Source organism: Pelophylax lessonae, assembly GCF_965119305.1.
Source record: "Pelophylax lessonae genome assembly, chromosome: 12".
NCBI classification, from domain to species: domain Eukaryota; kingdom Metazoa; phylum Chordata; class Amphibia; order Anura; family Ranidae; genus Pelophylax; species Pelophylax lessonae.
In genome coordinates, this window is record NC_138779.1 from 87,616,427 (window position 1) to 87,843,176 (window position 226,750).

Sequence of the window (226,750 nt, forward strand, 5' to 3'; positions counted from 1 at the left end):
TAGGCCCCGTTCACATATCAGTGATTTGGTATCGCCCGGCAGAACCCTGGTGATTCTTCCCACAATTCCAAATCGCGGCACTACTTGCACAGTAAATCTAAGTTGCTAGCTGTGATTGATCACATGATACAGACAGAGCTAATCACAGCCCATCTGTACCATGTGATTAACTAAGGCCAATCACAACAGTAAACACTGAATGAATCAATTTCATTCAGTAAAAATGGTTACATATACCAGTGAAAATCACTGGTATAACCAATGTATAAAAAAAAATCCTGATCACTTCTGCAGTGTAGTATAATGTTACTATGGTAACACTGCATTGCTCTGATCACAAAATGGGATTTTTGTACTTACTGTAAAATCAATTTCTCTGAGTTCATCGACGGACACAGCGCTCCATAAATCATAACTACTGGGTTATATTGCCTCCTCCAGGAGTAGGACTAAGCAGAACAAAAACATGTGGCTATGACCATGGGCCATCCTCAGCTTTGTATTTAACCCCCCCCCCCCCCCTCTGCTCTAGGTAATCAGTTTAGTAGCAAGCAGTATTAGAAATATCAGAATTCCATAAAAGGATGGGTGTTGTGTGAGTCGATGAACTCAGAGAAATTAATTTTACGGTAAGTACAAAAATTCAATTTTCTCTTTCATTCATTGACGAACACAGCGCTTCATAAATCATAACTACTGTGATGTCCAAAAGCTGTGCCAAAAGAAAAATGAGGGGTGGGGAAAATAACCCAAGGCTAAACATAAGAACTCTTAACCAGGACACAGGAGCCAGAAGCCCTATCTGAAAAATTAAAAACATTTAAAGAAAAACACCCCTCAAGAGGGAACAGCAGCCTGCAAAACTTTGCGGCCAAAAGAAGCATCCGCTGGATTCCCTGGGATGAGCCAGCTTGGGACACAAGGAAGGCAACACAATGTCCGAGCCACAGAAAAGGATCGAGGATGAGGGCCGATCGACTCCCACCAAGAAATGTACGCTTTTCTATGTACAATGGAATATCTTGTTGGAAGATGACTTCTTTGCCTTCACCATAGTAGGGATCACTGATCCAGACAGACCTCTATCCCTCAGTACCTACCTTTTAATAGCTAAGCCATTAAAACCAGCGTCTGTAAAGCAGGATGGTAGACCATCCCTTGAGACAACTGGTCTTCTCTGAGAGGAATCCCCAAGGGACGTTTATGGCCACCAGACTGATTGGAAGATCTTCACCTTTGATTCCTCTCAGGAATTGCGGAAGAAGCCTGAGCCAAGGATGATACTGGACTTCCTGTGGCCCTTGGACGCCTGCGGCATCTGCCAGAGGAACCGGTGATCTCCCCACGAACCTTGGTATACTCCTATGGAGTCAAACCTGCTAAAGGAGCTGCATCTAGGACTGTGCAAACAGAACTGTCTTGAAGGTGGATACCACCAGACTCAGAACCTGTATGTAAAATAGGAGAGAGAACTATCTGTGTGACAGCAGCCAGTGAATCACGGCCTGTGGTTCCTGAAGTTTGTCCAGAGGAAGGATCACCCTGGTCTGAATTAGAATCAGACCTAGGTAAATCAATTCCCTGGACAAGGATAGGGGGGACCTTAGGTAGTTCGGACATCACCTGAACCTTTGCAGGAATCAAATCCGCACAAGGAGACTCAGGACTTAAAAAACCTGAAAAGGACAAGCTTTACCCCCCTTTCTGGGTACCCCCAAAAATCATTTTGTGGATCCCCTTGATGCTCATGAAGGAGGTCCACGAAGCCGGAAACCAGCGAAGATGTTCCACCACCCCAATAATGGGTGAGGGCAGACCTTCATGCTGGAAGGGTCTTGTCTGCGGGTCCGGAAAAGCTAGCTTTAGGCTTACCAGAGCAAGGCTGCTTTGAAAGATCCATTTCCCCTATTCTCCACCCCAGAAGTACGAAAGAATTTTCTATGTGCTAAGAAGGAGGGCCCCTGTCTGCAACGAGGCTCCTTCCTTCCCTGTCCTAGATTATGGCAGGAAGGTATTCCTCCCCGATACCCTTAATGATGTCATCCAAGGTAGCACCAAACAGACGAATGCCTTGTAAGGGCAGATCAATGAGAGGTTTCTTAGAGGCTTGGTCTGCGGACCAATTCTTAAGCCACAGCAGGCGCCTAATCACCACCGCTGAAACAGAAAGTTTGGACAGCACAGGAGCTGTATCCAAAGCTGCATCACAAATAAACTGCTGCCCATGGATCAACATAAGCAACATAGACCTGCTCACCCCCCCAGGACCTGGCGCAAAAGCTTGGCCCATTCAGTTAGGGGCTGAGGCAAAGACTGGCTGCAACGCCGAACCAACCATAGTAAACATGCTGCGTGCCACAGCCTCTGCTTTCTTGTCAGCCGGGTCCTTCCTCTACTAGGATCATGGAGGCTTTGTTCAACCTGGAAACAGGAGGGTCCCCCACTGGTGGACTAGTCCACTTTTGTAAAGTTACTCCTCTAAAGGGAAACGTACAGCAAATTGTTTGGGGACCACAAAGGGTAATTTTGGTTGTTCCCATTCTTTACAGGAAAACCTGTGAAAATAAGGCACATAAGGAAACACCTTTGGAGTGTGAGGTGAGTTATGCGTACCAAACGACACAGCCACGTCTGTGGCTACATCAGCCGCATCCTCCAGTTTTAAGGTCTCACGCACTGCAGTGATAAGTGCATCTACCGGGGCTTTTAAATTCGCTGCTGCTGCGACCATGGAGGAATAATCCTCACTATCGGATGGATCTGGGGTGTGATTTTTAAGCTCCCCTGGACGGGCCGCGTCCACGGCGGCATCAGGCTCAGAATCGGATAAGACAGACACTGAGCAGGGATAGGGGACGCTTCCTCCTGGACCTTTGCCCACACGCCACTTCCACCCGGGACACTAAGAACTGCAGGACCGCCGTCAGTGCAACCATGGGAAGGTGGGGTTTCCGAGGGACCTGCCACCTCCATGAGGGGGATCAGTGGGGGGAATAAGCAGAGAAAGAGATAACAGGGACCCCCAAAAAATCACCCTACCGACCGGAGGAGCGCCAAGAATTTTAACCCAGCATCATCATGGATGCTATCCCTGTTCATATGTCTTGGGCACAGGAAGAGGAACTAAGGAGGAAGAGGAGGAGCTTCGGCATCCCCACAAGGCTTTAGTTTCCAGCATCTCCAAGACTAAGGGAAAATGGCCCCCGTGACATCATTGGGCTACACAAACATGGCCGCCAACTGTAGACCAGCCAGACTAAAAGAAAAAGGCCCCCATTACATTATCTGACAACACAAACATGGCCGCCAACTGGAGACCAGCCAGACTAAAATGGCCGTCATCAGCTACAAACTCTGAAGCAATTTTTCCTGCATCCTCTGCAACGCTGCATCCTCTGCAAGGGGACCCCCCCCCCTGAAGGTAGGACACAAGTTTTTATTGGAGACTCTACTGTGCACTCACAAGGTCTCTGCACTGGGGCCCCCCTGCACTATACCCACACTGCAAACAGCAGGGCATGAACCTAGGGGTCTCCTACACTGGGACCCCTCCAGACTACCAGGGTGGGACACACACTATCCCAGGACCCTTACAGAGTGGGGACAGCAGGGGAGACCCCAGGGGTCTCTGCTGCATTCTCTGCCCTGGGACCCCCACTAGACTCTAGGTCCAGACAGGGGGGAGTGGGAGTGGGGGAAGCCTAGCTCAGTGAGGGATTTAAGGATTGGAGGAGGGAACCTGCAGGCAGGTCTGACCGTCCTTGGTGGTTAACCGAATCCGGTTAACCACCAGGGACCACCACCAAGAAAACCACCAAAAGGGGAAAGGGGGGGAATGTACTTACCGTTCTATGGTGCGGGTAACGCTCCAGACAGAACTCCTCGCCACTGAAGTAGGGGAGCCATTGGCCAAGGCACCGCTGCAACTAAGACCCAAGCCCGGTCGTATGCGACCCTGCAAGACGTTTAACTCGTTGGCCAGCCTCTATCTGTTAATGTCGGGGCCGACCTAGCTCGTAGCTGCGGTCGCTGGCTGGGGGAACCACTGGATCTAGATTATCCAACCCGTTTCCCAGCAGTTGATTGTAGATCTCCCAAGAGAAAACAAAAAAAGATGAGGAGAAAATTGTTAGGGCCAGAGTTCCCAGCCGGGAGCCTAGGTCTTTACTCCTGACTAGACAGAATAAAAACTGATTACCTAGAGCAGAGAGGGGTCCATTAAGACATGAATGAGCAGGTTTTGGGTGGAGGAATATATCTGTCCTGCACAGAGTCCTGACCTCAACCCGATAAAATCGAACGCTAAAAAAGAACTCGCATATAGGGCCACCACTAAAATGAAAAGTGATGGCTGGGACCTTAGGTGTTTGAGATAACAAGCTCTACAGCTGTTTCGCGTCCAACGCATCCACAGAAGCTCCTGAGGACGTGGCCATATATGTGAGTTCTTTTTTACTGTTGTTCGATTTTATATTCTATATACACTGTTTTTGTATCAGTGTTTTTGAATATTTTATTGTATATGTTTTATTAAATAGATTTTAACTTCATACTTCACCATGAGCCTCTCCCATTTTTTATATAATTTAATCCTTCCATGACCTGCTGAGTCAATCTACGCATTGGAGGTTCTCTATGAGGCTGGAGGTTGCTGACTACATTGATGTCCCAAAAGATCTGGAGACTGGTCGCATAACACTCGTTTGCTGTCCTATAATTTAGACAGCATTTGGATCTGGTGAGTTTGCATTTCACTTATTTTCGTTGGTGGAGAGATCATTATCCTGTTCATCGTGACATCCATATGTTCACTGGATTGCACCTATTGAATGTCGTCACATTTAATTTTATGAACTTTATCACCAGAGACATTTCATCAATTTGGATATATTTTTTTTTAAGTTGTTTCTTTTTGTTTATTTATTTTAGCGCTGCAATTTTCTTTTTATTATTGTCATTTTGTGTATGTATATTTTACACTTTTTTTGCTAGCTGCTTTTTATCTTATTAGCGCGGATTTACACTTTTTTATCACTCGTTTTTCAAAATGATCGGTCTTTTTTTATGTAGCAAAAAAATAAAAAACACAGTGATGAATAAATACCACCAAGGGAAAGCTGTATTTGTGTGAAAAAAATTCTAAAAATTTAATTTGGGTACAAGGTTGCATGACCGCGCAACTTTAATTCAAAATGTGACACTGCTGAAAGCTGAAAATTGGCCTGGGAAGGAAGGGGGTGAAAGTGCCCGGTATTGAAGTGGTTAAAGGAGGATTTATATATTTTTCCAGTTTTACAAAAGATGTGTAATACTGGATCTCCATCATGTGTACTAGGATCCCTCATGGTTTGAACCATGTTATGATACTTCTGTACACATCTTGATTTTACACAGCTGCAGAAACAGATGTATAACAATAAACAATAGTTTATATGCGAGTGATAGATTAATGTTGTGCCTTCTAAAAAGTAACTCCACTTCTGTGGGAAAAATAAATAAAAAATGAAAAAAGTTAATATAGCATATACTGTACAAGTGCTACACAATTTTCACTAATTTTCCCAAAAGTCCGCACTAAAATACACGTCAGAGTTTAGGCTTCCTCTGCAAGAAAATTACATTTTTGATGAGGCACTGCAAAAGGGATAAAAGAAAAGTTCGGAAATTAAAAATCAAAAACAGTCATACTCGCCTAGATGGCTGCAGCACTGATCCCAGCTGCATCGGTCCCCCGGCGCCTCTACACCAAGAACTGACCGATCAAACACTGCTGGTCGCTCAGTTCTCTGTCGTCAGTGAGTAGAGAGCAGTGACTGTCAGACTCAGTCATCAGTTCTCTGCTCTGCCACTCCAGCATTTACTGCAGCACCAGACTGTGGAGGGCTGAGGGAGCGGCTGGTTCAGTCTCCCAGTGACTCGCTGGGAGGCTGAGCCAGCTGCCGGTCAAGCATCTAGGTGGATCCCCACATTAAAGTTGGGATCGATCCAGAGCCTGTACCAGCTAAGTGACATCAGCCGGCAATGGACTTTAGGCCGCTGTCGACTGAAAATGGATCACAGGAGTTCAGAGTGAAGTGCACTCCTGTGACTCACAGAAGAAATAGGGGCAAAAGAGCTCTGGCCCTACTTCTCCTTTAAGCACTTGTAAAGGGATGCAGACTCTTAATTTTCCTCATTAAAACAGTGCAAGTGCATCAGATTGATTGAGAATGAAAAAGTCACTCCCATTCAGATTACCGTTGCACATTGGCATAAGCAAACAGCTTTTTTTATTAGAGCAGAGACCGATAGGAATCTTTACCATAGTTTGTTAAAATCCTTGCAATGTACATTGATAACCCAGTGGGGATTTATTACTTTCGTCAACAAAAGTGGAGTTACTCTTTAACAATATATTTTTGATTTTCTTAATCCAAATATTATTCCGTATATTTGTGATTTTCTTAATCCAACTACTATTCCCTATATATGTGATTTTTTTAACCACTTCTGGACCGGACGATTTTCCTCCTTAATGACCAGGCCATATTTTGCGATTACTTTAACAGACAATTGCGCGGTCATGTGACACTGTACCCAAATAAAATTGATGTCCTTTTTCCTACAAATAGAGATTTATTTTGGTGGTATTTAATCACCTGTGCGGTTTTTATTTTTTGCGCTATAAACAAAAAAAGAGCGACAATTCTGGAAAAAAAAATTCTGCTATATAACATTCCCAAAAAAAAATAATTCAAAATTTAAATTTTTTAACATTTTAGGCCAATTTGTTTTTGCTTAACAAATTGCAGAGTCTGCGATAATTGGTCAGCGAGTTCCAGGGCAGATGACGGTAACGGGGTAACGGCGTAAGACCTCTTCCTCAAAGGGGTAGTGTCTAGTTTGGGAACTGCAAGCGTGTGATTAGGTCACCGCTATTGTTCCTCCACTAAGGCGGACAAGACTTCGGGACAAGGGAAACTTTGGCCGATTTTTTTGCCCTGAGGGATCCAAAGGATACCAAGGCTCCTTGCGATTTAGAAATTGCATCCGTGATTTTTAGGGTGTCCCTCACTGAGGATATCAAAGCATCTACCAGCGCTTTTCCTGTGCCAAGGCGGGTGCGGAAACATCCTCTTCCGCGTCAGAAAAGTCTGAATGCGGGGACGCATCCTCCAAAAGGGGGTCTGCGTCGCCGGCGACCATATTGGCCTCAGAATCCAAGGCCTGAGATGAGACAGGCAAGGGCCGAGGACGTTTCTTAGTAAATGTTGCTGCAATAACTTTGTCCATTTTTCTGGACATTTCTTGCATCACAGACAATAAAGTTACATCATGAGCAATAGAAGCGGGCCCCAACGATACATCGGGGGTCGCAGACAAACTTGGGGAATCCATGTTAGACTTATGGCCAAACAGTAGGATTGCACAGTAAGAATGTAAAGAGCAGACAGGGAAACACCGGAACCTGCACCGCAAGGGGTTAAACAGAATCCTGAAAACAGGAGCAGTGTCCTAAGAGGGAGCAATCAGCGCCCAATCACCAAATATTAACCCCTAAAGCTAAGTGGGGTTAAAAAAGCACCACAGGTTCCAGCAAGTCCGCCGCTACTGGCGTGCACTGCGCCTTTAAGAGGCGATCGCGATGCAGGCAGCGCTACTAGGGGGGATAATCCTAAGGTAGACGGAAACGCCTCCGCCTACAAGAGCCAGAAGCTCCTGTGCTATTTTGTCTCCGGCTCCAGAAAAATGGCCACCGGCATTACAGTGATAGGGATACTCAGGCAGGTTGCTGTGGCCTGTTAAGGCAGCAGGCCACGGCAAAATGGCGGCTTTGCACCGATGAGTATGTGATCTCAGGCCTAGTGGGGTCAACCCTAGTAACAGGCCTGGGGGCCCTGGCGGGGGTCATCCCGGCAGGTGAAACCCCCCCCAAGTTAGCGGTATGAGGCGCAACCATGTACTTCCCCCCCCCCCCAAGGCCTACCTCCCACCATCCACTACACCTAAGGCGACTTACATAGGGGACCCCCCACTAAAAGTGTCCCCGTGGTTCCGGAGCCAGGGGTAGGGAGAGGTCAGGGTAGGAGGAGGAGGGTGGTAGGAGGTATGGGAACCCGAGGGTCCTACTCACCTATGGAGGAGCCCACGTCCACCCCAGGCCCGCTAACCAGAGGGGGGGGACTGTACTTACCGGACCACGCTGCTGAGGGTGGGCGTCCATCATGACAGACTGCCTCTGCACCGCAGTGAGGGCGCTGTCGGCCAAGGGGCACGCTGTGACGCTGGCATGCCAGGTGTGCGCGTCCCGGCAGGGTGTTTCACCCGCAGGCCAGTCCCTGCAGGTGAAAGTTGCTATGGAGACCCAGCGCAGAGCTACGGTCTGCACTCGCTGGCACAAACTGGGAGACCGTACTTTTGCCTCTGCAGCTGCAGGATGAACAGCTGGGGGTGGTAAAAACACAGCTAAAGCGTGTGGTTTTACCACCCCCTCAACCTCACATGTGATCAAGTCCTTGGTTCACATCTGTGCAGCTGTGTGCTGTGCATAGGACAGCAAAATTATTTCAGTGGGCTGCCCCACAGAAACACAGGGAAAAAATTCCCTTATCTTTTTTTCTTTAATTGTGCTGCACCACAAATGCACCATGTTTGCCAATGCGTAGTGGTACCGTTAAGAATAAATGACACCCCTGCAGGTTTGTCTGCATGTCAGGAACACGTGCAATTTTGTGTGTATTCAGTGACAAGAAGTAATGTGAACCAAGCCTTAGACTGGGGGGCCTCCAGCCTGAAAATACTTCTAAGGTGCCCTGACTGGAAAAAGATTAATTAACACAGAAATAGAGGAACCGATCTCTCCATTTTCCTTCTCCAGACACTGAATGCCTGTGGGAGGGAGAGGAGGAGAGGCAGGGGGGGGGTTAAGAAATTGGTTCCGTTACATGCAGCTGCCCCCACAGCTCCTTCTATGCAACTTCTTTCTGCTCTGCCCCCCTCCCCCCCGTGCTCTCTATCCCTCCTGTGCTTTTTCCTGCCCCCCCCCCTCGTCCCTACAGCTCTGCAAGGTTCCCCCCTCCCCTTTCCCATTGGCAGCTCCGGGGGTGGAGAGTCAGTGATCTGTACCGTTTACTGACACTGTCTATTCATAACTGAAACATAGTAAACTGTGTTTACAATGCTTCAGCATGTGAATGAATGGAAAGCTCTGTACAGAGCTATTCCTATCCATTTATTCTGTGCAGCTGAGGCTGCAGAGAAGGAGATGGAAAGCTGTGTCTCAAAGGTGGAATATTAGACTCCTGATATTTCACCAAACCCCCCCAACGGAGCTCCTAAAAAATTGTAAAAAAATATTTAAAAAAAATGAAAAAAAGCAAATGGTAGCAAAATTAAATAAAAATAAAAAAACTACTCACACCAGTGGCAAAAGGACCACACAAACATTGCACTTGTGGCCGGCCCTGGTGTTCCCCCACCAGGCTGGGAGGGAAGAGGCCTTTTATGGTTTCTTGCATCAGGATCCTGAAGGTTCTAGTTACACCACTGGCAAGAGACCTGAATGTTTGCATAGATCCCCAGGTAGATAGTACATCACATGCACAGGGGACTGGGAATGACCAATTTAGGATGAATAAGAAGAAATTATATTAATGTCAAATGGTAGATGTATGGAGAGTTCAACATCCTAAAGCAAAAGAATATACATTTCATTCCCCTGTGCGGGGATTTCATTCCCCTGTGCAGGGGACATACTCAAAGTTAGACTGTGTAATGGTTGCACACAGATTATTGGAATCAATAGTAATCAATAGCAAAAACAACAATAAAAATAATTTCATTATTGGACCATGCCCCAGTTATAATGAAGATGAGGATATCAGAAACCCAGAATAAGATAAGCACATGGAGAATAAACGAGGAATTGATACAAGATAAGGAGGTAGAGGATAAATAAGAATAGAGCTAGAACTGTATTTTTTGTTAAATAAAAACCAAGAGGTATGGGAGGCCCATAAGGCCTACATAGGAGACATCCTGATATCAATGGGAGCCCAAAAGAATAAATAAAGGGTGAATGAAATGAGAGTGATAATAAAAAATACATAAGCTGGAAAAATTACATAAAAAGTAAGGAGATTTGGATATACAATATGCCCTAGTATTAAAAAGGGATGAAATAAATGGGCTAATGTAACAAGAGACAAGATGGGTCTTCGGTAGAGTGGCTAAAGAAAGATACCAGTGGGGGAATAAACCAGGGAAATATTTAGCAAGAATACTAAAAAAGAAAAAAGTCACTTAATTTTATAGGTAAAATTAAAAATAATACAGGGGAGATGGTATATTCCACCTCAGAAATCCTGGAGGTATTCCAAAAATTATATATTACATTATATTCAGTAAAGCAAAATGGACAACAAAACTGTATGCAAAGATTCTGGCTTCCAGGTTAAAAGACCTGATGCCAGATTGGATCCACGCAGACCAGGTTGAGTTCATTCTTGGAGTGAGAACATTACTCCTGCTAAATAAACTTAGTGGAGAAAAATCCCAACTCTATTCCAGTCAATAGATGCCGAAAAGGCATTTGACAGGATAGACTGGGGATTTATGATGAGCACACACTAGAGGCAATGGGAATCGGCCCAAGGATGGTACATTGCATTAAAACATTATATAACCACCCCTCAGCGAACGTAAGGATTACCGGGAGTCTGTCCCCACCTTTTGAAATGTTTAATGGAACAAGGCAGGGGTGCCCGCTTTCACCCCTCCTATTTGTACTGTCATTAGAACCACTATTGGCAACCATTCGGAACAGTATAAATATAGGAGGAGTGAAGACTGGAGATGAGGAGCATAAAGTAGCAGCATATGCAGATGATATCCTGCTCTACATCTCCAATCCCAGAATAACACTTCCAAACATAATGAAAGTGGAGAGTTATCAAACCTAAAAATCAACCCTTTAAAGTCAGAGATCTTAAATATAAATGTGGGTAAGAAAGAAAACCAATGTCATGCTTAAACCCAGTATGTTGTAACTTTTTTATATATAGTTAAAGCAGACTTCTAGCCAAAAATAAGGGAAACATTAATACCCTAATAAAGACTAAAATACAACCAGCATTTGCTGCAATATTTAGCTTCACTCTAGAGATTACCACTGCAGTACTTATTGTCTACAGCTCGAAGTCCTCAGTCAGATGGCCAGCATCATTCAACGCCAATTCCTGTACTCCCACCTCCAGCACAGTGATGAGCTTATCTCTCTGTCCCTCTGCTCTCTCTCCTCCTATCAGCATTCTTCTTGTTAACCCATTAACTGATTGGCTCCTGTTGCTGCTTCTTTCTCTCACACTCCAGCCCTGCTGTACAGTGGCAGCCAAGAGGCTGTCATGTACAGCATAAGAGTAGGGTAGAAGGTAATGCAACCCATCATTATCTATGTAAAACTAAAATCTCAACTCACAATTAACCTGCAAATGATTTATAGTAAACCTGTTATACAAGCAATATGTAGGTTATCATTTCTGACCTCCATCTGAAAATGCAGGCTGCTTGTCTGTTAACACATGACCTGCAATAAATGACAATCAGTATAACCAGAAAAGGCTTGATCCAGATTAGTGAGTTAACATATGAAAGTCGAAGGGTGAAAATGACAGCCAGGTAACTGGCAGTTTTTAAGCAGTCCTTGGCATGCTAATATGCAGCCATATTTTTCTTATGACAGTCTTGGTTCCTTACATTTTCTGGACATAAATATGTCCTTGATCGGTCAGACACTTTCACTTCACTCAGGGGTTTTCAAATAATGAAATGATCTCGGTTTTATGTCATGAATAGTACACAGATGAGTGTAGATGCAGCTAAGCAGAGCTTCCTGTGGGGGTTAGGTAAACTTTCCAGCTGCAGAGGATGTATTCTGTCTCTACACCACTTCATCCTTACCGTACAAGAGACTATAATACATCACATTCACCAGACTCAACAGTGTGAGGATGAAAGAGAAAACCAACCATATTTCAGATTTAGCATATATATATATATATTCAAAAGTTCAGTCCATCCAAAATTAAAAGTTTAGTTAAGCCTTAATATGGTATCATAAATCTCTTTAAAAAAATGGATGGACTGAATTTATTGCTTCCCCCTTCCATTCTTTGGAGAATACAGCTTTTTTTATTATATACAGTACCTGCTGATATTCAACAAGGGAGCCAGTGACGTCCTCAAACATACCACTTTTAACTTCCTGAAAACAGCATGTGAAAATAAAATTAAAATGACTTTCAGATAAACACTTTGGATATAGTAGGGAAGGGTATGCAACAGGAAGTGAGGGAGAACCCCTCCAAATGAGGGGTACTACCCTTTTGGACACTTGTCTTCAGGTGTCCCCACTGGAAGATTTCTTCTCATAATATGTTCTGCAGACAGCTCCCAAAAGCAAATGCCACCATTCAGACCATGTTTCACATTACACCCATATTTGGGGTCGAACATGAAACACTGTCTATACATGTCATCGAGGTTACAATGCTTTGTAGGTTTTGAATGCAAAGAAAATGAAAGGGACATTTTCCGTTTTTTGCAAAATGGGTGCATTTATTTATTTTTACAAAGGGTGGAATTCCCTTTTAATTAATGTATTCCCCTAGTTTTCTCTAAAAATAGAGCGGTGAATCTTACCAATTGGACACAGACAGGATGTCAATTCCGGCATCCAGTCAGGATTAGGACTTACAATATGTGGGCAATCATTAGAAACCACTCAAAACTAATGAGAAATAGTATGAGGGCAGTGAAATACGGTATGTGGGCGACAAATGGTTAATTGTTACACTATGGGGGAACAAATAAACAATTGTTACAATACTTGGGTGAAAAAACTGTCATTCCTATTAAAGCATGGGCAATTACTGGAGCCCTGTCTCTCTCCCGTATACTCCAAGCCTCTAGTCCAGTAGAAAGCTTTGGTTTCTAAAACCTTGCCAAACACATGCTCAGTGGCAAGAAGAGGAGCTGGAGGTGAACAGTACACAACCAACTCCTCCTCCCAGGTCTCTCCTGTTTAGCGTCGGCTCACCGATGCTAACTGCTGTATCACTGGATTGGTGAAGCAAACTATATTACTCCAGTCAGGACTGACTTGTGGAGCAGTTATTGGCTGAAATCTTAAGAGTTCCCATCAATAGTCATCTGCAATGCCTTGCTGAGAGTGGTCATAACTTTGCTAATATTGAATGAAGTACTGAGAAATATATGCTAATTTTCATACAAGTCACCTGAGCATTGGTATCCGCTACCACCTTTCCTGACAGTACCAGGTCCTCTTCTACTTCTTCTGAGTTATAAACTAGGATTGGGCCTTCTCCATGGAACTTTTTTCAACAAGATGAAAAATGTTGCGGTGTGAAAAGTGCCTCAAACATCCTGAGGTGCTTGTTGTTACTCCAATCCCAGAAATTTAGAGACAGCTGGATATAAGTGATGCTGGAAATTTGGAGCAGCACACTGGCACTAGAAATAACTGAAATTGGAGCAGTGGTGCATAGAAACCAATCAACTTTAATCTTTCATTTTCAAAGCTCATCTAAACAAAGCTGATAGAAGCGAATTGGCTAATATGCACAGCTGCTCCAGATTTCTGGCTCCTCCATGGTTGCAGAGTGAGATTGAAAAAGACACAGGTCCATCTAGTTCAACCAATAGAAAAAAAAAAATGAATAAATACATATAAAACCTCAATATACAGAACCTTATACCCACAGTTAAAGTCCCAAATATTTTATGAAATTAGGGATGGAGGCACTGAGCTATACAGGCAAATTGCCTCATATAAAGTCCCAATCTGTGTTTTACACTGCATCCGCCAAGGGATTGGAGGTGTATGTTTCTCAGCTGGTCGTTTTCAGTTTGTACCATCTTAAGAACATTGCTATTAGAGCATTGAGATACTATACCAGTCGTGGATGGAGGTGGGTTTGGGGAAGTTTGGGCTGCTCCCTCCCACCTGCCTCCTATCCACCCATTAGCAACCATGTGCTCCCAGAGTGGAGACACTCAAATTTAAAAGTGTTAGGGACTGCAGGTAAAACAGGGTGCCTTGTCGTGGCTCTGCAGCTTACACATGCGTTTGCAAATGCGTGTCAACTAAACCCCTGTTCTTTATTTATATCGAGACAGGTCTACTTGGTTGGTGGCAGACTGAAGGGTGAGTACATCAGACTGGGGGTTGGCTGGCTTCCATGCACCTCTTTTAATCCTTTTCAATTTGTTTTTTCCGATATAGGGATGGAGACGCTGGGCATACCTGCCGGTGTCTCAGTTAAAGTCCCACATAGCCCACATTGTCTATGTAACCAGGGATGGAGGCACCTCGTCTACAGGCTGGTGCTTCATTTAAAGTCCCACCGTGCAATTTTCGTGCGTTTTTGGTGGATGCAGTCTAATTTGACCCCAGTTTTTTCATATACAGGGATGGAGACCATAGCATGACCTGCTTGTCTCATGTAAAGTCCCAAATATTTATATTTTATGAAATTAGGGATGGAGGCACTGAGCTATACAGGCAAATTGCCTCATATAAAGTCCCAATATGTGTTTTACACTGCATCCGCCAATGGATTGGAGGTGTATGTTTCTCAGCTGGTCGTTTTCAGTTTGTACCATCTTAAGAACATTGCTATTAGAGCATTGAGATACCATACCAGTCGTGGATGGAGGTGGGTTGGGGGAAGTTTGGGCTGCTCCCTCCCACCTGCCTCCTATCCACCCATTAGCAGCCATGTGCTCCCAGAGTGGAGACACTCAAATTTAAAAGTGTTAGGGACTGCAGATAAAACAGGGTGCCGTGTCGTGGCTCTGCAGCTTACACATGCGTTTGCAAATGCGTGTCCTCTAAACCCCTGTTCTTTATTTATATCGAGACAGGTCTACTTGGTTGGTGGCAGACTGGAGGGTGAGTACATCAGAATGGGGGCTGGCTGGCTTCCATGTACCTCTTTTAATCCTTTTTAATTTGTATTTTCCGATATAGGGATGGAGACGCTGGGCATACCTGCCGGTGTCTCACTCAAAGTCCCACATAGCCCACATTGTCTATTATACCCACAGCTGATCCAGAGGAAGGCACAAAAAAAAAAAACTATAAAGCATGGTTCAATTTGCTCCTGCAGGAGAGAAAATTTCTTCCCTGATCCTCAAAAAAGCAATGTTAAAGTACATCTAAGGCAGGGGTCTTCAAACTATGGCCCTCCAGTTGTTCAGGAACTACAATTCCCATCATGCCTAGTCATGGCTGTGAATCTCAGACTTTTACAATGCCTCATGGGATGTGTAGTTCCACAACAGCTGGAGGGCCGTAGTTTGAGGATCCCTGATCTAAGGGCTCAACTTTTTTTTCTTTCGTTTGGATAGAATGGAGATGGATTAGAACACCTGTCGGATTTTTATTGCGGTCTATGCCAGTTACGGAGATTTACCCGCTCTATTTGTACTGTTTACAATTATCATTGAAAGTTAAAGTAAAACAAAATCCCACATTTTAGGTTGTCCCCAGAAAAGTAAGCGAGGAAAAATCTTCCAATGGGGACACTAGCTCTGGTGACCTGGGGGGCCCAAGTGATTACTTTATTTTGTACGGATTTCCTCTCACTTTCTTGTTTTGGCTACGGGACAGGAAGTAAAGGTAACTCTCCCCAATGGGACACAACGATGTAACCCAGTTATATTTTGTGCATTTAGGAAGGCATACAGCATTTTTTTTTAAACAATCTACTGAGCTGGGCAGTTTAGGTAAACTCCCCGAGAATCTTTGAAGATAACTTTATAAAAAGGCAATAAGGTCAGTCTCCAGAGGCAGTAAGGTCAGTTTCTGTGAGAAAGATTTTGACAGCTCTGGTCTGCTCAGGCTTAGACAAGGTGGTGACCCTCAAAATAAGATTGAGATTTCTAACAAATAATCTACCAGTCTGAATTTTGGTCTTCACATGATCTCAAAATATTAGTAATATTTTTGGGAGAAAGAAAAGGATAAATAAAAAGGGGAAAGAAAGAATGAAAAAAAAAAGGATTTTTGACTTACCTGTATATTTCATATGGTGGAATACAGTACAGGACAAAAGCAATTATTCATGCACTATAGGTTATAGGCTTGTATCATCTGGGGAACGGACAGTGGCAAGCTTTTGAGTACAGCCCCCCTGGGGCACCTCTCCTATAACCCTACCCACTCCATGAGTCCTTAGTTTTGTAGTGAGCAATGCAGAGTAACAAGCTAAGTTTGGATTGTACAGGTATGTCAAATTTCTCTTATTTTAGTTGTACAGTGCAGGAAACAGACAATTTATTCATACACCATGGGATGTCACAAAGCAATGAATACAAGGGTGGGCAACAACTATGCAACAGAAAACAGCAGAAGTAAAAAAAAAAACAGGTTCAGAGTGTCGCTGCAAGAACCTTGCTGCCGAAAGCTGCATCAACAGAAGATTGTACATGCACCTAGTAAAACTTTGAAAAAATATGAACAGAAGACTAGGTAGCTGAGGTAGTGCTGCTAGGGGGGCCTAATAAGAGAAACACTTTGGTTTTTTAGTGGGAATTCAAAGCTAGTGGCCTTTGGAAAAGGGTAGATAAGGCCAAAACTTTAGGGTGCTGAAGGAAGACCGGTTTGAAGGAAAGCCAGAAGATGGTACAAAGTAATCTCTACGACTGAATTGACTGCGCTCATACCAGACAAAGTAAGATTTTTAGGTATGATAATAAATCTTCCTGGATGTGGCTTTTCTTTCCTACAGCAAAGTAGCAATCACAGACTCCGAGACCAATCTAAGACCTGGGTTTCAACAGCCATGCCGTTAAAGCCAGAGACAGTGAAGCAGGGTGGAATAGAGGGCCCTGAGACAGGTAATCTGGTCTGTTGGGAAGAGGCCAGGGTTCTTCTGCAAGGCATTTGCATATGTCTGTGTACCAGGTTCTTTTGGGTCAGTTTGGTACCAGAAGAATCACTCTTTTCTGCTCTCTTCGTATTTTGTGGAGCAGGTGAGGTAGAATGCTTAGTGGAGGGAAGGCATAAATTAGCCTGAACTGGGACCAGGGAATAACTGGAGCACCCAAGGCCAGAGCTAGAGAATGCAAAACAAAGGAAGTTTGTTGTTGTATCTGGAATCTAGGATGTCCGCATCCGAAGTCCCCCATTTTAGGCATATCAGATTGAACACATCTGAACAAAGGGAACCCTCCAATTAAGCTGGCCATAGAGGGATCAAAATTTGGCCGTGGTAACGGAAGAATTTCAAACCATCTTTCTTATTCATGAGAGATTGTTCTAATAATCGACTTCTCACAAATAGACATTTTGGAAAATGCTTGTTTGATCAGCACTACATCCAATTGGTATATTCTCACAGTGAAGGAATCCCCACTGTCAGAATACAATAGAACAGCTTGGAGGATTCCTCTATCCAACTCGCTTGTGTGGATGGGGAAATCTGTACAGTTTTTTTTCAATTAGCCCACTGACTGATTGAAAAAAAACAGACCAATGTATACCCATCTATAAAAATAACGTGGTGATCCACCAGGACAAAGAGTTTTTAGGGTTAGAAGCATGGGCATATCCAAGGAAAAAGCCTGCTTTTCTTGTCTAAGAATGTTTAGTTGGAGAGTTTTTGAAAATAATTGGGCAAATTGTACTGCCTCGAAGAAGGCAACCATTACCCAGAACTCTTAGCGTATCTCACTCTGGGGTTTCTCTTGGATCGCAGCTGTTGAGCATGAGCCCTTAGATAAAGAGCTTTCTTTTCTGGAACAAAGACCTTTGCCTGAGATGTATCTAGGATGAGGTCCAAATATTCTAGGTGCAGAGAAGGGGCGAAGAGCAGATTTTTTTAAGTTGATCACCCAGCCAAAATCATGCAGCAGCTGAATTGTCTTTTGGACATTTGCTGAGAGTTGCAAGGGCTATGCATCCTTCAGGAGAAGGTCATCTAGATAGTCTGTCTCCTGGATGCTCCGAGTTCTGAGAAGGGTAAGCCATGGTGCTTTACATCAGCCGCCTGACTTTCTCCCTCTGCACCACTGCTATTGGCTCACAAGGAAGTGACAGGCAAGTGACGTATATATACGTCACTTTGCCTGGCCGGGGCTGACCGCCGCAGTATATAGTCGTGCGGCAGTCGGCAACCGGTTAAAGAGAGCTTTTAAATAGTCTCAAATTTTCTGTCAGCAGAATCTTTAAAGGATGGAACATCTTCAATGCATACAGTGAGATGATTATTTAGGACAGAGATTGCAGGGTCAACACAAAAATGGCCCTTTTTTTTGTGAAAATCCTTTCAGGGGTGAACCAGATGCCATAGACTGCCCATTCTATCTATTCATGAACAAGAAATATTCTGCAAGGCAAGTATGACAGTATTAGGTATTACTAAGGTTAGTAGGTCTCTTTGTGCCCAAAAGACATGACAGGAAGAGAGCCAATCTGTACAATGCCAAGGTTTTTGCATACAGAGGCAATACGCTTTTCAACTTTAGCAAGCATGTTGCTTGAGGCTCCCTCTTTAATATAATGAAAGTGTGGGGGATAGAAATCTTCTGCAGCTTCCTCCAACACTGCCTTTACATCCTCTTCATTTCCCTCTTATTCAACATCCTCTATTAGGATTTGACTCTGGTTGAGAAATGGGAGTAGAAGAAGAGATGGGGCAAAGAGCTCTGGACAAAGATGGCTTAATTAGGGCCATAATCTGTCTGAGAAATTGTGGCAGAAATTTGGAAAATTCTGCTTTCGCCAAACAGGCTGCTTGTTGCATGCCTGAAATAAAGCTAATATCAGATGCAGAGACCAGTGCTAAGGTTAGCACCCCACGCAGTATCCAGTGCCTGAAGCAACATTTTAAGCTGTCCCCACAGCATGGGGCCCGGGAAAAGCTTCCAAGGTTGCACCAATCTGAATAAAATGCTTCTGTAGGTTTGAGAAGATAGTAAAGGTTGATTTAATGAGTTATAGGAAAATATTAAAAGACAATAAAGTATTGAAGCTGGTTTTTCTGGGAAGGAGAAGTCCATCATCTACAGACACTAGCGAAAAACTGAGGACTTGCCGAGTGGGGTAGGGGTTTAGGAAGGTGCCAGAGGGGGGCGTGTCCGCAAAAAGCTTTCCAGTGTCCAATCACCTGAAGGTATGAGCATTTCATTGACAAAATGAAAACTGTTCACTGAAAGGTGCCCGTGACAAGCAAGCAACCTCTTGTTTTCAGTAGACAAAAGGGTCATTTCTTCTCTAGGATTTCTAGCTTCCACAGGGATCCCACGGGTATGGGCCAGGCTGAACCAATGTAACCATGTAAAAACAGCCACACCTAAACTTCAACTTTATTATCATGACCATTATGATTACAATTAGAGCCTATTCACATTAGCGCGACTTGTGAGGCAACTTGTGTTGCCCCAGGTAGCTTGACATAACAAAAGCAATGTTAATCAATCAGTGCCGTCTTAATTGGCACTACTGAAGTTGCTCCGACTTCAGAAAAGGGTCCTGTACTACTTTGAGGCGACCTGTGATCCGACTGTCCCATATACTTCAATGGGAGTTGCCTCCTTATCTTAATTGACACGACTTGTTATCAGACTTTCCAGGAAGAAGAAAGAGATTAGCCAGGCATTCCCCACAGACAAAGTCGCCTGTCTCTTCAAAGTAGTGCACAAGTCTCTTCCAAGTCTCTTCAAGTCACGGGGCGACTTTCTGGTAGTGGTAGTGTGAACCAGCTCTAATACTAAAGGCTTTGGTTTTGTTTTTGTTTAAAAATAACAAACATGATATACTTACCTGCTCTGTGTAGTGGTTTTGCACAGAGCAGTCCAGATCCTCCTCTATACAGGTCCCTCGCTGGCGCTCCTAGCCCCTCCCTTCTGCCGAGTGCCCCCCACAGCAAGCAGCTTGTTATGGGGGCAACCAAGCCGAGCCGCTGCTGTGTGTCTATTCAGACACAGCGCGGCAACTCAGCCCTGCCCCCCCCCTCTCTCTTCATTGGCTGACTGACTTTGACAGCAGTGGGAGCCAATGGTGCCTGCCGCTGTGTCTCTGCCAGTCAGAAGAGAGAGCCCCCAAAAAACCGAGTCTCTCGTGAAACATTAATGGATCGAGATGCGCTCAGGTTAGTATTACGTGGGCTGAGGGGGGCTGCTGCACACAGGTTTTTTATCTTAATGTATAGAATGCACTAAGATAAAAAACCTTCTGCCTTTAGAACCACTTTAAACTCATAAGAATATTGACACTCTGCCCGAGCATTTTAAATGATCTCTCAGGCTGACATCTCCATAAAAGTAATTACTTTTTGGGATTCATATCATGGGACAGAAAGCGAGCATTTCCCTTTGTGTGATTACAAACTCAGACAGGCTTACACATGAAAATATTGCACAGATGTTATAGTCAACCTTTCCTGAAAGCAATATGTGGGCTGATGTTGCTGACCTCCTTCTGAAAGTGAAAAATACACTTTGCAAAGTGAAGTTCCGTTAGCTTAGTGAATGAGGTTAAGCTGTGCTGTGCAATTATTTAATCATATATGAGTAAAAATCCTTTTCTTTTCCATTTGCCTTGTACATGTTTGGGAATTCTTTTCAAACAAAATGTCACTGTGGTTTAACAAATTTCCAAAGATAAGTAAATGTCCTCTATTTCTTTAGCATAATAATTCCATTTACTATAATGATTTTACAGGGTCCAGATGCATTAAAATACATCTACCCATTTATGGTCCTGCTTAGCCCTTTCGAGCCAGCCAGAGGCAACTACGCGCTCTGCAATGTCAGTTTCATGTTTTTAGCACATGTAAGAGTGCTCCTCTCTTTATATGCATATTGGCATGGCAAAGATGTGGGATTCTTCCTAATGAATGGACTATATTTTATTGGATTCATTCCTGGAATGGCTAATCCATTGTGGATTATAGTTTTTTTAAACATAGTTGGTAATTAACGCCCCATTTACATAGGTGATCCAATAAAATAACCATGTTAGTTTTTCAGGTGGATCTGAACATACATTTACATCCAATTACCTGCAAGTCCATATACAGTAGGTCCAAATAAAAAAAAAAACAGAAAAGGTCTATGTTCTCTTCTGGTTTTTTTCAGACTTAAATGTGATGATCGCAGGTAAAAGGATGTAAACAGACACACATCCATTTCCATCCGCCTGCCTATAGACTTAACATGGGCCATTCAGGCTCTATCAGGAAAAACTGAATGAACACGGATATCAGAAAAGTGTCATCCAGGGGTGTAACTATAGGGGACACAATTGCGACCCGGCCCCATGCTCCAGGGGGCCCATGCAGCTCCCGTGCAGACATGGACAGGAGGGCCTCATATATAGGAATCCGGTCCCCCTCCATTTTCCTCCTGCATCTGCTGAAAGCATGCATCCCCTCCTCTCCCTCCCATTGGCATTCAATGGCTGCAGGAGGAAAATGGAAGGGATTGGATCCTTAACTGTATGATGAAGAAAGACTTTTATATGAGTCTAGTAGGGGTTTTAAGGGGAACTCCACACCAAAATTTAAAAACAAAAAAACCCCAAAGCACCTTGTCCCCATGTTGATGCGGACAAGGGCCTCTTCCCCACAACCCTGCGCTGTGGTTGTGGGGGTCTATGGGCAGAGGGTTTATCGGAATCTGGAAGCGCCCTTTAACAAGGGGGCCCCCAGATCCTGGCCCCCCCATGTGAATGAGTGTGAAAAAGAAATAAAAACACATACACAATTTTTGACAATTCGTTTGTTGAAAATAAAATAACAATGTTCCCCAATGTAGATCCATCATCAAGAATGACACCCACTGACACCGTAGGACCCGAAAAAAGAAAAAAAAAAAGAAAGCTCCACCCACGATGAAGACTAATTCCTGCTTCGCCGTTTGACAGTTTCTAAATAGGTAAGGGTCGGGCCACCTGGCGACGTCATCCAGCATGCACAGATCGGTGATGTCACACAGGGGCAGTGCCAGCAGCTGGTGTCCTGCCCCAAAGCCCCCCCATGTTAAAGGCATGTGGCCTGATATGGTTCAGGAGTGGGGGACCCCACGCCGTTTTTTTTTTTTTGTTTTTTTGTATTGCCAGCAATGGCTTGTAGCCGCAATAATCAGTTTAAATGTCTTTTTTTTTTTTTTTACAAATATCAGTTTTGCTTTAGCAGGTTCCTTTACATGGCAAAGATGTGCCACTTTATAGGCAGACTAAGGGGACCCCACCAGGCAATATATTTAAAGGAATTTTTCATTTTTATTGTTTCACTTTAAGCATCATTAAAATCACTGCTCCTTTAAAAACGTTTTTAAAAGTTTTTGAAACATGTACCCCAGGGCAGTACCCTGGCCTCCATACCCTTTTTATGGCCAATAACCTGTATATAAGCCTTCAAAATGGGGAAATTTATCATGTTCAGGTCCCATAGACTTTAATAGAGTTCGCGGCTCAGGTCTGAACTTTTTCTCTGTTCGGTAGTTCTAGTTCAAACAGAACAGAGTGGTGTTCGGTCCATCACTATTATAAATATATACCAACTGTGCCCTTATTGCAATGTGACCTCCATATGGTTAAATCTTTTACGAAAAAAAAAAAAAAGATCTGTCTCCAGTAAACTGAAATCTGACTGGTTGCTGCAGGTCACTCCGGTCGGTTCTCATTGAATGAGCCTCCCTAAACTGTTTATTGTTTCTATTCTCAAAGGGTTTATTTAGACAGATATAAACATTTTCTGGTCAAACATAGGCCAAAAGTCTGAATCTATCTAACACAATTCTAAGTTGTAATAAATGTACCTGTGTAGCTTGGTGGCGGTCAGCATGCTGCCTACTAGTTCTTAATGTTCTCGAACCATGGAGGAAAGATGATTTTTCTTAACAAACCCACGTGCAATCCCTGAAGTGGAAATCTACTCACATGTTAACGTAAATCCATTTTTAACAGACCCGCCAGAGAGGTTTAAATAAAGAGTAAAAGAAGGGCAGAAATTCTTACCTTTCCTAGAAAAAACGATGTCTCAGACTCACCCTCAGTGTGCAAAAAAAAAATCAAAAGTCCTTTAAAGAAGGGTCAGAGTTCAATTCAACTGGTACTCGCTATCAGCAAAGATGAGCAGACTAAAAACCTAGCCTTTTAGTCATTTAACCAGCACTGGAGGGGCATTCTCTCCATGAAAGGTAGTTATCCTTTAACCTCTCAATTTCTCCCTATGGATCCATCCCGTCTGTTAATATACAATTGCTTCAAGTAAACATCTGAGAATTGGTCTGCTTTTGAAAACGAGTAAAGAACTGCATTTCAGGTCCCAGAAATGTCACCGGTTATCCAAATATTAGTGACTGGATTTATAACCAATAGTATAGGCAGGCATTTTAGGTTGAATGAGGGCCCAGGCTGTTCAATAGCTCATAACATCTTCATGATCCTATACAATTTTGCAGTTTAACCTTGCCATGGATAACACATTGTGGGATATTTTGTAGCTGTGACATCTACTATTATCAAATTATAAGAATGCACCTTTTTCTGACCCCCCCTTTACCATCCCCTAGTTAATAAGATAGCAACTAGATAAGAACAGGCTTTTGGTGAAGTTAATGAAGTTTTAGCCACTTATGAAGAGGGAACACAAGCCACGGCTGGATGATTTTAAATAGCAAATATCTCCCTAGTGCTGCAGTTAAGCAAATTATGCTTGCTGGGGTAGCAGAGGGTGACATGAAAGGGGAAAGTGCACTAAAAACTCAGGGCCCTAATATTGCATCCATCCAGAGAGAGATATAATTTTGCCCCTGTACAAGTCATTAGTAGGACCTCATCTGGAATATGCAGTTCAGTTTTGGGCACCAGTTTATAAAAAGGATATCAGGGAACTGGAGAAAGTGCAGAGAAGGGCAACCAAACTGATAAGAGGCATGGAGGAGCTCAGCTATAAAGGAAATATTAGAGGAACTGAATTTATTCTCTCTTGAGAAAAGGAGGTTAGGGGGGGATAAGATCAACATGTATAAATACATACTGTAAGTGGTTCATATAGTGAATTTGGTGTTGAGTTATTCACTTTAAGGTCATCACAGGGGACAAGGGGGCACTCTTTACGTCTGGAGGAAAAGAGATTTCATTTCCAAATACAGAAAGGCGTCTTCATAGTAAGAGCTGTGAAAATATGGAATAGACTCCCTCAAGAGCTGATTCTAGCCAGCTCAGTAGATTGTTTTAAGAAAGGCCTGGATTCTCTCCTTGATACACATAATATAACTGGATATTAATATTTATAGGTAAAGTTGATCCAGGGAATATCCGATTGCCTCTTGGGGGATCAGTAAGGAATTTTTTTTCCCCTGCTGGAGCAAGTTGAATCATGCTCTATTGTTTTTTTTTTTTTTACTTTCTCTGGATGCACTATGTTTTTAGGATTGTGTATATATAATATTGTGAATGTGTGTGTGTGTGTATGTATGTATGTGTATATATATATATATATATATATATATATAAAAACACACACACATACATATACACAATACAGTATCTCACAAAAGTGAGTACACCCTTCACATTTTTGTAAATATCTTATTATATTTTTCCTTGCTGTACCCTCAAAATAATTCAACACATAGCCATTAATGTCTAAACTGCTGGCAAAAAAGTGAGTACACCCCATAAGTGAAAATGTCCAAACTGGGCCCAAGTAGCCATTTCTCCTCCGCGGTGTCATGTGAATCGTTACTGTTACAAGGTCTCAGGTGTGAATGGGGAGCAGGTGCATTACATTTGTTATCGCTCTCACTCTTATACTGGTCACTGGAAGTTCAACATGGCACCTCATTGCAAAGAACTCTCTGAGGATCTGAAAAAAAGAATTGTTGCGCTACATAAAGATGGCCTGGGCTATAAGAAGACTGCCAAGACCCCGAAACTGAGTTGCAGCATGGTGTCCAAGACCATACTGTGGTTTGCCAGGACAGGCCTCGCCATGGTCAAACCAAAGAAGTTGAGTGCATGTGCTCAGCGTCCGATACAGAGGTTGTCTTTGGGAAATAGACATATGAGTGCTGCCAGCATTGCTGCAAAGGTTGAATGGGGTGGGGGGGGGGTCAGCCTGTCAGTGCTCAGACCATACGCCGCACACTGCATCAAATTGGTCTACGTGGCTGTCGTCCCAGAAGGAAGTCCTCTTCTAAAGATGATGCACAAGAAAGCCTGAAAACAGTTTGCTAAAGACAAGCAGACCAAGGACTTGAATTACTGGAACCATGTCCTGTGGCCTGATGAAACCAAAATAAACTTACTTGGTTCAGATGGTATCAAGCGTGTGTGGTGGCAAGGAGTACAAAGACAAGTGTGTCTTGCCTACAGTCAAGCATGGAGGTGGGAGTGTCATGATCCCTTTCTCCATGAGTGCTGCCAGCACTGGGAAGCTACAGTTCATTGAGGGAACCATGAATGCCAACAAGTACTGTGACATACTGAAGCAGAGCATGATCCCCTCCCTTCGGAAACTGGGTCGCAGGGCAGTATTCAAACATGATAATGACACCAAACACACCTCCAAGACAACCACTGCCTTGCTAAAGAAGCTGAGGGTAAAGGTGATGGACTGGCCAAGAATGTCTCTAGACCTAAACCCTATTGAGCATCTGTGGGGCATCCTCAAATGGAAGGTGGAGGAGAACAAGGTCACTAGCTCCATGATGTCGTCATGGAGGAGTAGAAGAGGACCCCGGTGGTAACCTGTGAAGATCTGGAGAACTCCATGCCCAAGAGGGTTAGGGAAGTGCTGGGAAATAATGGTGGCCACACAAAATATTGAAATTTTGGGCCCAAAATGGACATTTTGACTTAGGTGTGTACTCACTTTTGTTGCCGGTGATTTAGACATTATTGGCTGTGTGTTGGGTTATTTTGAGGGGACAGCACATTTACATTTTTATACAAGCTGTACACTCACTACTTTACATTCTAGCAAAGTGTAATTTCTTCAGTGTTGTCACATGAAAAGATATAATAAAATATTTAAAAAAATGTGAGGGGTGTACTCACTTTTGTGAGATACTGTATATATATATGTGTGTGTGTGTATACATATATGTATGTATGTGTACACATACTGGATATACTCGAGTATAAGCCGACCCGAATATAAGCTGAGGCACCTAATTTTACCAAAAAAAACTGGAAAAACGTATTAACTCGAGTATAAGCCTGGGAAATGCAGCAGCTACTGGACCCAACTGGACCACCACGAGACCCAAAACAGGGGCTGCGGGCATGGTTCAGGCATGGTACAGGAGATGGTACAGGCATGGTACAGGAGATGGTACAGGCATGGCACAGAAGATGGTACAGGCATGGCACAGAAGATGGTACAGGCATGGTACAGGAGATGGTACAGGAGATGCAGTGCTGCGGGCATGGTACAAGTTAATCTCCTGTACCATGACTGCAGCACTGCATTTCCTGAGGAGATGCAGGGGCTGCGGAGGAGTCTCACTTACCTTTTTTAAAGAGGTGCCTTACATTTAAAAATGATGCCGCCCGGCGCCAACACATCACCGCGCATGTGCCGTCTGCCCGGGAATAGCCGAACGTGTACGGGCTTTATGACCGGGGAAAAGGTAAGTAAGACTGGGACTCGAGTATAAGCCGAGGGGGGCTTTTTCAGCATATAAAAACATGCTGAAAAAGTCAGCTTATACTCGAGTATATACGGTATGTATTTATAATTTTTTTTTTTCTCTGTTGGTTGAACTAGATGGACTTGTGTCTTTCTTCAGCCAGACTAACCATGTAGACTAATGTTTTTAAACTGCCCCCAGTCAAACGGAAACCTGCCTAGAAGTTTGAACATGATGGGCAATATAGAAAATAAATAAAGGTTTTTACACAGCACATCCTTCAACTTACTCATTACTCATGTGTCTCATGTAAACTACTCACTGGATTCTGACTGTCATGGGTTAAACATTCAAATAAGGGAAATTATCTCTCATTGGGCTTCCTGTTTTATTTGAGCTTGACACGCCTAGGTGGACATTTTACAAGTTCAGGGGGCATGCCTGCCCACAACAGTTTGACCTTTTGGTTAAAAAAAAAATGAATATTTTAGATTAACAAAATATACATATGGCAGAAAATAATTGTGCATATGTAGACCACTATTTGTAAAATCATTCTGAAATCAGATAAAACATGGCAGGAGGTACTAGACAAAATGTGGCTGTTATGTAGGCTGAAGCACTAAAACCCCATAGGTTCCTATACTGCAGAGTGTAATTCTTATATATAGTTGCATGAAATAGTCTGGGTACCCAGGTTCAATTACATAAAGCCCTGTTTGCATGAGCTCTGCAGGAATGGGGAACACAATAAATACAATTTGTATTTCTAGAACTCTTGAAGCCCAACTCCAGACAAAAAAAATGTTCATTTAGTCTTTAACCGAGCGATAACGGACTCTTGGGCAGGTGTTTATTACTGTGTCTCTGTTGGGGGGATGTACCTTCATATCCTATCAAGGCAGGAAGTAATCAGAAATCTCCCAACAGGGGCTTTACCAAAATCCCAACTTTAGGGGATTTGAGTTTGATTTGCATTCTGGCATTGTTTTTATTGTGTCTGTGCCTTCTTGTCTTGGTGACAACCACTCTCCTGTCAAAGGGACAGGAAGTAAAGGAAAAACACAGAGCAGAAAATTTTCTTCTATCCAGCTATATCCAAAAGTAAAAAATACGAGGGTATGGATGTTACTCAGCTCTGCCAGCACAAACCACTGTATTGTGAGGGTTATAAGCAGCATTTGACAGAAAGAATAGGAGTTAAACTGCAAAAATCTCTCTAAACTTTGGGCATGAATTACTGCACAGTGTCTGCAGCTAAATAGGTCAATGATAGTTTATTTTAAAGCTCATTTAATGCTTGTTAATAATTTTTATATACTTTTATATTTAAACCTGTTTACAGTTCTATATTAGGTGTATTTCTTGCAGAGGTTGTGTTTAGCTTTGACTTAATAAAAGAACAGTTGACTGAGGTCCACAATGTGTGTATATGAATGTAATAAAACAAGGGGGTTGATTTACTAAAACTGGAGAATGCTAAAGCTGGTGCAACTCTGCATAGTAACTAATCAGCTTCCAGATTATTTGGTCAAAGCATAATTGAACAAATGAAATCAGAAGCCGATTTGCTACCATGCCCAGCTTCACCAAATTTTGCACTTTAAAATTTTAGTTAATCAACTTCAAAGTCTCTAATCACAATTATTAACTGCAACGAGCAATGGTGATTTGCAAAGTGCTGCATTCCATTAAAACCAAATTACATTCCATATACTGTAGCCACATCAGTGAAAGATTAATTTTTCTTGGATGCCAAGGGCAATTGCACTTTGCCCTATTAAATAACATAACAAAGGTAAAAGTATCACAGATAATTAAAAGCTTTTGTAAACCGCTGGGTGCCTTTTTTCCCCCAGAACTACAAGGTAATGGCATAATGTGCTAGTATGTATCTCATATGTGAAACTTACCTGAAAACAAAGCATTCCATCTTCACCCGTCTTCTTCTGGTCCGTGAATAACGTCACTCCTGCGCATGCGGAGGGAAGCCGCCATTTATGAAGGAATGGCTCAGGTAGCCATTCTTTCAGAGTGCATGCTTCAATGACGTCATCGGCTTCATATATAGTAAATATCTCCTAAATGGTGCATGTTTAAGAGATATTTACAGTACCTATAGGTATGCCTTATTACAGGTTTACCTATAGGTACAAGACAAAGATTAAAGTTTACAACAACTTTAAAAGAACAGGACAAAATATGAAAGGAAATCAACAGAGTGTGATATAGACCATAACAAATAAATAAAAACACAAAAGAACAATATATTGTTTCTTCATTAATAATGGGCTTAAACAAAAACATATAGACAAACACATCAACACAAGTGCTCTTAGTCCCAGTAAGTCCAGTCTGAAAGGCATAATGTTGGAATTGAATTGCAAGTTTACAGTACTGACCACTCGACCTTTGCATCCAAGATAGTGACACTAGACTGCTTGTGGTTTGGAAAACGAGTGGGTGAAGAGACCACAGGGGGAGTTTTGTGCTTGGCAGTCACATCATTAAGGACATATTCCTTTCTAGCAACAGGTAGGGTTGGCAAATGAACTCTACGGCTTAAGTATGGAATTAAGTAGAGAACAGGGTTCAAGCAGCTGTTGAGGCTTACTAAGGCCAAAGTGATTCTTCGTACCTTATAGATATTTTGGCTGGCAGCACAAGTCCTAATGATGTCCATTCTCATGAGGAAATGCAGGAGATGGGTGACATGGTAGGGCAGGAAGCAAAGCAGAGAAGTGACAAAAACGTATCCTATGATCCTCATGGCCACTTTTCGATGAATGCTTGATCTGATTTGGCACACTTTTCGTGCCATCACTGGGAAGACCACTCCGATAACTGTAAAAGGTACCAGAAATCCAAAGATCAAGGCACAGACATTGTAGGAAACAAGCCGGTTCTGCCAAAGTGTTGGGGAGAAGCCTTCAAAACAAGAAGTCCGTGTGCTGTTTTCCAGCACATTGTCCAGCGGACCTCCCAATATTAATGGCAGTACAATGGCACTGCAGACTATCCAGATGATAATGGTCAGTACTAACGGATAGCAACTAGATTTGAGTCTTAGGAATATCACTGGGTGAACAACTGCAAGATACCTGTCCAGGCATATACAAGTGAAGAAGCCAATGCTCAAGTAGATGTTGGCATAGAAAAGAGTGCCCATAATTCGGCAAGCTATGTCACCTAACACCCAGTTGTTTCCAGCGTTGTGGTAATAAATCCGAAAAGGTAGTAGGCATAGAAATACAAAGTCTACTGCAGACAGGTTAACAAAATAGACGTTAGAGCTTCGTGCCCTTTGCAGACTCCGACTCAGGAAGTACAAAGCAAAGATATTGCCCGGTAAGCCCAATATAAATACCAGGCTGTATGTAACTGTAAAAAACCCATACTGAAAATCAGCCTGAAGGCTGCAAACATTGTGGCTGGCTCCTTCCACAAATTGATTCTCATCCATCTCAACATAGGACAAGGCAGGAGAACCTTAAGTGGTGCCTGGTGCTGCAAAGTCGATAAACTCTGCTAAGGATGCAGCTGCAGCAAACAGCACATCTCAACCTAAAGCAGCCGTGCACGCTCCTCTGTGTCAGTTCAAGACTAACAACCTCTATTAAAGCAGTGTGTAGCACAAGTAACCACAGGAAGTCAAAGGTCTGCAAAAACTGCACTGAGAAATTAAAAACTCCACAAGCCTGACAGGAACAAATGTGAAAGAAAAAAATTTAACACTTCTGAATATCTCACGTGACAAAGTAACATTTTGCCATACATCACATTAGACTTATGTTTCGATTTCTGGCAAACACAATAATCAGAAATGTTTAAATGCAAAGCCAAAACTTTATCTTTTGGTTTTGAATAGAATGTGACCGGTTTCTGTTGTGTCTTCCCCTCCCCCCCCCCCCCCCATAGGGAGTTAAAGCGATATTAACCACTTTAATACCAGACACTTCTACCCCCTTCCTGCCCAGGCCAATTTTTAGCTTTCAGCACTTTCACACAACTGCACAGTCATGTAACATTGTACCCATATAATTTTTTCACACAAATAGAGCTTTCTTTCAGGCTACGTTCACATCTAGGCGTTGCTATTTTACAGGCGTTTTTAAGGCGTTGTGCAGGCGTTTTTAGGTTTGACAAGTGACCAATGGAAAAAAATAAAAACGCCTGTAATCTGCCCAAAAAGAAGCTAATGTACTTTTTTGAGCGTCTGGTGTTTTGCTTAAAACGTCAGAACGCTCAGATGAGAACAGGGGCCATTGAAATGAATAGGATTTGTAAAAACGCCCCCAAAAAGGCCAAGATGTGAACGTAGCCTCAGGGGTATTTAATCGCTGCTGTTTTTTTTTTTTCTTTGCTAAATAAACAAAAAATATACAACATTGGGAAAAAAAAAAACAAGTTTTTCTTCATTTCTGTTATAACACTTTGCAAGTAAATAATCTTTTTTCATAAATTTAGGCCAAAATGTATACTGCTACATTTCTTTGGTGAAAATAACCACTATCACTGTATAATATTTAGGGCTCTTTCACACGGTCCGCCTCCGTAGGCGGATCCGTGCTGCTCAGCGGGGATCGATCCGCCGATCTCCGCTGAGCCGGCGGATGACAGCTCCGTCTCTGCTTGCAGTGCGGAGAGGGAGGTGTCACAGCTCCCGCTGCTCTCTATGGGGGATCGGATGAGAGCGGACCGTCTGTCCACTCTCATCCGATCCCTGAACAGATGGAAGAATAGGGTTTCCATCCGTCCAGATTTCACGGACAGGATCGGATACGGATGGCAGCGGGTGTCAGCGGAGGCGTCTCCGCTGACATCCGCTGCCCCATAGAGCTGCATGGAGGATCCGATCAGATCTGCCTAAAAAACTGACAGGCGGATCTGATCGGATCGCCCGTGTGAAAGAGCCCTTAGTCTGTAGGAAAGTTAAAGAGTCCACAAACTATGGTATATATCTGAAAATCAATCAATTCCGATGTACTGACAGCCATTCTCATGTCATGAAGCCGAAAATGCCAAAACCGTACAAATACCCTCAAATTACCCCTTTTTGGAAAGTAGACAGTTCAAGGTATTTAATAAGAGGCATGGAAGTTGTCATTTTTGGCACAGTTTTTTTTCGAAAATCAGGAAAGTTTAAATTTTTTTTTCATATTTTTTACATACTGTCACCAATGCAGTCCAGTGCAATTGATAACCAGAGCAATACCGTGTTACCATAGTAACACTGTTATACTCTAGGGAGGTGATCAAGATTTTTTTTATTTTTACACACTATGCTTCCCTATAACTGAATTTTACAGTTATAAGGAACCATTATTTTCTGAAAGAAAACTATTCATTCAGTGGTTACTATTGTGATTAGCTGTGATTGGCCACAGCTCTTGTCTGTACCATGTGATTACTGTGACCAATCACAGAGTTCATCACAATAAAACAACTGATGATATAGCGGTCATGTGATCTGCTGTAACTGGCCACAGTGATCACATGGTATCAGCAGCAGGCTGGTACAGTGATCTGTCATTGGCTGTGTCCGGTTGACACAGCAGGTGACAGATCAAATCGGAGCTCGGCCCGTGGGGCACGTGCAAGGTTTGATTCTGGAAAGATGTCATATGATGTCCTCCCAGAGTAACAGGGCTTCCACTTGCCCGTCATATTACAATAAAATGAATGCAGCCGTCCCATCTAAGAAATGGTAAGCTGCAATATATTAAACATTTCTTTATGCGTTTAATACAATTTTAACTTAACTATGAAGCCACTGTCACATAGGCGAAAGAGCAAGAGGGGAGTTAAAAACAAGTAGTTGAGCTGCTGTTTTATCACCCCCAACTGCCCTCCTAAAGGGGACTGTTCACATGCAGTGACTGTACTGCTTTGCATTTTCACATGGCATTTCTGGTTAGCAGGCAGCACCACTTGTCAGACTCAACCATTCAAATCAAAAGGGCCATGCCACAAGCGTGAGCTAAACACCTTCCTTGGGGTTGCAGCACATTAGTCCCCTTGAACAGTGCTGTTAAGCAAAAATAAATTCAAAATAAAAAAAAAAAAAAACAAAGAAAAAAAAAGGCATTCATGCAGTGGAAAATCGTTTCCTGAGTGCCTGACAGCAGCTGCCTAGTTACACTCTGAAAAGGGATCTATGACGGATCACTTTTCAGAGAATGAGCAACTATGAAAGTAAAGCCCCGTACACACGTACCGATCGTCGGCATACAAATGTTCGTCTTTTCTCCCCGGGATGTCGGTGTCTGTTGAAAAGTGCAAAGACAGCACAAGGACAGCACAAGAATTTTGTCTGCAGACTTCAGCTGACTGCAGAAGTGATGTCATGTAATGGTTAACTTTCCCTGTGTTTTTAATTTTCTGAGCATGCCCAGTCTTGCAAATCTGCGGTCTGTCGGCCGAATTCTGTACCGACAGGCGAACAATCGTCCGTTCTGGTGTCCGCAGACAAAAATTTTCATGTTTGCACGAAAGACTTTTGTCCGCGGATTGTGCGCAGACATCTGTCGGAGGCACCATACTAACACGCGTACAATCGGCAGATCTTTCGTCCGCCGACGTTTGTATGCCGACGATCGGTACGTGTGTACGGGCCTTTAGCCTTAGTGTTGGTGACCATTGTCTGCAGTACAGAAAGTGATTGGAAAACCCACCCCAAAAAAAAAAAACCAGTAGGTGGGGCAAATAAAGCTCATCTGGTGGCAGCTAAAAGAAGATTTCTGCTTGTCTTGGAAAGAATATCTCTTACTTCCCGTTGCACTTCTGAAACAGGAAGTGAAAGGAAATCTCCCTGATAGGCCACAAACAACAAAAACAAAACTAGACAGGGATTTGAAATACCACACAGAAAGCTATTTAAGTATCCCCTGCTCAGATGTAACTTGCAATATTCAGCACAGGAACTGCTGCAGCTCATAATTGCAGAAAACCAGTGAGAGAAATACAGGGGCAATACTATTCTCTTTCCAAATGTTTATCACTTGGTTAATGCTGACCTAATAGATTCAATACATTCTGAGTCACTGAGCTAACATAGGTAAGTAGATAGGCGTTCCAATGTCATTCAGATTTAACTTGCTGCATACTCTGTGCAGTTTAGAATGACAGCCAGGCAACTAGCATTTTCAGAAAGGTTTCAGCAATATCAGGCTTCATGTTTCTATAACCTACCCTTAAAAACGATATTTACTTGCTGGAAATTGGAGAGGGCCTTTACCTGCTAAAAGGCAGAAAAACAGGGACTAGTTAAAGCTAAATAGAAAGATTAAAGCACATCTAAACTCCCAAAAATACATAATATATTGCAGCTTACCAGTCTGTGGATGAGGTGGTTGCATTGGTTTACCTTTTTCAAGTGTCCTTCTCTTTTTTTCCACCCGGCAATCATGCGAATACCACTTTTTGTCCCTGGGTGGCTATGCTGTTTCAGTGTGTCTATGGATAGGCTGGACTTCAATCATGTATGGCAGGATCAACAGATATTTTGTGTTTTTGCTGAAAAGGCTCCTAACCTAAAAATTGAAAACGAATCCAGCAACCACATGTGTACTGGTAAGCTGCAATACACCCCCTTATCTCAGTGTCACAATCAAATGCGAACTTGTATGTAAACCTAAAAATGATTACATACTGCAGGTCTAAAGGCCCGTACACACAATTAACCCCTTGCCGACCGCCGCACGACTATATACGGCGGCGGTAAGCCCCTCCTGGGCAAAGTGACGTATATATACATTACTCGCCCGCGAGCCAATAGGGGGCGCCCCCGCTCGTTCTCGGACATTCCAGCGCGAGTGACCGGCGGCTCGGATGTCCGCCGGTCACTCGCGATCGTCCGCTGCAGAGGGAGAAAGGCAGGCGGCTGATGTAAACAAAGCCGTCTGTCATTCTCCCTGGTGTAACTGCAGAGATCATACGATCCTGCTATTTAGGATCGTATGTCTCTGTGGTTACATGAAAAGCCAGTAAGAAGCACACCCCTAGGGACACATTTAACCCCTGGCTCTCCAATAAAGTTAACCCCTTCCCTGTAATTTTTACAGTAACAGTGCATATGTATAGCCCAAAAGTGTCAAAAATGTCAGTCAAGGGTCCGATCTGTCCGCCGCAATGTCGCAGTCCCACAAAAAAAAAAAAAAAAAAAAATCGCAGATCGCCGCCATTACTCGTTAAAAAAAAAAAAAAAAACACCAAAAATGACAGAAATCTTTCCCTTAGTTAGTAAACGCAATAACTTTTGCGCAAACCAATCAAAATACGCTTATTGCGATTTTTTTTACCAAACATATGTAGCAGAAAACAAATTGGCCAAAAATGTTAAAAAATTTTAATTTTTAAATTTTTTTGGGGGGGAATTTCATATAAAAAAATGTGAAAAATATTGTTATTTTTTCTGAATTTACGCTCTTTTTTTGTTTATAGCGCAAAAAGTAAAAATCGCACAGGTGATCAAATACCACCAAAAGAAAGCTCTGTTTGTGGGGAAAAAACGACCACGCAATTGTCCGGTAAAGTCACGCAGTGCCGAATCGCAAAATAGGCCCTGGTCAGGAAGGGGGTAAAATCTTCCGGGGGCTTAAGTGGTTAAAAAATCGAAAGTAGAATCTCGTCTGACAAACGATCTGACAATTTTCATATTGTTAGTATAGTGCTTTCGACAGCCGATTACAAATTTTGGAACGACAAAGACTGGGTGTGCAGGCTATAAAATTTTTATTGTAAGTGAACACAATGTTTGATTTTCATTTAATTAGTAGTTTTCAGCCGATCATAAGAGCAAGACTACGCATGCTCGAAAAAGCAAAGAACACATACATAACCATTCAACATGACATCACTTCTGAAGTTGAATTCTGTCATACGAGAATTTTCATATGAAAGTAACCTCTTCACTTTCCATATGAGATTAGCATGCAACAAAAAACTGACAAAAATTAGTCCAATAATCTGCTCGTGTGTACCAGACTTTAGTCCAGGGGTGGGGAATCTTTTTTCTGCCAAGGGCCATTTGGGTATTTATAAAACCCTCGGGGGCCATACAAAATTATCAAATTAAAAATGTGTTATATTTGGTCAAACATTTATTTAACTCACCCCTAATGTGATGGCTGCAACTGTTTCTCTTTGGTGAGGTGTGTGATGTTAGCTGGTATTGATGATGTTGCTACTCGCAACTGGTTTTCCAGGTTTGCGTTGGTCAGTCTGGAGCGCAGTCGACTTTGTGGTGGTAAATTTTGAAAAAGAACTGCTGATGGGTACTGCTGGTGGGTACTGCTGCCTGGTACTGCTGGCTCAGGCTGGTACTATTGTGGGTACTGCTGACTCAGGCTGGTACTTTGCTGTAGATACTGCTGGCTGGTACTGCTGTGGGTACTGCTGGTGGTACTGCTGGCTGGTACTGCTGGCTCAGGCTGGTACTACTGGCTAGTACTGCTGGCTGGTACTGCTGGCTCAGGCAGGGACTGCTGTGGGTACTGCTGGCTCAGGCTGGTACTGTTGTGGGTACTGCTGGCTGGTATTGCTGTGGGCAGAGGCGGCTCTAGGCTTTGTGAGGCCTTAGGCAAAACTTAGACATGAGGCCCCACTCATGCCCATAATGGGAAAATAATTCAAGCAATTAAATTTTATAATACATTGCACTGCACAGTGTACAATGAACTGATGGCAATTCACCCATGGCCAGTCCAGCTTTGTCAATGGATCATATCACGCCAGGACATGTACTGCAACATAAGCTCCCTCTGTATAGTGATTGTCACTAAGTTCCTATACCTGGGACGAGAGAGAGAGGGACGAGAGAGAGAGAGAGGGACGAGAGAGAGAGAGGGACGAGAGAGAGAGAGGGACGAGAGAGAGAGAGGGAAGAGAGAGGGATGGGAGAGAGAGAGGGATGGGAGATAGAGGGATGGGAGAGAGAGAGGGATGGGAGAGAGGGATGAGGGAGAGAGAGAGGGGTGAGGGAGAGAGAGAGGGGTGAGGGAGAGAGAGAGGGATGGGAGAGAGAGAGGGATGGGAGAGAGAGGGATGAGAGAGAGAGAGAGAGGGGGATGAGAGAGGGATGAGAGAGAGGGATGAGAGAGAGAGAGGGATGAGAGAGAGAGGGATGAGAGAGAGAGGGATGAGAGAGAGAGGGATGGGAGAGAGAGAGGGATGGGAGAGAGAGAGGGATGGGAGAGAGAGAGGGATGGGAGAGAGAGAGGGATGAGAGAGAGAGAGGGATGGGGAGAGAGAGAGAGATGAGAGAGCGAGAGGGATGAGAGCGAGAGGGATGAGAGCGAGAGGGATGAGAGCGAGAGGGATGAGAGCGAGAGGGATGAGAGAGAGAGGGATGAGAGAGAGAGAGGGATGAGAGAGAGAGAGGGATGAGAGAGAGAGGGATGGGAGAGAGAGGGATGGGAGAGAGAGAGGGATGGGAGAGAGAGGAATGAGAGAGAGAGGGATGGGAGAGAGAGGAAGGAGAGAGAGAGGGATGGGAGAGAGAGAGAGAGAGGGATGGGAGAGAGAGAGAGGGATGGGAGAGAGAGGGATGAGAGAGAGAGGGATGAGAGAGAGAGAGGGATGGGAGAGAGAGGGATGGGAGAGAGCAGACAGAAGAAGGCTTTTTGTTCTGCACTCCTGTGTGTGATCAGGATAACATGTGATGTCTCAGGGTGTGTGGGGGCTCCGGGAGTCGGTCCGGTCACGTAGAAGAGGAGTTGTTTGCATGCAGGGGCTTGCGATGGACAGAGCCGTCTTGTGTCAGTGTGCAATAAAATGGATCCTTTCATTAGACTCCCAATCCCTTGGACAGCAATTGAATCAGGGGGAAGGCATAAATTAGGCGATACCGATTCCAAGGCACTACCAATGCGTACGAGGCATCTGCCAGAGGGTCGCGCGTTCTTGCCATGAACCTTCCCACCTTGTTGTTTAGCCGTGATGCGAACAGATCCAAATCCGGGGATCCCCACCGCGCACACAGCATCTGAAACACCTCCGGGTGTAGGGACCATTCCCTCTGGTCCAGGGTCTGACGGCTCAGATAGTCGGCCTGCCAGTTCTCCACACCTGGAATGTGAACCGCTGAAATCGCCGGGACCTGCGTCTCGGCCCAAGACAGAATCTTGGCCACTTCCTTGGCTGCCCCAGCACTCCTGGTGCCCCCTTGGTGATTTACGTATGCCACCGCAGTTGCATTGTCCATCTGCACACGCACAGGGCGGCCCCGAAGATGATCCGACCAACAGGGCAAACATAGTCTGATCGCTCGCAGTTCCAAGATATTGATTGACAGGGAGGCTTCCACCCCCGACTAAGTGCCATGGGCAGACAAATTGCCCAGAACGCCACCCCAGCCCGACAGGCTGGCGTCCGTGGTGACCACCATCCATGACAACGGCCGGAAGGATTTCCCTTCCGTCAGAGCCGGAGACTGGAGCCACCACAGAAGATCCGCTCTGACTTGGTGGCTCAAAGAGATCCTCCTTTTCAAGGAATGAGGACGTCTGTCCCACCTGGCCAGAATCTCAGCTTGCAGAGATCATGTGTGGAACTGTGCAAATGGTATCGCCTCGAAGGCCGACACCATCAATCCCAGGGACCGCATGCAGGTCCTGAGCGATGAGGACTCGTCGTCCCTGAGGGACCTGACCTCGTTCTGCAGAGTCCGGAGTTTGTCCTCCGGCAGGAAGACTTTTGCCTGGGCGGAATCTAGAACCATCCCCAGGTAAGGGAGGCGAACAGAAGGAGACAATTTTGACTTCTGAAAATTGATGGTCCACATGAACTCCTGAAGCATCTGAACCGTGGTTGACAGATCGCGCTGGAACTCGACCTTAATAGGAGATCGTCCAGATACCAAAGGATTTCAATCCCCTGCGCCCGCAACAGGGCCAGGACAGGAGCCAACACTTTGGTAAACACCCTTGGAGCCGAAGTGAGACCGAAAAGGCAACGCCACGAACTGATAGTGCTCCTCCGTGAGTGCGAATCGGAGGTACCTCTGATGACCTTCGTATATGGGGATGTGTAAATACGCATCCTTGAGGTCGATGGAAGCCAGTAAATCTCCCGGACTCAGGGAGGCCACCACCGATCGGAGGGACTCCATGCGGAATTTTTGAACCCGCACGAAGCGGTTCAGAAACTTTAAGTCCAGAATTGGACGCACCTTGCCCTCCTTCCTGGGCACCGTGAACAGGTTCAAGTAAAAACCCCGAAACTTGTCCTTATGTGGCACCGGGACGATCACCCCCTGGGCGAGAAAATCTTGAACCGCCCGTTGGAGATCTTGGAAACGATCTGGGGTCAAATTAAGATTTGAGGGAAAGAATCTGTCTATTGGGAGTGATCGAAATTCGATCTTGTACCCCGACCGAATGAGTTCCTGAACCCATCTGTCCTGAACCTTGGCCAGCCAGGGCTTGGGAAAACAGCGCAGACATCCCCCCACCCCTGAGACGGGTGAGGGCGCCCCTTCAGGTCGAGGCAGGCTGGGCTGCCGTACCAGAGTGGGCAGCTTTTGATTTTCCCGCCCAAGGCTTCTTCTGACCACCAGAGGCCTTGAAGGATTTGCCCTTGTCTTGTGCCTCAAAGGCACGAAAGGACCCCTGGTTAGGTTTAAAGGAAGGGCCCCGCTTACCGTGGAAAGACTTGCCCCTGGACACCTGGGGCAGCAGCGTGCTTTTACCCTCAGTGACCCCCTTCACCAATTCGTCCAGGGAGTCCCCAAAAAGGCGATTCCCTGCATAAGGGATGTCAGACACCGTCTTCTTGGAAGACTGGTCGGCCGACCAGCTTTTCAACCACACGATGCGACAGATCGTCACTGCGACTGCAGATAAGCGTGAGACTAAAGGGGACTAATCCAAGGCCACGTCGCACAGGTATAAAACAGCCTGAATAATTTGGTCCACCATCTCCAGAGTAGCAGGAGGGGCGGAATCAGCCACAAGGGTGCGTCTTAGCACCTTAGTCCACTCCACCACAGCCTGAGAGACCATTACTGAGGCGAACACGGGTTTCATCAAGGAACCTGCCACCAGATAGGATTGGCGGGTAAGAGACTCCACCCGCCTATCCGCCGGATCTTTAAACACTGGAGAATCCTCAGCGGGCATCATAGTGGCTTTATTTAACCTGGACACAGTGTGGTCCACCTTAGGAGCCACAGTCCAGCGCGAATCCACCGGAGACGCAAAGGGATAACAGGACTGAAACCACTTAGGCACCACAAAATTGCGCTTTAAATTGCGCCATTGTTCATTCACTGTTTCGTGAAACTCAGTGGGACAGGGAAACACCTGAACCGACTTCTGGGCTTTGCGGGTGCCAAAGGAAGACCGCTTACCCGGAAGGTGGGGCTCATCTTATAAATGTAGCGTGTCTTTAACAGAGCTAATGAGCGCAGACATTGCAGCACGTTCTCTTGCGGACCCGGAGGGGTAATCCTCCACCTCCTCCTCCTCCCCATCCGACTGAGAGGACTGAGACCCTTCAGGGGGTACACTGTCCGTGGCAACCATATCTGGCTCTGAATCAGAAGACTGAGAAAGCCTGGGCCATTTCTTAGAAGCCCGCTCAGACATCAACAGATCCACTTTGGACGCTAAAGTCGTAAGTGCAGCAGTAAGTGAGACTATAGCAGAGGATTCAGGAGTACCTGAACCCTCCACCAGAGCTGGGGGGAATTTGCTGTCCTGGAACTCCATCAGAACACTTAGAAATTAAATGGCGCTGGCCCTTTAAATCATCGATAACTGCGGTTCCCACCGCAATGCACCGCAATAAATAACTAGCCTGTGCTACTAAGCACTGAAAAATAATAACTGCCAGCAGAGATATAAGCCAGAAAAAACAGCAAAAAATCCCCCCGAAGTGGGCTATACTGTACCCACGCTGCCAGCTCGATCTGTGTGCCAGGAGAAGGAAATTATGTCACGCCACTAGAGGCAGAACATAGTTCTGAGCCACAAGAAAATGGTTGCCAATTTAAGTCTATTGGGGAGGCTCAGAGAAAACGGCCGCTGAGCACATTGAGGAAACACATTGCCCACTCTAAAGATGGCGCCCGAGGGGCATTACAGAAAATGGCTGCTGCCCTCACAATGAGGTCAAACAGCCTGCCCACACCTGAAATGGCGGCCCGCAGTTTTACACCGATTGCGGCCCCCACAAGGATGTCTGTACCCCCAAAACGTTGCACAAGCATCACAGGGACTCAGGGACCCCCGCAACCCCCCCACACAGCGGCAGAACCGCTATAGCGCCCCCTGCAGGGACCGGGAAGGGACACATGGGAACCATACTGACAGACATGAGGGGGATATCACAGACTCCACATAGACTGCCATCCCCATAACAGAGGCCCCACATACACCCCCCGACAGATAATGCCATAGACAGAGGGGTAGCATGGTACTCACCGTCCAGCGAAACATGGGGTACCGCTCTGTGACAGGAAGCCTCCCACTCTGGGTGGGGGTGCCGTCAGCCGAACAGGACGCTAGCAACATGCGGCGTACCGCAGTTGAGACATCCCAGCAAAGTAGCCACTTCACAGGCTTGTCCCTGAGGACAGGGACAGGTCGTTTGCGAGGCCTGGGTGTACGCATAGCCTGCTAATGCTTGATGGCAGGCTGGGATTCCGTAAGGCTCTAGGATAACCAGTGCCATTCCCAGCTCCGCAAACGCTGTAGTCTTCCGAAGTCTGACTAACTAAGCGCAGGAACAAATAAAAAGCTATTATTATAAAGAAAAATCCCTTTTTCAGAAATAAAAATTAGAAGAAAAGGCTGAGACTGCAGCCTCAGCCAAGGGAAGCCTGCCTACTCCTAACTAGGCAAAAGACAAACTGAATTGGGAATGCTGCAAGCTGGGGGTATTGGACCAGAGGGACAGCCCCCTGTAGGTGTGTCTATACAAGGTTTTGTGAATGTTTTTTTAATAAAATATTCTGCCTAGCTTACTCCTGTGGATAAGTCCAATACCAAGTAGTGAAGACTGTATGAGTGGGTAGCGACTGTCAGAGGACGTAAGAGAAATGTGTTTTGTTTCTATTCATTATTTGCATAAATTCGTTTAATCCGTTTTTAGAATTTGTTTTATTTGAATTCAAATCAATTTAAAAGAAATAAAAGTCTATTTTATTCTATTTTTTTTATTCTATTCTATTTTATCCTGTTTTTTTATTTTCTATTCTAATTTGTTCTGTGTTATGACCACAGACTAATTGTCCTTTTTCATATCTTAAGGTCTGGCTGATAATGCCCATATCATTAACTTACCTTCAGTGATATAGTCTGACATCAATCCATTCTAGTCATATAGTTCCCAGTGGTTTCCTTTTGCCTGCTCCCCTGGGGGAGAATACTTGGTGCCTACTTGTGGTCCAATCCATCAAGTGTAGCTAACGATCGGGGTAAGTGTTACTGTTGTCTATCACAGCCATTTAAAAATTTATACAGAACTATCCCTACTTATCCTTTTAGATTGCATTATCTAAATCACTATATCATATATAGGAAAAAAAGGATATTAATCGCGCTAGGCTCCTAAAACGAGCAGCAACTTAAAGTGTGACAAACACAAAATAGAAATAATAAAAGTAAGTCGCGCTGAATTATTAAATATCACCCTTATGACCAGTGACAAATAGTGCTACATATATGATTCATAAATTGTGTATCAATAGTTCAATAATAAAAGAAACTTGTATATTAAGAGCAGCAAGTCCAAAAAGTCCCTGTATATATAATCCTTGAGGTACCTTGAAAACGTCTGATTGGACGAAACGTACGTCGGTTGCAGCGTGCTGACGTCACCACTACGAGTTGAGGACGGGCGGAAGAGTCGGCCGGCCGGTGGCTCATTAATACAGACGCTCTTGATCCTTTTATTTGTGTAAGTTGCTCTCTTTATTCACAATAAAATGTTTTGATGGTTTTACACTATGGGGCATTCCTTTGTTGTTTCCACATAACTTATAATTGGACCTATGTGGGGAGTCTTTTGGAGCTACCTGGCATCGGATCAACATTGGAATCGGATGACTGATCTTTGGTTCATTTTAAATGCTTCTGGTAAGCGGCATTGGTGTCGGTGGTGGCTCTTTCAAGTGTGGTTGATTCAGACTGTTATCCTGTCGGTCACCTTATGTTATCACCTGCATGTATCTTTATATATCTGGTAAGCAGATTGTGCTTATGGGAGATGGTCTATAATTCCTCTTTATACATTCCTCCCTTTTTGCCTGAAAATTCTCTTGGCACCAGCCTGGATTTGGTAGAGGTTTCTTTGTCAGCACCTTTTTAGAGGAATTGCACATGGGTGCATATCTAAAATTTTTATACAGTATTATGCTATGGGATCTGTCATTTTATTTTTCATGGATTTGGGCCGAGTGTGCTGAGTTTCCTGGTCCAAAGGAGCATCCCAATTGGTCCCGCTGTGAAAGAAATACACCGTTTGAATTGGGCATTTGATGATATATGTCAGAGTCCGGACTGGTAGCAGGAGCGGTGCAAGGAGTGGATCCGCTGTGTCAGTGAGGGATTGGCGTGGACCGTACCAGAGGATCGGTTCTAAGTAGTTACTGGTTTTCACCAGAGCCCGCCGCAAGGCGGGATGGGCTTGCTGCGGCGGTAACTACCAGGTCGTGTCCTCTGGTAGCGGCTCAACCTCACCGACTGCTGATATAGGCGTAGTACAAAAGGGACAGGCAGAGGCGTAGTCAGGCGTAGCAAAGGTCAGGGCAGGCAGCACAGGTTCAGAGGCGGTAGTCGTTAGCAAAGGGTACGGCAAAAGGCAAAGGATAACACAGGTAACGCTTTCACTAAGGCAACAAAGATCCGGCAAGGGCAAGAAGGGGCAGGTCACTTATATATGGAACAGGAAACAGGAAACAGAGAACAGGAAGGGAGATTTGGACCAGGCACCAATTACTGGTGCACTGGCCCTTTATATTTCAAACAGCCGGCGCGCGCGCCCTATGGTGCCGGGAACCACGTGAGCGGAGGAGAGAGCCGGAGCGGGCACAGGTGAGTGGATCTGGGACAAACGCCGTGAGCGCTCCGGTCCAGGAGCAGGGATCGGAGCGCTCAGCGTTACAATATACATTCTAGTAAGAAGTTTGTACAGCCAGTGGTCTTCTCTCAGATTTATATTTACTCAAGGATTATATATACATGGACTTTTTGGACTTGCTGCTCTTAATATATAAGTTTCTTTTATCATTGAACTATTGATACACGATTTATGAATCATATATGTAGCACTATTTGTCACTGGTCATAAGGGTGATATTTAATAATTCAGCGCGACTTACTTTTATTATTACTATGTCATATATATTTTTTGTTTTAGGACTGACCCGAAGAAGAAGGTCAACCGTGAAACATGTCGAGCAGTGGCTAACTGTATACCCCATCTGTATATATATTAATATATTCATAATTTTGGGTTGATATCCAATGTACAGTTGAGCCTCTGAAATTGGTTTATTAGTTAGTTTATTAATTGGTATTAGATAATGCAATCTAAAAGGATAAGTAGGGACAGTTCATTGGTTTTATGTCTATTTTTGTACACTATTCAACTAATATGTAATAAAGAAACTAGATTTTATTTGGCTGTAATGCTTTTGATGGTACCAGGAAAAATCCTTCTGCAACCCCCCCCCCCCCTCCTTGCAATCGCTCCCTGATTAACTTAGGATGTAGGTACCTTTATATCAACTATTATGAGTAAGAGCACCTAATACCTTTATACTGAATATCTAGTTAAAACAACAAAAGCATTTGAAAGTGCACAATGCCTTTAAGCTGTGTGACAGCTTCCCCCTATACAAATTAGACAGTAATGGTTTTAGTGGTTTCCAATTACATGTTCGGGTCCTAGTCCAAACCTACCTGAGCTTTCCTGCCAGGAAGCTGTCACTACACACTGCCAATCATAAGTGGTCAATGCATTTCCCGCCCAAATACACACTCCTTGTACACAAGCAGCTCTGGGGCATGGCATGCCCTTGTCCCTGGACTGGTGATATGCAGTGACAGCTTTCAGGTGGGATAGCTCAGGTGGGTTGGGACTAGGATCTGAACATACCTGAGTTCATTCCTATTTCTAATACTTTTATATTAGATAATGAAGTACCATGTAAATTCCAGCAGGTGGTGCCAAGCAAGTTTCAAATTTACTGATTAAGCCTTGAAACAACAGTGTTCAGAGAGACATGGTTCTCATAATGTGGATCGAATTGGTACTCAAGTGTGCAACATCTGGAGTCTGCTGGAACCTTTAGTTCCTCAAAAGCCAGAGAACATCCACTTTCCTTTAGTCTGATATATGTAGATAACATGATAGATTAGTTATTGAATGAAAGCACATAAATATTAAATATCACTTTGTGTACACCGGGACTGCCTGGCTGCTGTTACTAAACACTGCCCTTTATCTTTTTATATAAAAGTACTAATGTTTACTAAGGTTGATACACAAAATCAAACAACGGTGTAAACAAAATGGTAAAATCCAGTGAAAAAAATTAAACAAAAATAGAGTTCTCTTCCCAATAACGGGCAGATGCCCTCACACATGTTACTTAGCAAATTTCAAATGAAAGAAACAGTGGGAACCACAGTGAGAACAATTGTATTTTTGAGCCAGGACAAAGCGGAACTTTACCCATAACTTCAAAAAAATTATGTTATATATATATATATACTGTTCATTGAACATATATTCCGCATTCCAAATTAGTGTCTGTTGTAAAATTGCCTCCAGCATTGGCCCTGTTTTTACTTGCAGGAGGCTGCCATTTTGCTGAAGCCCAGAGCCCCTAAACAGCAGTAATACATAAAAAGAAACTAAACCCATAGATTTAATGGTTTCAAAAGTTACATTCCTAGAATGCCAGGATTGCCAACTGTCAGATTTGCTTGAGCCCTCAACCAAGCTGGCAAACCATCAAATGGCTGCTGTCAAAACTAATCACACGTGCAGCACCATGGCAGTTGCAGATCACACAGAAGCAGCTTCCTTGGCTGGAAAGGATAGAAGAGCTTAATTCTGCTTTAAGGCTGTCAGCAAATCGGCCTCTACAAATTCAGCAGTGCGTAAAAAAATAGAGAGCAACTAAGCATGTGCAGAGCAGGGTGAAACAGTGTATTACTGGATCTTAAACAATATAGGCAACTATTTTTAATATTTTACATATCTATACCTGAAAAAGGGGTCAGCCTGGAGTGATCTATCAGGACTTAATTTTCTGACTAAAGTTCCACTTTAAGGACCTGAAACTTTTAAATAACCTTCTAAATCAGGGGTGTCCAACCTGCAGCCCAAGATGGCTATGTATATAACCCAGCACAAAACTGTAAACTTGCTTAAAAATGTTAATTTTTTTTTTTTTTTTAATTAAAAAAAATATATAAAAATGCATATACAATTAGCGAACACATGCAGCTGAAAAAAGGTTTGATTTGATAGTGTCTCTTTACTGGACCTTTATAAGTTTTATCTTCCCAGACAAAAATATCCCAATCTTCACAATCAGGCCTTATTCATGTCATCAGTTTTTTTAGGCAGCACCTACTGTATATTTGTAAGCATGGGAAGGGAAAAATTAGAACCAAAATATCTAATAGGCACCTTGAGAAACTATTGATTATTGCTACTCCATCCATCCAACCAGATATTGATGCGTAGTTTATCAAAAGGAGTGTCAAATATCACACTCATTTTATGTTATCCCCTTTTACTTTTATAATTGAAAATATTACAAAAAATTTAAGTTTTATTACTCAGATAGGTACATGATCTGTATTAGTGATCGTTAACTTATTTTCCTGACTTTTTCTGCTCATCAGCTATCCTTATTGTTAGTGTATTTTATGTGTGGCCCAAGACAATTCCTCTTCCTCTAGTGTGGCCCAGGAAGGTCAAAAGGTTTGATGCTCCTGTTCTAAATGAAAGTTTATTCATTTTGCATCAATATGAATGTGGGTTTGACCCCAATAACGATTAAAAAATTAAATGGACGTTCTTAGGCTCCATGTACACGGGACGCTGGAAATGGCCGTTTAGGAGCAGTTGGGCGTTTTTTTCAGAAGCCCCTGAACGCAGCTCCATGTTATCTTATATGTCCATGTACACATGGTCGTTTACAGTCATTTGCAGGCAGTTGCGTTCAGGGACTTTTTTTAGAACGCAATTATTTGCGTTCGAACGTGTGTTTCCCGGCGTTTCAAACGCAGAAACGCGGCTAAACGTGATGAACCTACGTTCAGCCACGTTATGTTTTTTTTCTTCCATTCAAAATCAATGGTTCCCTATGGGAGCCTATTGATTTGAATGGAGGTCGCACCGCAAGTCGGATCCGACTTGCGGCGTGACCTGCACTGTGAGAATCTTGAGGGGGAACTCCACGCCAAAAATGGTAAAAAAACTGCGTGGGGGTCCCCCCCAGGTTCCAAACCAGGCCCTTCGGGTCCGGTATGGAATTTGAGGGTTGCCCCACGCCGAAAAAAACGGCGTGGGGCCCCCCCCCAAAATCCATACCAGACCCTTATCCGAGCATGCAGCCTGGCAGGCCAGGAAAGGGGAAGGGACAAGCGAGCGGCCCCACCCCCCCCTGGACCACACCAGGCAACATGCCCTCAACATGGGGAGTGTTGGTGCTTTGGGGCAGGGGGAGCTCTGCACCCCCCACCTCAAAGCACCTTGCCCCCATGTTGATGAGGACAAGGGCCTCATCCCCTCAACCCTGGCCGGTGGTTGTGGGTGTCTGCGGTCAGGGGGCTCATCGGAATCTGGAAGCCCCCTTTAACAAGGGGGCCCCCCAGATCCCGGACCCCCTCCCTATGTGAATGGGTATGGGGTACACTGTACCCCTACTCATTCACCACATAAAAGGCAGTGTATGGAAATAAAGACAGGAGACGTTTTGGAAAGTTTATTAAAAATCTTCATCCGGCTCTTCTTGTCTTCTCCTCTCCGGGGATACAGTGGGTACGGAAAGTATTCAGACCCCCTTAAATTTTTCACTCTTTGTTATATTGCAGCCATTTGCTAAAATCATTTAAGTTCATTCTTCTTCCTCATGAATGTACACATAGCACCCCATACTGACAGAAAAACACAGAATTGTTGACATTGTTGCAGATTTATTAAAAAAGAAAAACTGAAATATCACATGGTCCTAAGTATTCAGACCCTTTGCTGTGACACTCATATATTTAACTCAGGTGCTTTCCATTTCTTCTGATCATCCTTGAGATGGTTCTACACCTTCATTTGAGTCCAGCTGTGTTTGATTATACTGATTGGACTTGATTAGGAAAGCCACACACCTGTCTATATAAGACCTTCCAGATCACAATGCATGTCAGAGCAAATGAGAATCATGAGGTCAAAGGAACTGCCTGAAGAGCTCAGAGACAGAATTGTGGCAAGGCACAGATCTGGCCAAGGTTACAAAAAGATTTCTGCTGCACTTAAGGTTCCTAAGAGCACAGTGGCCTCCATAATCCTCAAATGGAAGACGTTTGGGACAACCAGAACCCTTCCTAGAGCTGGCCGTCCGGCCAAACTGAGCTATCGGGGGAGAAGAGCCTTGGTGAGAGAGGTAAAGAAGAACCCAAAGATCACTGTGGCTGAGCTCCAGAGATGCAGTCAGGAGATGGGAGAAAGTTGTAGAAAGTCAACCATCACTGCAGCCCTCCACCAGTCGGGGCTTTATGGCAGAGTGGCCCGACGGAAGCCTCTCCTCAGTGTAAGACACATGAAAGCCGGCATGGAGTTTGCTAAAAAACACCTGAAGGACTCCAAGATGGTGAGAAATAAGATTCTCTGGTCTGATGAGACCAAAATAGAACTTTTTGGCCTTAATTCTAAGCGGTATGTGTGGAGAAAACCAGGCACTGCTCATCACCTGTCCAATACAGTCCCAACAGTGAAGCATGGTGGTGGCAGCATCATGCTGTGGGGGTGTTTTTCAGCTGCAGGGACAGGACGACTGGTTGTAATTGAGGGAAAGATGAATGCGGCCAAGTACAGGGATATCCTGGACAAAAACCTTCTCCAGAGTGCTCTGGACCTCAGACTGGGCCGAAGATTTACCTTCCAACAAGAAAATGACCCTAAGCACACAGCTAAAATAACGAAGGAGTGGCTTCACAACAACTCCGTGACTGTTCTTGAATGGCCCAGCCAGAGCCCTGACTTAAACCCAATTGAGCATCTCTGGAGAGACCTAAAAATGGCTGTCCACCAACGTTTACCATCCAACCTTACAGAACTGGAGAGGATCTGCAAGGAGGAATGGCAGAGGATCCCCAAATCCAGGTGTGAAAGACTTGTTGCATCTTTCCCAAAAAGACTCCTGGCTGTATTTGATCAAAAGGGGGCTTCTACTAAATACTGAGCAAAGGGTCTGAATACTTAGGACCATGTGATATTTCAGTTTTTCTTTTTTAATAAATCTGCAACAATGTCAACAATTCTGTGTTTTTCTGTCAGTATGGGGTGCTATGTGTACATTCATGAGGAAGAAGAATGAACTTAAATGATTTTAGCAAATGGCTGCAATATAACAAAGAGTGAAAAATTTAAGGAGGTCTGAATACTTTCCGTACCCACTGTACATATGTGTGTATGTGTACAGATGTTGATTTATTTTTTGTTTTTCTTCTTGTTTCTCCCTTCCTCCCCCCCTCCAATGAAAAAAAGATTCCCCTTTTTTTTCTTTTAGATATTCAGCCAGAGCATTTGGGCATATTGTATGAAACACCAAAACTTTTATGTTTCATTTCAGCCCGCACCAACGATTGTCCCACAGAGACTCATTGGATAGAAGATCCATAGGCCATGGTAGTGCAGGACGCACTTGAGAGCGTTCGCCCTCCGTTCACGCTTCTCATAGCCGAAAATCGCCTCGGCACACATCTAGGAGGGCTACTCCTCCGCTTATATTCAACCTCCCTAGAGACAAGGCTTGCTGGGTCTGTGGAAATCAGGCCCTTCCGGGAATTTCTTCTGTAAGATATGTTTCCTAGAAGCGGCAGGGGACGAGGAGAAGGAGAAACAAGAGTCTATGGACACTGTGAAAAGATTGAGAATTCAATTCAGGAATTAGCCTCATCGCATGATTTAATTACTCCCTCTGTAAGTAAAGCCTCGGTGGACACTGAAGCCATGCTACATTCTCTGCAGGCAGACGCACGTTCTAGCTCTGAGGAGGACAAGGATACAGCAGAAGAAAGCTGTTCTTCTTTCGATTTTAGCTTAATCGACCCTTTTATAGTTGCAGTAAAGGATGTGATTCAATGGGAGGAGGCACCGAAACTCCCAGCCAAATCTAGGAAATGCTTCCCACATTTGAAGAAAAAATCCTCAACTTTTCCACTTATGGAAGAAATAAAAGAAGAGACCGCAAGCTTTATCCCCTATCAGAATCAGATGTGCAGTTATTTGACTCCATGCCGACAGTAGACGCCTCTATCATGAGGCTAGCGAGAAATGCAACACTGCCTTTGGAAGACGCAGTTTCTTTCAGGGATGTGCTAGATCGCAAGATCGACTCAGGCCTAAAAAAAAAGCATGTCAGGCTGCAGGGGGAGCCCGTAAATCCGTGGTAGCCTTAACTTCCTCTTGGGCGGCTTTGGCACGAGTCTCTCCAGAAACTATATGCCGGTCATCTTTTACCACCTTCATGTTGCGCTATAGTCTAGATCCAGCACTTCCCGCGACTTTGGGAAAAAGGCTCTACAGTTGTCTGTTTTGTAATCTAAATTAAATAAGATTTTTTTGCAGCAACCCTCCCTGTGAGCGAGTTATTTACCATGTATATGCTGCCATGGAGGCACCAGGAAAACGGAAAATTAAATACTTACCTTTCCGTAATTTTCCTTTCTTGGTGCCTATTCATGGCAGCATACGCCCTCCCTTTTAATAATCCTTCATGTTTGAGACTAGTTACAAGAATGACGTGAGGGGGGGGGGGGCTGACTCTTTCTTTTATAGAGTTAAATTGGTCCTGTGGGTTGATTGGGGGCGGAGCATCTAACCATGTGTATGCTGCCGTGGATAGGCACCAGGAAAGGAAAATTATGAAACGGTAAGTATTAAATTTTCCATTTTAAAGCATCACCTATAGATAGTTAAATCAAATAAGTTTGTCACCATTGCACAGGTGTGCGCTATTTTTAAACGTGACGTCTGTTATCTATTTACTCAGTATAACATCGTCTTTTATACTTTACCAAAACATTGGGTTATGTATTGTGTTTTGCGTTTGAAAAATCACTGCGCAAATACCGTTTAACACAAAAAATAGCAAAACCCTACATTTTATTCTCTAGGGCATTTGCTTTAAAAAAATGTAGTTTGGGGGTCGTAACTAATTTTCTAGAAAAAAATACTGTTTTTTACATGTAAACAAGTGTCAGAAAAAGGCCTAGAGGTCAAGCAGTTAACTTACAAAAATGTGGTTTGCTTTTCTAAGACATTGCAAAATAATAACATTTATTACACACCATATAAAACTTTATTTGTACTTTACAAAGTTATAGTAAGCAGTTGGTAAAAGTCCCTACATGCTTCTATATGTATGTCCATTTTCTTAACTGGGGGCCTTGTCCATCTTTAGATCTAAAGGATGAAAGAAAATGTAGTTTTATAAACAGAAAATGAGTAAATACAAATAAAAAGTAAACAATCTCAGCTGTCAAATAATGGCAGATATTTGAAGCACAATTTCCCCACAATTACATGACCTTGAGCCAATCTCCCACTGACCTTAGCCTCCTGGGTCGTGTCACATATCCCAGGGCCCAGGGGTGATGTCATCCAGGGTAGCTCCAAACAGGCAATCTCCTTAAAAAGCAGACCAGTCAAGGCCTAATTTGAAGTCTGATCCGCAGACCAGCACTTTAGCCAAAGTATGCGCCGGAGGACCACTGCCGAAACCGACAATATGCGAGCAGTGTCCAGCGCAGCATCGCAAACAAATTGCAGCCCCTGCACCAGCTGGTCCAACAGCTCCGCAAAGGCAGGAGGGACTTGTCTTTCTCCAGGTCACGGCGTAGTAACTTAGCCCATTCAGTCAATGTTTGCGTGACAAGAAGCTGCGTCCTCCATTTTTAGGGTCTCACACACAGAAACAACTAGGACGTACACCTGTGCCTTATCTTGCATGGCAGTGGAGGTAGAAATGTCATCCTCGCTATCAGAGGAGACAGGTAGCGGACCAGCAGGGAAACCCGCATCTGCGGTGACTGAATCAGACTCAGAACCTGAGACATCAGATGAGGCAGGGGTAGGCGGAGGGCATTTCTTAGCACCTCACCCTTTAAAGGACACCTCTACCCAGGACACAAACCCTTCCAGGACTGCCAAAATTGCATCTATAGATAGCTGGAGTCCGGAGGGCCCTGCGGCTTCCCCGAGGGGGTCAGGTGGGGACACAAGGTCTGTAGGGTCCATGTTGCACCAGGGAAACCTGTCAGCAAAGGCTGAAAAAAGTCCCACCGCGCTACAGCCCCCCCCCCCCCCCGAAGGTTAGGCACGCTCACTGGAGACCCTCAGCAGAGAGAGAGAGAAAGAGAGCCCCAGACTCACTGTACCCAGATGCAGCAGGAGGTCCAGAACGTCTGCACAGCACGTGTCAGCAGCAGCTCGATCCAAAAAGGAAGGATCTGAGAAATAGCCCTGGGTATAGAGAGGGGCTCCACCCACAAAAAAACACCTCCAGGAACTCCCATTCTGATTCCTATAGAGAGAACCAAAGCAAAATGGCCGCGCAAGGTGTACCAAGATGGCTGCCGATCTCCTACGCACATCAGGCTATAAGAAAATAGCCCTACCTGCAGAGCAGCTGAGGACCCTCGTTGGGACCCCCCAGACTCCAAAACCGGATGGATCGGCAGGTGGGCCCTGGAGGAACAGGTATAGACCCCCCCCGCATGATTGTTCGTCTGGCGCCGGTGGCGCAATCCCCCGCCCCCACATCCGGCCCGGAGTGTGGTCCCAGCTCCCCGGGAGAAGGCACAATAGCCCCCAGTGTGAGGTGGGGGGCAGGTAGAAGAGGGGGTGCGTGACAAGACAGAGGGAAACCCGGGAATTCGAGGGTCTGACAGTCCCAAGGAGGGGCCTGCAACCACCCCAAAGTCCGCCAGGGGAAGAAGGGGGAACATTTACCCACCATACTGGAACAGGTGGGCGCCATCTCCTGACAGAACCCCTCTCTGCCGAAGTGGGGGGCTGTCGGCCAAAAAGGACCGCTGCGACTTGGGCCTAGAACCAGCCGTATACGACCTGGCGAAACATTTAACGTCCAGTGGGACTATGTCCCGGTCGACACAGCGTGGAGCTAAGGTCTGCGAGCGCTCGCTGGCCGGCTGGGGTGACCACTGGATCTATACATCTAGCCCATTGCCCAGATCCGGCATAGTTGCTTGTAGATCTCACAGGAAAAAAATCCGGAGAAAAAGCTAACAAAAAAGAATGATCTAGAAAAAAACTTTGCCAGGGCCAGAGATCCCAGCAAGGAACTAGGTCCTTACTCCTAACTAGGCAGATTAAAACTGATATCCTATGCAGGAGTGAGAGGGTATACCCCCTGGGACTGCCCATAGGCATAGCCAGAACTCCTGTAAGGGCAGTATAACCCTACTGATATTCATCAAAGACTGCGTCCGTCAATGAACGATAAAGTTTTTTTTTTTCCCCGCACAGTAGTAACTAAAAAACCTAAGGCCTTGTTCACACAGGCCTTATGTGTACTACACGTGAAAGCCCCATTCAAGTTAATTGGCTGCACAGACACAGCTGCTGCTCCCAATTTGACATCCATGTGGGTGTGTATCCCTAAATGCAGACAGTATGAGTTCGGGGGACACACACCTGCACCCACACAGATGCCAAATTGGAAGCAGCATGTCTGTGCAGCAACTGCATGCCAACTGACATAAATGGAACAGCCTGCAGACGACTAGGTATGCTTAAGTATCATATAGTTACATATAGTTAGTCTGGTTGAAAAAAACCCCATCTAGTTCAACCAATAAAAGGGAAAAAAAAATCATACAATCCTATACCTACAGTTGATTCAGAAAAAGACAAAAAAACCCAGCAAAGCATGATCCAGTTTGCTCCAGCAGGGGAAAATAATCCATCCTGATTCCCCCAGGAGGCAATCTGATATTCCCTGGATCATTTTTACCTATAAATGTTAGTATCCAGTAATATTGTATACATTTAACATTTAGGAAAGGATCCTGGCTTTTTTTAAATGAATGTTTTCCTGAGCTGGCCAGTATTGAGGCCTAAAGCTCTAAAAAAAAAGAAAGAAAAAAAATATAAAATAATAATGTCCTTTCATACTGTATTTACCTGACAAAATATTTTTCAAAATGTTATTTTTAGGTATTTGATTCCTCTAAGTGGTGCAATTAAGGCATTATTTAGGAGAACTAAACATCCCGGGCGTATAATGACTACTGTGGTGTCTCCATTATTTCAGCAGCTGTGCGTTTGTACAGCTTGGATGGGGAGGGACATAAAATGTGGACTTGGAGCTAAAATCTGTAGACACAATACAACAGAGCAGGCATTGTGTCCTTCAGGCAGCTCCTTTCACTGTTCTCTTCCTTACTGTCACTAATAAGTAAGAAGATAAAATGAGAGCGCTCTCTGAAATGCTGCCAGATTCATAGGAAATTACCATAAGTAGCTTTCCCTTCCTTTGTCACTGAAACAGGCTTCATTTTGTGAAGGACCTAACACAAGGCGGGATTCTGTGCTTTGCGTGTCATAGAGTTACATTCTGTACTAGCTTTCTCTTTCCGCAATGGGAAACTTAGGGATTCTGCTACAATAGCTTTGTATTTTCATGATCGTTTAACGGTCCTGTGTCACCTGTCCTAGAAGTAAAAAAGAAAGAGTTGAAGGTCCATGAGAGACACAAGCAAAATGGGAAGTTCTTCTTTTAGATGTCTGGTATGGCTAAAAAAAAATAATGATGGATTGTGACTGGTTGCTTTGCACTTTCTGCCAGTTTATATAAATCAGGCACAGGGACAATGTGGTTAGCACTGTTGTCTTGCAGTGTGGTCCTTGGTTTGAGTCCTGGCTCACACTGGTGCGATGTGGGGAAACCCTGCGATTCAGTGCCGGTTCCCACATCAGAATTGCACAGTGGTTCACACTGAGAGCTGCAAACTGCTGGGGGTGTCAATGTAAAGTTAATGACACTCCCAGATAGGTTCGCAGATCACAGTGCGAACTGTGAAATGATGCAGGAACTGGATCGCAAAGGTGTGAACACCCATGAAATCCGATTCCAGTGCGGACCAAAAAAAGGGTCCTGCACCATTTTGGTGCGAATGTAATGCGATTTCAACAATAGTTTGTATGACTGATATCGCATCGCACAGACATCGCATGTGATCTGCACAGCAATGCATCACACTAGTCTTGAATCTCACCAAGGACCCTAGCGGAATGGAGTTTCTATGTTCTCCCCATGTGTGCTGTTTTTTTTTTCCCTCAACCCAACAACATACTGGTAGGTTAACTGGCTTCAGACTGGTCCTAGAAGAATGTATGTGTCTAATTGTATGACTCTAGCGGTCTATGTCTCCACTGGGGTGATTAAACCTATTTGTCCTAATGAACATTGCCGTTGGGACTATCAGTAATGTGCAACGTAAAATTTTAAACTCTCTTGAAAAGGAATAAAAAAATGACAAAAAATATAAAAACAAACATTTTTGGCTTTAAAGACCAACTCCAGAAGCTTGAAAATGACCCCTTGAAATGGGGCTGCCTCAACATGGCAAGAGTTAATTACTCGTGTAGCACCCTCTGAGGAAGGTGCTAGAGAAAGAGACTATAGTTTTGGATCCTTTCTGCTTACCAGAAGGATTGCCAGGTAAATCTATATTGTTTTCTGCCTACCAGAGAGCAGAAGCTGCTAGTGAGGTCTACTGGGGTGCAGCTCAGTTTGTCTGAAGTGTTTCACACTGGTCCAATAGGGAGGCATATTGTACAGTGGGAGGAAACCTGACAAATAAGTGCGCAGGCATTTAGTACAGCCCTGGTGATTGGCAGAGGAAAGTGCATATATGCATGCTGGGATACTGTATAAATGCCACATGTGCTCGGGGGCTTTTAGCTGGAGAGCTAACCCCCCGGAGGAGGGGGGCTGCCTCCTCCTCTGTAGAAGTTGCCATGCAGCCTCAGGTGGTCAACCTGAGGGCCTAAAAAATAGAGAGGAACTGAACCCGGAGGTCCTGCACAGCGGACTGGAAGAGATACACTGGAAAGGTTCTGATTCTGCATACAGTGAGTACAGGATTCTAGGACAATATTCCCCCAGACAATATCCCCCCGGACAATATCCCCTCTGGACAACATCCCCCCTGGACAATATCCCCGTAGACAATATCGCCCCTCTAACCCTAAGCCTATGTCCAGGGGGGTGTTTTCTGGGGGGATGTTGTCCTGGGGGAATATTATCCGGGGGGATGTTGTCCTGGGGGAATATTATCCGAGGGGATGTTGTCCCGGGGGGATTATGTCCAGGGGGATGTTTTCCGGGGGGATATTGTCCCGGGGGATATTGCCCGGATACCGAGTACAGATTTGTGTAAAGGGGCCTGTCCTAAGGGGGGCCATCCCTTCAGCTAGAAGTGGACGGGTGTCAGTAAAGGGGATGCTAGAGAGAATCCTGAAAATAATGTAGTTCATCAAGTCTGTTGCTAGAGAAAGAGCAAGGAGACCTAACCCTTTCCATTCACGTAAGAAGTAAACGGGGTTTGTGGTAATCCGTAATGGGCCTCAGAAATGCCGGAGCAGATGATATACCTAGCCACACAGTATTGTGTATATTAGCACAACTTATGGGCTAGAAAGAAGCATTGAGTAGCCGTTGGGTAAGGATACGAAATTGAAAAAACAAAAATTGTGGGGGTGGTCCAGAATGGAGCCGTCCCACAGAAAACCAACTAAGGATACTCAAGCAATGAAGTAGTGCAAAAAAGTAAATTTTATTGAGGCACTTATGCCTGTGAAAGTGAAAATAGGACAAAATGCAGGGCAATGGAGAGACACACTGCAATGACACTGTTTAAAAACATAAAATAAAAAGTGGCACTGAACACATATGAAAATAGGACTGGAGCATGTCAGATATTACATGAGAATATACCGAGATATTAGCTGAAATTGCTGATACACCTTTCCATTCACGTGGCTGTATTGTCAAAGCAGTGTGACTGCTTCCACAAGTAACCTGGTGAGGCCAAGTGAGAGATGTCCTTATGAACTGTAAATAGTTCCAGTTGGAGTATCCCATTATTCCCTTCTCACATCCAAGTTCCACAATAAATACAAAAAACCAACACCCCTGGACTGTTTATTGGGCAACGAGCAATTGGGAGTAAGGATGAATGAGTGAACTGTACCCTAAGTGACTGTCTGCAGGTAATCAGAAGAGGCCCAACAAGTCATCATACAGCAAGCCCTACGGAGAAAGTGCTACACTTGGTTAATCTAGGAGAGACTAAAAGTTATTTTACTTACCTGATTTTTTACTTGCCTAGAAGATGGCACTCCCCCATGTGGCGAGGGACTGTTGTGACATCCAGTCCAGGGCTATGGACTTTGTTTGCATGGGTCTTGATGATGTAAGGACTTTAGACCACTATAGCATGAAAGAGAAGATGCTACTGGGATCAGCCTAGCAGCACAGAGGAACAGATGATTGGATAATAAAAACTACTTTAACAAGTCCCCTAGACCTAAATGCGCAAATAATCCTCGCAGTGCAGGTGCAGCCCCCCTGAAAGGGATCATTTTAAGTTTCCCCCAGTTAGGCTTTAATCTAAACTCGAAGTAAAAACAGCCCTACTATATACTGTATACTAAAATAATTTTAGCAACCTTTTTTTCATAATTCTATCCCCTTATTTTCCTCTGGTGACATTAAAAACTAAAGGTGTGTATAGGGCATGTAACAAACTCACCACATCTATTCCCTAAGTGATGACTTACTAACTAGTGTAGTCAGGGGTAGAGAAGTTTCCAGAAGATAAAAGGAAATTCTAAAACTCACTTATTTTATACATCACCCACCTGTCTCTGCGTATTTGACTTCTTTTAAAAACAATCCATCAGGTGGAGCTATTAGATTTCTTGAGAAGATCATTTGTTCACCAGTCTCCAAATGAAATCGAATTTGTTGTGGTGTGAGAAGGCCAAGACCCCCTGCAACTAAAGCACTAGTCATTCTTCGCACCTGAAAAAAAGGAATCGGCTTTCTGCTTTTTAACAAAGAAACGCAATAACTGAATTTACAACAAAAAAACATGCATTTAAAGTGTATCAGAGCCCAAGAAAAAAAATCTAATATATTGTAGTTCATCAGTCCTTAGATGTTGTGTCTGCATTCGTTTTTTTTTTTTTCAGTCACTTTTATTCTGATGTTTTCCCAGTGATCTTGCTAGTAACACATTTCTTGTCCTGGTGCGACAACACTCACTCACACTACTGGATCTATGGAGGAGCCACATATTGCCTTAGAACAGGACTACAGGGCAGCGGGTACCTCCCCAAACTCCTATTCCTCATAACAAAGGGGAAAGGTGTTCTGGATTCCACAGACTGTCCAGAGACAGACAATTTTCCCCTCAATGATAAAAGATTGTGTTTTAGAGGTCAGGAGTAAATTGGACAAAAAGGGAACTGAGGCAGAAGGAGGCTACTACTGTATCTTCCCATAGACCCACATGCAGAAGTGGACAGCCAGACAGCTTCTGGATTGAAGCACTGAAAACTGAGATTGGAGAGTCGGATGTTTCTCTTGAGATTTGTCCAGGAGCAGACCCAGATACTCCAAGTGATCTATTGGTTTTAGCTCTGATTTATAAAGGGTTCAGGATCCACCTAAACCTCTGTAAAATCTGACAGTCAGAGATATGTTGTTCTTCAGAGCTCTTGCTGACTGTTCCCTGAACAATAGGTTGTCCAAGTACTCTACAATGGGGATACCCCAAAAGTGCAACAGAGCCAACACTGGATCCAGCACCTTGGTTAGAACCCAAGGACATGAACTGGTAGTGCAGTGGCCCTACAGCAAAACCCTGAAAGTGTTGTTAAACTGGAAAGGCAGGCATAAATGTACATATTCAAGGCTTTGAGCCCCAAGATGGGGCAAATGCCTCCTTTCCATTTTGGAAAAGTGAATAAATGAAACCCCTGAAACTGTTCTGCTGAGATTGGGGCTATAGCACCTAGGCATGAGAAGGCCTGATAGAGATCTGCTTGCAGTAGAAGACAGCATGACATTAGGCTGCAGATGTTGGCACTATCCGTAGGCACAAGCAGCCCCCAACCTATTAGTAGAGCCTGCTGGGAGCATTCTCATCATGGCTCAGGAGAAAAGGCAGGGCTCCATGTACTCATGAAACTTGGACAGCTGTAACAGGTGAGGCTCTGCAACTGGTGGGTCAGATGGCCAGAGCTAACCAAAAACATCATAGGCAGGCAGCTGGAATGAATTGAAGATCACAATTCCACATGGCTTATTACAGGAAAGTTGCAGAGAGATGTTTCCTTTATGCTGTATGGCAGTTAAAGAGAGCATGGATCATGCGAGTGATACTCTATCCTGCATAATGCCATGAGCGCTCTGTCCCACAGTATGGCATAATTAAAGGCACTTGCGCAAATTATAAATAAAATGTAAATATATAAAAGCCTGAAGCTGTCACCTGTGTGTCACTCCAAAATAATAAAGGGGAAAAAAAAGAGGTAAAGCGCTATCACTCATATGTATTAAACCAATGAAAATGAAACATAATGTCCTTTTGTATACAGTGATAATAAAAAGTTTGTAGACACCGATGAAAACCTCCACCATGCGTATTGAGCCCTTAATGTGCTCTTAAAAAATCTTGCAACTGTGCCACCACATATCACCAAACTCCATGTTAAATTTACACTCCCCATCGATCCAGTGACCTTTATATTACTAAAGGTCTATAATGCGCTTATAGACCTTTATTAATATAAAGGTCACTGTCCCACAGTGTTAACCCCTTTCATGGCAAAACTGGAGGAAGCTGGGGAATAGAACTCGGTGACCAATAAAAACAAGGGAGCTCCTGGAGTTCAATCCAACTGGCCTATTCACTGAGTTCACAGAAACAGGGCAAGTGCAGAGACAATGCCATTGTCTCCACACCTGGAAAGTGCTGTGCTGCTAACTTAATTAGAACACAGTGTGGAAAGTGTTGCACTCAGAACCCAGTGACTGAATATCACTTCCAGGCTCAGCCCACAACTTCCAGTCCAGCTGGGTCTGTAAGCTGTATGTTGTATGGTTGAATGGAGGATCACATAAGATAGCTGCAAATGAGGAGGGGATTCTCCAGCTGTGGTGTAGAGAAGAGCCTAGACAAAAGCAAAAAAAAGAAAATAAAAGATTGCTAGAAAAAAAAAAAAAAACACAGGTTCCTCTTAGGACAATATCAAGAAACTAAGGCAGGGTGGTAATAGCAGGGGTTATCCTGAGCCTGGCTTTTTGTTTACCAGTGTCCAGTCCTCCTTTAGATGGCAGCATACACAAAGGTTTAAGACTTCCTGTATTCCTCAATGTATGAGAAATATACACTATATTACTAAAAGTATTGGGACGCCTGCCTGTACAGGCACATGAACTTTAATGGCATCCCAGTCTTAGTCCGTAGGGTTCAATATCGAGTTGGCCCACCCTTTGCAGCTTTAACAGTTTCAACTCTTCTGAGAAGGCTGTTCACAAGATTTAGTAGTGTGTCTATGGAAATGTTTGACCATTCTGCCAGAAGCGCATTTGTGAGGTCAGACACTGATGTTGGAGAGAAGGCCTGACTGGTAGTCTCCACTCTAATTCATCCCAAAGGTGTTCTGTTTGGTTGAGCTCAAGACTCTGTGCCGGCCAGTCAAGTTCTTCCACCCCGAATTCGCTCATCCATGTCTTTTTGGACCATGCTTTGTGCACTGGTGCACAGTCATGTTGGAACAAGAAGGGGCCCTCCCCAAGAAAAAACCAGAGCAGCTGTGACATTTCAATTATGGCCTTGTTGGAAGAGCATAGAGACACACTGCTTTGGGGAAGTCTCACCAATCGACTTTTCAACAGAACAGACACAAGAAGTTGGTAGGTTGTTCAACACAACTGTGTCCACCTAAAACTGAATTTTCTTTGGGTGGAGATAAACACCCTCCACCCCACAGATACTCACCTTGCCAGTGTTCCCCGGCTGGAGTCAGATGCTAAAGGGGGGTGGTGGCGTCATTTTCTCAGACATGCAACAGTGCTCTGGCCTAGAGATAGGCTCTTGGACCCCACACATGGGAGGATGTCATTTGCTCCACCACACCTAGAAGTCTATTCTTGAAATCTTCTTTGCATGCTGCCCATCCCTGACGTGACAGCACTAGTTATTTTATGTGTAGGTACAGAATACTGCAATATGAGCGGGCGGGGAGGTATGAATGTGTGTCATATACACAAAAGTGGTGAGATTTTCAGCAAGGAGCACAGACAGGAGCAATGAGTATAGTGACCAGAAGCGGCTAAATGTACAGTGCAAGGAGGGAACACAGAAATGTTTTCAAGTTTACGAAAAACCCAAGAACAAAACTGTAATATATAACAGTTCAACTGTCCTTAGATGTGGTGGCTGCGTCAGATTTATTTTTTATTTTTATCTTGTGATTCGGTCACTAACACACTTCCTGTCCTAGGGTAACAATGCTTACTCACCATACTGTATCAATGGAGCAGCAGCATTGTCACCCTAGAATATGGAAAATTGTTGCCCATGCTTACTGTAATTTTCCTTTCCTGGAGGCTCATCAAAATAACCTCACAACAGAACACCAGGGTGGGAAATCCTAGGCTGACATGATAAGCCTTGAGGAAAGGAAAATTAGAGTAAGTATGGGAAACAATTTTCCATATTCCTGGGGCTAATCATGACAGCCTACAATAAGTATATAGTAAGCATGAAAAAAAAAAAAAAAAAAAAGAAGGGCGAGACCATAATCCTAATATATATATAAAATAACATTTGAGCTGTCTGAATGCAAAAAGAGCTGTATTAATAGATCACAAAGAGAGAGCAGTAAACTGCCCAAAGAATGGGAAGGCCCATACATCAGGTCCAGTTGGTAATGGCAGATGAAAATATTAGGGAAATTCCAGCTGGCAGCCCTACAGACCACTTCCACCAGAACATTGGTGTAACCTGCCCACAAAGGTAATGTTGACCTTGTTGAATATGCACAAACATTTCCAGTGGGGAAAGGCCTACAGCTACATAAGCCCGCCTGGTGGTCTAGACTATCCAAGAGGAAAGAATTCTAGACGGGGCTGATTGACCCTTTTTTCAGGACCTGCTGGCTAAATGAACAAGATAGCCTCTAATCTGAACCCTCTTGTTCTCTGCAGATCTGTGCCAATTACCTGAAACACTGCCACTCTAGACCAATCTTTCTGCCCTTAAACTAAGACAACAAAGGCAGCACTACTTCCAATTCAGATAAAAAGGTGAAGCGACCTTGGGACAGCTGTATCCTTACATTACGGCCGTTGAGCAGTGGCGCAGAGGCTAATAATGCCTTCTGTGACACCATCAATTCCAGACGATGAATAAGGAACTGCTCCCCATCTTTGGACAACCGGATTCTGCACTCACTAACCTCTTAGGCTCATGTCAGAAGTACATTTGTGCTCAAAAGTTTGCATACCCTGGAAAAAATCATGACATTTTGGTATTGATATCAAAATTTGACTGATAATGCCATTATTTAAGGATAGTGATCATAGCTCTTTATTATCACATCGTTGTTTGGTTCCTTTTTAAAATCATAATAACAGAAATCACCCACATACAGTGGGTACGGAAAGTATTCAGACCCCCTTAAATTTTTCACTCTTTGTTATATTGCAGCCATTTCCTAAAATCATTTAAGTTCATTCTTCTTCCTCGTGAATGTACACATAGCACCCCATACTGACAGAAAAACACAGAATTGTTGACATTGTTGCAGATTTATTAAAAAAGAAAAACTGAAATATCACATGGTCCTAAGTATTCAGACCCTTTGCTGTGACACTCATATATTTAACTCAGGTGCTTTCCATTTCTTCTGATCATCCTTGAGATGGTTCTACACCTTCATTTGAGTCCAGCTGTGTTTGATTATACTGATTGGACTTGATTAGGAAAGCCACACACCTGTCTATATAAGACCTTCCAGATCACAATGCATGTCAGAGCAAATGAGAATCATGAGGTCAAAGGAACTGCCTGAAGAGCTCAGAGACAGAATTGTGGCAAGGCACAGATCTGGCCAAGGTTACAAAAAGATTTCTGCTGCACTTAAGGTTCCTAAGAGCACAGTGGCCTCCATAATCCTCAAATGGAAGACGTTTGGGACGACCAGAACCCTTCCTAGAGCTGGCCGTCCGGCCAAACTGAGATATCGGGGGAGAAGAGCCTTGGTGAGAGAGGAAAAGAAGAACCCAAAGATCACTGTGGCTGAGCTTCAGAGATGCAGTCAGGAGATGGGAGAAAGTTGTAGAAAGTCAACCATCACTGCAGCCCTCCACCAGTCGGGGCTTTATGGCAGAGTGGCCCGACGGAAGCCTCTCCTCAGTGTAAGACACATGAAAGCCCGCATGGAGTTTGCTAAAAAAAAACACCTGAAGGACTCCAAGATGGTTAGAAATAAGATTCTCTGGTCTGATGAGACCAAAATAGAACTTTTTGGCCTTAATTCTAAGCGGTATGTGTGGAGAAAACCAGGCACTGCTCATCACCTGTCCAATACAGTCCCAACAGTGAAGCATGGTGGTGGCAGCATCATGCTGTGGGGGTGTTTTTCAGCTGCAGGGACAGGACGACTGGTTGCAATCGAGGGAAAGATGAATGCGGCCAAGTACAGGGATATCCTGGACAAAAACCTTCTCCAGAGTGCTCTGGACCTCAGACTGGGCCAAAGGTTTACCTTCCAACAAGACAATGACCCTAAGCACACAGCTAAAATAACGAAGGAGTGGCTTCACAACAACTCCGTGACTGTTCTTGAATGGCCCAGCCAGAGCCCTGACTTAAACCCAATTGAGCATCTCTGGAGAGACCTAAAAATGGCTGTCCACCAATGTTTACCATCCAACCTGACAGAACTGGAGAGGATCTGCAAGGAGGAATGGCAGAGGATCCCCAAATCCAGGTGTGAAAGACTTGTTGCATCTTTCCCAAAAAGACTCCTGGCTGTATTAGATCAAAAGGGGGCTTCTACTAAATACTGAGCAAAGGGTCTGAATACTTAGGACCATGTGATATTTCAGTTTTTCTTTTTTAATAAATCTGCAACAATGTCAATAATTCTGTGTTTTTCTGTCAGTATGGGGTGCTATGTGTACATTCATGAGGAAGAAGAATGAACTTAAATGATTTTAGCAAATGGCTGCAATATAACAAAGAGTGAAAAATTTAAGGGGGTCTGAATACTTTCCGTACCCACTGTAGCTTTTGTTTAGCCTTGGTACAGACACACAAGGAGACACACACACAAGTTAAAATGGCAATTAAAGGTTAATTTCCAACATTTATGGTTTTTTAAATTGTAATTAGTGTCTGTGTATAAATAGTCAAGTTTTTTAGCGCTCACGCGGATGCACTGAGCAGGATAGATACTGAGCTATGGGGAGCAGAAAAGAACTGTCAAAAGACCTGCATAACAAGGTAATGGAACTTTATAAAGATGGGAAAGGTTTTAAAAAGATATCCAAAGCCTTGAATATGCCAGTCAGTACTGTTCAATCACTTATTAAGAAGTAGAAAATTTGAGTATCTCTTGATACGAAGCCAAGGTCAGGTAGACCAAGAAAGCCACAACTGGCAAACAAATTGTTTGGGATACAAGGAAAAACCCACAGGTAACCTCAAGGGAAATACAGACTGCTATGGAAAAAGACGGTGTGGTTGTTTCAAGGAGCACAATACAACAATACTTGAACAAAAATGAGCTGCATGGTCTATTTGCCAAAAAAAGCCTTTACTGCGCCAAAGCCCGATTACAATATGCCCGACAACACCTTGACATGCCTCACAGCTTCTGGCACTAAGTGACGAGACCAAAATAGAGCTTTATGGTTACAACCATAAGCGTTATGTTTGGAGAGGGGTCAACAAGACCCAAAAATACCATGCCCACTGTGAAGCACGGTGGTGGCTCACAGATGTTCTGGGGGGGGTGTAAGCTCTAAAGGCATAGGAAATCTTGTGAAAATTGATGGCAAGATGAATGCAGCAGGTTATCAGAAAATACTAGCAGACAATTTGCATTCTTCTGCAGGAAAGCTGCGCATGGGACACTCTTGGATCTTCCAGTACAACAGTAACTCTAAGCACAAGGCCAAGTTGACCCTCCAGTGGTTACAGCAAAAAAGGTGAAGGCCCTGGAGTGGCTATTACATTCTCTTGACCTAAATATCATTGACTTATGGGAAGATCTCAAACGTGTGGTTCATGCAAGACGACCAGAGACTTTGCATGACCTGGAAGCATTTTGCCACAATGAATGGGCAGCTATACCACCTACAAGAATTTGGGGCCTCATAGACAACTATTACAAAAGGCTGCATGCTCTCATTGATGCTAAAGGGGGCAATACACAATATTAAGAACTAAGAGTGTGCAGACTTTTGAACAGGGGTAATTGTATTTGTTTACTTGTTGCCATGTTTTGCTTTATGATTGTGCCATTCTGTTATGACCTACAGTTAAATATTAACCCCATAAATAAAAGAAATGTGTTTTGCCTGCTCACTTATGTTTTTTAAAAAAAATGGTACATACTGTACAGTATATTTCCAATCTCCCAAGGGTTTGCAAACTTTTGAGCACAACTGCAAGTCTGCTCACTCCTGTGATTGAAAGCGGCAGCCCTTGATTAAGGTTGTCTGGTTTTGTCTATCCACCAAGTCAAAGCCTGCCTGTCAAATCGGGGAAAGACTATCTGCTGGCACACAGACCTCTTTTTCCACTGCTGGAGGAAAGCAAACTGGAGGTGTCTGATGCCATTGAGCCCAGGCTACTGTGGGGATTGCTGCGTTCAACAACCCCCAAGACCCCGATACAATATTTTGCTGGCAGTGAATGAGTTGTCTTCAGAGCTCGAATAGTTGAGATCAAAAGGGATATCTTCCTCTGAGGAAGGAACACATTCCCCTCTACTGTGTTGAATGTTACGCTGAGATATTCCAACCTCTGAGAAGGGGCTAACTGGCTTTTGTTGAATTGTATTCCCCAACCAAATCTCTGAAGTTCTTGCCTGATGAGTCAACAAAACTTTCTTCGATTCTGCCAGAAGCAGGACATCATCCAGATAATAGACAATCCTTAAGTTCTCCAAGCAGAGGGGAGCGACTGCCACCAGAAGGAATTCAGAGAACGTCCGGGGGGGCTGAACTGAGGCCAAAGGGGAGACACACTAACTGGTACTGAGCTTCCTGAACCACATGAATAGGGACATGGAGATATGCATCTGACAAGTCTGTGGACAGCGTCTAGTCCAATGGCTGGACCACTGATATAAGAGTCAGAAGCGATTCCATCTGAAATCTTGCTGGCTTGAGGAACGGGTTCAAATATTTTAGATCCAGCACTGGCCAGAATTTCCCCAAAGCCTTCTTCACCAAAAATATAGGAGATTAGCCCCATTCACCATTCTGGTCTTCGGGTACCTGGACTGTCACTCCTGCATCCAACAGACCTCAAAAGCAGGCCTCCAATGAAAGCCGCTACTTCCTCACAGGGAAGGTGAGTTCTTACAAAATGGTTTCCTTGGAGGATGGTGCTCTCACTCTAGCCGGTACCCGCTTCTTCCTACAGACACAACTCAAGGGTCCTGAATCTGCCCAAACTCAAGAGAAGAGAGACAATCTTTCTCCTATTTGTGGAATCTGGGTGGGCTGACCTTTAGAAGGACATGTACACAGCTTTAGAGCCCTGGGAAGACTTGGGCTTTTGAACCATGCTTGCAGGCTGAGGAAACTCACCAGGGCAGCCACAGATATTCCAGGTTGGTAATCTCTTCAGTCTCAGGAGCGTTCTCTTGACCTAAACCATGGAACGAAAAAGCTGCTGTCTCTTTTTCCACTGTAGCAGGATCAGTCGTGATTTTCCGCCCATTACTCAAGGGATGGCCTTCTTCTGAAGTCTTGCTAAATAAGACTTTTCAAACATAAGGAACTGAGCACATTCCCTTCAGTCCAATGTTTAAGCGACAGAGCTCTCTTGGCCACCACAGAATGCGCCATCACTACTCTGCCTGACAACCAAATGAAGTCCACCACTGGCGACGTCAGCCCTGCCATTTAAAAAAAAAAAAAAAAAATCTTGCTTACTCTCCATCTCCTCTCCTGCCAACACCAAAACCCTCATAATTCTGGCTACCAACATTCAGACTCCTTTAGGCTTAAAGCTGCCCCTCCCATGAGGTAAACTTTTTTCGGTTTTGCCTCCAATCCCCGTCCATCAAATCTTGGAATGCCACTGAATCATCAAGAGGTTATGTCACATGTCGCGCCAGCCTCTGAAGAGATGTGTCCACCTTTGGTGCATTGTTCCATATGTCTGAGACCTCAGAATGGAAAGGGTAGAGCTTTGAGGTCCTTATCTGGAGGATTTTCTTTTTGTCAGGGCTAGAAAATTCTTCCTCCATTAATTCCCTAATCCTATACAAAATGGGAAAGTTATGCAGCACCTTCTTATAATTTCCTTATTTTACATGAAGGTTGAGATGGCTTCCGTTTCCAGAGGATCGCCTGTTTCTGCACATGCTCCAGGGAAGGTGAAACATTTTGGGTCTCTGTTAAGGCACTTGGCTCCTTTGAGGTAAATGTCTTTGTTGAGACCTCTTTAAGGCTCTCTGCTACTGCCTAATGGATGTATTCATTGACCCGCTGGGACTTCACAACCCCAGCGTCCAGTTGCCATGAAAAAGCAATTACATTCCATTGGAAGTGATATAATTGCAGCTGGAAGTTCTGCTGTGGCCATTTTACTGCAGGGTAGACAGGGAATCAATGCTCACTGGAAAAACTGAACCCCACCAGACACATATCGGAGAGGGGGAACCACACTACCACCCACGAGGACCCTCAATTGCACCATTTAGGCAGCTTTCACAAACCCAGGCACCAAGCCACACCTGCAATGGAGTGTTTACCTCCAGCCAGAAGTCCTCCACCTGGAAAGTCTGAAAAGACAGGAAAGGTAGGGAATCTTCATACGCTTCATACTACATATGTTTTGGAGGCATGAGCAGAATGAAGAGTCATCCAGTGGATGAAAGATCCCTGTCTTGCAGATAACCATTGGAGCTAAACAATACTGAATTGAAAGCTCCGTGGTGAAGCTGGTTTCCTGCAGGGTAGCAGGACCACAAGACATTCAATAGCATTTTGCCTTTATTACATTAGTCAAAAGACAAGGTCATTCTATTTTTAGATCTGAGACATAATAATGGCAGGCTTTCCTTCTTATACCAAGTAAAAAAAACGGAATTTTTGTAAAATCTTACCTGTAAAATTCCTTTCTCTGAGTCCTCCGACAGTCGCCACCATCTTCATAATCGTCACAATGGGGGTATTAGACTTTGCTCCGAAGGAGTAGCTAGGCAACAGAATATGTCAATATAAAGGCTTTTAACATATCCCACCCACAGGGGGTGGTCCCCTCAGTCAATACCCTCCTACTTCCTGTATCCATACTTCAGTTTCAGTGGAATAGCAGTAGAGTATACAACCAAACCCCAGAAGAGGGGCGGGGGCGGCGACTGTCGGAGGACTCAGAGAAAGGAATTTTACAGGTAAGATTTTACAAAAATTCAGTTTTCTCTTACGTCCTCCGACAGTCGCCGCCATCTTCATATTCGTCACAATGGGGACATCCCAAAGCAGTGCAAACATGAGGGGTGGGAAACGCAGCCGCGCCTAAAGGCAACGCAGTCTCCACATCAGAGAAAGGAACCTTACCAAAGGAAGGAAACCAGCTGGGCACAGTAGAAAAAAACTTGCTCAACAGAAGCAATGACCCAGGAAAAACAAATAACCTAGGGATAACAACATGTATCCCAAACAGCCAAGGAGCCCATACAAAGAGCTCTAAGGAACTGCCGCACTAAGAACCTTGCGGCCAAAGGAAGCATCTGCCGATGCCTGAACATCCACTCTGTAGAATTTTGTGAAAGTGTGCACGGTCGACCAAGTCGCCGCCTTACACACCTGGGCCACAGAAGCCCCATGCCGACAGGCCCAAGACGTACTCAGCGATCTCGTAGAGTGCGCCTTCACAGGCACAGGGGGAACCTTCCCCTTCAAAGCATAGGCCTGTTCAACAGTCTGTCTGATCCATTTGGCGATGGTAGAGGCCAACGCAGCCATGCCCTTCCGAGGTCCCTCAGGAAGGACAAACAAGGAATCCGACTTGCGGAAAGATTCAGTCGATTTCAGGTAAACCCTAATCGCCCGAACAACATCCAAGGAATGCAGCTCCACCTCCTTCGGATGTGTGGGCTTCGCGCAGAGCGAAGGCAGGACATTGTCCTCATTGATGTGAAACTCCGAAACTCTCTTCGGAAGAAAAGAAGGGTTAGGTCGCAAGACCACCTTATCCAGATGAATGACCAGATACGGAGACTTGCAGGACAAAGCTGCCAGCTCCGAAACCCTACGAGCCGAAGTGATCGCCACCAAAAAAGCGACTTTTTTGGACAACATGGGCAACGAGATCTTCCTGATCCGTTCAAAGGGAGCATGTTGTAGCACGGACAGAACAAGATTCAAGTCCCAAGGGGGTAAAGGATCCCTCCTAGGAGGGACCAGATGTCGCACCCCTTGAACAAAGGTACTAACCAAAGAGTTAGACGCCACAGGACGTTGAAAGAGAACGGCCAGCCCAGATACCTGACCCTTGACTGTAGCCAGCGCCAGACGCTGGTCGACACCCGTCTGAAGGAAGGACAACACCCTAGACACAGAGTATGTGCGAGGTGAAAACCCCCTGGACTCACACCAGGCAAAATAGGCCTTCCAAACACGGTGATATACCTTCCCCGAGGAAGACTTCCTCGCGTTAATCAAAGTGTGTATGACCTCCGGAGAAAGACCCCTATCTTTCAGGACCTCAGTCTCAACAGCCAGGCCGTCAAAGCCAGCGACTGTAAAGCAGGATGGAATATCGGCCCTTGAGACAGGAGATCTTCTCGAAGAGGCAGACGCCAAGGAGCGTCGACCGTAAGGTTCACGAGGTCCGCGTACCAGGGCCGGCGAGGCCAGTCCGGTGCCACAAGAATCACTGTGTGTGGTTCTGAGTACAACCTGCGAAGGAACCTGGGCAGCAATTGAATCGGCGGGAACGCATAGAGTAGCCGATACTGATGCCACGGGCTACCAACGCGTCTGACGCGTCTGCCCGAGGATCGCGCGTTCTTGCCACGAACCTTTTCACCTTGTTGTTCAGACGAGACGCGAACAGGTCCACATCCGGGAGACCCCACTTCGCGCACAACATCCGGAAGACATCCGGGTGGAGAGACCATTCCCCCTGATCCAGGGTCTGGCGGCTCAAGTAATCCGCCTGCCAGTTCTCCACCCCCGGAATGTGCACCGCCGATATCGCCGGGACATGAGTCTCGGCCCAAGAAAGAATGGCGGCCACTTCCCGAGCCGCTCGGGCACTCCTGGTGCCCCCTTGGTGATTGACATAAGCCACCGCCGTGGCATTGTCCGTCTGCACCCGAACCGGACAGCCGCGCAACCTGTCCGTCCAACGTTGAAGGCAGAGATTTATCGCACGCAACTCCAGAATGTTGATTGGAAGGGAGGATTCCTCCTCCGACCAAGTACCCTGGGCGGACAGAATGCCCAGAACACCACCCCAGCCCGACAGGCTGGCATCCGTGGTGATCACCGTCCACGAGATAGGACGAAAAGACTTTCCCCCCGACACCGCCGGGGACTGGAGCCACCACAGAAGATCTCTTCTGGTGCGAAGGCTCAACGAAATCTGGATATCCAGAGATTGCGGACGCCCGTCCCACCTGGACAGGATCTCCGCTTGGAGACTCCTCGTGTGGAACTGGGCGAAGGGAATCGCCTCGAAAGCCGAGACCATCAGTCCCAGACACCGCATGCACTTCCGCAGGGAAGAGCACGGAACGTCCCTGAGGGACTGGACTTCTCCCTGAAGAATCTTGATCTTGTCGTCCGGCAGGAAGACCTTCGCCTGGACCGAGTCCAGGATCATCCCCAAATAGGGAAGACGAACCGACGGACACAGCGTCGACTTTGGATAATTTATCGTCCAACCAAACTCCTGTAGAGTCTGCACCGTGACGGATAGGTCCGTCTCCAGACCCTGGCTGGTCGCAGACCGAACCAGAATATCGTCCAGATACCCCAGGACAGAAATGCCCTGGGCCCTTAACAAGGCCAGCAGAGGTGCAAGCACCTTGGTGAAAACCCGCGGAGCCGAAGCGAGGCCAAAAGGTAACGCCACGAATTGGTAGTGATCCTCCGCAATGGCGAATCGAAGGTACCTCTGGTGACCCTCGAAAATCGGGATGTGAAGGTACGCATCCTTCAAGTCGATGGAGGCCATGAATTCCCCCGGAACCAGGGCAGCCACCACCGACCGCAGAGATTCCATGCGGAACTTGCGAACCCGCACAAAGCGGTTCAGAGCCTTTAAGTCCAGAATTGGACGTACCTTGCCCTCCTTCCTGGGCACGGTGAACAGATTGGAATAGAACCCCCGAAATCTGTCCCGATGAGGCACCGGAACCACCACTCCCTGAGCCCTCAGGTCCCGCACCGCTAGGTGCAGATCCCGCAAACGCTCCGGAGACAGTTGAAGATTTGAGGGAAAAAATCTGCTCTCCGGCCAAGAAAGAAACTCGATCTTGTAACCAGATCGAACGATTTCCTGAACCCACCTGTCCCGAACACGGGTCAGCCATGGTTGTGGAAAACCGAGCAAGCGTCCCCCCACCCCAGAACCGGGTGAGGGCGCCCCTTCAGGCCGCACTGTTGTGGGCAGCGGATCCGGACTGGCCGGACTTCTGCTTACCTGTCCACGGCTTCTTTTGGGAGCCCTGACCTTTAACCGGCTTGCCCTTATAATGCGGCCGAAAGGCACGAAAGGACCCCTGAGAGGGCCGAAAGGAAGCATGCTTCTTACCAGGAGCCGCCTTAGCCTTTTGGGACTGGGGCAAGAGCGTACTCTTACCCCCTGTGATCCCCTTTATCAGAGTATCCAAGGATTCACCAAAAAGGCGAGAACCGTCATAAGGTAAATTGGCTAAGGTCTTGCGCGAAGATTGGTCCACCGACCAACACTTTAACCAAACGGCGAGACAGCACCGCCACACCGTGTACCCGTGCGGCCAACGGGACCATATCCAAGTCCGCATCGCACATATACATGACACCCTGATGGATTTGATCCACCATGTCCAATGTCGCCTGTGGGGCGGAATCAGCCACCAAAACGCGTCTAAGTACCTGCGTCCAACTCGCGACCGCCTGGGCCGCCATAAGGGAAGCAAACAGAGCTTTCAACATAGAACCCATAATAGAATAGGTATGACGGGCAAGAGACTCCAGCCTCTTGTCCGTGGCATCCCGGAACACCGGGTTATCGTCAGCAGGAATCGCAGTGGACTTATTCAAAACCGCGATCGCGTGATCCACCGGAGGTGGTACACACCAACGCTCGTCGGTAGCGGGCGTGAAAGGATAACGCAATTTGAACCTACTGGGTACAGCAAAAGGCTTGCGGATATTACGCCATTGTTCCTTAACAGCCTTTTGAAAATCATCCGTGCAGGGAAAAACCTGCGATGTTTTGCGCCGTCTCTTTGTCCCATAAGCTGCCAAGGCAGCAGGTGGACACGGTTCATCCTGCAAGCGCAGCGTATGCTTAATAGAAGCAACCATTTCATCCATGAGTGCAAGCTCTTCAGACGAGCCAGGGGGAGAATCATCCACCCCTTCAACCTCAGCCTCCACCTCGGACCCCACAAGATCCAGGGAGGAACGGGACCCTGATAAGGAGACCCCGGCCATACCAGCCCCTGCACCATCACCCTCTGAACCAGAAGAAATTGAACCTCTGGACCTTTTAGTGGATTGAGCAGCCACCAGCATTTGCACCTGTGCTGCCAGATTAGCCACAATCGCAGCCAAATCTCCCCCTGGGGGGGAAACAGCAGTCCCCTGACTACCCATCAATGTGGTAGGAAATTTTCCCTCCTGAGAATCCATTGCCCAAAAATTATTGCTGGCCAAGAAGGGGTTAACTGCCCCTTTAAGAAGCGCGGCGAGCGCAGCCCACCGCACACACACACAGCACAAATGAGACCCCCACAGGGAAGACACAGAACCCAGGCAATGGATAAAGGAAGATCAGAAAGGGTAAAAACCTGAAGGAGACCTCGCTGTAGCTGCCGCCTCGATCGTGCACATCAGGAAGGAGGAAGTGATGCAATCAGGGCGCTCCACGGATGGCGTGGGGAACCCGCACAGGCGAACAAACCGCTGCACACAAGGCAAGGAGAGTCGCATCCAGAACGCAGCATAATGGTGGGTTAAGAAACCGCACAGCGTCCAGTGAGGTAGCCACCTCACCAAGCATCCCTGCACCGAACAGGGATGGGTCGTTCACTGCGCCAGGAGCGATACCTGGCTGAACGCTCGATGGCAGGCTGGGAAGCCACCGACCCACAACCTGCAACCAGGGGGATCAGCCCGAGACCCAGCCCGCATGATCCTCTTCATCAGAAGAACTAACTAACGCTGAAAAAATAACAGCTAAGTAAAGCAAGAGAAAAAAACTCAAAGAAAATCAAAGAGAAAATAAAAGCTGAGACAAAATGCCCCAGCATAGAGAGATCCAGCTACTCCTGACAAGCTAGACATTGAAACTGAAGTATGGATACAGGAAGTAGGAGGGTATTGACTGAGGGGACCACCCCCTGGGGGTGGGATATGTTAAAAGCCTTTATATTGACATATTCTGTTGCCTAGCTACTCCTTCGGAGCAAAGTCTAATACCCCCATTGTGACGAATATGAAGATGGCGGCGACTGTCGGAGGACGTAAGAGAAAATAATATTTATTGTCCATAAAAATAGCCAAAATAAGATATAAACCTGGTTTCATGTGAAATCATACATATGCAAAACTGAAAAAGTGACTATACCTGTTTATAGGCAAAGGATTTACTTTTGAAGGTAAAATTCCAAAACTGGACATCACTGAAAAATAAATATGCGTAATTACCAAAACTCCCAAGCACTCAAGCCAGAACAAAAAATGTTGCTATTAGTGGTTTCTAACATTTATGGTTTTTGTTGCAAACACTTGCAAATACGTGTCATTGTGGACTTGACTGAGCATAAAACTAAAAGATCTGCAAGGTCATAGGAAACAGCTAAAAATATTAATTGTACCTAAGAAGTAACTTGAAAGATTTAATTTTGGTGTGGAACTCCTACAAATACAACAATTCACTTCCTTGTATGTGAGGATGCCTAGACACTCCTGTGGCTAAAGCTGGCAATACACAATTCAATTTTTTTTTGCTCAGCCAGCAGGCCACAAACAAGGTGGATGGAGAACTCCCTGCCTCTGGGACACTGTATTCGGACAGTGGCACCCGCTGCTGCCAGAATACACTATTCCCAACATGTCCCTTTAACACAAGTCAATCAAGTGACCCACTTCTATTGGGTAGAGATGGCGACACACTTCCCAAAATCTGCCCAGTTCCTGCTGAACTGGCAGAATTTCGATCAGGTAATGGCCAGCTTAACGTCTCATATTTGTTCAACTGCAGTATGAGATCTAAGTCACTGCTTGGTGGTGTCACTACTGTGGTGCTCACTGTTTTTCTTGCCTGAGTCTCTAACAAGAAGATGGCCACCTACACACAAATACACAGTGCAGAACAAAGCATAGTTAGTCACCAATGTGGAATAGATCACCTGCCAAAAGACCTCAGGCAATATTGGTCACTAGTTCTTTCCCCTCTGCCTGCCTATTTTGATGCACAGCCTTTAGAGTTTAGTCCATCTCTATGCTCAGAACATTTTTACATTTACTTTTATGGGGTGTGTTTCTGCTCACAGTTTAAATATTGTCTAATTCAAACTGAAATTTGAACCGTCTATGAGGGCCTTTAGCATTCTGAAGCATGTAAAATGGAAAGAGCAAGGCTGTAATTTATGAATGTGCCAGGGGATTGTTTTAATTTTTGAAAAGCATTGCTGTAACTTTAATAAGTTTTGGCTTTAGGTATACTGTAAAGTATATCTAAAGCTATTTTTTTTCTAATTTTGTATAGAGTAAGGAATGGTAAAAGTGTGTCAGTTTTGTTGTACCATGTGTAAGGTAAATACCTTCTTACACAGTTGTCCCCGGAACAAGGGTCCCCACTGGAACATTTTCCATTTATTTCTGTCTTAATGACAATGTAAAAATTTGAATTACACTTCACTTTCAGTCCCAGTGACAATTACCTTCAACCACTTAAAAGGGATGGGGCAACCTCCAAAAAAGCCTGCACTCAATTTATTCATTGTATAGTTATGGTAAAAGAGAAATATGGGTATAGTATAATGAGATTCACATTTCAACTTTAGTTCCAACCAGTGGCGGAGCCAGAGGGCTAGCTGGGGTGGCAATTGCCACCCCAGACAAAGTCCTTGCCACCCCTGTTGCCACCCCGCTCGCTGAAACATTACAAGTGTGTGGCCAGGCGGAACTACCCCCACTCGCTGCCATTCTTGCACCGTGAGTAGCCTGCCCGTTCTGGCTGTGCTGCTGTTTAGGGCTTGTCCTCCTGACCTCCCGCCTGTCCGTTCCGCCGTGCAGAGAGGGGGGCGGGGTGGCCGTGCGGCCGGCCGCTGAGGGGAGGCTAAGCTAAGCAGCACCGCACCATACTGGAGCCTGGACCGCCCCGCTCCGCCCCGCCCACCTAGCCTATCTGTCTATAGAAGCCGACCTATGTGCAAGTTGAACACTGACAGAGTCAGCTGACTATCTGACTCCAATAGAGTTAAAGGGGGGAGGAGCTCTCCCCTCTGCAAGGAGACCCCATGCGTGACACACAGGCATCTCTGGAGGTACAGGAACACTGGGGAGGAATCGATTTAATGACCAAGTAAGTGCAACTACTGAACCCATGCTCCTCCACCTCTGGAATGTTTGAGGGCTGTATACAGTATATATACATATAGTCAGAACTACAACAGAGGTGATGGGGAGTTGAGATCTGTGGTGATGGGGGGATGGCTCCACCACTGCAAATAATCCATCCCCCCTCACTGCCACTGGTGCCACCCCCCTCACCACCACCACCGCTGCCACTAATCCCAACCCCCCCCCCCCTCACTGCCACTGCTGCCACCTCCGTTCACCACCACCATTGCCACTAATCCCACCACCTCTCACTGCCACCCCCCTCACCACCACCTCTGCCACTAATCCCACCCCCTACCACCACCGCTGCCACTAATCCTACCCCCCTACCACTACCGCTGCCACTAATCCTACCCCTCTACCACCCCCGCTGCCACTAATTCTACCCCCCTACCACCACCGCTGCCACTAATCCTACCCCTCTACCACCCCCGCTGCCACTAATTCTACCCCCCTACCACCACCGCTGCCACTAATCCTACCCCCCTGCCACCTCCGCTGCCACTAATCCTACCCCCCTACCACCCCCGCTGCCACTAATCCCACCCCCCCCCACTCACCAACACTGCAGCCACCCCACTCACCATCACCGCTGCCACTAATCCCAACCTCACCAGCACCAGTGCTGCTACTAGTCCCACCCCCCTCACCACCACTGCTGCCACGAATCCCAGCCTCCCTCACTGCCACTGGTGCCACACCCCTCACCACCACCACTAATCACCCCCCCCCTCAACACCACCACTGCTGCCACTGATCATCCCCCTCACCACCACCACTGATCCCACCCCCTTCACCCCACCACCACTGCCACTGATCCCACCCTCTTCACCACCACTGCTGCCACTGATCCCACCCTTTTTTCCCACCACCACTGTCACTCATCCCATCCCACCTCAGCTGCCACTGATCCCACCCCCCGCACCATCACCACCGCTGCCACTCGCCACCCCCCTCTCCACCACTGCTACCACTTATCCCACCCCCTTCACCACCACTGCTACTCATACCATCCCATCCCATCACCACTGCTACTCATACCATCCCATCACCACTGCTGCCATCCATCCCATCCCTTCCCACCACCACTGCTGCCACCCATCCCATCCCACCACTGCTGCAACTCATCCCATCCCATCCCTGCTGTCACTCATCCCATTCATACCATCCCTGCTGTCACTCATCCCATCCCATCACTGCTGCCACTGATCTCATCTCCCCCACCACTGCTGCCACTGATCCCATTCCATCCCCCCATCACTACCACCACCCCTGCGACTCATTCCAACTCCATGCTCCAGGGGGGTCCATGCCTCATCCCTGTACACCTGGATAGGAGGGGCAGCAGGATCCAATCCCCTCTCCGCTGCAGGAGTTCCTCTATATGCTGCCCCTCCTATTCAGGTGTACAGGGGTGACGCATGGGGCTGGGTCGCCCCGGGGGTCAGGGGGGGCCCTTCATGGTTTCTTGCACCGGGGCCCTGAAAGTTCTAGTTACGCCTCTGCACTCATTGGCTGTGCTGAACGATAAAGCGTGGGCGCCTCCGCGCCTGCAGCTAGTTCTCCTGACTGTGACTGAGCGGTGAGCAGCAGCGGCGCCGTGAGCAGCTGCACAGCTAACCAATCACGCGTGCCTGCACACCTGATTGGTTCGCTGTGCCGCTACTCACGATGTGATTGGTTCGCTGTGCCGCGCTCACGAAGAGAACTAGCTGCGGGCCGGGCAGACTCACAGACTGAACATGTGGGATGGATGTGTCTGTGTCAGGCTGTGTTCTTCTTCTACCTTAGGACGGTAAGTCTCTCTGATCTCTGCATTGAAGGGGACACGGCATGCTGGTCACTACATTTATGGGGGAGTACGCTGGTCACTACATTTATGGGGGAGTACGCTGGTCACTACATTTATGGGGGAGTACACTGGTCACTACATTGATGGGGGAGTACACTGGTCACTACATTGATGGAGGGCATGCTGGTCACTACATTGATGGGGGAGTACGCTGGTCACTACATTGATGGGGGGCATGCTGGTCACTACATTGATGGGGGGGTACGCTGGTCACTACATTGATGGGGGGTACGCTGGTCACTACATTGATGGGGGGCATGCTGGTCACTACATTGATGGGGGGCATGCTGGTCACTACATTGATGGGGGAGTACACTGGTCACTACATTGATGGGGGGAGTACACTGGTCACTACATTGATGGGGGAGTACACTGGTCACTACATTGATGGGAGAGTACACTGGTCACTACATTGATGGGGGAGTACACTGGTCACTACATTGATGGGGGGAGTACGCTGGTCACTACATTGATGGAGGGCATGCTGGTCACTACATTGATGGGGGAGTACACTGGTCACTACATTGATGGGGGGAGTACGCTGGTCACTACATTGATGGAGGGCATACTGGTCACTACATTGATGGGGGAGTACACTGGTCACTACATTGATGGGGGAGTACACTGGTCACTACATTGATGGGGGAGTACACTGGTCACTACATTGATGGGGGAGTACGCTGGTCACTACATTGATGGGAGGGTACGCTGGTCACTACATTGATGGGAGGGTACGCTGGTTACTACATTGATGGGAGGGTACGCTGGTTACTACATTGATGGGGGGCATGCTGGTTACTACATTGATGGGGGAGTACGCTGGTCACTACATTGATGGGGGGCATGCTGGTCACTACAAAAGGTAGGTAAGAGACTACTACTGTAGTACTGTCTGACTGTACTAGTGACTGACTGAGTAGTGAGAAGTCTGTAAAGGAAAGGGGATCTATCTTATGGGGAACCTGCCCTTGCCCAATGCCCGGTCTGCTGACTGTAAGGGGGGGATCTATATGGGGGACCTCACCTCACCCTGGCCTGCTGTAAGGGGGGATCTATATGGGGGACCTCACCTCACTTTGGCCTGCTGTAAGGGGGAAAATCTATATGGGGTCCTCACCTCACCCTGGCCTGCTGTAAGGGGGGATCTATATGGGGGACCTCACCTCACCCTGGCCTGCTGTAAGGGGGATCTATATGGGGGACCAGGTCCCCCATATAGATCCCCCCTTACAGCAGGCCAGGGTGAGGTGAGGTCCCCCATATAGATCCCCCTTACAGCAGGCCAGGGTGAGGTGAGGTTCCGTCCCCCATATAGATCTCCCCCCTTACAGCAGGCCAGGGTGAGGTGAGGTCCCCCATATAGATCCCCCCCTTACAGTAGACCAGGGTGAGGTGAGGTCCTGTCCCCCATATTGATCTCCCCCCGTACAGTAGGCCAGGGTGAGGTCCCCTGACCTCACCTCACCCTACCCTGGCTTGCTGTAGGGGGGATCTATATGGGGGACAGGACCTCACCTTACCCTGGTCTACTGTACGGGGGAGGTCTATATGGGGGACGTGTTGCTGCTACACTTTTCATTGGTTAAGCTGACACGCAACTCCTTCATGCTCCAAACGGCTCCAAAACAAAACATAACGCGGCAGCACACACAGGAAACGTATTTTTAGTGTAATTGAACACTTTGTATATTGACCCCCCAAAATAATACCTTGCCACCCCTTTGCCACCCCTGTTTTAAAAGTCTAGCTCCGCCACTGGTTCCAGCCTCACACGCACACAACCAAATTCATATGCCTATTAAATCTGTGACCCCTTTATTAGGTACATCCATCTAGTACAAGATAGGATTAGGTTTGCCTTCATAACAGTCCAAAATCCTTCAAATAACATATTTAATAAGGTACCGGTAGCCTTCTTTAGGGATTCTAGTCCTTGCAGACCTGAAAGCATCACTCAGTTCCCAAAGTCTTATCACCTGCTTGTTCATCCTGTGAACCTTGTGTTCCACTGCATTCAAAATAATTCATGTTGTATACACCCAATTCTGACCCACCATCTGCATGACGAAGCAAAAATCAGGATATGCCAGAGCAGGCATAACTTCTTCCAAGCTTTAGTGGTCCAACTTTTTTGATCCTGTGGCCACTATAGGCTCATTTTATGTGGTCAGCTAACCAGGATGAAGGCCAACAAGGCCTTCTGCTGCGGCACTTAGCACAGTTCAACATACTGTGTGCAGAGAGACACCCTTCCGCACACAGTTGGTGTAAAGTTAGGCTATTACAGCAGTTATTGGACTTCCTGTGAATCCTTGAACAAGTCTGGAAATTGCCCTCTGGCCTTCCTCATATTCATAGCACATATGCATACAGTAAGATTCTGGGAAGCATGAGAACTACAAATCAGCAGTTTCTGATGCTGTAACCACCACATCTGGTACCAACAATTAATCTAAAATAGATTACCTTGGGCATTTTTTGATTGGACAAACAACTCAATCTCTTGACCATGTCTGCCTGCTTTATGTATTATTGGTGTGGTCATAAAGCCATCAAATATTTGTGGAAATATCTAATTTTAGTTACAGCGTGTGTGATACCTGAACTCTGCAAGAAAAAAAGGGGTTAATTAGGTGTGCGCAGTGATTTCAATAACTTCTTGTTTTAATGCAGTCCTTTTTAGGCAGACTTGAACCAGCACATTTGACAGATTTATCTAAATTTTAGCAAATTCTTTGCATTGTCAAATATTCCCTAGTGTGTGATTAGATCACGAGGCTTACTTTAATTTACAAAAAAACACAAAGTTGCATAAACATTCCTATGAAGGATTTTGGTGTAGACGTCTGGCGGCCTGTTTATGATATGTTAAATCATGACAAGTTGTAAAATGGTCTGAATGTGGCTGATAACAGAGCAATGCATTGTAAGACGAGGTCAGTGAGTTGGGAATGTATATGCTGAGTAGTGGATAGAGTTACAGAAAGTTTTGGTTTTGGCTGCAGATCCAACAAATTTGACCGACCAATAATAGAGTCTAAAAAAATTTGTGTTTTTACAATGACGGGTGGAGTCCTCTGCAGGGTGATGCTTGTATAAAGAATCCGGGGGAAAGTTGATTATTTGCTGCAGATGTTCCACTTCATTCATGGGAAAAAAGGGTCCCGCCCTAGAAATGTATTTTAACTTGTTCCTAGCAGAAAAAGAGCATGGCCATCCAATATGTACAGCAACTGTCCAATGCCCAAGTGCTACAAAAATATAGGTACTGTATAACTAAAGGTAAAACTTTTTTTTAGATTTTAATAAAGTGGTTAGAAATCATCAGGTTTTTATAGGGAGATTAATACACTCCGATTGTCCTGATCACCAATGTCACCAGAAAGGAAGTGTAAATCTACCATTTTAATTGTCACCAGAACAGGAATAGAAGGGGAATCTTTTAATAGGGTTACTTGTTGTCATGTAACGCTCACATGTCTCCATGATTGAAAGAACTTTTATCCAATAAATGAAAGGTGTGGGTCAAGGACAGTCAAGCTGGTGAATAAAGGGCTAGATGACCCCCAGCCAGGCAATGACTTGAGCTCTATCTGACTTGCTGAAGCTTGTAATACACACTGAGAAGTTTACAGAATGCAGTGAAATTGGAGCAAGCAATTTTAGTTCAGACGAGCAGTCTGTACAACTGTGCAAGACTTAAGGTGGAATTCAGTTTTAAGCAAGGTGACCAGATTAAATGCATAAGATATTCACTTGGAACATCTCAAGTGTATATGTCTAAAGCCTGATACACACTATTATTTTATTATTTTTTCGTTCAACCCAGCGGGCTGAATGAAAAAAAACTGAAGAGCTCGGGAGGAGCCGCTGTACTAACTATGCAATGTTAGAACAGCAATCTCCCCTGCTGAGCTATTGTGTTCTGATAGGGGTAGGGGTACGCCCTCCTCGCCAAAACACACCAGTTAGCAATCTCAGTCGATGGCCTTTTTCGGTCATGCCCCTTCAACAGAAGCCAGATGAGCGGCCGACTTCTGTTGGACTGGCTGCTGTACATATGGGCCGAATATCAGCCGTTTTCTATTGAACCGGCTAATGCCACCCTATATATGGCCCTTTAGAAAGAGGAAACAACTTCAACAGCAAATTTCTTCAGCTTTTTAAAATGGCAGTGGCACGGAGCTAGCTCCGGTCCTGCCCAGTGTTGGGGAACATTTACAGTTATGGAAAATGACAGAGGAGTCATTTTGGCTACAGCCGCTATAATTATCAAACCTTTCCTGTGAAAGTCTTTAGAATAATGTTATAATAAACCTAATTCCATCTGCGGGTGTTGGTCAGGAGAAAGGAAATGACATAGAGGGTGTATCAGCTTAGGGATTCTATGGTCAAATATTAGGAATAAAACACGTTGACTCACCAATGTAAGATGCTTTGAGCATCTTTATGACTAGACCCAAGAAACAACAAATGTGCAAACTAAATAATCTGCAAACTAAACTTCAGCAAACTTTGTCTAAGAGGAAAATCACTATTCAAATGTATGGAGGAAATCTTAAAGGAGTGTTTAATTTTAATCAAAATGTGGACTGCACCCCCTCTGCTGCAAAACAGATCTTCTGCAAATCATTCTTGTGCTACAGAGGAATTTACACACAATATATTAAAGAGTAGCTCTAGCCAAAACTATTTTTAGTTTTGGATAGAGTAGGAAAGGATTAAAACTACTGCCTTGTTATTTTGCTGTTGTCTGTGTATCAATGGGAAAATTTCTCTTCACTTCCTATCCCAGAGACCCAAAAGGAATTTAGAAGAACTCCCCTATTAGACAGTTGTCCGAGGGAATGATGCTCCCATTAGAAAATTTCCCCCATCTCTTGTTCTGAGGACAACCCAAACATTTTGGGTTTCCCTTTCCTTTCTTAGTTACATAGTTACATAGTAGTTGAGGTTGAATAAAGACAATAGTCCATCTAGTTTAACCTGTGTAGATGTGTATGGCCGTAATCATCTCTCATACCCCTGAATGTTCTGATCCTTGAGATGTACGCCAAAGAGTCTTTTGAAAGTAGCCATACTTCCCGTAGAAACTACCTCTTGTGGTAGAGAATTCCACAATCTTGTAGCCCTAACAGTAAAGAACCCCCTGCGTTGCCTGAGGTTAAAACGCTTCTCCTCTAATCGCATTGTATGCCCTCGAGTCCTCATGCAATCCTTGCGACTGAATAGCTTTTTTTCTATGCTGAGATCACCATTGAGTTATTTATATATTGCTATCATGTCCCCTCTCAAGCGTCCCTTCTCCAGGGAGAATAAATCAAGCGATTGAAGACGCTCTTCATAATAAAAGGTCCTCCAATCCCCTAATTAGTTTTGTTGCCCTTCTCTGGACTCTCTCCAGCTCCAACACATCCATCCCTCCTGAGGACTGGCGACCAGAACTGGACAAAATACTCCAGATGCGGTCGGACCAGAGTTTTATAAAGTGGTAGAATTATAGTTTATCTCTGGAATACATCCCTTTATGCATGCTAATATTCTGCCGGCTTTGGTAGCTGCCGCTTGACATTGCATGCTATTGCTTAGTCTATCCTCTACCAAGACTCCCAGATCTTTCTCCATTTTTGATTCCCCCAAAGGTTCCCCCCCTAAAGTGTATTGTGCAAAACCTTACACTTCTCCACATTAAACTTCATTTGCCATGTCGTTGCCCACTCTGTTATTTTGTTCAGGTCATTCTGTAGGATATCTGCTTCATGCTGTGCAGTTATTGCCCTGCCCAATTTTGTGTGATCTGCAAAAACTGATATAGAACTAATGATCCCGTCCTCAATGCTGTTTATAAATAAATTGATCAAGATTTGTCCCAGGACTGAGCCTTGGGGGACCCCACTTACCACCCCAGACCAGTCTGAATATACAGTGGGTACGGAAAGTATTCAGACCCCCTTAAATTTTTCACTCTTTGTTATATTGCAGCCATTTGCTAAAATCATTTAAGTTCATTCTTCTTCCTCATGAATGTACACATAGCACCCCATACTGACAGAAAAACACAGAATTGTTGACATTGTTGCAGATTTATTAAAAAAGAAAAACTGAAATATCACATGGTCCTAAGTATTCAGACCCTTTGCTGTGACACTCATATATTTAACTCAGGTGCTTTCCATTTCTTCTGATCATCCTTGAGATGGTTCTACACCTTCATTTGAGTCCAGCTGTGTTTGATTATACTGATTGGACTTGATTAGGAAAGCCACACACCTGTCTATATAAGACCTTCCAGATCACAATGCATGTCAGAGCAAATGAGAATCATGAGGTCAAAGGAACTGCCTGAAGAGCTCAGAGACAGAATTGTGGCAAGGCACAGATCTGGCCAAGGTTACAAAAAGATTTCTGCTGCACTTAAGGTTCCTAAGAGCACAGTGGCCTCCATAATCCTCAAATGGAAGACGTTTGGGACGACCAGAACCCTTCCTAGAGCTGGCCGTCCGGCCAAACTGAGCTATCGGGGGAGAAGAGCCTTGGTGAGAGAGGTAAAGAAGAACCCAAAGATCACTGTGGCTGAGCTCCAGAGATGCAGTCAGGAGATGGGAGAAAGTTGTAGAAAGTCAACCATCACTGCAGCCCTCCACCAGTCGGGGCTTTATGGCAGAGTGGCCCGACGGAAGCCTCTCCTCAGTGTAAGACACATGAAAGCCCGCATGGAGTTTGCTAAAAAACACCTGAAGGACTCCAAGATGGTGAGAAATAAGATTCTCTGGTCTGATGAAACCAAAATAGAACTTTTTGGCCTTAATTCTAAGCGGTATGTGTGGAGAAAACCAGGCACTGCTCATCACCTGTCCAATACAGTCCCAACAGTGAAGCATGGTGGTGGCAGCATCATGCTGTGGGGGTGTTTTTCAGCTGCAGGGACAGGACGACTGGTTGCAATCGAGGGAAAGATGAATGCGGCCAAGTACAGGGATATCCTGGACAAAAACCTTCTCCAGAGTGCTCTGGACCTCAGACTGGGCCGAAGGTTTACCTTCCAACAAGACAATGACCCTAAGCACACAGCTAAAATAACGAAGGAGTGGCTTCACAACAACTCCGTGACTGTTCTTGAATGGCCCAGCCAGAGCCCTGACTTAAACCCAATTGAGCATCTCTGGAGAGACCTAAAAATGGCTGTCCACCAACGTTTACCATCCAACCTGACAGAACTGGAGAGGATCTGCAAGGAGGAATGGCAGAGGATCCCCAAATCCAGGTGTGAAAGACTTGTTGCATCTTTCCCAAAAAGACTCCTGGCTGTATTAGATCAAAAGGGGGCTTCTACTAAATACTGAGCAAAGGGTCTGAATACTTAGGACCATGTGATATTTCAGTTTTTCTTTTTTAATAAATCTGCAACAATGTCAAAAATTCTGTGTTTTTCTGTCAGTATGGGGTGCTATGTGTACATTCATGAGGAAGAAGAATGAACCTAAATGATTTTAGCAAATGGCTGCAATATAACAAAAAATGAAAAATTTAAGGGGGTCTGAATACTTTCCGTACCCACTGTACGCTATTTATTACCACCCTTTGGACACGCCCTTTTAGCTATTTCCGTATCCAAGAGCAAACCTTGTGGTCGATGCCTGCAGACCTTATTTTATAAATTAAGTGCTTGTGGGGAGCTGTATCAAACGCCTTAACGAAATCCAGGTACACCACATCCACTGGTCTCCCCCTATCTAGCTCACAGCTCATCTCCACGTAGAATGTTAAGAGATGGGTTTGACAAGAACGCCTATTTTCTTAATGACAGTAACTCCCTACTCTACACAGGAGTAAAAAAAAATAAAATATTCAGAGACAAGTGGGTTATACTGCCTCCTTCAGTAAAATTGGACACTGACAAAAAAACCCTCCCACTTCCAACATGCTTTGGATATGTGAAAAAGACTATTAGCAGAACATAAAGATAGCTTGGTGGACCCTGTGAACTCCAGGAAAACATTTTTTTTTTTTGCAAGTCCAAAAATCATTTTCCAATTCGTTATTAAAGATTACAGGAGATATGGAGACAATTGGGATGTCCAAAAGCAGTCTGGACAACACGGCAAATGAAGCTAATAAGCACATCAAACAACAGTGTTACAGTGGGGTAACTTGCAGTTTAAAAAGCTGCCAGGAGGAACTTACATATGCAGCTGGCATCAGAAGATGCCCAAACATCCACCTAGTAAAAATCGTGATCAGAAGGCCAGGTGGCAGCCTTGCAAATCTGGGAAGCAGATGCTAAAGGGCTTAAGAGGCAGTCACAGACCTTGTGGAGTACGCCTTGACAGGAAAAGATGGAATCTTGTCTTTAAGCCTATGGGCTTGACTGATATTCTGCCTAATCCACCCAGCAATAGAATCTGCACATTTCATGGACATTTCCAGACAAGGTCTAAACCGACTGTTTCCTCAGGAGAAGGTAGTCGAACAATCCCACTATGAAGATGCCCCACTGAATAAAGCAGAGCAAACACAGGGGCTAGCACCTTGGTGAAGACTCGAGTTGCTTTGGACAGGCCAAAAAAGAGAGCAATGAGCTGGTAGTGTTGTGAGCCCTCTGCAAATCGAATGTTGCGTTGATATATAGGAAAGATAAGGTTGTGCAAGTGGACATCCTTGACGTCCACAGAGGCCAACAGGTCCTCTGGATGGAGGGGAGGCAATGACTGACCAGATAGATTCCAGGCAGAATTTTTGCAGTCAAATGTAATGCATATTGTTAGACAGGACAATTCGGTTGGTTAGCAGGCTGGTCGTTAAGCTGATCCGGGAATGTCTTTGGTTTTGTTTTGCATGGAGGTCTGCTAGTCTCTGTAGGGATGATAGCAGGTTGAACAACATGAAGCAGTGTGGAGGTATAGCTTGAAATATGAACTTGTAACCCTAGCCACTATGTTCGTCACACATGCGTCTGAAATGCTTTTGCACCAGGTGGCAGCATATGCCAATAAATGTCCCCCAACTTTGAGAACTGGGGACATTGCTTTGTCGCAAAGGCTAATTTCACCTATGTTCACCTTTTTTTCCCCTAAATTCCAGCTTACCTATGTACCAGTATAGCATTAATGTACTTCTTTTGCAGAAATAAAACCACTTTCCATTTATTCTACACATGCTTATCTCACTTTCTTCATGACTGTTTCAAAACACTCATCGATTACTTCTACCTTACATCCTGGACAGACTATAGGTCATGACACAGGAAAGAGTTTACCAGCTGATCTCATTAGCACACACCCTGCATCATCTACCCTCCTACCTACCCACCCATCTCCAGGTGCATGGTTTTTAAATGAAATGCATTCAATCAGTGATCACCCTTTCTCTACTAAATGCATAGCATTAAATGCATCAATTTTTTCCCCCTACCTTAACTTTAATCTTGCTTAGATCGTTCATTTGGCATTTTGAAGTGTGCAGGAATGAGAGATGAGATAACAGCCTATGTGGAGCAGAGCTGTAGTATTGAAAACAAGAGAAGTGTGTGCTGGGTTCTGTAAAGTTCAATGTACAATATACAATCTGATTGTACAATCTCCTTTAGATCTACCATCAGTGCAATTAGTGCATTAGTGTAAGGACCTGTCTGATTGGATACACAGTAAATAGATATATAGGTGGGTACTCCTAATCCTGGTAAATCTAAACAAAATTGTACAGAGATTGTATAGTATATGGCCATCTTTATATAAGTACATAGGAGGGAGTGGACAGAAACACTCATCTTTCAAGCCCCAATCGCATCTCTGTGTAACAGGAACTCACATTCCCACATGCATTTTTTTTTTTTTTGCAGGGTAAGGCGTTTTTGAGCATTTTCATTTATCACGCATAGGGCAGCCCATGGTGGGAGGGCTTACTGAGGGGTCTGTACTGGGAGGGGGGCTTACTAAGTGGTATATGTACTAGATGGGAGGGCTTACTGAGGGGTCTGTACTGGAAGGGGGGCTTACTAAGTGGTCTGTACTGTACAGACCACTTAGTAAGCCCCCCTCCCAGTACACTAGTACAGACCACTCAGTAAGCCCTCCAACCTAGTACAAACCCCTTAGTAAGCCCCCCCTCCCAGTACAGACCCCTCAGTAAGCCCTCCCACCTAGTACAGACCACTTAGTAAGCCCCCCTTCCAGTACAGACCCCTCAGTAAGCCCTCCCACCTAGTACAGACCACTTAGTAAGCCCCCCCCCCTCCCAGTGCAGACCCCTCAGTAAGCCCTCTCACCTACTACAGTATGTACTAGGTGGGAGGGCTTACTGAGGGGTCTGTACTGGGAGGGGGGCTTACTAAGCGGTATGTACTAGGTGGGAGGGCTTACTGAGGGGTCTGTACTGGAAGGGGGGCTTACTAAGTGGTCTGTACTGTACAGACCACTTAGTAAGCCCACTCCCAGTACAGACCCCCCAGTAAGCCCTCCCACCTAGTACAGGCCATTACAAGCCGCCACAGTACAGTACAAGCCGGTGTAGTGCCGCACATGTGACATCTCTTAAGTAGCTGGGTGATCTGGGTGTACTGTACAGACCACTTAGTAAGCCCCCCTCCCAGTACACTAGTACAGACCACTCAGTAAGCCCTCCAACCTAGTACAAACCCCTTAGTAAGCCCCCCCTCCCAGTGCAGACCCCTCAGTAAGCCCTCCCACCTAGTACAGACTGTACTAGGTGGGAGGGCGTACTGAGGGGTCTGCATTGGGAGGGGGGGCTTACTAAGGGGTCTGTACTAGGTGGGAGGGCTTACTGAGAGGTCTGCACAGGGAGGGGGGCTTACTAAGTGGTCTGTACTGTACAGACCACTTAGTAAACACCCTCCCAGTACAGACCCCCCAGTAAGCCCTCCCACCTAGTACAGGCCATTACAAGCCGCCACAGTACAGTACAAGCCGGTGTAGTGCCGCACATGTGACATCTCTTAAGTAGCTGGGTGATCTGGGTGTACTGTACAGACCACTTAGTAAGCCCCCCTCCCAGTACACTAGTACAGACCACTCAGTAAGCCCTCCAACCTAGTACAAACCCCTTAGTAAGCCCCCCCTCCCAGTGCAGACCCCTCAGTAAGCCCTCCCACCTAGTACAGACTGTACTAGGTGGGAGGGCGTACTGAGGGGTCTGCATTGGGAGGGGGGGCTTACTAAGGGGTCTGTACTAGGTGGGAGGGCTTACTGAGAGGTCTGCACAGGGAGGGGGGCTTACTAAGTGGTCTGTACTGTACAGACCACTTAGTAAACACCCTCCCAGTACAGACCCCCCAGTAAGCCCTCCCACCTAGTACAGGCCATTACAAGCCGCCACAGTACAGTACAAGCCGGTGTAGTGCCGCACATGTGACATCTCTTAAGTAGCTGGGTGATCGGGGAGGATGGCGTTGCGGCAGAAGCTGTGGCGGAGTACAGGGGTGCTGGAGACGGTCAGCGCTCACCTCTTGTCTCCGGCATTGGTGTGGACGGTCTTGTCTCCGGCATCGGTGTGGACGGAGCCCGGCGGGGGAATTTCAAGCGGCGCGGCGGCCGGCCAGGGGGCGTGTGACGTCACGCGTAGATGCGTCGACGCTTTTCACGCACGTCGACGATTTTTTGTAGTCGACGTAGTCGACTACGTGGACGCGTCGTGGCAGCCCTACTGGACATATGAGTGGCTCCTTGACCTGCTTCTCCCTCTTACTGTCTGAGATCTGTTGTACAGTACCATGATTGGCTGTGTCCACCGGACCTGGGTGCTTGGTACCCTGCCGCTGTGAGCAGTCCAGGGTATCATGTGATCGCTATGACCAATCATAGTGATCAAATGATTACAAGGTAAGCAAAACAAACATGAATGGCTTCAATTCATGACTGCTTGGTTACTATAGTGATGTTGTGATTGGCCCACAGCTATAACATGGTACCTGGGACAATCACAGCACCCTGTACCATGTGATCAGCTGTAGCCAATCGCAGATCACAATTGTAAGCAAACTGTCTTTTTTTTTCACATACTTTTACAAGTCAGTATCTCTGATCACCTCCACACCATTCATATGATGGCGCTGTACTGCACTGGTGACAGTATGTAAAATTAAAAACAAAATGTATTTTTACTTATTTTGCAAGAAAAAGTGACAAAAAAATTACAACTTCAAAAAACTCGCCATGCCTCTTACTAAATACCTTGGAGTATCTACTTTCCAAAAAGGGGTCATTTGGGGGTATTTGTCCTGTCCTGGCATTTTAGCACCTGAAGAAATGAGACAGGTCTTAAGTGCACCAGGACTAATCAATATTCAAATATATACTGTATACCATAGTTTTGTAATGATGATTTGGGTTATTTTTACCAAAGAAATGTAGCAGACAACATTTTGGCTTAAATATATGAAGAAAGATTATTTATTTGCAATTGCCAGTTAAAGTAGCACAGCGCTGCATAGCAAAAAAATACCTAAGTCATGAAAGGGGTAAAAGTTTGTGAAGGTGAAGTGGATAAAACACCTATACCCATACAGCAGCCTCCACCTATTGTTACTGTGGGATTCTATACTGTGCACATTACAGTTGCTTTTTTGTAGTTATGTACTCGAGGTATCAATGGAGGTCAATGTTTGGGCATAAGAACCAATAAGCTGCCTTACCTGTTCTGGTTGTGAATTGGAAGGAGGCTTGAAGAAGCAGTAAAATCTGCCTGTTCTAATGTCTTGATAGGAGATTTAAAAGGAGTCTCAGAGTTTATAGATCTGAAGGCACTGAAATCATGAGTTCCAAGCAGAAACTGAGCAGCTTCATGAATCTTCTCTATGTCAAGGCTACTATGAAAAAAAAAAGAACACTGATAAAGAAAATGAACCAATAAGCTCAGCTTATTATTTTATGTAAATTAGCATTTACAAAATCACGTACCATACTGTATTCTAACCAAAATGAAACAGATATGTCAGATAGCTCTTTTACTGCATAACTGAACTTGAGAAAACATATGAGCAGGTAGTATTTCGGTAGAAGAGATTCTGTATCACTCTTCTGCCAAAAATACCCTTTACCTGTTTGCTATCAGTTTCCTTTTAAATGTACACTGCACTTAGTGCATGAGCAGAGCAGAGTACATTCTGAGAATCTATATTACATAAAAGATGTAAGCCTATGACATTATGGCACCTAGTTCTGTGGATCATACACCCAACAGAGTTGTGCTTTAATTGAGGGTCCGTTCACACTGCCCACATGCTAAATTCTCAATTTTTATGCGCGGGCAGCTGTCAGTTTGGTATGATGCATGTATCAGTTTATTGCACTATTTACATTTTTACAAAAAAATTGAAGCACCACATAGTGACCATTTCTGCACAGCAGCATGGTTAAATGCAGTGCCTTGCAGTGTGCTGCAATATAATGTTACATATATCTACATTTTACCGCAGCTTGCTGAATTGCAGTGTGAACGAGGCACACAGAAAATAATTGTTTTCTATGTATCCTAGTGGTGACCTACATACAGTGCATCCAGAAAGTTTTTACAGCGCTTCACTTTTTCCACATTTTGTTATGTTACATCCTTATACCAAAATGGATTAAATTCATTATTTTCCTCAAAATTCTACAAATAATACCCCATAATGACAGCATTAAAGAAGTTTATTTGAAATCTTAGCAACCTAATAAAAATAAAAAATTAAAACAACCCCATGTAAATAAGTATTCGCAGCCTTTGCTCAATACTTTGTTGAAGCACCTTTGGCACCAATTACAGCCTCAAGTCTTTTTGGGCATGATGCTACAAGCTTGGCACATTTATTTTTAGGCAGTTTCTCCCATTCTTCTTTGCAGGATCTCTCAAGCTCCATCAGGTTGGATGGGGAGCGTTAGTGCACAGCTATAGTCAGATCTCTTAAGAGCTGTTCAATCGGGTTCAAGTCTGGGGTCTGGCTGGGCCACTCAAGGACATTCACAGTGTTGTCCTTTAGCCACTCCTTTATTTTTTGGTCCAGAGGGCTTTGGAGCAGGGTTTTTTTTTTTTTTTTGACTTTCAAAAAGCAATTTATTGAGATTAAACAAAGACAATCAATCGTTACAACACAGGAGAATGTAGCATAGAACAGGATACCACACCATGTACAATAAAAATTAGAACGGTATTGAAGCTCTCCAAGACAACTGAGTAGATAACAATAAAAATACATATCTTCATTCCCATGGGGTTCATCCGGGAAAAAACAATCGGAAGACACTTCACAGGAATATTATACCTATGGCTGACCAGTGCACGTACCGGAGTTCTCCAACCATCGGCTCCAGACCCTATCAAATTTTTTGGGGCAACCTCTGTGGGAGGTAGATCAGACGTTTGTAAGGGAGGGTATAATTGACCTCGGCCATCCACTGCCGGAGAATGGGAGACTGTGCTCGCATCCACAATTTTGCTATAAGTTTGCGAGCGTGGAAGAGCGTCTCATGTAGGAAAGTAGTGAGGAATTTGTCAGCCACGTCGTCTGGAAAGAGGCCCAGTACACACTGTTTAATGTCTAACTGGAGAGGGGAGCCCATGTGGTCATGGAGGAACGTAATGACTTGTAACCAAAAGGTTTGTATCACCGGACACGACCAGAGTAAATGTATAAACGTGCAGGAGTGTGTGTGGCAGCGGGGACAGTCAGTATCAATCCCCTCCCGATATCTAGCCATGCGAAGAGGGGTGAGGTAGGATCTATGCAGGATATACAGTTGCGTCAATTGGTCCGAGAGTTTGGGGGAGGACAATTTAGGACTGTCTAAAATAGCATCCCAGTCTGAGTCATCTAGTTGGGGGGCGTCAGAGCTCCATTTACGTTGTAGGTTCTCCACCACCCCCTCGACGGCTCGAGAGCGCAATTCCAAATACATGGCCGATATCATTTTAGAGGGGTCCTCACCCATGAGGATGGTAAGGGCTGGGGCCTCGAGAGGATCCGGGATCCCATCAGGAAATTGGGTCAGCAATGCATGTCTGAGCTGGAGGTAACTGAAGTACAAGCGAGGTGGGAGCGCAAAACGCAGTGATAGAGAATGAAAAGAGCATATCTCCGAGCCCCGCACCACTTGATATAGAAACAGTACTCCCTTGGCTACCCACAGCTCGGCCCCGGGAAGAGAGCACAGCTCAGGCAGGCAGTAGTTGCGCCAGAGGGTAGTGTAGGCGTGAAACTTCGCCAGCCCTAGGCATCGACGCGACAGCTCCCAGGTATGTCTACGCAGGTGCACCGGGGGGGCAGAGGCAATCGCCACCATCGACGAACCTCGACTTCGCAACACAACCTGTAGCGGAGTAAGAGTGGCTTGAGTCGAGTCAGTGCACACCAACGCTCGCTAACGATCAGCCTCCGAACCATGAAAGTAATGAAAATGGGACAGTTGTGCCGCCAGATAATACGTGTGGAAATCAGGAACCGCCACGCCCCCACACGTGGTTGGGTTTTTGAGCATCGACCAGGAAAGCTTGTGACGGCTCTTGCCCCATACAAAGGAGTTGAGGATAGCATAGATCACTTTAAACAGTTTCAAAGGAATAAGCACTGGAGAATGCCAAAAGACGTATAGGAATTTGGGGAGTAAGACCATTTTAAATTAAGTTCACCCTGCCCATCACACCCAGGGGGAGCCTAGCCTAAGCCTGTGTACATTGTTTCAATACCAGGATAAGAGGTTCCAAATTGTCAGCAACGTAGTCCGACGTCGTCCTAGTGACCATGATCCCCAGATAGCGGATCTGAGAGACCCTAGATAACGGCAAGCAGACAGAATCCGCCGTGGGAGGGGTCCAGGGGCAAGATTTGGGACTTATCCCAGTTAATACGTAGGCCTGAGTGTTGACCAAAGTCATTGATGGTTTGGAGCGCTGTGCGCAGAGACGGACCAGTATCTGCCAGGTACAACAACATATCGTCGGCATAGAGGCCTACCTTCTCCGTTAACAAACTCGCCTGCAGACCGAGTATGCCCGAGTGTGCCCTGACTGCAACAGCCAGAGGCTCCACTGCCAAGGCATAGAGCAGTAGAGATAGGGGACAGCCCTGACACGTCCTGCGGCTCAGGGGGAACGGGTCAGAGAGCCACCCATTAACTGCGACTCTGGCGACCGGGCAGTAATACAGCAGACGCACCTACCGGACAAAGGAGGGACCGAATCCGAAACGCCGCAGGCACTCCCATAAATAGCTCCATTCAACGGAGTCAAAGGCTTTGGCGGCGTCCAAAGCGACCACCGCCCTAGTCCCCATTTGCTCGTTACGCGCCTGTACATTAAGAAAGAGTCGTCTAGTGTTCATGGCCGTGTTCTTCCCCGGCATAAACCCCGTCTGATCGGGCTGTACAAGGGAAAGAACTACATGTGCCAGGCGACGGGCAAGCACCTTAGCCAAGATTTTAATATCAGCTTGTAAGAGGGATATCGGACGGTACGATTCTGGATAACGGGGATCTTTCCCAGGTTTAGGAAGTACGATAAGTATACGTCTCTAATAAAGCAGGGGCCAGGACTTCAGCATAGGTAGAATAAAAGTCTAATGGAAGCCCATCCGAGCCCGGTGACTTCGCCAGAGCCAAGGAGGCAATGTCATCGGCAATCTTGTCCGCAGACAGGGGAGCCTCCAGGGCAGCCCGCTGGGACGCCGATAGCCGGGGAAAGTCCACCAATTGCAGAAAATCCCGGGTTTCAGGAGCGGTGACGGTGGTTTGGGATGCATAGAGGGATTCATAGTAGGAGCGGAACAGCTGCGTCACTCGGGCCGGGTCGGTGACCTCCGCGCCGTCCGCCCCCACTAGGGATACCACCACCGGTGGTGTAAATTCCTGGTGAGCCAAATCGGCCAGAAGCTTGCCCGCACGCTCCCCCTGCTCAAAGATCCTCTGGCTGCAAAAGAAAAGCTTACGTTTGGCCATTTCATATCGCAGTTGGTCGACCACACGGGTCTGAGACTTAAGTTCAGAGACACGAGACGGGGATGGGTCCACGGCACAAGCTTCAGTAATTGTGGTGGAATGTGTAAGAGCTTGCTGAAGGACATTTTTAGAAGAGGATTTCAGGCGATTGATACGTCTGCTCAGAGTGGAGCGGGCATGCAATTTAAATGAATAATCAATAAATAATATTGCTGCGCCAAGTGAATAAATCAATAAATGTGTCAAAATAATTTTAAATAAGATATCAAATCAATCTTAATAAATCAACTCTATTATTAGTGATTTCCAGTGATCTTAATAGTCCCAATTATTAGTGAATCATAAAGTGAAATCAAAGATGAACAAATCAATCTTCATCTGTGATCACAAATTAAAGTGCTGCATGCTTCACTCCAAGTGCTCCCAGTGGTTGGTGCAAGATAAGCAGTTCACCTTAGGATTAGACTCCTGAGAGTCAAACACGCTTTGGGATATAAGTATAGCAGGCTGATGTCCCTTTCTTTCACCGCCTCCAGCTATCCCTCCGTATAGACCAGAAATCCGGTGTAAAAAGAAGAGAAGATCTAATGCTCTCTGTTTTGCAAAAAGCTATTTACTCCCTCTCAAACAGAAAAGCCCATTCTTGCGGTATGTCAGTTTGATCCGCCAGTGCTCGAAGCCAAAAGGGATGGAGCGCCACGGACGTGGCATGGTTGACGGAGCCAGGTTCAGGGAAACCCAGTAGGGAGCATGGTCAGACAAAGACCGAGGATGAAACCCCGCACATATCAGTAGCGGTAGCAATTGCGCAGAAACCATAATAAGGTCTATGCAAGAGAACGACGAGTGGGTGGTGGAGAAGCATGAATATGCCCTATCAGAGGGGTGGAGATGACGCCAGGAGTCCGTTAAGGGCCGGATGCAGGACCATATTAAAATCTCCCGACCACACAGCGGGAATGGTAGGGTGCTGCGCCATGAAGGCAACCCCCTCAGTAACCACTGCAGTGCTGTACGGGGGGGGGGGGGGGATATAACAGGCCAATATAAGATACGGTTTGGAATATAAGAGGGCATGCAAAAAAACAAACCTACCCTGCGGGTCCGTGTGAACTGTGAGAAGGGAAAAGTGAAGCGATTTACCCACCAGTATCGAGACCCCCCGGGAGTGGGAGGAGTAAACAGCGTGGTAAGCACCCAAGGCCGCCGCAGGGCCAGTGGGAGTTATCCCGTGGCATGGGTTTCTGTTAAGACCGCCACATCCGCCCTGTAAGATTTAAGGCACTGAAAAATAGCTGACCGCTTAATTTTGTCCCGTAGGCCACGGACATTCCACGTAAGGAATCTTAAGGGGCCCATTGTAAGGACATGTATATAGCAAAGCGGATGGGTAACAACAGGACTCTGAGGACACATGACACTGGACAGCCACAGAAGAACACATAGCATGAAAATATTGCAATATCTACCCAGACAGGCAAAACCTCAAGTAAGACATACTGTACATTGGTAATAATTGAAATAGCATATGAAAGTCAAATAACAACCTTAACATTCCCCCCACCCCGCTCTCCGCCCCCACAACCTGGCGGGAGCACAAAACCCAAAACAAGTTCAGAGATCATAAACATAACAATGTGCAACCCAAGGGTGAGCCGGGACCCAAGTACCACTAGCAAAATATATAACAGCATCTCTGCAGTGTGTTCTGCGAACACAGGGGGCGACCCAACGCTGGTGAGGAAGCCAGTAGTAGGAGCAAAAAAGAAAAGTAACACTAAAAAACAAAACAACAGGGAGCGTGCCATACACACCAAGTATGACAGCCCCCAACTCACGCAGACGGTCATTAGGTAGAGTCCCCCTGAAGCAGGAAGGCAGTGGGACACAATGTGCAGGGGGGGCATATAGCACGCAATACACTTAATACCCAACCCCGAAGGCAGTAGCAGGGTACACCCCCGAGCTGTACATATCAACACAGTAACATTATCCAGGTAATATAAGTCCAACCACTGAAAAGTGAAATAGAAAAATAAAATAGAAATAAGCAGGTAATAATAAAAATAAATAGAACAGAAGGGGGCAGTACTCTATACTATGCGTAGCACCCACGAAATGGTTTGGGGAGCCATACAGGAGACCAACAGGTGGAATACCGGGATGAGACGGGTACCCCCCTCCACAACAGAGCAGAATGCGGGAAACCATCAGTCCTCATAGTCAGGATGGAAGGGGGGAAGAGGGGGTTCCCACCGTCCCTGCAGGGGTCCCAATGTCATTAGATCCCACATGTGGAGAAGGTGCCAGAAGGGGAAGATGAAAAGTCACCTCAAACTTGGTCACGGCCTTGCGCTGTATACTAATCAAGCCATGCAGACGCCAACTCAGGGTCCTCATAAAATTAGGCTTTCCCATCACAGATCACACGGAGGCACGCTGGGAACAACATGGCGTATTTCAGATTGTGAGTACGGAGCCTTCTCTTAACATTCGTGAAGCGGGATCTCTGTTTTTGAACTTCAATGGAAAATTCCGGGAACACCATGATGGTCACGTTTTGGAAAGGGATGTTGCCACGTTCCCTAGTGTGACGCAGGATTTTGTCCCGATCGCGGTAGTTCAGCAGTTTGGCTATGAAAGTCCGCGCTGGGGCACCCTCAAGGGGGTGGCGGGCGGGCATACGGTGGGCCCTCTCAACCGCAAACGTGGCAGAAAAGGCCTCCCTGCCATAGTTGGAGATCAGCAGATTTTCCAGGAATGTCGGAGGGTCCACACCCTCAGCACCCTCCGGGAGCCCTACAAAACGGAGGTTACACCGCCGGGCCCTATTTTCTAAGTCGTCCTGCTTCTGGGCGAGTTGCTGGAACTGGCGCTGAAGCGACTCAGTAGAATGCTGCAAGGGGAGAATGACATCCTCTGCCTGGCTGATTCTGGCCTCTGTGTCCGTGACCCGGTCCCTAAGTTTAGACAAATCTTGTCTGATCAATGAGACATCCACCTTTACTTCTTCTATCTTGGCCGTTAGTGTGGCCTGACAAGTGGAAATGGCATCCAGTATCTTGTTAAGGTTGGGGGCGGCTGCCGGCGCGGGAAGCTCGGCGCCATCTTGTGCAGCGGGGCCCGGGTCCTGCCGGCAGAATTTGTCCAGGGATGCAGCGGCCGCGGAGGAGCCCTTCTTCGATGGAGACATGGCTCTGAGCGTGCGGGAGCGAGGCACACAGGTCCGGTGTGTGTGAGAAGTCGTGGGCACTCAGGATGGAGAAGGATGAATTGACCGATAGCGGAGCTAGGCACTCGTGCGTCCTACTCCATTGCCGTCCCTGGAGCAGGTTTTTATCAAGGATGTCTCTGTACATTGCTGCATTCATCTTTCCCTCGATCCTGACTAGTCTCCTAGTTCCTGCCGCTGAAAAACATCCCCACAGCATGATGCTGCTGCAACCACCATGCTTCACTGTAGGGATGGTATTGGCCAGGAGATGAGCGGTGCCTGGTTTCCTCCAGACATGACTCTTGTCATTCAGGCCAAAGAGTTCCATTTTTGTTTCATCAGACCAGAGAATTTTGTTTCTCACGATCAGGGGCCTTTTAGCAAACTCCAGACGGGCTGTCATGTGCCTTTTACTGAGGAGTTGCTTCTGTCTGGCCCCTCTACCATACAGGTTTGATTGGTGGAGTGCTGCAGAGATGGTTGTTCTTCTGGAAGGTTCTCCTCTCTCCACAGAGAAACACTGGCACTCTGTCAGAGTAACCATTGGGTTCTTGGTTACCTTCCTGACTAAGGTCCTTCTCCCCCGATCGCTTAGTTTGGCCAGGCAGGCCCACTCTAGGAAGAGTCCTGGTTGTTCCAAACTTCTTCCATTTATGGATGAAGGGGGGCCATTGTGCACACTGGGACCTTAAATAATGCAGAAATGTTTCTGTACTCTTCCCCGATCTGTGCCTCGAAACAATCCTGTCTCGGAGGTCTACAGACAATTCCTTGGGCTTCATGGCTTGGTTTGTGCTTTGACATGCACTGTTAACTGTGGGAACTTATATAGACAGGGGTGTGCCTTTACAAATCATGTCCATATAAACTGAATTTACCACAGGTGGACTCCAATCAAGTTGTAGAAGCATCTCAAGGATGATCAGTGTAAACAGGATGCACCGGAGCTAAGTTTTGAGCGCCATTGCAAATGCTGTGAATACTTATGTATTACTTCTATGCTTTGGGTCATTGTCCTGTTGCAACACCCATCTTCTGTTGAGCTTCAGCTGGTAGACAGATGGCCTTAAGTTCTCCTGCAAAATGTCTTGATAAACTTGGGAATTGATTTTTCCTTCGATGATAGCAATCCGTCCAGGCCCTGACACAGCAAAGCAGCCCCAAACCATGATGTCCCCACCACCATACTTGGGATGAGGTTTTGATGTTGGTGTGCTGTGCCTCTTTTTCGCCACACATAGTGTTGTGTGTTTCTTCCAAACAACTCAACTTTGGTTTCATCTGTCCACAGAATATTTTGCCAGTACTGCTGTGGAACAACCAGGTGCTCTTGTGCAAACTGTAAACCTGCAGCAATGTTTTGTTTGGACAGCAGTGGCTTCCTCTGTGGTATCCTCCCATGAAATCCATTCTTGTTTAGTGTTTTACGTATTGTAGATTCGCTAACAGGAATGTTAGCATTTGCCAGTGACTTTTGTAAGTCTTTAGCTGACACTCTAGGATTCTTCTTCACCTCATTGAGCAGTCTGCGCTGTGCTCTTGCAGTCATCTTTACAGGAAAGTCACCTAGGGAGAGTAGCAGCAGTGCTGAACTTTCTCCATCTATAGACAATTTGTCTTACCGTGGACTGATGAACAGCAATGCTTTTGGAGACACTTTTATAACCCTTTCCAGCTTTATGCAAGTCAACAATTCTTAATCGTAGGTCTTCTGAGAGCTCTTTTATGTGAGGCATCATTCACATTAGGCAATGCTTCTTGTGAAAAGCAAACCCAGAACTGGTGTGTGTTTTTTAAAAGGGCAGGGCAGCTGTAACCAACACCACCAATCTCATCTCATTAATTGGACTGCAGTTGGCTGACATCTCACTCCAATTAGCTCTTGGAGATGTCATTAGTCTAGGGGTTCACATACTTTTTCCACCTGCACTGTGAATGTTTAACATGGTGTGTTCAATAAAAACATGGCAACATTTCATTCTTTGTGTGTTATTAGTTTAAGCAGACTGTAATTGTCTATTGTTGTGATTTAGATGATGATCATATCACATTTTATGACCAATTTGTGCAGAAATCCATATCATTCCAAAGGGTTCACATACTTTTTCTTGCAGCTGTAGAATACACTCTTTAAATGAGCTTCAAAATGCATGGCTTTTCCCTTTAATGAACAAGAAAAATGGGATTTTCGACTTACTGTAAAATCCATTTCTCTGATGTTCATTGACAGACACAGCTCTTGCCATTCTTGACCATTGCATTATGCTGCTCCCTACAGGAGTAGGACACTAGACAGAAAAAAGTTATGGCTACACTCATGGGCAGTCCCAGGGGGTATACACCCTCTTCCTGCTATACTCACTCAGTTTTTTACAAGCAGTGTCTGGAGAATTATAACTCCACAGAGGGGTGGGTGCTGTGTCTGTCAATGAACATCAGAGAAATGGATTTTAATTTACGGTAAGTAAAAAAATTCGATTTTTGTCATGACCGGAACCCTTCTGCCTTGATTCTTCGCAGAAGACTCGTCAGAAGTTTTAGCGGGGAAATGGCATATATCAGAAGATACTGGTCCCAAAGAGACACCAGTGCATCTGTGACGTCAGCCAGAGGATCCCGAGACCTTGCCATAATTCGCTGTACCTTCCTGTTGAGACGAAAGGCAAACAGGTCGACCTCGGGTGTTTTCCACCAGAGATAAAGCTGAACCTTAGAATGCCGGCTACCTCCCAAGTCGTCAGGACACTCTTTGTGCCCTGTTGGTGATAGACATACGCCACGGCTGTGGTATTGTCCGATAGATCCTTACCGTGCACTACTGGAGGCAAATTGTCCAACGAGAAAGACAAACCTTATCGCCTGAAGTTCCAGAATAGTGATTGGTAGTCTTGACTCCCCCAGAGCCCAGACCCCTTAAGCACATCCGTGCCCAAAATGCCTCCCAACCGCAGGGACCACCGTCCAGTACAGGGGAAGGAAGGATTATCTAGAAACTGTGGATCCTTGTCCCACTTGGAAAGAATCTACCTTTGCAGAGGCTTGAACTGTGCAAACGGAACCGCCTCGAAGGTAGACACTATCAGGCACAGCGCCCGCACGCAAGTCCAGAAAGAAGACCGAATGCTGAACAACAGAAATCGAGTCGCATCCTGCAGCTTTGGAGTTGTTGTTCCCCTGGAAAAAACACCCTGGCTGAAGCCAATCCAAAGTCAGACCCAGATAGTCCAACTTGGTGTACGGAACTAGAGCAGAGTTTTGGAAGTTCAATTTCCAACCAAACTACTACAGAGTCCGCATAGTATTGTCCAGGTTGTCCTTTAGACCAGTCGGACACTCTGCCTGCAGAAGAAGATAGTCCAGGTACCCAGTACCGCAATCCCCCACTGTCGCTACTATGCCAAGACCAGGGCCAACACTTTTGTGAATACCCGAGGAGCTGCGGCGACCAAAGGGTAATGCCATGAATTGAGCATGCTCCTCAACCACGGCAAGCGGAGGAAACGCTGATGACCATCATATAATGAAATATGAAGGTAGCATCCTTTGAGTTGGGGATGCCTCTACTGTAAGAATGGACCCCATTTGGAACTTCTGTACCCCCACAAGCGGTTCAAGGCCTTGAGGTTCAGGATTGGACGTACCTTGCCTTCCTTCCCAGGAACTGTAAACAGGTTGGACTAGAAACCTTGAAAACGTTCCGATGTTGGAACCAGAACAATCACCCGCAGGTGGTCTGGGGACAAGCGCAGATTGGAAGAAAGATCCTCACTGGAGGATAAGACCGAAACCTGATCTTGTAACCGGACCAGATTAGCTCGCGGACCCACCTGTCTTGGATCAGGAAGGTTCATGGGTCCGGAAAGAAGCGAAAATGTTCCCCCCACCTCAGACACGGGTGAGGGCACCCCTTCAGGCAGAAGAGGGCCATTCTGCAGGACTGGAAGAACTCGCTCTCTGTGACAAAACCCCTTGCCCCTGGCAGTCTGTGGAAGAAGAACACTCTTCCCCCCGTAAGACCATTAAGGATATCATCCAGGAAGATCCAAACAGGCGATCCCCCAAAAAGGAGAGAACAGATTAGGCCATCTTGGAAGACTGGTCTGCAGACCAGCATTTTAGCCATATCATGCCCTGAAGGACCACTGCTGTCACGGACAGCCTAGAAACCATGCTCAGCAAAGGGAGGAGGGAGCTGTTCTCCCTCCAGGTCACGGCGTAGGAACTTAGCCCACTCAGTCAGAGTTTGCGACACTAGGGCAATGGTAAATACCGGCCTCATTGCCAAACCAGCTAAGGTGTACATAATGCGGGCTACACCGGAATTATGGTTGCCTTGTTGAATCTGGAAACCAGAGGGTCCACCACTGGTGGAAGTCCACTTCTTAAGGATTGACTCCTCATAGGGGTAACACCTGGTAAAGCTCTTAGGAACCCCACGGGATGCTTTAGTCACCTCCACTCTTTTTGTGACAATTATGTCCAAATAGGCGGGAAAAGGAAACACCTTTGCCGCTCTGGATGGCTTGTGAGTGCCAAAGGGTACCTGCACCTCCGTCGCAGCTTCAGCTGCGTCCTCCATCTTTAGGGTCTCACGCACAGATACAATCAGTGCATCTACCAGCGCCTCTTCACACAAAACCCTCCAAGTAAAGAGGGGGGACAGCTACTCACCATACCAGGAACCAGGTGGGCACCTCTCCAGACAGATCCTCCTCTCTATCAAAATGGGGAGGTGTCAGCCAGGAGGAACCCTGCGACTCAGGCCGAGGCCAGGTCATATGCGACCTCGTGAGACGTTTAACTCGCAGGACCAGCCCCCGTCCAGTGGGGCTAAGTCGCGGCCGACCTAGCGTGGAGCTGAGGTCTGTGTGCACTCGCTGGCCAGAATAAGGTGACCACTGGATCTAGATTATCCAGCCCGTCTCTTGATAGTAGATCTCACAGGAAAAATCCAGGAGGAAAAAATGTCCTATATAAAAAATCTTGCCAGGACCAAAGATCCCAACAAGAAACTAGGTACTTACTCCTAACTAGGCAGAAAAAACTGAGTGACTATAGCAGAAAGAGGGAGTATACCCCCTGGGACTGCCCATGGGTGTAGCCAGAAGGTTTTTTCTGACTAGTGTCCTACTCCTATAGGGGGGAGCATAACCCAATGGTCAAGAATGACAGGAGCGGTGTCCGTCAATGAACGAAAGAGAAATAATGACAGTATGCTGTTGGGCTCGTATAATAATGCTATGAGGCTGGAATGAAATTTTTTCCAGGGCTGAATTTTATTCCCAGTCTGGCCCTGTACAGCAGGCACATACTGTATAAGGAATATGAAATGTTGAGTTTACATGCTCTTTCATTTCTTTACAGTCTATACCAGGGCAGGACATTTAGCTTTATTATATTCATAACCAATTCAGGGTCGTTTTAGGCCCTGTGGGAAAATAACCTTCTATTTGGTTGACTTTATGAGATGATTATCTTCACTCAAGTGGCATCTGATGTCACAGGGCTCGATCTCCCAACCGCCTGTGTGCAGAGGTTGTTTGGCTTCATTCTACTCATAACCATTTTGGGGTCATTTAGGACCTGTGGTTAAAAACCCTTCTTGAGTGGATATCCTGGGAATTTTTACCTTGTTTTCAGGGTAGGTACCCCCTCTTTGGTTATGGTGCTCTGCATAAGATTAAAATATCTATAACGTCCTTAATACGTTTTTTAACATTCTTTTATACTACTCTGTAGATCACTGGCATAGTTAGCCATAGCATAAACCCTACTTTGCCCTCAAGTAACTATTGGTTCCCATGTCAGCCCCTGTGATCAAACCCCCTATTTAGGTGCCTGTTTTCTGAACTTTGCTAAGCCTCCGCAGGCCATCCTCAAGATTGTACTTGTTGTATTTTCACATCTGTCTGCATAATGATTTGTTAGTACATAGAAATTATTGTGTATATTGTAATGTTATGTTATGTTCTGCTCCATTCTAGATGTTTAATAAGCTCCTGTTACTCCTAAAAAAGTAAACATAGCCACAAATCATATATATTGTAGAGGGGGCACGCTGTGGATATGTTCCCCTACATTCCTTGAATGAAGGTTCTTCTGTTATCATGAAACACATGTGATTGGGAACTATGTAGTGGCTTATATGGAGCTTTGTATATTGCTTCATATCTTATTTTTAACTTAATGGTTTTTCAAACACTACTTTTTAAAGCTCGATGCTATAAATTTTGATATCTATTGACCAAAAACTCTGTTCTCGTCTTTCCGGGGTACCGAGAAAATCCATGAATTTTGTTGTTTTTGCCTGTCTATATTGACTGGCTTGTGGTACATAAAACATGTACATGCACATAGGTGTTATTCATACCACCATATGTAGCTCAGTGTACATAAAAAAAAAAAATTGGCAGACATGCAAGACTGTTTTTTTTTTTTTTTTTTTGTAGAAGAAACACCCAGAGTCTCTTGTGCAATAAAAATAAGCCTGTCAGCAATGTTTTATAAAGTTTAGTTCAACTTTAGAAATTCCACCAAACACAGTGTGCATCTCAAGTGGCCACCCTAATACCATTTTGAATAAACCACTTCCCTTTTCATGAAAAATCCATATGGGGCTTCCTCAGCAAAGTGATACAAAGAGCAAAGCACTAAATGTGTCCGACACACATTAGATGATTATCTCCTGATCTTATTGGATCTTTAACCAAAGGCACATGACTCATTTTTAAATAGTGAAAACCATGCACAGGCTAAAAAAAAAAAAAAAAAATTAGATAATTTTTGTGAGCAGAAAACACATAACGTGGATATCTGTTGTAATGAATAACAATAAGTAATAGTGTTGCACTAATGTGTATACATGAAAAAAAATAGGAATAGAAACCAACATGCAAAACAGTCAATGCAAATAGAAAAAGGTTTTGGTTGAATGAAATAAAAAAAAAAAAGAGTCACTATTACATAAAATAAAGTGGTTGAACAAAATCAAGTGAAAAACTGTCCAGAAAAATATTAAATAAAGAATAGTCCACAGTGAGATAATGTGCAAGTCCCCTCTGTAGTCACCAGTGTTCCAACACCACTCAGAGTGGTCAGTTAACGCTCAAATTAATCAACTGCAATGGCAATTCTCCATGTACATTCAGACACTGTTGATCAGCACTACTCCTCAAACGTATGGCAGATTCAAAGCAGGAAGGTATAATCATGCAAAAATAGAAGGATAAACACATCTCATAGTGTAGCTATCTTAAAACACCATTGATTAGGCAAGAACTACACTCACAAGCATACATAAACATGTGCAGCATTATTCACCATACAGACATCAACTCCAGGTAAACGTATTTTTACTAAATATTATTTTTATTATTTTAATAAATATTTTATTAAATCTTTTCATGTGACAACACTGAAGAAATTACACTTTGCTACAATGTAAAGTTGTAAGTGTACGGCTTGTATAACAGTGTAAATATGCTGTCCCCTTAAAATAACTCAACACTCAGCCATTAATGTCTAAACCGCTGGCAACAAAAGTAAGTACACCCCTAAGTGAATATGTCCAAATTGGGCCCAAAGTGTCAATATTTTGTATGGCCTCTATTATTTTCCAGCACTGCCTTAACCCTCTTGGGCCTGGAGTTCGCCAGAGCTTTACAGGTTGCCACTGGAGTCCTCTTTCACTCCTCCATGACGACATTACGGAGCTGGTGGATATTAGAGACCTTGCGCTCCTCCACCTTCCGTTTGAGGATGTCCCACAGATGCTCAATAGGGTTTAGGTCTGGAGACATGCTTGGCCAGTCCATCACCTTTACCCTCAGCTTCTTTAGCAAGGCAGTGGTCCTCTTGGAGGTGTGTTTGGGGTTGTTATCATGTTGGAATACTGCCCTGCGGCCCAGTCTCTGAAGGGAGGGGATCATGCTCTGCTTCAGTATGCCACAGTACATGTTGGCATTCATAGTTCCCGCAATAAACTGTAGCTTCCCAGGGCAGGCAGCACTCATGCAGCCCCAGACCATGACACTCCCACCACCATGCTTGACTGTAGGCAAGACACACTTGTCTTTGTACTCCTCACCTGGTTGCCACCACATACGCTTGACACCATCTGAACCAAATAAGTTTATCTTGGTCTCATCAGACCACGGGACCTGGTTCCAGTAATCCATGTCCTTAGTCTTCTTGTCTTCAGCAAACTGTTTGCGGGCATTCTTGTGCATCATCTTTAGAAGAGGCTTCCTTTTGGGACGACAGCTATGCAGACTAATTTGATGCAGTGTGCGACATATGGTGAGCACTGACAAACTGACCTCCCACCCTTTCAACCTCCGCAGCAATGCTGGCAGCACTCATACGTCTATTTCCCAAAGACAACCTCTGGAAATGACGCTGAGCATGTGCATTCAACTTCTTTGGTGGACCATGGCAAAGCCTGTTCTGAGTGGAACCTGTCCTGTTAAACCGCTGTATGGTCTTGGCCACCGTGCTGCAGCTCAGTTTCAGGATTTTTATTTATTCATTTATTTCAGGTACTTATATAGCGCTGTCAATTTACGCATCGCTTTACATATACATTGCACATTCACATCAGTTCCTGCCCTCAAGGAGCGTACAATCTAAGGTCCCTAACTCACATTCATACATACATAGTAGGGCCAATTTTATACAGGATCCAATTAACCTACCAGCATGTCTTTTGAGTGAGGAAGGAAACCCACGCAGGCACAGGGAGAACATGCAAACTCCAGGCAGGTAGTGTCGTGGTTGGGATTTGAACCAGTGACCCTCTTGCTGCTAGGTGAAAGTGCTAACCACTACACCACTGTGCTGGCCTATCTTATAGCCTAGGGCAGCCATCTTTATGTAGAGCAACAATTCTTTTTTTTTTTTTCAGATCCTTAAAGAGAGTTCTTTACCATGAGGTGCAATGTTGAACTTCCAGTGACCAGTATGAGAGAGTGAGAGCGATAACACCAAATTTAACACACCTGCTCGCCATTCACACCTGAGACCTTGTAACACTAATGAGTCACATGACACCGGGGAGGGAAAATGGCTAATTGGGCCCAATTTGGACACTTAGGGGGTGTACTCACTTTTGTTGCCAGCGGTTTGAACATTAATGGCTGTGTGTTGAGTTATTTTGAGGGGACAGCAAATTTACACTGTTATACAAGCTGTACACTCTTTACATTGTAGCAAAGTGTAATTTCTTCAGTGTTGTCACATGAAAAGATATAATAAAATATTTACAAAAACGTGAGGGTGTACTCACTTTTGTGAGATACCGTGTGTGTGTATATATATATATATATATATATATATATATATATCAGAAAATTAAAGGAATACTTTGAAAACACATCAGATCTCGATGGGGAAAAATATCATGCTGGATTTATACTGATATGGACTGGGTATTATGTTAGGAACAAAAGGATGCCATATCATTTGATGGAAATTAAAAATTATCAACCTACAGAGGGCTGAATTGAAAGACAACCTGAAAATCAAAGTGATAAAATCATGCAGCAGGTTAGTCCATTTTGCTGAAATTTCAGTACTCAGTAGCTTGTATGGACCCCACATGCTTGTATGCATGCCTGAAAATGTCGGGGCATGCTCCTAATGAGACGAATGATGGTGTCCTGGGGTATTTCTTCACAGAGCTGAACCAGGGCATCACTGAGCTCCTAAACAGACTTAGGTGCAACCTGGCAGTGTCGGATGGACCGAAACATAATGTCACAGAGGTGTTCTATTGGATTTAGGTCAGGCAAGCGTGGGGGTGATTCAATGGTATCAATACCTTCCCTTTCCAGGAACTGGCTGCATACTCTCGCCACATAAGGCCAGGCATTGTCATGCACCACGAGAAACCCATGACCCGCTGAACCAGTGTAGGGTTTGACAATAGATCTAAGGATTTCATCCCGATACCTAATAGCAGTCAGGGTGCTATTGTCTAGTCTGTAGAGGTCTGTGCGTCCCTCAATGGATATGCCTTCCCAGATCATCACTGACCCACCACCAAACCGGTCGTGCTGAATGATGTTACAGGCAGCATAACGTTCTCCACAGCTTCTCCAGACCCTTTCATGTCTGGCACATGTGTTCAGGGTGAACCTGCTCTCGTCTGTGAAAAAATGAGATTTTTGACTTACCATAAAATCCATTTCTCTGATGTTCATTGAAGGACACAGCTCCTGATCTTATTAACTATTGGGTTATACTGCTCCCCGCAGGAGTAGGACACTAGGCAGTAAAAAAAAAGTCTGGCTACGGCTTTGGGCACTCCCAGGGGGTATATTCCCTCTCTTTGCTATAGGTACTCAGTTTTGTTACAAGCAATGATAGAAAAATTTTTATGGTAAGTCAAAAATCACATTTTCTCTTTCGTTCATTGATGGGACACAGCTCCTGATCATCTTCTTAACCATTGGGACGTCCCAAAGCAGTGTTAAACATGAGGGGTAGAACAGCGAAAAAAATTGGATTTTGGAGCGTAAAATCCATTTCTCTGATGTTCATTGACAGACACGGCTTCTGATTCTTCTTAACCATTGAGTTATACTGTTCCCTACAGGAGTAGGACACTAGGCAGGAAAAAGCTTGACTTCGCCTATGGGCAGTCCCAGGGGGTAAACACCCACACTCAGCTATAGGCACTCAGTTTTGTTACAAGCACTGTCAGAAGAATAACAACTCCACAGAGGGGACGTCCCAAAGCCAGTGTTAAACATGATGGGTAGGAAAACAGCCGAAAAACATTCCCAAGGCTAACTATAGTCAACCAGGTAACATGGAGCTCAACCAAAACAACTGGAGCTCACCTGAAAAAAACAATATACCCTCAAAGAGGACCAGATCTTCTAAACAGCAGCCTGCAAACACTTGCAGCCAAAAGAAGCATCCGCAGATGCCAACATATTCACCTTATAAAACTTTGTAAAAGTGTGCACAGATGACCGCCTTGCAAACCTGCATCACTGATGCCTGATGACGGAAGGCCCCGGAGGCACTAAGCGCCTGAGTAGAGCGTGCCTTTACAGGAAAAGGAGGAACCTGACCCCTAATTGAATAGGCCTGAATCACTGTCTGTCTGATCCATTTGGAAATTGTCGCAGCAGAAAAGGGCAACCCTTTTCGAGGTCCAACTGTGAGTACAAATTGTGAGTCTGACTTCCTAAAAGACTCTGTAGCTGCCAGGTACACCCTGATCGCCCGAACCACATCCAGGGAATGTAGAAAGTTCCTTAGGATGTTTAGTCCTGGGACATAGGGAAGGCAGCACAATGTTTTCAATCAAATGGAAATCAGAGAGGACCTTTGGAAGTAACAACGGACAGGGACGAAGAACCACCTTAGCTCTGTAAACCAACAGGTCGGGTGAACGGCAAAACAACGCCGCCAGCTCAAAGACCCTGCATGCAGAAGTAATCGCCACCAAAAAGGCCACCTTCAGGGACAATGTAAGCAGGGGATCCTTCCGATATTTACAAGTGGAGATTCCTGGATAACTGACATTACCAAGCGGAGGACCCACGGCAGTAATGGAGACCGTGCTGGAGGAACCAAGTGTTGAGCTCCCTGGATAAAGGCATGCACCAAGGAAAGTGTGGCCAATGGAGGTTGAAAGAAAACCACCAAGGCCAAAACCTGGCCCTTGGAAGGACTCAAGGCCAGGCACTGCTCAACCCCCCGTTGGAGGAAAGCCAATATCCGAGCCACCGAAAAGGAGCGAGGGAGAACCCCAAAAGACTCAAACCACGCAACGTACGTCTTCCAAATACGATAGAGGTAGATTTTCTAAACTTTAACAGCGTAGGAATCACCGATTCAGACAAACCTCTATCCTTTATAGCACCTGGCTTTCAACAGCCAAGCAGTTAAAACCAGCGACTGCTTCCTGCTGTGATGGAAGATTGGTCATTGAGACCGAGGATCTTCCCTGAGAGGAAGTCTCCAAGGAACATCAGCGACCAGCCGTACCAGATCATTGTATCAAGACCGGTGAGGCCAGTCTGGAGCCACAAGGAAGACTAGAATCCCTTGCTCCCTGGATCCTGCATAGGAGTCTTGGCAGAAGTTTGAGAGGGGGAAAGGCATAAATCAGATGATACTGATGCCAAGGAGCCACTAATGCATCTGCCACGTTGGTCAGAGGATCCTGAGGCCATGCCACAAACCTCTGTACCTTCCATGAAATGTGTACAGCACAGAGGGCTGGAACGATCGATTTGCCCACCTTAGAATGCTGACTGCTTCTGCCTGCAGAAGATCGTCCAGGTACCCCAGTACTGCGATCCCCCGCTGACGTAACAATGCTAGCATCGGGCCAACACTTTGTGAAGACCCAAGGAGCGGAGGTGAGACCAAAGGGTAATGCCACAAACTGATAATGCTCATGGCCCATGGAAAAGCAGAGGAAGCGCTGGTGACTGGAACATATTGGAATATGAAGGTAGGCGTCCTTGATGTCGAAAGAAGCAAGAAAATCCCCCAGATATAGGAATGCAACTACCATGCGAATGGACTCCATTCAGAACTTCTGTACCCGCACAAAGCAGTTTAGCGCCTTGAGGTCCAGAATTGGACGTACCTTGCCTTCCTTCCAGGGAACTGTAAACAGGTTTGACTAAAACCCCTAAAAACATTCCGAAGCTGGAACCGGGACAATCACCCGATGAAGTAAGAAGTCTTGCACTTCCTCAAAGTGACCCCGTAACCAATCTGGGGACAAGTGCAGGTTGGAAGGGAAGAACCTTTCTGGAAACTCAATCTTGTAGCCGGATCGAATGACTTTTGTCCCACTTTACCTGTACCAGAGAGGTCCACAGATCTGGAAATTAGCGAAGACGTCCCCCACCTCAGATATGGTTGAGGGCGCCCCTTCATGCAGAGGAAGCCTTGTCTACAGGTTCTTGAAGAGCCCCTCGTGGCTTGCCAGACCAGGTCCTCTTGGAACCTCCAGGGGAGGCCCTGAAGGACTTAGAGACCACAAGAGTGCATTTTGGACAACCCCACTGTTATATGACAATGTTGTCAAAGTAAGCGGGAAAGGGGAACACCCCTGCACAGTGGAGGACCTGCGGTGCCAAAAAGTACTAGCGCCTCCGACGCAGCATCTCCGCCATGTTTAAAACATCCTCACTGTCTGAGCACTCAGGGTGCGTGGACGCAGACCTAGTAGCGTGACTCGTGTCCGCAGTGGCCAAAACAGATTCAGGATCTGATGGACAGATGAGGCTGGGGAGGGAGCGGTGGAAGCTATATACTAAGATCACCCGGAAAAAAAACATAACAATCAGGGAAGGGCCGCTGGCTGCGATCCCAGAAGGGGGGGGGGGGGTTGCCAGCCGAGGGTACACGAATGGAGCAGGAACTGGACCCCGCAAAAAACAAGAGGATCGCCCTCCCAGCCCCCCCAGGACGACCCTGTTCAACCCCCCGTTGTGGACCAGGAAAAAAACCTGGTCAGCTGCAACTCCAACAAGCCCCCCTTAAGAGCATGTGGCAAAAGCCAGCTCATAACCTTAGCCAGGGAGGGTCCCACCATCCCAGGGAGGGGCCCACGTCCACCCCAAAAACCCTGGGAGTTCCAAGACATGGATCGGTAGTCTGGACTTTTCCAGTGTCCAAAGCCCCTAAGCAGAAATTTTGCTGAAGAACGCCTCCCCAGCCGGACAGGCTGGCATCCATGTTGACCACTATTCAATACAAGGGGAGGACGGATTTGCCCAGCCGAAGCGCCGGAGAACGGAGCCACCAGATCAGGGACTCCTTCTTTCCCCGGCTCAGCCAGATCTGATTGTCCAGAGACTGTGTAGTCTTGTCCCATTTGGGCAGAATCGCCCTTTGCAGGGACCTCGTATGGACCTGTGCAAACAGAACCACCTCGAAGGTAGACACCATCAGGCCCAGCACCTGCATGCAAGTACGGAGGGATGACCATCTGCTGGACAGCAGGAGACAAATTGCAGCCTGCAATTTCCGGAGTTTGTCCAGAGGAAGGAGCACTCTGGCTAAGGCCGATCCAGAGTCAGACCAAGATAGTCCAGCTTCGTTGGCGTAACAATGCTAGCACCGTGGCTAACACTTCTGTGAAGACCAGAGGAGCAGAGGCGAGACCAAAGGATAACGCCACAAACTGATAATGCTCCCCTCCCACGGCAAAGCGGAGGAAGCACTGTTGATCGGCACATATTGGAACGTAAAAGGTAAGCATCCTTAATGTCGATAGAGGCAAGAAAATCCCCCTGATGCAGGGATACCACCACCGTGGGAATGGACTCCATCCTGAACTTCTGCACCCACAGCAAGCAGTTTAGCGCCTTGAGGTCCAGGATTGGACGCACTTTGCCTTCCTTCCTGGGAACTGTAAACAGGTTTGTGTAAAAACCCTGAAAACGTTCCAAAGTCGGAACCAGGACAATCACCCCTTGAAGTAACAGGTCTTGTACCGCCCCAAACAGACCCTGTAAGCAGTCCGGGGACAGGCACAAGTTGGAAGGAAAGAACCTTGCCGGGTGACAAGAGCAAAACTCGATCTTGTAGCCAGACCGAATTACTTTGTGGACCCACTTGTCTTGCACCAGGTAAGTTCACGGGTCCGGAAACCAGCGAAGACGTCCCCCCACCCTTGATACTGGTGAGAGCGCACTTTCATGCTTAAGGAGCATTGTCCGCGGGTCTGGAGAAGCCCGCTCTCGGCTTGCCAGACCAGGTTCGATTGGATTCTCCAGTCAGCCGGATCCTTAAAGGCTGGGGACTTTTCAACCGGAATCATGGTTGCCTTGTTCAATCTGGAAACCAGGGGGGCCAACACAGATGGAACAGTCCACTTCTTAACCGCTTCCATACAGAGCAGTTAGACACCCTTCCTGTCCAGACCAATTTTCAGCTTTCAGCACTCTCACACTTTGAATGACAATTACTCAGTCATGCTACACTGTAACCAAACAAAATTTTTATCATTTTTTTCACACAAATAGAGCTTTCTTTTGGTGGTATTTGATCAAAACTGGGGGGGGTTTTTTTCGTGATATATGCAAAAAAAGAGCAAAAATTAAAAAAAAAAAAACACTTTTTTTAGTTTCAATTATGAAATTTTGCAAAAAATAAATTTTTCTTCATACATTTGGGCCAAAATGTATACTGCTACATGTCTCTGGTAAAATTAACCCAAATTAGTGTATATTATTTAGTCTGTGTGAAAGTTATTGAGTCTAGAAGCTATGGTACCAATTACTGAAAATTGATCACACCAGATGTACTGACTGCCTATCTCCTTTCTTGAGGCCCTGAAATGTCAGGACAGTACAAATACCGACCAAATGACCCCTTTTTGTAAAGTAGACAGTCCAAGGTATTTAGTAAGAGGCATGGTGAGTTTTTTGAAGTTGTAATTTTTTCCCACAATTCTTGGGAAAATGAAGAAAAAAATTTTTTTTCTTTTTTTTCCCACAAAGTTGTCAATTTATAAGCTATTTCTAACACATAGCATGTACACAGCAAAAATTACACCCAAAAATACATTCTGCTACTCCTTCTGAGTATGGCGATACCACATGTGTGAGACTTTTACACAGCCTGGCCACAAAAAGAGACTCCACGTCCAAGAAGCACATTCAGGCGTTCTAGGAGCATAAATACACATAAAACTTTCTTACTACCTATCACACTTTTCAAGGCCCTAGAGCACCAATACAATGGAAAAGTCCACAAAATGACCCCATTTTGGAAAGCAAACACTCCAACGTATATTCTATGAGGCATTATGGGTCGTTTGAACATATCATTTTTTTCCACAGGTTTTTGGAAAATGTGGGAAAAAAATGAAAACCTTTTTTTTTTTACACAAAGTTGTCAATTTATAGGATATTCCTAACACATAGCATGTACACAGCAAAAATGACACCCCAAAATACATTCTGCCACTCCTCCTGAGTATGGCAATACCACATGTGTGAGACTTTTTCACAGCCTAGCCATATAGAGGGGCCTAACATCCAAGGAGCATCATCATGCATCCTAGCCACTTGCCTAGGCCTATTTTTGACATTTGGTGTTTACAAGCTAAAATCAGTTGTTTTGCTAGAAAACTGCTTAGAACCCCCAAACATTATATATATTTTTTTAGCAGAGACCCTAGAGAATAAAATGGAGATTATTGCAATATTTTTTATCACACCGTATTTGCGTAGCGGTCTTCCAAACGCAATTTTTTTGGAAAAAATTCACTTTTTTTAATTAAAAAATAAGAAAACAGTAAAGTTAGCCCAATTTTTTCCATAATGTGAAAGATAATGTTACGCCGAGTGACACCTAGTCGCGAGGGACAAGCCTCATCCCTGATCGCGCCGCTGCGTGCCGCCGGGGGCGCGCAGTAGCAGCTAGAACGGGCCGACGTCATATGACGGCGGCCCGGATCTAGACAACCACTTTGCCGACGTCATTTTACATGACTCGGTATGGAAGTGGTTAATAAAGGATTTTTCATAGGGGTATCACCTAGCAAATCGCTTAGGGACCCCAAGGGGACACTTTGGTCATCCCCACTCTTTAGCGACAATTCTGTCAAAATAGGCGGGGAAAGGAAACACCTTTGCCTCTCTGGATGGCTTGTGAGTGCCAAAGGGAACCTGCGCCTCTGTCGCAGCTGCATCCTCCATCTTTAAAGTCTCACCCACAGATACAATCAGTGCTTCCACCAGCATCTTTTCGTGCGTAGTTACAGTTGTGGAGGAATCATCCTCACTATCTGAGGATTCCAGGCGCGTGGTCGCAGACCCAGCAGAGAGACCCATGTCCGTGGTGGCCAAATCAGATTCATTATCTGATGAGACAGATGATGCAATGTAAGGTGGGGGACACTTTTTGCTAGCCCGTCACCCAAAAGCCACCTCCACCCGAGACACAAAGGACTCCAGGACCACCGTCAGTGCATTGATGGATGTTTGGGACCCGGAGGACCCCGCAGCCTCAGAGAGGGAATCAGGATTGGAAATGTGCTCCAAAGACTTCATCAGTCACCTGGGGGAACCCACAAAAAGTGTAAAACACTGCTAAGGGACAACCCCCCACCGCGCACCACCTAGTCGCCAGGTACAAAGCACCAAGTGATCCTCGGCAGAGAGGGAGAGGACTCCACCAGAAACACCCAGCAGAAACAGGCACCTGCAGCCACCAGGATAATCTGCACTCCATGTGCCATGAAAAGGAAGTGAAAAGATCCAGGAGTAAGCACCAGGGGGTGAAGAGGGGCTCCCACCAAAATCCCCACCCACAGGGCTCCTCAGTCATGGCCGCCGCTACTTTCAATTGCAAACCACCGCAAAATGGCAGTCGGACCACACAAACATGGCCGCCGTGCATTGAGCACACAGGCTACAGCAAAATGGCAGCCCGAGTGGCACCATGAGGCTCCCAGGGACCCAGGAGAAATCCCTAGGCCTCAAGGACAAGCCCAGGCAAAAGAGGGGGCCCGGGCGTGAGCTCCCACCACAATCCACCCCCGTCACAGGCCGCATAGCGCCCTGCCCCCACCCCCAGGAGGTAGACCAGACCACCCACACAGCCCCAGCAGAGGGGAGGGTGGGGTAGGAAGGATGGGAACCCTGTGGTCCAACCGTCCCAAGGAGGGGCCCACGCCCACCCTAAAATCCTCCGGGGGAGAGGGGGGACAGCTACTCACCATACCAGGAACCAGGCGGGCACCGCTCCAGACAGAATCCCTTCCCATCGAAGTGGGGGGGCTGTCGGCCAGGAGGAACGCTGGTACTCGGACCAAGACCCAGGCATACGTGACCTTGTGAGGCATTTAACTCACAGGCCAGCCCCTGTCCAGTGGGGCTATGTCACGGCCGACCCAGCGTGGAGCTGAGGTCTGCACGCACTTGCTGGCCAGACTGGGGTGACTACTGGATCTAGATTATCCAGTCCGTCGCCCAGTCCGGCAGTTGATTGTAGATCTCACAGGAAAAAAAAAACATAAAATAATTTCTATCTAAAAAGAAAAAATTGCCAGGACCAGAGTTTCCAGCAAGGAACTAGGTCCTTACTCCTGACTAGGCAGAAAAAAAACCTATAGCAGAGAGAGGGAGTATACCCCCAGGGACTGCCCATAGGCGTAGCCAGACTTTTTTTTCTGCCAAACTGCCCTACTCCTGTAGTGGGCAGTATAATCCAATGGTTAAGAAGATCAGGAGCTGTGTCTGTCAATGAATGAAAGAGAAACACAGGGCACCATTGAGGGACCTGCCAATTCTAGTGTTCAATGGCAAATGCCAATCGAGCTCTACGGTGCTGGACAGTGAGCACAGGGTCCACTAGAGAATGCTATGCCCTCAGGCCACCCTTATAAAGTCTGTTTTTGATTGTTTAGCCAGTGACATTCACACCAGTTGCCTACTGGAGGTAATTTTGTAGGGCTCTGGCAGTGCTCATCCTGATCCTCCTTGCACAAAGGAACAAATATTAGTCCTGCTGATGGGTTAAGGACCTTCTATGGCCTGTCTAGCTCTTCTAGAGTAACTGCCTGTCTCCTGGAATCTCCTCCATGCTCTTAAGACTGTGCTGGGAGACACGGCAAACCTTCTGGCAATGATACGCATTGATGTGCCATCCTGGAGGAGTTGGACTGCCTGTGCAACCTCTACAGGGTCCAGGTAATGTCTCATGCTACCAGTAGTGACACTGACCCTAGCCAAATGCAAAACTAGTGAAAAACAGTCAGAAAAAAATGAGTAGGGGAACAAAATTCAGTGGCCTTCACCTGTAAAACCATTCCTGTTTTGGGGGGTTGTCTCATTGTTGTCCATCCAGTGCACTTGTTGCTAATTTCATTAACACCAAAGCAGCTGAAACTGATTAACAATCCGCTCTGCTACTTAACTTTCCAGATCAATATCCCAGGAGAGAGAGGAGAGGAGAGGAGAGAGAAACAATCTGTCTGTAGCAACAATGAAGCAATCAGGAACAGCATGGCCATATCAGCACTGTAGTCTGCCAAAATGTGAAAATGTGGAAACCCTGGAGTTACATTTTGATAGAATTGTCCCCTAGGAAATACACTACCAGTGACCCTGTATGGTGCCATCTGGCTACAGAGGAATAAATAGAACTTGAGAAACTGGGTGACTTTCTGATGTAGCATAGTTGCAGTGTTTGCTAACTAGTGGTGGTAGCTCGGGGACTGGTTTCATTGGTGCCTGGGATTTATCTGCAAAAGCAATGGTATATGCACAAAGCCTACAGTAGAACTAAAGGAAAAAGTATATTTTATTTTTTTATTTAGTGGTGGATAGAGTGGAGAGGGATTAGAACACCTGCCAGGTTTTCTATATCTGTTTGTGCCTCTGTTAGGGAGATTTACCCTCTCTATCCGTCCTGTTTCCTGTGATCACCGAAAGGAAAAGAGAAAGGAAATCCAAAACTTTGGGCTGTCACCAGAACAGAAAAGATGGAATATCTTCCCATGGGGACACTAGTTATGGTAACAACAATGAATTTCCTCCCTTTGGAGGAATTTCCTCTCACTTCCAGTTTTAAATATGGGAAAAGAAGTGAAGGGATATCTCTCCAATGAGACAAAGAAAAAAACACTGACAGGGGTCATAACCTTTCCTTATTACTATCCAAAATGAGGGGGTGTTGTGCTTGCACTGCAAGGGTTAACTGTTTGTTTAGAATAGGGGAGAGTAAAGGCATTTTACTTACCCGAACATCTGTTCCCCCTCTAGATTTAAATGAGTAGTCACAGCCACAAAGCAAGGGAGAATGTTTCCTGGAGTTCAGCAAACACAAAAACACAATACTATCTTGCAGCAGCATGTAGAAGAAGCTACATGCTTATCTCGCTAACTAGGCAAATCTTTGTTTTCTTCCACAGTTACTGACATTGCTGCTATCTGACTTGTTAGCCTGTCCCCCACTGGGCACTGTGGTACTTCATGCCAGCCACTACATCACTACAATACACAGCAGTGATGCAGTAGAAGGTGAAAGAAACCACAGCAAAAAAACAGAACATGCTGTCAGATACACACATCCAGGAGTGTCTGGAGGCAACATCACCAGAAACTGTGGATGAATATAAAGATTTGGTTCACTGCTTGCAGTATGCAGTATCTTCTTTGAAAGGGTTTTATAGCCTGAAATTTTGTTTACAAGTGACAGTGTTGCTTTAAATAACAAGCAATCAAATTTCAATAGGCTACAGACATATCGAAAAGGGTTTTTGGATTCCATGGGGTACTTGTGTTCATTGTCTTTCAGGACCATACAGATAATCTAGTCTTACCTCTCACTTGCAGCCCAGCACAAGTTCCTCTCGAACACTGGTAAATTTTGGTGCCCATATCCGGTGACTAGACGGTACACGTACGTGCGGGATAGTGCATCATGCCGTGCATGAAAGTCATTACTTACACGGATGGCCTTCAGAACACTGTGTGCAAAAAAAACATACAAAATAGGAAACTCATGAAATAATATTTTAAACAGAGGAACACATGACAAACTAATAGGCCCAGGTATAAATAAATAGTCACTCCACCCAAAAATTTTATTTTTGGTGGATGCAATGACTGTGTTGCATCTACTATACATTTCCAATATCACAAAAGTACTCCAACAGATACAGCTCTATGGCTGCTCAGCTGAAGAGATATGTTCCCCAATAGATGCACTTTTCTTCCATTTCATAGAATGTAGTAAAAACCTAGACTACCCAGCTTTAGGCCAAGAGAAGGGATTTAATAGAGAAGAGAACATAGTCCAGGAATCTCTGCAATTTAGTTGGTGATTCAGTCTTACTGAAATAACACTTTTGAGAACACGGACTCTGTAAATATAGCATAAGTGAAAAATATGCAGGTGCAGTGTAAGAGAAGTCATTTCTGGCAGGTAAGAGCTGCAAGCAATAAAGTCTTACACTGGTCTACAATGGTAACAGGAACACGTACAAAGTAACAGCATACATTACAGTATTTATTAGTATTTAAAGTAGATGTAAACTGAATGACGTTTCATTTCTTAAAGTACTGTGTATCATAAACATGTTTTGCTCTTTAAAAAAATAGAATTTTTGTAAGAACTTACCGTAAAATAATTTTCTCTGAGTCCTCTGACAGTCGCCACCCACTCATACAGTCTGCACTTCTGGGTATTGGTCTTATCCACAGGAGTAAGCTAGGCATAAGATTTTGTTAGAAAACATTCACAAAACCTTTGTATAGACACACCTACAGGGGGCTATCCCTCTGGTCCAATACCCCCAGCTAGCAGCATTCCCAAATCAGTTTCATAGCAAGCAATATAGAGATCCATGAACCCCAAAAGAGGGGTGGGGGGCGGCGACTGTCAGAGGACTCAGAGAAAAGAATTTTACGGTAAGTTCTTACAAAAATTCTATTTTCTCTTACGTCCTCCGACAGTCGCCGCCCACTCATACAGTCTGCACTTCTGAGACGTCCCAAAGGAGTCTGTAGATGTGAGGGGTGGGAAACGGAACCGTCAAAAAAGGCAATGCAGCACCCAGGTCAGAGAAAAGAACCTTATCTGAACCAGAAAGGTAACCACTGGGTAACAGGAAAGCTCAACAGGAGCAAACAAACCCAGGAAAGCAAAATAACCAAGGGGGAAAAAACCCCAACAGGAGGAGACAGGCTAAAAACCGCCATGTCTCCCCTAAGGCACTGCCGCACTCAGAACTTTGCAGCCAAAAGAGGCATCTGCGGATGCCAGAACATCAAGTTTGTAAAGTTTAGTAAAGGTATGCACGGACGACCAGGTCGCCGCCTTGCACACCTGGGACACCAACGCCTGATGGCGGAAGGCCCAAGACCCACTAACCGCTCTGGTAGAGTGCGCCGTGACAACCCGATCCCTAATTGAATAGGCCTGTAGAATCGTCTGTCTGATCCATTTGGAAATGGTTGCCGCAGACGCAGCCGTACCCTTCCGAGGTCCCTCAGGAAGGACAAAAAGAGAATCCGACTTTCTGAAGGATTCAGTAGACGACAGGTAAACCCTGATCGCCCTTACCACATCCAAGGAATGCAAGGCAAACTCCTTGGGTTGCTTAGGCCTCGCACACAGTGAAGGTAAGACAATGTCCTCGTTGAGATGGAAATCCGAAACCACTTTCGGAAGAAAGGACTGATGAGGTCGCAAGACCACTTTGTCCATATGAACAACCAGATAGGGGGAGCGGCTCGACAGGGCCGCCAACTCCGACACTCTGCGAGCAGATGTGACCGCCACCAGAAAGGCAACTTTCCATGACAGCACCGGCAGAGGAATCTCCAGGATGTTCTCGAATGGAGGACGCTGCAAAAATGGACAAAACCAAATTCAGGTCCCAAGGAGGCAAGGGTGCCCTCCTAGGGGGAGCCAGATGACGCACCCCTTGAATGAAAGTGCAGATCACGGAATTCGACGCCAGAGGGCGTTGAAAAAGAATGGCCAGCGCAGATAACTGGCCCTCAATAGTGGTAAGCGCCAATCGCTGCTCCACACCAGTTTTCAGGAATGCTAACACCCTCGCCACCAAAAAGGAGTGGGGATTGAACCTCTGCGATTCACACCAGGTGAAATAAGCCTTCCAGGTACGATAATAAATCTTACCAGACGAGGCTTTCCTAGCCTTAAGTAAGGTAGGAATGACCGCCGACGAGAGACCCCTGTCTCTCAAGACCTGGCTTTCAACAGCCACGCCGTCAAAGCCAGCGACTGTAAAGCAGGATGAAAGATCGGCCCCTGAGACAGAAGATCCTCTCGTAGTGGGAGCCGCCAGGGAGGCTCGACGACCAGTTGCATGATGTCCGCGTACCAAGACTGGCGCGGCCAGTCTGGGGCCACTAGAATCACCAACCTAGGTTCCGAGACCAACCTGCGAAGGAACCTGGACAACAACTGAATCGGGAGGAAGCCATAAATCAGGCGATACCGATTCCAAGGCACTACCAACGTGTCCGAGGTGTCCGCCAGAGGGTCGCGTGTTCTTGCCACGAACCTTCCCACCTTGTTGTTTAGCCAAGACGTGAACAGATCCACATCCGGGGATCCCCACTGCGCACACAGCATCTGAAACACCTCAGGGTGTAGGGACCATTCCCCCTGGTCCAGGGTCTGGCGACTCAGATAGTCCGCCTGCCAGTTCTCCACACCTGGAATGTGAACTGCCGAAATCGCCGGGACCTGCATCTTGGCCCAAGATAGAATCTCGGCCACTTCCTTGGCCGCCCGGCACTCCTGGTGCCCCCTTGGTGAATGATGTAAGCCACCGCAGTGGCGCTGTCCATCTGCACCCGCACCGGACAGCCCCGCAGACGATCTGACCAACGGAGCAAACAGAGCCTGATCGCTCGCAGTTTAAAGACATTTATCGGAAGGGAGGACTCTCCCTCCGACCAAGTGCCCTGGGCAGACAGATTGCCCAGAACACCACCCCAGCACGACAGACTGGCGTCCGTGGTTACCACAGTCCATAGCAACGGTCGAAAGGACTTTCCTTCCCGCAGAGCCGGAGACTGAAGCCATCACAGAAGATCCGATCTGACTTGAGGGCTCAAAGAGATCCTCCTTTCCAAGGAGTGAGGATGCCTGTCCCACCTGGTCAGGATCTCCGCTTGCAGAGATCGCTTGTGAAACTGTGCAAACGGTAACACCATCAAGCCCAGGGACCGCATGCAGGTCCGGAGCGAGGAGAACTCGTTGTCCCTGAGGGACTTGACCTCGTCCTGCAGAGTCTGGAGTTTGTCCAGAATCATCCCCAGGTAAGGGAGACAAACAGAAGGGCACAATGTCGACTTCTGAAAATTGATGGTCCACCCGAACTCCTGGAGCGTCTGAACCGTGGTGGACAGATCATGCAACAGAGTAGCACTGGAACTCGATCTTAAAAGGAGATCGTCCAGGTACCCCAGGATGGCAATCCCCTGAACCCGCAACAAGGCAAGAACAGGCACCAACACTTTGGTAAAAACCATTGGAGCCGAAGCAAGGCCGAAAGGCAACGCCACGAACTGATAATGCTCCTCCGCAATTGCGAATCGGAGGTTCCTCTGATGACCCTCGTATATAGGGATGTGTAGATACGCATCCTTGAGGTCGATGGAAACCAGGAAACCCCTGGACTCAGGGATGCCACCACCGACCGGAGGGACTCCATCCGGAATTTCTGGACCCGCACAAAGCGGTTCAGAAACCTTAAGTCCAGAATCGGACGCACCTTGCCCTCTTTTCTGGGCACTGTGAACAGATTTGAGTAAAAACCCCGAAGCCTGTCCCGATGAGGCACCGGGACAACCACTACCTGGGCGAGGAGATCCTGAACCGCCCGATGGAGATCTCAGAAACGATCTGGGGTCAAATGAAGATTTGAGGGAAAGAATCTGTCTGCTGATCGTGATCGAAACTCGATCTTGTACCCTGACCGAATGAGTTCTTGAACCCACCTGTCCTGAATCTTGGCCAGCCAAGGTTTGGGAAAACAGCGCAGACGTCCCCCCCACCCCTGAGAAGGGGCGAGGGTGCCCCTTCAGGTTAAGGCGGACTGGGGTTCTTCTGGCCACCAGAGGCCTTGAAGGACTTACCCTTGTCTTGTGCCTTGAAGGCACGAAAGGATCCCTGGTTAGGTTTAAATGAAGGGCCCCGCTTACCGCAGAAGGATCTTCCCCTGGACACCTGGGGCAGCAGCGTGCTCTTACCCCCAGTGACCACCTTCACCAGTTCATCCAGAGAGTCCCCAAAAAGACGACTCCCGGCATAAGGGATGTCAGACACCGTCTTCTTGGAAGACTGGTCGGCCGACCAGCTTTTCAACCAAACGATGTGACGAATCGTCACAGCAACTGCAGACAGGCGTGAAACTAAAGGGGCCTCATCCAGGGCCGCGTCACATACGTATAAAAACAGACTGAATAATTTGATCCACCATCTCCAGAGTAGCAGGAGGGGCGGAGTCAGCAATAAGTGTGCATTTAAGCACCTTGGCCCACTCCACAACAGCCTGAGAGACCATTACGGAAGCGAACGCGGGCTTCATTAAGGAATCCGCAACCATGTAGATGTGGCGGGTAAGATTTTCCACCCACCTATCTGCCGGGTCTTTAAACACCGGAGAATCCTCCACGGGCATTAAAGTGGCTTTATTCAACCTGGACACTGTGGTCCACCTTAGGAGCCACAGTCCAGCGCGTATGCACCGGAACCGCAAAGGGATAACGGTACTGAAAACGCTTGGGCACCACAAAATTGCACTTTAAATTGCGCCATTGTTCATTCACGGTCTCGTGAAACTCAGCGGGGCAGGGAAAAACCTGACCTGAGTTCTGAGCTTTGCGGGTCCCAAAGGAAGACCGCTTAGCCGACAGGTGGGGCTCATCATCTAAATTTAGCATGTCTTTCACAGCGCTAATAAGCACAGACATTGCAGCGCGTTCTCTTGCTGAACCGGAGGTGGAATCCTCATCCTCCTCCTCCTCCACATCCGACCGAGAGGACTGAGACCCCTCAGGGGGTACACTGTCCGTGGCAACCATATCTGGCTCTGAATCAGAAGACTGAGAAAACCTGGGCCTTTTCCTAGAAGCCCGGTCAGACATTAACAAATCCACTTTTGACGCTAAAGTCGCAAGCGCAGCAGTAAGTGAGACTATAGCCGAGGATTCAGGAGTACCTGAACCCTCCACCAGAGCAGGTGGGAATTTGCTATCCTGGGACTCCATCATAGCACTTCAGAATTTAAAAGGCGCTGGCCCTTTAAAACGGCGATTACCGTGGTTCCCACCGCAAATGCCCCGCAATGAGAAACTAAGCCTGTGCTACTAAAAACTGCAAAGGAATGAAAGCCAGCAGGAATGCAGCCCAGGAAACATCATAAAATCCCCCAAAGTGTGCCTATACCTTGCCACATGCTGCCAGCTCGATCTCCCTGTGAGAAGAAAGGAAGTGACCTCACACCACTAGAGGCAGAACACAGCTCTGAGCCCCAAGAAAATGTTTGCCAATACAAGTCAATGGAGAAGGCTCCAGCAAAATTTCCGCTGTTCACCTAAAGAAACATAGCGCCCACACTAAAGATGGCGCCCGAAGGGCGCCAAAAGAATAGCAGAAAATGGCTGCTGCCCTCACAATGAGGCCAAACAGCCTGCCCACACCTAAAATGGCGGCCCCGCAGTTTTACACCGATCGCGGCCCCCACACACCATGTCTGTACCCCCAAAACATTGCCGAAGCACCTCAGGGACCCCCGCAACCCCCCACACAGCGGTAGAACCGCCATAGCGCCCCCGCAGGGACCGGGAAGGGACACACAGGGACCGCACTGACAGACATGAGGGGGATATCACAGATCCATGTGCACTGCCATCCCCATAAACAGAGGGCCCACATACACACCCCGACAGACAATTGCCACAGACAGAGGGGTAGCATGGTACTCACCGGTCCAGCGAAAGGTGGGTACCGCTCTGTGACAGGAAGCCTCCCACTCTGGGTGGTGGTGCCGTCAGCCGAAAAGGACACTAGCAACAGGCGGCGTACCGCAGTTGAGACACCCCAGGCGAAGTAGCCACTTCACAGGCTCTGCCCTGAGGACAGGGACATGGTCGTTTGCGAGGCCTGGGCGTAAGCATAGCCTGCTAACGCTCGATGGCAGGCTGGGATTCCATAAGGCCCTAGGATAGCCAGTGTGATTCCCAACCCGCAAACGCTGTAGTCTTCCGAAGTCCGACCAACTAAGCGCAGGAACAAATAAAAGGCTATTATTATAAAAGAAAAAACACTTTCTCAGAGAGAAAAAATAATAAGAAGTAAAAAGGCTGAGACTGCAGCCCCAGCCATGGAAAAGCCAGCCTAGTATGCTAGGCAAAGACAAATTGATTTGGGAATGCTGCAAGCTGGGGGTATTGGACCAGAGGGACAGCCCCCTGTAGGTGTGTCTATACAAAGGTTTTGTGAATGTTTTCTAACAAAATCTTATGCCTAGCTTACTCCTGTGGATAAGACCAATACCCAGAAGTGCAGACTGTATGAGTGGGCGGCGAATGTCAGAGGATATAAGAGAAATTACGTTTTTCCTTTTTTATCCTGTTGCATCTCACTGCAGCTGATCTCCTGCAGCCTCTTTGCATTAAATTTACGTCTGCATGTATACACTGCAGCAAAGGCTGCATGATATTTCTCAAGGAAGGTTTCCCCATGGTGATAACAGTGGACAATGTCTGCATGATGTGCATTTAATTAATCACTTCTGGACCGGAAGGTTTTATCCCCCTAATAACCAGGCCATTATTTGCAATACGGCACTGCGTTACTTTAACTGACAATTGCGCAGTCATATGTATGTCCTTTCTTCCCACAAATAGAGCTTTCTTTTGGTTGTTTTCGATTACCTCTGTGATTTTTATTTCTTGCACTATAAACGAAAAAAGAGTGACAATTTAAAATAAATAAATAAATAAATAATAATAATAATATTTCTACTATAAAAAAAAAAATATTTAAAAAAATCAAATTTTTTCATCAATTTAGGCCAATATATATCCTGTGTGGGGATTTGCTCTTGTAGGTAGGATTTGCGGGTGCAGCATAGAGGCAAAACAGATGGTTCTTCAAGTAAATCAGGAGTGTTTTATTCACACTTCAGGAACACAAAAGTAACAGTCCTTTTTGGTGTTAACTCACACCCAACAAAAAGGAAAACGTCTTTAAGGTTTAAACACAGCAACAAGTCCATTCACCTGTGTCTCTTTGGTGCTGTTCACACACAGCAACGGATCAGTTCACCTGCTTGTAGCCTTTCCAGCCTCAGCACTCACTTCCACAGCCTTCTGGTGCATGGAGATAATTCTCAACCACCTGTTAGGCTGTCTGCCTTATAAACCCCAGGCAAGACCTGGCCTGGAGCGTGGGGAGCAGCCACCCACCCACACATTGACTGCTCCCAATAAGAGCCGGCCCGGATTCGGCTTTGCAGCCACTCTAAAATAGAAAAATGTCAAGCAGCACTAGCTGCTGCTGACACAGAATTACCGACTCTTATCTCACCGAGGCCAGGAACCTCAGTGACACGTATCTTCCGTCGATCACGGATCCATGTGCCCTGCCACATACCTCCCCCCTTTGTTCAACCCTCAGGGGGTGAACACATGTCATACAGTGTGCGCGAGACAGAGCATCCGCATTTCCCTGTAGGCGGCCTGCCCTGTGTTCCACTGAGAACTTGAAGTTCTGAAGGGACAGGAACCATCTGGTGACCCGAGCATTTCTCTCCTTGGCCTGGCTCATCCATTGGAGAGGGGAATGGTCGGTCACCAGACGAAATTTCCTCCGCAACAGATAATAGCGAAGATACTCGAGTGCCCATTTGATAGCCAGGCACTCTCTCTCCACTATACTGTATCGGGTCTCTGCTGGGGTGAGCTTTCGGCTGAGGTACACGACAGGATGCTCCTCCCCATTGATCTCCTGTTACAGCACAGCCCCTAGACCTACTTCCGAGGCATTGGTCTGTACTATAAATCCCTTTTTGAAGTCTGGTGTGACCAACACTGGGGACCCACATAGTGCCGACTTCAAAGCGGAAAAGGCCTCTTCCGCCTTATCATTCCAGTGAACCATGACGGACTTTCGTCCCTTTAGTAGCCCTGTTAGTGGAGCAGCTAAGGTGGCAAAATGGGGAATGAACCTCATATAATATCCCAGCATTCCCAAGAATGATCTGACCTGCTTAGTGGTGACTGGTCGGGGCCAACTACGTATGGCTTCTATTTTGTTTACTTGGGGTTTGATGACTCCTTGCCCAACCACATACCCCAGGTATTTAGTCTCTTCTAATCCTATTGAACACTTTTTTGGATTAGCGGTCAGCCCGGCCTTCCTAAGGGCATCCACTACCGCCTGCACTTTGGGCAGATGACTTTCCCAATCCCGGCTGTGGATGACGACATCGTCCAGGTAAGCCGAGGCGTACTGACGATGAGGTCGCAACACTATGTTCATTAGTCTTTGGAAGGTGGCAGGGGCGCCATGCAGGCCAAAGGGTAACACATTATAATGATATAGGCCCTGAGGAGTAACAAAAGCCGTTTTTTCCTTGGCAGACTCCGTTAAGGGCACTTGCCAGTACCCTTTGGTGAGGTCCAACACTGAAAAATATGGGCTTGGCCTAATTTCTCAATCAGCTCGTCTACTCGGGGCATGGGATACGCATCAAACTTGGAGATTTCGTTTAGCTTACGAAAATCGTTGTAGAACCGCAACGTCCCGTCTGGTTTGGGTACTAAGACTATAGGACTGGCCCATTCACTTTTAGACTCTTCAATAACATCGAGTTTTAACAAGAGTTGTACTTCTTCCTCAATAGCATGTCGCCGAGCCTCGGGTACCCGATATGGCTTTACCCGGACCTTGACCCGGGGCTCAGTGACAATATCCTGTAGGATTAGAGACGTGCATCCAGGGAGGTCTGAGAACACATCTGTGTTCCGACTAATGAACTCCCTGACTTCCTGGACCTGTTTGGAGGACAGGCTATCTGTAACTTTTACCGTGGTTACTGCTTCACAGGCTTCAAGAGGAGGTGCTGGACCTTTTTCACCTAGAAGCCCTGGCTGGGGGCTGTCGTTCTCGGACAAGTCCCTATCTTTCCACGGCTTTAGTAAATTTACGTGGTACACCTGCTCCGGCTTCCGCCGCCCTGGCTGGTGTACTTTGTAATTTACTTCCCCTATCTTTTTGAGCACCTCATAGGGACCTTGCCACCTAGCTAGGAACTTGCTATCTACTGTTGGCACTAGTACCAATACCCGATCACCCGGGTTAAAGTTCCGGACCCAAGCCTTACGATTGTAGATCCTACTCTGGGCTCCTTGGGCTGCCTCCATGTGTTCCCGGACCAATGGCAACACATTTTCCATCCGTTCCTGCATCTGGGTGACATAGTCCACAACACTTTTGTAGGGGGTGGGTTGTTGTTCCCAGGCCTCTTTGGCTATATCCAACAACCCGCGAGGATGCCTACCATATAACAGTTAGAAGGGCGAGAACCCCGTGGAAGCCTGATGTACTTCTCGCACTGCAAACATCAGATAGGGCAGAAGCAGGTCCCAGTCCTTACCATCCCTGGAAACTACTCTTTTTAACATGTTTTTTAATGTTTGGTTAAATCTCTCGACCAGGCCATCTGTCTGGGGATGGTAGACGGATGTACGTAATTGTTTTATGTGAAACAGCTTACAGAGTTCTCTCATAACCTTGAACATAAACGGTGTCCCTTGGTCAGTCAGGAGCTCTTTAGGCAGTCCCACCCGGGAAAACATTTCCATTAACTCCTTAGCTATAAGTTTGGCGGACGTATGTCGCAGGGGTATCGCCTCCGGGTAGCGAGTGGCATAGTCAAGGATGACTAGAATATGTTGGTGACCCCTGGCAGATTTTGGAACCGGGCCGATTAGATCCATAGCAATTCGTTCGAATGGGACCTCAATTATTGGGAGAGGTATCAGGGGACTACGGAAATGGGGCTGGGGGCTAGTTATCTGACAGGTTGGACATGACTTACAATACTCTTCCACTTCTCTGAACACACTGGGCCAATAAAACCTCTGTAGTATGCGGTCCTGTGTTTTTTGCCACCCCAAGTGTCCCCCAAGAACATGTTGGTGGGCAAGCTCCATAACAAGCTTGCGGTACGCTGTGGGCACCACCAACTGTTCAACCAGTTCACCACGGATTTGGTTCACTCGATATAACATTTCCTGTGGAACAATAAAACGTGGAAACATATATTCAGCCCCAGGTTTTTGGGGTTTACCATTAATTATTACAACATTCTCCCAGGCCCTGCTTAGGGTCGTATACCGGTGTTGTGCGGACCCGAAATTTTCCCCGGAGACCTTGAGGTCTGCCAACTCAGGGCCGGATGCCAAGTCCTCCACGTCTCCCACCATTACATTTAGTGGGGTGGTGTCCCCCTCTATCACAGAAGCTGTGGTCACCCCTACCGCGGGCCCTTCGGATTCAGGCTCCCAGGGCTCTGGCCTCACAATGGAACCAGGCCATTCTGCTAGGGTTGTCCCTGTCTCAGGTTTGTCAGACCCTTTTACAGTAGGCCACAGCGCCGAAAAACCTGGCAAGTCCCTTCCGAGTATTAGTTCATGTGGCAACTTGGTAGCGACAGCCACTTCATGGGTCCAGGATTCGGCTTTGCAGCCACACTAAAATAGAAAAATGTCAAGCAGCACTAGCTGCTGCTGACACAGAATTACCGGCTCTTATCTCACCGAGGCCAGGAACCTCGGTGACACGTATCTTCCGTCGATCACGGATCCATGTGCCCTGCCACACCTGCTACATATTTTTGGTAAAAAAAATCCAGATTAGCGTATAAGTGTATATTGATTAGATTGCGAAAAAGTTATAGCGTCAAAAACAATGCAATATTTTTTATGAAATTTTTATTTATTTTTTTACTAGTAATGGTGGTGATCAGCGATTTTTAGCGGGAGTGCAACATTGCGGTGGACAAATCGGACTCCTGACACTTTTGACACTTTTTGGAGACCAGTAACGCTAATACAGTGATCAGTGCTAAAAGAAAATGCACTGTTACTACATTAATGAAACTGGCAGGGAAGGGGTTAACATCAGGGGAGATCAAAGGTGTGTCCCCAGGGGGGGCTTACTAACTAGGGGGGGCAACTGATGGAAGGAAGACAGAGATCCGGGTTCCTGCTTAGCAGGAACCCGGACAAGATCTCCATTTTGTCCCCTTGCAGAACGGCAATCTACCTTGTTTACACAGGCAGATCGCCAATCTACCTCTCCTGGGGATGATAGCGGGTGGACATCAAGTCCACGGATCCATTGATTCCCATCCCTGCCAGCCAATCAGGGTGCGATCACACCTCCGATGGCACCATCTAGTGGCTACTGAAGGAAGCGACGTACAGGTCGGCAGGTGGTTAAACAGCCACTTGTAGCCTCATTCAGAAGCTCATCTGACAGGGTGACCATGCAGGGAAACAACCAGGAGATAGGGATAGATTACTGTCACAGAAATGCCTGGATAAAGACCTTCATGGTCTTTCCCATTACATAAGAGTCCCCCATCGCTCCTCTCTTACACCAGTATCCCAGTATTACATTAGAGTCCTTAATTACATCAGAGTATCCCCTTACATTAGAATCCCTAGAGTTCCTTCCCTTGCATCAGAGTCCCCCCCCCCCTTTACAAAAGAGTGTAAACTGAGTCCTCAGCATTCCCTCTTATATCAGGCTTTGCCTAGTCCACCCTTACATCAGAGCCCTCAGCTTTCTTCCTTACATCAGAGCCCCCCTTCATTAAAGTCCCCAGTGTTCCCACTTACATCAGCATCCACAGAGTCTCCTCCTAATTCAGAACCCTCAGAGTCCCCACCCCTTTACATCAGAGTCCCCTTTACATCAGTGTACCCACGTACATCAGAGTCCGCAGAGTCCTCCTTTACATCAAATCACCCCAGACACTTCCCTTATGTCACAGTCCCCAGCTTTCCCCAATATATTAGAGTCAACAGAATCCCCACTTACAACAGAGTCCCCAGCGATTGTCCTTTACTAATGTCTGTGAAGGGATATGTAGTTGGGTCATAAGAAAAATGGGATTTTTGTACTTACCATAAAATCCATTTCTTTGAGTTCATCGACGGACACAGCGCTCCATAAATCATAACTACTGGGTTATATTACCTCCTCCAGGAATAGGACTAGGCAGAACAAAAAACACCTAGCTACGCCCATGGGTCATCCTCAGCTTGGTATATACCCCCCCTCCCTGCTCTATGTAATCAGTTTAGTAGCAAGCAGTATTAGTAGGAGTATCAGAACTCCGTAGAGGGGTGGGTGCTGTGCCAGAGAAATTGATTTTTTGGTAAATACAAAATCCCATTTTCTTTTTCGCTCATTGACGGACAAGCAGTGCCAAAAGGAAAATGAGGGGTGGGGAAAATAACCCAAGGCTAAACATAAGTGGCCTTAACCAGGATTCAGGAGCCTTAACCAGGTCACAGAAGCCCCGTCTGAAAAAATAAAAATTTAAAGAAAAACAACCCTCAAGAGGGAACAAAAGAAGCATCCGCAGATGCCAAAGTATCTACCTTATAGAATTTTGTGAAGGTATGCACTGACGACCTTGTTTGTCCTTGGTCCGTCCGTGACCATAAAAAGCGAATGTGACCTCTGAAAGGACTCAGTAGCTGCCAGATACACCCGAATCATACAAACCACATCCAATGTATGCAAAGCAAATTCCCTGGGATGAGACAGCTTGGGACACAAGGAAGGCAACAGAATGTCCTCATTTAAATGGAAGTCAGAGATAACTTTGGGCAGGAATGGTAGACGGGGACAAAGAACCACTTTATCCCTATGGACCACCAAATAATGACTGCGACAGGATAATGCTGCCAATTGTGATACCCTGTGGGCCGAGGTAATAGCCACCAAGAATGTCACCTTCTGGGATAACATAGACAAGTGAATCTCCCAAATATTCTCAAACGGAGGTTTCTGGAGAACCGAAAGCACTAAATTTAAATCCCATGGTGGCAAAAGAGACCATACAGGTGGAGCCACATGTCAAACCCCCTGAATGAGGTACGAACTAAAGAGTGTGTGACTAGGGATCACTGAAAGAAGATTGCCAAGGCAGACACCTGACTCTTGATGTTACTCAAGGCCAACTTCTGAGCAACGCCCCGTTGAAGAAAGGTTAAGATCCGAGCCACAGAAAAGGATCGAGGATGAGCGCCAATCGAATCACACCAAGAAATGTATGCTTTCCACGTACGAAGGTATATCTTTGCTGGAAGACAGCTTCCTCGCCTTCACCATAGTAGGGATCACTGATCCATCCAGACAAACCTCTATTTCTCAGGTAGTTTCGGACATCACCTGAACCTTTGCAGGAATTAAATCCACTCAAGGAGACTCGGGACCTAAAAAACCTGAAAAGAACAAAACTTTGCCCCCCTTTCTTGGTACCCCCAAAAGAAACATTTCACAGATCTCCTTGACCCTCACAAAAAAAGTTCACGGGGCCGGAAACCAGCAAAGATGTCCCTCCACCCCAATAATGGGTGAGGGCAGATCTTCATGCTGAAGGAGTCTTGTCTGCGGGTCCGGGGAAGCTAGAGCTAGGCTTAGCAGACCAAGGTTGCTTGGATCCTCCCTGGGAAATTTTAAAAGATCTATTTCCCTTATTCTCCGTCCCAGAAGCACAAAATAATTTTCTATGGGCTGAGAAGGAGGGCCCCACCTGTGACAAGGCTCCTTCTCTTTCCTTGACTGTGGCAGGAAGGTACTCTTCCCCCCCTGTGATACCCTTAATGATGTCATCTTGGGTAGCCCCAAACAGGCGATCACCTCGAAATGGCAGATCAATGAGAGCTTTCTTAGAGGCTCGGTCTGCGGACCAATTTTTAAGCCACAGCACACACCTAATCACCACCGCTGAAAAAGAAAGTTTGGACAGCACAGGATCTGTATCCAAAGCTGCATCACAAATAAACTGCAGCCCATGTACCAACTGGTCCGCTAAATCAACATAAGCAATAGGAACCTGCTCACTCACAAAGGCCCTGGCGCAAAAGCTTGGCCTATTCTGGTAGGGTCTTAGACACCAAGGCTGAGGCAAAGATTGGCTGCAATGCCGAACCAGCCATAGTAAACATGTTGAGCGCCACAGCCTCCCCTTTTCTGTCACCCGGGTTCCTAAAGGTTGGGGATTCCTCTACTAGGATCATGGTTGCTTTGTTCAACCTGAAAACAGGAGGGTCTACCACTGGTGAACTAGTCTACTTTTTTAAAAGTGACTCTTCAAAAGGGTAACCTACAGCAAAACGTTTGGGGACCACAAAGGGTAATTTTGGTTGTTCCCATTCCTTACAAGAAAACCTGTCAAACTATGCAACATAAGGAAACACCTTTGGAGTTAGAGGTAACTTAACTAAACGACCGTAGCCACATCTGTGGCTACATCAGCCGCATCCTCCATTTGTAAAGTCTCACGCACTGCAGTGTGTCTACCAGCGCTTTTTCATTCGCTGCTGCGACCATAGAGGAATTATCCTTACTATTGGATAGATCTGGGGTTGTGATATTAAGCCCCCCTGGACGGGCCAAGGTCACAGCGGCACCAGGCTCAGAATCAGATGAGACAGACTGAGCAAGGGAAGGCGGGGGATACTTCCTCCTGGGCCTTTACCCACGCGCCACTTCCACCCGGGACACTAAGGATTTCAGGACCGCCGTCAGTGCAACCATGAGAAGCTGGGGTTCTGAGGGACCTGCCACCTCCATGAGGGGGTCAGTGGGGGAGATGTGACCCTGAGGCTCCATAAGGAAAGGAAGTCCTTGCAGTACAAAAACAATATTTTAGCATCACTAAAGGATCCCCTCAAGACTCAGGGTACCTATCAACAGTGAGATAACAGGGACCCCCAAGAACTCACCCTACAGACCGGGGGAGCGCCAAGAATTCAAACCCAGCATTATCATGGACGCCATCCCTGTTCATATATACTGGGCACAGGAAGAGGAGCTTCGGCATCCCACGAGGCTTCGGCCATCTCCAGTGTCTCCCAGACTAAGGGAAAATGGCCCAGTGACATCATCGGGCTACACAAACATGGCCGCCAATCAGAGACCAGCCAGACTAAGAGAAAATGGATGCCATCAGCTACAGCATGTTGCCAGGATCTTCCCTGCGCCCTCTGCAATGCTGCACCCTCTGCAAGGGGACCCTCTTCTGAAGGTAGGACACATGTTAGGGGAGACTCTGCTGCACACTCTGCCCCAGTCTCTGCAATGGGACCCCCCTGCACTATACCCACACTACAAACATTGGGGCATGCACCTAGGGGTCTAGTACACTGGGAACCCTCCAGACTACCAGGGCAGGACACACTATCCCAGGACCTTTACAGAGTTGGGATACGGGGGGAGACCCCAGGGGTCTCTGTTGCATCCTTTGCCATGGGACCCCACCAGACTCCAGGTCCAGACAGGGGGGAAAGGGAGTGGGGGAAGCCCAGCTCACCGAGGGATTTTAAGGATGGGAAGAGGGAACCTGCAGGCAGGTCCGACCGTCCATGGAGGTTACCCGCGTCCACCCCAAAAAAAAACGCCAAAAGGGGAGAGGAGGGACTGTACGTACCCTTCCATGGTGCGAGTAACGCTTCAGACAGAATCCTCATCACAGAAGTAGGGGAGCTTTTGGCCAAGGGACCGCTGCGATTAAGACCCAAGCCCGGTTGTATGAAACCCTGTAAGACAGCCTCTGTCCGTGGGGCTATGTCGCGGCTGACCTAGCACGTAGCTGTGGTCTGCACGCCCTCGCTGGCTGGGCTGGGGGGACCACTGGATCTAGATTATCCAGCCCATCGCCCAGCCCGGCAGTTGATTGTAGATCTCCCGAGAGAAAAAAACAAAAAAGATGCGAGGAAGGAGAAAAAGTTGCTAGGACCAGAGATCCCAGCCAGAAACCTAGGTCCTTACTCCCGACTAGACAGTTTAAAACTGGTTACCTAGAGCAGAGAGGGGGGTTATATACCAAGCTGAGGATGGCCCATGGGCGTAGCCAGGTGTTTTGTGTTCTGCCTAGTCCTACTCCTGGAGGAGGCAATACAACCCAGTAGTTATGATTTATGGAACACTGTGTCCGTTGATGAACGAAAGAGAAATAATTTATATCTCTATACAGTATGACATCTTTGGAGGACAGTATACATATTTACAGGGATAATATGTTTGTTGCTGACTTTAACCCAATGTGCATTATAAAGGTTTAATGGCTTGATGTAAGTTTCTTGCAGTGTGAGGCAGTCTAGACTGCCCAATACAGGGGGTCCCAGAGGCACATGTGGCAAACCTGCTTTCACTCCTCTTCAAGGTAAGAGACCTTGAAGAGGAGTGAACTCCCAGTACTATAGTGCTAATTAGTTACTATAGAAACAAGGCTTTGTGTATGAGGGATGCAATGTGAACAGGAATGTAGATATTTCTGTGTTCACAAGCCAGGAATCATTGCCGCTCCATCTCATCTGTTAGCAACAATAAACATGCGCTGCGTTACCCACTTATCTCTTTACTGGATTTTCTCCACTGCCACAGGCATCTGCAATAGATTTTAGAGCAGTGCGCTTTACTGACCTCAAAACAAGCTTCTACCCGTATAATTAAAGAGAAAAAAACATGTAATCTGAAACACTTGACTTTCAGTCCCTTAATTATCTCACAAACGTACTGGATAACAGGCCAAGATCATTTCTCAAATAGTTTATATGTACCGGCATCTCTTTAGATTTTGCTGGACTCTACAGAGAGATGCAGGGTTTTTTTTTTTGCTATCAAGGAATAGTTTTATAGTACTTTGGAAAGACTAGAAACTCTGGCTGGGTATTTACAGCTATTAATGGCCAATGGGGGAAATTTCATCTACATTCTTGACATGGCCAGAACAGCTGCTCTTTCATTTTTCAGGTAAGGGTCATAAGGTTTAAAGTGGAGCTCCAACCAAAAGGTGGAAGTTCTACTTTAAGGCCTCCTCCCTGTTCCTGTTTGGGAATTAAGCTTTTGGAGGGGGAGCGGGTACCTGCTCCAACTTTGGCTCCGACTGCCTAGGCGATCTGAGGCAGAAGTTCTCCTTCCCCCTCCCTCCCCGCAGTCTTCTGGGGCACATGACAGGTCCTAGAAGACTGCTGGACCATTCACAATGCGCAGAGCGGCTAGTGCATGCACAGCGGGCACCCGACTGTGAAGCCACAAGCTGTCACAGCCAGGTGCCAGCAGTTAGAATGCCCGCTCTGGGGACAGATCACAGTAGATGAAAAGGGCTGGGGTGAGCCCATCGCTGGATCGTGGAACAGGTGAGTGGCTGTTTAATAAAAGTCAGCAGCTACAGTTTTTGTAGTTGGTGATCTTTAGGCCCCATGCACACAGGGCGTTTTTGCAGCTGCTGTTAGGAGCATCAGACATTTTTTTTTGCAGCATAAAAACGCCCCTCCGTGTTATTCTATGGCCTCATACACACACAGGCTCTGTGGCATACGCGTTTTAGCTGCAAAAAAACCCAGGGCCAGTGCGTTCTGTGGACCAGCGTCAGAGCTGTAAAAATCGTCCCTTCCCCTTTCTTGGCCTGCCGGGCTGCATGCTCGGATAAGGGTCTGGTATGGATTTTGGGGGGACCCCACGCCGTTTTTTCGGCGTGGGGCTCCCCTCAAAATCCATACCAGACCCGAAGGGCCTTGTTTGGAACCTGGGGGGGACCCCCATGCCATTTTTTCCCCATTTTGGCATGGAGTTCCCCCTCAAGATTCTCAGAGCGGAAGTCGCACCACAAGTCGGATCATCCTGATCCGACTTGTGATGCGACTTCCATTCAAATCAATGGGCTGAAAGCCGTATCAAAGTCGGCTCCTAGGCAACCATTGATTTTGAATGGAGGCAGAAAAAACGCTGCTAAAAGCCAACGTGGCCAAATGTGCAATAATGCCAATTGAAAAAGCTACTAAAAGCAAGTTTTTACAGCTGCTTTTTCCTGGCATTAGAAGTGGCTCTGCAGCTCGTTTTTTTCTGACGCCCTGTGTGCATGGTGCCTTATTCTTACACAGGAGCCTGGAGCTCCTGTTTTGGTAGAATTCATACATAGTTGCGTCTCCATGCTGCTGATCTCCTGCAGCATTTTTGAAGCCATTCTTCGCCTGTGATGGCTGCATGGCATCTTTTAGGGCAGATTTCCTAACGATAACAATAATGTCTGTGCAATGTGTGTTGAAAAAGCCTTGTAGCTTCCATTGGAGGTCCGGGTGACAATGCTGGGACATGGAAACATGGGCAGAACACCTAAACAAGGACCTTCAAGGTAGGGTCAAGCAGGCATTATTTTAAAGACTGAAAATGACTTTTGAAATTACACTAACATGGTAAAGCTTAAATGAATATAGTGATTGTGTTTACATACAGTATACTTCAAATAAAAATATCAAAAGGGAAAATCCATCTATAGAAAGAGAAACTGAACTGTAAGGCTTGATTCACATATGTCCGGGGCAAAATATCACTGCGATTTTTCGCAGTGAGTCCAGTGCGGTTTCGTTCACTAGTTCAGGTGCAATTTATATGTGAATTTGTTAATTTTATGACACTTGAAATCACATCTGAACTGGACCTAAAATCCTACAAGACTCTTTTGAAAAAGGGACATCTGTGGACTGGCTCCATCACGTTATGCGAATTGGATGCAGTTCAAAACACATCCAATTCACATATATGTAAACCGAGCCTTAAAGTGTTACTAAACCCACAACAGTAAAATCAGTCGGTATATGCAGTAAAGCATGTTTGTTATACTCAATGCTGAGGATTAACCCCTTAGATTTCACAGTGTGTATAAAGACTGTTTGATCATGTCTCTCTGATCCTCCTCTTCTTTCACAGTCTCCAAAAAATAACTTGATATTTATAGAGCCAGGGGACGGGCTGCACATGCTCAGTTTAGTGTGTATTACTAGAAAGGTTTTTTTTTTCTTGGGAGAGTGCATGTGATCAGCAAAGGGCAAATCAGCACTGTCCAGACAGAAGGTCAGGGGAGAATGAAAACTCCTCCTACAAGCTTTACTAGGAACTGATACAAGTCACAAGGCTGCTATATAATATTGATGAGAAAAGTTATTTATCTGTTTATATTTACTAAAATAATTTCATTTCCATGTTCTGTGTACTGTGGGAGATCAGATATAGCGAATGCAGCTTCAGGGTTTAGTAATACTTTAAAGTACAATCTCCACATTTACATGTCACCCACCCAGAAATATACATAGAATATTCACGTAAGCTGGTATTTGGCTTGCCAAAAAGTCAAACAGCATTCTTAGCCAAGTTAAGAACGGGCAGAGAAGTGTTATCTGATGGGGATCACTGAAAGTCGTAAAGACCAGGAGGTGGTAAACCCTACACACCTCCCAAAATATAATTTTTTTTTTTTTTTGGGTGGGGGTTCAGTCTTAAAAATAGTAACAGGAATTTTCCACTCTGTGCTGAAAATAGACCCAGTTCTAACATCACCACGTTTTGGACAACATCCCATTCCCCAATACTGTGCTGCAAGACATTGCTAATTACATGTAAATCTACCCATGCAGCTGGAATAGGTGATTTAGTGACATAAACAAGCTTCCATTTACAGAGTTGGAACGGTGTATTCTTGTGCTACTGTCTTGCATGGACTGCCTCACCTTATGCACTCTGGCTTTAGATGGAAGTTTAAAGCCTTCACCAGAACAGCCTCGGAGAAAGAATGTTTTCCTGGAGGTCTCTCGATATCCACATGAACAGAATTGCAGAGTGCATGGACCCCAGAGTCTGTACGGCTGGAGATGTAGATTGTGGGGGTGCCAACAGTTCGCAGCTTCTGTAATGCCATCTGTAGACAAGAATAGCATACAATAAAGATCAAGCCAATGTATTTGCTATACACAAAGACAAGTAACTGCCTGACTTATTTTGAACTGAGGCAGGACAGTGGCTAAGTGGTTAGCACTTTTACCTAGCAGCACTAAGTTCATTGGTTCGAATTCCAACAACGGCACTACCTGCCTGGAGTTTGCATGTTCTCCCTGTGTCTGGGTGAGTTTCCTCTGGGTAAACCGATTTCCTCCCACAGTCCAAAGACATGCTGGTAGATTAATTGGCCCTAGTATGTGTATGAATGTGTATGAAGGACCTTAGAATGCAAGCTCCTCAAGGGCAGGGACTGATGTGAATGTACAGTATATACATGAAGAGCTGTGTTAATTGACGGCGCTTTATAAGTACCTGAAATAATGATAATAACTGGGCTTAGGCTAATTACTGTCTTCCTCTTTGATATTACATTTCTTTTACTGGTATTAAAGTCTATGTGTAGCCCAAACTGTACCCCTTTATGTAAACTCAACCTTTCCATTTATCCGGGTAACCACTGTCACTAGGACAGGATGATTGGAAATACAAAACTGAACAAACCAAGAGGTGAGGGTAACCTTCATCTCAATATTAGTCCCAAAGCCGTTGACTAAAGACAGTCATTTTTGAGACGATGTCAACTGGAACCATCAGCCCACAGGATATGAGACACAGCTCGTCGGGCTTTCCACTTCCACAGGTTTAGTTTTTTTTTTGTTTTTTTTATAGGTTTTTAAAAGTTTTTATAATATCTTGTTCATGGCCATATGAATTTTAAACATGACAATTAGGTGAATGGAGACTGCAGTATGTAGCCATGCTTTAAAAATGCCCCATCTGAAGGTGTCCATGATATCTTCACAATCTATTTTCTACATGAGCCAGGCTAGCTCAAAAGCATTTCCACATCCAGAATGCAGACTATGTTAGTTTGCCTGTATAATGCCCACCTCGCTGAAGGTATAATGGTGCCCATGTTACAAATCTCACCCTATGCACAGTATGCAGAATAAGCAAGCATGCCCATGAAATTCCATCCCTTATATCCTTTATAAAATTGTACCTTATATGAACCGGGCTAGATGAATATAGGGCACCCACCCATACCATGCTGGCTTTGATAGGTAGCCCAACCAAAGCCACCCTTTACATGTCTGTAAGGTATCGTCGTTGCCATCTAGACAACCTGTGTCCTATATGTGCTGTTCTAGCTAAACAGGGTACTCACACTATGTAGACGACAGGTTGCCCATCCAATGCCACCCCTTTTCTGTGTGTAGATGTCACATGTGGTCCATGTTACTTAGACAATCTGTGCCACATATGAGCCAGCGGTGCACACAATATTCACTCAAACCATTTAGACTATGCCAGTTTGATACCCTTTTCTTGTCTATAGGTGTCATTCTAGTCCATCTTATCTTGACAACCCGCCCCCTATATTAGCCAGCATAGCAGTTCCCACCCACACAAAACAGACTACACCAGTTTTGCCATACACACATTTACATTATATATAAAAATCTTTAAATACATTCATATTATCTTTAACATATTTTAAAATATAAGTTAAAAAGAGCCGTGTGTGTGTGTGTGTCACAGCTCGTCGGGCTTTCCACTTCCATAGGTTTAGTTTTTTTTTTTTTAATAGGTTTTTAAAAGTTTTTATAATATCTTGTTCATGGCCATATGAATTTTAACCACTTGCCTACTGTGCACTTAAACCCCCTTCCCATCCAGACCAATTTTTAGCTTTCAGTGCTCTCACACTTTGAATGACAATTGCGCGGTCATGCAACACTGAACCCATATAAATTTTTCGTCCTTTTTTCATAGAAATAGAGCTTTCTTTTGATGGTATTTATTCACAGCTGGGCTTTTTATTTTGTGTGCTATAAATGAAAAAAATAACCCAAATAAGTGTATATTATTTGGTCTGCGTGAAAGTTAGAGAGTCTACAAGCTATTATGCTAATCATTGAAAATTGATCACACCTAATGTACTGACAGCCTATCTAATTTCTTGAGACCCTAACAAGCCAGGAAAGTACAAATGACCCCCAAATTACCCCTTTTTGGAAAGTAGACATTCCAAGGTATTTAATAAGAGGCATGGTGAGTTTTTTGAAGTTGTCATTTTTTCCCACAATTCTTTGCAAAATGTAATTTTTTTTTTTTTTTTTTTACAAAATTGTCATATTCAACAGGTTATTTCTCTCACATGGCATATGCATACTTACAACTACACCCCAAAACACATTCTGCTACTCCTCCTGAGTATGGCGATATCACATGTGTGAGACTTTTTTACAGCCAGGCCACATACAGAGGTCCAACAGGCCACATACAGAGGTCCAACATTGAAGTAGCACCTCCAGGCGTTCTCGGAGCATAAAATACCCCCATTTTGGAAAGCAAACACCCCAACGTATAATCTATGAGGCATAATGAGTCTTTTGAACATGTCATTTTTTTCCAGAATCTTTCGGAAAATGTGGAAAAAAAATGAAAACGCATTTTTTTTTTACACAAAGTTGTCAATTTATAAGATATTTCCAACACTTAGCATGTACATAGCAAAAATGACACCCCAAAATACATTCTGCTACTCCTCCTGAGTATGGCGATACCACATGTGTGAGACTTTTTTATAGCCAGGCCACGTACAGAGGTCCAACATTGAAGTAGCACCTCCAGGCGTTCTCGGAGCATAAAATACACTTTTCATTTCTCAACCACCTATTACACTTTTGAAGGCCCTGGAGCACCAGCACAATGAAAAAGCCCACTAAATGACCATATTTTGGAAAGCAAACACCCCAACGTATAATCTATGAGGCATAATGAGTCTTTTGAACATGTCATTTTTTTCCAGAATCTTTCGGAAAATGTGGGAAAAAAAATGAAAACGCATTTTTTTTACACAAAGTTGTCAATTTAAAAGATATTTCAAACACATAGCATGTACATAGCAAAAATGACACCCCAAAATACATTCTGCTACTCCTCCTGAGTATAGCGATACCACATGTGTGAGACTTTTACGCAGTCAGGTCACATACAGAGGCCCAACATGCAAAGAACACCATCAGGTGTTCTAGGGACACATAGCATGCACATACCATGAATTACCATGAATTACACCCCAAAATACATTCTGCTGAGCAAAGGGTAAACAAAAGCTTACCTGTAGTTTTAGAAGCGCAGTTGGCCACAGGAGTTGAGTCCAGGCAGCAGGCAGGGACTTGGTCAGCAACAGTGCATGCAATTCTCCATGCAAGGATACCAGTACAGTGTCAGTGCAAGCCAAGATAATGTGAGCAGTGCTGGTGTGGTCAGTTCATGCGGCAGGCAGAGGCATGATGGTAGTAAGTCCTACAGGCAGAAGTAGGGCCTCTGTCGGGATAGAATGGGGACAGGGGTAGAGGCTTCTCCCACCCAAATCGCTTTGAAGCCTCCGGGATCCAGACCCTAATCTGAGAAGAAGAAAAACAAAAAAAATTGTTTTCTTCATCCAGAAAAACAATTCTGGTCCCCTCACATATGCGAGACCCCTGTGGTATGAATCCCACTACTTCCAGAGGCAGGCAAAAATCGTGGTCAAACAGTCCAGGGTCAGTTCCAGAGCAGGCAGAGGTAGGTACAAAATCGTCAGGCAAAGGCGTGGTCAAATAAAAGTCCAGGGTCAGTTCCAGATCAGGCAGAGGTATGAACAGAATCAGCAGGCAGAAGCATGGTCAAAAAACAGGCCAGGGTCAGTTCCGGAGCAGGCAGACATAGGTACAAAATCAGCAGGCAAAGGCGTCGTTGAATAACAGGCCAGGGTCATTTCAGGAGCATACAGTGGCATAAGGGGTGAAGGCGGAAGACTACGTTTACCATACTAATAATTTAGACAAGTATGGTAACGGCGGAAACAGTCTTCTACACAGAGGCCTGGTTGGGAAGGACACTGGGGACAATGATAACGGGTGTCTTTTCTAATTCCTGCCTTGGTACACATCCTACATTTTTTCTGCCGTTTTGGGTTTGTTTGTGTGGGAGGGACTTTACTGGGAAAATGGCGTTCGGAAAGTCTACTGATTACGTCAGATCAAATGTTTTCTGGTGGGCCGTTTGGAAATATAAGGGTTGTGAAGATTTCCTCCAGGTAATAAAGGAAGGGTTGGGGGCTTTCGGTGGACTTGCGGTATAATATGTACGTATTGTATGTGGCCAAATGGAAAAGATAAATTGCTACTTTTTTGTACCAATGATATGTACATCTTGTGGGTAGATAGGGTTCCATCATTTGGTCGTTGAAATCCACTCCCCCCATGAATAAGTTGTACTCATGTACACACGTTGGCTTTCGGATTGGGCCATTCCTTCTTCGGACTTCCACGTAGTTGTCATTGTGGATTGAAGACAACATGTAGACGTCTCTTCTGTACCTCCACTTCACAGCCAGAACTTCCTCATTTCTCAGACTCGCCGTCTCCCCTCTTCTCAGCTTGGTGTTAACGAGCTTTTGAGGAAAGCCTTTCCGTTTTTTTCGGACCGTGCCACATGCAGGAGTCTTCTTTCTGTGAAGGTTTCGGAACAGGGGCAAACTGGTGTAGAAGTTATCTACATAAAGGTGGTAGCCTTTTTCCAGGAGAGGGTAAATGAGGTCCCAAACTACTTTCCCGCTTGATCCCAAGTAGTCCGGACATTCAGGGGGATGCAGCTGGGTGTCCTTCCCTTCGTACACCCTGAAGGCATATGTGTACCCTGTGGCTCGGTCACATAATTTGTACAGCTTCACCCCATAGCGGGCCCATTTGCTGGGAATAAATTGTTTGATGCCCAGCCTGCCGGTAAATTTAACCAGGGACTCATCCACACATACATGTTGGTCTGGGGTAAATAATTGAGGGAATATTTCCGAAAAATAATTTAGAAGTGGCCGAATTTTGAATAGCTTGTCAAATGCTGGGGAATTTCGGGGAGGGCACTGGGTATTGTCATTAAAAAGGAGGAACCTCATGATCATCAAATACCTGGCCCTGGGCATTACTGCAGAGTAGATGGGCATATGGTAGATAGGTTTGGTTGACCAATATGCTTGCAGTTCATTTTTTTTATTGAGTCCCATGTTGAAGGTGAGGCCTAAAAAGATCTTGAACTCCTCCACCGTTAGGTCTCTCCACTCAAAGGGACGGAAATAAAATGACGTGGGGTTGCTCCGAATGAATTGTTGTGCATACAGGTTGCACTGTGCCACAATGGACGTCAGCAGGTCCTCCGTAAAAATTAAATGGAAGTAGTCTATTGGGGCAAAGTTCTCCGTGTTGACCTGGACTCCTGGCTGGGCAGTGAAAGGGGGGATGATGGCTTCTCCTGAGTTGGGAGGAAGCCACAGCAGGTTCTGAAGGGCATAGGGAAGGCTGGCGTTGGTCCTAACCCTTTGGGGGTGAGGTGACACCCCACTTGAACTTGGCCTTTCTTGCCGAGGCACTGTGGTGCTGGTGGATGGCACTGCGGAGCTGGTGGATGGCACTGCGGAGCTGGTGGATGGCACTGCCTCCTCCTCACCAGAACGCCTTTGTTTGGCAGGCGCGCAGTATTCTTCCTCGTCGGAGTCGGTCTGCGTCCCGCTGCTAATGACCGGCTCGTAATTTACTTAGGAGTCAGACTCTGACTCCGAAGAAGATTCCGAAGCAGAAAGCTCCCTATTGATATCCATGTCCACACTGAGGATATTGAAGGCCTCCTCGGCTGAGAAAATTTTTTTTGCCATCGTTGGGGATACTGAAAATTTTTTTTTTTTTTATAGGTTTTTAAAAGTTTTTATAATATCTTGTTCATGGCCATATGAATTTTAAACATGACAATTAGGTGAATGGAGACTGCAGTATGTAGCCATGCTTTAAAAATGCCCCATCTGAAGGTGTCCATGATATCTTCACAATCTATTTTCTACATGAGCCAGGCTAGCTCAAGAGCATTTCCACATGCAGAATGCAGACTATGTTAGTTTGCCTGTATAATGCCCACCTCGCTGTAGGTATAATGGTGCCCATGTTACAAATCTCACCCTATGCACAGTATGCAGAATAAGAAAGCATGCCCATGAAATTCCATCCCTTATATCCTTTATAAAACTGTACCTTACATGAACCGGGCTAGATGAATATAGGGCACCCACCCATACCATGCTGGCTTTGATAGGTTGCCCAACCAAAGCCACCCTTTACATGTCTGTAAGTATTGTCGCTGCCATCTAGACAACCTGTGTCCTATATGTGCTGTTCTAGCTAAACAGGGTACTCACACTATGTAGACGACAGGTTGCCCGTCCAATGCCACCCTTTTTCTGTGTGTAGATGTCACATATGGTCCATGTTACTTAGACAATCTGTGCCACATATGAGCCAGCGGTGCACACAATATTCACTCAAACCATTTAGACTATGCCAGTTTGATACCCTTTTCTTGTCTATAGGTGTCATTCTAGTCCATCTTATCTTGACAACCCGCCCCCTATATTAGCCGGCATAGCAGTTCCCACCCACACAAAACAGACTACACCAGTTTTGCCATACAATGTTACCCTTATCCTATCCGTAGGTGTTATTGTGGTCCATAATACCTAGACAATATGTTCCCTATATGAGCAAAGATAGCTGCACAGTTCAACTATGATGCCATACTACTGTACACAGCCCGAGCCCTGGAATACTTCCAATTTAAATTTGAGGCCTGTAGACTGTGTTAATACTGTCTTAGTTATATGTGCATACTGTAATAAAAAAAAAAAATTCCGAAATGCCAAATCCTCCGGGGCTTATGTGGTTAATTTAATGAAAAAAAATATGTATATTTTTAATAAAATACTAAAGAAAGAACAAAAATGACAATTAATTTAATTAAAATGATCATAGCTAAGTACAATGCCTTTTCACTGTGGCACTGCGTGCTAAAAGATTTAAGGAAGTTTTATAGCATGTATGAGTGCAGTGGTACGCTGGTTCTATGGTTAGCGTTCTCGCCTATCATTAGGGGAGCCCCGGGTTCGAATCCTGGCTACTGCAAGTGAAATTTTTTTTTTTTTTATAGTTTTTTTTTTATAGGTTTTTAAAAGTTTTTATAATATCTTGTTCATGGCCATATGAATTTTAAACATGACAATTAGGTGAATGGAGACTGCAGTATGTAGCCATGCTTTAAAAATGCCCCATCTGAAGGTGTCCATGATATCTTCACAATCTATTTTCTACATGAGCCAGGCTAGCTCAAGAGCATTTCCACATGCATAATGCAGACTATGTTAGTTTGCCTGTATAATGCCCACCCCGCTGTAGGTATAATGGTGCCCATGTTACAAATCTCACCCTATGCACAGTATGCAGAATAAGAAAGCATGCCCATGAAATTCCATCCCTTATATCCTTGTTTCCAAAATGCATCAGGCTTGTCTATATGTTCATTTGCAAAGTTCAAACGCTGATTTTTGTGGTGAGGACGTAGAAGAGGTTTTCTTCTGATGACTCTTCCATGAAGACCATATTTGTACAAGTATCTCTTTATAGTGGAATGGTGTACCACAACTCCAGTGTCTGCTAGATCTTTTTGGAGGGATCGTGCAGTCAAACGTGGGTTTTGAATTGTTTTTCTCACAATCCTGCGAGCTGTTCTGTCTGATATTTTTTTTGGTCTTCCAGATCTAGCTTTAACTTCCACTGTTCCTGATGACTGCCATTTTTTAATTACATTCCGAACAGAGGATATTGACATCTGAAAACGCTTTGCTATCTTCTTATAGCCGTCTCCAGCTTTGTGAGCGTCAACTATTTTCAGTTTCAGTTTTCTAGACAACTGCTTAGAAGATCCCAAGGTGCTGATTGTTGGGGCAAGGTCAGACGAGTCTGGGCATTTAAAACCTTTAAGATTGACATCACCTGGTCTTCCCAGACGATGATTGAGAACAATCCATGACACTGGCAGGTCTCAGCCTTGCAAAGGGGGCAGTGCATGCTATAAATTCTGCAGGGTGCCCAAACTTTTGCAGATGCCATTTTTTTGTTTTCTGTAATTTTCAAAGTGTAAATGATGGAAATAAAATCTAACTTTTGTTGACATATAAGAATGTCTAATCTGTAATTTGACGCCTTTTGAGGATTTTTGCATCTTTCTGTGGCTTCTTTATGCACATTAATATAACTTTTACCTGGGGTGCCCAAACTTTCGATCTCCACTGTAGACCCCAATCCAGCAATAGTAGACCCCCCAGCAACAATAGATCCCCTTATCAACAATAGATCCCACTTCAGCAACAATAGACCCCCCCACACAACAATAGACTGCCCCTCCCAGCAATAAATGCCCCCCCCCCCCCAACAAGAGACTCTCATCAGTAACAAAAGATTTCCCAGCAGCTAGCATCAATAAACCCACCAGCAGCCAGCAACAATAGACCTTTCCCTCAACAGTAGATCCCTCCCAGCAACAACTGCGCCCCCACACGCAACAATGAACCCCCACACAAAAAGATCCCCATCCGCAACAATAGATCCCCCAGCACCAAGCATAACTAGACCCTCCAGCACACCCATCACTCCCTGCCATTACATACATTAAAGTGATTGTAAAGTCCCCACAGGTGCCCCCACAGTAAGTAGCTTGCTTTTGGGGCACCCGAGCCGAGTCAAAGCTCCCTGTGTCCATTCAGACATGGAGCCGTGACCCGCCCCGCACCCTCTCTCTCCTGATTGGCTGACTGCCTTTGATTGACAGCAGCGGGAGCCAATCGCGCCACGCTGCTGTCTCAGGAGGGGAGTGCCGGGCAGCTGAGAAACTCCTGCAACATCACTGGATAAAGATGGGCTCAGGAAAGTATTAGAGGGGCTGAGGGGGGCTGCTGTACACAAAAGTTTTTTTTTATATAAATGCAAAGAATGCATTAATAGAAAAAAAACCTTCTGCCTTTACAACTCTATAAACTGTATAGTTATACTGTGTCATTGGGTCCCAAGCTCAATTTTATAGAAGCCATAGTTTCCATACAATGCAACAATAGATCCCCCCATTAACAAAAGACCCCACTTTAGCAACAATAGACCCTCCAGCAACAATACTGTTGACCTTTCCCTCAACAGTAGATCCCTCCCAGCTTCAATTGACCCCCCACACAAAAATAGATCCTCACCAGCCAGCATACATAGACACCCCAGCACACCTAGCACTCCTTGCCATTACATACATTAATTGCTAGAGGTGTCGGCTTCCTCGCATTCCCGCTGTAAAAAAGCCCTGGGTATTATTATTTGCTTACATGTAAAACAGTGGGAAGTTCCTTTCCAGCACAGTTCCCTAGCATCAGGATCTCTGGAAGAGATCAAAAGTCACATGACAGACCCATAAAGGATGGCTTAGAATGGCGGGTCAAAGGGAAAGTTTTCACGCTGCATGTGTATAAAACTGAAATGACTGTCTGGGCAGCAGTAACTTCATCCAAAAAAACTACTCAGGATAAAATGGGAGGTAGGCCAAAGCTCTCATGAGAAGATTCAATTACAAAGTGCCGGGTCTCCTGTCCAATCTGGAAGCATTGGCACATCTAAGTTACTACAGGGTTCGTGCCCAGGGCCCAAAATCCCTAGACACCACTGCACTGAATTAAAAAGAAAAGCAGTTTGATGCCTAAAAGATAGTGTATGTGGCTATTCATCTAGCACTGAAAGAGCTGAACAAATATTGTAAATCTGCTATGTGATTGCCACGTGCCACCTAATCCAAGATGCAGGGGGCATGAGCCGCAGAATGAAGTGGTGCTGGGTGTGTGCCAACTTGATGGGAAATAGCCTTACGGATCTTCTATAACTGCTAGGGAGAGCGTCTAGTGATAATCCCTGTCTACATTCTGCCGTTCCAACACATTAGATAGAAGGAGGGGTCTCATGCTGCAGAGTCTGAAGGAAAATAAAATGTTCCGGTAGCCTATAGCAACTATAGCAACCAACTGTTGCTTTTTATGCCTTTGTTACAACAAGAAAAATTTACCTTGACTGGTTGGTAGACTTTTTCCATCAAAAGGTTGAAGATATACCCCAAGCAAACAATTTAAATTAAAATACATGTGCTGAATTTGCTTTAGTTGCCAAAGTATTTGTATTACGGTTAACTCAGTCGTGAGATTTAAACAGCACAGCCAGCCTGAGGACCTGATTTTTCTATACAACAAAAACATAAAAAAGTGGGCTGGTGCCACCAGTGATACACCTCCATCCCTAATCCACTAGTCAGGGGACATGCAGCCTCATAGGACAGTAAGAGGAGAATGAAAGCTTCTCCTACAAGCTTTAACCAATGCTCAGCCGCATACTGATAGAAGTCACAAGGCTGCTATATACTATTGATGAGAAAAGGTATTTAGCAGTTTATACTTCCTAAAATAATTGCATTTCCATGTTCTGTGTACTGTGGGAGACCAGATATATTGAATGCAGGGTCCTGGGTTTAGTAACACTTTAAAGCGGAGTTCCGGCCTATTTTGCATCTTTAGTGATTCCTGGAGTGCTCGCTATGCTGATCAACAATTGGGCATTTTCAATTTCTTTCGGGGGTCCCTTACCTTATTTTCAGGGCATTTTAGATTGTACTTCCTCCCTCTCCCCCCTCTGTGGCCTCGGCCACCGACATCACTTCCGCCTTTGCATTGCATCCTGGGAGCTGTTTATCATCACTCCCAGGAGGCTGGAATCAGGAAGAACTCCCAGAACACTCCCTGGAATTAGGAAGAAGGACACAGCAGATTACACTGTGGCTTCAGATGCCCACATCCAAGATGGCCACGCTCAGACAGCGTTTTTAAAAGTAAGATTTTGACTAAAATCCAATACCGTACACCTTGTGTTTGAGGCTGGAACTCCGCTTTAACTGTAGTACAAAAAAAATCATATAAAAACACAACTTTGCCCTGGGACTTTGAGTAAGGTGTAACACACATGGCCACAGAATACTAAGTAAAGATAATTGAAAGATTTATTAAAGAGTAAATAAAGTTGTCGTAATAGATCATCAAATGCACATACAATAATACCAAGCTGATTAAAAATGTTACAGATGTCAATACATGATTGGAAAAAGAGAATCTTAAAAACTTGATGCGTTTCGTGAGCCACCGCTCATTTCCTCAGGTGTTTTTTTAAACTACATAATAAAACATGAACACATAAAACATGTATATATAGTAAAACATCAGTTTTAGAATATATAGCATTGTAATGATAATATCCTTCATATAATAGGGGACACCATAAGGGACATACAGATCGGCTGAGCTTGAATGGTATGGCAACATTCCCAGTTGTTAGGAACATCCTAGGAACTGTAGGAGCAGGACCAGAGAAGACCCCAAGAGGGCAACAGATTTTCAGTGGGGATGATTATCGGAGGCCGATATTCAGTTTTTTTGAAGCATCGGCCACAAACTTGCCGATATTGCTTCAAGGGGGATGTACCGGAGTGACGCCTGCAGCTACAGACATCACCCCGATACCGTTTGTTAGAGCCGACGGTCAGCTTTCCAGTAATAACAACCGATGTGGCTAAGCAGCTGCTCAGCTGTTATTATGAGCAGTGGGATGTCCCCCCCCCCCCTAAAGGCGCTCCACCTGAGTCTCCGGTACCACCGGGAGGCCCAAGCAACCAGCTGGCACGTACATTGGCTGGCCGAAGACCCGAACAAAGCCAGAATTGGCTTTGATCGGGTCTCCAATGTAGTAACCCGGAAGCGATGTCATGACACCACTTCCACTTACTGGAACCTTCAAGGCGCCAGATTTTCAAAACAATTTTGAATGCTTTTAAGTGCAGAGGAGGGGTCTGGGGTCTTACAGACCTCAGATCTCTCCATAAAGAGTACCTGTCACTGCCTATTACTGTCACAAGAAATAATTACAATCCTTTTGCGACACAAATAAAAGTGATCAAATAAAATGTAAAAGTACAGTGAAAAAAAACTTTTTTAAATGTTTAAAATATCGGCACCTAATATCGGCTATCGGCCTGAAGGATGGCCAGAAAATCGGTATCAGTTTCGGCCCTGAAAAACCTATAACAGTCAAACCCTAGAGCAAATGGAAGGTGGATACAGCATGAGTAAACTAGAAATGTGTCCATCTATTAATTTCATCAAAGGTAATTACTATAAATAAATAATGGGATTTTTGTACTTACCGTAAAATCCATTTCTCTGAGTTCATCGACGGACACAGCGCTCCATGAATCATAACTACTGGAATGTCCAAAAGTAGTGCCAAAAGAAAAATGAGGGGTTGATAAAATAACCCAAGGCTAAACATAGGAGCCCTTAACCAGGACACAGGAGCCCCTTCTAAAAAATAAAAGTTTAAAGAAAAACACCCCTCAACAGGGAACAGCCCCTCTTAAACAGCAGTCTGCAAAACTCTGCAGCCAAAAGAAGCATCTGCAGATGCCAAAGTATCTACCTTATAGAACTTTGTGAAGGTATGCACCAATGACCAAGTGGCCGCCCTGCAAACTTCTGATATTGAAGCCTGATGACGGAAGGCTCAAGAAGCACTCGGCGCCCGAGTAAAATGCGCCGTGAAAGGAAAAGGTGGAACCTGACCTTTATTGGAATAGGCCTGAGCCACCATCTGTCTGATCCATCTGGAGATGGTAGCCGAAGAAGCAGCCAGCCCTTTCCATCTGGAGATGGTAGCCGAAGAAGCAGCCAGCCCTTTTCTTGGTCTGTCTGTAACCACAAAAAGCAAGACTGACCTCCGAAAGCACTCAGTAGCTGCCAGATAAACCCGAATGGCACGAACCACATCCAAGGTATGTAAAGCAAATTTCTTGGGATGAGCTGGCTTAGGACACAAGAAAGGCAACTCATTCAAATGAAAGTCAGAGACAACTTTGGGCAGGAATGATAGACTGGGATGAAAAATAGGGACTGCAACAGGATAATGCTGCCAATTCCGATACCCTGCGGGCCGAGGTAATAGCCACCAAGAATGTCACCTTCTGGGATAACGTAGGCAAGGGAATCTCCTGAATATTCTCAAATGAAGGTTTCTGGAAAACCGAAAGTACTAAATTTAATTCCCATGGCGACAAAAGAGACTGTCTTTGCATTAGTTCTCTTTTGTTTTCCCCTGTGAGACCCCAAGTTGCAGGACATGTGAAATTTAATGTATTTCTATGAGAGCCTTTCCTACTGAAATCGCAGAAGTCGCTGGGACTTCAGAAAAGGTTCCTCCACTACTTTAGTCCGACTTTTGATGCGACTTTGGACCAAAGAACGTAAAATCAGATCAAAATCGCACCAAAAGTCGCACTGGAAATCATGTGACATTGGAGACGCGCTAATGTAAAAGGAGCCTAAGTTATCAGCTCACAAAAGTTCTGACAGGATCAACAGTTTATTTCGTCCAAATTAGCAAATAGATATAACCAACCAAGTTTAACCACATGCCGACCGCCCTATAGCAGTTTTACTGCTACAGGGTGGCCGGCATGCACATGATCACGTATATACAGTATATCACAAAAGTGAGTACACCCCTCACATTTTTGTAAATATTTAACTATATCTTTTCATTCGACAACACTGAAGAAATGACACTTTGCTACAATGTAAAGTAGTGAGTGTACAGCTTGTATAACAGTGTAAGGCTCCTTTCATAACGCGACGCGATTTTACCGCGATTTTGAGCAATGGCTCAGGGCTATATACCTCAAAACGCATTCAAATCGTGCCAAAGTAGTGCAGGCACAACTTTGAAGTCGGGGCGACTTCAAAACGCACTAGTATGAATGGGGCTCATTGAAAATAATGGAAAACTACTTGTCATGCGATTTTGTGGTCCTAAATCGCGGGACAAGTCGCACTAGTGTGAAAGGGGCCTAAATTTGCTGTGCCCTCAAAATAACTCAACACACAGCTATTAATGTCTAAACCACTGGCAACAAAAGTGAGTAAAATTGGGCCGTTAGCCATTTACCCTCCCCAATGTCATGTGACTCATTACAAGGTCTCAGGTGTGAATGGGGAGCAGGTGTGTTAAATTTGGTGTTATCGCTCTCACTCTCTCATACTGGTCATTGGAAGTCATGGTCTGGGGCTGCATGAGTGCTGCTGGCACTGGGGAGCTACAGTTCATTGAGGGAACCATGAATGCCAACATGTACTGTGACATACTGAAGCAGAGCATGATCCCCTCCCTTCGGAAACTGGACCGCAAGACAATATTCCAACATAACAACAACCCCAAACACACCTCCAAGACAACCACTGCCTTGCTAAAGAAGCTGAGGGTAAAGGTGACGGACTGGCCAAGCATGTCTCAAGACCAAAACCCTATTGAGCATCTGAAGGGCATTATCAAACGGAAGGTGGAGGAGCTCAAGGTCCCTAACATCCACCAGCTCCGTGAGTGGAAGAGGACTCCAGTGGCAACCTGTGAATCTCTGGTGAACTCCATGCCCCAAGAGGGTTAAGGCAGTGCTGGAAAATAATGGTGGCCACACAAAATATTGAAACTTTTTTTGCCCAATTTGAACATTTTCACTTAGGGGTGTAATCACTTTTGTTGCCAGCGGGTTTAGACATTAATGGCTGTGTGCTGAGTTATTTTGAGGGAACAGCAAATATTCACTGTTATACAAGCTGTACACTCACTACTTTACATTGTAACAAAGTGTAATTTCTTCAGTGTTGTCACATGAAAAGGTATAAAAATATTTACAAAAATGTGAGGTATACTCACTTTTGTGAGATACTGCATATATACACATGATACTGCATTTCCGGGTATCGGGCATTCCCGCTGTGATTATACACAGTGGGAGCTGATCATATCCACCAGCACCCACTGATCGTTCAGTACACAGACAGAATTCCGATCTGCCTATGTAAACAAGGCAGATCACTGTTCTGTTAGTAGGGAAGGCATTGATCTTCTGTTCCTGAAAAGCAGGTACATGGATTAATGCCTTCCCTTAGTAAAAGTACCTCCCACACTAAAGTAAAAAAAAACAGTCAATATACGCTTTTTTTTCCCCAAAAATATGCAGCAGAATACATATTATCCTAATCAAATACCACCAAAAGAATGCTCTATTTGTAAGAAAAAAAGGACATCAATTTTATTTGGGTACAGCATCGCACGGCACAACCGCACAATTGCCAGTTAAAATAACGCAGTGCCGTATCGCAAAAAATGATCTGGTCAGGAAGAGGGGGAAATCTTCCACAGCTGAAGTGGTTAATAGCATATTTAACAGACCACAAGAAAGCTGATAAAATAAGTTAATTTACATACACTTTAGTACTTTGTTCTTTGCATGGTTTTATTAAATAATACCATAAAAGCAGATTCCAAATATTAGTTTTGCATTGGATTCTACTTTCGTTGTTCTGAGTGACATGTCTGAGTGGCATATCGTGAGGTAAACGGGAAGAGCTGGGTGTACGATGGCAGCTGTACAAATGACACTCCTAAATCCAGGATATGGGAAATTTCTCAGGGAATATCTCCTTTCCATACTGACGCGAAGCAATACGCTTTTCCTCGTAAATGAAAACCACATGTACAGCATTACAACAGACAGGGAAATAGATATTGATTTTCTTGTTCTGGTTACCCTGGCCTGTTTAGGTTGTACAACTGATGTTTACTTTGCTCTTTTAACCCCAAATGGTATGAACAATCAGCAAGACAGTTCAGCAGCTGCTGCCACATGTGATATGTGGTAAGGCGAAAGTCTCTCCAAAGTTTTGTCTAAAAGGGACCCTTTCACCAAACCATTCATCTCAACAAAAATCTTCCCATAAGATTATACTGTACAGTGCATTGCAAAAGTATTTGGCCCCCTTGAACTTTTCGACCTTTTGCCACATTTCAGGCTTCAAACAAAGATATAAAACTGGAAATTTTTTGAAGAATCAACAACTGGGACACAATCATGAAGTGGAACGAAATTTATTGGATATTTTTATTTAACAAATAAAAAACTGAAAAGTTGGGCGTGCAAAATTATTCAGCCCCTTTACTTTCAGTGCAGCAAACTCTCTCCAGAATTTCAGTGAGGATCTCTGAATGATCCAATGTTGACCTAAATGACTAATGATGATAAATAGAATCTACCTGTGTGTATTCAAGTCTCTGTATAAATGCACCTGCACTGTGATAGTCTCAGAGGTCCATTTAAAGCGCAGAGAGCATCATGAAGAACAAGGAACACACCAGGCAGGTCCGAGATACTGTTGTGGAGAAGTTTAAAGCTGGATTTGGATACAGATAAAAAATTTCCCAAGCTTTAAACATCCCAAGGAACACTGTGCAAGCGATTATATTGAAATGGAAGGAGTATCAGACCACTGCAAATCTACGAAGACCTGGCCGTCCCTCTAAACTTTCAGCTCATACAAGGAGAAGACTGATCAGAGATGCAGCCAAGAGACCCATGATCACTCTGGATGAACTGCAGAGACCTACAGCTGAGGTGGGAGACTCTGTCCATAGGACAACAATCAGTCGTATACTGCACAAATCTGGCCTTTATGGAAGAGTGGCAAGAAGAAAGCCATTTCTTAAAGATATCCATAAAAAGTGTCGTTTAAAGTTTGCCACAAGCCACCTGGGAGACACACCAAACATGTGGAAGAAGGTGCTCTGGTCAGATGAAACCAAAATCTAACTTTTTGGCAACAATGCAAAACGTTATGTTTGGCGTAAAAAGCAACACAGCTCATCACCCTGAACACACCATCCCCACTGTCAAACATGGTGGTGGCAGCATCATGGTTTGGGCCTGCTTTTCTTCAGCAGGGACAGGGAAGATGGTTAAAATTGATGGGAAGATGGATGGAGCCAAATACAGGACCATTCTGGAAGAAAACCTGATGGATTCTGCAAAAGACCTGAGACTGGGACGGAGATTTGTCTTCCAACAAGACAATGATCCAAAACATAAAGCAAAATCTACAATGGAATGGTTCACAAATAAACATATCCAGGTGTTAGAATGGGCAAGTCAAAGTCCAGATCTGAATCCAATCGAGAATCTGTGGAAAGAACTGAAAACTGCTGTTCACAAACGCTCTCCATCCAACCTCACTGAGCTCGAGCTGTTTTGCAAGGAGGAATGGGCAAAAATTTCAGTCTCTCGATGTGCAAAACTGATAGAGACATACCCCAAGCGACTTACAGCTGTAATCGCCGCAAAAGGTGGCGCTACAAAGTATTAACTTAAGGGGGCTGAATAAATTTGCACGCCCAATTTTTCAGTTTTTTATTTGTTAAAAAAGTTTGAAATATCCAATAAATTTCGTTCCACTTCATGATTGTGTCCCACTTGTTGTTGATTCTTCAAAAAAAAAAAATACAGTTTTATATCTTTATGTTTGAAGACTGAAATGTGGCAAAAGGTCGAAAAGTTCAAGGGGGCCGAATACTTTTGCAATGCTCTGTATATACGTTCAATGTACCTTATGCATGTTATTTACCTGTAAAAGCCTCCCTTGTGTGGACATGCCACAGCTCGGTGACTACGGCTAGGCACAGTCATCTTGGATCTGATGCCAGCATCACCAGCAGTCTTAAAGCTGATCCAGTAGCTACATAAAAGATTATGTAGGGAGGTGTTGGGAGGATGTTTAGTGATGGACCCTCCAGTAGCTGCCAGCTTTTATCTGCTGAGAAAGAGACAGCTGTCCCTCACTAATTCTCCTCCCTGTTTGGGCCCCCCTCCCAGCCCTGGCCCTAATGTTAGCTCTGCTCCTAAGTTTTTTTTATCTCTGTAACTTTCTTTCTCTCCCTCTGATCCCGGAGCTCCAACTGCTCAGCCTATATATTTTTTTTCATCTCATCTTCATTTTTTATCTTTTAAATTTAGCAGGAATTATGTGAGTTATGTTGTATTTGTGTCTGCTAATAATGATTTTATTGTAATTTTAGCAATATATAGCTCCGGTAGTCTGTACGGGGCCCCGCAATTTCTATCAGCAGCCCTGGCCGCAAGACTTCACTGTCGGTTTCCCTTACCAGGAATGGCGGTGGCAGCACCCGTGAGCCGATGGAAACAACAGCTGGGGTGTCGACATCACTGGATTCCAGGACAGGTAAGTGTCCTAATATTAAAAGTCAGAAGCTACAGTATGTGTAGCCACTGACTTTCAATTTTTGGAGGGGGGGCGGAACTCTGCTTTAATAGAACGAAATAAAAAAAATTGCACTAGGACTTTAACCACCTCAGCTCCGGAAGATTTACTCCCCTTCATGACCAGGCCATTTTTTGTGATGCAGCACTGCGTTATTTTAACTGACAATTGCGCGGGCGTGCGGCGCTGTACCCAAATAAAATTAATGATCTTTTTTCCCCACAAATAGAGCTTTCTTTTAATGGTATTTGATCACCTCTGCAGTTTTTCTTTTTTGTGCTATAAAACAAAAAAAATTTAAACTATTTTTCTTTTTACTATCTCCTATAAAACACATCCAATAGAAAAATGTAAAAAATCTAATTTCTTCAAACATTTAGGCCAATATGTATTCGGCTACATGTTTTTGGTAAAAAAAAATAAAAATAAATCCCAATAAGCGTATATTGATTGGTTTAGGCAAAAGTTATAGCATCTACAAACTATGGAACATTTTTATGGAATTTTTTTTCTACTATTAATGGTGGCGATTAGCGACTTATAGGGGGACATTGCTGCAGACAAATCGGACACTGATTGACACTTTGGACACTTTTTTGGGACCAGTGACACCAATATATTGATCAGTGCTAAAAAATATGCAGTCATTGTACCAATGACACTGGCAGGGAAGGGGGAAACATCAAGGGCAATCAAAGAGTTAAATGTGTTCCTAGGGAGTGCATGCTAACTGTGTGGGGGGTGCTTTGACTGTGGGAAGACAGAGATTCCTGTTCTTAGCTAAAACACAGGATCTTTATCCTCCCTTGTGTCACAGAATGGCATTCTGCCTTGTTTACATAGGCAGAGAGCCGTTCTGCCTTTCTCTGGAATGATCGCCAGCTGCCAGCAGACATCAAGTCCGCCGAACATGCTGAGTCCAAATCACAGCAGCAGTGGGCTGTCATCGGCGAGCGTGTGTGCCTCAGATGCAGAATGACGTACCTGTACATGATTCCGCGCACAGGAGCCGCTACAGTAAATGTAAGTGGGGCAGTCTGAAAGAGGTTAAACGAGTAGTGTCACACGAAGTAAATGAACAATCCGTTTTAAAAAAAAAAAAAAACTGTACAAATTTTATTTTATATTACATTTAAAACCAGACAGATTTGACATTGTATTTGTCATAATAAAAACATATCACAATATGCATATATTCCTGATAGTGGTGTAGAAATAAGATACAAGAGCACTTAAAGGAGTTGTAAAGTCAGAAGGTTTTTTATCTTAATGCATTCTATGCATTAAGATAAAACGCCTTCTGTGTGTAGCAGCCTCCCCAGCACCCCCTAATACTTACCTGAAGTCCATCTCTATCCAGCGATGTCATTGAGTCCCTCAGCCGTCCGGGACTCTCCTTTCTAATTGGCTGGGACAAAGCAGCAGAGCCATTGGTTCCGACTGCTGTCAAAGTCAGTTAGCCAATCAGGAGAGAGAGGGGGTGGGGCCGAATGGCAGCTCCATGTCTGAATGGACACACGGAGCTGCAGCTCGGCTCGGGTGCCCACCTTAGTAGATGCTCCCTACATATTCTTATGTTGTAGTGCAATGCTAATTTTGACGTCAAATTTCAATTCAGTTTTAGTCATAGTCTTTTGACTAAAATGCCATTTCAGTTTTAATTGTATTTTAGACATCTCAATTCTTTAAGTTTTAGTCGTATTTTAGTCGACTAAAATAGTATTATTTAGTAAACTAAAATGTTTTAGTCAACAAAATTAACACTGATATACAATGTCAAATCTGTCTGATTTTAAATGTTATATGAAATAAAATGTGTACAGTTTTATAAAACAAATTGTTCATTTACTTTGTGTGGCACTACTCATTTAAAGTCCCAGGGGCAGTTTTTCTTTCGTCCTATTAAGTAATTAGACACTCCCAGAAGAGGAGAGGGATATGACATACAAGGAGGAAGGGGTTGTGCTAGGGAGAACTGGACCCCTTCAGTGGATGAGGATGGGTAGTCTGACATCAGTTTTTTGGAGCTCTCCATTTGACAGGGGTTTCCCAAGGAGTCTCCGGAAATGTCTGTAGAGTATTGAAATTCTGAGTGCCACAACAGTTGCAAAGTTTCAGTAAGGGTCTTTATTAAACACAATGTATCAGAAGAAACCTAATGTGTTTTAGAGGCTTGCAACTCCACCTACATCAGTGATGGAAAATTAGATAATACAAGGAAATGTATAAAAAATCTAATGTATAAATGCAATGTAAATAAAAAAAGTAGTAAAAGAAATGACATAGTGGTGCTCTCATTCTTCCAATACTCCACAGTAATTATTTTCTAGCAGGTTTAAAGGGAAGGATAAAGTCTTTAAAGCGGAGTTCCGGCCGCAAAATCGTTACATTAGATTTTGTGCCATCCGTTTCCTTATTGTCACCTGAAAAAGAATTGGATATTCCCGAATTTTTTATTTTTTTTACTTACCTTGTTTAAGAAGAAAATATACTCACCTTTCCTTCCACTTCCTCCCTCTGTGGCCGCGGCCCGTGCTGTCATTTCCTGTCCTGCAATGCGTCCTGGGAGCTCTTACTCATCACTCCCAGGAGGCAATAGGCAGTGATGTAGGCAGCCGGGCTCCTCTCACAGCTTGCACAATGAGCTAGAACCAGGAAGCAGGGCATACATTTACATACTGCGGCTTCGGGTGACCAGGACAAAGATGGCGGCGCTCAGCAAACTTTTTATAAAGTAAGATTTTATGATTGCCAATCAATTATTAAACTGTCTAAAACTGGATTAGCGGATGTATGAAGGGCGGTGGATCACTGTTTGGGAAGTATTTATAAAAAAAAAAATGATTCTGTGGCCAGAACTCCGCTTTAAGTAAGCATTCAAAATACTGAATTTTTTGTGCTTTTATTTGTTTTCCAAACTATTCAGATTCAGAATACTTTATTAATGTCAGCAGGTAAATTATTCAGCTACACTCAAAATGAAGATAAAATAAAAATCACAAATAATAACAAATGTCACCTTTTCAGCTTCTTTCACATAGACAGCAGTTTCTAACCCCCTGTGAAACGCGAACTGTAGTAGATCAAGTTTTAGACGGTAGTAGAGCAGCAGTGGCATGATCCCATTGTCCCCCCATGAACCAGTTTGGCAGGCAGTGCAATAAACTTTGGCTAGGCCACTAAGCAAAGCATTGCGGCTGTGGCATGTGTACCAACCACTGACTGATTGCCATGGTAGGCCTTAGGTCGGTGGTTGAGGGTTTCTAACAAAGCAAATCAACCACCTGTTTTTTACCTCCCCTTTGAAAAGGACTCTTATGCTGGCCATACACTAGCCGAAAAATAGTTCGAAAATCTGTCATTTGGTCCGTTTATTCGTTTTTCGACCTGGTAATGGGCACAAATAGAAAATCGTTTTTAACTTTTCAGAGCCGAAAAACCGAAGGAACAGTTTGGAAAATTCTGCGGAATGAATGATAAATTGAAAGGTTAATGTGTTTCTCGGCCAAACTGTTTGCACTAGGCATATGTGACAAACTGAACGAAAATGTCCATTGAACGATTTATCATTCGAAATTCGGTAATTACATGATTGTCTGCTCTCACGGCCAATTTTTCCTTTTTGGAAAAGGAGTTCAAATGATTTTTCGGCCAGCGGGCTGAACAAAAAATAAATAAATAAATAAAAATAACATGATTGCTCCATCCACACAAATGAAATAGATGGAGGAATCCCTCCCCTTCTGGGGAATCTTATTCAGAAAGTTTCAGGCAGATGCAGTCGCTGATCAAGAAACGTTTTCCAGATCGCTTCTTTGACAGAAGCTGAAAAAACGATTGATTTCTGACAAGTAGCAAGGGCCACACACTGACAACGGTCAAACTGGCCCAATTTCAAACAGTGTATGGCCAGCTGCAATGCAGCCGGTAGTTTGACAGTATATATCACAGACTTGCTGATATGGAAAAAGATGGTTACCTTGTCCAATTAAACCAGCAGGCTTAGCAATGCCACTCTGTAAAAATGGGTATTTGTGCCAACTTTACCAGGTGTTCAACAAATACTACATAGCATATTAAAAGCTTGTATTGTGTACAGAACGAGGATAATGGCTTCCTGCAAAAAAGGGCTAGCACAATCCTGATTCCCAGAAATACAAACAGGACCTTACTCATGTCATCTGGCACTAAGAGAACAGGTATTGTAAACGCCTGATCAAACATCATATTAATGCTTATTATACTATCATAGAAGAAGAATGTCTGTTCCAAGACCTTATCAGATCAACACAACTGTAGTTTCAGATTTTGCCTGCCTAGTAAAAATGTGGTTTACTAGTACAACTGTACAAATACATGGGTTCTCTGTACAAACTGTTTTATCTGAATAGTCATAATCGTTTACCATAGGATACAGTAGGAGTGTGGCCTGCTGCTGGGGTCATTTGAGCAGATAAGGAATTGTCAAGGCTACCCATACACTTATGAATTTCTCTTATGAATGATGGAATCTCTTTTTCCGGCTATTGTATTCTGACATACAATATCCAAACAGTGACTGCTTCTGATTGGATGCAGTTACCATGCTGCAATCTAACCAAAATTATACATAAATGACAAATGGCCCATGGACGTGGAACAAAATATGTGAGGAGGTCCCAGTCCACTTGGTAGCAGTGATTTTTTTCAGTGCTGTCAGGGTCACCCATGGCTCAAATGTTGTCAAATACAGCAGGAAATGCCTGCCTGGTGTCACATAAGAGGAACATGTGGGCAGATTTGGCCCTGCGTTCTTGGCCTTGGACCAATCACTTCAATGGCATTAAAAGACCAATGACATACTATATGCGGTTCATTTACAGCTTGCTGACAGTTGATCAATATCCAAAAGGCTATAGGTCATATCTTGAAACTTCTACCCTCACATATGTGAGGTATGTGTTTGCAGATAAGGCCTAAAGCAGCGTGCCCTCCACTCCATGTATGATCTCCACTCCATGTATGATCTCTTAGAAAGGCATTTTTTTTAAATCTATTTCTTCAGTTTTAAAAAGATAAAGGGAAGTCACTGGTAGCACTCACATACCCAATAAAACTAAGAGTTAACAGAACTGAACGTGATGGCTCACGCACTCATCCACAAAAAGCAGTATTTATGAGGTGAAGCATCTCCTTATATTAGGAACACCTGAGTAGCTGTACTACAGATATGAGGGCCTTAGCAAGACTCCCAACAGGCTCGAAACATACATCAGGGGCCTGCATCAACAGCAGTGGATGGATCCTCGAACCATTTTGCCGATACATTATTAAACCTTTTTTTCCTGTTTTCATAGGTATCACAGAATAGAGGGAGATTTTACTTAATTAGATGTTTCCAAAAGAAAAGAGGAGGAGGTAGTTTTTTGTTCCAACACATAATGATCTTAATAATGATCCTAGCATAAAAAAATAGCAGGCTCAAGAGCGTTCTTTCAGAGATAGTGGGAGCCATGTTCTCTACCAGGCCTAGGCGGCATAATTTTGGCTTCGGGGTGAGGTGGGCCTGGGCGACTGTATTGGTTGTGTCCACCACCTCGGTCCAGAACAGAGAGATAAGCGAACAGGTCCATAAAATGTAGAAGTCTCCGTCCAGATGGCCACATCTCCAGCAGGTGGGGGACAGATCAGAGTTTAACCTGGGTAGCCTATGGGAGGGGATGTATGCTCTATGAAGGATTTTGAACAGGACAAATCTATCTTGGGTAGGGACCAGTTGTTTAAAAGGTGCATCTCAGATATCCGCCTAAATTCTCATCATCCATATCAGGTATGTCCTTGTAAGGGCATCTTTATTTCAGCTGGCAGTGAGGTGGTTAACAGAACATTTGTATGTCTCTGGGCGTGCATCCCTTACTCTGATTACACACACACACAGAACTGGCTTGGCAGCAGGCCGCAGCCTTTAGAATCGGCATGTTCCCACATTCGCCTCACTCTGGCCTTCTCCCTGCGTGCGCTTGGCTGACGGGGCTGAATGCAGCACATATGGAAAGAATAAGGAGTCACAGGAGCGTGAGGGGGGGAACCTGACAACGTGCTTGGGGTCCACCACAACTCCTGTCACGCTTCTGTTATTCCCACAGTCCAAGAATCACGATAAATGAGAACGAAATACGGCTACCACTGTAAAACCTGGAGAGTGGGCAGAGCACAAAAAAATAAATAAAAATGTTGAGTTTTACTGGAGGGAAAATAGACACGTATTTACACCCCTTAGATGGACCATGTATGTCACATTAGGAGATATATAAATTTTATGATGGAAGAAAATCTCTTGCAGGAACTAATTGATCTAAAGTCATTTGATAAAGAATATATATCATACAAATGGACGATCAGTCCTGGCAGAAAATCAAATCGTTAGTCACTAGAACCAAAAATGTTCGTTGCTTTGGCAAATGATTAATGATTGAATCTATGACCAACTCCAGACATCTATACATAGTGTACATAGCACTGTGCAAAAGTTTTAAAATGCTGTAAATTAAAAAGCTTTCAGAAATAGTTTATTTTTGGTATTTTTTATCAATTAACAAAATGGAAAGTAAATGAGCAGATGAGAAATCCAAAACAAATCAATATTTGGTGAGATCACCCTTTGTCCTCAAAACAGCATAATTCTTCTAGGTACACTTACACAGAGTTTTTGAAGGAATTCGGCAGGTAGGAGAACTAACCACAGATCTTCTGTGAATGTACTGTAGACTGCCATAAATCCTTCTGTCTCTTCATGTAATCCCAAACAGACTTGATGATATTGAGATCAGCGCTCTGTGGGGGCCAAACCATCACTTCCAGGACTCCTTGTTCTTCTTTACACCAAAGAAAGTTCCTTAACCACTTGCCGACCGCCGCAAGTACATATACTGCGGCAGTCAGCCCCTCACAGGCAAAGTGACGTAGGGGTACGTCACTAGCCTGTGAGGCTCTAAGGGAGCGAGCGCGCGCCGCCGGATGCGCACTCCCGCTCGGTCACAGACCCGATGTCCGCCGGCACTCGCGATCGTCCGTTACACCAGGAGAAAGGCAGGCGGCTAATGTAAACAAAGCCGCCTGTCATTCTCCCCTGTGTAAGAATAGTGATCATACGGTTCTGCTATGTAGGACCGTTGATCACTGTTCTTACAGCTCAAGCCACAGCCAATCACAGTTAGAAACACGCCCCTAGGGACACACTTAACCCCTCCCTCTCAAAAAAAAGTTAACCCCTTCACTGCCAGTGTCATTTTTACAGTAACAGTGCATATGTATAGCACTGATTACTGTAGTAATGTCACTGGTAACCCCAAAAATGTCAAAAATGTCAGTCAAGGGTCCGATCTGTCCGCCGCAATGTCGCAGTCCCGCAAAAAAAAAAAAAAAATCGCAGATCGCTGCCATTACGCGTTAAAAAAAAAAAACAACAAAAATGACAAAAATCTTTCCCTTAGTTAGTAAACGCAATAACTTTTGCGCAAACCAATCAAAATACGCTTTTTGCGATTTTTTTTTTACCAAAAATATGTAGCATAAAACAAATTGGCCTAAACTGTTAAAAAATTTAGATTTTTACATTTTTTTGGGGGGGAATTTCATATAAAGAAATGTGAAAATATTGTTATTTTGCAAAATTGACGCTCTTTTTTTGTTTATAGCGCATGATCAAAAAAATCGCACAGGTGATCAAATACCACCAAAAGAAAGCTCTGTTTGTGGGAAAAAAAGGACGTCAAATTCGTTTAGGTACAGCGTCGCACGACCGCGCAATTGTCCGTTAAATTCACGCAGTGCCGAATCGCAAAATAGGCCCTGGTCAGGAAGGGGGTAAAATCTTCCGGGGCTTAAGTGGTTAAAGCGGTGTTCCAGCTGGGGAAAAAAAAAAAATTAAAGTCAGCGGCTTCAAATACTGTAGCTGCTGACTTTTAATATACAGACACTTACCTGTCCAGGGAGCCCATGTCGGCACCCCAGCCGATTTTAGGATCTGCTGCCGGGTGCTGCTGCCACTATTTGTTTTAAAGAAAAACTGGCAGTGAAGCTGTTTGGGTTCATAGCCCACTCCCTACTGAGCATGCACGAAGCATGCTGCGCTTTCTAATTGGCCTGGCGGCGGGGGAAGGATGGGGGGGGCGAACTTCCGAGGGACAGTGTCGCGGTGCTGTCTCCCAGGAGTGGGGAAGGGTACCTGTCAAAAACAGGTACTTGCTCCCTCCTCCCCCCTGAAAGGTGCCAAATGTGGCACCTAAGGGGGGGAGGAAGCAGATCAGCGGAAGTTCCACTTTTGGGTGGAATTCTGTTTTAAAATTACATTGACTGTATATTTGGGGTCATTGCCCTGCTGCAAAATAAATTTAGGGCCAATCACACGCCTCCCTGATGGTATGGCATGATGGAGAAGTATCTTCATGTATTTCTCAGCATTGAGGACACCATTGATCCAATGGATGACCAAATCTCCAACCCCACTTGCAGAAATGCTGCCCCAAACTTCCAAGGAACCTCCACCGTGCTTTACTGTTGCCTGAAGACACTTAAGAGAGTCAGCTGTTTAGCAAACAAACTGCTGCCTGCCACAGCCAAATATTTCAGATTTTGACTCATCAGTCCAGAGCACCTGCTGCCATTTTTCTGCACACTAGTTCGTATGTTTTCATGCATAGTGGAGTCGCCCAGCCTTGTTTTTGCGTTGGAGGTATGACTTTTTGGCCATACAGTCGAGATCTTCTTAGAGCCTGGACTAGCCGCTGTCCGCTAAAAATGTATTACAGGAGTGCAGAACGAACTGCACTCCTGTGATCCATAGGAGAACTATAACCAAAATTGCTATGGCTATAATTCTCCTTTACAGCAGCAATCACCCATTGCCCTGACCCTGGAATGTTTGGTCTTAGTACACACACACAAGGTGCCACATACAGGCAATTAAAAGGTTAATTTCCCAAATTTGTGGCTTTTTAAATTGCAATTCGTGTCTGTGTATAGCTCTCACTTGGATGCACTGAGCACGCTAGATACTGAGCCATGGGGAGCAGAAAAGAACGGTCAAAAGTCCTGCGTAACAAGGTAATGGAACATTATAAAGATGGAAAAGGATATAAAAAGATAGCCAAAGCTTTGAATATGCCAGTCTGTACTGTTCAATTACTTGATATTAAGCCAAGGTCAGGTACCCCAAGAAAGATTGCAGCCACAACTGCCAAAATAATTGTTTGGGTACAAAGAAAAACCCACAGGTAACCTCAAGAGAAATACAGGCTGCTCTGGAAAAAGATGGCGTGATTGTTTCAAGGAGCACAATACGAAGATATTTGAACAATAATGAGAGCTGCATGGTTGAGTTGCCAGAAATACACCTTTACTGTACCAATGCCACAAAAAAGCCCAGTTACAATATGACAGACAACACCTTGACACACCTCACAGCTTCTGGCACACTGTAATATGGAGTGATGAGACCAAAATAGAGCTTTATGGTCACTCACAACCATACAGTAAGTGCTATGTTTGGAGAGGGGCCAACAGCAACAAGAATACCACCCCCACCGTAAAGCATGGTTGTTTCTTACTGATGTTTTGGGGAGTTGTGTGAGCTCTAAAGGCACAGGGAATCTTGTGAAAATTAATGGCAAGATGAATGCAGCATGTTATCAGGAAATACTGGCAGACATTTTGCATTCTTCTGCACAAAAGCAGAGCATGGGACGCTCTTGTACTTTCCAGCATGACAGTGACCCTCAGCACAAGGCCAATTTGACACTCCAGTGGTTACAGCAGAAAAAGTTGAAGGTTCTGGAGTGGCCATCACGGTCTTCTGACCTTAATATCATCAAGTCACTATGGGGAGATCTCAAACATGCGGTTCATGCAAGACAACCAAAGACTTTGCATGACCTAGCGGCATTTTTCCAATATGAATGGGCAGCTATACCACCTCATAGACAACTATTACAAAGGACTACACGCTCTCATTGATCCTAAAGGAGACAATACAGAACTAGGGGGATGCAGACCTTGAAACAGGGGTTATTTCATTTGTTTACTTTTTGCTAAGTTAAAATGAATCCCATAAAAAATAACATACACACACCCCATTGTCAAAAGTATTGGGACGCCTGCCTTTACACCAGGGGTCAGGAACCTTTTTGGCTGAGAGAGCCACGAACACCACATATTTTCAAGTGTTATTCTGTGACAGCCAAACACTATATTTCAGAGGTCGGGAACCTTTATTTAAGTAACGCAGTGATGAATTGCAAAAAATGGCCTGGCCTATAATTTTTGCTTTCTGTGCTTCCCTGTCTCAACTTAGTAATTGCAAATGCAAATACTGTTTCTGAAAGACTATTTGTAATTACTTGAGACAGGGGAAGCCCGGAACGCAAAATATTTAAACTGACGAGTCTGACTGACTGACCTGTCGCTTCAGGACCTCCCTCGGCTCTAAGCTGCCGCCTGGAGAAGAAGGAGGTAGCCGGAGGTGGGTGGTGTAAATTTAGGAGCGGAGGAGGAATTTGACCATTGCCCTCGCTCTCCCGCGACGACGCTGATGTCACGTGACATCACTGGTTGCAAGACGCCAAGCAGCATACTAGAAACCAGTGTGGCCGCAGCTCGCAGGCATGGACTCAACTCGGGGCTAATAATGATATACTCATAGCAGGAGACTCTATTTGTCTGCGAGCCAGAAGCAGCCATCAAAAGAGCCACGTCTGGCTCGCGAGCCATAGGTTCTCAACCCCTGCTTTACACACACACATGAACTTTAATGGCATTCTAGTCTTAGTCTGTAGGGTTCAATATCGAGTTGGCCCACCCTTTGCAGCTATAACAGCTTTAACTCTTCTGAGAAGGCTGTCCCCAAGGTTTAGGAGTGTGTCTATGGGAATATTTTACCATTTTTCCAAAAGAGCATTTGTGAGGTCAGGCACTAATGTTGATCGAGAAGGCCTGGCTCACAGTCTCCGCTCTAATTCATCCCAAAGGTGTTCTGTCGGGTTGAGGTTAGGACTCTGTGCAGGCCAGTCAAGTTCCTCCACCCCAAACTCACTCATCCATGTCTTTATGGACCTTGCTTTGTGCACTGGTCCAAATCATTTGGTGGAGAGATTGCTGTTCCAACATGAACCAGTGTGCATGCATACTAGCTCATTACACCTTTGTCTTTCAGGTTTTTTTTTTTTTTGGAGGTTTACAAGTTAGGAAGGAATTCTACTTCATACATCTACAAAAAACACAGAACACTGATGAAGAGGCAGTTCCCCCATGAATCATGTTGGCTGTTTTATATGATTTGGGTAGCACAGTAGCTTAGAGGTTAAAACATCTGCCTTTCATCACAAGAGACCTTGGTTCGATACCAGACCAGGACACATCCTAGGTTTGTGTGGGTTTACTTTAACACTCCAAAAGACATGCTGGTAGATTAACTGTACTATGTATGTATACATATGAGATAGGGACCTTAGATTATAAGCCCCACAAAGGCAGGTACTGATATGAATGTATAGTATTTAAAGCGCTGCATACATTTTTTAGAGCCATATAAATACCTGTAATAATAATAAGCAAAAGGTTAGAAAACATCAAAGCAACAAGAAGTAATTGGTCTGATAATGGATACAGACATTTGTCAGCCATGCCCTCTCTGTCTCCTCTCAGAGCTTTAAATATTTATAAAAAGCCTGAAAAAAACTCTGGTCTGCTGCACACAAGGAGCATCTCACAGCAGAGAGGGTCATATCCTAATTTTCTGGAGTGCTGCCTTTCTTACTCCAACAGCTCCACAGAAAAACGTTCCATGGTTTGGCTGGGAGATCTGAGAGCAGAGCCTCCGCACATCTGACTAAGCCAAAATTTCCCATGCCAGCTCTGGCCTTGCTGCAGCTTGAAGTCTTCATAAAATATTAATGCTATTCATCAACATGGCCGAGTGGTGGGTCTCAAGGGCAAAGATAGGCTCTTAGTAAATGTTTGCTCAGCGAAAGGATTTCTGCCTCCCCTAAAAATTGATTATTTCCATGTTTTCTCTTTCTTTGACTTCGACCTACTTGCATGCAATAGGAACAATGCAGAAAACTTGGTGATGCTGAACTATTGATAAGGTGCCATACAGTTCCTGCAGCTTAAATTGAACCTGTCAGGAAGAACTATGGGAGCTACCACCACAGGCTTATTTGAAATGGACAAGCTTTGTGGTTATCATCCACATCCTTGCCCAACTGAAGTCCATCGAGAAATGAATAAGACACATTGAGAGTGCAGCAAAACATATGTAAAATGTCTTACTGTCATTTGTGACTGTTTTTCAGCTCCAGCAGCAGGATAAAACCTTCAGACCTGGGCAGTAGGCTTCAAAGAAGACTGCCACTATCTGCATATGAGCAGGGTACCTGCAGCTTTCCTGCGGGTTTGCTGCACTTAGCCATTGACTTCAATAATATCCTGTGGGTTTGGTGCACTTTCTGAATGCAAGAATTTTATTTAGCTTTCAGAAAGTGCACCGCACCTGCAGGATATAATATAAGTATAAGTATGGCAAAGCTCAGCTAACCCAGGACGGTCGCAGATGCACTGCGCTGCACCAGCGGTGTCGATAAACCACAGCACATCAGTGTGAAAGCAGCTTTAAAGAGGGCTCAGAACAGTAAGGGTTCATTTACATTTGTAGTTTTGGGGGTGGGAAATCCCCATAGTTAACATATGTTTTTACCACCTCTGCACCAACAACACCCTCTTTAGCTGCAGTGGCCAGGGGTGTACACATGTCGCAGCCGCAGCAAGAGTTATATGCCCTGTCATTGTTAGTAGGTGTAGCACCTGCCAAGCATTACCCATTAAAGTGAATCTTGTGCAGTACAGCAAATAAGAGGTTAAAGCAGACAGCGTGTTGCTTTCTTACCACCTTCTTTAATCCCCTGGGCCCCGCAGAAGCAAGCAATTGCGGGATGCTTGCAGAGTGGCCCCATTTACTTGAATAGGTTGCGTTTCGGCAGGCAGTAGCACCTACCAAAAGCAACAGGGGGTTTAATTCCTGCTGTGGCATGTGTACACCTTTGGCTCCTGCCTCAGCAGCTAAAGGGGGTAGGTATTGGGGGTGGTAAATCCGCGAATCAATCATAGGGTTTTACCACCCTCCAACTGCGTGAATGAGCCCTCAGGGGCCGATGCCAAATGCAACTAAAGGCTTAGTCACAAGTTCAGCAGGCACTTCTGCTCCTCTGAAAAGTGATCCGAGTGTGTTTGACCAGTGGTGAGGAGGGGATATGTTGCCTCCTCACCGCCTGCAGTAAAATAATGGATGCCGTGCAATGCGACACGGTAGTATGGCAATTCGAGTTTTAATTTAGGTGTGAGGAGGCGACACTGTGCCCCGTGAACTTTGATGTCTAACCATGTTGTTCAGGTAGATCTCCACCTCTTTAAAGCGGAGTTCCACCCTAAAATTATACTTACCTCCATCTTCTTGCTCCAGGTCACCTGAAAAACAATTTTTTTTTTTTTTTACTTACCTTGTTTAGAAGAAAATATACTTACCTTACTTCCTCTTCCTCCCCTCGGCGGCCACGGCGATTCGTCACTTCCTGGCTTGCAATGATTCCTGGGAGCTGAACGTCATCGCTCCCAGGAATCAATGCGCCTACACCGGCCCCGACGTCAGTTCCGGTGCAGGCGCTGTCATACCTTGCTAAACAGCTTCTGGGCATCTCCAGAAGCTGTGCAGGAATGACGATGCAGCCCCGGAAGTGACGGCGGGGCCGGTGCAGTGCATCGTGGGAACGAAGAAGATGGAAGAGGACACAGAGGAGGATCGCGCTGGCTTCAAGCTGCCCACACCTGAGATGGCAGTGCTGGACAATACTTTTTCAAGGTAAGTATTTCTTCTAAAAGGTAAGTGCAACCCGGGACAGATCAGAGGCTATCCATTGTGCAATGCACTAGCCCTGACTGTCCCAGGGGTATTTTTATTAAAAAAAACTTTCCCAGGGTTGAACTCCGCTTTAAAGTTGCCTACCCTTGACCTAGGCTAACGCAAAGCCATCAGTCTGCTGCAGACAGAAGAAAGCATTTCATTAGTCGCATCTCTTCCATTGATCAGATCACAGCATGGTAATTTGCAGCAAGTCACAAGGTGAGGATCTGCAGCAGGGAGCTAGTATGGGTTGGAAATTTGTGAACACAGCTAAGATTTGCAGAGGCAACTGGATTTATATGATTGTGTCATCTCAGTCCAGGAAGAATATGCTGACCCTGGGTGATACCTGAACAAAGATATCTGTATCTTTATGGATAGAAAAGCAGTAGAAGGCATTGTCATGGAAAATACCACAATCTCAGAGAGGTATAAACACCCAAAAGTGTTAATACATTACTTAGCATGCATGCAATAAGGGCCCTTTCACACGGGCGCTCGGTATGTCCGCAAATCATCCTATTTTTTTGCGGATGATTTGCGGACATAATGTAAGTCAATGGCACTGCGGATGTCAGCGGAATACCATCCGCTGACATCCGATTTTCTTCCTGTCAGTTCTGTTCCATTTTTTGGAACTGAACAAAACCCTATTTTTGTTCCGTTCAAAAAACGGAAAGGAAGGAAAATCGGATGTCAGCGGTGTCATCCGCTGACATCCGCAAACCCCCATAGACTTACATTATGTCCGCATATCATCCGCAAACATCCGTGGAAAAAAAAAAAAAAAAAAAGGACCGCAGCGGAGCTCTCACACGGAGCGGCCGTGTGAAAGAGCCCTAAGAGTGCTACACTAAGTGCCGGTTCACACTTGTGCGGATGCGGAGATCGCACGTAATTCGGAGCGCACTGCTCCTTCATTACATGCGATCTCATGTGTGGTGCGAATTTCAGCCATACACTTTGTATGGCTGAATTCGCACTGCATTCGCAGCAAAGACGCACGAGGCATTTTTTGAGCCGCCTCAGAATCGGATCGCACAGTGGTTCACACTTGTGCGATCCGATTCCGTGCGAACTTGCAGATCGCACTGCGATATGCGATCGCAACTGGGGGTGTCGTTAACTTTTAATTGACACCCCCTGCATATCGCATATGGCAGTGTGAACTGCCAGATGTGCAGATGCGATGCGGGAACACGCTGCATATTCGTAGCGTTCCCGCATCGCACAAGTGCGACCCGGCACTAAAGGTAAAATAAACGAATTACATATATGATGCAGTATGTCACTAACATCAACAAAGCAGTCTTTGTTTTTCTGCTCCCCCCTCCCCCTGTAACTTTGTTTACCTGTTGATCCTGCTGTTACTTTTCAGCTTCCTTTATTAGACCAAGCTTGGCAGCAAAAGTGGCAGCTAAAGGGCGAGACAAACCATTTACCAATAACAGGGGTGCTCACAATGGTCACAACTTTTATTAATTTAGCTACAACCTTTACATTTTGTGTAAAGGTTGTAACTCAATTAACAAAAGCTGACCATTCTAAAAGGAGGTGTCTGAAGAAAAAAACCACATACACCTGCCCGGCGCTAGTGGTCTCAAAATGTATGAATAATGTAAAATTGTTTTGGATTAGAATTGTGTATAACACCTCTGTGTACACTAGCAGTCACTGTAAATAAGATAATTCATAAATATATGTAAAACATGCAAAGTGCAATTTTTGTAGTCGCAATTTAAAAGCATAAATCACATTTAGCAGCGCTTAGATCAAACTGTAAGATTGCATAACATTAGTCCATATGATATACTGTCCAATATTATGAACCACTGTCCAGAATGTCCAATGTATCAACGGTGATAGTATGGAAACGCAGTCTCTCTAGCTAAAGGTCACCAGTGTTCCTCAAACAGATGCTCAATAGCCTTCACCACACCTTCTGTGCTCCCCTTAGCAATTGACACTCACCAAATTTCAATTAACTATGAGCCTGTATGCATCGGCTGCATGAGCCCTTGTCCCCGGATATCCAGCCAATCTCAATGGTTTACAAGCCAGGACACGTCATCAGCTTCATGTGCAAAAATTTATACTGGCTCAAAACGAATTGGGACCGGGTGTACCGCTGCTCACCGTCCGCGAGCTGAATCACTTCCTCGCGCTGAAACGGGATGTGACAGACCGCGGCTGCGGCAAGTTCCGGAACGCCAGCTAGTAACCTCCCTGGTCTCCAAGGCAGCAACGTATGTAACGTATGATACATTGGACATTCTGGACAGTGGTTCAAAATATTGGACAGTATATTATATGGACTAATGTTATGCAATCTTACAGTTTGATCTAAGCGCTGCTGAATGTGTGTTATGCTTTTAAATTGCGACTACGAAAATTGCACTTTGCATGTTTTACATTTATTTATGGAAAAGCTGACCATTGTAAGTCCCCCAGTCATTGGTAAATGGTTTGTTTCGCCCTTTAGCTATGTCTGTGACAATGGTTGCCAGTCCAAAAAGAGAAAAAGGACAAACACTGCAAGAAAATAGTTCTATGCCTTCACTCCTCTAACCAAAAAAAAAGAAATGTTTGGTTATACACAGACTTTAAAGCCAAATTCCAGCTAAACTGTACTTCATGTTTTTTTATTTCCACCATGGGCACTCAGACTGCAAAAAAAATGCTTTAGGCTCCGTTCACATCTTGGCGTTGCTATTACAGGCGTATTTATGGGCGTTTTTACAGGCGTTTTTTGTGCAGGCCTTTTTAGATTGACTAGAGACCAATGGAAAACGCCTGTAATCTGCCCAAAAAGAAGCTCAAGTACTTTTTTGAGCGTTGGGCGTTTTGCTCTCAGTGTCAAAATGCTCAGATGTGAACAGGGGCCATTGAAATGAATAGGATTGGTCTTGTTGGGCGTTTTGAGAGCTGATCCTAGAGCAGAAAAACTCCCCAAAAACGCCCCAAAACGCCTACATGTGAACGGAGCCTTAGGATTAGGATGTTTTGATTAGGATTCTTAACCTTCGCTGGGTTTAAAAACAAACGTTGTGCTTAAAAGTAAACCTTTACTTTGCCCAAAAGTCTATAGGCAGCCTATACTTATCTTCCACTCACTTTCCCACCACCCACTCATATAGGGGTGCACATCCCACCCCCTGCAATGCAGTGGTTCATGCCTGAGTGCCCAATCAGTAGGCCTGAGTATTGTCACATTTGGAAGGAAGGGGGGGGGGGGAACAGAGGTTTGTAGCATTGGCTCCTGCTGCTGTTAATCAAATCCAGTGAGGAGGAGTGGGGCCGAGCAGCACTACATCTGTCTTCAGACACATTGAGGCTCGGGATTGAGCCTGCTCGCATGCTACTATAGGAAGCAGCTTCCTATCCTGACATAATAAGAAGATAAGGAGCAGAGAACACTGGCAAGAAACCCAAAGGAAGGAGGATCTGGGCTGCTCTGTGCAAAACCACTGCACAGAGCAGGTAAGAAATGTTTGGTATTCAAAAAAATATTTTTTTAAAAACGTTACATTCACTTTATCCAGACCTACCTAAATTATGATGCATTCCTTATAATGTATAATCATTATTATTTTCTATTCTTTATTTTTTTTTTGTATATTTATTTATTATGAATTGAAGTAGACCTTTTCTACTGGTTTATAATCGACTGTTCTTACAATGAATGGCCAATAATGGTCTAGTTTTATTAAAATATTAAAATGTTTATTTCATATAATCAAGGATCAATTTGCCTCATTGAAAGCCCCGCAAACCTATGAAAATTATTTTTGTACCCCCTAAACGTCTTAATCTAACTATGCAATTTCAATAGGCACCAGTATTAGACCCCCTGGTCTTGCATATTACTGACCTGGTGAAACAGACCCCTTTCCCTTCTGTAAAATACAAAACTGTTAATCAAATTTGCCAGCAAAGAACCCATCAGTATGAAGGCAGGAAGAAGCATTTTTAGAAAGAAGAAAAGAATATCTTAAAAAAAAAAATAATAATTTGCAAATCATACCATGCAAGAGTGCATGATTATAAAGAAATACAAAGGTGTGAGAATTCAATTGGGCTTTACCTGCCATTTTTTGCAGGGAGTCAATGGAAACCTGTACAAAAAGAAATATGGGGATTGCCATTCCTGACCTTCCTCTACAAATACTAGTTTTCTAGCTCAATAATTTCAGAGCCACTGATCACAGCGCTTACAATAATTATCTATAACTTAATATCCCATTCTGATAAACAGACCCTCTAGGAGCCTACAACCTTTTCTAACAATTAGCAAAAAAAAAAAAAAAAAAATAGACAAGAATATCTGTCGTATATATTTATGTAGAAGTAAAACAAGAACAGCTGATAGAAAAGCTCCACATTTGAGATCCAGAAATTCTTTATTCAAACATAAGCCAAGAATAATAAAAATCCCATCATAAACCAGCTCTTCCTGTGACCCTACAACAAAGTGGAAGTTGGGGATTCAATACATCGAGGATGAAAGTGCAGAGTGACTAAGTCTTATAGAATGTGCTTTGTAGGTTCAATAAGGATTGATGTCCTCACATGGTTCTAATAAGAACTACCAACTCAGCAGCTCCTGGCTGGGCCCCAGAACACGCATGAAAGTACGATGCATAGATTTGGATTCTGTCCGTTACTCGAGTTTGATGCCAGTGACAAAGCCTGCGTGAGCATTTCAACTTTATTTTTAGACAAGATTTTGCAAACTAGGAAAGATTTTAAGTCTTTTATTGTGGGTTTGAGAGGCCTTTTTTATGTATGCATGCACAGTATGCATGTATGTTCTATGCTATAAAATAGCTAGTAGTCAACAAATTTTTGTTTCACAAACCTTCAGCTGAACCGGTTATGACAGATAAGTAGACTTTCAACCAGCAAAAAGGATGCAAGAGATTACTTATGATTGCACACATTATCTGATTGAATGTGTATTTAGAGCGGTATTAAACCCAAAACAAAAAATTTAAAATATTGCAACCTACCAATCCTTAACCACTTGCCCACTGGGCGCTTTTACCCCCTTCCTGACCAGGCCAATTTTCAGCTTTCAGCGCTGTCAAATTTTGAATGACAATTGCGTGATCATGCAGCACTGTACCCAAACAAAATCTTAATCATGTTTTTCACAAAAAAATAGAGCTTTCTTTTGGTGGTATTTTATCACCACTGGATTTCTTAGTGGGTGCGAGGTGGGCACAATCACGGGAAGCCGTCAAATGACCACACTGTAGCCATCATTCAGCTATAGTGCGGTCGGCAAGTGGTTAAATATGGTGGTGGCATAGGCTTTATTTTTTTTTTTTAGACTTTTTTCCTTTCTTTTCACCTGATGATCTTTGGGTGTCTCCATTCTGGATGGGGGAGCAATGATGATACCTTTGGACAGCAGCATTGTCAATCTAGGGAAAGGGCAAAGTTAAATGCACTAGCTAATTTAGATGAACTTGGCTAACAAATTGAATTCAAAGTCCAGCTAACACTTTATAATCAGTTACAGCAAAGTTTTCATTTTGGGCTAAAGGTTTTACATACATAAATAAAAGGTGATCGTTCGGTGTTAAATGGTTTGTCTCAATTCTCTATGTGACACTTTTCCTGGACAACTTGGGCAGCTACCATATCTAGGAACTGTTAAGCTGCAATATAATATATTTTTGCTTTTGGGTTTAAAAGTTTACCCCGCTTTGCAACTTTTACCTACAGGCAAGCATATAATAAAGCTTACCTGTAAGTAAAATGAATGTGCTGGAGATAATAAGATTTTTGTAAGATCGTACCGTAAAATCTTTTTCTCTGAAGTCCATTGACAGACGCAGCCTCCATCTTCATTAGCTGAATGGGTTATGCTGCCTGCAGGAGTAGTCTAGGCAGGAAAAATTTTACATGTACACACCTACGGGGCAGCCCCCCCACGCATAACCCACACACCCTTTGCTCAGCAAACCAGTTTAGTTGTAAGCAGTGAGGGAAAAACCAGCTCCATATCAGAGGGGCAGGTGCTGCGTCTGTCAATGGACTTCAGAGAAAAAGATTGTACGGTAAGATCTTACAAAAATCGTAATTTCTCTATCGTCCGTTGACAGACGCAGCCTCCATCTTCATTAGCTGAATGGGACATCCCAAAGCAGAATAGGCATGAGGGGTGGGAAGAACGCAACCAGAAAGTAACGTAAACTCCAAGGCTAAACTAAGCCCACTGGGTATCATGAAGCTCAACCAAATAACAGGAGCTCACCCAGGTTAAAGATCCCTAAGAGAAACAAAAAACATTCTCTTATGAAACAGCAGCCTGCAAAACCTTGCGGCCAAAAGAGGCATCCGAAGAAGCCAATAAATCCACCTTGTAGAATTTAGTAAAGGTGTGCACAGATGACCAAGTCGCTGCCTTACAAACTTGCACAACAGAGGCCTGGTGGCGAAAAGCCCAAGAGGCACTCAACGCTCTAGTAGAATGCGCCTTCACAGGGAAAGGAGGAACCTGATCATTGATTGAATAAGCATGAACAACCGTCTGCCTGATCCACTTCTAAATGGTTGCAGTAGATGCAGCCAAACCTCTGCGAGAACCTTCCGTAAGGACAAAGAGAGTCCGATTTCCTAAAGGACTCAGTAACCGTCAGATAAACTCTTATCGCCCGAACCACACCCAAAGAATGCAAAGCCATCTCCTTGAGATGCTTAGGCTTAGGAAATAAGGAAGGCAACACAATGTCTTCATTAAGATGAAAATCCGACACCACCTTAGGGAGAAAAGACGGATTAGGTTGGAGAACCACTTTATCCCTGTGGACCACCAAATAAGGTAAACGACAGGACAGCGCCGCCATTTTAGATACTCCACGAGCAGAAGTAATAGCCACTAAGAAGGCAACCTTCTGCGACAAGGAAAGCAGAGAAATCTCCCTAATGTTCTCAAAGGGAGGATTTTGAAGAACAGACAACACCAGATTGAGATCCCACGGAGGTAACAGGGATCTCATCGGAGGAGCCAGATGACGTACCCCTTGAATAAAAATGCAAATCAAGCTATTAGTAGCCCACAGCCGTTGGAAGTAAGTAGCCAAGGCTGACACCTGGCCCTTGATAGTACCCAATGCCAAATGCTGTTCAACCCCTTTTTGTAAAAAGGCTAAAACCCTAGCTACAGAAAAAAGCGAGGGTGCAGTTGCAGCGATTCACACCACGAAATGTACGATTTCCACGTACGATGATAGATCTTCCTGGACGTCGACTTCCTGGCCTTCAAAAGGGTAGGAATCACTGAGTTAGAAAGGCCTCTATCCCTTAACACCTTGCTTTCAACAGCCATTAAAGCCAGCGACCGTAAAGCAGGGTGGAAGATAGATTGGTCTCTGAGATAGCAGATTTTCCCGCAGAGGAAGTCTCCATGGAGGATCTATGTCTTACCAGGTCTGCGTACCAAGACCGCCGAGGCCAGTCTGGTGCCACCAGAACGACCGGAATGCCTTCCACCGCCACCCAGCAAAAGAACCTCGGCAGACGTACGAGTGGGAGAGGAAGGCATAAATCAGCCGATACTGGCTCCAAGGAGCCACCAGAGCATCTGTGGCGTCGGCCAGAGGATCCTGAGACATGGCCACAAACCTCTGGACTTTTCTGTTGAGGCATGACGCAAACAGATCCACCTCCAGAGTCCCCCACCGAGCACACAGGAGATGAAATACCTCCGGATGAAGGGACCATTCCCCTCGATGATTCAACACCTGACGACTCAGGTAATACGCTTGCCAATTCTCCACACCTGGGGTGTGGACAGCGGAAAGAGCTGGAACATTGGCTTCCACCCAAACCAGAATCTCGGCCACCTCCCTGGCTGCCAGGGCACTCTTGGTGCCCCCTTGATGATTGATGTAGGCCACAGCCATGGCATTGTCCTACTGTATCCGAACCGGAGAACCGCGTAGCCGGCTCGTCCAGCGGCAGGAAGGACTTGCCCTAACACAAAGCAGGAGACTGCATCCACCAGGATAGGGTCGACTTTGTGAGATGACTCCAACTAATCTTCTGGTCCAAAGATTGGGTCCCTGTTCCATTTTGCCAGAATTTCTTTCTGCAGAGACCTGGGATGAGACTGAGCAAACGGGACTGCTTCGAAAATTGACACCATCAGACACAGGACAGGGCCCTCATGCAGGCCCGCAGGAAGGACTGATCGGTTTCCATCAGCAACCAGATTGTCCTTTGCAACTTCTGAAGCTCTTCCAAGGGGAGAAAGACCCTCGCTAGAGTGGAGTCGAGAGTCAGCCCCAGATAGGTGACCAGTACAGATGGCGTCAAAGCAGATTTCTTAAAATTGATCATCCACCCAAATTCTTGAAGGGTCTGAAATGTAATAGAGATGTTGTCCAACAGATCCGAAGGAGAGTCTGCTCGCAACAGGAGATCGTCCAGATATCCCAAAATTTGGATTCTTCTCTAACGTAACAAGGCTAGCACAGGGGCCAGGACCTTGGTAAAAACTCTGGGAGTGGAGGCCCAGTTCGCTAACCCATTTGTCTTAAATGAAGGAGGTCCAGGGTTCCTGAAAGAAGTGCAGACGTCCCCCCACCCCAGACACGGCTGAGGGCACTCCTTCATGCTGAAGAGGACTTGTCCACAGCACCGGACTGACTGGTCTTGGGCTTGCCCCAGGGCTTCTTATCCCCTCCAGAAGCTCTGAACAGCTTACCTTTTTCTTGCGCCGCGGGGTACGAAAAAAAAACGTCTATGAGCAGTAAAGGAAGGACCCCGCTTAGCACGGGGTGTTTTAACTTTGTAGGATTGAGGAAGAAGAGTACTCTTCCCGCCAGTCAGACCCTTGATCAACTCATTCAGTGAGTCGCCAAACAAACGCTCTCCCAGAAAAGGGAGATCCGTTAGGGCTTTCTTGGAAGCTTGGTCAGCCGACCAGCTCTTCAGCCAAACCGTGCGCCTTAGGGCAATCTCCACAGCCAAAACTCTGGCCACCAGGGAAGCCGCATCCAGGGACGCATCACACAGGAACACCAGGGCCTGGGCCATCTGGTCCAAAAGTTCCACCTGGGGGAACTATGTTGGGGTCCAAGCTCCCTTTCAGAACCCTAATCTATTCCGTAACGGTTTGTGATTCCAACACAGACACAAAGACCGGTTTCAAGATGGAACCTGCCAACACGTGAAGAAAAACCTTGCCAGACTTTTGGGTCTTGCGGGAGCCAAAGGCCACCTGTGTCCCTGCCGGCGTGGGCTCATCAGCCAATTTTAAGGTTTCCCTCACTGAAACAATCAGGGCTTCCACCAAAGCGCGTTCCCGCACTGCAGCTGAAGAAGACAGGTCCTCTTCACCATCTGACTGTGAGGACAGCGACCCTTCAAGTAGAGGGGCGTCCGCGGCGACCACATTAGCCTCTGAATCAGAGGACTCCACCAAGGATGGAGAAGGCAGCAGCCGTTTACGACTATTAACCTTTTTTCATGACGTGAAAATCAACTTTTGTTGCCAGACTTTCCAGAGCTGCTGAAATAGCGGCCAGCGACTTAGATCCGGACTGTCCAGGAGTCGCACAGAGTGGGTCTGAGGGAGAAATTACAGCCTGGGACTCCACATTCAAAGTTATAGAAAAACTGAGTACTGTCACTTTAAGAAGCGCCGATCGTGGTTCCCACCGCCGATCACAGCGGTCTGCAGAGTCCCCCTTAAATATACAGTGTGTAGGGATATGCCGTAGAGACCCCCAGTACTGTACCACCTCCAGAAAGAACCCTCCTGAACGGCCTGCAGCAGGAAGAAGTGACCTCGGCCTGGATGTAAATGATCACGCTGCTAGTGCAGTACAACAGAACTACACAAAAATGGGTGCCAATGCATTTTAATAGGAAGCTTAGTGAAAATGGCTGCTCCATACAAGTCAATAGGAAAATATACATGTTGCCCACACTTAAGATGGCGGCGCCCATGGCGTGCCATGCGGCCATGGACCCCCACAAAGAAGGCCTCAAGGATCTAAAACAAGACCCAGCAAGAACAAGGTACTATTGCCACCCCCCTCAGGACGCCAGGTGCCCCAGTTACACAGCCCCCCATGGAGGCGGGAGAGGGAGACAGGGCAGAGAGTCCGGGTACCTGACAGGCCAGGGGGATCTTTTAGGAGGTACAAATCCTAATATCCCCAGGAGAAGGCCCACATCGCCCCTATGGCCACTGGGGCAAGGGGGGTCACATTTACTCACCATACTATGGACCAGGTGGGCTCCACTCTGGGCAGACCTCCTCCCACCCGAAGTGGGGGTGCTGCCAGCCGAGGAGTAAGCTGCGAGTCAGGGCGTTCCAGGTACTCGCGTCCCTGCTCGCAGGCTCGTCCCCATCCAGAAAGAGGCACCGTCGTGGGGAGGCCTAGGGCGGGACTATAACCTGCTCAGGCTCGTAGGCCAGGCTTGGGGGACCATAAGGATCTAGATTATCCAGTGCTTGTAGATCACTAGGAGGATCTCCCCTGAACACTAGCTAGCAAAGTGAGTAAAGAGAAATAAAACAAAATATTCTGAAAAGAATAAAAAACTGAGACCGAAGTCCCAACAGGAAACCTAGGTCCTACTCCTTCTCTAGGCAGAAACAAACTGGTTTGCTAAGTAGAGGGTGTGTGGGTTATGCGTGTGGGGATGGCCCCATAGGCGTGTACATGTAAAATTTTTCCTGCCTAGACTACTCCTGCAGGGGGCAGCATAACCCATTCAGCTAATGAAGATGGAGGCTGCGTCTGTCAATGGACGATAGAGAAATGCACGCTTTGCAGCCGGTGACGTCACCGGCACATGCGCAGTGCGCATTGAAGGGATGGCATAGGGAGTGAAAAAACTCACACCCTGAGTAGAGTCATTATAACGGTTTATTGTAGATTCCCTCTGAAGTCTTTTACTCCTGATGAGATTTTTCGTAGGCTATCCATAAGACTTAAAGCGGAGTTCCGGCATCAGAAACGTTTTTTTAGAAAAAAATACCCCCGGGACAGTCAGGGCTAGTGCATTCCAGAATGAATAGCCTCTGAACTGTCCCAGGTCGCACTTACGTTTTAGAAGAAATACTTACCTTGAAAATGAATCTTGTCCAGCGCTGCAATCTCAGGTGTGGGCAGCTGAAGCCAGGGCGTCCTCTTTGTCCCAGGCATACCCAGAAGCTGTTTAGCAGGGAATAACGTGTCTGCACCGGAACTGACGACCGGGCCGATGCAGGCGCATTGACTCCTGGGAGCGATGACGTTCAGCTCCCAGGAGTCAACGTAAGCAGGAAGCGACGGCACTGGCCGCGGCCGCAGAGGGAGGAAGTAGAAGGAAGGTAAGTATACTTTCTTCAAAAACAAGGTAAGTAAAGGGAAAAAAAATTGAGACTATCCATTTGTTTTTAGGGCATTTAAAGCAAGCGGATGGCCCGAAGTCCTTTTTGAGGCCGGAACTCCACTTTAATACTCATTTAAATTCTCTAGTATGGGTGATACGCATTAAAGTATGGAGCTCAGGCAGGTGTTCCAGAACTATAATAAACCCTAAGACTTAGGTGGACTACAGGCTTACATCTTTTTTCTAAATTGCATTGCATGATGAAGGAAATTGTATGAGAGCCTCCACCTGGTGCCACGTGTACAGGGGATATGAACTTTGAACAAAGCTGTGGGGAACTTTTCTAAGGCCCACTAAGTGTAATTGCCCTGTGCATTGTGGTGTGTTGAACAAAATGGTGCAGGTGCTATTTTTGTGTGTTGAGGACCACCAAAGGCCTATTTAAATGAATCAGAATTGATGCGAAAATGAACCATTACTTTCCAAAGTGTTTAAAACTGAAAACTTTTATTCTGCTTTGTTAGATCCTTTTAATAAAACAGTATTTTATTTCGGCAGAATGTGGGGGCTTTTCTATGAGTCACACAGCCCAGTGAGGTCTGACAGATGATTGATGCTTCCTCCCACACCGTTCTACTGTAATTTGCACTTCAAGGCACACAGCCATGAACAATTCCTTGTCTATTGGCCTTCAAGTACCTTATAAAGCAGAAACTTTTAATAATCTAACACAGCAGTAAAAATGAAACTTGAAATATTCCTGATTATAAATGGAGAAATAAAACATGGTAATACTAAACTTTTGGTTATTTACAAACAATCAGACCAATGAATGTTTTCTGTATGCCCTGCCTAAGGATCAAGGGTTGTTCACTGGGTTTACCTCTAACCTGTGGTGGGTCCTTTAGCACCCAAGGCGAAAAGAACAAAATGCTCCCATACCATAAATATTACCCTACACAATTCCCTCCCTCCTACAGCCCCTCTTACTTACCCAATGTAAACACAAATTGCGTGTGAGGCCGGCTAGCAGATGTGTGTCCAATGTAGAAACAATTGGCCTGATGTATCAACAAGTTCTTACACATTTACACCACCCTTTGCACCAAGTGCATTTGGTCGAGTGAACTATTATCACATCGCACTAGGCATGCTTGTAAAGGCATTGGGGTAGATTTACGAAAACTGGAGCACTCAGAATCTGGTGCAGCTGTGCATGGTCAGCTTCTAACTTTGGCTTGTTCCATTAGACTTTGACAATAAAGCATGGAAGCCGATTGGTTTCTCTGCAGAGCTGCACCATATTTTGCATGCTCCAGTTTTAGTGAATCAATCCCACTATTAGGACATGCTATGGTTCTGTAACTTTCTATACAGATCTGCAAGAAGATCCAGCACCACTTTGCTTGATGTGACCTGCATTAAAGTTGAGTGCAGAATAATAAAGCGGGAGCGGGAGCAGGGGCGGGAACACCAAGGTGGGAAGCAGCTAAAGTCCATTATAATGTAGCTTAACCGCTTGCAAACTGTATAACTTACATATACTGTGGCAAGGCGGCTCTACTGCACAGGATCACGTGCCTGTACTTTCGGGTCTGGGCCGCGCACGTCCCGCCTGCGGTCCGCTACTGCTTATATACAGCGGGAGCTAATCGGCGGGTACGGCGGACTCGATGTCCGCCAGCACCCACTGCTGCTTGGGTACAGAGGCAGAACGGAAGATTGCCATTCTGAATACAGAGGGCATGGATCTTGCGTCTCTGCACAGCAGGGGCACCGATTCATGCCTTCCCCTAGTACAAGCACCTCCCCCACAGTAGTAAAACACCAGCTAGGCACATAGTTAACCCTTTGATCGCCCCTGATGGTAACTCATTTTCAGCCAGTGTCATTAGTACAGTGACAGTGCATATTTTTTTGTACTGATCACTGTATTAGTGTCACCGGTCCCCAAAAAGTGTCAGTTAGTGTCCAATTTGTCCTCTGCAATATCGCAGTCTCGCTATAAGTCGCTGATCGCCACCATTATTAGTAAAAACATTTTTTTTTAAATCCCAGTTTGTAGACGCTATAACTTTTGTGCAAACCGTTTAATATACGCTTATTGGGATTTTTTTTTACCAAAAATGTGTAGCAGAATACATATTGGACTAAATTGATGAAGAATACAATCTCCCATAGAGAAGAGCGGGACTCTGACAGGTACGTCTCAGCACAGTGAGCAGACACGGACCTGTCATCCGCCTGCTCAGCAGGGATCGGTGGATCGATCCCCGCTGAGCAGAACAGAGTCTGCCGGGCGGAAAGCCCGTGTGAAAGGACCCTAAAGAAAGTTTTTTCACTATTTTATGAGGCTTTTGCATCACACATAGTAACTGGATTTGGTACTTGCTTACAAGGTCATACTGCAGTCTTTGTACTTTAGGAATATCCATGAAAGATACAACTGCCAAGCATCAGCCCACACCTGAAATATCAATAAAGGCTGGAATGCCTCTTTAAAAAACGTAAAAGGTATTTATCCGGCATTGTCAAGTTTAACAATCTCCATTCCTTCATTGCTGGGATAGCTAAAAAAAAAATCATAGTGGTAACAGAAAGACATTAAAGATGACTTGATAGTTTACAGGATCTGAAGACAGACTCAACATCCTTTCACCACCCCCATGAGGCTTCTGTAATTGACTCAGCCATAAACTCTTCCTAATCCAAACAGTAGACATATCTATTGCGCAAGAAGGGAATTATGCTCATTAAAACAACAGATTTCGATTCTATAAAAGTACTTCTGTTTACATAACTACTACATTATATGATAGGATGGACCAATGCGGTCAGTTATGTAATCACAGGACTAGTCATCAACAAAAAAAAAAGAGAATTATTGGAAATGAAATAATGTTTCTGTGCATTCCTCACGTTTTCAATTTATAGTGACCCTGACACCACTTCTACTAGGTAGAACTCAAGGAGATCTGCAAAAGAACAAGGCTAACATTCACCTTTTGGCAGGCAGCAAGGTAAACCCTCCCTCTCATGGAGAGCTTTGGATAGTGCTGCTTGGTGCTGTGATTTCTTCAACTGACCCATATACATCATTACTGTGTCCTGTAGTAATGTAGGATGAGCAGGAAGAAACGCAGGGCCCTTCTGACACACCCCAAAGTGTAGTAATGGCACCTGAAGCCCCCGAAAAGAAGCAAATGTTTCCCTTCCTAAAAGTCACTGCTTCAAAAAGTAAAAACATAATAACACAGGAAGACAACATCAAAAAGCTGACAATATTCAGCGATGTTAAAGCAACCTGCATATTATACATATTAGAGCTGAAGTTTCATTTTTTAGGGGGTTTTATTTGCTATGTGGCACCAGGGACATAACCTACCTCTAATGAAGTGTGCCAATGTCCAGCTGGCTGCTGCATAGTGTAGCAATCTTCACCCCACAATGCTGATATTTTAGCGAAGCGGGAGCCAACATCAGCTGCTGCGAGTGTCAAAGTGTTGTGCCTCCTCTATTGTATCCAATCAATGAACAGTTTGCATTCTGTGACGGAATAGTACTAGTTCTATGAATGGATGAGGCGGGAAGAAGGGACAGGCGAGTGGCGTAGCTATTTCACACTTGCAGTTGCTGATGTTAACCCCAACAGTGCTGAAAGATCAGTACTGTGGGGCAGAGCCGAGTGGCTGTAGTGGAAGATTTCTATACTATGCAGCAGCAAGGCATGAAACACGCTTCATTTAAGGCAATTTTTTTCGGTGGTGCTGCATAGCAAAAAAATCAGTGGTGCTGCATAGCAAAAAAAAAAAAAAAGGCATATACTTCAGCTTTAAATGGGCATTTACACTGCAGAAGAGAAACCCTCAGCTGCCTCCACATAGGGTGTGAGCCTCTACTGGCACTGCAGAAGCTCCGAAATTTAATGAGATCTGACGTGTCCCCTAACGTCCATGGTCACCCAGCTCTACCTGCCTCACCACTGCTTGGTGAGGCCGCCCATCACATTGTTGGAGCAACTGAAGCAAGAGAGGTCGGGCAGGCTGCCGGCTTCATAGCAACCAATGACTCATTCCCAGCCCAATTCAGCTGCCGCTGCTTGGTGTGACCTGCATTAAAGTTAAATGCAGGACAATAAAGCGGAAGCGGGGGCAGGGGCGTAGCAACCAATGACTCATTTCCAGCCCAATTCAGCTGCCGGGCAAGAGATTTCCCAGCCAAACATTGAATGCAAACAAAGGGGCTGGGGGGTATTGACTGATGCCATTGCTCAAATGCGGTGGACCTGATGGGGAACTAGTCTTGGATTACCGCTGGGGGTTTGTCTAGCGAGATTTCCTCCTTGTTTGGAACGCATCTTAAATTCTGAAGTGGAGGGGAATTTTTTTATATAATACATAGTATCATATATAAATATTCTCTTTTTCTTCCCTTTTTTTTCATTTTTTTCCCTTCCCTTGGAGGATAGGCTACATTACTGGATTAAAATCATTTAATTGTATAATTTCATTATTTTTGATTGGTTCATTTTATAGGATTTGATGTGTATTTTTGTGTATACTTTTACAGTACATGTCAATACCCAAGGTCTAAGGTCCTGAGGAAGCAGGAGACCCTGTAAAACGCATCGACCTATGTACAATAAACTTAATATCCACCTACTAGAACATTTGATGAAGCTGGTTGATGTCAGGACTTCTGGTTATTCAATGACAGTTTTTAGACTGTTAGTCTTGAAGGATACATTTTTAATTATTGTGAAATAAGTATATGTGTAATAAAGTCTTTTATACTATGTAACAGTGTGGTTGACCTTTTGAAGCATATATAAAGTCTCCTTTTTGGAAAGGTTATGCAAGATTGCCCAAACGTGGAGGACCTTATGGGGATCTAGTCTCCTATTGCCCCATTAGACTCCACCCACCCAACTCCATGCCTGCCCACTGCCATGCACTGTCAAAAAAGAGACACTGGACCTGATGGGGATCTAGTCTCTCAGTTTACCCACCACAAAAATCATTAGCCATGTGCCTGTATGTGTAAAGGGTGCAGTGGCTGGGAAAAAGCTTAGTAATGCCCTGCCAGACAGAGCTGTGCTATGTAGCAGAACTGGGTATATTTCAGGATTGTATAGACAAAAAATATAAATCCTTGACAGGTAAAATAACTTTTCAAACATGCATTTTCCCCTGTGTATTAAGAGGTTTAGCTAGAGCTCTGAGCTAAGCCTTACCCAAGCAATGTTTAAATGTTTAAATGATGTGTATATGTAGATAAAATGTACATGCATACATTGGAAAGCAGCTACCATATATACTCGAGTATAAGTCGACCCGAATATAAGCCGAGGCCCCTAATTTTACCACAAAAAAGTGGGAAAACTTATTGACTCAAGTATAAGCCTAGGGTGGGAAAAGCAGAAGCTACTGGACCCAACTGGACCACCACGAGACACAAAACAGGGGCTGAGGGCATGGTACAGGAGATGGCGCAGGTCATGGTATAGGCATGGCACAGGTCATGGTAAGGGCATGGCACAGGTCATGGTACAGGCATGGCACAGGTCATGGTACAGGCATGGCACAGGTCATGGTACAGGAGATGGTATCGGCATAGCACAGGTGATGATATAGGCATGGCTAAGACGCTAAGACAGTGACTCGCGTATAAGCCGAGGGGTTCATTTTCAGCATGAAAAAACATGCTGAAAATCTCGGCTTATACTTGAGTATATACGGTACTTTCATTAAGAGACACAGGATTTAGTTATTCTGAGACAACTGGGTTATACTGCTGCCAATTACTTCTGTAGGCAGCAATACAAACCAAATTTCTCAGAATAAATGAATCCTGTGTCCTTTAACGAACAATAAAAAAATTTTTTTTTTTTTTGTACCTACCATAAAATCAATTTTTTTAGAGTTCATTAACACTATACTACTCTGGGGAAGTGATAAGGAATTTTTTTACACATTATGATTGCTTTTACCAGTGAATTTCACTGTTATAAAGCAAACATTTTTACTGAATAAAATTGATTAATTCAGTGTTTACTATTGTTGTTAGCAGTGATTGGCCACAGCTAATCACATGGTACAGATGGTACAGACAGGGCCAATCACAGCTCATGTGATCACTGTGACCAATCACAGAGATCAACACAATTGTACACAATGAATGGCATGACTCCAAGCCATTCAATGTGTACAATTGTCATGTGATCTGCTATGACTGGACACAGCAATCACATGATACTGGAAGCGGCGGGTACACTAATCAGTTATCCGCTGTGTCTGGTGGACAGAGCAAGTGACAGATTGTGCCGCAACACCTACGAGGCGCGTTCTGGAAGGACGTCATATGACTTCCACCCGGAACGAAAAAGACCCACTCAGCGTCTGTCTATAGGCCAGGCGGGACATTTTGGGTCAGATGACGTCCACCCGGAACAGGCCTCACATGAACCCCATTAGCCACGCTGCAGCGTGATCTGTCTCCTGCTGTGTCCACCGGGCACAGCAGATGACTGATCAGTGTACCAGCCGCTGCCAGTACCATGTGATCACTGTGTCCAATCACAGCAGATTACATGACAATTGTACACAATGAATGGCTTTGATTCATGCCATTCATGGTGTACATGGTTGGTCACAGTGATCACATGGTACACACAGGGCGAATCACAACCCATCAGTACTCTGATTAGCTGTGGCCAATCACAGCTAACCACGATAGTAAACACTGAATTAATAAATTTCATTCAGTAATAATGGCAGTGAAATTCCCTGGTATAAGAAATCATAAATGTGTAAAAAAAAAAAGAAAAAAAATCCTGATCACTTCCCCAGTGTAGCACAGTGTTACTATGGTAAAATTGTATTGCTTTAGTAACAGTGTGTTAAACAAATAGTATCCACACCAGTTATTTGATGATGCTGTACTGCACTTGTGACGGTATTTAAAAAAAACAATTTGTGCGAAAAACTATTTTATTTTTGTTTCTTAATTTTCCAAAAAATTGTGACAAATAATTACAACTTTAAAAAACTCGCCAAGCCTCTTACTAAATATCTTAGACTATCTACTTTCCAAAAAGGGGTAATTTGGGGGATATTTGTACTGTCCTGGCATTTTCGGGCCGTAAGAAATGAGAAAGACCATCAATACATCCGGCATAATCAATTTTCAGATATTCAGTATATACCATCGTTTGTGAACTAAATATTTAACACGGATTTGCATTATTTTCACCAAAGAAATGTAGCAGAATACAGCTTGGTCTAGATTTATAAAGAAAGATTTACTTGCAAAGATTTATAACCGAAAGAAAAACGCATTTATTTTTTTCAAAAATGTGGTCATTTTTGTTTATTTAGCAAAAATAAAAAACCCCAGTGGTGATTAAATACCAAAAGAAAGCACTATTTGTGTGAAAAAAATGCGAAAAAAATTCATATGGGTACAGTGTAGCATGAGCGCGCAATTGTCACTCAAGTGTGACAGAGCTAAAAGCTGAAAATTGGTCTGGGCAGAAGGGGGTGAAAGCTGTCGGGTATTGAAGTGGTTAAGGGACACAGGATTCAGCTATTTTGAGACAATAGGGTTGTACTGCCGCCTACAGAAGTTTTTGGTGACAGTATAACCCACTTATCTCAGAACAAGTGAGTCTTGGGTCTCTTAATGAATGAATAAAAAAGGTGGCCTTTTGCTCTAAAGCTGGCCATACACTAGTAGATTTTCATATGAAAATGCTTAGCACATTTGATGACTTGAAGAATGTTGTTCAATAGTACTTCAAAATTTAGTTTCCATTTAGCATCTGGTTTTATGGAATGAATGGACTTTCCTGAACAAAAAACACCTATGCTGTCAGAAATGATTTTGTTCAAGCTAATTTTTCCATCATGCTCATCACCATGAGTTTGACCCTAATAACGGTTAGAACATTGAATGAAAATTTTTTAATACAATTCTACTAGTGTATGGCCAGCCTAACTTCTTGAAGCATCCAATAAAAAGAGGCAGATAAAAGAGGCAGGAGCTGCTCAGTCTACCTGAATACATCCTCCAGCTGGTGTCTGATCTCTCCAGCAGGGACGGGTCTGGAAGGGGTTCCTGTTAATTACTAGCAGGTGATGCAAGCGGCAGGCCCCAGCGGGAGAACATGGCACTGAGCTGCCTGACACAGCACTGCATCCTCATTCTTTAATTAAACGCTCATTAACTCAGCATCCTCTAAGGTTTTATCTGTAGAAGGCGAACGCTGTAACATTCTGTTATCTGACGGCAGTTTCTCGCTCTGCTGAAAAGAACTAATCAGGAAATATGGAGCAGCCTTGCTCTAGAGAATCTACAATAGGAGAGTTTCACTACTCGCCCTTCTCTTATAAATTCGTTTCCAGAGAATGAAGGGTAAAGCTAAAAGTATGAAGAATTCTGTATGATTACTGTAAAAGGCATACATAGGAAATCCCGTGTGTAAGCATTAGAGACAATCTGCCACTTTGTTCCTCCATAGCTAGAAGTAACGGGTATCTTCCTCACTCCCAGCAGATGTACAGGGAAAAGACAAGGTGAGTATCTGCTGATAGAATAGGGTTTGACAATGAACCGGATTCTTTGCCCTGCATGGACAAAGGACAACATTTTGAAAAAAAAAAAGAAAATTATAAACCTAACCCTTTTGTGACCAGAGCTCATTGATGTCTAGATGCTCATGCCAAAACTAGAAGTATCAGCATGTGTTTTTTTTATTTTTTTTTTTTTTTACGTAACAATTTTTTTTATCAATTTTTTTCCAATTTCGGCGACCTGCTTCCGCTGTGATTGGACACAGCGGGAGCCAATCAGCAGGTCCAGATAACGCGATGTCCACCAGGAACCGCCGATCGATCAGGAGACAGGCAGAACTGCGATCTGCCTATGTAATCGAGGCAGATCTCCATTCTGTGACAAAGGAAGGCAGTGATCTAGTGTTTCTGCTAAGTAGGAACACGGATCTCTGCCTTCCCCCAGTCAAAGCACCCCCCACATAAATAGTAAGCACTCCCTAATAACACATTTAACCCTTTGATCACCCCTGGTGTTAACCCCTTTTTCTGCTAGTGTCATTAGTACAGTGACAGTGCATATTTTTAGGTGTCTGATTTGTCCGCAGCAATATCGCAGTTCCGCTATAAGTTGCTGATTAACGCCATTCTTTGTAAAAAATAAAAAAAATAAATAAATAAAAATTTCAAAACTATATCCTATAGTTTGTAGACACTTTATCTTTTGCGCAAACCAATCAACATACGCTTTTTGAGAATTTTTTTTACTAAAAATATGTAGCAGAATAAATTTTGTGCTAAATTTATGAAAAATGTGATTGTTTTACACTTTTTTATTGTTTTATAGCAGAAAGTAAAAAATATAGATTTTTTTTTTTAAATTGTCAGTTTTTTTTGTTTATAGCGGAAACAATAAAAATCGCAGAGGTGATGGAATATCACCAAAAGAAAGCTCTATTTGAGGTAAAAAAAAAAAGGGTCATAAATGTTATTTGGGTACAGCGTCGAACGACAGTGCAATTGTCAGTTAAATTAGTGCAGTGCCATATCGCAAAAAATAGCCTGGTCGGGGATAAACCTTTCTGAGCTGAAGTGGTTAATGTATCTCTGGTCAGAGGCACCTTTCCAGGAAATGTTAGCTGTAAGTAGGATGGGGTTAACACAAAGCATGAGTTTGCAGTAAAGCATATCTTAACATATCTAAACCCACAAACTAGAATATAATACTGCGATAAAAAAAAATATTGCATATACTACCGTAATAGAATATACCCACTCGTGCCAAACAATGTGATGGACAAAGGTGCAAAATAATTAAATACAATAAGTATAGCAGCTGCTGTGTCAACCAATAGGTAAGTGATGATAAAGAAACTCTACCAGGTGAAATACTCCAAGCAGAGAACAGCTCTTACTAATGTGTTCAGTGCACCATATACAACATGAACATATCAACATAAACTTATCTGTGCAAAATAACAAAAAAAGAGAATATCTGTGTAACACCATAAAACTCTATGATGCAAAAAATGTATATATAAAATTATAATGAAAGAAAAGTCCAAGTGAATAATAGTGAGGAAAAAACATCCAAAAAGAAAAGAGAACTAATTTTGTGTCCTTACAAAACAGTGCACTCCTCCTGTCGTAGTGAATCAAAGTGTCCCAACCATGGATGGATGGATACAGGGAGCCAGGAATCACCCAGTACAATCAGGGAGTGCAAAAATTCCCATTCAACAGATGATGTTGATCCTCTTTACCCTACGGTAATAGGATCAAATGCTTCTGAAGATGCCATGTTTTGATGACGAAACGCGTGAAGCTGAGACGCATGCCACGCCTTACCAACTCGTAGGTGGAAAGCAGGCCAGCCTCTGCCCGGTCCGGGGGGTCTGGCTTGCTTGGTTTTACTATTGCACTCGTTTTTTATGGCCCTGATGGGATTTTTTAACTAAATAAACTACCATACTTTATTACACGAAGTGGAGTTCATTCTCCGTTTTTTATATTTTTTCCTGCATACCACCCCTGGAGCTTGGACTATCTGAAAGGCAAAGGAGGAAGAATCGGTGACACTCCATTCGGGTCATAAGAGATCACATCAGCCCGTTTGATCCCATTATCGTAGGGTAAGGAGGATCAACATCCTCCGGTGAGTGGGAATGTTTATACTCACTGATTGTACTGGGTGATTCCTGGCTCCCTGTATCCATCCATCCATGGTTGGGACAATCTGAATCACTACGACAGAAGGAGTGCACTGGTTTATAAGGACACAAAAGGAGTTCTCTTTTCTTTTTGGATGTTTTTTTTTTCCTCACTATTATTCACTTGGACTTATCTTTCATTATAACTTTAAATATAATTTTTTTGCATTATAGAATTATATGGTGTTACACAGACAGACATTCTTTTTTTGTTATTTTGCACAGATAAGTTTATTTTGATATGTTCATGTTTTATATGGTGCACTGAACACATTAGCAAGCGCTGTTCTCTGCCTGGAGTATTTCATCTGGTAGAATTTCTTTATCATAATACTGTGATGAACCTACAGTGATGGCGAACCTTGGCACCCCAGATGTTTTGGAACTGCATTTCCCATGATGCTCATGCACTCTGCAGTGTAGTGGAGCATCATGGGAAATGTAGTTCTAAAACATCTGGGGTGCCAAGGATCGCCATCAATGAACTAGGAGAATAGAGAGAGAGGGAGCACAAAAAGGCTAATCTCAAGTAAGGGCATTAACTGGGGAACTTGAGCATACAGGGAGGGTGACAGTAGGACACAACACAGAGAAATAGTCCACGGGGCAACAATGTATCACAACACTAATAAAGAGTCCATGGAAGGGAAAAGGGGCACAGCCACAGGGAAATAGTTCACAGGGCACAGCAAAGGAGAACGATCCTCAGTATGGCAATATGGGGCAGCAAAGGGGAAATAGTCCACAAGGAGACCAGAAGGCACAGCAAGGGAGAATGGTCCTCAGGATGGCAATATGGGACAGCAAAGGGGAAATTGTCCACAAGGTGACAAGAAGACGCAGAAAGGGTTAAATCCAGCATGCTGGGCACAGATCCAGGCAGAGCAGGGTTTGGCACAGCAGGGATTAAATGTCCATGGAGAGGAAATATGGCGCAGCAACAGGGAAACAGTTCACTGGGCAACAATAGGCACAGCAAAGGGGCAGGAATCATAATAGGCACAGCCAGGGTTTATAGTCTGTGGGACAGGATATGATAGAGCACAAGGGTAACAGGCCACGGGGTAGCAATATGGGTACCCAACAAGGGTGGACCCTAGTAGGCACAGCATGGGTTAAGGGATTTACCAGCTAAAAGTAGCCATAGCTGAGGAAGTCCAGGCAACCTGGCAGGGTAAAGGTCTGGTGGGCAGAGGTCCTTCATAGGCACATCACAGGTCCTCAGAGGGCTGTGTGTCCTGGGAACTGCATCTGGACAACACAGACAGTAGTTGTGGGAAGAGCAGTGAGGAGAGCAGGGACCCAGTGTCCAGGAAGCCACACGGACATTACGGAACTACACGTAGCAGTTCAAAAAGCAAAGCACAGCCCATATGGAACTACAGTATCTGTCTCTGCAGTTCTAAGCGTCTTCTAACCTCCTTGTAGTGGGACATGCCGCCAGTCCATCACAGGAGTAAACTCAGAAAAGTTTGACCCTGTAATGCCTGCATAGAGATATTACATAATACTTTAAATTCAGCCAAGACAGAAGCTTTAAATGGCCAGCACCAAAGCATCTGGCCAGGGCCGGCCTTAGGTGATCAGGCGCCCTGTGCGAGCTAATCCCGTGGCGCCCCCCCGCGCAAATTTTCTTGCACCTTTTTTGCACTTTATTTGACTTTTCTTTTTTATGATCACTAATAACTTAGCCCCCTTACATAAGAGCCCCCCTTAAATCAGAGACCCCCGACACAGAGCCCCCTTACATCAGAGACCCCACACACAGAGCCCCCCTCACATCAGAGACCCCCCACACAGACCCCCCTTACATCAGAGACCCCCGACCCAAAGCCCCCCTTACATCAGAGACCCCCCACACAGAGCCCCCCTCACATCAGAGACCCCCCACACAGAGCCCCCCTCACATCAGAGACCCCTGACACAAAGCCCCCCTTACATCAGAGACCCCCCACACAGAGCCCCCCTCACATCAGAGACCCCCCACACAGAGCCCCCCTCACATCAGAGACCCCCCACACAGAGCCCCCCTCACATCAGAGACCTCAGACACAAAGCCCCCCTTACATCAGACCCCCCCTCCCCACGGAGCCCCGCACATCAGAGACCCCCTTACACAAAGCCCCCCTAACATCAGAGACCCCCTACACACACACACACAAAGCCCCCCTCACATCCTCACATCACAGACCCCCCCACAAAAAGCCCCCCTACATCAGACCCCCCCTCCCCACGGAGCCCCCCACATCAGAGAGCCCCCCCTTACATCACAGACCCCCCACAAAAAGCCCCCCCCACACAGAGCCCCCCCCACACATAGCCCCCCACATCAGAGAGCCCTACCTTACATCACAGACCCCCACACATAGCCCCCCCCCACACATAGAGCCCCCCTTACATCACAGACCCCCCCTTACATTTTTTGAAGGAGAGGGATGTCACTTACTTTACGTTGTCTGCAGCTTTTTTTTTTTTCTTTAAACTTCCCGCCCACACATCCCCCGGAGTGTGGGCGGGCGGGAGGAGGAGAAGGGGCGGGGCGAGGAGGAGCTGACGATCTCTCCTCCCTCCCTGCACTGACGCCAGAGGAGAGATCGTCAGCTCCTCCTCGCCCCGCCCCTTCTCCTCCTCCCGCCCGCCCACACTCCCGGGGATGTGTGGGCACTGGGCAGGAAGTCAGCGTGGATTCCGTGGAAGGATCGGAGGCTGAGCTGTGTGAGAGATACACAGCTCGCCTCACTGCAACAATAGGTGATCGAGGCACGGCTGCACAGCGGGAGGTAAGCGGCGGCCGCGGCCTGTGTTAACCCTGTCCAGGCCGCAGTCGCTGCCCCCTCCCGCTGTGCAGCCGTGCCTTGATCACCTATTGTTGCAGTGAGGCGAGCTGTGTATCTCTCACACAGCTCAGCCTGATCCTCTGCGAGCTGTGATGGCCGCACGGCGCCCTTGTTGCCCATGGCGCCCTGTGCGGCCGCACAGCTCGCACACCCCAAAGGCCGGCCCTGCATCTGGCTTTATCCAGGTACAGAAGACAATACTGTCAGTGCTATCTACTGAGATCAGCCTCATCTTCTACCCCCCTGCAGGGTACAGGAGCTCATATATTAATTATTAGAGATGGTTGATTTCCCCACCAAAAATATATATATATATATATATATATATATATATATATATATTTCTGCCCTCTGCTACAAATACATTGTAGCCTACCAGTACTTAGATGTAGGGACTGCAATCGTGTTTTTCGGCTGTTTTTCACCTGGTGATTCGATCAGTAAGACACATCCTGTCCTAGTGAGACAATGTTCATTCACTGTACTGTATCTATGAAGAAGCACCACTGTCACCCTAGGACAGGACTATTAAATACCTCCCAATTTTTTTTTTTTTTTAGAACATGCAGAGAGGCGTCTGAAGGCCACAAGAAAGCTGTGAACAATAACTGTTAAGGCTGAAGAGCACACAAAGTTATCAGGTCATAAGTTATCAAAATTTCTGTCAGGATCACCATATTTTTTTTTTTTGCACTTATCAAACATTTATGACAAAACACTTTTAATTATATATTTAACTGAAAGGTATTGCTGAGCTGCCTACAGCTGCAAGAAAAAGTATGTGAACCCTTTGGAATGATATGGGTTTCTGCACAAATTGGTCATAAAATGTGATCTGATCATCATCATCTAAGTCACAACAATAGACAATCACAGTCTGCTTAAACTAATAACACACAAAGAATGAAATGTTGCCATGGTTTTATTCTACACACCATGTAAACATTCACAGTGCAGGTGGAAAAAGTATGTGAACCCTTGGATTTAATAACTGGTTGAACCTTCTTTGACAGCAATAACTTCAACCAAACGTTTCCTGTAGTTGCAGATCAGACGTGCACAACGGTCAGGAGTAATTCTTGACCATTCCTCTTTACAGAACTGTTTCAGTTCAGCAAAATTCTTGGGATGTCTGGTGTGAATCGCTTTCTTGAGGTCATTCCACAGCATCTCAATTGGGTTAAGGTCAGGACTCTGACTGGGCCACTTCAGAAGGCGTATTTTCTTCTGTTTAAACCATTCTTTTGTTGATTTACTTCTATGCTTTGGGTCATTGTCCTGTTGCAACACCCATCTTCTGTAGAGCTTCAGCTGGTAGACAGATGGCCTTAAGTTCTCCTGCAAAATGTCTTGATAAACTTGGGAATTCATTTCTCCTTCGATGATAGCAATCCGTCCAGGCCCTGATGCAGCAAAGCAGCCCCAAACCATGATGCCTCCATCACCATACTTCACAGCTGGGATGAGGTTTGATGTTGGCGTGCTGTGCATCTTTTTTTACCACACATAGGTGTCCTTTTATGAAACGGAGATGACCAGTGATCCTGCTGATCACAGCTCATTTCCGATCGTTCTCAGTTTATGAAACAGAAATGATCGGGGGAGAACATGTTCTCCGCTGATCATCTCTTCACACGGGAATCTGTCATTGACAGACACAGAAACAGCCAGACTATGAAGCTGCGATCCCCGCACTTCACTGGCGATCTGGGTCAGAATTCACACTCCCAGGTTCACCAGCTTGGAACTTGTGAAGCGGGGAGTGAAGACAGAATCGGGGGAGAACTGAGGGGGAAAAAGGAAGATTATGGACTTCCTTCTTCCTCGTTCAGACCCCCCAACACAGTAATCATGTCCCCCTGCCATATTTATGTATATATATACATGTATATATATACACACATACATTTAGATATCTATTTAATGTGTATATATATATACAATGTATGTGTGTGTGTATTCAGTGTATATATATATATATATATATGTAAGGGGACTATTATTTATTAACCTCGTGTACTCAGCAGTGATAATTTATCTATGCTTGTTAAAGCGCGCCAGGGATTTTCATACTACGGTAATCTCGCTTTGTCTCACGAGATTACAGACGCCCCATTGACTTCTACACAGATCTCCGAGAAAACCGTTCTCCTCTGATCACCCTGGGCGAACTGAAGTTCTCCCATTCATAAAAGGGGTGCCAGATGTGATCATTTTCCCCGGAGAACTGTAGAGAAGCCAACGGAGAAAAAAATTCACCCGTTCATAAAAGGACACCATAGTGTTGTGTGTTTCTTCCAAACAACTCAACTTTAGTTTCATCTGTCCACAGAATATTTTGCCAGTACTGCTGTGGAACAACCAGGTGCTCTTGTGCAAACTGTAAACGTGCAGCAATGTTTTGTTTGGACAGCAGTGGCTTCCTCTGTGGTATCCTCCCATGAAATCCATTCTTGTTTAGTGTTTTACGTATTGTAGATTCGCGAACAGGGATGTTAGCATTTGCCAGTGACTTTTCTAAGTCTTTAGCTGTCTGCACTGTGCTCTTGCAGTCATCTTTACAGGACGGCCACTCCTAGGGAGAGGAGCAGCAGTGCTGAACTTTCTCCATTCATAGACAATTTGTCTTACCATGGACTGATTAACAGCAAGGCTTTTGGAGATACTTTTATAACCCTTTCCAGCTTTATGCAAGTCAAAATTCTTAATCGTAGGTCTTCTGAGAGCTCTTTTGTGCGAGGCATCATTCACATCAGGCAATGCTTCTTGTGAAAAGCAAACCCAGAACTGGTGTGTGTTTTTTATAGGGCAGGGCAGCTGTAACCAACACCTCCAATCTCATCTCATTGATTGGACTCCAGTTGGCTGACATCTCACTCCAATTAGCTCTTGGAGATGTCATTAGTCTAGGGGTTCACATACTTTTTCCACCTGCACTGTGAATGTTTACATGGCGTGTTCAATAAAAACATGGCAACACTTAATTCTTTGTGTGTTATTAGTTTAAGCAGACTGTGATTGTCTATTGTTTTTACTTAGACGATGATGATCAGATCACATTTTATGACCAATTTGTGCAGAAATCCATATCATTCCAAAGGGTTCATATACTTTTTCTTGCAGCTGTACACTATATGAATTTATACCTGTTCCTAATGGCTGCCTCCCACCCAACAATTTTTTGATTGAAAGATCAAAGGAGCGGGATGGAAAATTGGCAGCTGAACAGCGGCTGCATCAAATCAGGTATTCTGACAGGCGCTGACTGCAGCTGTCAGAATTGCTGTACAGCGTTGATAGGGGAATGCGATCAATTATTTTCGTTCAGCCTGCAATCTGCACATATATGCCCATCTTTAGGGTTTACATTTAAACACTTAAAGTGTTTGCAAACTATCACCTTGTAAAACAACCCATTCAGTTTAAAATAGAAATGAAAGGCAAAACATTTGTGTATAGATATAAAACAACATTATAAATACTTTTTTGCCTTTTTTTTTTATAAGTGATCACATTCCCTCTGTTCTCAGCTGCATAAGAACTTAGTGGAGAAGAAGCAACAGAACACAGAGCTTCCCAGTGAATGGCCATGCGGGGTGGTGTCAGGACAAGTCTGATCATTAGAGGTGAGCAGGATGAGTTCCCAGCAGAACTAGAGAATTGAACAGAGTGTGTTCTCCTGCTTAGTGTGGTCAGTTTTTAATAGGAAAGCAGAGGGGCTGGCAGGAACACCAGGAATTTCACACAAAGGAAGCAATACAAAGAGAACAGGATACTTTTTCTACAAGTACATGATACAGCAGGCTTATAGCAGGAATATGAAATGTTAGGGTAACAAACACTTTAAAGAGGTTGTAAACCCCCAAAAAATGTTTTTTTCTTTTTGCAACCTGCAAGAGAAACACATAATGAGCTAGTATGCATCGCATACTAGCTCATTATGAAATACTTACCTTAGAACGAGCCCCCGCCGTGCCGTCCGCTTCCCTGTATGACGGGCGACATGTCTTCCGGGATCGCGGCATCCGGCCATTTGATTGGCCGGAGCCGCGGCGACGTCACTCCCGCGCATGCGCGCGGGAGCCCACGGTCACGGCACGGAGCTCTGAAGGAACTTCCTATAGGTAAAAGTTACAGAGGAGGGTTTACTTCCTCTTTAAGGTTTGGCAGGTGATCATGTGAAAAGAAACCTACAGCTCCATCTTCTGGCTGGAAATAGTAAACATGAAATATGTATGTACAATATTTTTTAAATCTAGCAAATGAAAAATATATTCTTGTTTTGTTATGATAAAAAAAATAATAAACTGAACTTTTAGACCCGGTTCACACTTCTCTGACTTGGGACGCGACTTGTGTGACCTCAAGTTGCCCCAAGTCGCTTGTCATTACAAATTCAATGTAAATGAATGAGAGCCGTCTTAAAGAGATTGTAAACCGAAATTAGTTTTTTTTTTTCTCACCCTGAAAGAGAAATGCATAATGAGCTAGTATGCATCGCATACTAGCTCATTATGAAATACTTACCTTAGAACGAGCTCCCGCCGTGCCGCCCGCTTACCTCTATAACGGGCGACATGTTCAGTCGCCCATCTTCCGGGATCGCGGCATCCAGCCATCTGATTGGCCGGAGCCGCGGTGACGGCACTCGCGCGCGGGAGCACCAGCGGCCGTTCCTTCAGAGCGCATGCGCCAGTGACGTCACTGGCTGCATGTAAGGTAAATATCTCCTAAACGGTGCAAGTTTAGGAGATATTTACAGAACCTATAGGTAAGTCTTATAATAGGCTTACCTATAGGTACAACTTGCAGAGGAGGGTTTACTTCCTCTTTAATATGCACTACTTAAGTCACTCCGACTTCAGAAAAGGTTCCTGTGCTACTTCAAGCGACCTCAATGGGAGTCGCCTCCAAGTCGGATCCTTATCTATTTTCAAGCGACTGTGATCAGACTTTCCAGGAAGAAGAAAAAGATTACCTAGGCATTCCCCACATTCCCCACAGACAAAGTCACCTATCATTTAAGTCTCTTCAAAGTCTCTTCAAAAGTCTCTTCAAATTCGTGCTAAAAAGTCGCTCCTTCATGGGGCGACTTTCTGGTCGCGTTAGTGTGAACAGGCTCTTAAAAAGCAATCTATAAGTAGATTAAATATCAATAAAGAAATGTCTTGTTTCTGTAAATTTTCTATGGGTCCATAGATCCACAAATCATTAGTGCACAGGAACTGATGTGAAAAAAACATGAAGTGGTATCATGATACTTACTTCCAAGTAGTTTTGCACTCCAAGAACTGCTTGGTCGGCCGGTGTCCTCATCACCCCACTAAAATCAGAAATATGGAATTCAGGTCATTTCATTTCCAGAAAGGCAAAGACACAGAAGCCCAGAAAGTAGCCCAGAGAACAGTACTGTATATACAGTATATTACCGAAAGTATTGGGACGCCTGCCTTTACATGCACATGAACTTTTATGACATCCCAGTCTTAGTTCATAGGGTTCAATATTGAGTTGGCCCACCCTTTGCAGCTATACCAGCTTCAACTCTTCTGGGAAGGCTATCCACAACAATTAGGAGTGTGTCTATGGAAATATTTGACCATTCTTCCAGAAGCTCATTTGTGAAGTCAGGAACTGATGTTGGACGAGAAGGCCTGGCTCGCAGTCTCTGCTCTAATTCATTCCAAAGGTATTCTATCGGGTTGAGGCCAGGACTCTGCAGGTCAATCAAGTTCCTTCATCCCAAATTCACTCATCTGTGTCTTTATGGACCTTGCTATTTGCACTGGTGCGCAGTCATGTTGGAACAGGAAGGTGACATCCCCAAACAGTTACCACAAAGCTGAGAGCATGAATTTGTCCAAAATGTCTTGGTATGCTGCCGCCTTAAGAGTTCCCTTCACTGGAACTAAGGGGCCAAACCCAACCCCTGAAAAACAACCCCACACCATAATCCCCCCTCCACTAAATGATTTAAGGCATCGATGAGCAAATTTGGGGTGGAGGAACTTGACTGGCCTGCATGCGCTTCTGGAAGAATGGTCAAACATTCCCATAGACACACTCCTAAACCTTGTGGACAGCCTCCCCAGAAGAGTTGAAGCTGTTATAGCTGCAAAGGGTGGGCCAACTCAATATTGAACCCTACAGACTTTGGGCTCTTTCACACGGGTGGTCCGATCAGATCCGCCTGTCAGTTTTTTAGGCGGATCTGATTGGATCCTCCATGCAGCTCTATGGGGCAGCGGGTGTCAGCGGAGACGCCTCCGCTGACACCCGCTGCCATCCGCATCCGATCCTGTGCTGAAATCTGGACGGATGGAAACCCTATTTTTCCATCCGTTCAGTAATCGGAGCGGATCTGATGAGAGCGGACAAGCGGTCCGCTCTCCTCCGATCCCCCATAAAGGGCAGCGGGTGCTGAGACACCTCCCTCTCCGCTCTGCAAGCGGAGACGGAGCTGTCATCCGCCCGGCTCAGCGGGGATCGCGGCTCGATCCCCGCTGAGCAACACGGATCCGCCTGCGGAGGCGGACCGTGTGAAAGAGCCCTAAGGCTGGGATGACATTACAGTTCATGTGCGTGTAAAGGCAAGCGTCCCAATACTTTTGGTAATATAGTGTACATCTTATCTACGCTAGCACTGTTCTTATACATGCTACACTACAGACGTTGCATACAGCAAGCACATAAAGGGCAGACGTAAAGCACAGATGTTGCATACAGCAACATAACATAACCTTAGGTCATAAAAAATTTAGAGGGTTGCAGTGTTTATATTTGGCTAGGGGGGGGGGGGGGGGGGGAATAAGTAAAAATACTAAACTTACTCCTCCCAATCCTCAGGGCCGGCACACTTCTCCGTTGTCTGACATTTCGGCATGTTGCTGCTCCTGCAATGTAGTGCTGGTTCTTCTTTGTTCATGATGAAGTCAGAAAGCTGTGACCGGCCAAGACAAGGGATGGGCAGAAGGGGCAGCTGCTCTGGGTGCAATGGTTTATTGCAAGGATGTGGGCATCCTGACCCTAACCCTAAGGCGCAGTTTGGCATCTTTGGCCTGGGAGCTGGATAGCCTTGTCCCAGCACTACCAGCCAGCCAGTGAAGTGGCTTCAGGTAACCAGTTGCCTGGACAGGAGTAAGCCTATAGGAGTGATGAACAAAGGCAAGTATTTCACCTTGTACTTATCCCCCCAGCCAAACAAGTGGTTGGAGTGAGGCTTTAAAGCTGAAGTACGGCCAAAATTATATTTGGTCGTATGCACAGATAATAAGTTAGCTGTAATGATGTGTGCTCTATTTTTGGATGCTGCAGCTTTTGTTACTCTTTTGATCAGTGTATGGGCACCCTGGTTGAACACAATTCGACCTGTCGATTGACTTGTGTACAACTAGCCTGTTAGGTTTTTCCAGAATGATTAGTGCCACCTGTTATAGTCCGCAATGCAGCAGGGCAAGGACCCCATTGGCAGAACACAATAGAGCTGCAGGAAATCCAACAATTTCTTTCCTTACACCCATGGTGGAATCAAAGAAAATTGCATAATCTATGGCCTGCCTTAGTCTTGTCATCTCTTAGGCCCCTTTCACGTTTGCCGCTCCGTCTGTGGAGTCAGTTTTTCTCAGCGGGGGATCGATCCGCCGATCCCCCGCTGAGCAGGCGGATGGCAGCTCTGTTTCAGCTCTGTGTGCGGAGTCAGAGCTGTCAGGTCCCCGCTGTTCTCTATGGGGGAATCGGATGAGAACGGACCACCAGACGGATGGAAATAGGGTTTCCATCCGTCCGGATTTGACGGACAGGATCGGATCGGATATCAGCGGACATGTCTCTGCTGACATCGAATGCCCATAGAGATGCATGGGGCATCCATTCAGATCCACCTGAAAAACTGACAGGGGGATCTGAACCTGCAAGTGTGAAAGGGGCCTTACTTTTATTCAAGCAGTATCCCGGAGTGGGGATTTAAGCTGGCCATACACCAATCAAAATTTGGCTGGTCCAACAAGGATCAGTCTGTGGACTCCCCTCATTTGACAGAAGTTGATTGTTTAATCAGCATTTGTCGAAGAAACATGTTGGAAAACTTTCGGTCAATTAGTGGCTGCAGCCACTAATCAGTGTATTCTAAAAAGCCATGGGTGTCACTGTCAAGATACAGGCCCCGTTCACACTGGGGCGATCCGACTTGGTGGGGCGACCTCCGAGGTCGCGGTGCGAGCAGCGCGCCGCGACCTCGGAGCGGCCGGCACGGACTTCATAACATTGAAGTCTATGACGGTCGCGCCGGGTCGCCCCAAAGAAGCTCCGGACCCTTTTTCTAAGTCGGAGCGACTTGTGTCGCTCCTATTAGAACGGGTCCGCAGCTTCCCTATGGAAGGCGACCTACGGCGACCTGTGAGGCAACCAGGTCGCCTTAGTGTGAACGGGGACACAAGGCTCCGGTGGAGGGAGGGGATTCCTTCATCTACCTTGTTTGTGCGGAGCATGTTTTATTTATTTTTATTCAGTAGGCCCGCTAGCTAAAAAAAAAAAAAAAACAGATGTATGGTCATCTTTTTTCAAACTATTGTTCACAAATTGTGGATTTTCAATGGCTTACAGCATGCTACATAAAAGGTTATGTAGGGAGAGGATAGGCAGAGGAGCTGGACCAGCACAGAGAATAGATAGACAATCCCAAAGGAGGGGAGGGCTATGATATGCAAGGAACGAGGGGACTATGATAGGGAATAAACACTTTCTAGAAAGCTCAGACACACACCAAGTTAATAAAAAACCTTTATGGAAAGGACAAGCACTGCAAGTAACATTTGAAATACTTGACTGTTGCCTGCGTTTGTTTAGGTTAGTGACAGGGTCTCTTTAAAATCTTGAGTATATAGTGTACAAAAATAGATGGAAACAAATCCAACACAACAATGGTGACTCAAGCCTCCCTCATGTGACACTTTCAAACACATATACAGTGATTCAGTCTGACTCACCCAGCTCAGCCAGGCTTGTGCAAAGCCGGAAACAGATTTATAAAATATAACAGCAGCCGAGAAAGTTAATTAACATCATTAGAGGAGATAGGAGCAGAATATTTTTAATAACATTGTCATCTTTTTTTTTTTTTGACATCCGTAAAAAATATATTTCCACCTCAGCCAATTAGAGGAAGCCTAGTAACCATTATTAAAAATACAAGGCTTTTTCTGAATGGCTCAGTACGGGCAGCAGATAGGAAGTCCTTGTGCTGCTCCTGGATCATAATGCTGATTATTGAACAGAGATAACGCTACTACAATATGATACATTGCTGACAAAGGGGACATTTCTGGTAATTCTGCCATCCTGGCCTAAATTAATTATTTTTTTTAGTTCTTTTTATTGTAGGTAACTATTCAAAGTGATAGAAAACCTGGAGTTGGGTTTTAATCCAGTCAACCAATCAGTTTTGTGGTTTAGGGCTCTTTCACACGGGCGATCCGATCAGATCCGCCTGTCAGTTTTTTAGGCGGATCTGATCGGATCCTCCATGCAGCTCCATGGGGCAGCGGATGTCAGCGGAGACACCTCCGCTGCCATCCATATCCGATCCTGTCCGTGAAATCCGGACGGATGGAAACCCTATTTTTCCATCCGTTCAGGGAACGGATCGGATTAGAGCAGCGGGAGCTGTGACACCTCCCTCTCTGCACTGCCAGCGGAGATGGAGCTGTCATCCGCCGGCTCAGCGGGGATCGGCGGATCGATCCCCGCTGAGCAGCACGGATCCGCCTACGGAGGCGGACCGTGTGAAAGAGCCCTTACTGTTGCTCAGGCAGACTGAATGATGTAAAGTAAGATGTTTATTAATCAGGAAACAGACAATACAGTTCTGTAGACCTCCACCATAAAGCCAGTTATGGTAAATACAATGAAACACAGTAAGCAACCTGTGATTTTACAACTAATTTTAGGAGGGTAACGTGGTTGTGAACCACAGATATGAAATATGAACACATACTGTATATCTCTATAGTGTTAACTCAATAAGGAGCACATTTCTGTCTGCTGATTTGTTCCTCTGCTATCAGCATGAATCACGTCTGACAAGTTTTGCTGACACCAAGAGAAAAAAGGTGACAGGGGAGGGAGCTCCAGCTGATTTACAACCTAAGGTGTGTGTGGGTGTGTGGAAGGGGGGGGGGTTGTCCCTTCGCTCCAATCAGCTCTCAGAGCTCTTCTCACTGAGCTCTGCAGAATGTGATGTCAGCTCTCCTCACCATTTATTATGACCGCTAAGACATGCTTTATAAATTCTGGACTTTAACCAGTTCTGGACCGGAAGGATTTGCCCCCTTAATGACCAGGCCATTTTTTGAGATTTGGTACTGTTATTTTAATGGAAAATTGCATGGTCGTGCGATGCTGTACCCTAATAAAATTGATGTCCTTTTCCCCCACAAATAGAGCTTTCTTTTGGTGGTAATTGATTACCTGTGCGATTTTTATTTTTTGCGCTTTAAACAAAAAAAACAGCAACAATTCTGGAAAAAAAAAACAATATTTTCACTTTCTGCTATATAACATTCCCCAAAAAAATTTTAAAATCAATTTTTTTTCATTCTTTTAGGCCAATTTGTATTCTGCTACATATTTTTGGTTAAAAAAAAAAAAAAAAAAAATCGCAATAAGCGTATTTTGATTGGTTTGCGCAAACGTTATCGCGTCTACAAACTAGGGGAAAGATTTCTGTCATTTTTATTTATTTTATTTTTTTTTTTTACGAGTAATGGCGGCGATCTGTGATTGTTAGCGGGACTGCGACATTGCAGCGGACAGATCGGACTCCTAACTGACATTTTTTTACACTTTTGGGGGTACCAGTGACATTACTACAGTAATCAGTGCTAAAAATATGCACTGGTACTGTAATAATGACACGGGCAGGGAAGGGGTTAACCTAGTCGGTGATTAAAGAGTTAAATGTGAGCCTAGGGGAGTGTTTACTAACTGTGGGGGGAGGGGCTTGTTAAATGACCATATAGACCTGTGATCCTTTATAGAAGGATCACAGGCCCTCTGTGATCATTTCAGAGAGAATGGTCGGCTGTGTTTAAGACAGCTGACGTGCGTCTCTCCCAACGGGGAGGGATCGCAGGTGGCCGGCGGCAATTGGTGCCGCCAGCCCCATGCATCAGCATCCCAGCTGCCTAGTGGGGGCGGGAGCTTGCCCCCAACCCCGGCACTGGGCGCGCTACCGACGTAGGTCAGGCTAGTCACTCCTCTGGGTATATGTAAGGGTTTACAACCACTTCAAAGTGTTTTTCATTTTGAATAGAGCAAGGCAGGGTTATAACCACTATGAGTTTTTTGTGCCATCTGTGGCCAAACAGGATGTGAGAGGAAATCCATCCAAAGTCAGGGAATACTGGTAGGTCACCAGAACTAGTGTCCCCATTAGAAGATTTCCCCTCTGTTTCTGTTTGGATGCCAACCCCAAATGTGGGATTTGATTTTATCTTTATGGCTGTTTAATGGTAAACAAGACAACTAGAGAGGGTGAATCACCCTAACGAGGGCACAGACAGAAATAAAACCTGACAGGAGTTCTATACCTCTCCACTCTACCCAAAGCTAAATAAAAATATTTGCCTTTAGAGACACTTTAAATAAAGTGATAGGACTTGTAGTTCCACCTTAAGTGGCTTAAAGCTTACCTGCTTATGTTTTGTGTTCCCTGGTCTAACCCCCCACTGCCATCAACAATCTAATTATATACCTTATTTCTGACCTAGTCACATCATGAATGGGTCTCTGTGCTTCCCTATGTAATGCTGGCAAATCATGGCTGGTGGGAGAGGCCATCAGGGTGCTGTACACAGCTTCCAGAAAACGTCACAGCACCCCGCCTCATACTCCTCTCTAGAGCCCCCAGACCTGATGCAAGCGGTGAGTTGGCTCTTGGTAGGAGTTCTGCAATTATAAAAATGCCGTGTTGACTGGGTGTCAGTTTGAAGGAGCGGGCATTCCTAAGCATACTGTATTTGCATGAAGACCTATCTGGGACTGACACTAACCACCACTAACTGTCTCTCGCACTAACTTGCGTCACAAGTGACACTAATACAGTGATCAGCAAATTATCTTTATACTGTATATAGTGACACTGTGACAGGGAGTGAAAGGGTTAACTGGGGGGGGGGGGGAGGGTGATCAGGGGGTGACAAATGTGCCTATGTGTACTGGTGTCAGTGTAGTGCTTGTGTACTCACTGTCTAAAGTTCTCTCTTCTTACACTGGAACCAAAAAGGGCTCCAGGGGAGGAGATTGCATAATTTCCTGTGCCTGTGTTTATATTACACAGGCACAGGACATTCTGCAATTGGTCAGAACTAATCACCAGGTCAAGGACAAAAATCACTGGCCGGGACCTGATGACTGATCGGTTCTGAAACAAATCTGCACATCGCAGGGACGGCAGGCGCGCCCCCTAGCCCTGTGTGCGACTGACGTATAGTTACGTCAGTTCGCGCAGCTGATCCAACTTGCCGCAGTAAAACTGCAGCGGGTGGTTGGCAACTGGTTAAGGGATAAGTTCACCTTTCATAACATATTAAATATTCAGGGTGTAACATATCACGAACGGACCAGCCTCCACAATTTGACAGCTAGCAGGGATCCTCTTTCCACGCCGCTAGCTGTCACAATTTAAAAAAAATGTGACTGACTGGGGCTACGCCCCCATCGCCCATTCACAGTGTCCTGTAAATGGGTCCGGCAGCCTTTGCGGCTGTCAGCTTTGAGTTTTCAATTAACTACTGGCGCTGTGGAGAGCTGTGATAGTTCATTCTAACTTCCTGTTAGATTGTATCTGCTTGCCCGTATGATGCACACAGATACACTGACAGGTCTGCAGGAAACCTGCACAGCACAAGCGATGTGCTGATCGTTGGTGCAATGTTTTCCATGGCCCCAGAAACAAAAAATAAATAACCTGCAAAAAAATTTACATTTATTATTTTTTGCTAAAAGGTGAACTTATCCTTTAAAGCATCACCTATGGATATTTTTAATGTCCTGTAGTTTGTCGCTATTCCATGGGCGTGAACAATTTACAAACCTTACATGTTTATTATCTGTTTAATATCTATCTACTTGGTGTATCATCTTTTATAGTTTACCCATAAATTGGGTAATATAGTGTGTTTGTGTGCTTTTTACCTGAAACTTTGCGTTTGATAAGCGGTTGCGCATATATCCTGTGACATAAAAATTGCAACACCCACTATTTTATTCTCCAGGGCCTTTGCTTTCAGAAAATATATTTTTGGGAGTTCAAAGTAATTTTCTAGCAAGAAAAAAAAAAAAAAAAAAAAGGATACAGACTTTTACATGTACGTGAGAAATGTCAGAATTGGTCCAGATGGTAAGCAGTTTAATAATATAGGGTGATCCTGCCCTGAAGGGACTTAAGGCACTTCCTGTTATAGGGTGACAAAACGCTGTCTCCCAAGTGTTCTCCTGCATTGTCACCCTGTAACTTTGTATTTTCAGCGGAGATTAGAAACGGCTGTGCCAACACTGATTACACAGACACGTTCCACCATTGTCATCTTAGGGAAAACCACCCTGAGGCAGGCCATGCAGCAATTGCTGGAATGTGTGCAAAGAGGCTGCAGGAGATCAGCAGCAACAAAGTTTAACCACCTCCCGCCCGCCGTATAGTAAAATGACAGCGGGTGGGATTCCCTCTCATTCTTGGATGACATCATATGACCTCGCCCCAGTCTCTGGGAATCATGGATGCGTCGTATCCCTGGGACACCGCCCAACCCTGATCTAGGTAAAGAGCCAATGACACGGCTCTTTACCTATCTGATTGGCTGTGTACAATCATAGCCGATCACATGAAAACACAGGAGTGCTGGTAATCGTCTCTCCTCACCTCACACTGACAGAGTGCGAGGAAAGGAAAGCCAATCATTGGCATCTCCTCGCAGGGGAGACCTGTACAGGTAATCAGGACACTGATCATTGGTGCAGCCACAGCATTGACCATCTATGACACCAATCTGTGTCCATCAGTGAAGTCAACTTGTGCCCATCAGTGATGCCAATCTGTGCCCATCAGTGATGCCAATCTGTGCCCATCAGTGAAGCCAATCTGTGCTGCCTTTTAGTGCCTGCTTATCAGTGCCACCTATCAGTACGGCATATTAGTGCCTCCTCATCAGTGCCGCCTAGTCAGCGCACATTACTTATTTATAAACTTTTCTGACAGAAATGAAGAAAAACTCTTTTTCAATATTTTCGACCTTTTTTCATTTTTTTAGCAAAAAATAAAAAACTCAGTGGTGATTAAATGCCACCAAAAGAAAGCTTTGTGTGAAAAAAACGATAAAAATGTCATGTGGGTACAGTGTTGCATGACAGCGCTATGGTCATTCAATATGTGACAGCGCTATTGTCATTCAATATGTGACAGCGCTAAGAGCTGATAATTGGCCCTGGTAGGAAGGGGGTGAAATGCCCGGTATTAAAGCAGTTAAAAAAAAAAAAAAAAAGTAAACAAAGGACAAGATGTGGTAATTATTTATAACAAAGAGTGCTTTAGCAAACAAAATGACATTCAATGAGGGTTTCCACACACTTCCACACGTACCATTAGAATATGCAGCTCAGGTCACCAACTTTAAACAATAAGGGTTATATAACTACCTGTATTTCGTTCCATAATACTGGAAAAATAATAAATAGCGAACTTTACAAGCCATATTCCCACAGGAAGCCCAGAGAGATCACACCACACGACTTCCAATCAAACACAACCCCACATGCCACCATGTGACGCTCAAAGGCAGAGACACCTGCATGGAAAGACCCCTGGGACCCCGCACTGCCTGCGCAGAAACCAAGCATTTGTTTTTAATTTTCTACAATAAAAGCACTCTTTTTACATATTTGATGCCATTCAGTTATAAAATAAACACACTCACGTGTGCTGCGTTATGCGTAAAAGGCGGCTTTGTTGTTCAGGCATCAATAGGACACCTTCGGAGCATAACAAGCTATAGAGCGGTTTCAGGGTCCTTTAAAGCTAATGTCTCGCAGTCATGACGTCACTACTGCAGAGCTCTTCCTCTATCAGCCGGGAGGGAAACTATCTCTATGTGAGCATTTTAGGGTTTTGTTTTTATGATAAATGCCAAATTCTTGGAAAATAAAAGTTTTTGGAGGCGATAGTTCAGTGCTGTTTCTTTTCTTATAGTAAGCTCACTGTAATATATATTATATGTCTGTCATCACATTTCATGTAAATCGAGGGGGTAAGTTCACTAAAGCTAAACACATGTAGGGGATGAAGAAAACAACAGAGTCTTCAATTGATAGCCACCTACTGAAAATGCTAACTGCCTGGCTGCCATGCTAACCCTGTAGGTTTAGTGTTGTCTAAGTTACTGAACACAACAAGCATGCAGACCAGGAATGCTGAAGGGCAGCTGCACACTTGCTTTTTTGATCAGCATGCTATCTGGGCAAAATATACAGGTGCATGTCATAATTATAATATAATCAAAATGTTAATTTATTTCAGTAACACACAGGGTGATATATTTCAAGCATTTCTTTCTCCTAATTTTGATGATTATCGCTTACAGCTAGTGAAACACAAAATTCAGTATCTCAGAAAATTAGACTATTATATAAGACCAATAAAAAAAAAAGGATTTTTAATACAGAAATGTTGGCTTACTGAAAAGGATGTCCATGTACAGTATAGTATGTAGTCAATACTTGGTCGGGACTCCTTTTGCATGAATTACTGCATCAATGAGGTGTGATAGGAAGGCGATCCGCCTGTGGCACTGCTGATGTGTTATGGAAACCCAGGTTGCTTTGATAGCAGCCTTCAGCTCATTTGCAATATTGGGACAGGTGGTGCCTCTTATTTTCCTCTTGATAATACCTACCTACGGCGTACTGGAAGTCACTGGGGGACACGAGCGGAGCAACTCCAGCAGCCTATGATCAGCGCGGAGAGGGTGAGGGTTGGCGGTATCGCCCGCAACGGTGCTCCTTAGTGACCATGATGCTGTGCAATGCTGCATATGAAACAAGAGTTTGTTAGTGCATTTCTTATTGTTTAGTGTGATGAATACATTTATTCGTTTTAAGCAATATCACACTAGTGCATCCTTTATCTTTTCTTGCTGCTGAGCCATTTATGGATGGTCGGATGAGCATGGATGTATAAAGGTGCAAGGATCCTCTGGCTGTTAAGATCCATGGTTGAGATGGGTGAATAAGAGTGTAACCGGCTTTTTGATTATCAGCATCCATATGCTTGTTAGCCTTACCTGTGAGAGCGGGTGGGCCACTATATCCGGGTTGCCATCCTCACTAAAGCCCCGTACACACGCAACGATTATCGGCCGACCGATCGTCCGTCTTTTGTCCAGAGTGGTGTTTTGTTGGTTGGAATGTGCCTAGACTGCACACAAATTTTCTCGCCGGACAAAATTCTACTTCAGAAGTGATTTCATGTGCTGGTTTGCTTTCTTTGTGTTCTTTCTTCTCTGAGCATGCCCAGACTTGCTCATTAGATTTTTCCCTGTCTAAATCTGTACTGACTGTACGAAAATCGGCCGTGTTTTGACGGCGGACAAAAATTTTATAGCATGCACACCAGATTTTTTTCGGCCGAAAAGTCGGAGTCGGTTGTCGGAAGCATCATACTAACAAGCCAAAAATCGTCAGATCAGTCGTCGGATGAAAATTCCCTGCCGAATTACGACGCGTGTGTACGAGGCTTTAATGTCACGGCGGTGGATGAATCAACTTTTCTGGTGTTTCTGGTCACACAGCGGTGTCTCCTATTTTGGTGGATTAGGCTTTTGAAGTGATCTTGCTCATATGAACTTTTACAAGCATCTTTATTCTTGGAAATGTAATTTTATATGATGGACTGTTTTTTTATAAATGAAGTGTGTCATATGCTATCATTTGTGTCTGCGCTACTAATACTTTATTCTGAATTCCATTTGGGATTTGAGTGGAGTGTTGTGTTTGTTATAATACCCCACATATTCTCTGGTGTTTAGGTCAGGCGAGTTTGCTGGCCAATCAAGCACACTGATACCATAATCATTAAACCAGGTATTGGTACTTTTGGCAGTGTGGGCAGGTGCTAAGTCCTGCTGGAAAATCAAATCTGCATCTCCATAAAGCTGGTCAGGAGAGGGAAGCATGAAATGCGCTAGAATTTCCTGGTAGAGGGCTCTGCTGACTCTGGACTTGATAATTGTATTTTGCATTTTCTGCTTCCCAGCTCCGCCAACCCCCCACCACCACCACAAGAACCTTTATTGGAGACTGCTTAGACAGAAGACCATGGCAGTACAATACAGTCTCCAATAAAGTTTCATGTGAATGATACCAGCATTGTGTGACTGTTCTTTTTAGACTTACATTATCTGCTATAAGAAAGAGAGTGTGCACCGTGCCATTCTGCACCTGCTCTTCACAGGTAAAATTATTACTAAAACCAGTAATAATCAAATGCAGAGACAATTATTTAATATAATAAAGGGTAGTGTGACAGGAAGTCAGGTAAATCTGTGGGTGTTGTCACAGACGGGAGATACATTTCCACCTTGTTTAGAAAATTCACCAATTACTATCGGGTGTCGGCTGCAGAGGTAGCCAGAAAGGTGTAAGGACGTTGAAAAAGCTTCAGCTATTCAGGATGAGGCAATTAAGGCCTCTATAAGTTATCCAGAGAATGACTACTGATTGCTGCCTCCTGAAGCTGTGTGCGCTGAGGAGAGCAGTCAGCTGAGAGACTTCTGAAGGTGAGGTGATGGACTTTTTCTGTGTGAAAAGAAAACAAATGGACTATTGGTTGTCTGCTGTATGACCAGCAGTGTCTGCCCAGCAGTAGGTTGGGACAGACTCCCTAGGTAGGTTCCTGTGTGTGAAGGTAGACGCCCACAGTGGCCAGGGTTTGTTTCATGTTTGTTTTGAATTATGCTGTTTAGATGCTTGCACTTGTTTGAAGAAAATTGCAAGAATAAACCATAGACTGTTGTTTTTAACTACTCCTCGGCTATCTCTCTGTGTAACGAACCCCCCCAAGAGGTCACCCTCTCCCGCTACCGAGCTAACCCCTCACAGTAGATACAGTTGTGTTCAAAATTATTCAACCCCCACTGAAATTGATTGTTTTGGCCAGTTTGACATTGATTTTGATCATTCAGTCATCCTGCTTACAATTAAATCAAAGAGGCACGTGTAGGTCAGACAAATATAACATAACATTTATAATGAAATAACCACAAATGTATTTTCTGTGCTCACATCATTATCAGTTTTATTCAACCCCCAAGTGACATTCAATCTTAGTACTTAGTACAACATCCTTTTACAGTTATAACGGCTTTTAAACGTGAAGCATAGCTTGACACAAGTGTCTTGCAGCGATCTACGGGTATCTTCGCCCATTCTTCATGGGCAAAAGCCTCCAGTTCAGTCACATTCTTAGGCTTGTGCACTGCAACTGCTTTCTTTAAGTCCCACCAGAGGTTCTCAATCTGATTTAAGTCTGGTGACTGTGATGGCCACTCCAAAATGTTCCAGCCTTTAATCTGCAACCATGCTCTAGTGGACTTGGAGGTATGCTTGGGATCATTGTCCTGTTGAAAGGTCCAACGTCTCCCAAGCCTCAGGTTTGTGACGGACTCCATCACGTTGTCATCCAATATCTCCTGGTACTGAAGAGAATTCATGGTACCTTGCACACGCTGAAGCTTCCCTGTACCTCAGAAGCAAAACAGCCCCAAAGCATGATTGACCCCCCACCATGCTTCACAGTAGGCAAGGTGTTCTTTTCTTCATAGGCCTTATTCTTCCTCCTCCAAACATAGCGTTGATCCATGGGCCCAAACAGTATAATTTTGTTTCATCAGTCCACAGAACACTATCCCAAAACGTCTGTGGTTTGTCCACATGACTTTTGGCATACTTCAGTTGACTCTTCTTATTCTTTGGAGACAGCAAGGGGGTACGCCTGGGAGTTCTGGCATGGAGGCCTTCATTACGCAGTGTGCGCCATATTGTCTGAGCAGAAACTTCAGTACCCACATCTGACAAATCTTTTCTCAGTTCCTCAGAAGTCACACCGGGGACTTTTCTCCACTCTACGCTTCAGGTAGCGCACAGCAGTCTAAGTCAGCATCTTCTTTCTGCCATGACCAGGTAGCGTTTGAACAGTGCCCTTTGCCTTGAATTTGCGAATGATGCTTCCTATGGTGTCTCTTGGTATGTTTAACATCTTTGCAATCTTCTTATAGCCATTGCCCTTCCTGTGAAGAGTAATCACCTCTTCTCTTGTCTTCCTGGACCATTCTCTTGACTTCACCATGTTTGTAACCACACCAGTAAATGTCTAGAAGGAGCTGAGTATCACAGTCATTTTAAAGCTGCCTAATTGGTGCTTATTAGGCTTTATTGCTGCTCCCTGACATCCACAGGTGTTTTCAATACCAGATTGAAAACACTTCAATGAACCTCTGGTCTTCAGAGTGGTAGTCTTTAAGGGGTTGAATAATTGTGTCAATGAAGAATTTACAAAAGAAACATTTACTACTGTATTACAAAACCAATTGATGTCATTTTAGTTGCATATGGTTCTTTAAGAAGTCCTTGTAGGATTTCATTCTGAATACAATTACAAATGTACACTAAATTCCCTAAAACCCTTTACAGCATTGGGGGGTTGAATAATTTTGAACACAACTGTACATTTATATAGTCTTACAGATACTACCGGCCCTTTAATCGCAACCATAATGCTGATGCGGCCCGCAATGAATCTGAGTTTGACACCCCTGTACTATGAAAAAATCGGGCGAACGATCTTACGATTTTCCTCATTGTTTCACAGCAAGTCGGAACCGAGGAAGGAAATATTGTACGAAAATTCTCGTACGACAAAGGCTTTTTTTTTGTTGATTATTGTTTCTGATCATGTGCAGTCTTCTGTTTCTGATATTTCTCGTACAAAAACGGTACATAATAAACAAAAATTGTTCATTTTGTTCCCATACGGAAGTTTGTTCCTTTGGAAATTTCCATTAGGAAAGGTCGGAATCGGCTGTTGAAAGTTGTGTACACACTCTCAGAAAATCATACGATCGTTCCTCTGATGAAAATGTTGGCCTGATTTTCTTATAGTGTGTACGAGCCTTTAGAGTGCTCACACTCTGGATGAAGGAGCACAGGGGCACCTTTGGACAGCAGCATTGTCAGTCTGGGAGGAGGGGAGTGTCAGATGTACTAGCAAATTCAAGCCCCGTACACATGGGCCAAATGTCGGGCAGCATCAGCCGGTTAAATTGAATCCGGCCAACATTTGTCCCATGTGTACTGCAGCCAGTTCAGCCGCTTTTTGTCAAAGGGGCATGACCGAAAAGGTCTGCCGACTGGCTCCTGAACACCACTCTCAACCAATGGCTGAGACAAGAGAACTTCAGGGGGGATTGCTGTACCATAGCTCCCAACTGTCCCTGATTTGGAACAAAGTCCCTCTGTCCCTCTTTCCTCTGCATTTGTCCTTCATTTTGGTCTGATCTATATATAGTTGTATATAAAATGCACTATTTATCTTTCAAAAAGTATTTCTCTGTGCTAAACCTTTCATCCAATTTCTAAATTGCTGCATTTGTAAATTTCAAAAGCCAATATAAAGGAATAGTAGTGGTAAAAAAAAAATTGTGGGTTTAACTAATCATTATATTTTTGGATAATTCTCCTTTAAGAGGGCGTAACAGGGGGTGTGTCCTATGCCTACATATTTTTGCTATTAGGTGTCCCTCGTTCCCATCTGAAAATGTTGGGAGGTATGCTGTACTAACATTGCATAGTTAGTACAGCAACTCCAACCTGAGCTGTCAGGTTTTTTTTTTTTTCATTCAGCCTCCTGGGTAAACGAAAAAATCTAGCAGTGTGTACCAGGCTTTAGATACTCTAACAAACTGAAGCTGAACTCAGGCTCACACTTCGCAATCAGGTACAGCAATAATTATTTTCCATTTAGGATAAAGGTTTTACATGAGCAACTTAAAGCGGATCATTGAACAGACAACAGACTTACTGGCGGGATCATCAGATGAAAATATAATTTAAAAATCCTAAAAAAGGGAACTAATGCAGTCATCACATCTAAAAATTGATAAACTGCAATATAAGAAATGTTTGCTTTTGAGTTTAAAGAGGAGTTCCAGGCACCTGTCAAAAAAATAAAAGTCAGCAACTACAAAAACTGTAGCTTCTGACTCTTAAAACACAGCCACTCACCTGTCCAACAATCCAGCAGTGCACTCAGCCCAGCAGTCTTCATCCTCTGTCCTCCCTTGGCAGCGCCGGCATCTTCACTATGGGCACCCGGCTGTGACAGCTTGTGGCTTCACAGCCAGGGGCCCACTGCGCATGCGCGAGTCACACTGCGCATTGTGAATGGTGGATGTAGTCTTATGGGACCTGTCAGTGTTCCAGAAGACTGCAGAGGGAGGAAGGAGAACTTCTATTGCCAAATGTAATTCCTGTTCCATTGCCAAGCGGCACAGCACAGCGCTCGGAAAGGAAGTGGTGAGAAGAAGGTGGGTACCTGTCAGAATCAAGTACCTACTCCCACCCCCCCCCCCCCCTCCGCTCCTCAAAAGTACCAGTTGCGCAAGAGGAGTGGGGGACGAGTCCTTAAAGCGGAACCTCCCCTTTTGGGAGGAGTTCTGCTTCAATACTGCTTTAAAGAGGTTGTAAACCTCCAAAAAAAAAATAAAAACCTAAAAGACAAAGGCATAATGAGCTAGTATGCATCATTAACCTTAGAACGAAACCCTCTCAGATGGGTCCTGCTGACACGGCCGACATGTTTACCCATCTTCCTTCTGGTCATCCGCTGACATCCGCAATCCCATTGACATGCATTATGTCCGTATATCACCCGCAAACGGATGGGGTGATATACGGACATACGGAACGCCCGTGTGAAAGACGCCTAACAGAACTAGACAAGTAACAATAGTGTCCAATAAATTGCAATAATAGTCAGTGGGTAAGTGTCCGAAAAATGAAACAATGTTAAACAAGCATAAGCTGCTTCAAATCAACAGTTCATGTGCTCCTTTCAACATTTATTAAAGTGGAGTTCCACCCTAATTTAATACTTACCTCCATCTTCTCGCTCCGGGTCACCTGAAAAAGAAATGGATAATCGCATATTTTTTTTTTTTTTTACTTACCTCGTAGCGAAGAAAAAATACTTACCTTACTTTCTTCTTCCTCCTTCCTCGGCCGCGGCCCGTCGTCACTTCCTGGCTCTGCAATGATTCCTGGGAGCTGAACGTCATAGCTCCCAGGAATCATTGCGCCTGCACCGGCCCCGACGTCAGTTCCGGGTCGCGCGCGTCATCCCCTTCTAAACAGCTGCTGGGCATGCCCAGAAGCTGTAGAGGGATGACGCGCGCGACCCGGAAGTGACGTCGGGGCCGGCGCAGAGCATCGTGGGACCAAAGAAGGCGGAAGAAGACGCCGAAGGGGATCTCGCTGGCTTCAAGCTGCCCACATCTGAGATGGCAGCGCTGGACAAGATGTTTTCAAGGTAAGTATTTGTCCTAACAGGTAAGTGCAACCCGGGACAGATCAGAGGCTAGCCATTGTGGAATGTACTAGCCCTGACTGTCCCGGGGGTATTAAAAAAAAAAAAAAAAAATCCAGGGTGGAACTCCGCTTTAATGTATTAAAACTTCATTATATCTTCCACCTCCGTGTATAAGGAATACTTTTTTGCAAAAGTGCTCATAAAATCCTCCACCGGTGATAAGATGGCAGGTCACCTTATGTTTAGACCCCTGTTTTACCAGCAGGTCTAAACACGCAGTTCCCTAATAGGGATGACTTCAGGTGCAGGGCCATCTTACCGAATGGGCACACTGGGCAGTTGCCCAGGGGCCCCACCTGCCCAGTGACCCAGCCCCAGACAAGCATTAGTCCCGATTCCCGTGTGCATCCCGCCGCCAAACTTAGCAGATGGCAAGTGCCTGTCGGCCCAGTGCTACTGTCAGGCCCCTGGGGGCGTGGAGAGGGTGCCCACAACTGCAGGAATGCCTGTCCGCCTCCACAGGAACAGGCACACACAAGACAGTCGAGTCTGACTCCCAACCGTGTGTGTGGTCACAGGACCCAGCTGCAGAACTTGGAAGCTGTCATTAGCCTGGCACTGCTGTACCAATAAATATTGCCTTATCAATAACTTGCATTTTTATTCTCGTGGGTGATTGTGTAGGCGGGGCCCCAGTGTATTGCCCGGGGCCTATAATGCTCTTAAGATGCCACTGTTCAGGTGTAAGCTCAGCTCGCTCTCTTCAACTCCTCCATTCACAGATACATGATCTCTATCAGCAGCATATAAAAATAAAAGGGAAATATCTAGTGCTCTCTGTATGCTCTTTATTGAAAGCAGATAAAATATAGGATGAAAACTCACATAGAAGACACTCAACCGTGCCAGTATAAAGGGCAGGTAACAACGTCCCAGCGTGCTTCAAATAGTTAGCAGTGGTTATGGGTAACATCTGAGGGTGGCTGAGACCCACTGAGGAAGTCCAAGCCCAGGACGCAACGCGTTTGGGGAATCAGGAGCTAGCTACAAAAGGAAACCTGATTTAGAGACCTATGTGGCCAATTGATGTGTGCAAATGGTCACCTACCATCCAAAAAATCCAATAGGGGATTCCCTATTGGTCATATCCTAAAGCGGGGAGCCACCGCAACCCAAGATATGTACTCAAACGGTATGGATAAGGAGCTATAGGACAGTTCCTAAAGAATGGTTGCAATAAGGGATGCTCACACCTGCTAAATTCAAAAATTCAAAAACTTTATTGAAGGATAAGGCATATCAAGGATAAAAAGGCCCCCTAGTGGAGGGGGAAATGCAGTACATAGAATGGAATCAATTGCGGTGATGTACAACATGTATGACATAAAAACAAAACAATGACTCACACACACATAGCTGGCCACACACCCACCGGAAATTAAGATACACTAGTACAGTGACCTGCAGTATATGTCTCAAACCGAGCTTGTTACTACTGCCAGGGCCTCTGTTAGTGTATCGGCATGCCACATTACCAATATGTCAAGAAGGAGGGTACCCAATGCAACACTAAATATTCAAATGTGCCAGACTGTATTTGATGATATTCCTTCAAACTCCTATATCATGTCATGCATATGTTATTGAACCGAGAAGGACGTCTGCACCTGACATAATCGCCAATCTGATATCAAGCCTGGTCAATAACTCCAGCAGTCTACCAATTTATGAGGATGTCCTGATTATTTATCAGTCCTGATACTAGACGTTACTGCACTAGATGAGTGGTCATCTGACCAGGCTTGATATCAGATTGGCGATTATGTCAGGTGCAGACGTCCTTCTCGGTTCAATAACATATGCATGACATGATATAGGAGTTTGAAGGAATATCATTATGGGGCGCTCGTCGGCGGTTGAAGTTCCCGCCGAGCGCCCCCTTTGTTTGTGTGTTCAGCAAACACATGAACACCCAATGTTCAAGTCAAACTTAGGTTCGACTCGAAAATCGAGCCTACTCCTAGCAAGGAGTGACTGATGGGGACCTTCATGTAAGCATGTCCAAAAGCAGTATTCACCACGCACATATTCATGGAAATGGCTATAATGATGCTGGGCGCTGTAATGATCACTGGTTGGAAACCGCAGACAATTTGAATGAAGAAATGTCATCAGCACACCAAGGATTCCCTAGAAGGGTCCAAAGCTTTAGTTACATGGTCACACGGTACATACAGCAAAGTTTCGGAGCCATGCAGGGCCCCTTCATCAGGCAAGAACCCCTGATATAAGAGAGACTCTGATGCAAACATTGATATAAGGGGGGGACTCTGATGTAAGGGGGTAGTCTGATGAGGATGCTGGTGCAAGGGAGAAACTGATGGGAATTCTGATGTTAGGGGTCACTCTGATAGGGGCTCTGATGTAAGGTGGGACTGTGGGACTTTAATGGGGACTCTAATATAAGGAGCCTCTGTTGGGGACTCTTTATTTTCTCTGTTGTTTTGAGTCATATCTTGTGGATTACAAAAAAAAACAAAAAACAAATCTGATTCATTCATTTAAATTTGATTTGTTCATTTATAAAACATATTTTTTTTTTTGTGGCTCATGAATATTTGGAAATGATATGATGTGGCCCTTGTACAGAAAGGTTTGGAGACCCCTGGACTGGAGTAATCACTCAGCTACGTCTATCTGTTTTGCATCAAATATACAGTATATGTATATGTTTTATATATTCTATATACAGTATATATAGGCTTATTTATGAATTCATATCAGACATCATTACATTACTGAGCAATAATGCAATATAAAAATAACATTTCTGTCTGTCGCCATCTGCTCCTATACATTGCCTCTATTAGTACCATGATACAAGTGGGCAGGAAATCAGGACAGAATGGAAATGCCATTGCACGCTAGAGAAGGCAGGGAAGTGGGAAAAGACTGTGGCAGCGGAGGATCATGGGAAATGATTTCTCATTCATGCAGAAGGATTATATGTGTTAGCTGCTGCACTAGGATGCTGTCAGTGCTGAACACATGCAGTGACTACTCCCAGCTACATGGCTCTGGCATTGTGGTAGCTGTGTGCTGTATGAACACCCAACCTCTGTGCCTTGTATATCACAGTGTCAAATACAAAACTGTACCTGAGATCACCGCTGAAAAGATTCAAACCCAACTGACAATTGAAAAAGAATGGGTTTTAACTGCTTAGTGTACATCGGGCTTTAAAGATGGGCTTCAAGATAAGCAAATAAATACATTTGTCATGTGTATACTTCCGTGAATCTTGAAGTGCTTTGTGTATTTCTTCCAGATCTGTGCAGGAGTAAAACATTGCCTCTGTGCAGGAACTTCCTGTACTAAGGACCAGTCACTCCTGCTTGTGCAGGATGACTGGTCTAGTCTCTGCCCCCTCCTTTAGTTTTCTACAGGCAGCTTTAGTGGATGGAGCTGCTCTCTGCAAAGGCTATGTGCAGCACAGTAATGATATTACCACTACTGTTATGATGTAATATCTGGGTTCGCAAAGGCATATGGTGCACACAAAGTAAATTTATATCCTTTGTGGCTATTGAGCAAAATATTTTGGTGCCTGGAGTTTAGCTTTAAAGGGTTTGCACTAGTCAGCCTATGAAAGTTGACTTGCAATCAGTTGATGTGGATTACTATGTATTACTGAAGTGTGTTTTTTTTATATATACCATTGTGATAATTCTATAGACATGCATGATCAAAAGCATTTTATACTATGGTCACGCTGCAGAGCCTATCAACTGGAGGGACTGCTCAAAATTTGTAAACTACATTATATTTGTTAATGAAGCTCTAGCTTAAGCCAGCCGTGGATAGAGCGATTTCCTTTCCTGCAACCATGGGTTGCAGGAAAGAAAATCACTCAATTCCCTCATCCACACAATTTCTCCCGCTGAGCTATTGCGTTCTCCCAGCAGAGCCAGGCTGCTTGTACCCAAGTTGATCCCCTACCACAGATCTCTGTTGTAGAGGTGATGGGGGATAGAGATGAGATCTGCGGTGGTGGGGGGGGGGGCGGTGGCACCACCACTGCTACTAATCACACCCCCCCTCGCTGCCACTGCTGCCACCCCCCTCACCACCACCACCGCTGCCACGAACTACCCCCTTCATCACCACTACTGCTGCCACTAATCCCACCACCTTCACCACCACCATAGCTGCCACTAATCACCCCCTCACCACCACCGCTGCCACTGATCCTATCCCCCCCACCACCATTGCCACTGATCCCACTCTCTTCACCACCACAGATGCCACTGATCCCACCCCCCTCACCACCACCACTGATCCCACCCCCTCACCACCATTGCTGCCACTGATCCCATTCCCTTCACCATCACCGTTGCCACTGATCCCACTCCCTTCACCACTGCCACTGAATCAACCCCCCCCACCATTACCACCACTGCCACTGATCCCACTCCCATCACCACCACCACCGCTGCCACTGATTCCAGTCCCTTCACCACCACTGCCACTGATCCCATCCCCTCACTACCACCATCGCTGCCACTAATCCCACCACCGCTGCACTAATCCCACCCCCTTCACCACCACCACCGCTGCCACTAATCCCACCACTTTCACCACCACCACCGCTGCCACTAATCACCCCCCTCACCACCACAGCTGCCACTGATCCTACCCCCCCACCACTGCTGCCACTGATCCCTCTCCCTTTACCACCACAACTGCCACTGATTCCACCCCCTTCACTACCATTGCTGCCACTGATCCCACCCCCTCACCACCGCTGCCACTAATCACCCCCTCACCACCACCACTGCCACTGATCCCATTCCCTTCACCATCACAGCTGCCACTCATCCCACCCCCTTCACCACTGCCACCGATCCCACCCCCTCACCATTACCACCACTGCCACTGATCTTACTCCCCTTACTACCACCACCGCTGCCACTGATCCCACTCCCTTCATCACCACCGCTGCCACTGATCCCCCCCCCTCACCACCGCTGCCACTGATCACCCCCTCACCACCACTGCCAATGGTCCCACCCTCTTCACCACCACTGCTGCCACTCATCCCTTCTCATCCCACCACCACTGACACTCATCCCATCCAATCCCATCCCACCACAGCTGCCACTGATCCCACCCCCATCATTACCACCACCACTGCTACTCATCCCATCCCATCACTGCTGCCACTTATCTATTCCCATCCAACCACCACTGACACTCATTCCATCCAATCCCCTCCCACCACCGCTGACACTCATCCCATCCCACCACAGCTGCCACTGATCGCCACCCCTCTCACCACCACCACCGCTGCCACTGATCCCCCCTCACAATCACCACTGCCATTGATCCCACCCCCTTCATAACCACTGCTGCAACTGATCCCACCTCCCTTCACCACCACCGCTGCCACTCATCCCACCCCCTTCAACACCACTGCTACTCATCCCATCCCACCACAACGGCCACTGATCCCATCCCACCACCACCATTGCTGCGACCCATCCCATCCCACCACTATTGCTGCCACTCATCCCATCCCACCACTGATGCCACTCATCCCATCCCACCACCGCTGCCACTCATTCCATCCCACCGATGCTGCCACTCATCCTATCCCACCACCACTGCCACTTATCCCATCCCACCACCGCTGCCACTCATCCCATCCCATCACTGCTGCCACTCATCCCATCCCATCTCACCATCACTGACACTCATCCCATTCCATCACTGCTGCCACTCATACCATCCCACCACCCCTGACACTCATCCTATCCCACCACCGCTGCCACTCATCCCATCACTGATGCCACTCATCCCATCCCACCACAGCTGCCACTGATCTCATCCCCCCACCACTGCTGCCACTGATCCCATTCCATCTCCCTATCACTACCACCACCGCTGCAACTCATTCCAACCCCGTGCTCCAGGGGGCCCATGCCTCACCCCTGTACTTCTGGATAGGAGAGGCGGCAGGGCAGCATATAAAGGATCCAATTCCCTCTCCGTTGCAACAAAAAAATGGAGGGGATCAGTTCCTCTATATGCCGCCCCTCCTATCCAGGTGTACAGGGGTGAGGCATGGGGCTGGGTCGCCCCATGGGTTAGGGGGGCCCTTCATGGTTTCTTGCACCTGGGCCCTGAAGGTTCTAGTTACGCCTCTGACTTCTTTACTGACCACCAATGTAAGGGGACACTTCTACACTGTCCACCAATGTAAGGGGACACTTCTACACTGACCACAATGTATGGGGACACTTCTACACTGACCACAAATGTATGGGGACAATTCTACAATGACCACCAATGTATGGGGACCTTTCTACTCTGACTACCAATGTAAGGGGACCCTTCTACTCTGACCACCAATGTAAGGGGACACTTCTACACTGACCAAAATGTATGGGGACACTTCTACACTGACCAAAATGTATGGGGACACTTCTACACTAACCACCAATGTATGGGGAGACTTCTACACTGACCAAAATGTATGGGGACACTTCTACACTGACCAAAATGTATAGGGACACATCTACACTGACCAAAATGTATGGGGACACTTCTACACTGACCAAAATGTATGGGGACACTTCTATACTAACCACCAATGTATGGGGACACTTCTACACTGACCAAAATGTATGGGGACACTTCTACACTAACCACCAATGTATGGGGACACTTCTGCACTGACTGCCAATGTAAGGGGATCCTTCTACTCTGACCACCAATGTAAGGGGACACTTCTACACCGACCACCAATGTAAGGGGTCACTTCTACACTGACCACCAATATAAGGGGTCACTTCTACATTGACCACCAATATAAGGAGCCACATCTATACTGACCACCAATATAAGGGGTCACTGTTACACTGACCACAAATGTAAGGGGTCACTTCTACACTGACCACCAATGTAAGTTGAAACTTCTACACAGACCACCAATGTAAGGGGTTGTTTTTACAGTGACCACCAATGCAAGGGGTCACATTACACTTACCACTAATGTATGGGGAATTTCACGCTGCCACGCCGCGGTTTCCCCAAAGCGCAGTGTACCCATGGTTTTCATGTGGGTTACCCATGCTTTCTCTTAGACTTTACCTGCAGTCCTGCATGTTGCATCTTGGTGCACTTTTAGAAAATACACCAAAGATGCCCAATCTAATAGATATCTATAGGAAAAAGCGGTTAACCTACACGAAAACTGTGGTGCATTTGTGATGCGGTGAAACTGCAGTGGGGCAGTGTGAAAGGGGCCTAAGGGTTTACTTTAACACTGACCACCTTTGTAAGGGGTCACGTCTCCACTAACCACCAATGTAGGGGTTAACTTCTACACTGACCACCTACGTGGGGTATTGCTTTGACACTGACCACCTACTGTATGTAGAGATTTACTACAATTCACACTGCCTGTGTCTTTTTGTGACCATTATTATTTGTTTATTTATTATAAACCCTACTGATATGTACAGCATAGTGGCACTGTTACTTTTACAATGTTATATCTGGGTTTGCAAAGGCATTTGGCGCTCACAGAATAGACAGTACATCCTTTGTGGCTATTATGGGATTTATTTAAATGAAGGTTCTTGTGCTCGAAGTTCAGCTTTAAGGATCACCATGAGCTGGATTTCTTGGTTCATAGTTCAAGCTTAGTGTGGTCCTCACAAAACAAGCCTCAAGAGTTGCTCCACCAAGGGATGTTTGGCCCCTCATTATCCAACTCATAACAGCAAACACAGGCCAAATATTGTAATGTTTTGCTATTTAGTAAAGCTTCATATGTGGTCTTATTAAACAGATCAAATGAGATGTTTATACACTGGCAAACACTCGTATTCAGAAATATGTTTCTGTCTATGGCCGGCCAAAAGTTTGCACAGGAGAGTAAATTATTTTAAAAGCATGGAAGGGAATGTCTGTGTAGATGAAATATGACAAAGGCAGTTGGCAGACAGGAGGCACAACACAACAGATGACAGACTACAGACATTGCAGCAGCTTTGTGACTTGTGACACTGCCCTCTTGTGGTCATGTAAAGTGTATCTATTCTATACCCATAAACCAAAATGTTATACAGTAAAACCTTGGATTGTAAGCATAGTTCGTTCCTGGAAAGATGCTTGTAATCCAAAGCACTCAAAGCATTCAAAGCAAATTTCCCAATAAGAAATAATAGAAACTCAGATGGTTCGTCCCACAACCATTTATTCATAAATCCTTCAATTTACCGTATAGTCCATATAAAAAGATTATAGCAATGTAATAGGTTGTGTAACCATAAAATGTCCATCCACAAATGACGCCTCCACAAGGGGATTAGAAGCAAAATCCAGCAGGAGCTACAGAGTATAAAAGAGAAGAGAGGCGCCCCTAAGTGTAGCAATATGGTTATATTTAATGAAGGTTCAACATTTAACAACTCACATGGTTGATGATTAAAAGAGGCACATCTAAGTATGGAGGCATCCGGGGTAAAGCTGTCCAGATAGACCATCCTCCGCACCACCGCCTCCCACCGCCGTCAGTCTGCAGTCATGACCAGGAAGATTACCCTGCAGTAGAAAGTGAGGCTTGAAGCTCTCGAGGATAGCAG

General features: G+C 45.2%; 2 protein-coding genes across 2 annotated transcripts; both read right to left on the reverse strand.

Moving 5' to 3' along the window:
• Positions 1–28,968: 28,968 nt before the first annotated feature.
• On the reverse strand, positions 28,969–30,226 carry LOC309568251 (lysophosphatidic acid receptor 6-like). The gene has a single exon (XM_082273918.1). The coding sequence runs from the start codon at positions 30,107–30,109 to the stop codon at positions 29,036–29,038; it is 1,074 nt and encodes a 357-aa protein (XP_082130044.1). The 5' UTR covers positions 30,110–30,226; the 3' UTR covers positions 28,969–29,035.
• A 20,953-nt stretch (positions 30,227–51,179) lies between these two features.
• PUSL1 (pseudouridine synthase like 1) lies at positions 51,180–210,277 on the reverse strand. The gene is made up of 8 exons (XM_082273557.1): positions 210,161–210,277; positions 200,738–200,795; positions 138,245–138,432; positions 118,264–118,410; positions 90,463–90,636; positions 73,965–74,019; positions 57,778–57,940; positions 51,180–51,291 (listed from the first exon to the last, which is right to left on the reverse strand). Exons 1-8 carry the CDS (start codon positions 210,214–210,216, stop codon positions 51,263–51,265), a joined length of 870 nt encoding a protein of 289 aa, XP_082129683.1. The 5' UTR covers positions 210,217–210,277; the 3' UTR covers positions 51,180–51,262.
• Between the last annotated feature and the right edge of the window lie 16,473 nt (positions 210,278–226,750).

Coding starts and splice junctions, on each gene's coding strand:
- LOC309568251 (XM_082273918.1), bottom strand. CDS start 30,109: ATGGATGAGAATCAATTTGTGGAAGGAGCCAGCCACAATGTTTGCAGC.
- PUSL1 (XM_082273557.1), bottom strand. CDS start 210,216: ATGGCTTGTAAAGTTCGCTATTTATTATTTTTCCAGTATTATGGAACG. Junction 200,796..210,160: donor TATTATGGAACGAAATACAG/GTAGTTATATAA, acceptor TTCTGATTTTAG/TGGGGTGATGAGGACACCGG. Junction 74,020..90,462: donor CCAATTCACAACCAGAACAG/GTAAGGCAGCTT, acceptor TTTATTTTTCAG/TGATGTCCAGTTTTGGAATT.